Source organism: Macaca nemestrina, chromosome 15 (assembly GCF_043159975.1).
Source record: "Macaca nemestrina isolate mMacNem1 chromosome 15, mMacNem.hap1, whole genome shotgun sequence".
Lineage (NCBI taxonomy): Eukaryota > Metazoa > Chordata > Mammalia > Primates > Cercopithecidae > Macaca > Macaca nemestrina.
This window is the reverse complement of record NC_092139.1, coordinates 68,949,289-69,237,646: the sequence shown is the minus strand read 5'-3', so window position 1 is coordinate 69,237,646 and position 288,358 is coordinate 68,949,289. Positions and strand designations below refer to the sequence as shown.

Here is a 288,358-nt window from a genome sequence, read left to right as displayed (position 1 = left end):
TGAAAATAACACGGTCATTCCTTTTAGTATTTTTTAACTTCTGAGTTGAGTCGAATTATTTAAAAATAATAGGTATTAAACAAAAAATCTAAAAGTTCTAAAATCAAAACCCTTATGAATTTGAACATATTATTTGATTTATTTTATAGACCTCAATTTCTTTCACCTGTAAAAATGGAATAAAAGTACAATTCCTATTTCATTATTGTCATGCTCAAATCATAGCATTTATGTAAGTGCACAGTACTGTGTCTGGCAGAACAACAATGCTTAGACACTGAGTTCCCCACTTATTTTGTGACTATTGGTTTATAGATGGTTTTAAAGTTCCTAAGTGGAAGTTTGTTTAAAAAGAGGCAGTCAAAATAAATGGCAATGTCTCAGAGCATCATCTGAACAAGAAAGGAAGGTGTTATTAGCAATTTTTAAAAGTTGCTGTACAATTTGTCATATTTCATTGTGTTCCTTAATGACAAATATGTCCAAGATTATATTGGGAGATGCCATTTTCTGTACCTTATCCCCAGATTTCGGAATGATACTTATTACAGCTTTCTGCATTTCAACAAATAGTGGCACTACTTTTAACTAGACTGAAGTCTTTTGTTTTTCTTTTGTATCACTTCCTGGACATTTGTAAATTCACAGGATGTCTTCCTCAAATCACAAAATGCCTATCTTCTAATTCAGTTGGGAGGTCACACTGGACCCTCTTGTCAGATATTGCTTTAATTCTGGAGTCATATGGATAGTGCCTGAGTTAGTGGTATAGCTGAATATCATGCAAATGTGGAAGAAGTCTATTGAATCAATACCATTTTATACATGGAAATAAGCAAATAGTTGTAAATAATATGGAACAATAAAAATCTTTCTAGTAAACCAATGTTCATGCTTTTCAATTGTCTTGCTAAAAAAACATTGCTTCTTTAGCAAGATGTTATATACCATGATGGAAAATATTGTGTGCTGGAAATAAAGAAAATAACAAACTTTGGGTCTTGGCTTAGGTTATCAGTTACCCAGCCTTAAACAAAAGATATATCCCCAGTGAAATTTAGCTTTTAAAATCAGAAAAGAAAGAAAATAAGCCTTGTTAACCATGAAATATGATGCGAAAATTAGATAACATTTAACTGGACTTATAAAAGACTTTTTTCAAGAAACAATAAGAAAATGACCTGAAATAGTATGTGTTTATTCGTAAGTAAAATGATTGCTAATTCACTTTACAAGAGTCTACTTGTATTAATGGTTATCCTTGCATATTAAGTCTTACAATCCTATTAATAATTGCTCACCTACAAATGACATTTATCAAGGGATCAAAGTCTTCATGTACCACAGAAAATGCTTATTATAACAAAGTAAACCAGCTGTGTGTCTTTGATCACTGCATCAATAGCTCGCTATTTTACCTTCTGTTTCTGTTCCATTCTGCTAGTCAAGGGTTTTCATAAAAATACGAAGGAAAATGAACAGCTAGTAACACATTTGATGTGCCACCCTGATGAACTTCAGAATGCTTAATATCATCTTGTTTAATTTCATGTTTCAAAAAGCTTCTCAATTGCAGGATCAGTTACTTTCAATCTCCACATCAGTCAGTCCAGATGGTTCTCATGATTTGCTAAGGAGAGCTGCAAATTGAACTTTTTGAACCCATGATGCATATTGTGTTAATCCTTGATGTGGAAGGGTCCTTCTGCAGAATAAGTGGAACTGAAAAAGGTGTTTACATTCACAAACAGAATATTAGTTAAGGAATAAAAGGGAATCTTTAAAGTATTAAACCCAGATGAACACTGAAAAATACAGTCGTCAGAAAAATCAAGTCATTTCACTTCTGTATTCATTGCTGAAATAAGAACATCATTTCACTTCTAATTTGAATTTTAAGATTAAAAACACTTTAGAATTGTTTCGTATTGCAGAATAATCTGTAACTTGTTCTGTAAACACTTCATTGCTAGGCGAAAACTGTGAGCTATATTTGTTTGTGTATGATACCATTCCTTTATGGTCAATTTTTCCTGAACTCACAGGTAGAATATATGTTCTTTTTATTTTTATTTTTATTTTTTTTGAGACAAAGTCTGGCTCTGTCACCCAGGCTGGAGTGCAGTGGCACGATATCGGCTCACTGCAACCTCCACTTTCCCGGGTTCACACCATTCTCCTGCCTCAGCCTCCCGAGTAGCTGGGGCTACAGGCGCCGCCATCACCCCCGGCTAATTTTTTTGCAGTTTTAGTAGAGACGGGGTTTCACCGTGTTCGCCAGGATGTTCTCGATCTCCTGACCCTGTGATGCGCCCGCCTCGGCCTCCCAAAGTGCTGGGATTACAGGCGTGAGCCACCGCGCCCGGCGGTAGAATATATTTTCATTTGAATAATTTAAGAAGTAATGTCACCAATATGGATAGAACAGTAATTTCACTTTTGATACTAATTTAATTAAGAAGGTGATTTTTAGGCTGGGCGCGGTGGCTCACGCCTGTAATCCCAGCACTTGGGGAGGCCGAGACGGGCGGATCACAGGGTCAGGAGATCGAGAACATCCTGGCGAACACGGTGAAACCCCGTCTCTACTAAAAATACAAAAAACTAGCCGGGCGAGGTGGCGGGCGCCTGTGGTCCCAGCTACTCGGGAGGCTGAGGCAGGAGAATGTCGTGAACCCGGGAGGCGGAGCTTGCAGTGAGTGGAGATTGCGCCACTGCACTCCAGCCTGGGCCACAGAGCGAGACTCTGTCTCAAAAAAAAAAAAAAAAAAAAAAAGTGATTTTCAGCAATATCCATTTCTATTTGGTTGTGTTTTTATCTATTTCAATTATTTTCTATATTGGAAGTAATTACAAATTTTAATTTTTTTACAGCCCTCATATCTTTTACTTTAAAAAATTTAATGTTTAATGAATTTGGAGGGAGGGCCAACCTTCATTCTTACATTTATTTATACATTTAATGGGAAAGGAGTACTATTCTCCTGAATGTTCAAACAAGCAATGGAAATTCGCCAGAGAGAAATAATTTAAAATCTTCATCACATTGTATTGAAATTTCTTCGTTTCTTTTTTTCCACTAGATCTTACTGAAGATGCATTGCCCGTAGATGTTCTTCATTAATTTAAGCAATATTTTCAGGGAAGTTATTCTGGGAATATGCCTGTAGGACTGAACTGGTCTTTGAATTATGGATAATATTTGGAGAGCTGGAGAGGAGAGTGAAGGGCACTATACAGGTGGGCAAACATCTTGAAATTTTCAAACTCTGTGTAATTATTTTACATGTAACTACCTGGGCATGACCAACAGGTATAAGAATAGCATCTGTTGGTTGCTAAATTTTTAGGTAATGTCCAACAGGTACCAATAGATGCCACTGACGATCTTTTGTGAAGTTCCCCCTAAGAGTCATAACTGGTGAACATAGTTCATCCATGGGGAACACGGACTATAACTCACTGATGGATGTAGGAAGGAATGTACCTAGCATTTTTGGAAAAAAATGTGAATAAATCCACCTGATCAATGTGGTGGGTTCTTCTAGAAAATAGAAAAAAATGGGGTTAGGCTAAGTAATGTGGAGGTTTAAGAAGATAGATCTGGGGTGACAGAATATTAGATACAACAAAGGCAGTTCCTTCAACTTCAAGTTTTTCCTGTCAGTTGTGCTGGTGTCTATCAAATTGTATGTGACCGCTTACTTTCATTATGGCAAATGCATCTTCAGAAACATTATAACTAAGATAACTTTTCCAATAGAGTGCAAAATGTCCATCTCTAGAAAGGTTTACTCAGAGAACTCCAGCAATGCAATGCCACATACATGCAGCATTATGATCTTTAGTTTGATTTCTCCTTCCCTTAACCCTGATTAGGACTCTATAGTCAAGGAAGTTGAATGGAGAGGGAATTTGAAAACTCAGGCTGTGTTTGTTAAAAGGGTTTTATGATGTCTTCACTTTGAGTAAATATACAGGCTATTGTATCTTCCTCCCTCCCTCCCTCCCTCCCTCCCTCTCTTCCTTCTCTCCCTTCTTTCCTTCCGTCCGGAATTATTTTTGAGAAATGCTGTGATGTGTCGATTGGGAGCACATCCTCTGGAGCTGGTTATTGGATTAAAATCATAACCCTTCCTCCTATTAACTATGTGACCTTGAACAAGCTACTAGGCTGTAAATTAGGAATAATAATGGCATCAATATGATCCTGCTATAGATTGAATTGTATGAGTTAATGTATGTGAAGCATTTTTATACGGTAAGAATTGGATGAAAGGTAGTTACTATTTTATTTATCGAACATTTAGCATTTTTTAGCTTTTTATTTTGAAAAGATCACAGATCCATAGGAAGTTTCAAATACAAAGGTCTCATGTACCATTCTACACAGTTTCTTCCAAGAGTTACATCTTGTATAATGTAGTACAATATCAAGACCAGGCATTGACATTGGTACAATGTGAATACATAGGTCTATGTCAATTTTATCATGTGTTCATTAATGTGACCATTATTACAATTGAGTTACAGAACTCTTCCATCACTAAAAGTGTCTTCCTCACATTTTATAGTCATATTCATCTCACATTCCTCTACAATCACTAACCTCTGGAAATAACTAATCTGTTTTCTATATGTATATTTTATTAAAGTTATATACATGAAGTAATATACTATGTGTCCTTTTGATATTGGCTTTTTTCACTAAGCACAATGCCCTTCCGATCTATGCAAGTGATTGCATGTGTCAAAAGTATATTCTTTATTTCTGGGTAGTATTTCATCATATGGATATACCACAGTTTACTCAACCATTCACCTGTCCAACATTTTGAATGGCAAGAATATGGGAATAAAGTTAAACAGATATGACTTAAGTGTTATCCTGATCATTTCTGATTTTGCTTCTAATGTTGTTCTGACCCTGCTAAATCTCAGTACCATCTCATGTTCAATACTCAATTAGATGCTATACATTGATATATATATTTACATATGTGTATATGTGATGTATAATAAAATGTGGGAGGAAGGAAGACCTATGCTCTCAAGGAAAGAAAAACATAAATATTATTTTCCCACAGTTTTGTATATGTCATAGCCCCTAGGTAATTTGAATTTTTAAAATGTGTAATTAATTAAAAAATATCAAATATGTTAAACTAAATTAAAATACCACATAAAACAAGTTTCCTTTAAAACTTTGACTCTTTGCAGCTGGAGTGAAAAGCATTTGTGAGTCTCTGTGAAGATGTTCATATAATATTTTGGCCCTTCCTGAACGGATAAAATTAATAATAATGATACAATAATGTAATATCCATGTATATTTTTATTTTACAACAACTTTTTTTTCCACTTTTTAAATGCCTGCTGTGTATCAGGGGCTTGGGAAGGTGATGTATATGTATCCTATTTGATATATTTATTTTTAATTGATACTAAATTGATAAAAATAATTTTATCTTAAAACATTTTTCCTAATTCAAAGTAGAAAAATGCCTTTAAAAAGTGCTTATATTTTGAAAAGTGTATATAAAAATAATTCAGAAGTATAAAGCAAACAACTGTAAGTTTATTAATAACCTGCATTCTCATGAATATTCATTATGGGCTAAATATATCCCTTGTGTACATTATAGGACTTTCTTCAAAGATAAATAAAATGTATATTCATGGAAATAAAATCAATTTTGTTCCGGAGAGTGGTTCATATTCTCAGAGTAGCTATTTAGAAATGTCATACTATAGGCTGGGTGAAGTTGCTCATGCCTGTAATCCCAGCACTTTGGGAGGCCAAAGCTGGCAGATCACCTGAGGTCAGGAGATCAAGACCAGCCTGGCCAACATGATGAAACCCTGTCTCTACTGAAAATACAAAAATTAGCCAGGCATGGTAGTGTGCACCTGTAGTCCCAGCTATATAAATATGTATACTTACATTCTCAACAATCCACTGGGCATCGAGCTAGAGCTGTGTTTAATGCAAAATATGGCCATGTGAGAAATACGGGCACTGAAGTGGAAAATATTTTTGCATTCTTCTGTGCCAGCATTGCCCATTTCTGTCAAGTTGCACATGCATGTGTCCACAATGGGAGCAATATTTACAAGCTGCATTTTCAATAATTCCAGAGAATGACTATCTACTCTTCCACTGAAGAGAATTCCCCTTGGCACCCCTGCTTGTCATTCAGTCCTGCTGGTTCGTTGGTTCTATTGTGTATCCTGCAGAGTGATACTTTGCAGCATCTTTGCCTCTTGTAGCTGAAGTGGAGTCATCCATCATTGTGATCACAGGAACTGAGGCCCTTATGGACCTGGAGTAAATTATGAAGCTATGAGGAAAGTGATCATTTTTGCAGAAACAGCTATTTTATGTTCCTGTTTTCTATACTATCTTTTCTTTCTTGTCTGGGATAATGAAAGAGTAAAAGCCACAGGACCAGTTTTTGTCCTTTTGATTCATGCTGAAGGAAGAAAATACAATCAATAAAAATGTACTTAACAAGCCTAAGATTGACTGGTCTTTTTCTGTTTATTTTGAATTTCAGATGTACTTCTCTGTTGACCTGCTGTTAATGCTGTGTAGCTGTGGATTTCCCAGATTTAAGTGTGTTATAAATAGATAAACTTCACCACATGGGATGATTTACACTAACTGATTTGAGATCCAGGCTGGGCATGACAAAGGAGAAGTTGTCAATTACCTTTAGTGAATTTCAGTCATGTAGAACCAAACTAAATAACTCATTCTTTTCATACCCTTTCATCTCTCCCCTTCTCCTGCAGTGAAAGCATCAATTAATACCTGAAAATACAACCTAAATTCATAAGTTACTCCAAAATTTATATTTGCTGTATGTAATTTACATGTCTTTATTTTATCCTAGTGGATTTAGAATCAGTTTAACATTCATAATACGGTAAAATATGTTTAGGTAACTTATAGAAAAGTGACTTCCCTGATACAATTTTTAAAATTAAAATGAAGATTAAATAATACAATTTAAATAATGCTAATACATAACCAAGTGAACTGAATATTTTTTCTTCCGTCAGTTATTCTACAGTTACACAGTTTGATCTTGTAAAACCTGTCAGTACTGCTCTGCTTTGTCATTATTATACATTCATTGGCTACGTTCTAATAGATGAGTATTATACTATTATGAACACTTACTACTCCTTTCATACAATTTTTATATCTAAGAAGTGAATATTTGCTTTATTAGAGAAGGCTAAATAGCTTCACTTTAAAGACTGATTTTCTTTAACATAAATAATATGATGACTTTTCCATATGGTTACTTTGACATGGCTCTAATAGCAGAATTATGTCACATATAAATCAACAAACTAGATAATGGAATCTAAATATTTTAAAATTGGAAGGTACATTGCTTTTTACAGACAATAAGATTTAAGGCAACAGTCTAATTAAATTCTGCATACTGGAAAGAGACTAACCCTAGGTTACATCTGGTTGCTGTATATGAAAGACAAATATTTAATGAAAATGCAACTAGCATTATTGAAACAAATATTTACCTTTTATTTAGATTGACCACACACATACTTTTTTGTACCATAGCTAATGAATGTTTATACAAAGTGCCAACATACATAGTGGTAGTAAAGTATAATGAAAATAAATGTTGGAAAAGAAATTAAACTTTCTTTGTATGGGAACAGTGTTTTTTATATGAAGCATAGCAAAGCAAGATAATCCTACTATGTTTAAATGTGAATTTTATTGAGACGAATCAAAGGCAATGAAAGGCAGACATAGTAGTTTTATTCTATTTTAAACTACTTTATTGGCTACAGCTGCTGTTTTTGAATGAAGCCAGTCTCTTATACTTCATTGTCAGCAGCCTGTATCCAGTCAATCTTTCACTAAGAAACAGAAAGTTCACTACCCTGAGGAATCCTTCCATCACTTTGCTTTAACCACTTAGCAAAATAATGAAAGGGCCACTCTGTGTTAAGAAAAATTGCATTTGTATATTATTAGTTAAAAGTTTAAAATTGTGGTGCTTAGAAATGTAGGACCTACAGGAGCGCTAACTAAACAAAGATGGTTCTTGAAACACTCTTACATGTTGCATTTGTCATTTTCAGTTGTGCCAAGACTGTGCATCCAATGGTAGCCTAGATGGAATACTTCTAAAAATTTCTAGAATTAGCCTAATTCAGATGCTAGATAGACCAAGATTCTAGGATTTCACATGTCCTTGCAATGAAATATTGAGACTCCCATTTCAAAGATAGATTTATAGGTGTATATGTAACACAGGTTCCTCAAATTTCACAGGAATATCCAAAATAGATTAAATTCATATGGTTTTCTATATGAGACAGAAAACAGCATTGGATGTACTACCTTTGTGTGTCTGCTTTTACTAAAGGCTAAGTTGCATAATCCATAGTTTGTGGCCTCTGGTGCTTAGTAAGTGTTTTTACTGTTTTTTTGCAAGATAGTTTGCAGATCTACAGCATAATTTAAAAACAATTTATATAATTGACAGAGCAAGAGATTCACATGTCATATCTTAAACAGTCATCTGACTGACATGCACCCTAACATGACTAAACCTTTCCAGTAGTGCATTAATTTGCTGCATGAAGAAATAATAAAATTCATTGTTGAACTACTTGGAACTAGGGAGGAATGTTAGTCTAATTCTTGTTGTACATAAATTTCAAATGTGTGGATTGCAAAGTACTTCACCTTAATTAGATAATATAGTATAATTAAGTCACTGGTTTTGAGCCTTTTCATTCACTTGGAAAACAATTTCCACATATAAACTAACATAGCTAATCAAAAAGTTAAAGAAATTTAAGAGAAAATACACATAATGTCCACATCAGAAGCAACTAAAAAGTGCTCAACATTGTCTGACTCTACTATTTCCTGTTCAGAATTTGGAAGTTTCACTTGGTAGGTTTCTATGTTCAATATCTTTATATTGAAGCACAAATGTTCTGATACAAATGACAGGAGCATGCATTGCTGTTCTTCCATCAACTCACTTGAAGTTTTCTCACAAAATAGCCCTTAACTGCTACAAAACTTGATTTTCATATTCCAAAGAGGAACCCCGTTCTCTATTTGATGAACACTGGGATTACTGTTCCATAGGAAGGCAATCATTATGGTGCTTTTGGCACCAGCGACTGATTTTCCCCATTTACATGTTCCTACATATTGTTAATCCTTCCCTTGTGTACTGAAAAGGCATCTAGCATTAATCAGTAGCGAAGTGAATATCTTCTATTTGCTTCAAAGATATGTTTAAGGCCCCATTTCTCTGATGTAGAAAATGCATGATTATTCATTTCTAAAGCCAGTTGTGTAATTTACCTATGGTTGTTTTTCAAAATTGAAACATTGAAATACATAAAACCCAAGGTAGGAAAAGAAAATTAACTTTTAGATAGCTGTATAATAGCAAAGGATTTGCACTTTCTGCAAATTGAAGTGATGCTTAATAAAACATAATTTTTGCAAGAATTGGTGTATTTTATCAGACATATACTCTATCCAGCTTGTTCTTGTATTTTATATAATCACCAAAAATAAAATTACAAAACGCTTGTCAGAATGGGATTTTTACTGGGATCCTGGACAACAATGACATAAAAATACAATGTCAGAAGTGTAAGAATATCTCTAGGACATCTACAAATGATGCAGAAATTTCTAAATACCCTGTGACCAATGGCATGCCCAGAAAAGTTCTCCTTTTGATCTAAGTAAATCACAGCGTTTAGAATCCCAGGGTAAACTTCCCCCTGAATATTTCTTGGACTTTTCATGCAGTCTGCTACCTCTAGTACTTTTTATCTGCTTCAACCCTAGTGAAATATTGAATAAACATCTCTCAAGAATCAGAGAAATGGTCACCCAGCATTGCCCCAGTTTTAATTTCTGTGCACTGATGTTTGCAACCTATGGAATTGGAACCAATGGTAAGACTTGGTCAACTGTTGTCATTTATTTATACAAGACAGGACTAGAAGGCACAGTGAGAACAGCCAACTGATACATGGAATTTAAAATTTAGCTAAGAAAATCAGATCTGTAACCATGAAGAAATCAAGAGTCTTGTCATGATTCCAGATATGGATGGAGTGTCCACTAAAATTTAAGCTCTATGAGGGCAGTTCTATGCGTTCATAGAATTTAAGTTTTGTGAGAGGAGATATTTTTGTCTGCTTTATTCACTGCCATAACTAGAGTAGAACATAGTTGGCACCCCATAGACATTTGTTGAATAAATGGGTGAATCAATAATATATACAACATGAGAACAAAAAGCAGAACAGAGAGTAAAACAGAAGATGATGGCCAAGAAGAAAGATCAGGAACTAGAAGTCAAATCAGTTAGTAAAATATAAATCAAGCAAGCAGTCACACAGACAAGAATAAGAAAACTCCAAAATATGAGAGCAAGATAGTCAATGAAGTACTTGAGCATAATAAAGATGACCTTTTGGGAGTACTTGTAATGTGTAGTTATTGCTCTAAGTATTGTACATATGTTACTTCTTTTTGCCCCTCACATTATCCTACTATCATCATGTTACAGAAAGGAATGTAAGTCACAAGAAGACTCCATCCAGTTTAAGGTCTCTATTTCAGAAAGTGGTAAAAATTGCATTTGAATCAGAGCTTCTGCTCCTGAACACTTTGCTATATTGCCTCCATTTGGACTTCCTGAATTTAATAAATATTAAATGGAGCCTGGCATTAGCAGCAGAGAAATGGATGCACAACAGTAGGAAGAGAGCTTGATTTCCAGCCAAACATTGAGGCCAGCCAGGAAAATTAATAAATCGGATTACAGTTTGGGCAGACACCAAATCTAAGGCTTAGTTGACCCAGGAATTCATGATGGAACAAGACGTTAGAAGCACATGGTAAGATATGGACAGATTATGAGAGCAGGTTGTTTTTGTCTTTTATGTCACACTTCATCCACTTTAATTTTCTTAGTCCTGTAATTTCCATTTTTTTGAACATTAAACAATTTGTGGGAATCCTCCCTAACTCATTTTATGAGGCCAACATCATCCTGATACCAAAGCCTGGCAGAGACACAACAACAAAAGAGAATTTTAGACCAATATCCCTGATGAACATCGATGCAAAAATCCTCAATAAAATACTGGCAAACTGAATCCAGCAGCACATCAAAAAGCTTATCCACCATGATCAAGTGGGCTTCATCCCTGGGATGCAAGGCTGGTTCAACATAGGCAAATCAATAAATGTAATCCAGCATATAAACAGAACCAAAGACAAAAACCTCATGACTATCTCAATAGATGCAGAAAAGGCCATTGACAAAATTCAACAGCCCTTCATACTAAAACTCTCAATAAATTCGATATTGATGGAATGTAACTCAAAATAATAAGAGCTATTTATGACAAACCCACAGCCAATATCATACTGAATGAGCAAAAACTGGAAGCATTCCCTTTGAAAACTGGCACAAGACAGGGATGCCCTGTCTCACCACTCCTATTCAACATAGTGTTGGAAGTTCCGGCTAGGGCAATCAGGCAAGAGAAAGAAATCAAGGGTATTCAGTTAGGAAAAGAAGAAGTCAAATTGTCCCTCTTTGCAGATGACATGATTGTATATTTAGAAAACCCCATCATCTCAGTCCAAAATCTTTAAGCTGATAAGCAACTTCATCAAAGTCTCAGGATACAAAATCAATGTGCAAAAATCATAAGCATTCTTACACAACAGTAACAAACAAACAGAGAACCAAATCATGAATGAACTTCCATTCACAATTGCTTCAAAGAGAATAAAATACCTAGGAATGCAACTTACAAGGGAGGTAAAGGACCTCTTCAAGGAGAACTACAAAAACCACTGCTCAGTGAAATAAAAGAAGACACAAACAAATGGAAGAACATGCCATGCTCATGGATAGGAAGAATCAATATTGTGAAAATGGCCATACTGCCCAAGATAATCTATAGATTCAATGCCATTCCCATTAAGCTACCAATGACTTTCTTCACAGAATTGGAAAAAACTGCTTTAAAGTTCATCTGGAACCAAAAAAGACCTCGCATTGCCAAGACAATCCTAAGTCAAAAGAACAAAGCTGGAGGCATCACGCTACCTGACTTCAAACTGTACTACAAGGCTACAGTAACCAAAACAGCATGGTACTGGTACCAAAACAGAGATATAGACCAATGGAACACAACAGAGCCCTCAGAAATAATACCACACATCTACAGCCATCTGATCTTTGACAAACCTGACAAAAACAAGAAATGGGGAAAGGATTCCCTATTTAATATATGGTGCTGGGAAAATTGACTAGCCATAAGTAGAAAGCTGAAACTGGATCCTTTCCTTACTCCTTATATGAAAATTAATTCAAGATGGATTAGAGACTTAAATGTTAGACCTAAAACCACAAAAACCCCAGAAGAAAACCTAGGGAATACCATTCAGGACATAGACATGGGCAAGGACTTCATGTCTAAAACACCAAAAGCAACAGCAACAAAAGCCATAATTGACAAATGGGATCTAATTAAACTAAGGAGGTTCTGCACAGCAAAAGAAAGTACCATCAGACTGAACAGGCAACCTACAGAAACTTTTTGCAATCTACTCATCTGACAAAGGGCTAATATCCAGAACCTACAAAGAACTCAAACAAATTTACAAGAAAAAAACAAACAACCCCATCAAAAAGTGGGCAAAGGATATGAACAGACACTTCTCAAAAGAAGACATTCATACAGCCAACAGACACATGAAAAAATGCTCATCATCACTGGCCATCAGAGAAATGCAAATCAAAACCACAATGAGATACCATCTCACACCGGTTAGAATGGCAATCATTAAAAAGTCAGGAAACAACAGGTGCTGGAGAGAATGTGGAGAAATAGGAACACTTTTACACTGTTGGTGGGATTGTAAACTGGTTCAACCATTATGGAAAACAGTATGGTGATTCCTCAAGGATCTAGAACTAGAAATACCATATGACCCAGCCATCCCATTACTGGGTATATACCCAAAGGATTATAAATCATGCTGCTATAAAGACACATGCACATGTATGTTTATTGCGGCACTATTCACAATAGCAAAGACTTGGAATCAACCCAAATGTCCATCAGTGACAGACTGGATTAAGAAAATGTGGCACATATACACCATGGAATACTATGTAGCCATAAAAGGGATGAGATCATGTCCTTTGTAGGGACATGGACGCAGCTGGAAACCATCATTCTCAGCAAACTATCTCAAGAACAGAAAAGCAAACACTGCATGTTCTCACTCATAGGTGGGAATTGAACAATGAGATCACTTGGACTCTGGAAGGGGAACATCACACACCGGGGCCTATTATGGGGAGAGAGGAGGGGAGAGGGATGGCATTGGGAGTTATACCTGATGTAAATGACTAGTTGATGGGTGCAGCACACCAACATGGCACCAGTATACACATGTAACAAACCTGCACATTGTGCACATGTACCCTAGAACTTAAAGTATAATTTAAAAAATTAAAATGAATGTATGTAAAATTATAAAAAAAATTTGTGGATTATCAAATATTAGGATTTACATTTTAGTTCCTGATCTGTTGGTTGATTAAATATATATAACAAAACACTACTAAAATGAGAGTAATTATTTTTCTATGCACTTGTATTTTGTACTTTCTAGGAGCATGTGTGTAATTTTAAAAAGTAAAAAAAAAAAATTGAAGACATATTCTTTACTTAATTGGCATGCCATTGTGAATTTGGATTGTTGAACCATTGGATGCAATTAGACGGCCACAGAAATGTAATCTAAAGAGTTGACTTTAAGCTGCATTAGGGTAACTACCACTCATTAAGTTCTCATGTGTTATCTGCTTGTATATTAATTAGCGCAGGTTTTCTCACCCTTGGCACTGTTGATATTCTGGGTAAGATAATTCTTTGCTGTGGGGAAATGCATTTTAGGATGTTTAGCAGCATCCTGGTTTCTATCTACTAGATGCCAGGAGCAAGCCTTTATAAGAGTGAGGTGCTTAGGGCACAGAATTTAATGTGCTCTTGGATTGTACCTCACCTCACTGTGGTCCCATGTGACAGATAATGTCAAATGTTCCTTTAAGCGATAGAAAAATTCTACTCACTGAACCACTAAGTTAGAGGAATATGAATAGTTTTAGCAACTACATTACAAAATGTATAAATGAAGTCTATAATATAGAAGCTTATTTCTCATTCAAATAATAGTCCAAATATGTATCACTTGCCATGAGAGACTTTTTCCACGTGAACATTCAGAGATCCAGGTTATTTGTGCATTGTGTCTCCAACATATTCTGAGCCCCTTATTTTCTGCTGGTGGACAGAGAAAGAGACAAATGAAAGAGATGCTGTTCTGCTGGTCATTGGAAGGGCAAACACATGACTTGAAAGCTGTATCTCAGATGTATCAGACTTTGGCTCACCATTACCTCAGCTACAGCTCGGTCACATGACTATTCCAAGGAGATCTGCAAAATGTAGTCTAGCTGTGTGCCCAGTATAAAGAAGAAACACATATTTAATGAACAGTTTGTGCATACACCCTAGAGAACATAGAAGCAACGTTTGTGTGAAGAAAGAAAGAAAGAAGGGGACTGGGAAGAAATATGCCTCCTACAACTGGAAATGATTCAAAAGCATGTTGACAGAGAAATGAATAAATAAGTTGGAATGCATTCACACAGTTGAATATACGAAGCCATAAAAAAAAAATGGCCTGTATCTAACCATGACATCAGGGATGAACCTTTGGAAGCATCAAGACAAACTAGCAAGTCCTGGAAGATCACACTATTATATCTAACTATAAAATTTAAAAACAATCCCAAAATTATGCAGTATACTCCTTAGGCACATGATAAAACTAGAGCAAGAAGCTGGTAAACACAGAATGCAGAATTGTAGTTATCTTTTTAAAAAGACACAAGCGGGGTGGGACAAGAGAATGGCACAACGGTAGATGCAAGTTATTGGAAATGGTCTTGTTTGAAGGCTAAGTGATGGGCTTAATGTTATGCTTCATATTATATTCTTGGTAACTTAAGTATAATATTGTTTATGCATACATAATGCATTACAATAGAAAATATTAATACAAAAACATCAAAACAGAACAAACACATTAGTATTTAGTTAGTATGGAACATCATATATTGTCTGAGCATAAAAATAAAAAAATTAAAAAGACTATTCACTGAAGAGTTCATTCATGTTGGGATGAAAAATCAAGAAATAATCTTTTGGAGCACAAATATAGAGAAATAGCATCAATTTACCAAGATCAATGTTGTTTGTCTATGGGCCAAGTAGTTGACAGACCTTTATTATATTCAAATACCCTCAATTTAGTTACCAAATTAGAATGTGGGCTTGGATGCTGTCTGAGCTGAGGACTTTCTTTCACCTCTTCAGATCCCTGTTTGATGTATTTTTTCATTTTCAGTTTGTAATCTATTGTGGATCATAGGTACTGATCACATTCTGGGGCCTCGTGGACAGAAAAAATGGTGCAAGAAATTCACTTAATCTTTCTTTTTCCTTTTCTCTTCTAATATCATAGGCATGCTTCTAGGGTTTCATTTAAAGTACAGCATCATAGAAATAGCTCATAATTTAATTGGCAATGGATGAGTTATAAGACTGTGTTAATTACTTAATAGATGAGAGTATTTTAAAAGAGATTTCACATGAAGTCAAAAATACCCACTACATACCCATAAAAATGTAAAAAACCAGACCTTCTATTCCCTGTAACATTTAGTTATCATTTAGGTTTGAGTGTTCAAAGATATGCATATCGTTCAAGGATCCTTTTTTGGTAAAGGAACATATAAAATCTCAAGCAGATAAATTTGCATAGGGATGGTCATGACATTTTGACAAGTTTAGGGATGACACAGAAACTGTGATGCCTGACAGACGTTAGTGTCTGGTTCATTATTGTCATGGAAATTTTGTTTAAAAATATATTTGACAAGCTTTGTTATGTTTGATGCAATTGAAAAATATTGTTTGTGCAATTCCTTTGATGATTAACTGACTAGAGTTTTGATAATGCCATTGAAGAGAAAAACAAGGAAGCATCATTCCTAGAAACAGGTACCCAGCAGCACAGAAAATGATCCACATTTTTCAAATTTACCTTGAATACAGCTGTTGGATGAACATAAAATTTGAATAGTTGGAAGAAAAATGAGATATGGAGCCTAGCATTTATAATGAATTATCAAATGTGAGTAATTGCACTCAGTTGAACCAAAACACTTAGATTTTTGAAACTGACTCATCATTGTAATAACTTCCTTTTAAAAGCTGTTTTGTGCCTAATAAATTCATATATCATCAAAGTGCTTTGAAACATAATCTCTGCTATTCGTTTCATTAGATAAGGAAGAAGTGAACTTTAAAGTAAAATTTTCCCTGAAAAAAAAATCTATTTTTACATGATATAATGATTACCACACTACTTATTCTGACTGTCTGGATTCATGATCTGGCTCTACCTGGTAGCAGCTGTGTAATCACAAAGCAGTTTTTGGAGAAAAATTTGGTTCGCAGAAGGAAAATTTGCCAAAGAGAAAGAGCATGAGATTATATGCAGGATGGAGGTTAGACAGAAAAGGAAAAATCTTGATTTCACGCTTGCTGATATGTTAGTTGTTCAGGGCTATGACCCAGAACCCAGGACCTGTGAACTTAAACTCAATTGGCATAATTCTTCCTATTTGGGATAACCATGGTATCTGATTTTATCACATCTGCAGGGGAACAATATTACCAGTACATACTATTGCCTCTCTCAAAGAATAAATGGCATTCATAAAACTATTGCCTTTTCCTAGAGTTATAATAAGAAAGGGGAGTACAAGAAGGCACTGTTTGATGTGACTCTGTCTTTTGTTTTACGTCTTCTAAACTTCTTAATTTTGATTGATTTCCCCTTTATACCTAGTGTTTATTGGAACAACTACTTTCCATTAAGTAGGAAGAAAGACTTTTATATACTGGGATTTACAAACCCTTATTTTTTTTATTTTTTATTTTTTACCAGAAACACTAAGAGACAGGTAACAGCTGGCCATTAAAGAATAAAGTAATACATAAAAATTTCACCTGCATTGGTTGAATTTAAGACTTGGGCAATAGTAAACCAAGCTGTGAGGCATTTTGAATTTTCAGGGTCACATTATGCAGTTGTGTCAGGAGACTATTTACTGGTGAGCAGAGACCCCAAAAATGCAGGCCTTTTGAGCCTTCTAAAATTTGTGTTTATCATTCCATAGAATGTCAAAAGTTTCACTGCATGTGTTTCTATTTTGTTCAGTTTTGCATGTTTTTGAATGCATATAAATGAAATCATACCATAAATATTCTTTAAATATAGGCTCTTTAATTAATTATCTCTAAGATTTGACCATATTGTTCCATTTAGCCATTATTCACTGGTTCTCCTTCGACCTACTATTCAATTTTCTGGATATAATACAATTTATTTATCATTCTCCTGTTTATACATATTTAAATGTGTCCATTTTTTCTTAATGCAAACAGCGCTACTTAAACACTGTCATAGTTTTCTCCTGGTTACATACAGGTGGCTGTTTCTAGTTATATACAGGTGTTGTGGTCTGATATATGACCCCAACACAAAACAAGAAATTTGTTTTACTTGGCCATCAAGTAAACCAAAAGTTTCACAAACGTCAGAAGTAATCCTTATTCAATGCAGTCTCATATTTTTTTTTCTATTGTATTGTATTTATACTCTATACCATGTTATTTTAGGTTGTTAACCTTCTGGTTACCCTCCAGGGTCACAACCATAACGCTAAGAACATAAAAGTTGAAGTTTATTTAACTTGACGAATGAATTCAATTGAAGGCTGGTTCACTTTTACACCCATTTATTCGAGATTCCTCTTTTACTGAATGTTGGGCATTAGAAAATTTCCTGCCAGATGGGCACCTTATAAGTATGCTGTATATATACAAATGTATATATACATATATACATTTTTGCACATACACACACACAGGATTATTTGTCAATTTCAGCAGGAGTTTAGTATCTAATCTGCAGTGTGGCTAGAAATGGAAGTCCTCGCTTTTTGGAATCTTAGGAAGTGAGACACATATTAGAATTTGTATTTCCAGAAGTACTATATGACCTTGTTATGGAAAAATTTCCCATTAAAAACAAACAGATATTAGACAAAATATAAAAACACATAAAATTATAGCTATTGGTAGAGATTACAGATCTACCAAGGTGGCAAGAAATTAGAACACAATCCCACAGAGTAGCAAAGCCCAGGTTCTCAAGGAGAAGCTATCTGTGGACATTTGCTACTACTTCATCTGCCGCCAGTCATTTGCTCACTTAAAAGCAGCAGCTGAAAGGCTGAGAGCAATTCAAATGTAAACATATGGGTAAACAGAAATGGATATTGGCTATATAAGGCAATGATAAAAGAAGCATTTTGGCAATATATACATCACATGGCAATAATAGCACAAAAGGTGGGAGAAAAAATGGAATTAAAGTAATACAGTCCTTATGTTTTCTCAAAAGTGGTAATAGTATTAACATATATTAGATTTTAACAAGTCAGAAAACACATTGAAATCATGAGGACAACCCCAAACGGAGATTTAAAGAACATAGAGCTTACATGCTAAGTAGGGAAATGGAATTAAGCAATAAAGGGTAGCTACCAAAAACTACATCAATTGTTACAGTTATTGGGAAAATAATATTTTTTTCCCTGAGAGCTTGGAAATGAATGAGAATACCTTCTATTACCATTTCTTTTCAACATTATATTCAACATCATATTGCAGGTTCTAGCCAGTGCAATAAGGAAACAAAAGGTATAAAAATGAGAAGGAAGTAGAAACTCATTATTTGTAAGTGACACAACTGTGTATGTAAAATATGTAAATGAATCCACATATGAACTTAAAATTAGTAAGTACATTTAGCAAGGTCAGGGATCAATATTATACTTCTATATATGAGCAATAAAGAAGTAAAATTATATTTAAAATTCATACCACTTACAAAAGCATAAAAATTGTACATAATATAAACCACTTAATGAATATCTACCAAAATGACTAAAATTTAAAATACTGGCTAGGCATGGTGGCACACACCTGTAGTCCAAGCTACTTGGGAGCCTGAGGCAGGAATTATCACTTCAGCCTGGGAGGTCGAGGCTGCCAGGAACCATGATCTCACCACTGTATTCCAGCCTGGGTGACAGAGCAAGACATTGTCTCTAAAAAAAAAATAAACTAAAATAAAATAGGCTGGAAGGAGTGACTCATGCTTGTAATCCTAGCCCTTTGGGAGGCCAAGGCAGGCGGATCACCTGAGGTCAGGAGTTCGAGACCAGCCTGGCCAACCCATCTCTACTAAAAATACAAAAATTAGCTGGGCATGGTGGTGCATGCCTGTAATCCGAGCTACTCGGGAGGCTGAGGCAGGAGAATCGCTTGAACCTGGGAGGTGGAGATTGCAGTGAGCCAAGATCGCACCACTGCACTCCAGCCTGGGTGACAGAGTGAGACTCCGTCTAAAAGAAAAAAGAGTAATAAAAATAGAATGAAATAAACACTAACAATTGTAAGTGTTAAAGAGGATGTGGAGCAGTCAGAAGTCTTCTAGCCTGTGCAAACCCATTGTTAGTATGCAGGCAAAAGAGAAGCTTATAGGTGTTTGCCAAGTGTTTGCAGCAGCATTATTTATAATATCCCCAAACTGAAAATAGCCTAAATATCCATCAATAGTAGATGACTGACAATAAACAAATTGTGGCATATTCCTAAAATGTAACACTAAATCACAATGAAAATGAACTCACTATGGCTACCTATAACAATGGTCATGAATCTCACTAAATTTTATTAAAATGAAGAATCCCAACACAGGTAAGTACAGATTTTATGATTTCATTTTATAAAAGTTAGCAAAACTGATCTATGTAGCTAGGAGTCAAGATAATTGTTAATATGGAGGAGGAAGGTCAGAGATAATAACTGAGTAAGGACATCAGAGCGACTTCTAAGCTCCTAGTAATACTTTATTTCTTAATCTAGGTGGATATGGGAAAAGCTAGAAATGAATTTTTATTAATAATCTTTATTTTTCACTCCTCTCTCTGAGCTCTTTGTCATATGACTTTAGAGTTTCTCTGATAAAGGGAGAATATATCTCACTATATGACTTGCTTTAATTAATAGAATGAGGCAGAAATGAAGATATGTCTGTTCAAAGCCTAGGCTTCAAAGGCCTTCATACATTTTTGAAATATTTCATTTTAAATGTCTGTGGGTACATAACAGATGTTTAAATATCTCATGAGGTACATGAGCTATGTTGATAGAGGCAGGCAATGTATAATAATCACATCATGGGAAATGGGGTGTCCGTCTCCTTAAGCATTTATCCTTTGTGTTACAAAAATCTGCAATGCTTCATGCATCTGTGTGTCATCCTTGCGCAGATGCTATGCTAATCTCTGTAACATTTCAATTTTAGTGTATGTGCTGCTGAGGTAAGCACCTGCATGCATTTCTATTTGCTTTTTAGCATTTCTGCAATACTATGAGTAGAACATATCTGTGTTAAAATACAACAAAAGCAGGGTGGATGGGCTGTAGAGCAGAATATACCAGATGTCTTACTCTGGTTGTGTTGTTGTAACAAAATACTTTAGACTAGGTAATTTATAGAGCACAGAAATGTATTTTTCATGGAGGCTGGAACCCAAGATCAACGCACCAGCAGGTTCAGATCTAGTAAGGGCCTCATCTCTCTTTCCAAGTTGGTGCCTTGTTGCTACATCCTCTGAAGAAGAGGAATGCTGTGTCCTCACCAAGTAGAAAAGGTGGAAGGGTTGGAAGGACAAAAGAGAGAGAGGCAAACTCTCTCCATTATGTCCTTTCATACTGATATTAATCCACCCATGAGGGCAGAACCCTCATGACCTGAATACCTCCCCAAAACCCATCCTCCCAACACTTGCATTGGGGATTATGTTTCTACCAGATGAAGTGTGGGGATACATTCAGACCATAACATCAGGTAAGCTGCCCCCATCAAATGCAGCCTATAGCAAGCCCCGTTGGTATTTGCAAATGCACAAGTAAGCAGCTAAACTGCAAACATAGGAGTAATGCCTGACATGTGGGTTCTACTCTTGGTTGGATTTGGTAGGTTTTGTTTCGATGGGAAAGTTCTGTTTCATATGTTTTTCATTCTCTTCCACAGGCTAATAGGCTAGACCAGGTGTGTATTTCTCATGATGACGGCATCAGCTCATGTAGAACAGCGTTTTACACAAGGTCTCTTGGATTCTTGCCTTGGAACTAGCTCTCCATAAGATCTGCTTTATTCCATTGGTCAAAACAAGTTAGTTAGATGCCCAAACCCCAAATCAAGGGGCAGAGAAATGTCCTCTTTTGTGGAAGAAAATGCAAAATCTCAAGGCAATAGCTTTAATCAGAGGGATTGTGAAATATTTGAGCCATTAACACAATGTATGACGCCTAAAAGGATGTCACACAGTGAATAAGTAATTACAGCATAATTCATTATTTACAATTGTATTAAGTATTATGAAGAAAAAATACTGCATGGTAAGCTCTACATGGAAAACTATATAGGAAACAAATATATGATTAAGCATTTCTATTTCAAGATTACAATCCTGGATAATTATAATATTGACTATCACATTTCCATAGTAAGAGGTATTTAATAATGCACATGATGTCTAGTCTGTATTTTGTTAAATGCTTAAAATTGACATTAAGAAACAAAACTAATAATATCCTGGTTATGTAAAAATCTCTGATTACTTTTCTATTTAATTTTGAGAGCTAAGGAAGCCAGGGTTTTCCTTCTATCTCCAGTGATTTTGCACAAAACTTTTACACCGTTCATTACATACTGTGTGGTTTTACATCTTTAGGTTTGAGAAACACATATATTGCTTAGAGATTATGAGGGAGTGAGGTAGGGAATTGTTAGGGGAAAAAATGCGCCACCACCCCAGCTAGTTTTTGTATTTTTAGTAGAGATGGTTTCACCATGTTTGCCAAACTGCTCTTGAACTCCTGACCTCAAATGATCTGTCCCTCCCAGAGTGCTGGGATTACAGGCCTGAGTCACCACGCCCGGCCCAATGTTTATATATTTTTAAAACAGAGATGGGGTTTCACCACATTGACCAGGCTGGTCTTGAATTCCTAACCCCAAGTGATCGCCCACCTCAGCCTCCCAAAGTGCTGGGATTACAGGCCTGAGCCAATGCACCCAGCCCTGAATGATTGTTTTGTCTGTACATTTCTCATGTCTTATATGGCATTGTAAAGGCAATCAGATCTTTTCATTCATGTGGTTTTGGACCTTTTCAGTAATGGTATTATTCTTTGTACTTAGAAGCTTGGCAGGCACTAGAACCCATCTCTCAAACAAAACAGGCTGAAGACATTAAGAATATAGTAGCTGCAACTTGTGGGAGGTTGCATGAAATATTAATCCTGTTTCTCTCAGAACACAGTCCTGCAACGGAGCCAATGAAGCAATCACTAGCTCCACAAATAAGACACTGCAAAAATTAAAAAATACCTAAGATGCTTTTGTAGTCTGTGATAACAACTATGCATGGTAGAAAGGCTAGTGAAAAACAGATACATACACCAATGGAACAGAATAGAGAGCCCAGAAATTAACCCATCATATATGGTCAACTAAATTTCAATAAGGGTACCAAGAATACACAGTGGGAAAATGACCGTCTCTTCAATAAATGATGTTGGGAAAACTGGGTATCCACGCACAAAAGAATGAAATTGGACCCCTGCTGTACACCACACCCAAAAATCAACTCAAAATGGATTAAAAACTAAAATGTAAGACTTGACACCATAAAACTCTTAGAAGGGAACATAGGGGAAAAGATCCTGGATATTGGATACAATGCCAAGCAAAAATAAACAAGTGCAACTATATCAATCTAAAATGCCTCTGCACAGTAAACAATCAATAAAATGAAAAGATAGGCCGGGCGCGGTGGCTCAAGCCTGTAATCCCCGCACTTTGGGAGGCCAAGACGGGCGGATCACGAGGTCGGGAGATCGAGACCATCCTGGCTAACACAGTGAAACCCCGTCTCTACTAAAAAAATACAAAAAAAAATAGCCGGACGAGGTGGCGGGCGCCTGTAGTCCCAGCTACTCGGGAGGCTGAGGCAGGAGAATGGCGCAAACCCGGGAGGCGGAGCTTGCAGTGAGCTGAGATGGCGCCACTGCACTCCAGCCTGGGCAACAGCATGAGACTCCCTCTCAAAAAAAAAAAAAAAAAAAAGAAAAGATAACCTATAGAATGGGAGAAAACATTTGCAAACCATATTATCTGGTAAGAGTTTAATATCCTAAGAGACTCATACAACTGAATAGCAGAAAAATCCACAAATAACCTGATTGAAAAAATGGGCAAAGGACGTAAATAGACATTTCTCCAAAGGAGACATACAAATGACCGACAGATATAGGAAAACATGCTTACCATCACTGATCACCAGGAAAATGCAAATCAAATCCACAATGAAGATGGCTCCTGTTTTTTAAAAAAGATAACTGTTGGTGATGATGTGGAAAAAAGGAAAACCTTGTATATTACTGGTGGGAATATAAATTGTTACAGCCATTATAGAAAATAGTACTCAGGTTTCTCAAAAAATTAAACGTAAAACTGCCATGTGGTCCAGCACTCCCATATTGGGTATATATCCAAAGGAACTGAAATCAGTATGCTGAAGAGATATTTGTACTCTCATGTTTATGGCGGCATTCTCAACAGCCAACATATGGAAACAACCTACATGTTGATTGATGAATGAATGAATGAAGAAATTGTGGTGTATACACACAATGGAGTATTATTCGGCCCCCCCAAAATGGAAATCCTCTCATTTGTGACAACATGGATGAACCCAGAGGACATTATGTTAAGTGAAATAAGCCAGATACAGGTAGACACACACTGTATGATTTTACTTACATGTGAAATCTAAAATATGAAGCAGAGAGTAGCGTGGTGGTTGCCAGGTGCTGGGGGAAGCGGGAGATTGGGAAGTGATGGTTACAGGGTACAAAGTTTCATCATAGTGCCAATAGCTGACAATACTGTACTGTGTACCTAAAATTGCTAAGAGGGTAGATCTTCTGTTAAGTCCTCTTATCAAAACAACAACAATCATAATAAAGGGGGTGGCAGGAAACTTTGAGATGTGACAGGTTTGTTTATAACCTTGATGGTGGTGATGGTTTCAGGGATGTTTGTTTATCCCCAAACTGATGAAGATATATATGTTAAATATGTACCACTTTTTATATGTCAATCACACATCAATTAAGTGGTTTAAGAAAAACAATAACAATAACAAAGGTTTGTGGAATACACTAATCAGACAATATAAACATCATCAGGGAGTTGCAGAGGCAGCTTACCTGATTACTCGGCCTGATTTGGGGCCAGACATGGGGAAGCCAACTTTAGGAACAACCAAATGAGAATTCATTACAACTCACAGCACAAAGCTACCTCAAAGGAATCCAGTAGATATGCCGAAATTACACATTACATGAAAAAAAAAAAAAAAGAAAAAACTATTGCAATTCTGAAGAAAACTTCTGAAGTCAGATTGTGTGTATGTGCCCATTTGTGTGCATCTTTTATTTTTTCAGATATTTTCTTGCAAAATTAACAAATTTTTCCTTTCATATTTTCCCATCATTCCACAGTTCCATTTCTTTTACCAAGTCCTAAGTAGCCTTTTACTCCCCTGTCCACCAGTAAACATTGGTTTGGCAAAGCCAAGAGATTATCTAATTTTCATCCAAAAAGGATGGTGACCCTTTGCTGGTGATTTGCATTTCCTGCCTAGAAATCTAAACAATTTTTGTTTTCAAAGTTAAAAAATTTAACTAGAACATAGCTTACAGTTAATGTTTCTCTATGAATCTATCACTAATTATCTATAATGTTGTTATCTCATATCTTTTGGCTATTCTATCTTTAACAGGTTTTTTCATTGGTGGGTTCTCTACTTCAGGAACATCAATTGTCTTTACGTTGATCACTTTTTGACTGTCCTCCATTATTGATTATATTGTCTCTTATTGCTTTGTCTTTTATTCTCTGCACTCATCATGACTAAATGAAGCCTTTATATCAGAATTTTAGTTTAGCTAAGTATTTCAATCATTGCTATTTTAATTAGATTATCTGTCAGTTCCATGGTGGTGGTGTTTTAGCTCTCAGTTTCTTTCGCTTTGCAGTCTTTCTTCTCGTTTCATTGTTTAATAATCTTTGATTTCCTTTAAAAACATATATGTTATTTCATTCCTTAGCAACATGGTGCAGTTGCATAAAATTGTCTTCCTTTCCTTGCCTTCTGTTTTCTTAAGTTATGATTAAGTTCTTCACTTGTCATTTTTGTGTTCAGTTTTATTCATTCAATATTGATTTACTGAGTGCCTACTATGTGTCAGGCACTATTCTTAATACTAAGGAAAGGCCTGTTAGGGAAACCACATTCTTGCCCTCATGGATATTACATTTCAGATACAGAAGTCAGACAACAAATAATAGATCTATAATAAAACATCAAGATAGTCTATACTGGGGGATTGTGAGCTCCTGGCCTAACTCTCAATTCCTCCATTGCCACTATCATGAAAAAGCAGCCATAGACAATAGGTAAACTAATATGTGTTACTGTGTTCCCATAAAACTTTGCTGACACCTGCTTTCAGGCAGCTATTTGCATTTATCAATGTTATTCTCATCCTCTTTCTGGTATTGTTTTCTGAGGTCATTCCACTTACTGATATTATGACAATCAGGTATAAGGTTCTGGGTGGGCCAGTAGAGAAAAAAGAGGATGATGACCATCCCCAAGGACATGCGTTGAGCCCTTTCCTTCACTTACAATTACTTTAAGACAAAGGAGAAGGGGTCATTTTGTTCTCTTCTGGCCGCTACCCATTTCTGGTTGTCTGTATGAAAGAACGGAAAGGTTGGAATCTGATACTGGCTTCATCCTGCAACTATCCAGGCCTGCTACTGGGGTGACTACCAACTAATGGGGCACCCAGAGAATGAGAAAACATGGACATCCACCAATGAAGTTCCCTAAAGGAGTAAGAGGTCAAGTTGTAATGGCACCTGCTGCTTAGTATTTTCTTCTACTGCCTGATTTCTTTTATGCCCGTGGTAGACTTAAATATTTAAGTGTCAGCTTATTTTCCTAGGACACTAAAATACTTTAAAAACACATTTTAATTCTTATTACCAGCCTCAACATCATAGTGAGATCTTGTCTCTACTAAAAGTAAAAACAAACGAACAAATACAAGATAGCCAGGCATGGCGTTGCATGCCTGTAGTCCCAGCTACTTAAAGCAGAGGCGGGAGGCTCATTTGAGCCCAGGAGTTTAGTTTACAGTGAGCTATGATTGTGCCACTGCACTCCATGCTGGACAACAGAATGAGACTCTTTCTTTAAAAAAAAACCCTCTAATTTAAAACAAAACAAAACAAAACAGTTTTTATTCATTGCAGAAACAAATGCAAATAGGCAAAGAGCATAAATATGATCCTGAATCCCCTCTCCCAATATGACGAATGTTAACATTTCTAGACATATCTTCCAAATATAAACCTATATAAAACTAACATATGTGAACGCGTTATATACTAAAACATTAAACTCATATTGAATATGTAGCACTTTGCAGCCTTCCATAAGTAACACATGACAGCAATAACAAACTTAACAGAATATAAAATACTCTCAAATTGGCCTGATTTATAACCTGCTTTTTCATTTACTATCATGAAACCTTTTCTAAGTCTCTAAATTATTTTGGGTTTTTTTTGGCAATGGTTGTATAGTATTCCACTGCACAAATGTACCATAACTCATTTAAATAATCTCTCCTTGTTTGGGAATTTAATTTGCTTTGATTTTTTCAGTATTATGACCAACACTTAAATGAATATCCTTTTACCTAAATATAGGCATATATTCTTTTTTTCCCGTACTTGCTATTTTTGTTTTTGTTTTGAAGATGGTTTCTCTCTGCTGCTCAGGCTGGAGTGTACTGGTGTGATCAGCTCACTGTAACCTCAAACTCCTGTGCTCAAGGATCCTCCTGTCTCAGCCTCCCGAGGAGCTGAGACTACAGGCATGCACCACCACACCTGGCTATTTTTTTTTTTAATTTTTCATCTTGTAGAGATGGGGTCTCACTTTGTTGCCCAGGCTGCACTTTATAACCTGCACTTTGTAATAGAATTCTTATTTATAAATATACTTTACCTCCTCTGGGCACTGGTCTCATTTTTATGTTGAAAACTTGGTTGCAACACTTGAGAAATGCTGGTTCTCTTTGCTAGTTCTGGTGGGGCGGGAGGATAGGTAGACAACCGTGGGTTAGGGTTAGAATACTGATGCTCTGTGAGGCAGTACCCACGAGGTGATGAGGCCCATGGAACTCCTTGAAGAGGTTAAGGGATCCAGTAGAGGGTAACTGTGAGTCAGAAATCCCATTGTGACCACTACTACCTATACCAGGAAAGTGACATTCAACCATGAAACACTAAAGTGGGCATGAAAAAAATCCAAAGGGTATCACCAACTGACAAAGGGCAGAAAATGTATACTCTAGGTTGACATTTAGCCCTTAACACACCATGACAGCATGAGGCTCCATGGGTGTGTCAGCATGGGGGATCGGATGAAACCCTCCCCTCTCTTGCAGTCTGTGGCTCTGCCTCATGTAATATTATCACACAAACCTCTGCGTGAACACCATAAAATGCATACTTTTTGACATCTGAAGCCTCAGCTGGTCAAGTCCATCCGGGAAATATATCCTGAGATGGGTGGAACTTTCACATCTTTTTCATATTTATACTTTCTTCTTTTCTTTTCTTCTCTCTCTCTCTCTCTCCCCCTCCTTTCCCCCTCCCCTCCCCTCTCCTCACCTCCCTTCTCCTTTCCTTTCCTTTCCCCCTTGTTATCTGCCTGGGAGTCTAGGATACAGCAGGCTCTGGGTAAATGCGTATTGTAAAGGTGGCAGGTAGAAAGGGCTTGGCTGTTGTTTTTCAAACAGATTATGCATATGCTGACATTATTAAAAACACACGCACATGTACATCACCATTGCCCCAGAAACCTCTCCAGCTGACTAGTGTCAAGCTAGTGATTTATAAGATTGTCTGCACATATTATATTTTAAAACACATATTGTGTTTGTGAAATGTGTATTTATTACACATTTTGGAATTGATAATATTCGCCAAAAAGCAGCCTCTCCTTGCTGGATCTGAGACAGTCTGTCATGTAAACACATTTCTGGAAGAGACTTCATACAAATGCTTTAGATGGGGCCAACCAGCTTCCATGGTCTCTCCCTCTCTCTGTCTCTCTCACACACACACACACACGCCCCTTCTCCTCCCCCGACCATGTCACACCCATACAAATAAATAATAAAAACAGTAATGGAACAACAGCCCCAGAGGAAAGCTCTGTTAGGAATAAGTCTTATTTTCAAAGCTGCACAAAACCCATCCAGCGAAGTAACCTTGTGAAAAGCAACACTTTATAACTCTACAGATTGGGCTGCCCCAAATTAGCGAGATGGCTCTGTGAGCCCCACCAAGTGTGTTCTTCAAATACCCTGAGCTGTGACTCCAAGTGCGAGAGTTGACAGGAAATCCAATTTGCGGTCAGTCTATAGAAAGAGTGTTCCAGACTCTGATCACCTTGGTACGGCCATGTGGGTCAGTGTATGGCTGTGTGGGTGTGTGGGGCTGGGTAGGTATGTGGGTCTGTGTGCAGCTCTGTGGGTTAGTGTGTAGGTGTATGACTCTGTGGGTGTGTTGCTGCATGGCTGTGTGGGTCAGTGTGTGACTATGTGGGTGGGTTGGTGTGTGGACGTATGACTGTGTGGGTGTGTGGCTACACGGGTGTGTGGGTCAGTGTGTGGCTGTGTGGGTCGGTATGTTGCCGTGTGGGTCGGTGTGTGACTGTGTGGGTCGGTGTGTGGCCATGTGGGTTGGTGTGTTGCTGTGTGGGTCGGTGTGTAGCTCTGTGTGTTGGTGTGTGGGTGTATGACTGTGTGAGTGTGTGGCTGCACGGCTGTGTGGGTCAGTGTGTGACTGTGTGGGTCAGTGTGTGACTGTGTGGGTCGGTGTGTGGCTGTGTGGGTTGGTGTGTGGCTGTGTGGGTTGGTGTGTTGCTGTGTGGGTCGGTGTGTTGTGTGGGTTGGTGTGTTGCTGTGTGGGTCGGTGTGCTGCTGTGTGGGTTGGTGTGTGGCTGTGTGGGTGTGTGTGTGTAGTCACCCTGTGTAATGTGCATTCACACCCCACTCTGGCAGCTTAATCTTTTCCTCCCCAGCATCCACTGGCATAATCAACTGGGGGCCTGCGCAGAACCTGCCAAGCTTATATTAACGTTGGCTCAGGGAGAGATTTCTTCCTTCCTAGCACAGCACAGGCTGTACCTGGCTCAGCTACGACTCTCCCACCTTTACACCCCTCACTACACTACACATACACACAAACATGCACACACACACACAGGCGTGCGCACGTGCGCATGAACACACACACACACACGAGTGCCAGGTGGAACTAGTTCTGGTTAGTGTTTGGAAGGGGAACTTCCTTGGCCTCTGCCAAATATAGTCAATCACCCCGAGATTTTCAGAGCCTCTGCCTCATTGTTTGATCTGGAAACCCCTTTCCTACTCTACAGGGGCCACAAGCACATTATAAATGCAATCTCACTTGGAGGCTTAAGTGCCAACCTGGGCTCAAACAGCCGTGTCATCTGAATGAGTAATTTACTCATTCATAAAATGGGGATGATATTAGCAGGATGACATCGTGAGGTTCCTCATTAAGATATCATTTTAAAATGAACCCCAGTCCTTGTCCAGTGGGAGAGGCATCAGACAGAATGTCTACTCCCGCCTCAGTCCAGGATGGGATTAATCTCAGCCTGTTAGCCCTGCTAAGTCCAGTCACACAAACCCTGCAGGGAGAAAGAGGAGAGCATCTGCCATACAGTCAGGCTGCCACCCTGTTCACTTGCTTCTGTCCTTGCCCCTGTCCCTGAGCTCCAGACACACAGAACTCTTCATTGATCCCAGGACACACCCCCATTGCACATGCTGTGTCCTCTGCCTGGATTTCCCTTCCACCTATTCTCTGCCTAGAAAACTTATATTCATCCTTCAAAGCTGAGATCTAAAACCACCATTTATTGCAGCCTTCCATGCTCCCTCCTCTTCTCCCTCAGCCTCAAGCAGAGATAATTTCCTGGGTCATCATGGAATCTCATGGAAAGTTCTATTTGAACACTTCCCATACTTGCAACACCAGGACGTGATGTGGCTCTTCCACCAGATTGTGAACCCCTTGAAGAGAACAGTTATGTTTATCTTTGATTCCCTAATACTCAACCCGGTGTCAAGCACGTAGTAGTAAACTTAATCCATGTTTGAATGAATTATTCTTTGTGTCCTCAAAGTTTAACTCCACGACTGGGGCATACTAATTACCTAATGATTGTTTGTGGAAATTGTTATGAATCTATCTCTGCAGCCCCATAGCCTAATAGAGTTGTTTGAATGAGTGAGCTGTGCCTCATTCTGGCCACTCACTATGTTTCCTGGACTGTAGTAGGTGCCAAAAAAAAGTCTGCATGAATGTTCATTCCCCCAGCACCTGTTATAAAGTTTATCTAACTGTTGCAATTGACAACCCTCATGTTTCTCCTCAACTCAATCAGTGCAGGTTTTACTTACCTGACGATGCAATGCAGGTTCAGGGCACCAGAGGATGGGGGAGGGAAGGAGGGCTCTGCTCCACTGGTTCATTCAAGAACCCAGGCTCCTGATGGCTCTGCCAGTTTCAACAAGTGACCTTCCAGGGTCATCCTTGGAGTTGAAACCTAGCTGGAAGGTTGTGGAAAAAGCAGGAACATTTTATGGCCAGGTCAGGAACTACCCCACATCACTTCTGCTCACATTCCTTTAACTAGAATTCAGTCACTTTGGTCACACCTCACTGCAGGGAAGGCTTGAAAATGTAGTTTAAACTGTGTGCTCAAGTAAAAGTGGAAATGGGTTTGACGAGCAGTAGTAAGTCCAAAAAACTTATCAATCATCCACAAATATTTGATGAACAATATGAATAATGAGTTTTTCTATACCTGGAAGCTACGTATAGGTATGTTTGCACATAGCATATGCTCAATGAGTAGTTGAAATAATTCATCTCTGTATCGTCAAAAACCTTACATATTGTCTCATGTGGAGATGGTACTCAGTAAATAAATGGATGAAAAGGAGGGAGGGAGGGAGGGAAGGAGGAGGAAGGAAGGAAGGAAGGAAGGAAGGAAGGAAGGAAGGAAGGAAGGAAGGAAGGATGGATTTAATAACAAAGAGTAGATAATGTATAGATGAATGGACGGATGGATGCAAGAAATCAAGGATGGATGGGAGAAAAGAAGGAAGCAAAGATTTAGTAACAGATGAGTGAATGATGTATAGATGAATGGATGGGTGAAAGAAATCAAGGATGCATGGGAGGAAAGAAGGAAGGAAGGAATGAACAAATGAAAGAAGGAGAAAAGGAAGGAAAATAGTAAGAAAATATTTAATAATGGATGGATGATGGATAGATGAATGGATGAAAGGATGAGCGGGAGAAAAGGAGATGAGAGGGAGGAAGGTGTATATATATGTACATACACACACATACACACATATATACATATACATAGTCTTGTTAATATGTAACAAGAACTAGGAGGTATATATATATGCATACACACACACATACACATACACACACACATAAGTATATGCTTGGGAAATTAAGTACTTGGGAAATTGTTACCATCATAAACTAGGGCAATGGGTCACCCCTGAGGTGTTCCTGTTAGCCCCAACTGCTCAGTCCCTGCTTGGTCCTGATCCCTTGCCCCACACCTTATTACACCCTACACAGGGACTTGACCACCTTCTAGCCTCCAAGTAGGAGTGAGCTTACCTCCAGGTTTCCTGGGTGTGGTGGCTACAGCTTCAAGTGCGAGCCATGGAAAATGGGTGAGAAGACAGAGCAAGGTTTTAGATTCAAGGTCTATACTCTGCTTGAGTGATCAACATCATTTCCATACTATAATTACATTGCCCAATTCTCCCGATTGTACTGCTATCTTGTAGGCTGTCCTGGTTGGAAGTAATCTGAAACTATGAGACATTAGATTCTGTGAAACAATCACTTCCCAAAGAAATATGGTCCTAGACAGTAATTGATAAATCCCATTAAGCCTCTTATTTCCTATTTGGTCTCTTCTGAGATGACATTGTTGATTTGTGTAATGCAAACTGTGTCCCCCATATTGCCAAACGTGAAAGATTTGCCCAGCTTTGGAGGATAAGGGCTCAGGGAGTCTAAGCCAGGGAGCAGAAGGAAGACGCTGTTGAGTTATGATAGGTGGCTAGACCAGATATATCTTGACGGATTTTTCTCCATGGTCTGCATGATTATTCTGCTCCAGAGAACTCCTACAAGGACAGCTTACAACTACTGTGGTTTAAGTCAGAGGCCACAGGATCTGTTCTTGTGAAACTTGGTTAGCATAAAAGGAAAAGGGACGCATTTGGCTCAGAGCTCAGAGGTGCTCCACAAGGGATGCCCCAGAACACTGCAGATGGTCCAGGAGGAGCACACATCTTTGCAAAGCACCCCTGACTCTCCAGTCCTTATATCCTCAGTCCCTGGCTTCTGTACCCTAAATCCAGAACTTTGCTGAGTTAGAGTGTGTTAAAATAATTGTGTTTATCTCATGCTCTTGTAAAATTTAGGACTTGTTTGCTTAGACATCCCCCGACCCAGCCGATTTCTTCCTTGCCCTGCCTTTTCTGGGTCCAGGGATGAGAGACTAAAGACTTTTGTTAAAGAGGAAAGCAAGCTGAAGTGAAAAGGAAAGAGCACTAAACTAGGAGTCAGGCAATGAAATTACAATCCCTATCTTGTGGCAAAGTTGCTGAACTGCTTTGAGCAAGTCTCGTCCCCTTTCTGGCCTGGCCTGCAACTCCCCATCTTAAGATAAGGGATTAGTCTAGAACATTTTAAAATTAGCTGCCAATATTTAAAATCAAGAGATCCCACATAAAAGAGGTTTTTTTTTTTTTTTTTTAGCTCCTCCCATAAATTCTGATTGGAAACACCAGTCTCACACTCCCACTTGGCCTCAAACAGCTGAAACTGAGTGGTGGCTTCTTGCTTTAGGTGGGGTTTGCACCTTCAGGTTAACCACAATCCCCACTACTCTCTATTGCTTTAAACCTTGCTTCACTTGCTTATGTTATCAACTGGCTCTCATAAGCTTATGTTTGTAATTTCTAGATATCTATTCCCACTCCAGCTTCATTAATTCAAAATAAACTCACTCTCACACAGAAGCCAAGTGTAAGAACCATCACCTGGGACTGCTATTTGTCAACGCTAATTAGGCCTGCATGGCCCCAGTTCAGCACCCTGGACAAATTATTGAGCGCTATTAGAGGCAAGTGAGTCCTCCCATATCCCACCAAGTCCTGTCTAACGGGCAGCCACACCCTCGCCCAGACTGAGAATATGCTGATACCTGGTAGACTAAAACTTCATCTTGTTATTAGCACCAAAGCCTTGAATCCCTACTAAATCTGCCCTGCATTTGATTTCTTTGTAATTCTGCCATTCCTTGGGATCAGGATGGGGATGTGGGGGGATGAGGGTGAGATGGGTAATTCTTCTCTGTCAAGACATGTCTAAACTGCCTATCTTTTAGGTGCAACTGCTGCTTCCCAAAGGCCATCGTTCTTGTTGCTGTAAAGAATGATGGATGTGATACCATATATTACCACTGTGCACTTTCATTTTCAGTGTCTGATTTTCCTCCCCCAAATTGCCAAGTGATCGAGAGGCTAGGGTTGCTTTTATGAGATGTGTCATAAGGCCTTCTTTATGAACAACGTGGCCAGGCAACGTGGATCAGAGATAAGTAAAAACTTTCAGGTACCTCCGAGTTGTTTCTTGCTGGTATCTTTTCGCAGGTTCCCTCCAAGGCGTCTCTCCAGGAGTCCATGGCTGCCAGGAGGATATCAGGTGGTTAATCTGCTTTCAACTCCTTACAATTACTGAGCCCACCAGTCAAAACCCACCACAATCTGGAACCCACTGAGGGCCCACTCTGTGGCAGGCACTGTGCTGAGGTCTAAGAGGTGAGAGATAAAAAGTATATCTCTGCTCTTGTGAAGCTTCTATTCCAGTGAGCAAGAGACAATTAAAACAAAGCTATGGTGTGGTGCAGTGGGTCACACCTGTAATCCCAGCACTTTTGGAGGCTGAGGCAGGTGGACCACTTGAGGTCAGGAGCTCAAGACCAACCTGGCCAACATAGAGAAACCCCGCCTCTACTAAAAATACAAAAATTAGGCCGAATAGGAACAGCTCCAGTCTACAGCTCCCAACATGAGTGATGCAGAAGACAGGTGATTTCTGCGTTTCCAACTGAGGTACCGGGTTCATCTCACTGGGGCTGGTTGGACAGTGGATGCAGCCCATGGAGTGTGAGCCGAAGCAGGGCAGGGCATCACCTCACCCGGGAAGGGCAAGGGTTTGGGAAATTCCCTTTCCTAGCCAAGGGAAACCGTGACAGACAGTACCTGGAAAATCAGGACACTCCCACCCTAATACTGAGCTTTTCCAATGATCTTAGCAAATGGCACACCAGGAGATTATATCCCACACCTGGCTCTGAGGGCCCCATGCCCATGGAGCCTCACTCACTGCTAGCACAGCAGCTTGAGATTCAACTGCAAGGTGACAGCGAGGCTGGGGGAGGGGCGTCCACCATTGCTGAAGCTTGAGTAGGTAAACAACATGGCTGGAAAGCTCAAACATGGTAGAGCCCACTGCTGCTCAAGGAGGCCTGCCTGCCTCCGTAGACTCCACCTCTGGGGGCAGGGCATAGCTGAACAAAAGGCAGCAGAAACTTCTGCAGACTTAAACATCCCTGACAGCTTTGAAGAGAGTAGGGGTTCTCCCACATGGAGTTTGAGATCTGAGAATGGACAGACTGCCTCCTCAAGTAGGTTCCTGACTCCCGAGTAGCCTAACTGGGAGACGTCTCCCAGTAGGGGCCGACTGACACCTCGTACAGCCAGGTGCCCCTCAGAGACGAAGCTTCCAGATGAAGGATCAGGCAGCAACTTTAGTCATTCTGCCATATTTGCTGTTTTGCAGCCTCCACTGGTGAAACCCAGGCAAACAGGGTCTGGAGTAGACCTCCAGCAAACTCAAACAGACCTGCAGCCGAGGGTCCTGACTGTTAGAAGGAAAACTAACAAATAAAAAGGACATCCACACCAAAACTCCATCTGTACGTCACTATCATCAAAGACCAAGGGTAGATAAAACCACAAAGATGGGGAGAAACCAGAGCAGAAAAGCTGAAAATTCTAAAAATCAGAGCACCTCTTCTTCTCCAAAGGAATGCAGCTCCTCGCCAGTGATGGAACAAAGTTGGACAGAGAATGACTTTGACAAGTTCAAAGTTCCCTTTGAAAGGGAAGCTCATCAGACTAACAGCGAATCTCTCAGCAGAGACTCTACAAGCCAGAAGAGAGGGTGGCTCAATAGTCAACATTCTTAAGAAAAGAATTTTCAACCCAGAATTTCATATCCAGCCAAACTAAGCTTCATAAGTGAAGGAGAAATAAAATCCTTTACAGACAAGCAAATACTGAGAGATTTTGTCACCACCAGGGTTGCCTTACAAGAGCTCCTGAAGAAAGCACTAAACATGGAAAGGAACAACTGGTACCAGCCAGTGCAAAAACATGCCAAATTGTAAAGACCATTGATGCTAGGAAGAAACTGCATCAACTAACATGTAAAATAACCAGCTAACATCATAATTACAGGATCAAATTCACACATAAGAATATTAACCTTAAATGTTAATGGGCTAAATGCTCCAGTTAAAAGACACAGACTGGCAAATTGGATAACGAGTCAAGACCCATCAGTGTGCTGTGTTCAGGAGACCCATCTCACATGCAGAGACACACATAGGCTAAAAATAAAGGGATGGAGGAAGATACACCAAACAAAAGGAAGCAAAAAAAGAAAAAAACAAAACAAAACAGGGGTTGCAATGCTAGACTCTGATAAAACAGATTTTAAAGGAACAAAGATCAAAAGAGACAAAGAAGGCCATTACATAATGGCAAAGGGATCAATTCAACAAGAAGAGCTAACTGTCCTAAATACATACGCACCCCATACAGGAGCACCCAGATCCATAAAGGAAGTCCTTAGAGACCTACAAGGAGGCTTAAACTCCAACACAACAATAATGGGAGATTTTAACACCCCACTGTCAACATAAAACAGATCAACGAGACAGAAAGTTAACAAGGATATCCAGTACTTGAACTCAGTTCTGCACCAAGCAGACCTAATAGACATATACAGAACTCTCCACCCCAAATCAACAGAATATACATTCGTCTCAGCACCACATCGCACTTATTCCAAAATTGACCACATAGTTGGAAGTAAGCACTCCTCAGCAAATGCAAAATAACAGAAATTATAACAAACTGTCTCTTAGACCACAGTGCAATCAAATTAGAACTCAGGATTAAGAAACGCACTAAAAACTGTTCAGCTACATGGAAACTGAACAACCTGCTCCTGAAGTACATAACTGGGTACATAACGAAATGAAGGCAGAAATAAAGATGTTCTTTGGGGCAAAAACTGGAAAAATTCCCTTTGAAAACTGGCACAAGACAGGGATGCTCTCTCTCACTACTCCTATTCAACATAGTGTTGGAAGTTCTGGCTAGGGCAATCAGGCAAGAGAGAGAAATAAAGGGTATTCAGTTAGGAAAAGAAGAAGTCAAATTGTCCCTCTTTGCAGATGACATGATTGTATATTTAGAAAACCCCACTCTCTCAGCCCAAAACCTCCTTAAGCTGATAAGCAACTTCAGCAAAGTCTCAGGATACAAAATTAAATTGCAAAAATCACAAGCATTCTTATACACCGGTAACAAACAAACAGAGAGCCAAATCATGAATGAACTTCCATTCACAATTGCTTCAAAGAGAATAAAATACCTAGGAATCCAACTTACAAGGGATGTAAAGGACCTCTTCAAGGAGAACTACAAACCACAGCTCAGTGAAATAAAAGAAGACACAAACAAATGGAAGAACATGCCATGCTCATGGATAGGAAGAATCAATATCGTGAAAATGGTCATACTGCCCAAGGTTATTTATAGATTCAATGCCATCCCCATCAAGCTACCAATGACTTTCTTCACAGAATTGGAAAAAACTGCTTTAAAGTTCATATGGAACCAAAAAAGAGCCCGCATTGCAAAGACAATCCTAAGTTAAAAGAACAAAGCTGGAGGCATCACGCTACCTGACTTCAAACTATACTACAAGGCTACAGTAACCAAAAGAGCATGGTACTGGTACCAAAACAGAGATATAGACCAATGGAACAGAATACAATCCTCAGAAATGATACCACACATCTACAGCTATCTGATCTTTGACAAACCGGACAAAAACAAGAAATGGGGAAAGGATTCCCTATTTAATATATGGTGCTGGGAAAATTGGCTAGCCATAAGTAGAAAGCTGAAACTGGATCCTTTCCTTACTCCTTATATGAAAATTAATTCAAGATGGATTAGAGACTTAAATGTTAGACCTAATACCATAAAAACCCTAGAAGAAAACCTAGGTAGTACCATTCAGGACATAGGCATGGGCAAGGACTTTATGTCTAAAACACCAAAAGCAATGGCAGCAAAAGCCAAAATTGACAAATGGGATCTAATTAAACTAAAGAGCTTCTGCACAGCAAAAGAAGCTACCATAAGAGTGAACAGGCAACCTACAGAATGGGAGAAAATTTTTGCAATCTATTCATCTGACAAAAGGCTAATATCCAGAACCTACAAAGAACTCAAACAAATTTACAAGAAAAAAACAAACAGCCCCATCAAAAAGTGGGCAAAGGATATGAACAGACATTTCTCAAAAGAAGACATTCATACAGCCAACAGACACATGAAAAAATGCTCGTCATCACTGGCCACCAGAGAAATGCAAATCAAAACCACAATGAGATACCATCTCACACCAGTTAGAATGGCAATCATTAAAAAGTCAGGAAACAACAGGTGCTGGAGAGGATGTGGAGAAATAGGAACACTTTTACACTGTTGGTGGGATTGTAAAGTAGTTCAGCCATTATGGAAAACAGTATGGCGATTCCTCAAGGATCTAGAACTAGAAGTACCATATGACCCAGCCATCCCATTACTGGGTATATACCCAAAGGATTATAAATCATGCTGCTATAAAGACACATGCACATGTATGTTTATTGCGGCACTATTCACAATAGCAAAGACTTGGAATCAACCCAAATGTCCATCAGTGACAGACTGGATTAAGAAAATGTGGCACATATACACCACGGAATACTATGCAGCCATAAAAAAGGATGAGTTTGTGTCCTTTGTAGGGACATGGATGCAGCTGGAAACCATCATTCTTAGCAAACTATCACATGAACAGAAAACCAAACACTGCATGTTCTCACTCATAGGTGGGAACTGAACAATGAGATCACTTGGACTCTGGAAGGGGAACATCACACACCTGGGCCTATCATGGGGAGGGGGAGGGGGGAGGGATTGTATTGGGAGTTATACCTGATGTAAATGATGAGTTGATGGGTGCTGATGAGTTGATGGGTGATGAGTTGAAGGGTGCAGCACACCAACATGGCACAAGTATACATATGTAACAAACCTGCACGTTATGCACATGTACCCTAGAACTTAAAGTATAATAATAATAATTAATTAATTAATTAATTAATTTAAAAAAAAAAGATGTTCTTTGAAACCAATGAGAACAAAGACACAATATACCAGAATCTCCGGGACACGTTTAAAGCAGTGTGTAGAGGGAAATTTATAGCAATAAATGCCCACAAGAGAAAGCAGGAAAGATCTAAAATTGACACCCTAACATCACAATTAAAAGAACTAGAGAAGCAAGAGGAAACACATTCAAAAGCTAGCAGAACGCAAGAAATAACTAAGATCAGAGCAGAACTGAAGGAGATAGACACACAAAAACCCCTTCAAAAAAATCAATGGATCCAGTAGCTGTTTTTTTGAAAAGATCAACAAAATTGATAGACTGCTATCAAGACTAATAATGAAGAAAAGAGAGAAGAATCAAATAGATACAATAAAAAAAATGATAAAGGGGATATAACCACTGATCCCACAGAAATACAAGCTACCATCACAGAATACTATAAACACCTCTACACAAATAAACTAGAAAATCTAGAAGAAATGAATAAATTCCTGGTCACATACACCCTCCCAAGACTAAACTAGGAAGAAGCTGAATCCCTGAATAGACCAATAACAGGCTCTCAAATTTTGAGCCAATAATTAATAGCTTATCAACCAAATAAAGTCCGGGACCAGACAGATTCACAGCTGCATTCTACCAGAGGTACAAAGAGGAGCTGGTATCATTCCTTCAGAAACTATTTCAATCAATAGAAAAAGAGGGAATCCTCCCTAACTCGTTTGATGAGGCCAGCATCATCCTGATACCAAAGCCTGGTGGAGACACAACAAAAAAAGAGAATTTTAGGCCAATATCCTTGATGAATATTGATTCAAAAATCCTCAATAAAATTCTGGCAAACCAAATCCAGCTGCACATCAAAAAGCTTATCCATGACAACCAAGTGGGCTTCATCCCTGGGATGCAAGGCTGGTTCAATATATGCAAATCAATAAAGGTAATCCATCATAAACAGAACCAAAAACAAAAACCACATGATTATCTCAATAGATGCAGAAAAGGCCTTTGACAAAATTCAACAGCACTTCTTGCTAAAAACTCTCGATTAACTAGGTATTGATGGAATGCATCTCAAAACAATAAGAGCTACTTATGACAAACACACAGCCAATATCATACTGAATGGGCAAAAACTAGAAGCATTCCCTTTGAAAACTGGCACAAGACAGGGATGCCCTCTCTCACCACTCCTATTGCAACATAGTGTTCGAAGTTCTGGCCAGTGCAATCAGGCAAGAGAGAGAAATAAAGGGTATTCAATTAGGAAAAGAGGAAGTCAAATTGCCCCTGTTTGCAGATGACATGATTGTATATTTAGAAAACCCAACAGTCTCAAGCCAAAATCTCCTTAAGCTGATTAGCAACTTCAGCTAAGTCTCAGGATGCAAAATCAATGTGCAAAAATCACAAACATTCCTACACACCAATAACAAACAGAAAGCCAAATCATGAGTGAACTCCCATTCACAATTGCTTCAAAGAGAATAAAATATCTCGGAATACAACTTACAAGGGATATGAAGGACCTCTTCAAGGAGGAACTACAAACCACTGCTCAATGAAATAAGAGAGGACACAAACAAATGGAAAAACATTCTATGCGTATGGATAGGAAGAATCAATATCATGAAAATGGCCATATTGCCCAAGGTAATTTATAGATTCAATGCTATCCCCATCAAGCTACCAATGACTTTCTTCACAGAATCCAAAAAAAAAAACTATATTAAAGTTCACATGGAACCAAAAAAGAGCCACCATTGTAAAGACAATCCTAAACCAAAAGAACAAAGCTGGATGCATCACACTACCTGACTTCAAACTATACTACAAGGCTGCAGTAACCAAAACAGCATTGTACTGGTATCAAAACAGAGATATAGACCAATGGAACAGAACAGAGCCCTCAGAAATAATACCACACATCTACAACCATCTCATCTTTGACAAACCTGACAAAAACAAGGAATAGGGAAAGGATTCCCTATTTAATAAATGGTGCTGGGAAAACTGGCTAGCCATATGTAGAAAGCTGAAACTGGATCCCTTCCTTACATCTTATACAAAACTTAATCCAAAATGGATTAAAGACTTAAATGTTAGACTGAAAATCATGAAAACCCTAGAAGAAAACCTAGGAAATACCATTCAGGACACAGGCATGGGCAATGACTTCATGTCTAAAACACCAAAAGCAATGGCAACAAAAGCCAAAATATCAAATGGGATCATTAAACTAAAGAGCTTGTGCACAGCAAAAGAAACTAGCATCAGAGTGAACAGGCAACTTACAGAATGGGAGAAATTTTTTGCAATCTATCCATCCAACAAATGGCTAATATCCAGAATCTACAAAGAACTTAAACAAATTTACAAGAAAAAATCAAAACAACCCATCAAAAAGTGGGCAAAAGATATGAACAGACACTTCTCAAAAGAAGACATTTATGCAGCCAACAGACACATGAAAAAATGCTCATCATCATTGGCCATCAGAGAATTGCAAATCTAAACCACAGTGAGATACCACCTCACACCAGTCAGATGGTAAAATGTCAGGAAACAACAGTGCTGGAAAGGATGTGGAGAAATAGGAACACTTTTACACTGTTGGTGGGACTGTAAACTAGTTCAGCCATTATGGAAAACAGTATGGCGATTCCTCAAGGATCTAGAACTAGAAATACCATTTGACCCAGTCATCCCATTACCGGATATATACCCAAAGGATTATAAATCATGCTACTATAAAGACACATGCACACGTATGCTTATTGCGGGACTATTCACAATAGCAAAGACTTGGAACCAACCCAAATGCTCATCAATGACAGACTGGATTAAGAAAATGTGGCACATATACACCATGGAATACTATGCAGCCATAAAAAAGGATGAGTTCATGTCCTTTGTAGGGACATGGATGAAGCTGGAGACCATCATTCTGAGCAAACTATCACAAGGACAGAAAACAAAACACATGTTCTCACTCATAGGCGGGAACTGAACAATGAGAACACTTTGACACAGGGTGGGGAACATCACACACCAGGGTCTGTCGTTGGGTGGGGAGAGAGGGGAGGGATAGCATTAGGAGATATGTTAGGAGATATGTTACATTAGGAGATACCTAATGTAAATGACCAGTTAATGGGTGCAGCACAGCAACACGGCACATGTATACATATGTAACAAACCTGCACATTGTGCACATGTACCCTAGAACTTAAATTATAACAAAAAATAAATAAAAATAACAATACCAAAATTAGCTGGGCATGGTGGCACTCACCTATAACCCCAGCTACTCAGGAGGCTGAGGCAGGAGAATCACTTGAATCCGGGAGACAGAGGCTGCGGTGAGCCAAGAAAATGCCACTACACTCCAGCCTGGGTATAAATAAATAAAAAATAGATAAATAAATAAATAAAAGCTATCTACTAGCCAGCAGTGATAAGCACTGGGAAGAAAACTATCTGAGTGAAGACAGGATGATGGTGATGGATATTGTAGGTTCGAGCCACCAGGGGAGACCTCTCCCTGAGGTGGCTTCTATGCAGACCCCTAGATGAAGCGGATGCTCAGGCTGTGAGGAAGAGCTGTCTGGGTGATGGGAACAAGTGCCAAAGTCTGGCAACTACAACATGCTTGGAACATTTGAAGACCAGAAAGAGGGTCTTTGTAGCTACAGCAGAGTAAGAGAGAGAAATTAAAGAAGACACTAAGGTCAGAGAACTGGTCCTCATTGTCCATTGCTCCATTGACCTTGGCTTTAAGTATTCGCCTGCAGTCTCCAGAGAAACAGGAAGAACAGGATATGTAGACAGAGATATTAAACCACACTTAGAGATAGAGATGGAGACAGAGATAGAGATGATAGAGATGGTGATGAAGATGGAGGTAGAGGTAGAGGTAGAGAGAGACATAGAAATAGAGAGAGAAATTAAAAAACACTTACTTTAATGTATCTGCTCATGAAATTGTGGGGCTGGCCAATTCTGACATCTTCAGGGCGGGTCAGCAGGCTGCAAGTGCTCAGGCGGGAGCTGATGATGCTGCAGTCTTGGGGAAGAATTTCTTCTTCCTCAGAGAAACCTCAATTCCACTCTTTAGGCCTTTTAAGTGATCAAATGGGGCCTATTCAGTTTACTGAAGGTAATCTCCTTATCTTAAGTCAACTGATAGTAGATGTTAGCCCATCTACAAAATCCCTTGAGAGCAACACCTAGATGAGTGTTGGATTGAGTAACTGGGTGCTATAGCCTGGCCAGGTGGACACATACAACTCCCCACCACAGGCTCTTTGAGCTCCTGCCTTATTCTCCATCACATGCCTCTGCTTTTGGCATCCTCTCTGTGCACAGCTCCAAGTGCGTCTCCTACCATAATGACCAGTATGGGGTCTGGCCTAAGGATACAGTAGAGATGTTATTGCTATTATTTTGTTAGTCACCTTAAATATTTTTAGAAGAGTGATGATATTTTTCAAAATAAAACGTATGATTTCCATGTCCCTATCTGGGTTCTGAGATGTTTAGATTTCAGCGAGAGGAGTTTGGCAGACTTGCCCCATCTCCTCCAATGCTACCAGAGCACTGATGGATGAAGGATTGCCCTGTGAACCTCTGACTCATCTGCTTGTTCTCTGAGCTTTTCCATAGAGCAGAAAGACAGCTCTAGACTGAATCAGAGCCAGAGAGGGCTGTGGCATTATCCTTAAAGACACAGCATCCGTGAATGTGTCTCCACACCCCATCCCCAGCCTATATGCCTTTGGGGAGAAAGAGTGCTAAGCCCTCTCTATGAGGCTGCCCCAAGTCTTTCTAGGCAGGGCTCTCTCTGACTCCACTTCACCACATCAGGCATTTGCTGTTGAATTAATAATCCTAACCCCAGCTCTGGTCTTGACAGCCCTTGCTCAAAACTTCAGCTCTCTGTGGACTTCAGGAAGGAAGACCAACTCCACAGCATGGCTTTAGAAAGCCTCCATGATTGTCCCACCCAAAACTCCTGCAGCATCCCCCTGGCTCCAGATTCTTACACATCCCTGAGGGTCAGGTGACACCTGTGTCCTCCAAGCTCCTGACATTCCCACCTCCCTCCCTCTGCTAAAACCCCTTCATCCACTGGAAGATGCTGCTTTCTTCATTTAAATATCCTTAAGAAAATTATATTCTGTTGCAAGAAAAAAGAAATAAAATGTATAGTATTACAAATGAGAATATCTGTCCAACAAATATCACCATTAGGAGAATGAGAGAGCGACCTACAGAATGGAGAACATATTAGCAATAATATCTTCAACCAAGAACTAATATCCAGAATATATAAAGAACACTTACTAACCAATAAGAAAAAGGAGAGTACCCAATTGGGAAAAAAACAGGCAAAAGACCTGAACAGGTACTGTACCAAAAGAAAGAGCAGGAAGGCCAGGTCAGAAGGCCAGAATGTTAGGAGGCAAAAGGCCAGGCCAGAAGGCTGCCAAGAAGGCCAGAAGGCAGAAAGCCAGGAGGCCAGGCCAGAAGGAATAGGGCCAGAAAACAATAGGTCAGGCCAGAAGATCAGAATGCCTGAAGGCCAAACCAGAAGCCAGACGGCCAGAAGATCAGTAAGCAGAAGGCCAGATGGCCAGAAGGCAGAAGAGCAGGACAGAATGCCAGAAAGCAGAAGGCCAAGCCAGAAAGCAAGAGGGCAGAAGGCCAGGCCACATGACCAGAAGGCCAGAAGACAGTAGGCCAGAAGGCCAGAAAACAGAAGGCAAGGCAAGAAAGCATAAAGTCAGGCCAGAGGACAGAACACCGAACAAAAGAAGACCCGGAGTTCCAGAAAGTCAGGAGGCCAGAAGACAGAAGGCCAGAAGAAAGGACAGGCCAGAGAGCCAGAAAGCCAGAGCCAAGAAGACAGAAGGTCAGGAGGTCAAAGTCAGAAGGCCAGGCCAAATGGGCAGAAGGCCCGAATGCAGGAGGCCAGGTCAGAAAGCCAAAAGGTAAACAATAAGAAGGCACGGGACCAGGGAATAAGGCAGAAGGCCAGGACACAAGGCCAGAAGGCAGCAGGTCAGATGCCCAGAAAGCAGAAGGCCAGGCCAGATGGCAGAAGACCAGAAGAAAGAAGGCCAGGCCAGAGAGCCAGAAAGGCAAAGGCAAGAAGATAGAATTCCAGAAGACAAAAGTCAGAAGGCCAGAAGGCAGAAGGCCAGGCCAGAGAAACAGGCCAGAAGGCAGGAGGCCAGAAGACCAGCAAGCAGAGGCCAAGCAAGCAGAGGAAGGAAGGAAGAAAGTGAGAAGGCCAAAGGCCCGGCCAGACAGCCGGAAGGCAGATGGCAAGATGGCCAGAGGCAGAAGACCGGGGAGGAAGGCCAGAAGGTAAATAGGAAGCAGGTCACAAGGCCAGAAAACAGAAAGCCAGGCAAGAAGGGCGAAAGCCAGGCCAGAAAACAACACACTGAAAGGAAGAAGGCCAAGCTGCAGTGCCAGAAAGCCTGAAGGCCAGAAGAAGGACAGAGGAACGAAAGGTTGCAGGCCAGAAGGCCAGAAAACAGAGCACTGGGTCAGAAAACAGGAGGCCAGAAAACAGCATGCCAGATGACCAGAAAGCAAAAGGCAAGGCAAGAAGGCAGAACAGGAGGAGGAAGGCCAGGCGAGAGCACCATTAAGCCAAAGTCCAAAAGGAAGAAGGCAGGCGGCCAGGAGGCAGAAGGACAGGCCAGATGGCCAGAAAGCAGAAGAAGGCCAAAGCCAAAAGAAAGCCAAAGCCAGAAGGCCAGAAGGCAAAAGGCCAGGCCACATGAGCAGAACGACAGAAGCCAGAAGGCCAGAGGCCAGGCCAGAGAGAAGAGGGCCAGAAAACAAAAGACTAGGCAAGAAGGCAGGAATGCCAGAAGGCAGAGGGCTGGAAGGCCAACAAGCAGAAGGCCAGGCAAGAAGGCAAAAGCCGAGGCCGAGTGGCCAGAGGTCAGCAGGCTGAAAGCTAGGAGGCCAGAAAGGCGATAAGAAGGCGGCCAGTCCAGAAGACCAAAAGTCCGAGAGCCAGAAATCCAAAAGGGAGAAAGCCAGGAGAAAAAAAAAAAAAAAAGAAAGAAAACAAACAAAAAGGCTAAATAGGCAAAAGGCCAAAGGCCAGGAGACAGAAAGTCAGAAGGTAAGAAGGCAGAAGACCAAGCCAAAAGGCCAGAACCTATAAGGGGTAAGAAAGCGGAAGACCAGGAGAGAAGACAGAGGCCCCAATGGCAGATGGCAGAAAGCCATGCTAGAAGACAGAATGCCAGGCCAGACGGCCAGAAGACAGAAAGCCACAAGGCCAGGTCAGAGGGAAGAAAAGGAAAGGCCATGCCAGAAGGCCAGAAGGTAGAAAGCTAGAAGACCAGCAAGCAGAAGGGCAGAAAGGAAACAAGAAGGTGAGCGGGCTGGAGGCCTGGCCACATAGCCAGAAGGCAAAATATCAGGCCAGAAGGCCAGAAGGCAGAAGGTCAGGGAAGAATGTCAGAAGGTCAGTGGGCAGCAGGCCAGAAGGCCAGAAAACAGAACACCAGGAAAGAATGCAGAAGGCCAGGGAAGAAGTCCAGAAGAAAGTAGACAAGGGAAGAAAGCCAGAAAACAGAAAATGAGGCAAGAAGGCAGAAGGTCAGACCACAAGAGAGAACACCAACAGGAAGAAGGCCAAGCCAGAGTGCCAGAAAGCCAGAAGGCCAGAAGGTTAGAAGGAGGAAGACCAGAAGAAAGAAAAACAGAAGGCCGAAAGCCAAGCCAAATGAGCAGAAGGCCAGAGGCCAGGCCAGAGAGATGGAGGCCAGAAAACAAAAGACCAGGCCATAAGGCAAGAATGCCAAAAGTCAGAATGCCAAGCCAGAAGACAGAACACTGAAAGAAAGACAGATGGCCACGCCGGAGCACCAAGAAGCAAGAAGGCCAGAAGGCAGAAGGCCAGAAGACTAGCAAGCAGAAGGCCAGGAAGGAAGCAAGAAGGTGAGATGGCCAAAGGCCTGGTCAGACTTCCAGAGGGTAGAAGACCAAGACAGAACACAAGATGGCAAAAGGCCAGACCAGAAGGCCGGAGGGTAGAAGGCCAGGTCACGTGGCCAGAAGGCCAGCAGGCAGAAAGCCAGGGAAGAAGGCCAGAAGCAAAAAGACCAGGGAAGAAATCCAGAAGGCCAAGACAGAAGGTCAGAAGGTCAGAAGACAGCAGGTCAGAGGCCAGAAAACAAAAGACAAGTCAAGAAGGCAAAAGGCTAGGCCAGATGGGCAGAAGACCAGAAGGCAGAAGGCCAGAGGCCAGGCCAGAGAGAAGAGGGCCAGAAAAACATAAGGCCAGTCCAAAAGGCCAGAATTCCTGAAGGCAGAAGGCCAGAAGGCCAGCAAGCAAAGGCCAAGCAAGAAGGCAGAAGCCCAAGCCAGATGAACAGAGGTGAGCAGGCTGAAAGTCAGAAGGCTAGAAGGGCACAACACAGAAGGCCAAGCTAGAGAAAAAGAGAGCCAGGAAAGAAAAAGCCAGGCCAGAAAAGGCCAGAAGTCAGAAAGAAGGCAAGACCAGAAACACAGGCCAGAGGGCAGAAGGCCAGAAGAGCAGCCAGCAGAAGGCCAGGAAGAAAACAAGAAGGTGAGAAGGCCAAAGGCCCAGTCAGCTACCCAGAAGACAGAAGGCCAGATCTCAGAAGGCAAAGACCAGGACACAAGGCCAAAAAGCAGAAGGCCAGAGTGCAGAAGGCCAGGCCACAAGGTCAGAAGGCAGGAGGCCAAAAAGCCAGGGAAGAAGGCCAGAAGGTCAGTAGGCAGGAACAAAATACAGAAGGCCAGGCAAGAATACAGAAGATAAGCCAAGAAGCCAGAACAACAACAGAAAGATAGTAGATGGTCAGGCCGGAGCGCCAAAAAGCCAGAAGGCCAGGCCAGATGAGCAGAAGGCAGAAGGCCAGAAGGCAGAAGGCCAGGCCAGAAGGCAGAAGGCTACAAGGCACAAAAAAAAAAAAGACCAGAGGACAGAAGGCCATAAGCCAGAAGGCCAGGAGGCCAGAATGCAGAAGGCCAGGCCAGGTGCAGAAGGGCAAATGACAAGAAAGCAGAAGGCCAGAAGGACAAAAGCCAGAAGGCCAGAAGGCAGAGGGCCAGAAGGGAAAAGGACAGAAGGCAGAAGGACAGAAAACAGAAGGCCAGGCCAGAAAGCAGAAGACCAGAAGGAAGAAGGCCAGGCCAGAAGACCAGAGGGCAGAAGGCCAGGCCACGTGGCCAGGAGGCAGAAGACCAGGGACAAAGGCCAGAAGGTCAGTAGGTGAGAAAATAGAACTCCAGGCGAAAACGCAGAAGGCCAGGCCAGAGGGCAGAACACCAAAAGGAGAACACAGAAAGGAGGATGGCCAAGGAGGTTAGAAGGAAGGACAGGAGGACGGAAGGCCAAAGACCAGGCCAGATGGGCAGAAAGCCAGAAGGCAGAAAACCAGAGGCCAGGCCAGAGAGAAGACTGCCAGAAAACAAAAGGCCAGGCCAGAGAGCCAGAATGCGGGAAGGCACAAGTCCAGGCCAGAAGACAGAACACCAAAAGGAAGACATCATGCCAGAGCTCCAGAAAGCCAGAAGGCAAGAACGCAGAAGGCCAGGCCAGATGGCGGTAGGCCACATGGCTAGAAAGCAGAAGGCCAGAGGCCAGAGGCAGAAGGCCTGAATGACCGGAGGCCAGAATGCAGAAGGCCAGGCCAGAAGGCAGAAAGCCAGATCAGATCATCAGAAGGCAGAAGGCCAAGTCAGATGGTCAGAAGGCAGAAGTAAAGAAAGCCAGAGGGCCAAATGCAGAAGGTGTGGAGGCAAGAAGGCAAGGCCAGATGGCAGCAGCCAGAAAGGAACAAAGTAGAAGGTCAGAAGGCCAGAAAGGCTGGAAGGCAAAAGGCCGGAAGCCGAGAAAAGAGGAAGGCAGAGTCAGAAGACAAGAAGGCAGCACGTGAGGCGAGAAGGCAGAAAAATGAAGGCCAGGCCAGGCGGACAGAAGTTTGGGTTGTATGTGAAATCTTCCCCAGGCTCATTACATTAAAAAAGTTCCACTCTGGTAAGAAATCTCTGCTCTTGGCATGGAAGGAAGAGGCTGTGGGAGGCTTGCTCACATACATTCCTTCATTCATTCCTTTGCATGTTACTTCTGAGTTGGCCCTTCAGGGATCCTCTCCAGCTTAAGTCTCCCTGAGTCAGTTATCTTCAAATGGAGTGTTACTTTCTTACATTCGCATCCAGTTTCTAAACTTCAGCCCGTCACCTGCATTGCTTTCCGGTTAAGTTTTAGATCTTGTTTATGTTCCAAATGCTAGATATGTGAGGTATGATTAAGCAGTCTCCATTTCATAGAAACTCAGATTACAGTTTGACTTTAGGCCAATTTCATTCCAAAATTCAAATTATGCAACATTTGCTGCTGGGGCAGCGCCTACGTTCATCTCTATTTTCAGGCAGGTGGTTGCGCCGAGTTTCTAACTCATCCCAGTCCCAGGTCCCTTATGTGGACAGGCAGGGTCATTCCCTGAGACTTAAAACTGACGCATGGATGAATGGGAATTTCCTAAAGATATGCTGTGTGACTATCGTTTCATACCTTTCAAGTTCACTTTCCATACCTGAGAAGATGTGAAAAGATGTTTCTTTGAGAAAAGAAACAGCTATAGTGGCATTAGGGGAAGGAACATTTTACAAAAGCAAGCAAGTATGTTTCAAATATTGATCTTCAACAAAGAGTGAAGACACGAAATAAAGGAATATACCAGCGATCAGAAGAACATTATAGGACATCAACAATTAGAGAATATTGTTAAGACCAAAATGAGAGGGAAAATTAAAAGATGGATGTTGGGAGATTGAGATAGGGGAAATCAACAAGGGGAGGGCCAAAAACAAAGGGTACTGTATCAAGTTTAACTCCCGTCAAAGACGCATGGAAGGAAGATGCCTCCCTCTGAGGCCAAGGAACGTGCTGAAGGCTAGATGAAGACAGAGGGAAATGTCTGAAGAATTATGACACCACTGGACAGGCATTTTTACACTGACCTCAATACGACGTTGGAAAAGCCACTCCCTCAAGGACATCTGAGGTTGACATGGCCCCAGCCCTGTCCCTCCTGGGTGGCTCTTCACACCAGCTCACAGGACCTGGAGCTCACCTGCACTCAGGATTTGGGGCAACCTCCTCCCCTCCGCTTCTCCTCTCCTGGCTCTGAGCACTCACACCTGATTTGGAGACCTGATATCCTGTTTGCAGAAAACATGGGCTTGAACGTTTAGTTCTGTGCTGAGATCTGTGACTGATCATCAAGGGCGGGGAGGGGAGGAACACAGCACACATGAAATGGCAATGCCAGGAAGAGTGCCCTGAATACCAGAGACATGGGAGGCGCCGCCCAGAGCAGGAAGGGCACCTGGCCTGGAGCTCAGAGACTGGGGAGCTGTTTGCTGATGCTCGTGCCCAGGGCTAAAGATAGACTGCATGGCCAGGCATGGAGGCCTCTACCTGTAATTGCAGCACCTTGGGAGATTGTGACTTGAGGCTGGGAGTTCGAGGCCTGTCTGGGCAACACAGAGACCTTGTCTCTAAAAGAATAAAAACTCAGTTAGGTATCGTGGTGTATGTCTGCAGTCCCAGTTACTCAGGAAGCCGAGGCAGGAGGCTCACTTGAGCCCAGAAATTTGAGGCTGCAGTGAGCTGACTGTGCCACTGCCCTCCAGCTTGGGTGACAGAATGAGACACTGTCTCTGACAGGCTGCTATACCTTCTCTTTTTTACAACCAGGATGGTATTGTTTCCACAGTGGATTAGATCTTATTTTCAAAAGACGTCTAATAGGCATAAGCTCAATCAGAATGCTGAGAGGTCTATTTTAGAGGAATAGTCTCTGCCATGTTTACTACTGGGGTGTCAAACTCCACCATGGTTCACTGAGCAGAACTGTTGTTAGTAAATACTTAACACAGTTTTTCCTCCTTTTAACAAATATCCATTGAGCGTCCAGCATGGTTCTGGGTGTTAGATATGGAGTAGCAAAAAAACCTATAAATTCTTGGTCAGGAAGTGGGCATTCTCATGAGATGACAAACTACACATAAGTGAATAAATAAGCAAATTCTGTCCAGTTAGTTCTGAGTGCTATAGGGGTGCTAAGTAGTCCTCCCTCAGTTGAGGTTATGCTTTTGTGGCTTCAGTTACCTGCAGTCAACTGTGGTCTGAAAATTAAGTATCATGCGGTAAGATATTTTAAGAGACCACATTTACATAACTTTGATTGTAGTAGATATTTATATGATTTGATTGTATTATTAATTTTTACTGTTAATCTTTTGCGTGTGCCTAATTTAAACCTTATCATAGGTATGAATGTACAGGAATAAACAGCATAGAGATACTCTCTCATTTCAGGCATCCACTGAGGGTCTGGGAATGTATTTAAAGCAGATGAGGTGGGGACTACCACATAGGCACCAGGGCAGAGATGGAGTGGAATGTGGGGAAGCTATTCTGGGTAGTATTTGATGAAGTAAATGAATGTTGACAGATTCAGCCACAGATGCCACAGGATTCAAGATCTCCAGCATCATGTCTCTGTTCTTCCTCAGGGCTGTGTCCAGCAGGGCCCACTCCTCCCTGGTGATGTCCACAGCCAGATCCTTGAAGGACACCGACTTTTTGAAGGACACCATGATTCAGACTGTGCTACTCCCCATCAGCATCCACAGGCTGCAGTCAAGGATGACATCCCTGAGAATGTGTGTATGAAAAGCTCAAACTGACTGGGCGCAGTGGCTCATGCCTATAATCCTCAATCTTTTGGAGGCTAAGGACAGCAAATTGCTTGAGTTCAGAAGTTCAAATGTAGCCTGGGCAACATAGTGAAACTCTCATTTCTACCAAAAAAAAAAAAAAAGTAGCTTGGTGTGGTGGTGGGCATCTGTAGTCCCAGCTACTCAGGAGGTTGAGGTGGGAGGATGGCTTGAGCCTGGGAGGCAGAGGTTGCAGTGACCTGTGACTGCATCACTGCACTGCAGCCTAGGTGACAGAACCAGACTCGAGGGACAGAGACAAGGACAGGGAGAGGGAGACGGAGAGGAGGAAAAAAAAAAAAGGAAAGAGACAAGAGCAGATGAGATGAGAAAAGAAAATGTCAAACTCCGTCAGAGACCAGGCCATGGCTTGGCTCCTCTGGGCTGACTCAGCAGACGTCTTTTCGATACATCTACAGATACACTCTTATACATAATAACTTCATTATCAGGTCATGCAACAGGAGCTGCAGTGTGAAATAACCTGGCAACTCCACAATAAAGTGCCAATTCTACTTCAGAGTGATCATAAAATTTGTACCAGGAAATTTATGAATTCTACTCCCCTCCAATCTAAATGAAATCTACAGGCTAACCAAGAGAAGGAACACCAATGTTGTGCCACTTATCCACTGTGGTGTTGGGCAAATTATCCCGATATGAATCTCTCAATTCTCTCTCTTTTTTTTTTTTTTTTTGAGATGGAGTCTTGCTCAGTAGCCCAGGCTGGAGTGCAGTGGCCGGATCTCAGCTCACTGCAAGCTCCGCCTCCTGGGTTTACGCCATTCTCCTGCCTCAGCCTCCCAAGTAGCTGGGACTACAGGCGCCTGCCACCTCGCCCAGCTAGTTTTTTGTATTTTTTAGTAGAGACAGGGTTTCATCGTGTTAGCCAGGATGGTCTTGATCTCCCAACCTCGTGATCCGCCCGTCTCGGCCTCCCAAAGTGCTGGGATTACAGGCTTGAGCCACCACGCCTGGCCTGAATCTTTCAATTCTCATCAGTGAAATGGTTTAACAACTTGTATTAGTCTGTTCTCATGCTACGAATAAAGACATAATTGAGGCTGGGTAATTTATAAAGAAAAAGAGGTTTAACGGTCTCACAGTTTCACACGACTTGGAAGGCCTCACAATTATGGTGGAAGGTGAAAGGCACTTCTTACATGGCAGTAGGCAAGAGAGCATGGGAGTGAAGCAATAGGGGAAACAGCTTATAAAACCATCGGATCTCATGAGACTTATTCACTACCAGGAGAATAGTATGAGAAAAACCACCCCATGATTCAATTGTCTCCCACTGGGTCACTCCCACAACACATGGGAATTATGGAAGCTACAATTCAAGATGACATTTGGGTGGGGACACAGCCAAACCATGTCATTTCACCCCTGGCCTTTCCCAAATCTCATGTCCTCACATGTCAAAACTAATCATGCCTTCCCAACAGTCCCCCAAAGTCTTAACTCATTTTATCATTAACTCAAAAGTCCACAGTCCAAAGTCTTATCTGAGACAAGGCATATCCCTCCCACCTATGAGCCTGTAAAATCCAAAGCAAGTTAGTTACTTCCTAGATACAATGGGGGTATAGGCATTGGGAAATTATCCCCATTCCAAATGGGAAAAATTGATCAAAACAAGGGGCTACAGGCCCAATGCAAGTCCAAAATCCAGTGGGGCACTCAAATATTAAAGATTCAAAATAATACCCTTTGACTCCATGTCTCACATCCAGGTCACACTGATGCAAGAGTTGCCATGGTCTTGGGAAGCTCTGCCCCTGTGGCTTTGCAGGGTATAGCCTCCCTCCCAGCTGCTTTTATGGGTTGATGTTGAGTGTCTGAAGCTTTTCCAGGCACGCAGGGCATGCTGTTGGGAGATCTACTATTCTGGGCTCTGAAGGATGGTGGCCTTCTTCTCACAGCTCCACTAAGCAGTGCCCCAGTGGGGACTATCTGTGGGTGCCTCAGCCCCGTATGCCCCTTCCACATTGCCCTAGCAGAGGTTCTCAATGAGGGCCCTGCCCCAGCAGCAAACCTCTGCCTAGACAACCAGGCATTTGCATACGTCCTCCAAAACCTAGGGGGAGGTTACCAAACCTCAATTCTTGACTCCAGCCTGGGTGCCAAAGTGAGACCCTGTCTCAATAAAACCAAAAATGTTCAGTGAGTTGGAGGCCCCAGTGAAGAGACAGCAGTTAAGTGATTATACTCTAATGACATGAGGTAATGGTCAGAGAAGAGCATGTCTGAATCATTGATTTCGGAAGTGGGATAATTCTTGAGGAATGAAAGGGACTAGAATGTAGGTGATGAACTTTGGTGACAAAATGCAAACTATGCACATAACAAAGGGGAATAATGCTCCAAATATATGAGAAAAATTTCACAATAACTCAAATACAAGACTATGTTTTCGCTACAAGGAAATGCTGAGGTGAGAGATCTGCTAAATAGCTGATTTGACTATTGTGCAATGGCACACATGTAAAAAACATCACACATTGTATCCTATAAATATGCACAATTATTACATTTCAATTAAAAGAAAACTTAAAAATACAGAATACTTTTTTTTTTAACTTCAATTTCTGGGATACATGTGCAGAATATGCAGCTTTTTAACATAAGTACCCATGTGCCATGGTGATTTGCTGAACCTACCGATCTTTCATCTAGGTTTTAAGCCCCGCACACACTAGGTATTTGTCCTAATGCTCTCCCTCCCCTTGTCCCCCACCCACCACGGACAGGCCCCGATGTGTGATGATCCCCTCCCTCTGTCCATGTGTTCTCATTGTTCAACTCCCACTTACGAGTGGGGACGTGCAGTGTTTGGCTTTCTATTCCTGTGTTAGTTTCTCAAGGATGTGAATTCATTATTTTCTATGGCTACACAGTATTCCATGGTGTGTATATGCCATATGTTATTTATCCAGTCTATCATTGATGGACATTTGGTTGGTTCCAAGTCTTTGCTATTGTAAACAGTGCTGCAATAAACATATGTGTGTGTGTGTCTTTTTAGAAGAATGATTTATAATCCTTTGGGTACATACTCAGTAACGGGATTGCTGAGTCAAATGGTATTTGTGGTTCTAGATCCTTGAGGAATCGCCCCACTATCTTCCACAATGGTAGAACTAATTTACACTCACACCAACAGTGTAAAAGCATTTCTGTATCTCAGCAGCCTCATCAGCATCTGTTGTTTCCTGACTTTTTATTTTTTTTTTTATTTATTTTTTATTTATTTATTTATTTTTTTTGAGACGGAGTCTCGCTCTGTCGCCCAGCCCAGGCTGGAGTGCAGTGGCGCGATCTCGGCTCACTGCAAGCTCCGCCTCCCGGGTTCACGCCATTCTCCTGCCTCAGCCTCCCGAGTAGCTGGGACCACAGGCGCCCACAACCGCGCCCAGCTAATTTTTTGTATTTTTAGTAGAGACGGGGTTTCACCGTGGTCTCGATCTCCTGACCTTGTGATCCGCCTGCCTCGGCCTCCCAAAGTGCTGGGATTATGTTTCCTGACTTTTTAATCATCGCTATTCTAACTGGCATGAGATGGTATCTCATTGTGGTTTTGATTTGCATTTCTCTAATGACCAGTGATGATGAGCTCTTTTTCACGTTTGTTGACCACATAAATGTCTTCTTTTGAGAAGTGTCTGCTGATATCCTTCACTCACTTTTTGATGGGGCTTTAGATTTTTCTTGTAAATTTGTTTAAGTTCCTTGTAGATTCTGGATACTAGGGCTTTGTCAGATAGGGAAATTGCAAAGAATTTTCCTCCATTCTGTAGGCTGCCTGTTCACTCTGATAATAGTTTCTTTTGCTGTACAGAGGCTCATTAGTTTAATTAGATCCCACTTGCCAATTTTGGCTTTTGTTACAATTGCTTTTGGTGTTTTAGTCATGAAGTCTCTGCCCATGCCTATGCCCTGAATGGTATTGCCTAGGTTTTCCCCTAGGGTTTTTTTTTTTTTTTTTTTTTTTTCGTGGGGTCTTATATTTATAAGTCTTTAATCCATCTTGAGTTAATTTCTGTATACTGTGTAAGGAAGGGGTCCACTTTCTGTTTTCTGCATATGGCTAACCAGCTTTCCCATCACCATTTATTAAATAGGGAATTCTTTCCATATTGCTTGTTTTTGTCAAGTTTGTTGAAGATCAGATGGTTGTAGATGTGTGGTGTTATTTCTGAGTTTTCTGTTTTGCTCCATTGGTCTATGTATCTGTTTTGGCACCAGTACCATGCTGCTTTGGTTATTGTAGCCTTGTAGTATAGTTTGAAGTCAGGTAGTGCAATGCCTTCAGCTTTGTTCTTTTTGCTTAGGACTGTCTTGGCTATACAAGTTCTTTTTTGGTTCCATATGAAATTTAAAGTAGTTTTTTTCTAATTCTGTGAAGAAAGTCAATGGTAGCTTGATGGGAATAGCATTTAATTTATCAATTACTTTGGGCAGTATGGCCATTTTCATGACATTGATTCCTCCTATCCATGAGCATGGAAGGTTTTTCCATTTGTTTATATCCTCTTTTATTTACTTGAGCAGTTGTTTGTAGTTCTCCTTGAAGAGGTGCTTCACATCACTTTTCAATTTTATTCCTAGGTATTCTGTTCTCTTTGAACCAATTGTGAATGGGAGTTCACTCATAATTTGGCTCTCTGCTTGTCTATTATTGGGGCATAGGAATGCTTGTGATTTTTGCACATTGATTTTGTGAGACTTTGTTGAAGTTGCTTATCAGTTTAAGGAGTTTTTGGGCTGAGATGATGGGGTTTTCTAAATATATAATCATATCATCTGCAAAGAGAGACAATTTTACTTCCTCTCCTCCTATCTGAATACCCTTTATTTCTTTCTCTTGCCTGATTGCCCTGGCCAGAGCTTCCAATTCTATGGTGAATAGGGGTGATGAGAGAGGGCATCTTTGTCTTGTGCCAGTTTTCAAAGGGAATGCTTCCAGCATTTGCCCATTCTGTACGATACTGGCTATGGGCTTGTTTTAAATAGCTCTTATTTTGAGATATGTTTCATCAATACCTAGTTTACTGAGAGTTTTTAACATGAGGGAATGCTGAATTTTATCAAATGCTTTTTCTGCACCTATTGAGACAATCATGTGGTTTTTGTCATTGGTTATGTTTATGTGATGGATTATGTTTATTGATTTGCATATATTGAACCAGCCTTGCATCCCAGGTATGAAGCCAACTTCATCATGGTGGATACACTTTTTGATGTGCTGATTTGTTTTCCAGTATTTCATTGAGAATTTTTGCATCAGTGTTCATCAGGGATATCAGCCTGAGATTTTCTTTTTTATGTTGTGTCTTTGACAGGTTTTGGTATCAGGATGAGGCTGGCCTCATAAAATGAATTAGGGAGAAGCCCTTCTTTTTCTATTGTTTGGAATAGTTTCACGAGGAATGGTACCAGCTCCTCTTTGTACCTCTTGTAGAATCTGGCTGTAAATCTGACTGGTCCTGGGCTTCTTTTCATTTCTAGGTTATTAATTACAGCTTCAATTGCAGAATGTATTATTGGTCTATTCAGCGATTCGACTTCTACTTGGTTAAGTCTTCGGAGGGTGTATGTGTCCAGGAATTTATCCGTATCTTCTAGATTTTCTAGTTTATTTGCATAGAGGTGTTTATAAGTATTCTCTGACGGTAGTTTGCATTTCTATGGGATCAGTGGTGATATTCCCTTTATCATTTTTTCTCATGTTTATTTGATTCATCTCTCTTTTCTCATTAATCTAGCTAGCAGTCTGTCTATTTTGTTAATCTTTTCAACAAACTAGTTCCTGGATTCATAGATTTTTTTGAAGGGTTTTTCGGGTCTCTATCTCCTTCAGTTCTGCTCTGATATTAGTTATTTCTTGTCTTCTGCTAGCTTTGGAATTTGTTTGCTCTTGCTTCTCCAGTTCTTATAATTGTGATGTTAGGGTGTCGATATCAGATCTTTCCAGCTTTCTGATTTCCCTCTTAACACTGCTTTAGTTGTGTCCCAGAGATTCTGGTACATTTTTCTCACTGTTTTCAAAGAACTTCTTTATTTCTGTCTTAATTTCGTTATTTACCCAGTAGTCATTCAGGAACAGGCTGTGGTTTTGAGTGAGTTTCTTAACCCTGAGTTCTAATTTGATTGCCCTGTGGTCTGAGAGACTGTGTATGATTTCCGTTCATTTGCTGAAGAGTGTTTTACTTCCAATTATGTGGTAAATTTTAGAATAAGTCTATGTGGCACTGAGAAGAACGCGTTCTGTTGATTTGGGGTGGAGAGTTCTAGATGTCTATTAGGTCTGCTTGGTTAAGAGCTGAGTTCAAGTCCTGAATATCCTTGTTAATATTTTGTCTCCTTGATCTGCCTAATATTGACAGTGGGGTGTTAAAGCCTCACAGTATTATTGTGTAGGAGTCTAAGTCTCTTTGTAGGTCTCTAAGAACTTCTTTTATGAAGCGCAGTGCTCCCGTATTGGGTGGGTGCACATATATTTAGGATAGTTACCTCTTCTTGTTTCCTTCATCTCTTTATAATTATGTAATGATCCTCTTTGTCTTTTTGATCTTTGTTAGTTTAAAACCTGTTTTAGCAAAGACTAGGATTGCAACTCTGCTTTTTTTTTTTTCCCCGCTTTTCATTTGTGTGGCAGATATTCCCCAATCCCGTTCTTTTGAGCCTATGTGTGTCTTTGCATGTGAGATGTTCTCCTGAATGAATGCAACACACTGATGGGACTTGGTTCTTTACCCGATTTGCCAGTCTGTGTCTTTTAATTGGGGAATTTAACACATTTACATTTAAGGTTAACACTGTTATGTGTGAACCTGATCCTGTCATCACAATGCTAACTGGTTATTTTGAACATTAGTTGATGTAGTTTCTTCATAGTTTCCTTGGTCTTTATATTTTGGTGTGTTTTTGCAGTGGCTGGTACCAGTTTTTCCTTTCTATATTTAGTACTTCCTTCAGAAGTTCTTGTAAGGCAGGTCTGGTGGTGACAAAATTCCTCAGCATTTCCTTATTTAAAAAGGATTTTATTTCTCCTTTCCTTATGAAGCTTAGTTTGGCTGGATATGAAATTCTGGGATGAAAATTCTTTTCTTTAAGAATGTTGAACATTGGCCCCCACTCTCTTCTGGCTTGTAGGGCTTCTGCAGAGAGATCTGCTGTTAGTCTGACGAACTTCCCTTTGTAGGTAATCTGACCTTTCTCTCTGGCTGCCCTTAACATTTTTTCCTTCATTTCAACTTTGGAGAATCTGACAATTACATGACTTGGGGTTGCTCTTCTCAAGGATTATCTTAGTAGTGGTTCTATTTCCTGAATTTAAATGTTAGCCTGTCTGGCTAGGTTGGAGAAGTTCTCCAGTATAAAATCCTGAAGTGTGTTTTCCAACTTGGTTCCATTCTCCCCATCACTTTCAGGTACACCAATCAATCATAGGTTTGGCCTTTTCACATAGTCCCATATTTCTTGAAGGCTTTGTTCATTCCTTTTCATTCCTTTTTTCTCTAATCTTGTCTTCATGCCTTATTTCAGCAAAGTGATATTCAATCACTGATATCCTTTCTTCTGCTTGATCAATTCAGTTATTGGTACTTGTGCATGATTCACAAAGTTCCTGTGCTGGGTTTCTTCAGCCCCATCAGGTCATTTATGTTCCTCTATAAACTGATTCTTCTAGATTGCAGTTCCTGTAGCCTTTTATCAAGGTTCTAAGATTCCTTGCATTTGGTTAGTCTATGCTCCTTTAGCACAGAGGAGTTTGCTATTCCCACCTTCTGAAGCCTACTTCTATCAATTAGTCAGTCTCATTCTCTGTCCAGTTTTGTGCCTTTGCTGGATAGGAGTTGCTATCATTTGAGGAGAAGAGGAATTCTGGTTTTGGAATTTTCAGCATTTTTGCACTGTTTTATCCTCATCTTCGTGGATTTATCTACCTATGATCTTTGATGCTGATGGCCTTTGGAAGACGTTTCTGTGTGGGGTCTTTTTTGTTGATGTTGATAGTGTTGCTTTCTGTTTCTTAGCTTTTATGCTAACAGTCAGGCCCCTCCTGTTCTGCAGGTCTGCTGCAGTTTGCCGAAGGTCCACTCCAGACCCTGTCCACCTGGGTGTTAACACCGGAGGCTGCAGAATAGCTAACATTGCTGCCTCCTCCTTCCTCTGGATACTGCATCTCAGAGGGACACTAACCTGATGCCAGCCAGAGCTCTCCTGTATGAGGTGTCTCTCAACCCCTGTTGGGAGGTCTCTCCTGGTCAGGAGGCTCAGGGGTCAGCGACCCACTTGAGGCGGCAGTCTGTCCCACAGCAGAGCTGGTGCGCTGTGCTGGGAGAATCCCACTTGTCAGGATCAGCTGCTCTCTTCAGAGTCGGCAGGCAGGAAAGTTTAAATCCACTGAAGCTGCGCCCACAGCTGCTCCTTCCCCCAGGTGCTCTGTCCCAGGGAGATGAGAGTTTTTTTGTGTGTTTTTTTTTTTTTTTTTTTTTTTTTTTTTTTTTTGAGACGGAGTCTCGCTCTGTCGCCCAGGCTGGAGTGCAGTGGCGCGATCTCGGCTCACTGCAAGCTCCGCCTCCCGGGTTCACGCCATTCTCCTGCCTCAGCCTCCCGAGTAGCTGGGACTACAGGCGCCCACAACCGCGCCCGGCTAATTTTTTGTATTTTTAGTAGAGACGGGGTTTCACCGTGGTCTCGATCTCCTGACCTTGTGATCCGCCCGCCTCGGCCTCCCAAAGTGCTGGGATTACAGGCGTGAGCCACTGCGCCCGGCCGGAGATGAGAGTTTTATCTGTAAGCCCCTGACTGGGGCCTTTCCTTCAGAGATGCCCTGTCCAGTGAGGAGGAATCTAGAGAAGTAGTCTGGCCACAGCTGCTTTGCCATGCTGGGGTGAATTCCACCCAGTCCAGACCTCCCAGCCTCCTTAGAACTATGTTTATGGTTCCCATTAAGAGTAAGGCATAAAACCACAGGGGCACAAGGATCAAGAGGTTACTATGAAAAGTACAGTTGTGCTCTGAAGCACCCCCTGCAGGCAGGATCCTGTCCAGAGAGCCAGGAGGAGGGAGGCCACTGGTCAGCATTCTGGGCTATTTTTGGCTCCCTCCCACCTGCCCCTCCTTTCGGCCCAAGTTCTAGTCCCACTTGCTTTGTCACCCACTGCCTGTTTATGGCAGCTTCCTCTCTGGTCTTCAGTGTCCTCATTGATCTAATGAATACACATCGCTCCTCTAACCACAAATATTCATGCAGAAGTATAAATGATGTGAAAGTGCTTTGAAAATTGTAGTAAGTGAAAGGGCACTGACTTCTTCCCATTTTCCCAAGTCCTGCTTCAGAACCACTCTCCTAGGCCCCCAGTCCCTAGCTCCATCTTGGACCTTTGATCAAACTTTGCCTACTGAGGGGCATAACTACATGGTATCCCCAGAAAAGGGACTAATATTACAGCCCCCATTTCTTCTCTGCTATTTTCCATGATCGCTCTTACATCTAGAAACTGGGATCCGTTCTCTAGTTGGTGGGGCCCTCTCCCTAGACCAAAAGAGAGGGGCACACAGGCATCATAATGGGCATTCAGACATGGTATGATGCAAGGGGTGGGCATGTTATAAATGCTGGGGTAGGTCTGGGCACATCCCACGTACTCATTTGGACTCACTGGGAGAAGGGATTAACTAGAATTCTCATTGGAAGAATTGACAGGAAAGCTCCCTCCAATTTCTCAATTTCCACCCCGCCTGGTACCTGGTTTTATGATTCCACACCCTCCTGATCCATCCTGCCCTCCTAATACATCCCACTCTCTTAAGCCATCCTACTCTTGTGCTCACAAATCCCCCCCCCCCTTCTTCAATCTGCCAAGCCCCTTCCTCCTCTCCAGAAGCATGTGGATTTTTCAGTTTTCTGCCCTAACTGTTATCCCACTGTGGCTCATACCTGCCCTCCCCACTACCCTACCCTAATACTCTACCTGCCCTGCTCTTCTGCTATTCGTTACAAACCATCCATTTGTCATTGCTCTGGTCCCAGATATCTTTCTGGAAACTCCCGTATCCATCACCCTAGCCCTCCTCCTAGCCCTACTGGTCAACTTTGGGGTCCCAGAACTCTTCCTTGTGATTCCCCAATCTGTTCCCCTATTTCTCCTCCTAGCCCTCCTTGCCAACACTCTGGTCCCAGAACTCTTTTCTGTGACTCCCCTATCTGTCCCCCTACTCCACCTCCTAGCCCTGCTTGCAAACACTGTCGTCCCAGAGCTGTTTCCTGGGATGCCTCTACCTATGACTCTACTCCTCCTCCTTAGCCCTACTTCTTTCTAGTCCCCAGCCCCAGCCCCGCCATCTCCACCAGACCTGACAGTTCACAAATCTCATCTTGGAGATGGTTTCCCTGCTCCTGGGGCAGTTCTGGTACAGTTCAGGATGGCCAGGACTGTGGGTTCTCAGCAGCCTGGCCTGGTGGACAAAGGAAATGCAAGACGGTGGCAAACCAGCATTCAGCCTCAGTAAGTCACAAGAGCCCTTCTCCATGACCAGGTCATGGTCACCCTACTGTCATCTGTACTTTGCCTTTATTCCCATCCTGTTAATACTCTTCAGAGACCAGAGATACCTCTAACAATTTTCTGTCTCTAAACAGTCTGCTCCTTTCCTCCCCTGCCTGATCAGCCAGCCTGCATGAGCCTCTGTATTTGTTTCTGGCTTCTCCATGGAACTCAGCCTACAGCCACAAAGCAAACCACGGGGCCAGTGACAGAGAAGGCAGAGGGGAGTGAGGAGTGGGAAACACCTAACCTGTTCTCAAGGAAGGTAAGTCCTGCCCTGGGTTAAACTGAGTGCAATAACAGTGACCCCTGAGAGCTCACAGGGCACAAGGCTCCCACTATCAGTGGAAAATCAGTGTTGGTTTTGTTTATGTATTTGCTGCCTGGCTTATCCCAGAATTTATTTGTATTCACCCTAGGATTCTAGAACCATGGTAGAGATGTTCTGTCCTTGAGAAATGTCTCCTGCAGTAGGGGGTGGGGCCCTCCACTGTGCCCTTATCACAGCACAAAGGGCTGAGCCTCTTTCATCAGCTGCTTCTACCTCACAATGGGGAGGGGAGCAGAGTCTGCAAAGCAAGAGCCCGTCCAGATCCCACTCAGATGCCTGCAGGACATGCACTGATGATGCTTACAAAAGGCCTCTTTTCCACTGGTTATCTAGATTCTCCATCAGACAACATCAAGAATCTCAATCAAAATCCCACTATATTTTTGAGAACTTGACAATTGAAATTTATATGGAAATGCAGAAAGCCAAGGTTAGCCAACACTCTCATAAAAAGACATTTTCCCTACCAGATATCAGAACTTAGCAAGAAAATTATAGTAATTAAGATAGCATAGGAGTGGCGAAAGCATAGACAAGTAGACAAGTGGCACAGAATTGAGACCAGAATGACACTCACAGACATGTGGACACTTTCTTTAAGACTCCTGCAGCAGGCCAGGCGCGGTGGCTCACGCCTGTAATCCCAGCACTTTGGGAGGCCGAGGCGGGCAGATCACGAGGTCAGGAGATCGAAACCATCCTGGCTAACACGGTGAAACCCTGTCTCTACTAAAAATACAAAAAAAATTTTCAGCCAGGCGTGGTGGCAGGTGCCTGTAGTCCCAGCTACTCAGAAGGCTGAGGCAGGAGAATGGCGGGAACCCAGGAGGCGGAGCTTGCTGTGAGCCAAGATCTTGCCACTGCACTCCAGCCTGGGTGACAGAGCGAGGCTCTGTCTCAAAAAAATAAATAAATAAATAAAAATAAGACTCCTGCAGCAGACAGAACAGTGGGGACAGGATTGCCTTTTCAACTAAGTGGTGCTGGGTCAGTTGGTTACTCATTTGGAAAAAAAAAAAAAATCAAGCGAGATTCCCACTTCACACTACACTCAAAAATCAGTTAGGTAGAAGACAGGTCTAATGTGAAACAGTAAAAGCAATAAATATTCTACAACTGCTCTGCCCATGCATGGCTACTGAATACTTGAGATGTGCCAATAAGCGGAACACTTGCATTGGAATGTTAAACAGTAGGAAAAACCAATGTTAAATATCTCAATAATTTTTATATTGAAAGTTTGAAATTATAATAATTTGTATATACTGAGTTAAATAAAACACTATTAAACTTAGCTTTATTGGATTCCCTTTTCTCTCTCAATGTGGATACTAGATAATATTTAGTCTAGATAATATGTGTCTCACTTCACAATTTTTATTGGATGGCAGTGATCTAGAAGGTAACACAGAAATATATATATCTTCAGGACATCAAATCAAGAAAAGATGTCATGAATGGCATTTACGAAACAATAACCATAAAGTGAAAGACTAATACATTCGACCGCATTTAAATTTTTGGTCTCAAAAAAACAGCATTAAGAGACTAAAAAGGCAAGCCACAAAGAGAGAAAAGATATTTGTAGCACACATAATTCTCAAAATAATAAACTCCAAGAAACTAATAAATGGAAAACCAGTCAACAGTAAAACACATCGAACACTGTCTCCCAGACACCCAGCGCATCCTGAAGCACACTGTGTCCCGAATGAATGAAGGAACACATGGTAGGGAAGAGCACAGGCTTTAAAGTCAGTGTTTAGGCACTCGCTAAATCCAGGGGGTGGCTAATTTCTCAATGCTAGGCATACTTTGGTTCTTTTAAAGTAAATAGTATTACATTAAGCATCTAGAAGAGTCATTCATAGTAACAAAAGGTAAAATGGTGGCTGCCAGGGGCTGGAGGGACGGGAAATGGAGAGTTGTTTAATGTGTGTGAAAGAAAATGTTCTTAGCACTACTCACTTAAGAATGCCTAAGATGGTGAGTTTTATGTGTAGTTTATAACGAACATTTATAAAACTCTCAAGTCACCATGTTAATTAGAATGGAGAGCTACTCCGTCTGAGATACACACAGTTTGGATTCTGGACATCTGCTTTTAAGTAGGGAGAGGTTTCTGACCCCTTATGAAATCTCTTTCAGGGAATGACTGGCCAAGATGAAATTCAATCATATGTCCACTACCTCCTGGCCTGCCACCTGGCTGTGAGTCCTTTGTAGGCGGTGTCCAGAGGCGGTTCCAGTGACCAGGCAGGTGCTGAGAAGCACACCAGGTGAGTTGAGCGATGGAAGGAGGTGGGGTGTGAAATAAGATCCTGAGAGGTGGGAGGGGAGTGGGCAGGGTGGGTGGAGGCAGGGGAATGGGTGACAACACCGAGATCTACTCCCCCTCATGGGACACCTGCCAGGAGACAGCGTGTGATGCCACTGCCGAGAGTCGGCAGAAGACCCAGGAGCAGGCAGGCAGCACAAGGGCACCCAGAGTGCTCCTGATCAGACAGAGCAGCATGGAGGCTGCAGTGGGACACCCGAGGGAAAAGGTGACCCCAGATGAGGTTCAGCAGAACCAGATACTGTGGGAACTCCCTAACCAGACCAAGCAGCATGGAGGCCACGGTGAGACTCCTGAGGGAGAAGGCAAACCCAGATAAGGCTCATCAGGACCAGATCTTGTGGGAACTGGAGAGAACAATCCCAGATGACGTCCATTGGGACCAGATCTTGTGGGAAACACAGAGAACAATCCCAGATGACGTCCATCGGAACCAGATCTTGTGGGAACTGGAGAGAACAATTCCAGATGATGTCCATCAGGACCAGATCTTGTGGGAACCGCACTTCAAAGTGCTGCCAACCCACAAACACTGCATGCAGCATCACATGGATGCCCTCTGCAAGGGGGAGGGGATGCTTGCAGGATGGAGGAAATACCAGAGTGGCATGTGGGGCTCATTAAAGGAGAAGTTACCCTCTCACACCCTACCTCCTTCTATAGACTTTAGGAGCGATGTCTTTGGAAGGGGCTCGCCTACATCACATCAGATGTATTAAATATATTAAAACACATCCACGCCTCATGGAACATTTTCACTGTAGAAATGAGAGGTTGAATATCATTTTCTAATTTTGTTTTTGAAACATAACTGTATTTTGCAGGATTGCTATGTGTTGGTTTTGTTGCTATTTTGGTTTCTTTCTAACAAGCTAAAGGTTTCTACTCAGGCTTCTGACCTCATAGACCTTTCGAAAGCTCAGGGTTGTGGAAGCCTCTGGGCCCATGGTGTTCCCCTGATGAGGCAGCCCTGCCCTCCTTTCTCATCACTGTGCACGCTCCATGGGCAGTCACATCCGGGCCTGCCACATCAGCTCCCCCTAGGCTACTGGGCCTTAAATGAAGCTTCAGAACCACGTACAAAACCACCTCCCATCTCCCTTCCCTGGACAACCCACAGGCACCTCACACTCACTAGGTGGAAAACCAGGTTACCCTGTAACTTCTTCCAAAACCTCTGCTACTCTAGACAGTCTTGTGTCTCAGCACAAGGCAACACAGTCATCCTCTCTCCCACATTAGAAGCCCAGGAGTCACCCCCAGTCTCTCCCTCACTCCACACATGTAGGGAGGCACAAGTCCTGTTGATTCCTTCACATTTGTCTCACCTGTTCCTCCCTCAGTGTAAGACTCCACTATGCACGTGGAAGCATCTGCACCTCCACCCACATCATTTCACCCTCCAAGCAGCATCTAAACCTGCCTCTCACCGCCATCCTCACTCCCAAAGCCTCAGCAGGGCCCTGCTCTCTCTTCCCTGGATTAGTCTGATGGGCTTTTCAACTACTCTCTTTCCCTCCTGCCCATCCCCTCCACGGCCCTGCTAGTCAGGGCTATGCCAGTAGGTCAACTAGATCACATCAATCCCCATGTAAGGTCTCTCCATGGCCCTCACAGCTCCTGAGCTTAAATCAATCAGCACACATGGCACCTTTGGGTCTGGCTCTGGTTTCTGCCTGGATTCACCACATACTCCCCTCCACCTTTCCACCTGCAGCTCTATTTATTTATATAAATTATTTTTGAGATGAGGTGTCACTCTGTCACTCAGGCTGGATTGCAGTGGTGTGCAGCGCATTGCAGCCTTGAACTTCTGCCCACTTAAGCCTCTGAAGTAGCTGGCACTCTAGGCACACATCACCAAAACTGGCTATATTTTTCCCAACTCCATCCCCAACTCCTGGCCTCCAGCAATCCTTCCACCTCAACTTCAGCTTCCCAAAGTGGTGGGATTACAGGTGTGAGCCACTGAACCCAGCCAGATATGTGTGTATATATATATATATATTTTAATTATTTGCTTCTTGCTTTTGAGCTTTTGTTTCATTAGTGTATAAAGTCTAGACTGGGTATATAGTTCTGAATTTAAAGGCATGCTCTATGACACGGACTGTTCACTTTTTTTCTGAACTGCAGTTTTTCCATCCGAAAAATGGAAATAACAACCCACCACTCCACGAGTCTTTTCAGAATTGAAGATTTGCTTAAAGCATGTGGCTCAGAGGAGGTATACAATAAATAATGTCTATCATCACCCTGTTAGTCTTTACCCAATGATTATGAGTGTTCAATTGTTCTCCTCACCAGATAAGTTAGTTTCACCAATGTATTTCCTTACTGCCTAGTCCCCATGCCTCTGTTTATTGGTGTCATCTCATATCACACAGCAGCTCAGTGATGGTGCTGGCCAATCTTGGTGTGTATTCACATCTGTGTCCTTAGCACTCCATGGCACTAGCTCTACACCTATCTCTGCAGCCTACAACTAATCCAGAAAAAGACCAGTGGGACTACCTCTGGATCTACCAGATACACTCTGACATCTACCTGAATTCTCCCCTTTAGAATTTTTCACAGGATTCTTACCTAGTATATTCCAACAGGCATTTTCTGCAAATAGTCCTTTCTTCTTGCCTTTTAAAATCAGCTGGGTTAGAACAGACATCCATGCATTATCAGGCCCATGGGACCAAGGAGATGACTGACACAAAAACTGCTGAAGATGGAGCTGACTAGATAGGATGAGAAAACTTTGTCTAGCAGAAAGTGGCTATTGTTTTAGTAGTTTTAAAACTTGCCAAACTCACATGAACAGGATATGAGACTTAAATTGTTTGATCATGATACAATGTGTCATGTGTGTCAAAACATCAAACTGTACCCATCCAGTATACAGAATTATAATGTTTTAATTAAATAATTAAAAAGTTAGTATATTTCAATTACTTTGGAGAACTGAGTGACATTATAAAAAATTAAAAATTTGCAGGACACATTTTAACTTAACTGGCATATGGGATTTAAAACTGAGTACCATAACTTAGGAAGCATGAAAATAAATTCTTCCTGCATGTTAGTGTGAGGTTTTTTTTCCAGCCATTACGACCATTCAAGAGCAGTGAAACAAATTCATTTTAGAGCCACACACGCAAACTCTCATAATAATTATTCAACAAAGTTTTCAAACGTAATAAACCACACTTAAACACAGTTTTAATGAAAAAGTAAATCAGATACTTTCCTGATACAATATATTAAAAGGCAAATTCACTGACAGCAGGGGCTTTAAAAAGCGACAACATTCTGAGAGTGTCGGCACAGTGCTGTGTTTTGGACACAAAGTGGAATTCAATAAATGACGCCAACATGTTTAAAAGAACCTCTAGCGTAAACTTTTTTAAAATCTCAATTCTAGAAGGCCCTAACGTATGTGCATGTTTCTAAATACAAAGTAAGTTATCGCCAAGGAAATAATGACCAGGAAGCAATAATAAAGAAAAGGGATTTATTTATTTTCCTTTTAGAATTAGTTTAGGAATTTCTCTCTAGTTTAGCTAATTATCTTCAAATCCCAAATACTACATTCTCAAATACCACACTAACACCTACTAAATCACACGGCAAGTTTTTGGTATGCAATAAAATAAATCTTCACTAATCCAAAAGGAAGACAGCTGGGAACTGCATCCAGCAAACTTGCTCCCAATGTATTACTAAATAAGACGCTACAAAGATAAGGAAGCTCCGTAACTCCCTCACCATTTGCCCTGAGGTAATTTTCTTGTGGGCAAAGGATGAACAGAGCACAATGCCATCTCTCTGCTCACCTGACACAAACGCACATCTCATTGCTTCTTCTGCTGTATAGTTTCACTAAGCTAGACTAAGGCATAAGTGAAGATTCTTTTACCCTCCTCTCACATGTAAACTGTGTAATCAGAAAAAGGCTAATCAGAGACTCGAAAGAATGCAACCATTTGTCTTGTCTACTTATGACCCGGAAGCCTCCGCCCATGCTTCGAGTTGTTGTCCCACCTTTCTGGACAAAACCAATGTACATCTTACACATATTGATTGATGTCTCACAACTTCCAACAATGTATTAAAGCAAGCTGTACCCCAACCATCTTGGGCACATGTCCTCAGGACCTCCATAGGCTGTGTCACGTCCATAACCCTGGCAAACTAAACTTTCCAAATTCATTGAGACCTGTCTCCGATATTCTGTATTCACAATTGAAAAGCAACTTACAGTGAGAAGTCCTCGGCTTCCTGCTCTACACAGCTAACTTGAGTCTTCTTTGGTGACCCCCGGCGTTCTCATCAGACTTCCCTGGTGGAAGAGCATGTGGGATTATATCATTGTCATACACAAGTGTATGTGTTTGCTTTACAGCACAGCATTAAGAAGTCTAAATGAAAAAGGTTTTCTTGTCTTGACAATCTAAAACAAAGGGCCCGAGAATCCAGCAAGTAACTACTCACTAAATGTGTTAAATGCAAAGTGTAAGTAAAATGAGGAGGGTTTTTTTTATAGGTTACTGCTTAGAGTGGAAGTTAGGGGACCTCAGTTCTGGTGATAAAATCAATCCCTCCTTTGGAGGTTGATATTAGGGTGAATTCTGGCAATCATACTTTATTTGACCCTTAAAAATTAGCACTGAATGCATGATTACAGTGGCACAATACAGAACTCTAATATAGTGAATCTAATACAGGAAGAAATTTCTAAATGCCCCTAGAATATCTCAAAATTATTTGCTAAGAAATGCTAAGATCTCGGCAAAATGGCTTTCAAATAGCTAACTGTGATTGGGTTTTTGATATACTTTCCCTGATATATAATTTTTTTTGTCCTAGGAGTGGGGAGATTGGAGGTAAAGACTGCTTTGCCACACTAATGAATATGGTGTTAAAAGTACAGGTGCTAAAAAATATGTTCTCTAATTAATTATGCTCCTATGTAAGTGAAACAGACATTTGAAGATTTTACTGGACAACCGCTTCTGAAACTAGCTTTAAAGTTAGATTTCTTTATTTATTAGTGTCTCTTTGATACTCATTTCATGACCTTACAGTACACCTCCCCTCCCCCACCTACTCACGGTTCTATAGCTAGAGCAGCAGTACTAGAAAAAGTCTATTCTATCTTTAATTTAAAGAATCCTACTTCCAATTTTGTAGAAAATTAAATTAAAAACCAAAACTAATGTAAGCTATCCATTTGTATATCCTTACCTTGATCATACAATTTTGGTCTATATTCTTCACCAAAGCATTCGCACTCCGGAATCTCATTATTTAGGTCGAATTCTTCTGTCACTGTGTCATTTACTTTATACCACTTTCCTTTTCCACAACCCCTAGAACTCAGAGATCAGACAAACACATTAAGGTTAAAAACAAACACCCTCGTCCCCAGCATTTATCTCTATGCAATGTCTACAAATAAAGTAGGTAACCATGATCTTAAACATCTAAGAAAAATGTGGCAATAATTATTTCAATTTCTAAAATAACTTTTCAAATTGAAGGGATAAAGCCAGCTACATTAAGCTTTAAAAATTCAGAATGAAATGAGGTCAAAGAACAAAGTCAACGTGTCCTGTACCATGAAGGTGAGTGTGGATGATAAGGGAGGCAGAGAGAGCAGGGGAGAGGCTGGTGGCCAGTGAGCAAGCACCACCTGCAGAGACCCTCCCAACCTGTCCCTCATAAAAGAATAGCAGGGGCCTGTGTGTGCTGCCCATTGTATATGATGACATGAAGTGCACAGTCTTCTATGAAGGCACTTTTTTTTTTTTTTGTGGGGACCCTCCACCTTCCTGGATCTATACTTCACCCATCTTCACCAATTCCCAAAGAGATATTCTGCCAAACCATTCTAGAAACTGTAAGTCTCCATGTTCAGCATCCAGGGAAACTATGTTAAAGGAAAAAGACCATATTAACATGGATTAGTAACACAGCAGGACTCAATTAAGTTAGACAGAATTCAGAGGATGTGATTTCCTAGTTTAAGGACAGAGTATCTACCTCATCAATTTAATCACAAAATCTAAGAAACGGCAATTCTGGGAAAGCCTAAGTAGCCCCTGGTTTGAGCATTAGGCATTTTCCTTCACAGCAATGACAAGGCTGCACTCTAGAAATGAGTGCTCCTGTATAGAGATCTGCCTGTCCCATGAGCAGCAACTGCTTCGGACAAGGGGTTCCTCATACACTGGGGTCACAGCCTTTCACATGGTGAATGAAACATGAAAACCAAAAAAAAAAAAAAATGAGCGAGGAAATTGTTTTTAGAAATTTCAGGAGGAGAAAAGTTGCCTTTATTTGTTCATCATATTTAGCGGAGCAGCTAATCTCCCAGTCAAATCCAAATCTCATTAGGTCAATTACTCAGATACTGATACTAGGTCAAAACTTAATACAGTTCCTTTCCACTGAAACAGAATTCACAGACACAAGCAAATACAAAGAAAAGATAAATCTAACTAAGAATAAAATCCCACTTGCTACAAAGTAGTTATCCAATTTTTTTTCTGCTTTTTGCTTGTAATTTAAAATTGACCCATCTGACAGAAACTTGTGGCTAGTGACGGAATCTAGTGAATCAGCTGAGATAAGCAACAGTCAAGGTGTGGGAATGAATAGTTGGGAATCTGATCTCTAGTCCTGGCTCACCACTCATCACAGAGTTTCCCAAAAATAGAGTAAAATATTTAGGAATTAATTTGACCAAGAAGAATGGAAGACTTGTATAATGAACACTATAAAGAAGACATGAGTAAATGGAGACACAATCCACGTTCACAGTTTGGAAGACAATATTGTTAAGATGTCAATACTATCCAAAGCAATCTACAGATTTATGCAATTCCCATCAAAATCACAATGACTTTTTACAGAAATAGAAATATCTATTCTAAAATTCATAAGGGATTTCAAGGAACCCCAAATAACCAAAACAATCTTGCAAGAAAAAAAAAGCTGGAAGATTCACAATTCCTGTTTTCAAAACTTTCTACAGTCATAATAACCAAAACAGTGTGACATTGGCATAAAGACAGACATATAGGTGAATGAAATAGAACAGAAAGCCCAAAAATATATACTTACATATATGGTAAAATGATTTTCAACAAGAGTGTCAAGACCATATAATAGGGAAAATGTCATTTTTTAAACACATGGCATTGGGAAAACTAAATATCAACATGAAAAAGAAGAAAATTGGATCCTTACCTAATACCATATACAAAGTTAAAATGGATCAAAGACTTAAATGTAAAACCTAAAATTATGAAACTCTTAGAAGAAAAGATAAGATAAAAACTTCACAACACTGCATTTGGCAATGATTTCTTGAATATGACACCAAAAACACAGGCAACAAAATTTTAAAAATAGACAAACAAGACTTCATGAAAATTGCAAATTTTGTGCATCTAAATACATTATCAACAACGTAAAAGTGCAGCCCACAGAATGGGAGAAAATACTTGCAAATAAAGTGATTAATATCCAGAATATATAAAGAACTTCTAAAACTCAACAACAAACAACAATTTAATTCAAAAATAAGCAAAGGACTTAAAAGGAATATTTCTTCAAAGAAGATAGAAAATGGCCGATAAGTATGAGAAGATATTCATTATCACTAGTCATTAGGGAAATGTGAATCAAAACTGCAATGAGATACCACTCCATACCCATCAGTATGACATCTATAAAATAAAATAAAAATAGAAAATATCAAGTTTTGTCAAGGATGTGGAGAAATTGGAACGCTTTTGCATGGTTAGTGGGAATGTGAAGTGGTACAGCTATTGTAGAAAACCGTATGTTGTTTCCCGAATAAACTAAAAATAGAATTACCATGTGATCCAGCAATTGCACTTCTCAGTATATACTCAAAAGAACTGAAAACAGGGTCTTCAAGAGATTATTTGTACACCTGCATTGATAGCTGTATTACTCCCAATATCCAAAATATGGAAGCAATCCAAGTGTCCATTGACAAATGGATAAGCAAAACGTGGTTTTCACAGATGACGGATCGTCAGTCCTAAAAAGAAAGAAAATCCCGTCACATCTACAATATGGATGAAACTTGAAGACATTATGCGGAGTAAAATAAACCAATCACAAAAACAAATGTTTTATGATTCCATTTATATTAGATACTTAAAACATTAGTCAAAATCAGAGACAGAAAGTAGAATGGTGGTTACCAGGGGCTGGGGGAGAAGGGAATGGAAAGTTATTGTTTAACGGGTACAGAGTTTCAGTTTTAGAAAATGAAGAGAGATATGGAGATAGATGATGGTGATGGCTGTGCAACCTTATACATGTATTTATTACCACTGAATGGGAAACTTAAAATGGCTAAGATAATAAATTTTATGTTATATACAAAATTATATATATATTTTATATAATATATATATTATATATATTTTTATATATAATATATATTTTATATATAAATATATATAAAATATATAAAGTTATATATAAAATTTTATATATATATATATATAATTTTACCACAATTTTACCACAATAAAATTTTACCACAATTAAAAAATTGTAGGGGGGGAAAAATGTCCTGGGTACACAGTCTTCCCTCTTCTAACAGGAAAAACAAAAACAAAAAACTCGTGTTTGTTGAATATTTTTCTCCTCTGATTACATTTTTTAGCAGAAAATTGAAACATACACTTTTCAAAATAACTAACACCATGCCACTCATTTCCGTATGCCCCTTACAGTTTTTAACCAGAATACAATATCTTCACTCCACCTAAGATGCCAAGTTGCTCTGCTCTTTTATAATTTATCACTTAAAATTTACAGGAAATGCTTAAGCTTGCTTACTAAATCTGACAGCCAAGCTTCTATGCAATGTTTATATCTGGTACCTAATTCCACTTGCATTAGCAAGGAAGCTTTCGGTGATGACCTAGCAAGACTTGCTTTAAATGGTGCTTTTTTTTTTTTTGGACAAAGCCTTGAAGCAAGGATAAACAGTATATTCTCCACATCTAAGTTTAACACCAGAACAGACATAACCTCACACCTAACACTTGGCAGTAGTTGTGTTTAAATCTGAAAGTAGTCTGTTGCTAAAAGGGTAGTATTTCCCTCTTTAATGTGCTTTGATTTACTGTTGTACTGCATTTCAGACAAAACTCTTAGTACATGATGTTTATCAGGGAGAGGAAGATTAGTAGGGGTTTACCTTGCTTGATGTCTACTCTGTTAGGAATATCATTAGTTTCCATTAAGTTTGATTCTCTCAGCAACAGACTAGGACTGAATTGATCACTTTGGGAAATTAAATTTACTCTCACAAGCAAGTAAGGCACTATTTAGTGAATTAGTAATCCAAAGCAATAATGTTAGCCCATAATAGGTTTCAAAATTCATTAGAACAATGAAGTTCTACCCAAGTTGAAATCTGCACAGATACACCTCTCATTTTTCGCCACAGGTGTCTCCTTACTCCCATCCTCATCCGGCGATGGCTTGTATTCTAAACTAAGAGAGAAGCAACCTCAAAATCTAACATCTATTAAACTCTGAGCACTTAATCATAACCTGATACATAGAAAGCTCAGGAAACAAAATGTCAGGCCAGATGCAGTGGTTCATGCCTGTAATCCTAGCACTTTGGGAGGCCGAGGCAGGCAGATCACTAAGTTGGTAGACCAACCTTGCCAACATAGTGAAGCCTTGTCTCTACTAAAAATACAAAAAATTAGCCAGGCATGGTGACGTGCACCTGTAATCCCAGCTACTCAGGAGGCTGAAGCAGGAGAATCCCTTGAACCTAGGAGGTGGAGGCTGCAGTGAACTGAAATTATGCCACTGAACTCCAGCCTGGGCAACAGAGAAAGAAAAACAAAACAGAAGAGGAGGGGAGGAAAGGAGAGGGCAAGGAGGGGGAGGGAGAAGGGAAAGAGAGGAGAGGAGGGGAGGGGAGGGGAGCAAAGGAGAAGAGAAGACAGTGTCAAATGAATTAGTACAAGTTGCTGTCCCAGACACAGCAAAGGAGGAGGCTGGAGACAAAGGCAGGAATGTTGGAGACAAAATGCATTAAATTGGGTCTCTGCTCTCAAGGAGCTTGTAATCTGAGTCAGATAATGAATCACACATGTAAAAATTAATTTGTGTCATATTTTCTCTACAATCCTCCTTTAGTTCCAAAGAAGGAAAGAGCCTCACATATTTAGAAAACAGAAAGAAAACCACTGAGCCTGGCTACAACATAGCGTCGAAGCTGAGGGTAGGAGACAGGGAGCCAATGAAGGGCCACAGATGGTAAAGAGCCTATTCATTCTGAAGTCACAATCCCCCGATAGGGTTTAGGAGGAAATGAAAGCCTGAAAAGTCACTGTAGTTGCCAGTGGAAGAATGACACGAACGGGTGAAAGAGGAAGCAGAGAGACCCTTGAGGAAGCTACTGCCTTACACCAGATAAAAAAAGCAAAAGGCAATGTGGTCTACAAAAACAAAAACAGAGAAAGCCAATGCAAAGGTGATCTATGTTGGAGTTGAAGCTCTGACTGCATTTTCAGATAAATCGGATGGTCAAAGTCAGGAAAGTATATCAAGGGTGTTCTGTAAATGTTTAGATGGTAGCTTGTCACCTCTCTCCTTGAACCCCAAATGGCACTTCACAAAAATGGCACCCATGAACTTCATTTGGACAAATCAATTTTGAGATGTTTATTCACTCAAGTGGTGTTTTCAAGTAAGTGGCTGGACATATGAGTTAAAATTCAGTTTAGCGGTCAGGGCTGGAGTTACTAGCATCCAGGAGATTTTCACAGCAATGGAACCATTTAAAGAATAAATAAAGACAGAGATGAAGTAATATCTCAGGTCAAAGGGCTGGGACACCCCAACCTTTATGATGCAGGCAGTTTAGGAGGAGCCTACAAAGACGACTGAGGAGAAGAGGGCAGAGAAGCAGCGGGAAACCCGACTGGAAGCCAAGAATGAGAAGACTTTCAAGGAAGGAACTATGTCAGATGCTGCTAAGCTGCCACGGAAGAGGAAGAATAAAATGTCAGGTTTGGAAATATTGAGGATGTGGATAAATCTGACAAGACTGGTTTCTATGCAGTGACAGAAAGAGAAGCTACATGGCAATGTTTGTAATAAAATAGAAAAACACCAAACATCACCCATGTGGCTATGCCACAGATGAGAAAATTCTCAGGCCTTTTGCCTGAGCACAAATTTTGACTGGCTTTGACCATGAATACACAGCCTTTGGCACCTCTCCAGTATCAGTGGAATGTATGCTCAGAAAAGCCAAAAGCAGGGCATGAAACTGCATTATTCAACAAGCCTCTTAGGCATAGGTTGCCTACTAGTTCCTCCAATATGCATTATTCATGTTCGATGTTAGCAATTATTAGTCCGGAGACCATGAACTTAAGGGTTTATGAGGGACCATATGAAAAATTATGTGCAAATGCATTTTTCTACTGCAAGAGTCCAAAGCTTTTATCAAATTTTCAAGAGTTCCATGACTCTCTCTCAAAAAATAAAATATTAAGAACTTTGCCCAACACCAATGAATTTCTACAGCTCACCAAACTGAGACAGACTTTCCCTGAGATTAAGCTCCTATGAGACCATCATTTCTCATCATCCAGGGCACCACGTAACATTTGCTCCATAGTCAAGGAAACTCCAAATAGCCCAGAGGTCTAACAAATCACCCACCTATCTCATTGAGCACTCCACGAAGCTTTCAAAGGCTCTGAATCCAGAGAAATGTCACTTCTGGGCATGGAGCTTCAGAGGCTGATAAATGCTAAGTAATCCATTACCTTGTATGAAGACAGAGCAGGGACTGAGTGGGACGCCACAGTGTTTTGCCTAAAGAATTGTAGCTCAAGCACAGAGCACTATTTGACGAGGGTCCTCCTAATTCAATTTCTACAATCAGTTCCCATCAGGAACTCCTGCTCTGGGTAAGATATGATGGCTGTCTTATAAGCGGTACTTGGCATTCTGATTGGGTCAATACTAACTGAAGGGTTTCAATCCACTTTGAATACTTGGGCAAAGGCTGCTAGAAATGTTCAGCAATGATGGTGAATTTGCTTCTTCCAAGAATGTGAAGGGATTTTAGGACATTTGTGCTCTTTAAAGTGCCACAGGTAAAGCATAAATTGACTCTCTATCCATGCAGACCAACAGTGCACTCCTTGCAAGGCACTGTGAATGGATCTGTTGTGAAATTTCAACCTCACCTAAAATTCAGGTTTAACTCCTCAGCTGCTGCCACTGTATTTGGTCACTACAGAGTCAGAGCTCACATCCAATCACAAACATGACACTTAAATACTAGTGGAAACATAGCTGGCCATACTGTGAACTGTCCTTCCTTAGAAGTACTCTCAGTCTTCAATCAAAACACACAAACATACAGCCTCTGAAACTCCATGCCCAGAAGTGACATTTCCCTGAAAGTGGCCAAACTGCCCAGAGTAATTTATAGATTTAATGCTATTTCCATTAAACTGCTCTTCACAGAATTAGAAAAAAGGAAAAAAAACTCTAAAATTCCTATGGAACCAAAAAAGATCCCATATAGCCAAGACAATCCTAAGCAAAAAGAACAAAGTTGGAGGTATCATGTTATCCAACTTGAAACTATACTACAAGGCCACAGTAACCAAAACAGCATGGTACTGAAGGAAAAGAAACACGCTGTTAGAAACATTTTACTGCTTCACACAAACCTCGACAGATGTACATATGAGCATCTTGTGTACGCTGCTATTTTAGAATACTCCGTGTGTGTGAACATGGCTACAATTCTACAGATACTCAGCTTCAATACTGTCTTGCTTGTGTAACTACGAACAAATCATCTATTTAAAACTGATTATGAAAAACTGGCCTAGCAATACCAGGATCTCTACAACAAGTAAGTACAACATATTATACATGGAATACTCTCAAAATTACTGCCATATTATAAGCTACTATCACATTATTATGAAATTCTGAGATAGAACATACATATATTTTGGAGACAGGGTGTCGCTCTGTCACCCAAGCTGGAGTGCAGTGGCACAATCGCTACTCACTTCAGACCTGAACTCCTGGGCTCAAACAATCCTCCTGCCTCAGCCACCTGAGTAGCTTGGGCTACAGGTACCTGCAACTATGCCTGGCTAATTTTTAGATTTTGTGTAGAGATGAGGTCTCAGTGTGTTGTCCAGGCTGGAGCATATTTCTAAAATACCAAGTATGTTAGCAATTTTATGGAATGTAATTTGAGAATAACTTTGGAGTTCAATAATCACATTAGGTCAAGTCTATCTGTAATACAGGCAGTTTATTACAACAGAAGATTTATTAAAATGTGTGAGTATGAACAACACATCTATATAGATTTCAGAAGCTACTAAATTGCCTGTAGTTATGGCTAGTTTTAGCCAATTCTGAAAGCAATTAAAAAGCATAAAACAATTTTCAGGCAAGACATATATTATCTGTCATACCAAACAGGACAGATGAAGGAAATTCCTCCAGGGAGGCCAGGTTGCACAGGCAGCTGCTGGAAGACAGCATTCACATATGAAGTCACGCCAGCATCTCCAGCCCCTACACACTGAACTGAACATACTGTATCCACTGGTGGAAGGTACTGGGAAAGAGAGGAATAGAGGCCAGGCGCGGTGGCTCAAGCCTGTAATCCCAGCACCATGGGAGGCCAAGGCGGGCGGATCACGAGGTCAGGAGATTGAGATCATCCTGGCTAACATGGTGAAACCCCGTCTCTACTAAAAAAAGTACAAAAAATTAGCTGGGCCTGGTGGCGGGTGCCTGTAGTCCCAGCTACTTGGGAGGCTGAGGCAGGAGAATGGCGTGAACCCGGGAGGTGGAGCTTGCAGTGAGCAGAGACCGTGCGCCAATGCACTCCAGCCTGGGTGACTGAGCGAGACTCTGTCTCAAAAAAAAAAAAAAAAAAAAAAAAAAAAAAAAAAAAAAAAAAAAAAAAGAGAGGAATAGAAACAGTAGAAGAACAGAATTAAGATCTCCACTACAGGTGAAATAGGAAATTAAAGGAAATTAAAAAGTGTATAAATCATAAATTCAGCAGAAACTCAGTTACATGTTGAAACCAACCCCCTGAGAGAGACAGCTAAAGTCTTTCAAAAATTAACTGCCTGTTTTTCTGTAGTTACTGAACCTTATCTCTCCTCCCTTCCCAGGCATTCCATGAGGACCCTGTTTCCCTTGCTATACAGTTACAAGGTCACAAGACAGATAAGCCTCAGTCGCAAAACATGTTTTCCTTGGAAAAACAAGAAATGATGTAATGCATGCCTCAATTGATTAACTGCCTTTGTTTCTTGCTTCTTTAGCGCACTTCCCCCTGCATGTATCTCCCGCCACGAAACACTTAAAAGGGAGTGTGGCTCTTTGTTCGGGGCTCAGTCTTTTGGATGTTAATCCTACTGGGCTGGTGCACCTAAACAAATATCCTCCTGAACCCCATCAGTCTCTCTGATTCCTTAAAATTCCCACAACACAGGCATATTGTCACTGTAGTGCTATGGGATGTTTTTCTACAGAACTAAAAAACAAACCAACGGAAAAATCAAGTGGAAAGCATATCCACAGCAAATGAAAGTAGGTAGTTCTTGTCCTAACATTCAATATGAGACAATTAGTTTATGGGTAAATATCACTTTAAGTAAATTGTACACATGAAAATACACTTGGATTCCCAATGTTTTAGGAGTAGGATATTTATTTTTACCAAATCCATCATGATTTATTTTGGTAACAAGCTCTCCCAGTATATTAGTTTGATTATAGTAAACTGTAGTGTGAAATAGTTTTCTAGATAGAGAAACGGTGGCTCAGGACCATTTCTTGCTTGTCAGTATATGGAAAGGGTGACTGTCCCACGGTGCTACGCCACCCACTCCTGCTGGGTGCACCAGAATAAAGACATAAAATACAGCCTCTTGCATAGGGTTTTCAAGATCTGATGCCTACAGTGGGATCATCTGTAGTCCAACTGAGAGATGCTGAAGTTCTCTGGAAAAGGTCACATTTATTTGTTCCTCCAGAAACAACCGAAACAACAGGGTTTGCAGAGCTTCCGGGTTACTGAACACAAGGAGGTGCTAGGAGGGTGCTGTGCCCGACAGAGGGCATGGAAGCTCTGTGTCCCTCCCCACATACCTTGCCTTATGCATCTTTATTTTCTTTTTTATCAAGACAGGATCTGGCTCTGTTGTGCAGACTAGAGTGCAATGGCAAAATTTCAGCTCATGCAACCTAAGCCTCCCCAGCTCCAGGTATCCTCTCACCTCAGCCTCCCCAGTAGCTGGAACTACAGGTGCACACTACTGTGCCCAGTAATTAAAAAAAAAAAATTGTAAAGACAGGGTTTCACCATGTTGCCCAGGCCGGTCTCAAACTTCTGAGGTAAGGCCCACCTCAGACTCCCAAAGTGCTGGGATTACAGGCATGAGCAACTGCATCCAGCATGTACGTCTCTTTCATTGGCTGTTTCTGAGATGTATCCTTTATCATGAACCAGTAATAGGAAATTAACTGGCCAGATGCGGTAACTCACATCTGTAATCCCAGCACTTTGGGAGGCTGAGGTGGGAGGATCGCTTGAGGCCAGGAATCTAAGGCCAACTTGGGCAACACAACAAGACCCCATCTCTACAAAAAAATAAATTAGCCAGATGTGTTGGTGCAAGCATACAGTCTCAGCTACTAAGGAGGCTGAGGCAGGAGGACCACTTGAACCCAGGCAGTCAAGGCTGCAGTGAGCTATGATTGCCCCACTGCATACCAACCTGAGCAACAAAATGAGACTCTGTCCCTCAGAAAAAAGAAAATAAACTGTTTTATGAGTTCCGTAAGCTGTTATAGCAAATGATGAAACCCAAAAAGGGAGTCATGGGAACCCCTGATTTGTAACTGGTTGGTCAAAAGTACAGGTGACAACCCAGGACTTGCCATTAGCATCTGAAGTGAGGGTGGTCTCGTGGGACTGAGCCCCTGACCGGTGCGGTCTGCACTAACTCCAGGTAGCATCAGAAGAAAAATGGGAGATACCCAGTTAATATACAGAGCATTGGAGAATTTCGTGTAGAAACTCCACACTCACATTCAGTCAGAAGTGTGCGAGCAGACAGAAATACAGGCTTTTCTTTTACCTGTCTACGTGCTTAACTGCAAAGTAGAGACAACACATGGTGCTCATGAACAAAGCACGCGTTAAAGTCAGACCAGATCCAACATTTGACTCAGTCTTAGTATCCATGTGAGCTTGGGCAAATCACTCTTCACTCCCAAGTCTTCATCACTTCATTCATACAATGGGGCTAACTGTGATACCTACCTGTGTTTTTGAGGATTAGTGAAATATTACACTTGGTGTTATTGTGATTATCATAACTATTTCAAACTATTTAACAAGGACAGCGATGGATGATAACATCAAAAGATTAGAAACTGTAATGAGGTTTAGTGAGAAATTCCATACAAGTAAATTAATCTCTCTGCAAAGCATTCCTGCCACACTTAATTCACCATTCCCTGAACAAAATGTGCCACCTTGATTGTCCAGGTCTTTCTAGTGCTGGTTTCCTTGCCTGGGCAGCTCACTCCATCCCAATCCATTCCCCACCCTCTACCACCACTTTCTCTCCCCACTCTCACACAACTCTTCCTCATCTTTCAGGACTCAGCTTCAATGTCCCCTTATCTGGAAGCTTCTCTCACCCTCCAGAAGAGCTTCCCGTTGCATTTGATTCATGCACTATTATTTGACCATTTTTGAGTTGTTGTCCAAGTCTTTTAATACCTGAATAACATGCTGTCCAGTCAGTCTCTCTTCCTGGGCTCTGAAGTATTTCGTAGTTGATCCAGCTAGAGGGACAAAAACACATTCTTAAAAAAAAAAAAAAGGAATGACACAAACATCAGTACTTAAAAGCTTTTACTGGTATGTAAAAATGAAACAAAATTCAAAGGCTTCTGGGGAACACTTCAAAGGGAAAGAACTACTTAGAATGTCATAGAGGGTTAATTTTTATTTTATTTTAGTTTTTGAGACAGAGTCTCATTTTGTCACCTAGGCTGGAGTGCAATGGTGCAATCAGGGCTCACTGCAGCCTCGATCTTCTGGGCTCAAGTAATCTCATCTAATTTTTCTTTGGTTTAGGAAACTCAGCCTTGGTTGAGTGAGGTGGCTTATCCCTGTAATTTCAGCACTTTGGGAGGCTGAGAAGTGTTGTATTTCTCCTCACACAGGGCACCAGCTGAGGTAAGGCTCCTCATCAGAAGGTATTAGCTGTGGGGTTCTGCCCACAGACCCAGACCCAAACGACAGATGGATAAAACGTACACCAACACACAGATATTCTGTTGTGCCAGTCCAGCTGAGTGTCTGACCGCCTGTACACCAAGAGAGGTTTGTCACTGTGGCTGGCCTTGAGCAGCTCACACTCTAGACATTTTATTTAGTATACAATTAACAACAGAAGCTCTGAATCAACACACTTGTGGATAATTAACATGGTTAAGAGAGTAGTTCTATGAACGATTACAGCTCAGGTACAGTGGTTTAAAGTAAATACCATCGGGGGCAATCTCTGGGGTCGCCTTCCCCCTAAGAGGGCTATTTGGCTCAAAGGTTAGTTAATGGAGGTAGGGTAAACAGCCTTAACTGGGGAAGCCTCTACCATCCCTAGTATTTACTCTATGACCTAATGCTCTAAGGTAAGAACTGGCTGCCTTCGGCCTGTTCAATTATTACAAGCTAGGTAACCTTTCGGCCTTCCTAAAGGTTTGTGACTATTTCCTCTAACTTTCCCTAATATTCTCCTTTAATATTTCTGCCGCCATCCTGAGTGAATCCCAACAGAGAAAGGTGGATTGCTCGAAGCCAGCAACTTCAGATCAGCCTGGGCAACATATTAACACCGTCTCTACCCAAAAAACCAGAGTGAATTTGTGGAAGACAATTTTTCCACAGACTGGGGGTGGAGGGAATGGTTTCAGGATGATTCAAGTGCATTACCTATATCGTACACTTTATTTCTATTATTATTACATTGTAATATATAATGAAATAATTATAGATCTCATCATAATGTATCATCAGTGGGATCCCTGAGCTTGTTCTCCTGCAACTAGACTGTCCCATCTGGGGGGGTGATGGGAGACAGTGACAGATCATCAGGCATTAGATTCTCATAAACACTGTGCAACCTAGCTTCCTTGCATGCGCAGGGCACTATAGGCTCCGCACTCCTGTGAGAATCTAATGTCCCTGATGATCTGACAGGACATGGAGCTCAGGTGGTCATGTGAGTGATGGCGAGGGGCTGTAAATACAGATGAAGTTTCCCCTCACTCACCTGCTGCTCACCTCCAGCTCTGTGGCCCTGTGGTTGGAGACCCCTGCTCAAGTTCACTTGAAAGGATCCATCCCATGCCATTCTTCGGAGTCATCTTTACTGCTGCAGTGGTCAAGTGTAGCACCCTTTAGCTCCCAGGGAATGTGCCTCAGCTGGCATTTCATCACAATCAACACGTGGTAGCTTGAGTCACTGTGAGGTCACTTCCTGGAAATCACCAGCATTCCATATCCCGCTGGGAAGGAGCTGGGCACTGCTCCTTGGATAACCAAACCTAGGCCCAAATTCAATCAGGAGACATAAACCTCTGAAATGTTTATACTGCAATGGGTGCAGTGGCTCACACCTGAAATCCCAGCACTTTGGGAGGCCAAGGTGGGTGGATCACTTTGAGCTTAGGAGTCTGAGACTGGCCTGGAAAACACAGCAAATCACCCCCATCCCGTCTCTACAAAAAACACAAAAAGTAGCCGGGCATGGTGGGACATACCTGTAATCCCAGCTACCCAGGAGGCTGATGCAGGAGAATTGCTTGAGCCTGGGAAGTGGAGGTTGCAGTGAGCCGGGACTGTGCCACTGCACTCCAGCCTGGGTAATAGAGTGAGACCCGGTCTCAAAAATAATTAATTAAATAAATACATATATACATATATATATATATATGTAAAATTTAATATAAAGAAATGTTAATTGTAACAGGGGATCAGCATGATGAGGGACACCATAGCATAAATAAAGACAACTCTAGAGAATATACAACTAGCAGAGGCCAGGCACGGTGACTCAGGCCTATAATCCCAGCAATTTTGGAAGCCAAAGCAGGAGGATCAATTGGTACCAGGAGTTGGAGACCAGCTTGGGTAACATGGTGACACCCTGTGTCTACCAAAAAAAGAAAAAAATTTAGCCAGGAATGGTGGTGGTGCACAACTGTAGTACCAGCTACTTGGGAGTCTGGGTGGGAGGATGCCTTGAGCCTGGGAACTCTAGGCTGCAGTGAGCCAAGATCATGTCACTGCACTCCAGTGATGGTGACAGAGCGAGACCCTGTCTTAGAAAAAAAGAAAGTGTTAATCTCATCCCCCATGGGAATTCTCTTCTCCTGCCCTCTCTGGAACCTCACTTGTCAGTTCTTCCTCAAACTTCCCTGTATCTTTAACATGTCCCCCACCAATCACTTCGGTCACTGTGGTGGCCAAAGTAATGCCCCCTACCAATTGCTCAAGTCCTGTGTTACACAGCGCAGTTACAGAGGAAGGGGGATATTAAGAGTGCAGATGGAATTAGTGTTGCTAATCAGCTGTCCTTGAAACAAGATTATCCTGGAGTATCTGGGTGAGCCCATGTAATTACAAGGGTTCTTTAAATACGGAAGAGGGAGGCAGGAAGCTAAGAACCAGAGAGGGTGGGCACAACGGCTCATGTTTGTAATATCAATACTTTGGGAGCCCCAGGCAGGAAATCCCTTGAGTGCAGGAGTTCAAAGCAAGTCCTGGCAACACAGCCAGGCCCCATCTCTACCAAAAATTTCAAAATTCACTGAGTGTCATGGCGCTTACCTGTAGTCCCAGATACTCGAAAGGCGGAGGAAGGATTGCTAGCCTGGGGGTTTGAGGCTACAAAGAGCCGTGATTGCCCCACTGAACTCCATCCTGGGTGACAGAGCAAGATCCTGTTTCTGAATGTAAATGACAAGTCAATGGGTGCAGCACACCAACATGGCACCTGTATACATATGTAACAAACCTGCATGTTGTGCACATGTACCCTAGAACATAAAGTGTGTGTGTGTGTATGTATATTGTGTGTGTATATATATATATACACACACACACACATACATAAAGGACATTGGAATCAGGGCTTTCTCCATCCTAAGGTTCCCACACGGCATCTCTCTCTGCAAATGAGTAAACATACTCCAACTCTCTGCAGAGTGGAGCAGCAGGAAAACACACTCACCTCATTTCCGTGCTGCTTGAGAGGCCTGGACAGCCCAATAACCAACTCCTTCCTAATGAAGAAACCTGGAAATGGCTGGACTTGAGCTAAGGAGAATTTAGTTCCTTCTTCTGGTTCTCAATAGGCAGGGTGGGGGCCAGGCACGGTGGCTCATACTTGTAATCTTTGCACTTTGGGAGGCCTAGGGGAGAGGATCACATGAGGCCAAGTGTTCAAGACCAGCCTGGGCAACATAGCAAGAACCGGATGGCATGCACCTGTGGTCCGCAGTACTTGGTAGGATGAGGTGAGAGGACTGATCATTTGATCCCAGGAGTTTCAGGCTGCAGTGAACCATGATCGCACCATTGCACTCTGGCCTGTGTGACACAGCCAGATCATGTCTCAAAAAGTGAGAGAGAGACAGAGAGAGAGACAGAGAGAGAGAGAGAGAGAGAGAGAGAGAGAGAGAAACTATAGGCAGGCACTAGCACATTCAGCTAATTTTTAAATATTCTGTAGAGACAAGGTCTTGCTAGGTGGCCTATGCTGGTCTAAAACTCCTGGCATCAAGAGATCCCCCTGCCTCAGCCTCCCAATGCCCTGGGATTATATTTTTTGTTTACTATTATTGAAGACACTTGTTCTTATACTGCTTTAAGGTATAAAAGGAAAAGAAATACAGATAATAACAAATGTTAGTGAAGGCCAGGCACAGGGGCTCAGCTTGTAATTCCAGAACTTTGGGAGGCTAAGGTGACCAGACCATTGAGGCTAGGAGCATGAAACCAGCCCGGGCAACATGGTAAAACCCCATCACTACAAAAAATATATAAAAATTAGCCAGGCATGGTGCTGTGTATCTGTAATTCCCAGCTACTCAGGAGGCTGAGATGAGAGGATCACTTGTGCCTGGGAGGTCAAGGCTGCAGAGAACTGTAATGACATTACTGCACTCCAGCCTGAGACAGAGCAATCCTCTGTCTAGAAAAAACATAATGTCAGAGAAGATGCAGAGGAATTGGAGCCACATACATTACTGGTGGGAACATAAAATGGCATAACCACACTGGGAATTTCTTTTCTTGTTATTTTAATTTCATTTTTTTTTTTTAATCAAGACAGGGTCTCCCTATCTTGCCTAGGCTAGTCTTGAACTTGTGGGCTCAAGTCATCCTCCCAACTGAGCCTCCTAAGTAGCTGGGATTACAGGTGTGAGCCATCACACCTAACTGGTCTAACCACTTTAGAAAACATCTGGCAGTTTCTCAAAAGCCTAAATGTGCAGTCATCACATAATGCAACAATTTAACTCCTAGGCATGTATCTCAGAGGAAAAAAATATATATGTCCACACAAAATTCTGTATAGGAATCTTCATAGCAGCATTATTCATAATGGCCAATACACGAAAACAACCCAAATGTCCACCATTGATGAATGAATAAACAAAACGCAGTGTGTCTACCATGGAATTTATTCAGCTGTAGAATGAAGGAACTACTGATAAAAGCCACAACATGAAGGAACTTTGAAAACATTGAACTAAGAAGGAAAAAAAGCCAGCCACAAAAGATCACGTATTGTACAATTCTATTTGTCCAGATTAGGCAAATACACAGTGACAGAAAACCAATCAATGGTTGCCTAAGGCTGAGGGCAAAGGCAGGTGGTAGGGAGTAGGAATCAGTGGCTAAGGAGTGTAGATTTCTCTACAGGGTAATGAACGGTTCTAAAAGTGACTGTGGTGATCGGTGCACAGCTCTGTGAATACTCTTAAAACCCACTGAATTGCAGATTTCAGCAAATAAATTGCATGACACATGAGTTATATTTTTATAAAGCTGTTATTTAAAAAATAATAATAAGGGGCTGGGCACAGGTAGTCACACCCGCCTGTAATCCCTGCACGATGGGAGGGTAAGGCAGGAGGATCACTTGAGGTTGGGAGTTTGAGATCAGGTTGAGCAATCTAGCGAAATCCTGCCTCTACAATAAAAAATAAAAAAAAATGCAGCTGGTCATGGTGGCACACGTCTGTATTCCCAGCTACTTGGGAGACCGAGGTGGGAGGATTGCTGGAGCCCAGGAGTTTGAGGCTGCAATAAGTCATGATCATGTCACCATATTGCAGCCTGGGCGACAGAGCAAGACCCTGTCTGTACAAAGGAAAGAAACGTGCTGCGCATGGTGGCTCATGCCTGTAATCTCAGCACTTTGGGAAGCTGAGGCAGGTGAATCATCTGAGGTCAGGAGTTTGAGAACAGCCTGGCCAACATGGTGAAACCCTTTCTCTACTAAAAATTACAAAAATTACCCGGCTGTGGTGGTGGATTATTGTAATCCCAGCTACTCAGGAGGACTGAGGCAGGAGAATGGCTTGAACCCGGGAGGTGGAGGTTGCAGTGATTCCAGACCATGCTACTGCACTCCAGCCTGGGTAACAAGAGCAACACTTCATCTCAAAATAAATAAATAAATAAAAATAAAAAAGAAAAGAAATGCAAGTTCTTATCACTTTGTGAGCGTAGCCAAGTTTGAGAAGGAATAGACAAGAATAAAAGAACACTGAATAATGAGGGTGAGTGGCTGGTTAGTCTCAGTTGCTAGCCAAGAGGGTTCTGAAAAATTCATTAGTAAAGTTACAGCTCCGGGACAGTCATGCAGTCAAACAATGAATGCTAAATTCATTACAAATGGCCTTGGTCTTTCTTCACATGCCTTCTAGTGAAAAATTCCTATGTGCCAAAACAGCAAGTTTGCAATGATAGCAGCTGTTTATTATAAAGACTACAATAAAGAAATGGCATCTTCTTCAAGAACAACATAATGTCGCGAGATAAAGAAGCTCTAATTTTGCCTCTGTTCAAGCGTTGATCTGATTTAGCCAATATGACACCAATTTTGGATAAAGTGCAAACAACACAATTTCATTTTTCATTAATCAAAACTGATTAGGTAGTGTAATATCAACTCTGATTTTATAAAAAATTGTTAAGTGCCTGGCACAGTGGCTCACTCCTATAAAACTAGCACTTTGGGAGGCCAAAGTGGGTGGATCATTTGAGGTCAGGGATTCGAGACTAGCCTGGCCAATGTGGTAAAACCCCGTATCTACCAAAATACAAAGAAGTAGCCGGGAGTGGTGGCACGTGTTTGTAATCCCAGCTACTCAGGAGGCTGATGGAGGAGAATCGCATGAACCTGGGAGGTGGAGGTTGCAGTGAGACAAGATTGTACTCCAGCCTGGGTGACAAAGTGAGACTCTGTCTCAAAACAAACAAACAAACAAAATTGATCCGATAAAAAATATGAAATGATGGAACCAATTAGATGTTAAAACTTGTCCCAAAAAGAATTCCAAAACCCACATGTATCTGAGACCATCAAGACCATTACTACTATATTTAAAAATAAACTGATTATACAGTCAACAATAATTGGGCAGCAGTCTTCTCATCCACAGCCACACAAACCCAATCATGTGGCTATGCACTTGAAAGGCCTGCATAGCCTAGATGGAACTGGTCTGACTTGAGACTTCATTTTATTTGTATTTGTATTTTGAGACAGGGTTCTGCTCCATCACCCAGGCTGGAGTGTAATTATGGCTCACTACAGCCTTGACCAACTGACATCAAGAGATCCTTCTGCCTAAGCCTCCCTAATACCTGGGAATGCAGGCAGGTTCCACCATGCCAGGCTATTTTTTTTAAATTTTTGTAGAGAGAGAAGTCTTGCTATGTTGCCCAAGCTGGCCTCAAACTCCTAGCCTCAAAAGTTATCTGCCCACTTCAGCCTTCTGAGTAACTGAAACCACATGCATACACCACCATGCCTGGCTACATTTATTTTACTAAATTTCTTTCTTTTATTTTTGTAGAGAGGAGGTCTTGCTATGTTGCCAAGGCTGCTGACTCTTGGCCTTAAAAGCCACTCCCATCTCTGCCTCTCAAACTGTTGGAACTACAGGTGTGAGCCACTGCACTTGGACTGACTTGAGATTTCTTTCATCTAGCATCCTTTACTTGGTAGGACTGGGAAAGGCAGTAGTGTTTTTTTTTAATTACTTAATAATTCAATTTGAATCAAACTCAACCATGACCCCTGCCTTCTCTTACACCCCATGTCCAGTCTCTCAGGAAATCCTGTTGATAGTCTTCAACATGTATCCAGGTTCTGACCATCTCTCACCGCCACCAGGACCCTGGTCAGGACCACTATCATCTCCCACCTGGATGTTGTGACAGCTTGGCCTCCCTGCTTCTACCAAAACCTCCCTGTAGTCTTTCCCAAATCAGCAGCCAGGGGGTGCTTTTAAATAGAGAGACAGATCATGTCACCTCTCTGCTCAGAAACTTCCTGCAGTTCCCATCTCAGTCAGAGTAAAAGTCAATGCCCCAGCAATAACCTCCCAGGGCTCACACAATCTGTAGTGATCTCAGCCCAACACCTCCCTGGCCTCCTCCCCTGCTTCTCTTCCTCCCTCTCTCTGCTGCACTGGACTCCATCCTGAGCCTCAGACACACCAAGGAGTTCCCTCCTAACATCTTCATTCTGTTGCTTCTGCCTGCAATGCTCTTCCCTAAGCACCTTGGCCAGCTCCTTTCCCTCCTTCAAGCCTTTGTTCAGTTATCACTTATGAGGACAACCCTGAACACTCTATTTAATATTGCCGTCTGTCCCCATTCCCACCATGCTCACTCATTTCTTTTCTTTTCTCTCCTTTTTTTTTTTAAGACAAGAACCCCCTCTGTCAACCAGGTTAGAGTGAAGTGGTGCAATCACAGCTCACTGCAACTTTGAACTCACATGCTCAAGCAATCCTCCCGCCTCAGCCTCCTTAGTAGCTAAAACTACAGGTGTGTGCTACCATGACTTTTTTTATGTTTGTTTGTTTTTTTTGTTTTTAGACAGGGTCTCACCATGTTGTACAGACCGGTTTTGAACTCCTGGGCTCAACTGATCCTCCCACTTCAGCCTCCTAAAATGCTGGGATCGCAGGCATTAGCCACTGTGCCTGGCTTTGTGTTCATTTCTTCTTGCTTCTTTTACACACTACCCTACATTGAGTGGCTTGTAACATCACAAGTCCACTATCTGACGGTTCTGAAGCTCAGAAATCCAAAATAGGCATAACAAGGCTAAAGTCAAGGCGTCAGCAGGGCTGCATTCCTCCTGGAGGGCCTAGAGAGAACGTGTTCCCTTGCCTTTTCCAGCTTCACGAAGCCACCCACATTCCTTGGCTCATGGCTCCTAACTCTATCTTCAAAGCAAGAAGCGGAGCATCTCACCTCTGCTTCCATTATCACATCTCCTCCAATTCTGACTCTTCTACCTCCCTCTTGCTATCATAAAGACCCTTGTGATTTCTTGGCATGGTAGCTCACACCTGTAATCCCAACACTCTGGAACGCCAAGGTGGGAGGAACGCTAGAGGCCTGGAGTTCAAGACCAGCCTGGGCAACATAGTGAGACTCCACCTCTACAGAAATGGTAGTAATAATGACTTTAGCCAGTCATTGTGATGTGCACAGGCAGTCCCAGCTACATGAGAGGCTGAGATGAGAGAATTGCTTTAGCCCAGGAGTTTGAGATCAGTCTAGGCAACATAACAAGACTGCATCTTTATAAAAAATACAAACATGATCTGGGCGTAGGCGGCATGCACCTGTAGTCCTGGCTACTCAGGAAGCTAAGGTAGGAGGATTGCTTGAGCCCAGGAGTTTGAGGCTGCAGTGAGCTATGATCACATCACTGCACTCCAGCCTGGGTGATAGAGTGTTTCAAAAACAGAAAACAAATGAAGAGGAAGACACATTTGGTCTCTGCCCCTGGTCCTGGCACAGAGCTTCTAAAGCTCTTATGAAGTCCTCAATGATAGAAGTGATAGGAGCATCTTTTGTTTTCATATTTGGTCTTAGTCCTAGGTTTCTAGCACAAGATCTTCCTGTAGATCACCCTACCCCCTACTTCCTACCCCATCCTCCACAAAACAACCCAATTCTTCTCCATAATGGAGCTATATTACAAAAAGTTGTACTCATTTATATTTTTAATTTCATTCATTAAAATTTTGTGGAAATTTGTTTTATCTCGTTACACCTGCATGCTATTCTTGGTTTTGTCTCTTAGTCTTTGAAGCCTAAAATATTTAGCATCTGGCCCTTTAATGTGTTAACCCTTAGACTAAAGGAACTGGGAGCACTTTAGACTGGAAGAAAGAACACAATATGGCAACTGCCCTCAAATGTTTGCTGGATTCAACAGGGAGCTGGATCCATCCATCACCAGGTCATATTTACTACAGAACACTCCCCTACCTATGAAGAAAGAGGCAGTTCTGTCTCTACAAAAACAAACAAACAAAAGTAAGCCATGCAGGGTAGTGTGCGCCTATAGGTCCAGTGACTCCGGAGGCTGATATGGGAGGATTGTTTGAGCCCAGGAGCTTGAGATTACAGTAAGCTATGATTGTGTCACTGCACTCCAGCCTGAGCAACACAGCAAGACTCTGTCTCTAAAAAGAAAGAGAACAGACACTCTATGGAATGGGATACAATATTTAGAAATCATATAGCTAACCAGAGTTTATTATTTAAACTTTAAAACAGGCAAAATACTTGAATAGTAGGCCAAGCATGGTGGCTCACACCTGTAATTCCAGCACTTTGGGAGGCCGAGGCAGGTGGATCACGAGGTCAAGAGATCGAGGCTATTCCTGGCCAGCATAGTGAAACACTGTCTCTACTAAAAATACAAAAATTAGCTGGGCGTGGTGGTGCGTATTGGCAGTCCCAGCTCTCCTCGGGAGGCTGAGGCATGAGAATCACTTGAACCCAGGAGGTGGAGGCTGCAGTGAGCCGAGATCACGCAATTGCACTTCAGTCAGGTGACAGAGCAAAACTCCGTCTCAAAAAAAAAAAAAAAAAAAAAAGACTTAAATAGTAATTCCACCAAAGATATACAAATGGCCAATAAGCATATAAGAAAATGTTCAAAATCATTCATTATTAGGGGAAGAAAATCAATCCTAAAATGAGATATCACATCATACCTGCTAGGATGGCTATAATAATAATTAAAAGATAACAAGTGCTGGTTCGAAGAAGTGGAGAAATTAGAACGCTTGAATATTCTTGGTAGGAAAGTAAAACGGTACAGTCACTGTGAAAGTCTGGAAGTTTCTCAAAAAGTTAAACACAGAATTACCGTATGACTAAGCTATTCCACTCCCAGGTGTATACCCAAAAGAACTGCAAAAATGAACTCAGAAACATGCTGAGTGCTGACGTGCAACTGCTGATGCTGGCTGGAGACAAGAGAAGAAAGGGAAGCCTGAGGACAGTATTCACTTCAGCATTAATCACAATTACCAAAAGGTGGACACACCCCAGGTGTCCATCCATAGATGAAGGGATAAACAAAATGCGACATACACGTGCAATGGAATATTACTCAACCATGAAAAAGAATGAAGTTCTGATCAATGCTATCAGACATATTGTTACAACCTGGCTGAACCTCGAAAGTATTAGGCTAAGTGAAGTAAGCCACACGTAAAAGGGCAAGTATTGCATGATTCCTTTTATGTGAGGTACCCAAATAAGCAAATTTGCAGAAACGCAATTTAGATTAAGAAGTTACCAGGGTGTCAGGGAGGAAAGAATGGAAAGTTATTGCTTATTGGGTACAGAATTTCTGTTTGGGATGATGGAAAATTCTGGAAATACATAGTGATGATGCTTGTAAACCTTGTGAATGTAATTAAATGCCACTGAATTTTACACATTTTAAGTTAATCCTTTCTAAAAACCAAAGAGAAATGGAATGGCATTTATTACCTATCAGTTGTGCTAGATACATTATAGCCATTATCTCACTAAGCTCCATGAATGTCTGTGAGGTAGGAGCTCAGAACGGTCAAGTATCTTTCTCAAAGTCTCACAGCTAGGAACGCGCAGTACATGTTTTCACTAGACAATGGGTACTTTCCACATAAGGGTCAAGGATCATCTGCCAGGACTATTTAATACAAAGGAGATTTTCACATTACAAAGCAGATTCTTAATACAACCAACAATACTAGTAACATGCAGTTTGCATACATTATCTCCCGAATTCTCACAAATAGGAAAGAAAGAACTTAAGACATCAGAGAGCTACTTAGGATTCAGAATGCAAGCTGCCCCAATATGCATCCTCTGTCCTTAAAGACCTGAGCTGCAAACATGGAAAAGATTGAAAAACACTGCCTTCAGGTGTGAATAAAAATATATTACATCTTAGTAAGAATGCAGGGAAGCAGATGCTTATCTATTTTGTCTTATCTACTGATAACTAAATTCAGAAATTGTGATAAAAGTAATACAAATGTTATAAATATATTTCCTCTTATTTTTTGAAGAGCAATGATTACAGTCTGAAAAACTGTCATTAAGCGATTAGTATTCAAAGTGCCATACTGAGGCCAAATCTTTTTGGCTTTCAATATCTAGCTTTATTATGTCACAATGACATTCAGATTCTTTTCCACTTACATTGTAAAACTGCACATGAACTCAAAACTCTAGGTAAATCTATAAACATATACCTATGAATCAACCTTTAGTTCATTAAAAAATATACTTTCTCTACACACACTTTCTTTCCCTTTCTAATGTGCATTATCTTATATAATCCTCAAAGCAATCTCTTGAGCTGGATTTTTTTTTTTTAAAACGGATACATGTGCAGAACATGCAGGTTTACTACATAGGTATACACGTGCCATGGTGGTTTGCTGCACCCATCAACCTGTCACCTACATTAGGTATTTCTCTGAATGTTATCCCTCCCCTAGCCCCCCACCTCGCACAACCCCCGGTGTGTGATGTTTCCCTCCCTGTGTCCATGTGTTATCATTGTTCAACTCCCACCTATGTGTGAGAACATGCAGCATTTGGTTTTCTGTTTGTGTGTTAGTTTGCGGAGAATGATGGTTTCCAGCTTCATCCTGCAAAGGACATGAACTCATCCTTTTTACGGCTGCATAGTATTCTATGGTGTATATGCACCACATTTTCTGGGAGTGTAAATTAGTTATTCCTTTTTTTTAACCTTAAAATTTGAATTTATGGAGCATTAAGTTCTGGACTGTAAAATCAAAAAGAAAAAAGAGATGTGAGGTCAAAGGAAGGAGAGAGAGTGAAAAATGAGCCAGCAGTTGAAAAGTAAAATTTTTCAGTAAAGAGTAACAGTTAAGATGGTCGTTCATGTTGTTATCGAAACAAAAGAGGTTTGGTCTGGGTCCTGCTTCTCACCGCACAGAAACCCAGTGACAAGTATTGCTAAGAAAGAAGGCTGTAACCCGGGGGTGGTGCAGCCAAGGAGAGGGAAGCTCAGTCTTAAATCCATCTCCTTCACTGACTAAAACTGGAAGTCTATTTGGCAGGAAGAAATGTAACATTGTATAAGAAAACAGGAATTAGGGAAGAGCAAGGAAGCATCTGGCACTGTGATCTGGTGAGTTTCAGCTCTTTGATACTTCCTGAAGGTCTTTTTTTGAGGGAAGGCAGATAAATACAAGTTTCAAGCTTTAACAGCAGGGTTAAATTTCTGTTTATCCTATGGGACTACCGGGCTGGTTTCAAAGTAAGCAATGATTCCATAGGCCCTTTCTGTTCTTTTAAAATCTGAAATAAACAACTGAATATATGTTATACGCTGAACCTAATGAAAATCCATTTCATGTGCTAAAAACCAGAGCAGATCGAAGTAAAAGCTGTTACAAATAGCCTGTAAGTATCAAGTTTGGGAACACCAGGAAAAATTCCAAAAAAGGTAATCAATTCATGAAACTTACAGATGAACAAGTGAATATTTCAGAATTCTTCTCAATACTAAGTATCAACATGACCTTATCAATATTTGCATTACTAATCATACAATAAGAACCTGACTTCTGACTATTCTAAGGTATAAATGTGTACTTTACCTTAAATAGGAAAATGTGTCATGTATCCATTTTGAGATTCATTACAAGATTCACAGAAGAGAAAACTGATAGCCCTGTATCGATTAAAACATTTTTTTTTTTTTTTGAGATGGAGTTTTGCTCTTGTTGCCTGGGCTGGGGTGAAATGACAAGATCTTAGCTCACTGCAACCTCCACCTCCCAGGTTCAAGTGATTCTCCTGCCTCAGTTTCCTGAGTAGCTGGGATTACAGGTGTCTGCCACCATGCTGGGTTAATTTTTTTTTGTTGTTGTTATTGTATTTTTAGTAGAGATGGGGTTTCACCATGTTGGCCAGGCTGGTCTTGAACTCCTGACCTCAGATGATCCACCCACCTCAGCCTCCCAAGAGATGGAATCTCACTATGTTGCCCAGGTTGGCCTAGAGCTCCCAGGCTCAAGTGATTCTTCCACCTCAGGTTGGGGAGTGACAATAGGGTGCACATCCAGATGAGGGTAATTTTTGTAACAAAGGGAGTTAGGAAACTTACTATCAGAGAAACCTCAAGGCCCAGAAGGTTTCACTGGCATATTTTACCAACTTATTAAAAAAAGAACGTAATTAATTCCTAATGTCACAAGCAGTAAATTACTGAAAACTGCTAAAAACATGAAATTCACTTGGACATGGCTTAATATGTGTATACACATACTCACATAATTATGAGCCAGATTTACTCAAAACACTTTCAGTGTTCTCTAGACCTCATAAAGCTATCCTTTGAGAGAAAATAAACCTATTAGGCAATTGCAAATTAAAACCACAATGAGCAATCACTGCATATCAACTTAAGATGGTAAAAATAAGATTGACCATACAAGTATTCACAAGAATGTCAACCAAAACTCTCATACCGTGCTGATGGAAATGTAAAATAAACAGTTTGGCACTTCCTTCAAAAGTTATATACCTACCATAGATCCCAGCTGTTCCATTCCCAGATATCTACTCAAGAGAAATGAAGGCCTATGTCCACACAAAAACTTGTACACAAATGTTCATAGTAGCTCTATTTGCATTAGCCCCAAACTGGAAGAACCCAAATGGCAATCAACAGACAAATGGATGAACAAATTTTGACCCAGGTATACAACAGTGTATTAATCAATGACAAAATGGAATCTCCTATTGATACATGCAACACTGGATGAATTTCATAACAACTATGTGAAGTAAAAGAAGCCACAATAATCTCCACCCCATGAAAATAGTCCACATGTTATCATATCATATATCATATATATGACTTTCTAGAAAATGCAAACTAAGCTTAAATGGAAAATCAGCATGTTGCCTAAATACTGGGCAGGGTCATGAATTACAAGGTGACACGAGAAAACTTTTGGGGGTATGGATATTTCAGTATCTTGGTGGCAATGAAGATGGTTTATTAGGTATGTGCATCTCAAAACTAACTGGATTTTATACTTTAAATATTTAATTTACTATAATTAAGCATTGATAAAAAATTAAGCTGATTATATCGGCACTTGCCTAATAGGTTTATTTTGCAACACTAGAGACTGGGATTGAATTCTAAATTGTGCCACAACTTCTGTTTATACTTTTACAAACATGAATGACTATTTTACATATCCTCTGAATTGTGTGAGTTGACTTTATATCCACATTTAAAAAATATTTTATCCCAGTGACTGATTTACAAATACACATATCAATCAAGAACTAATCGATAAAATACTACTTTAGAAGTTAAAGCAACTGATAAACTTTAATTTTAACCACAAATATTTTTTATAAAAAAATTGCATTAACCCTTATTACCTTGAATGTGGTATAAATCATAATCGGGATCTTGATTCTTCCTTTCCTGTCACTGCTGCCACTTCCAGGGAAATGCCTATAAAAGCAAATGAAATTATATGATTGCGTGTCAGGGCTTTCAGCTAGATTGTGTAGGGAACTCCTCTCCATGCTCCCTATAAATACAGCAATCTATACCCATTTTAAATAAAGACTTTAAAAGTCTTAGAAAGGACACAAGTTTGCTAGGTAGCAGAGTGTAGGAACTGCCTATAGTCCCAACCAAGACAAAGTTTTAGCCACATATTAATATTCTGCAATTACTTGCTAATTTTTTTTCTCCAGCAAATTCTTATCTTTAGAATTAAAATTCAGTCACAATCCACGTTCACTGAATACTAAAAATACTATTATTAAAACCATTGAAAAACCCTTATATACATCAGTTTTAATAACTCAATATTTCAGCCAGGCGTGGTGGCTCACGCCTGTAATCCCAGCACTTTGGGAGGCTGAGGCGGGCAGATCATGAAGTCAGGAGATCAAGACCATCCTGGCTAACATGGTGAAACCCCATCTCTACTAAAAATACAAAAAATTAGCTGGGCGTGGTGGCAGGTGCCTGTCGTCCCTGCTACTAGGGAGGCTGGAGGCTGAGGCAGGAAAATGAATGGCATGAACCCGGGAAGCAGAGCTTGCAGTGAGAACACGCCAATGCACTCCAGCCTGGGCAACAGAGCGAGACTCCGTCTCAAAACAAAAAACAAAACAAAACAAAAAACTCAATATTCCAGAGTAGAGATGGTATAATTTTTGGCAATTTCAATGATGAGATACATTGCTTTTTTTTTCCTCCTCATAAATCTCTTTTATTAACAAGAGGACAAAGCATACCTTTCTGCATAAAGCTTTGCCCACAATTAGGATAGGTAATTTGAAGCGGACTTTTGTGGCCAGATACAAAAGAGTGCATACTGGGTAATGGTCTCTCATTTGAAGGTCAAAATAGGCAAACAAAATCCTTGTTATTGAATATCTAGGCTGGGAGTAGTGGCTCATGCCTGCAATTCTAGTACTTTGGGAGGCCGAGGCAAGCAAATCATCTGAGGTCAGGAGTTCAAGACCAGCATGGCCAACATGGTGAGACCACGTCTCTACTAAAAATACAAAAATGTAGCTGGGTATGGTGGCACATACCTGTAGTTCCAGCTACTTGGGAGGCTGAGGCAGGAGAATGGCATGAACCCCAGAGGCGGAGCTTGGAGTGAACAGAGATCGTGCCACTGCACTCCAGCCTGGGTGACAGAGCAAGACTGTCTCAAAAGAAAAAAAAAAAAAAGCCAAAAAGCCGGGCACGGTGGCTCATGCCTGTAATCCAGCACTTTGGGAGGCTGAGGTGGGTGGATTATGAGGTCAGGAGATCAAGACCATCCTCACTAACTTAGTGAAACTCTGTCTCTACTAAAAATACAAAAGATTAGCCAGGCATGGTGGCAGGCGCCTATAGTCCCAGCTACTTGGAAGGCTGAGGCAGGAAAATGGCGTGAACCCGGGAGGTGGAGCTTACAGTGAGCCAAGATTGCACCACTGCACTCCAGCCTGGGTGACAGAGCGAGACTCCATCTCAAAAAAAAAAAAAAAAAAAAAAACAAAAAAAAAAACAACTAAAAACGTTAATGTAAGGTGGTAAACTAAATAAGGAATAAATTTTTGTGACAATTGACAGCAGATTAGAATGACTATAGTTAACAGCAATGCATTGTACATTCCAAATTAGTTAGAAGACAGAACTTGAAATCATAAATAGTCAAGGTTATAGACACCCCAGCTACTCTGACTTGATCATACCACAGATGATACATACAACAAATATCACAGTTACCCTATAAATATGTACAAATGTATGAATTAAAAAGGTTAAATCCAAAAAAAGTCTTGGAAGTTGCAGAAACATAGGCTGTAGCAACTATACGTATTTTCTTCCTTTCCTGTTATGAATGTGTTTGTATGCAGATTATGTATTTGCATATATTAACTATTCCCTTCTTTTGTGCAATATTTTACAGAAGTTTTATTGGAGGTTTCTTTTCCATTTGTCCATTAGACTAGAGATTACTCAAATAGGCTAGGATTGAATTTGAAGAGTACGTGATACGCCTCATGACTAGTCAGTCTCCCAGAGACAGGTGTGGCTGTTGGAACACTACATCTCCTCATTTTGAGTAGATGGTAAAAAGTGATTTATCTGTAGGAAGTTGCACTTTGTTGGATGGAACAGTTGTGTTGTACAGAAAGTCACATGTGCAGGGAAGGGTGTGTATATTTCCTGAGTAGCCAAAGAGGGTAGCCGTGGCTAGCCATCAAAGCTGATGTCTCTCAGCTGCAAACCCATCCTCTGGGTTTGTGTTGAAGCTTGCGCTCTGCACAGCAACTGGCTTTGTGTGAGTCTCTGCCACAAGAACACACTATGTGGAGACAACAGGCCAGAGAAGGCAGAGGGATCTGTGCCTTCTTTTGGTCTCCTTGTCTGCACCCTAATCCCATCAAGGTCACTCCTTGGTACCCTCATTCTGCCTGGTGAAGGAAGGCCCTCCAATAACAAGATATGCGTCTGGTTGGCAATGCCTCTGACACTACCGACAGCTTCACTATGCCCCAAAGCTGCCAGTGCCAGCCACACAGTATCCCACCTCCAAAGTCAAAAGGAGAGTGGGCGCAGTGGCAGCCATGGCCTAGACTTGTTCCTTAGACACCTTAGTATTCTAGTTTTTTGGAAGAGGCCAGGGCAGGTGGATCATTTGAGGTCAGAAGTACGAGTCCAGCCTGGCCAACATGGTGAAACCCAGTCTCTACTAAAAATAAAAAACTTATCTGGGCCTGGTGGCACTCACCTGTAATCCCACCTACTCAGGAGGCTGAGGCAGGACAATCACTTGGACCTGGGAGACGAAGGTTGCCCTGAGCTGAGATTGCACCACTGCACTCTAGCCTGCGCAACAAAGTGAGAGTTTGTTTCAAAACAAAACAAAAAATAATAATACTTCTATGGTTTCTTGCAGCTCTCCCAAAATACTTACATACATAAAAGCTCATTCACATGCATGCACACACTCATGTTATCACAGTGCTTCCTCCCTCCCCAGCAATTCATTCCAGATGCCATTACATGGTGCTAAGTGTGGCAGGTGGTTGCCCTGGGAAGCATAGCAGGATAAGAAGGTTCAGGAGGAGCAGAAGTTGCCAAGGCCCTGGACAGACAGAGGCAGATGAGGGGCAGGCAAGGTGGTAACAGCCCACCAAGGAATGTCCCATGTGAGTAAAGGACACGGGTCAAGCAGCGGGAGGCTCAATGGTGGCACTAGTACACAAGACAAACACTGGGGAAATGATGGAATAAATCAACAGGCTGAGAATATCTGAGTGGTATGGTTCTATGAAATAAAGAATTATAAATAGGAAAAGAAACAAACAAACAAAAACAAGCCCTGGATGTTAAGAACAGAAGTGAAGATACAGGTATGAGCTTTTGGCCTTCAACCTGTGTAAGAACACAGATGAATACAGATGTAAACGTGCGCATGCACACGATGATTTTCCTTACTGTGCTGACTGTATTGTGGTTACACAGGCCAATGTCCTTGTTTATAAAAATTACACATGGAAGTAGCTGAGAGATAGGGCATTGTGCTGGCAACTTACTGTCAAATAGTACAGGAAAAAGTTTATTGCACCATGTACATGGATGCTTTCTGGCGGCTTTCTGTTAGCTTGAAATTGTTTCAAACTGTAACTGGTTTACAACAAAAATTTTAAAGAATTACAATATTATTTATCTCTTCTATATCAAGCTTTTCTCTTGTAGTCTATCTTACAGGTATTTCCATATGAATATAAACAGAGCCATCACTTTGTGTTTACTGGCAACATGAATGGAATTTCCAGAATGGAACTATAGGTTAATTATCTTTTTTATAAAGCAGCAATGGGTTAAAGAATACATGCATCTTGAAAATAACAGATATCATCAAAGTACCATCCACAAGATAGTTATAGTCTATATGCACATAAACAACGTCTTAACCTGACTTTTTTTCCAAACCCTTTGCTAAGACTGAGCATAAGCAAAATTTACCGTCTGCCAACCTGCTAGGTGTCAAACATTTTAATTCTTAGATTTTTAGCTCCACTTCTTTAACTAGATTGAGAATTTCTTGAGTCTCTTCTCATTTATTTTGTGGATTGCTTCTTTTAAAAATATATACAGATGGGTTCTTCCTTTGTTGCCCAGGCTGGGTTCAAACTCCTGAGGGCAAGCAATCCTCCCATCTTGGCCCCTCAATGCACTGGGATTACTGGTGTAAGCCACCGTGCCCAGCCTGGATTCGTTCTTTGTAAATCGAACCCTTTGTCATCTTCTTGCAAATAGCCTACTCTTTCTCTTACATGGCATTTGACACATTTTAGCAGGTTTTGCCATACAAAACATTTAGATTTTTGGTCAAATGTGTGCATAGAATACATTTAAAGAAACTGAAGTGTTTTTTTTTTTTCCCCATCTGCTTTTAATCTAAAGTCTTATTATATCTGAATTTTAACATTTCTTGAAGTAATGTTAGATTATAAATGTTTGGATTTTATTCATTTTCTAAATGATTCTGACTGGTTTTCTACATATATAATCATATAACCTGCAAAAGATGATGTGCCCTTTACTTTCTAATTATTTACAAGTAATCTGCACTGGTTTAAACATCTAGGAAACTGATGAGTACCTGGGGGGAATGTGTATCTTTTTCCTATGAACTGTGCTTTTAGTGGTTCACTATTAGACAATAATGGGTTGGCATTTGCAATAATATGATTGCAACCAATTATATTAAGGATTTCTGTTGCTTTTTCATGAGATACCCAGATGATACATTATTTCTAGTTAGTTCAATAATATGAGAAAATGAATTAAGATTTTTTATAAAATTATCCTGTTTCTGGATAAATCCTAAACCTGAAATTCACTGTAGAATATACATTTTTATTTTTTAAAGACAGAATCTTGCTCTTTTGCCCAGGCTGGAGTGCAATGGTGTAATCCTAGCTCACTTCAGCCTCTAATTCCTGAACCCAAGTGACCATCTTGCCTCAGCTTCCTGAGTAGCTGAGGTGACCGACATGCACCACCACACCTGTCTAATTTTTGTATTTTTTATAGAGGTGGAATATTGCTATGTTGCCCAGGCTGGTCTCTAACTCCTTGGCTCCAGCAATCCACATGCCACAGGCTGCCAAAGTGCTGAGACTACAGGCATAAGTCATCACACTGAGCCAGAAGATATTTTTTGAACTCATGTGAAAGCACAGTTAAAAGCCCCACGATGCCAGGATCTGCAACAGTGAAAATTCAGATAGAACACAACTGACAACTGGCTCTCATCCTCTGCAAGAGGTTAAGCCCAGAGACATCAACTATTTTTCAACAATGTAAAATTGTGTTTCATAGATTAAAATTTTTGGGCCCCACATATCACCTACAGACAGGTTAACGCCCTTAAAGGAACATATAAGCTACAAATCCCTTAATATACAAACTAGTGCCAGGCACGGTGCTGCATGCTTGTAATTCTAGCACTTTGGGAGGCCAAGTTGAGTGGATTACTTAAGCCCACGAGTTGATTTCTGAAAAAGGTTTTATGGTAAGTAAATGGAGAAGGAATGGTCTTTTCAATAGATGCTGCTGGTACATCACGTGCAAAATGATGACTTTAAACTGTTACCTCACAATATGTGCAAAAAATAACTCACAATGGATCTTACCCTAAACATAACAGATCAAACTATAAATTTCAGGAAGAAAATCTGAGTTTAAACATTTGTGACCTTAGGTTGGAAAAAGATTCTCTAGATACAACACCAAGAGCATAGTAATAAAAGGAAAACTTGAAAAACTGAATTTCACCAAAGCAAAAGCTTTTGAGCTATAAGGGATACCACCAAGAATATGAAACAACTAGCCAGACAGCACCAATATGTGCAGAATCTTATTTCTGATAAAAGACTTGCATCCAGAACATATCGAGGACTCCTATAACTTGTAAAAGAAGAAGAACACAGTTTTTAAATGGGCAGACACTTATATAGACCTGTCACACACAATGAAAGTAAAACAAAATAAAATCTTCATGCCTTTGGGTTAGGCAATGGTGTCTTAAATAGGAAGTCAAGGCTGGATGCGGTGGCTCACGCCTGTAATCCCAGCACTTTGGGAGGCCAAGGCAGGTGGATCACGATGTCAGGAGATCGAGACTATCCTGGCTAATACAGTGAAACCCCATCTCTACTAAAAATACAAAAATTTAGCTGGGCACGGTGGCACTTGCCGGTAGTCCCAGACACTCGGGAGGCTGAGGCAGGAGAATTGCTTGAACCCAGAAGGCGGAGGTTGCAGTGAGCCAAGATCACGCCACTGCACTCCAGCCTGGGCGACAGAGTGAAATCCGTCTCAAAAAAAAAAAAAAAAAAAAAAAAAAAGTGAAGTCAAAGGCACAAGTGCCAAGAGAATAATCTGGTTTCTCTCAAAATTAAAAACTTTTCTGCCTCAAAACGATACTACCAAGAAAGAGAGAAGACAAGTTATGTATTAAAAATAATGTAGAATTATTAGAATTGGAGAAAATATTCCCAAATCCTACACCACAGCTTGCATGAAAGAGTGACATCCTGTCTCACACACACATTTTTTTTTTAATCATCAATCAATTAGGGACTTATATCGAGACCATGTAAAACACTCTTCTGACTCAATAATAAAAAGATATACCCAATTTTAAAATGGGAAGAGGATTTAAATAGACATTACTCCAAAAAATATATGTAAATGACCAATAAGCACACTGAAAGATAACACAAACCTGTAAGCCAAGCACTTTGGGAAGCCTAGGCAGGTGGATTGCTTGAGCCCAGGAGTTTGACACCAGTCTGGGCAACGCTGAGGAAACCCCATCTCTCAAAAAAAAAAAAAATTCAAAAATTAGCCAGGTATGATGGTGCACACCTGTAGTCCCAGCTTCTCAAGACCTGAGGCAGGGGGATCACCTGAGCCAGGAAGGTTGAGGCTGCACTGAGCCCAGATCTTGCCACTGGACGCTAACCTGAGTGACAGAGTGAGACCCTGTTTAAAAAAGAAAAAGTGAAAGGTAACACAACATCAATAGTCACTGGAGAAATATAAAACAAAAGAAAAAAATACCAAAATGAGATACCACTTCAAACCTATTACAATGGCTAACATCAAGAAGACAGTAAGTTGGCAGCGATGTGGAGAATCTGAACGCTCATAATGTGCTGCTGGAATATAAAATGGTACAGCCACCTGGGAAAACAACTGGTCAGCTTCTTAAAAGTTCAGTGCAAATGTACCCTATTCCTGGAAATTATACTCCTAGGTATACATACAAGAGATATTCAGGTATATGTCCAGACAAAAACTTGCTCAAGTATGGTCACTGCAGCATTATTCATAACAGCAAAAAATGAAAACAACAGAATCATCAAGTGATGTTGAGATAAACAGGTGGTATGTACATAGAATACTTAATGCTCAGCAATAAAAAGGAGCTACTGATACATGCAACAAGCCCAATGAGCCTGAGGTGAATTATGCTCAGTGAAAAAAAAATTAATTTCAATAGAAACACACTATATATTCAATTTCTGTATCATAATTCAGAGACAGGGGTAATAAAAGCATCCTAAAATTAGATTGTGATGACGGTTGTAAAATCATTTTTAAAAAATTTTAAGACTGTAAATTTACTATCAGTGAATTAAATACTTCAGATGGGTGAATTTCATGGTACATCAACTATACCTCAATAAAGCTGCTAAAAATTAATCTTTTCACTACAATGAGAATAAAAGGTTAACAGAAAACAAAATGTGTGTGTTCATGTGCATGAACACCCAAACCTGTGCCCAAAAACACCATGCCTATTCAGTGACATGAGGTCAATTAATCCTACTCAGAATGCTTGGAAGTGGGGGCAGATCTACGATCTTACATAGAAAACAAGTAGCTGATCTGAAAACAAAAAACAAGTCTCTACTTTCTCAGCTCAATGAACTCTTCTTGGTTTATATAAATATCTAAGGATAATAAATGAAATCCCGACTGTGTTCTGCAAAATCCATTTCAGGGTTGCAAGATCACAATTCTCAGGGTGTTTAAAGGCAAAACCATCTGGAAGCCCTGTCCTATCAAAGCTGACTGGTCTTGTAGCATCTTCTCATACGGTACAGGCACCTCTGTGGGGTTTTGTAAAGCTTTCCCTGGGGCAGGTGAAAAGCAGATAAATGTCATTAAATTGTAAGATTAAAAAACAAAACCATCACTACCTTATTGTGGCTTAATAAAGACATACATGATCTTTTGTAATATGTGATTTTAAAATTACTTAATACTACAGCACCCTACTCACATGTAAGAAGTTCTAAACCTGACGCCGATCCAAAGGGCCAAAATGAAAAGTACACTAAATATATGACTTTTAAAACCACACAAAAGGAGAGAAATGTCTGATTTCTTGCATTATTGTCTTTAAGATGGTCCTACTGTGGCGTATTTCTTGGGTTCCTCCTAACTAGAAATGGAAAAAGTAAGGTTATTCCTCATCCATTCAGTTTGTGAAAATGTGTGTTATATGACTGTTAAGTCAATGGCATAACATTAGAAAACTCTATTATATCGTGTATCTTTTATAAAATTGCCTTTGAGATAGCAAAAGCAGAAATCGTCCTCAACTCTTTTTTCTGAGTGTTGCCATTTCTACAGCTTCTACACTCATCTGATTCTCCTGGGTTGTAGACTTCATTTTATGCATCTCTGCAACCTTTTCTTCTTCTTCAACACCTGTAAAAAATATTAAGGTGCATATCTATTCTCTTAGCATTTATTTGGCTTTTAATAAAAATAGTATTTCCTGTATTCCAATATTTGTGATCTGTTTTACAAACAAAACATAAGTAAAATGAGGTGGCCCACACTTATAATCCCACCACTTTGGGAGGCTGAAGTAGAATTGCTTGAGCCCAGGATTTTAAGACCAGCTTGAGCAACATAGAAACAACCTATCCCTACATAAAAAGATAAATAAAATCTGGTGTGGTGGTGCGTATCTGTAGTCCTTGCTACTCTGGAGGTTGAAACAAGAGGATTGCTTGAGTCCAGGAATTTAAGGTTACAATGAGCTATAATTATACCACTACACTCCAGCCTGGGTCACAGAAAGAGACCCTGTGTTTAAAAAAAAAAAAAAGCAGGGGGAAGATTTTAAAGGGAGCTTTAAAAATAAAAACCTAACATAAGAGTAATTTATTGGCTATAACCTTAAATATGGGAAGACTATCATCAAGAAAAAAATTCTAGGCTTACAAAGTCCAGCACAACAACCACTAGACACGCGTGACACTTGAAATGTGGCCAGTCCAAATTCAGATGTTCTGTAAGTGAACAACAGACACTGACTTTTGAAAACTCAGCACAAAAAGTATTCCAAATATCCCATCAATAATTTCTATATTGATTACACATTGAAATATTTTAAAGTATTGCCACTAAAATGATTTTCACTTGTTTCCCTGTATATTATAATATTATAACTAGAAAGCTGTAAATCATGTGAATGACTCACATTATATTTAGTTCTATTCAATAGCACTTCACTAAATCCCAGAGAAGGGCTCAGAATTCTCCTGAAGAATTTCCACAACTTCCTCATGAACCTATTGATCATGTTTCAGAAGAACACTATTGCAAACAAATAAAAGGTACTTGAGAATTAGGTACAAAAACCATTCTTCATGGTATCAAATTAGTAGCAATGTAAACAAATTACAAATACCAATAGACCGGGACTACAACTCACAACGAGAACAACTCCCCTAATGCTTAGTTCTAATCAATGGAGAACCATGTATAACCATGGAGCACAGGAAGGGGAGAGCAAGCACAGCTGCCCACGAGACTGTGGGATTTGTGGGTCAGAGGGCAGGTGATACACATACAATCAAAATAGCATTATTAGTATAAAGACACATACAGTCACGGACTTCACATTTCTCAAAATTATAATATTGGCAAAATTTAAAAAAATAGGTTACTACCATAAAGCTTGGAAAATTGTATCACAGGTGGTGAGGGGAGGGTTACAGTGGCAAGGATAGTTTTTTTAAGAAACTAAAAATGCTACACAGAATAGGAATTGGCAAAAAATGCTACACAGAATAGGAATTGGCAAATAGTGAATTGGCAAAATTTTTAATACACTAGTAATCTGCTCAATTTATCACAAATTGAATCTAATCTGACCACAGAAATTTAAGTTTAAACCTTAGTGGCATACAGACATCTGTGGGAGATACTGTAGGTTCATTCCAGACCAACACAATCAAGGAAGTATAAAGTGAAGTTACACAAATGTCTTCGTTTCCCAATGCATTTAAAAGTTATGTTGAATCTTTCTTTCACAAAAGATCTCTGGGAGGTATGATGCTATTGGATACCATTTTATACACAGTGGAACTTCTTTCCAAATCGGAGTCAATCCTACAAAAGCCTGCCTTTGCTTTATGAAGTAAATTTATGGAATATTCTAAATCTTTTGTCATTTCAACAATATTCACGACATTTTCACAAGAAGTAGATTTCATTTCAGAGACCCCTTTCTTTGCTCACTGTAAGAAGCAACTCCTTAGCTGTTCACATTTGATCATGAAACTGCAGCAGTTCAGACCCCTCTGCAGGCTCCACTCTTTTCTTTTGAGACAGAATTTCACTCTTGTTGCCCAGGTTGGAGTGCAATGATAGGATCTCGGCTCATTACAACCTCCACCCACTGGGTTCAAGTGATTCTCCTGCCCCAGCCTCAAAAGTAGCTGGATTACAGGTATGCACCACCATGCCTGGCTAATTTTGTATTTTTAGTAGAGACGGGCTTTCTCCATGTTGGTCAGGCTGGTCTCAAACTCCCAACCTCAGGTGATCCACCCACCTCGGCTTCCCAAACTGCTGGAATTATAAGCATGAGCCACTGTGTCCAGCCAGCAGGCTCCACTTCTAATTCTAGTTCACTTGCTATTTCCACCACATCTGCAGTTCTTTCCTCCACTAAAATCTTGAACCCCTTAAACTCACCAATGAAAGATGGAATCAACTTTTTCCAGTCCTGTTAATGATATTTTGTTCTCTTCCCATGAATCAAAAGTGTTCTTAATGACACCTAGAACAGTAAATCTTTCCCAGAAGGTTTCTGATTTACTTTGCCCAGATCCTTCAGAGGAATCACTATCTCGGGCAGCTATGGCCTTACAAAATGTATTTCTTTCTTTTTTTGAGACGGAGTCTTGCTCTGTTGCCAGGCTGGAGTGCAGTGGTGCGATCTCGGCTCTCTGGAACCTCCGCCTCCCTGGTTCAAGCGATTCTCCTGCCTCAGACACCCAAGTAACTGGGATAACAGGCGCACACCACCACACCCAGTTAATTTTTGTGTTTTTAGTAAAGATGGGGTTTCACCGTGTTGACCAGGCTGGTCTCGATCTCCTGACCTCGTGATCTGCCTGCCTTGGCCTCCCAAATTGCTGGGATTACAGGTATGAGACACTGCGCCTGGCCTACAAAATATGCTTCCTAAAGAATAAAACTTGTAGGCTGAGTGCAGTGGCTCACACCTGTAATCCCAAGCACCGAAGAAGGCCAAGGTGAGCCGACTGCTTGAGCCCAGAAGTTTGAAACCAGCCTAGGCAACATGAAAACAAAACATCTCTACAAAGAAACCCCACAAAAATTAGCCAGGCATGCTGGTGCACCACCTGTGGTCCCAGCTATTCAGCAGGCTGAAGTGGGAGGATCACCTGAGCCTGAGAAGATTGATGCTGCAGTGAACTGTGATTGTGCCACTACACTCAAGCCTGAGCAACAGTGAGATGACTTTCTCAAAATAGAAAAAAATAATAATCATAAGACTTGAAATTACTCCTAGATCCATGGGCTGCAGAATGGATGTTGCATTAGCAGGCATGAAAACGACATTCATGTCTTTGTACACCTCCTTCAGGGCTCTGAGGGACTGGGTGCAGTGTTAATGAGCAGTAATATTTTGAAAAGAACTTTTTTTTCTGGGCAGTCGGTCTCAAAAGTAGGCTTAAAATATTCAGTGAACAATGCTATAAAGAGATGTGCCGTCATCCAGGCTTTATTGTGCCACTGATAAGAGCACATGCAGAGCAGATTTAGCATAGCTAAGGGCACTAGAATTTTTGGAATAGTAAATGAGCAATGGCTTCAATTAAAGTCACCAGCTGCATTAGCCCCTAACAAGAGTCTCAGCCTGTCCTTTGAAGCCTTGAAGCCAGTAATAGAATTTTCTCTAGCTAGCAGTCCTAGATGGCATGTAAGGCTGTTTTGCCTACATTAAAAATCTGTTTTTTGAGTGTAGCCATCTTCATGAATTATCTTAGAGAGATCTTCTGAAGAACTCGCGGTTCTTACACCAGGCACTTGCTGCTTCACTTTGCACTTTTATATTACAGAGACTGTGTCTTTCTTTAAACCTCATATGCCAACCTCTGCTAGCTTTCAGCTTTTCTTTTGCAGCTTACTCACTTCCTCTCGGCCATCATTGAATTGAAGATTTAGGGCCTTGTTCTGGATTAAGCTTTGACTTACTGGAATGTTGTGGCTGGTTTGATCTTCTCTCCAGACCAAAGTTTCTCTATCAGCAATAAGGCTGTTTTGCTTTTTTATCATCTGTGGGTTCACTGGAGCAGCACTTCTCATTTCCTTTGATAACTTTTCCTGGGCATTCACCACCTGGCAAACTGGCCTAGCTTTCAGCTGCCAAAACGTCTTCCTCACTAAGCTTCATCATTTTTATCTTTTGATTTAAAGTGAGCAGACTGCAACTCTCTTTTACACGAACACTTAGAGGCCACTGGAGGGCTATTAACTGGCCTCATTTCAATATTGTGTCTCAGGGACTAGGGAGGCCTTAGGAGAGGAAGCGATGGGAAACCACCTGATTGGTGGAGCAATCAGAGCACACAACATTTGCCAATGAGGTTTGCCATCTTATATGGGTGCGTTCATGGAGTCCAAAACAAATTCAACAGTTACATCGAAGCTCACTGATCTCAGGTCACCTGAGGTCACATATAATAATCATGAAAAAGTCTGAAATATTCTAAGAGTAACCAAATGTGACACCAAGAACCAAAGTGAGCACGTGTTGTTGGAAAAATGGCACCACAGACTTGCTTGACACAAGATTGCCACCAATCTTCAATTTGTAAAAACTGCAGTATCTGCAGGGCTCAAAAACATGAGTTATGCCTGTATGTATTCTGTACCTATAGATGCCCTGCCTTTTTTTGTTCCCTTTCAGTGTTTTTAAGAAAATGCTGCATCACTCAGTTAACATGAAACCTACCAATAGTGTTAGGTTACATACAGATATGAAACCTGTCATACTGTGAAAGGCCATAAGTATTAACAGCCTATAGTAAATACTGTGTTCCAATGTCAAATAAGCTCACTGCTCTAAATGAGGATTACAAAACCCACTGAAGATTCAGATAAGGTGATTCCACTCAGTGAGTTCAGAACTGTTTAATTCTGTACCATGCTTAAACTCATTTGCACAATGAATTTCTTGTTTTCAGTTCACCATCTTTATCTAGAACTCCTTATCTGAGTAAGAACTTTTAATCTATTCACAATTTCCCGACCTTCATTACTTTCTCTCTAATGTGTCTCATCAATCCAGAGGGAAGCCAAGCAAGGAGCCCCGCAAAATAAACACCTGCCATTTTCCTCAATTCTTCAGTATCTACCCTGACATATTACCACCTCAGTGATTCCTTTTGAGCATTGTGAAATGTCTTCATAAACATTTCAGAAAATCATTCATAGTTTAGGCTGTGCACAGTGGTTCACACCTGTAATCCCAGCACTTTGAGAGGCCAAGGTGAGTGGATCATTTGAAGTCAGGAGTTCAATACCAGCTTGACCAACATGGTGAAACCCCATCTCTACTAAAAATACAAAGGAAAAACAAAATTAGCTGGGTGTGGTGCCATGTGCCTGTAATCCCAGCTACTCAGGAGGCTGAGGCAGGGGATTTGCTTGAACTCAGGAAACAGAGGTTGCAGTGAGCCGAGACCTCACCACTGCACTCCAGCCTAGACAACAGAATGAGACTCCATCTCAAAAAAAAAAAAAAAAAAAAAAAAAAAAAAAAAAAATATATATATATATATATATATGTACACACACATACACACACACAGTTTAAACTTCTTTCTGCTTTAGAAGAAAATATGACTAGTCTTATCTATAAAAATTTAGGTTTAAAATTAATGAAATAAAAATGATAAAAATACAATGCTTACAATATTTTACAAAGTCTATTTGAAAATACTTTCTGGTATTGAAAAAAATTGTGTCCTCTGTCCTTCAGTTCTTCTTTATAATCTGTGATGCAGGTCACTTTCACCTTAAACTTGGTCAGTTCTTTAAACTACAATAAGAACAGCAAACATTATATTAAAGGCAGACATTTAAAAGCACCATTTCTGCTAGATGAATTAAAAAATCTAACACAAGCCTCGGCAGAAAGCCTCATGCCGGAAGTCCCAGCACTTTGGGAGGCTGAGGCAGGTGGAGCACGAGGTCAGGAGATCGAGACCACGGTGAAACCTGTCTCTACTAAAAATACAAAAAATTAGCTGGGCGTGGTGGCGGGCACCTGTAGTCCCAGCTACTCGGAAGGCTGAGGCAGGAGAATGGTGTAAACCCAGGAGGCGGAGCCTGCAGTGAGCCGAGATCGTGCCACTGCACTCCAGCCTGGGCAACAGAGCGCGACTCCATCTCAAAAAAAAAAAAAAAAGCAAAATAATAATAATAAATAAATAAATAAATAAAGGCCATATGTGGTGACTCATGCCTGTAATCCCAGCTACTTGGGAGGCTGAGTCAGGAGAATTGCTTGAACCTGGGAGGCAGAGGTTGCAGTGAGTCGAGATCATGCCAATGCACTCTAGCCTGGGTGACAGTGCAAGATTCTGTCTCCAAAAAAAAAAAAAAAAAAATCTAATACCATTTTTTAAGTTATCACTCTTTCTAAATAGATTTCTGCCTGATTTTAAACAAAAGACAACACAAAATTTATAAGAAAAAAATGCAGAAATCCCTTGTAATCTATTATAGGTCAGATTCTCAAGCAGGCTTGCTAGAGACCACTGTCAATAACAGCACCCAGGAATGGGAGGCAGGCATGGATGAACAGGCAAAGTGCTGAACAGGATGCAGCTGCACCAAGGACCAATAGCAGGCTCTGAAATTGAGGCAATAATTAATAGCCTACCAACCAAAAAAAGTCCAGGACCAGATGGATTCACAGTCAAATTCTAACAGAGGTACGAGGAGTTGATACCATTCCTTCTGAAACTAATCCAATCAATAGAAAAAGAGGGTATCCTTCCTAACTCATTTTATGAGGCCAACATCATCCTGATACCAAAGCCTGACAGAGATAAAACCAAAAAAGAGAATTTTAGACCAATATCTCTGATGAACATCGATGTAAAAATCCTCAGTAAAATACTGGCAAACCGAATCCAGCAGCACATCAAAAAGCTTATCCACCATGATCAAGTGGGCTTCATCCCTGGGATGCAAGGCTGGTTCAACATACGCAAATCAATAAACATAATCCAACATATAAACAGAACCAAAGACAAAAACCACATGATTATCTCAATAGATGCAGAAAAGGCCTTTGACAAAATTCAACAGCCTTTCATGTTAAAAACTCTCAATAAATTCGGTATTGATGAAACGTATTTCAAAATAATAAGAGCTATTTGTGACAAACCCACAGCCTATATCATACTGAATAGGCAAAAACTGGAAGCATTCCCTTTGAAAACTGGCACAAGACAGGGATGCCCTCTCTCACCACTCCTATTCAACATAGTGTTGGAAGTTCTGGCTAGAGCAATCAGGCAAGAGAAAGAAATAAAGGGTATTCAGTTAGGAAAAGAAGAAGTCAAATTGCCCCTGTTTGCAGATGACATGATTGTATATTTAGAAAACCCCATTACAGCCCAAAACCTCATTAAGCTGATAAGCAACTTCAGCAAAGTCTCAGGACACAAAATCAATGTGTAAAAATCACAAGCATTCTTATACACCAGCAACAGACAAACAGAGAGCCAAATCATGAATGAACTCCCCATTCACAATAGCTTCAAAGAGAATAAAATACCTAGGAATCCAGCCTACAAGGATGTGAAGGACCTCTTCAAGGAGAACTACAAACCACTGCTCAGTGAAATAAAAGAGGACACAAACAAATGGAAGAACACACCATGTTCATGGATAGGAAGAATCAATATTGTGAAAATGGCCATACTGCCCAGGTAATTTATAGATTCAATGCCATTCCCATTAAGCTATCAATGACGTTCTTCACAGAATTGGAAAAAAAACTGCTTTAAAGTTCATATGGAACCAAAAAAGAGCCCGCATTTCCAAGGCAATCCTAAGCCCAAAGAACAAAGCTGGAGGCATCATGACTTCAAACTATACTACAAGACTACAGTAACCAAAACAGCATGGTACTGGTACCAAAACAGAGATATAGACCAATGGAACAGAACAGAGCCCTCAGAAATAATACCACACATCTACAGCCATATGATCTTTGACAAACCGGACAAAAACAAGAAATGGGGAAAGGATTCCCTATTTAATAAATGGTGCTGGGAAAATTGGCTAGCCATAAGTAGAAAGCTGAAACTGGATCCTTTCCTTACTCCTTATATGAAAATTAATTCAAGATGGATTAGAGACTTAAATGTGAGACTTAAAACCATAAAAACCCTAGAAGAAAACCTAGGTAATACCCTTCAGGACATAGGCATGGGCAAGGACTTTATGTCTAAAACACCAAAAGCAACAGCAGCAAAAGCCAAAATTGACAAATGGGATCTAATTAAACTAAAGAGCTTCTGCACAGCAAAAGAAACTACCATCAGAGTGAACAGGCAACCTACAGAATGGGAGAAAATTTTTGCAATCTACTCATTTGACAAAGGGCTAATATCCAGAACCTATAAAGAACTCAATCAAATTTACAAGAAAAAAACAAACAACCCCATCAAAAAGTGGGCAAAGGATATGAACAGACACTTCTCAAAAGAAGACATTTATGCAGTCAACAGACACATGAAAAAATGCTCATCGTCACTTGCCATTAGAGAAATGCAAATCAAAACCACAATGAGATACCATCTCACACCAGTAAGAATGGCAATCATTAAAAAATCAGGAAACAACAGGTGCTGGAGAGGATGTGGAGAAATAGGAACACTTTTACACTGTTGGTGGGACTGTAAACTAGTTCAACCATTGTGGAAACCAGTGTGGCGATTCCTCAAGGATCTAGAACTAGAAATACCATATGACCCAGCCATCCCATTACTGTGTATATACCCAAAGGATTATAAGTCATGCTGCTATAAAGACACATGCACATGTATGTTTATTGCAGCACTATTCACAATAGCAAAGACTTGGAATCAACCCAAATGTCCATCAGTGACAGACTGGATTAAGAAAATGTGGCACATATACACCATGGAATACTATGCAGCCATAATAAAGGATGAGTTTGTGTCCTTCGTAGGGACATGGATGCAGCTGGAAACCATAATTCTCAGCAAACTATTGGAAGAACAGAAAACCAAATACCGCATGTTCTCACTCACAGGTGGGAAATGAACAATGAGATCACTTGGACACAGGAAGGGGAGCATCTCACACCGGGTCCTATTGTGGCGAGGGGATGCGGGGAGGGATAGCTTTAGAAGATACACCTAATGTAAATGACGAGTTAATGGGTGCAGCACACCAACATGGCACATGTGTATATATGTATCAAACCTGCACGTTGTGCACATGTACCCTAGAACTTAGAGTATAATAATAAAATAAATAAGTACATAATTAGTTGTATAAATAAAAAATAAAAATAAGAAAACAACCATTGAGAGTCAATATTCCAAACACTCAAAATCCACTAAAATTTGCTTTCTAATAATGTTCGTAATATCCCAGCAAATGTTACCATGTGACTTTTCCAGAAATCTTGAAAAAGGGTATCTTAGTATAATAAACATACTCCACTGATTGGTGTTAAAATTAAAGAGCATCATAGCATAATTTTCTGCAAATTACCATATCCTTTGTCTATTTAAAAGTGTTAATGTATATCTGACTGACCCATAAATATGCATCACTTATTTTAGGCATAGAGAAGCCATTTATGGAATTAAATAATTACATAATAATTACATATATTTTGTTTTGGTTTTAAAATTTGTCTCAGTAAAACTATTTTTGCTCATCTAGAATTTAACTCATTACACAATGAAGACCGTTGAAGCTTGTTTTTACCAAAATTTTTACTTTTTACCAAATAGCCTATTTTCTCAGTATCACTTGTTGAAAACTATAAGCTTTCCACTATTTGTTTTTGATTTGTACAATAATTGCCCTCTAATTTTTTAAATGGAGATTATTTCTGCATAATATTGCTTTAAAATGTTATCTTCAGTAACTAATTTAGCAGTTAGTGAGGGGATCAGAAATCTTTTGAGCTATAATAAAGCCATGGTAGAGAACTTCTGACCTGCAGGTGGCCCGACAGTTGCCCCAGAGTGAAGAATGATGGGCCACAGTAATTTCCTTCCATTGCACTTACATGACATGTGCTGTGACTACTCTCCTGTAAGGAACTATTATTTACTTACCTTGCAGTAAATGAGGGTACATTCTTGCTTCACTATCCGCACTCTTAAAACGATCCTGTTAACAATGGCAATGTTTGTGAAAGAGTAAAGCAAGATTCATGTACTATCCACAGATTAGCTAAAGGAAGTCTACCAGCCAAGAAAGAGATAAAGTCAGCCTGGATCTGTTTAGCACTCAAGCCAGTGAAGCGCTCACTTCAAGCCAGTGAAGAGCTCAGCAGTTTCTACACCTTTACTTATAGTGTGTAATATACAAGTAGAAATAGGAGAAGAAATAGTCTTACTAATGCTGAGGAGGAAGAAATAAAGGCTGAGAATAGTGGAATGACTATGCCAAAGATGACGGAACTGTAAAGAAATTCTAAGGAAGTGACTGGGTCTTACGTGGCCCTATGGTACTCTTTGCAGAGATCAATATTTTAAAAAATGATTTTATTATCAACAGAACCGCATTTCATCTCCAAATTTTTATTTAACATTTACAGTCACAAAGTTTGGCTGATTTTATGATATCAAGGAAGAAACAAGTCATTCATAAAACAACAATAGATTAATAACAAACCATTCTGAAATTTCTTTAGGGAGATTATAAAGTTTTAAAAACTTTTTTTTAATGCCCTAATAAGAAAACAAAAAAGATGGTCAAGCACAGTTGCTCAAGCCTATAATCTGAGCACTTTGGGAGACTGAGGCAGGAAGCTCACTTGAACCCAAGAGGTCAAGGCTGCACTGAACTATGAGCATGCCACTGCCCTCCATTCGGAAAGAGTCAGATCCTGTCTCAAAAAAATGAAAGAAAAAAAAAAAAGCACCGACAAACTATGTCACACAGAGCTGTGAGTTTAAGCACCACCTAATACTTTTCAACCACTTAAGAGGAGGATAATGCATAGCTCCTCCTGCTTAAAATGTTTACATTTAATATGTCAGAAAATACCTAAGGCCGTGCATGGTGGCTCATACCTGTAATCTCAACACTTTGGGAAGCCAAGGTAGGACAACTGCTTGAGCCCAGGAGTTTAAGACAAACCTGGGCAACATAAAGAAACCCTGTTTCTATTAAAAAAGCTTAAAAATTAGCTAGGTCAGGATCAGTGGCTCGTACCTGTAATCCCAGGACTTTGAAAGGCAGAGGCGGAACTGACTGAGCTCAAGAGTTAGAGACCAGCCTGGGCAGTATATTAAGACCTCATCCCCATTAAAAAGCAAAACAAAGCAGCCAGATGTGATAGGACATGCCTACGGTCCCCGCTACTCCGAGGCAGAGGTGGGAAGACTTGAACCCAGGATGTCCAGGCTGCAGTGAGCCATGATAACACCACTGCATTTCAATCTGGACAATAGAATAAGACCCTTTCTCAAAAAAAAAAGTAAAAAAAAAAAAATAGAAAATACCTAAGCCTGATACTTTTTATAATAAATACTAGTTCCAGCCATATACCTATAAAAATATAAATTAATTGTATAACTGCCATGATAGTAATATAAAAATACAAAACTATATAATCAGTACTCAATACTTCACTGTAATTATGCAGATGATAGGCTTTTTTTTAAAGTAAAGAGGTGGCCAGGTGCAGTGGTTCTCACCTTCAATCCTAGCCATTTGGGAGACCAAGGCAGACAGATCACTTGAGCTCAGGAGTTCAAGACAAGCCTTGCCAACATTGTGAAACCCCATCTTTAGCAAAAATACAAAAATTAGCTGAGTACGGTGGTGCATGTCTGCAGTTCCAGCTACCAGAAGGCTGTCAGGAGAATCACTTGAGCCTGGGAGGTGGAGGTTGCAGTGAGCTAAGATCGCACCACTGCACTCCACCCTGGGTGACACAGTGAGACTCCATCTAAACACACACACACACACACACACACACACACACACACACACAAACAGCTAACACTAAACAATTTAGAAAGAGGTGGTTAACGCAATAGTGAATGTGTAAGCGGAAGAAATATAGATACACAATAGTAAAAATGCCATCATGACCCCCAATTCCGGAAATCTACATACAGATACAACAAAACTCCAGTACCATACTCTACTATACAAACTCATTCTGAGTAAACACAAATATTAGATATAATTTCAAAGTTAACACCTGCAAAACAAATGATTGCCTAAAATAATGGTAGAAAATTATTTGAGATTCAATGTAAAAATTAAACACTCTGAAGCATGGTAATAAAATGTGATTTGAAAGGCAAAACTACTATTCAAGAAAAGAAAAACTACTCCTTAAAAGTAAACAAAAAAACCCCATAAAATTATATCTTCTACAAAAACAAATCAACTTTATCTACAGCCTAGTTCTACCCAACTATGGAATGTCAGAAGAGAAGGTCTCACCATGGACTCAAGAGCTGACATGAGGAATGTCACCACCATCCTGCTGAGGACTCCTCATCTTCGACGGCCAGGGTGGACATTGTTACTTGGGCTATGATCTTTGTGCAAGACAAGTAATAAGAAAGTGAGTGGTAAAAATCTGGTGTTCCAATCCCACATTCAGAGTTCTGAGGATCTCCCACTGGCTGTCTAATTTACTGTGTGTTTTTTTTGTTTTTTTTTTTTTTTGCCTACGAGAAAAAACAAGACTCAAAAACTAAGTATGCGATTTGCCTAAAACTCTTATCACATAGAGAATCTATTCCATAACTTTGTATCTAGTGTTATTTCAATAAAATTGGGTTAATCTCAAACCCAAAATAAATGCAGATGGCACTCAGAATCAGTGAAATTTCTCCCAAGGAGGAGGAGGAGGAGAGATAGATGGACTATCACAGACCAACGTGGGACAGAGCTGCCAAGCTCCCTCTCTCCCTTGCATATCCTGACACAGCGAAGGGTGGGTGCAGTGGACTGAGGCTGGGGGGAGACACGCTTCCCTTCTTACTGAGAAAACAGATCACAGGCATCCAGAAACAAGTAAGATGATTTATATTACAGCACAAAACGTTTTGTAATATTTCGGTAACAACAAAGACCCTCAAATGAATTTCAAACACTATCAATATTCAACACATAAACAGAAAATATGAACTGTCAGCAAGGATATCAGAAAACTGGAACCTGTATGCACCGCTCTTCAGAACATAAACTGCTGCAGCCCCTGTGGAAAATGGTTTGGCAGCTCCTTAAAACATTAAGCACAGAATTACCACACAATCCAACAACTCCCTTTCAGGGTATATACCCAAAAGAACTGAGAGCAAAGACTCAAACAGGTATTTGTACATTCATGTTCATAGCAACATTATTCACAGTGGCCAAAAGGTACAACCAACCCTAAGGCCCATCAATAGGTAAATGGATAAGCAAAATGTGATACACACACATACATGGAATATTATTCAGCTGTATAAAATAAACAACGATTCTGGCCAGGTTCAGGGTCTTACTCCTGTAATCTCAGCACTTTGGGAGGCCGAGGCAGGCAGATCATCTGAGCCCAGGAGTTGCAGACCAGCCTGGGCAAAATAGCAAGACCTCATCTCTGTAAGTTTTTTTTTAAAGAGAATTCTGATAGCGCTATAGATGAACCTTGACAGCACCACGCAATCTATGCATGTAAAAAACTGCATTTATACTCCACAAATATGTAAAGTTGTTTTAAAATGAGGAATTCATCGAGGAAGAAACGTGACCCACAGAGAGCAGAGAGGAGTGAGACAGAAAAGCCACCCACCCAGAATCGGCGTGGAGCCCAGGGGTCTCCCCACGGCAGGGAAATGGTGAGTAAGCAAGGACCACTGCTGACTCACCTTCTGCCATCAACTTTTGAAATCCTGGGCACAGAAAATCCTCCGACACCCTCCCCACAGAGCTCCCCAACTGACACAGAGAGCTGCATGGAGTCTGGTAAGAGCCTCCAGTCAGGCCCACACGGAACCCTAAGGATGCTGGACCCCTGAGCACCACAGTGCCAGCTGCTATAGCTCTGCCACCAGAAGAGGCCAGACTCGCTCACATGCTCCCAGGACAGGGGCCATATCTACAGTGCTGAGGAGCAGACAGACTCACCTCCTGTCTCCACTCTACCTCCTGTAGAGGCCTCACCTCCACTACACCTCGCCTGGTAATGCCCACTGGCCTGGGCCTCAGTGCAGCTACTTACCCCCTGCCTGAGCACTCAGGCTAACTGCAACTCTGTAGACAGACCTCCCAGAGGTACCTGTCAGGTCTGCTGTTTCTGCAATTGCCATGGCCCCTGCACCTCTACCTTTCTGAGGCTAGGGAGGGACTGAAGAGCCCAAGAACTGTCATAGGCTTCTAGCACACCACAGCTGCCTTACAGAAAGTGCACAAACTGTTTCCACGTTGGTCCCCCTCTCTGCTATGCCTCACTGGGGAGGGTCTCCTGACCTGGGCCCCCAGCACAGCCATCCTGCACCCCCACCCTGACGAACTGCTTCAGTCAGTGGCATCTCTGCATCTCTCTGAGATGGAGCTTTCAGGGGTAACCCACAGGCTCTCTGTCATTGCCACTGTAGCAGTACCACCATTGCTGCCCTTGGTCTGGGCAAAAAATAAAGACCCTGATTGCTTTGCCAGCACCTCCAGCATGCCACAGCCACCAGAAGGAGAAAATTCCAGTTTCTCTTCTCTGTGAGCTTTCAGCTTCCTGCTCTTCACCAGAAGGAGCCCCAGGTTTAAGCCCACAGTTCGGCCACCTCACCCTTAGCAGAACATTCTCACTGGCAGTGGCTCTGTATCTCTCTGGGGTGGAGTTCCCGGAGGCAACTGACAACCCTTCTGCCATTATTGCTGCAGTGATGCTGCCCTTGCTGCCCTCAGGTTGGGGAAGAAACAAAGTGCCTCAGTGCTTTGCTCACACCTGCAGCAGGCCACAGCCACCATATGGAGGGAAGTCCAGTCTGTCTTCCCTGTTGGCCCCAAATCTCCTGCTCTTAACCAGACAAGGGTCCCAGCTTAGGCCCACAATGCAGCTGCTCCATTTCTCACTGATCATTCTGATTGGCAGCAGCTCTGCATGTCTCTGAGGTGGTAGCCCAAGAGACAAGTGAAAGGCTGTCTGCCATTGCCATTGCCGAGGTCCCCAACCCTGCTGCTCCCAAGCTGCGGAGAAAATGAAAAGCCTGAGTTCACCCCAGAGCTATGATGCACAGGGCTATGGGATGGAAGAGCCAACCCAAGACCTATGGCTAGTACTCAAGTGGGGGACCAGCATAAAACTGCTGAAACGACAGAGAATTCAGAGCCTGGATGCCAATGAAGATTGTCAAGATTCGGGAGAAAGTTGCAACTCATTTCAAGGAATCTAAAAAATTCAGTAAAACTATTCAAGAGGTGAGAGATGTAACAGCCTTCTTAAAAATGAACAAAATTGATCTGACAAAGCTGAAAAACTCATAAAAAGAATTTTGTAATACAATCAGAAATATTAACACCAGACGAGACCAAGCTGAGGGAAAAATCTCAGAGCTCAAAGACCAGTTCTTTGAATTAATTCAGTCAGACAAAACTAACTGAAAAATATTGTTTTTCATGAATAAAAACTTTAAGAAATATGGGATCATGTGAAGACTCCAAATATACAACTCATTGGCATCTCTAAAAGAAAGGAAGAGAGAAGAAATAACTTGGAAAACATTTTTTAGGATACTGTCCAAAATAATTCTCTTTACTTTCCTGGAGAGGTTGAAATTCAAATTCAGAAAATTCAGGGGACCCCTGGGAGATAGTACACAAGATAACCATTCATCCCCAAGACATATAATCATCAGATTCTCCAAGGTCAATGTGAAAGAAAAAATATTAAACACAGCTAGAGACAAGGGGCAGGTCACTTATAAAGGGAACTCCATTAGGCTATCCGCAGACCTTCCAGCAGAAGCCATACAAAGACAAAAGCAATTGGGGGGGCCTATGTTCAGCATTCTCAAAGAAAACAAACTCCGACCAAGAATCTAAGCACACCAAACTAAGCTTCATGAACAAAAGAGAGAAGATATCCTTTCAGACAAGCAAATGCTAAGGGAATTCATTACCCCTAAACTTGCCTTAAAAGTGATTCCTAAGGGTATGGTAAGCATGGAAAGGGAAGACTATTACTGGCCACCACAAAAAGCACACTGAAGTACATGGGCTATTTACACTATAATGTAAATACACAATCAAGTTTACATAACAAACAGCTAACAACACAATGTCAGGATCAAATCTGCACATGTCAATATTAACCTCGAAAAAGAATGTGCTAAATACCCCACTGAAAAGGCACAGAGTGACAAGTTAAATAAAGAAGGAAGACCCAACTGCATGCTGTCTTCAAGAGACCTATCTCACATGCAAGGACATCCACAGACTCAAAGAAAACAGATGGAGAAAGATCTACCAAGCAAATACGAAACATAAAAGAGCAGAAGTTGGTATTATTTTTTCAGACAAAACAGACTTTAAATTAACAATGATTGAAAAAGACAAGGGGATTTCAAAATAAGGGGTTCAATTCAGTAAGAAGACTTAACTATTCTAAATACTAATTATATGCACCCAATGCTGGAGCACCCAGATTCATAAATCAAGTTCCTAGAGACTTATGAAGAGACTTAGATAACCACACAATTACACTGTGAGACTTGAAAACCCCACTGAAAGTACTGGACAGATCACCAAGGCACAATACCTACAAAGATATTTAGGACCTAAATTTGACACTTAACCAAATGGACCTAATACTCATCTACAGAACACTCTAGCCAGCAAAACCAGAATATACATTCTTCTCACCTGCACGGGACACATACTCTACAATTGACCACCACGCACTTGGCCATAAGGCAACTCTCAATATATTCTAAAGAATCATACCAACCACACTATCTATCGGACCACGGTGCAATAAAAACAGATATCAATACCAAGAAGATCTCTCAAAGCCATACAATTTTGTAAAAAATTAAATAAGCAGCTGCTGGATGACTTTTGGGTAAAGAATAAAATTAAGGCTAGAATCAATAAATTATGTGAAACTAATAGAAACAAAGATAAAACGTACCTAAATCACTGAGAAACAGTTTAAAAAAAGTGTTGAAGGGAAAGTTGGTAGCACTAAACACCCACATTGAAAAGTTAGAAAGGTATCAAATTAAGAACCTAGTGTTGTATCTTTTTATTGTATTTATTTATTTTTGAGACAGGGTCTTGCCCTGTCGCACAGGCTGGAGTGCAGTGGAACAATCTCAGCTCACTGCAACCTCCATATCCCAGGTTCAAGCAACTCTCCTGTCTCAGCCTAGTTGAGACTACAGGTGTGTGCCACCATGCCCAACTAATTATTTTATTTTTAGTAGTGACAGGGTTTCACCATATTGGTCAGGCTGGTCTCGAACTCCTGACCTCAGGTGATCCACCCGCCTCGGCCTCTCAAAGTGCTGGGATTACAGGCGTGAGCCACTGTGCCAGGCAATATCTGGAGGAAACAGAAATGTAACAGCAAATCAACCCCAAAGCTAGAAGACAAGAAATATCAAAGCTGAACTGAATGAATGGAGATAAAAAAACACTGTAAAAAAACTTATTTCTGAAAGAATAAATAAGATTGATAGACAGCTAGTTAAAGAAAAAAAGATGATCTAACTAAACATGATAAAAAGTGACAAAGGAAATATTATCACTGATGCCACAGAAATACATGAAACCATTAGAGACTATTATGAATACCTTTATGCACACAAACTAGAAAACACAAAAGAAATGGATAAATACCTGGAAACATGTAAACTCCCAAGACTGAATCAGGAAGAAATTAAAACCCTGAATAGACCAATACTGACTTCTGAAACTGAATCAATAATAAAAACTTTACCAGAAAATGCTCTGGACCAGATAGATTCTCAGCCAAATTCTACATATAAAGAAGAGCTGGAAGTTCTACTGAAACTATTCCAAAAAAAGGAGGAGGAGAGACTTCTTCCTAACTCATTCTATGAGGCCAGCACCATTCTGACACCAAAACCTAGCAGATATGGGGGAAAAAAAAAAAAGGCAAATTGGTCTGGGCGTGATGCTTCATGCCTGTAATCCCAGCACATTGGGAGGCAGAGGTGGGCAGATCACCTGAGGTCACAAGTTCGAGACCAGTCTGGCTAACAAGGTGAAACTCCGTTTCTACTAAAAATACAAAAAATTAGCTGAGCATGGTGGCACAGGGCTATAGTCCCAGCTACTCGGGAGGCTGAGACAGGAGAATCCCTTGAACACAGGAGGCGGAGGTTACAGTGAGCTGAGATCACGCCATTGCACTCCAGCCTGGGCAACAAGAGTGAAGCTCCATCTCAAAAAAAAAAAAAAAAAAATATATATATATATATATATGTATATATATAAACACACACACAAATATATAAATACATATTTATATATTTATACATACATTTATATTTATTTATATATATTTATATTATTTATATTTATTATATGTTTGTATCAAACCGAACCCAGCAACACATCCAAAAAGCTAATCCCCATGATCAGGTAGGCTTTATTCCTGGGATGCATGGTTAAACACCCTAAAAAACTAGGCATCAAAGGTAGGTACCTCAAGATAAAAACAGCCATCTATAACAAACCCACAGTCAAGATCATACTGAAAGGGCAAAAGCTTGAAATATTCCTTTTGAGAATCAGAACAAAACAAGGATACCCTCTCTCACTATTCCTATTAAACAAAATACTGGAAGTCCCAGTCAAAGCAATCAACCAGGGGAAAGAAATAAAAGGCATCCAAATAAGAAGAGTGGAAGTCAAATGATTTCATTTCACAAATGATATAACTCTATACTTAGAAAAGCCCACAGTCTCTGCCCAAAGGCTCCTAGATCTGAAAAAGAACTTCAGTAAAATTTCAGCATACAAAATGAATGTATGAAAATTAGTAACATTTCTATACACCAATAGCATCCAATTGAAAATACAATTCTATTCACAATAGCCACCAAATGAATAAAATACCTGGAAACACAGCTAACCAGGGAGGCAAATGATCTCTACAATGACAATTACGAACCACTGTTAACAAAAAAATTAGAGATGACAAAAACAAATAGAAAAACATTCCATGCTCATGGATAGGAAGAATCAATACTGCTAAAATGGCCATACTACCAAAAGAAATTTACTTTTGAATTCAATGTTATTCCTATCAAACTACCAACAACATGTTTTACAGAACTTGAATACTCAAAGCTATTTTATGCAAAGGAACAAAGCTGGAGTCATCATACTACCCAACTTCAAACTATACTACAAGCCTACAATACCTAAAAGAGCATGGGTACTGGTACAAAAATAGATACATAGACCAAAGGAACAGGCTAGAGAACCCAAAATTAAAGCCACACATCTAAAACCATCAGATTTTTCACAAAGCCAACAATAATAAATAATAAGGAAAGGACTCTCTGCCAGGCACGATGGCTCATGCCTGTAACCCCAGCACTTTGGGAGGCCAAGGCGGGCAGATCACCTGAGGTCAGGAGTTTGAGACCAGCCTGGCCAATATGGTAAAACCTCATCTATACTAAAATTACAGAAATTAGCCGTGTGTGGTGGAGGGTGCAATCTCAGCTACTCTGGAGGCTGAGGCAGGAGAATCACTTGAACCTGGAAGGCGGATGTTGCAGTGAGCTGAGATGATACCATTGTACTCTAGCCTGGGCAATAAGAGTCAAACACCATCTTAAAAAAAAAAAGGGGGGGAATGAAGGAAAAGACTCTCTATTCAATAAATAGTGCTGGCATAACTGGCTAGTCATATGCAGAAGATTGAAGCTGAAACACTTCATTTATACCATATACAAAAATTAACTCAAGATGGATTAAAGATTTAAATATAAAACCTAAAAGTATAAAAACCTTAGAAGAAAATCTAGGAAATACCATGCCGTACATTGGCCCTGGCAAAGACTTCAAGACTCTAAAAGCAACTGAAACAACAACAAGAAGTTGACAAATGAGACCAGATTAAGCTAAAGAGCTTCAGCACAGCAAGAGAAACTACCAACAGAGTAAACACACAACCAACAGAATGAGAAAAACAAACAAACAAAAAAAAAACTTGCAAACTACGTTTTTCAGCAAAGGTTTAATATGTACAATCTATTAAAAGAAATTGTAATTCACCAAGCAAAAAAACAAACCTTATTAAAAATGAAAGAAGAACAAGAACATACATTTCTCAAAAGAAGATATACATGCATCCAACAAGCATATTAAAATGCTCAATATCACCAATCATTAGAAAAATGCAAATCGAAACTATGAGATACCATCTCACGCCAGTCACAGCAGCCACATTAAAAAGGCAAAGAATAATAGATGCTGGTGAGTAGTGAAGAGAAAGCTTATGCACTGCTAGAGGGAATGTAAATTTTTCTAGCCACTGTGGAAAGTACTCCGGAGATTTCTCAAAGAATTTAAAACCAAACTACCATTTGACCCAGCAATTCCATTATTGGTATATACCCCCAAAATAGAAATCATTCAACTGTAAAGACACATGCATGCTTATATTAATCACAGATCACAGTACTATTACAACACTATTTACAACAGTACAAGTACTATTCATAATAGCAAAGACATGGAATCATCTGATGTCCTTCAATAAATAAATGGATTTTACAAATGTGGTGTGTGTGTGTGTGTGTGTATGTATACATAATTTCATTGTATATATATACAGAATGTAATATAGATATGTTACACAATAATGTAAATACACAATCGTATTTCATTGTGTATATATACCATTACACACACACACACACACACACACAATGAAATAGTATTCGGCCATAAAAAGATAAAATTCTGTCCTTTGCAGCAACAGGGATGAACCTGGAGGACACTGTGTTAAGTAAAATAATCCAGGCATGAAAAAAATATACTGCACATTCTCACTAATATATAGAATCTAGAAAGTTGATCTCGTGGGAGTAGAGAGTAGAATGGTGGTTACTAGAAGCTAGCGTGTGTAAAAGAGCGCAAAATGAGGAGAAAATGGTCAATGGGCAGTAAGTTACAGTTAACAGGAGGAAAATATTATAGTGCACAGTCGGGTGACCATGGTGAACAGTTTTGTATTGAATATTTCAAATGGCTAGAAAAGAGAATTTTGAATGTTCTCACCACAAAGAAATAATAAATGAGATGTTGGATATGCTAAATCCCCTAATTTGATTATTACATATATAAACACATATCTAAAGCTCACATTGTGCCCCATCTACATATAAAAGTATTGTGTCAATTAAAAACAGAATTAAAGGCTGGGCGTGGTGGCTCATGCCTGTATAAATCCCAGCACTTTGGGAGGCTGAGGTGGGCTGATCACCTGAGGTCGGGAGTTCAAGAAAAGCCTTGCCAACATGGTGAAACCCCGTCTCTACTAAAAATACAAAAATTAGCTGAGCATGGTGGCAGGCGCCTGTAATCCCAGCTACCCAGGAGGCTGAGGCATGAGAATTGCTTGAACCCAGGAGGTGGAGGTTGCAGCGAGCCATGATCACACCAGCACACTCCAATCTGGGCAACAGAGTGAGACTCCGTCTCAAAAGAAAAGAATTTAAAAGGAAAAATGAGGTCATGAGCTAAACATCTGCCGCCCAAATTGTATGGAAAGGTATATGAATAAAGATAACCACGACTCACCAGAAGAGAAACCTGTAAGAAAAAACTTCAGTAGCAATTAGTACTGTGGTAGGAAACCTACACTGTAATGGAGGAATTGCTGAAGCCTGAGAGTGGACAAGTGTGAGAGTTAAAATCTCCAGGGAGGCCAGTCTTAGTTCCTCCTTCTCACTTTTGAGAGTTTTATCTTCAGAAGCCTTACCAGATTCTTATAGTAGAGAGAAAAATCTCTTGTTTCTGGCATAGGGAAAGAAAATGCACCCATTCTAAAAGCCACCTAGAACATTCTATTCTTACCAAGCTCTGTCATCAGAAAACTATTTTAGCAAAGCCTAACCTACTGGGGTTTTGTCAGAGTTTATATGACTCAGTTAAGGGAAACACCCATCACCAGACTGCTCTAGTCTTCAGTGGGGAAGAAGAGAAATATTCAACTTCAGACCACCTGAGCCCTTCATGTGAGAGAAGAAACATGTGCAACTCCCATCCTTCCAGCCTCCCTGTTAAATCTAAGGGGTGGGAAATGTGAAGCATTTTTTAAGATGACAAGACAGAGGCACAGACTCACTAAAAGACACAGAACTCAGTGGCTGGAATGGAGATGTCCTTCTGTTCTCAATAAATGCATCAGGACAAATTGATGGGAGCGGAAGTAATAAGCAACCTAGGTTTCCTCCCTGTATCTCATGTTCTGTATCATAGATGTGTCCTCTGGAGGATGGAGCACTTCTCTTATGTAGCTCTGAAAGAAGTAACACTTTTCTGACTTCCAAAATGCTTTTGATCTAGTTCAATTCAGAAAACAAAAATTCACTAAGGAACATATTTGAAAAACACTACAAATCACCTGTAGAGAATCCATAGAAACACATTAGGAAATGTGACATTGTGTTGTGCCCATTTTGAAGGCTGGATTATTTGGGAGGTACATTTTGTTGACAAGTTCTGAGAACATACAATCCATTAGGCAGAAGCTGCATAGAAAAATGAGCTTTCACATCAAAAAGTTTGGAACCCAGACAGTACAATAAAAGTTTAGAAATTGTACACTCTGTGGATGTGCTGATGTTTTATATTATTTGATGTGGAAATGAGTGAAGAGGCTAGATTATCCAGAATGTATATGAGATAATCAGAATTAACCAAGGAATAGGTAAAATTAAAATGATCATGGTAATTATTTGGAGCACTAAAGAACAAACATTGTTAATGCGAGATCTGTTGTTTTTTCCCAGATACATGAAATACATTTCTTGTTATTAAGATGAACATACTTTAAGCATAATGCTTCTGTTAAACTTAAAAACACCTTTCTTCAGTCAGGCACGGTGGCTTACGCCTGTAATCCCAGCACTTTGGAAGGCTGAGATCATGCCACTGCACTCCACCCTGGGCAACAGAGCAAGACTCCATCTCAAAAACAAAATACAAAAATCCTTTTTCCCCAACCTGTCTTTGGACTTTTAACCAACACCTCTTACCTTTTCTTCAACATCTTCACATTCCTTCATGATCAGAAATCGAAGCCCCATGACCTGGTCAGCGGTAACTCAGCCTTCATTCATGTAGTGATGTTCCTCACTGTGGTGGATGCTTGGCCTCCAGATACGCTTGAATCACTGCACTTAGGGAATGAGTTCAAATGTAAGTCCTTGTCTAAACAGAGTGAGGATGGGCCTGTGTGTCTGTTAACACCTGTCTCCTGAGTGTACACCAGGCCGGCACCATCAGCCCCAGCAACTGCTGTTTGGCAAGGCTTCAACACAAATTCACAGTAACATTAGCAGCATTAATTTTTTTTCTGGTCTGTCACTTTGTCTTTCATTTATAACATAATATTATTCGCTGTGGCTTCTGCTAATGTGACCCAGACCAACCTACTTAAGGTCAGCAAATACTGTTCACTTTCTCCCATGAAGTCCTTCAGGAGAAAAGTATTCTTTACTCTGACATTATCCAGGGATGTCTTCATTATAGGAATGACACTGCATTCAATTGCACACATGGTGATCCTTTTCTCCAGGCATCAGAGGCGATCTCCTCACCTTCACAGCATCAGCATCTCTCCACCACCCTTCCCAGAGAAAAGGACCACTCAGACCATCCCGCTGTTAGTGAGCTACTTTCTCGTCATAAGCTGGGTGGACCTCATCATCTCATCTTCTTCAACCCTGCTGTGGACGCGTAACCCAGTCATCCTGAGTGTGCAGAACCTTGTGGGCAATGTCTATGCCACCGTTGTTCCACCAGTACAAATCAGCTCTGATAAAAAGATAGATGACATTCTCCAAAATATGCGAAGTGCTATAAAGCTTTAACAAGTTGGTGACGGAAAACATTTCTAAAAAATAGTCTTCTCCTACAGTTAAATTGTTCAAGTAGCCCTGGAGTTCCTTTTATCTTATTTAATAAAATGCACGGAATCACACTTCTATTGTATTTATATGCTTTCAAAACTGATGCATCCAAGGACCATGTAATTTCTTTCATTCCAAAGTCTATCATGGGTTGACATTTCTGTATCAAGTTTCTTTCATTTTTATTTTCATTTTGATAGCAGAAAATGTTTCTCCTGAAGTATTCTTTTTTTTTTTTTTTTTTTTGAGACAGTGTTTCTGAGGCTGGAGGGCAGTGGTGCAATCTCAGCTCACTGCAACCTCCACCTCCTGGGTTCAAGCGATTCTCCTGCCTTAGCTTCCTGAGCAGCTGGGATTACAGGCACGCACCACAACGTCCAGCTAATTTTTGTATTTTTAGTAGAGATGGGATTTCACCATGTTGGTCAGGCTGGTCTCGAACTCCCGACCTCGTGATCCGCCCGCCTCAGCCTCCCAAAGTACTGGGATCACCATATTGGCCAGGCTGGTCTCGAACTTCTGACCTCCTGATCCACACACCTTGGCCTCCCAAAGAGCTGGGATTACAGGCGTAAGCCACTGCACCCGGCCCCTTACCTGTAGTTAATAATGCTTCAATAAACATAAGAGTGAAAATATCTCTTCTATCTCTTCAAGATAGTGATTTTATGTTCTTTGGATATTTACTTAGACGTGAGATTGCTGAATCACATGATAGTTTTATTTTTAATTATCTGGTGAACCTCCATGCCATTTTCCATAATGGCTTTACCAATTTACATTCCCAGTGACAATGTACAAGGGTCTCTTTTCTCTATATTCTTGATAACACTTGCTTTCTTTTGAATTTTTGATAAATATCACCTTAATATGTGTTTGAATGCTAACTCATTGTGGTTTTGATTTGCAGTTTTCTCAGAATTACTAATGGCTTCTTTAAAAAAAAAAAAACTAGCTTTCTGGCCACTTTTTAAAACAATGTGTTACTTTTCGTTGTTATTTTTATTTGGGGGGCTTAAGTTGTATGAGTTTCTTGCAGATTTTGAACACTAATACTTTATCTGATATTTGCCACACAGATATTTTTCTCCAGTTCTGTACATAGCCTTTTAATGTCACTGACAGTCTTTTGCTTTGCAGTAGAAACTTTTTAGTTTGATGTAGTCCCACTTTTTTTTCCTGTGCTTTTGGTATAAAATACAAAAAAAAGGAAAAAAAAAAAAAAAACTATTGCTAGGATCAATGCCAAAGAATTTTGCTTAGTGTTGTCTTCTGGAAGATTTATGGTTTTCAAGTCCAATGTTTAAGTCTTTAATATATTTTAAATTAATTTTATGTATGCTGTAAAGGTTGGGTGCAATCTGTTTTTGCATATGGATATCCCATTCTCCCATCACCATTTATTGAAGAGTTTATTCTTTCACCATTGTCTGTTTATATGCCTTTGTTGAAAATGTATTGACTGTATACAGACGGATATATTTTATATATATATATATCTGAGCTCTCTATTCTGTTCCATTGGCTTATGTTTTTGTGTTTATGCCAATATTTTGCAGTTTTGATGACTACAGCTTTGCTATATAGCTTGAAATTAGGTAGCATACTGCTTCTCGCTTTGTTCCTCTTGCTCAAAATTGCTTTATTTGAGGTCTTTTATAATTCCATACAAACTGTGGATTTTTAAAAAATTTTTGTTGAAAATGCTATATACACCAATTTCAGTAGTACGAATGTTTTTTTTTTTTTCCCTTGGTCTTGTTTTTTTGAGATGGAGTCTCACTCGGTCACCAGGCTGGAGTGCAGTGACGCAATCTCAGCTCACTGCAACCTCCGCCTCCTAGGCTCAAGCGATTCTCATGCTTCAGCCTCCTGAGTAGCTGGTAGTACAGGCATGTGCCACCACACTACCTAATTTTTGTATTTTTAGCAGAGACAGAGTTTCACCATTTTGGCCAGGATGGTCTCGATCTCCTGACCTCATGATCCACCCGCCTCAGTCTCCTAAAGTGCTGGCATTACAGGCGTGAGCCACTGTGCCTGACCAGTATGAATGTTTTAATACTAATTTTTCTAATCCATGACCACTAAGTATTTTTAAATTTGTCTTGTCTATAACTGTCTCCACTAATAGTTTACAGTTTTTGTTGTACAAATCTTTTACCTTCTTTATTTCTAAGTGTTAGGTTGGTGCGAATGTAATTGTGGTTTTTGCCATTAACAACCTAATACTTTATTATTTTAGACACTGTGGCAAATGTAACTGTCTTCTTGATTTTTCCCAGATACTTGTTGTTGGGGTATAAAAATGCAATTGATTTTTTGTGCATTGATAGAGTATCCTGCAAACCTACCAACTTCGTTTACTAGTTCCAAAATTTTTTCATGTAATGATGAGCACACTGGCCTGTATTTATACATTGATAGTTTTTATTAACATATCACAGTGCCTAAAAGTGTGTTCTGTTGTATTTTTGTTGTGACAAATTCTATGGCATCTTTTAGTCCTAATCTTTTTTTTAAATGCTTTTGTTTGGTATTTGATAATAATGTGTCTATGGTTACTTTTCAATTGTGCAACAATTTATCTCCATGCCAAGTCAAACTTTCTAATGAAGTTAATAGTTTTATGTACATTTAGTTATTGTAAATCAAAACAGTAAATTTTTATGACAGTTTTAAAGTTACTAAGATTGAGAATATGTCATTTTTTCACTGCCCATGAATCTGTGGGATCCTTATTTTAAACAATTATATATGAGGTATATATATATATATATATATACAGTCTTAGAATCTTGCCTAATATATTGCATGCACTAAGTAAGCACTAGTAAAATTATTCATCAAATTATCATCTTCATACCATTCTTCAAGTGGCATACTGTTTGTTCTAATTAAAAACTATGTTTCTGTCTTATGTAAGTATCAACAAAAATTAGAAGGTCTACTTGGTCTGCCCTCTTGAGAAAATCCAAAGTTAACTGGTAGTTTTACTAATTTCCTTTAGATTTAGTACCTTATTTCCTTATTTCCTCACATAATAAATGTAAACATTAAGGACAACATCATATTTAAATGATCCGTCCTACAACAGACAGACTTTGGGTCATTCATTGATTGGGCTGAAGCCTCACTCTATATTATTTCTGATTTTTTCATGTTAACAGCCTAGAAAATCTATTACACATGGAATGTTATAAATTAGAAATTAATATCTTGGATGTACAAATTATGAAAGTAAACAGAAAAGTATAATGTAAAATAAATATTTATATATTACGAATTGTTACCCAAGTAAAGCAAAAGCATTCATTTAAAATATTTTCACAAAGAAAAGTTCAGGGAAAAATAATCTATATAAAACGTTCTACCAATATTCAATAAATAATTAATACTAATTCTTCAGCAGAAAATACTTCCAAAAAATGAAAGAGAGGGAACATTTTCCAATTCATTCTAGAGGCCAGTATTACTGTAATACTAAGGCCAGACACAAGAATAAACAGAAGGTCTGTGGGCAAATGTGCTATATTCATGTAGACGCATACAGCCTCAGAAAACTTCAGCATGCTAAATCCACGCACATAAAATATGACTATACACCAAGAACAAATGTGATTGTTTCGTAAATGTAGTTGTGACTTAGTATTTGAAATTCAATCAAGATAAGAACAAAAAGTGATCCTTTAAATAGGTACAAAGTTACAAATATCTAGCATCCTTTCCTGACAAAACCCCAGAAAACCACTAATAGAAGATTCTGAGACCCACTAAGAGATATCTATAAAAAACCTACAGCTAACATCATACTTAACGGTGACAGACTTGTGCTTCTTTACCTGAAAGTTTGAGAAGTCAAGAGTTTCCACTTTAACCACTCTATTCAGCATTGCACTGGAGGTATTAGCTAGGGAAATTCTACAACAGAAAAAATTGTCCAGATTGTAAAATAAAAGTAGAACTGTCATTATAGCAAATGAAATAATTTTCTGATTAAAAAAAAATGATTCACTAAAATATCACTAGAATTAATACACAATTTTATCAGGGGTTTTAAAGAACTGTGCAGGGTGGGACTCTAGAGGCACAGGTTCAGTGCATAAACATACATCTTTAGGAGGCCGAGGCGAGTGGATTACCTAAGGTCAGGAGTTCAGCCTGGCTAACATGGTGAAACCTGGTTTCTACTAAAAAAAAATACAAAAAAAATATATATATATATATATATTAGCCGGGCGAGGTGGTATACACCTGTAATCCCAGCTACTTGGGAGACTGAGGAGGAGAATAGCTTGCACCTGGGAACTGGAGGTTGCAGTGAGCTGAGATGGTGCCCCTGCACCCAAGCCTGGGTGACAGAGTAAGACTCTGTCTTAAAACAACAACAACAACAACAACAACAAAAAAAAACAGATCTAAAAGCAACTAGGGGTCACCTGTTAAAGTTTGTGCTGGTTGGGGATCCTACCTCCTTCTGATATCTGGTCAGGGGTGGAGAAGCTCTGGCGCTGTTGGGCCATCTGGCTTCTTTATATAGCTGTGCCTACAAATAAAATAAAGAAACTAAAGAAACAAAGTAAGAAAAAGAACTTTTGCAGTTATTTCATCAGGGTGGCCCTGGTAACATTTTTATTAATTTTTCTTTTATTTACTTATGTAGGTATTTTTATGTATTTATTTACTTTTTGAACTGGTGTCTTGCTCTGCCACCCAGGCTGGAGTGCAGTGGCTCGATCTCAGCTCACTGCAACCTCCACCTCCCACCACATTCAGGGGATTCTCCTGCCTCAGCCTCACACCCGGCTAATTTTTTGTATTTTTAGTGGAGACAGGATTTTGCCACATTGGCCAGGCTGCTCTCGATCTACTGACCTCAAGTGATCCTCCTGTGCTGAGATTACAGTCATGAGCCACCATGCCCGACCTTATTTTTCTTACATTTATGTAGAGCTTGCATTTATTTCAGTGTTTAATATTGTAAGTGTTTTGGGCCCTTGTAACTTTGGTGATGTTTTTGTGATCAGAAATATGCCATAGAAAACGAACTATTTCTATCAATTAGGCTATGGTAGAATGGAAAAATGGTTTAATTACAGGTCACAGTTTTCAAGAATGTATTAAATCCTCACACTAAATAAGAACTTACTGTATTCAGCACACAATGGATAGTCAGAAAAGCTTAAGCAAAAATGTGTAATTCTTTTACCAGAACACAGTTGATAAAGACGTTATTTTATGAAGCATCAAGTTTATAACAAAGTTATTAAATTATGTAGATAGTATTAGGGCTGTGAAAATAAAGGCCACATAGGTCCATTTGTCTGCAAGTCAGCACATAAACATAAGATGATTAACAATATAAGCTGTAGCTTATGCTACATGTTGGCTGGAACAGACAATAAATTATGGAGAACTTCAGAGGTCACTAAGCTTGGATGGGATCTTGGAAGTTTTACAGGTTAATGTCACTCCATCTATTGGCTGATTTTCACTAGTTTAATAAATGGACAACGAAGATAACATATATCAGAAGTTAAAATCATTTCATTGAGTATCTGCCACGTCTGTGCCATTGGAGTGTACTAGGTGCCTTATAGCACTCATGAGTCCTCTACTTACAAAATGCTTTTCACAAAATATGAAACTCCAGGCAAAGGTTCAGACATATGAAGTTTGTTTTTGAAATCTTTATTTTAATTAATTAATTAATTAATTTTTGAGACGGAGTCTCGCTGTGTTGCCCAGGCTGGAGTGCAGTGGTGCGATCTCGGCTCACTGCAAGCTCAGGCTCTCAGGTTCAAGTGATTCTCCCGCCTCAGCCTCCTGAGTAGTTGGAACAAAACATGTGCGCCACCACACCCAGCTAATTTTTGTACTTTTAGTAGAGGCGAGGTTTCACCATGTTAGCCAGGATGAGTCTCGATCTCCTGACCTCGTGATCTGCCCACCTCGGCCTCCCAAGGTGTTGAAACTCCAGGTGTGAGCCACCGTGCCCGGACTGTTTTTAAAATCTTTATGCAGCCTGGTATCCTTTTTCCTTTCCTTCCTTTTACTCTTTTATGAGTTTTATCTTAGACTAACCTCTGTAATGTTGCTATATGCCAGTATTCAGTTGCTGTGTTTGATGAATCATAAAATGGTGTAAACTTCAATTAATGTTCTTTTTAAGTAAAAAATTTATGAATGCATCCAGCAAAATGCTTAAGATTTGGATATTCACAAAGTATTAGTTTTCTATGGATCTCTCTAACAATAATGTGAAAACCCAAAATGAATATAAAATATTAGCTAATATATATTTCAAAGTATTCTACAAGTATAAAAACTATGACATTATTACTTTCATATACATAAAACATTAATAAATTTTAGTCAACATAAACATGACCTTTACATCTAAACTTGTATTAATTCAATTAAGAGTTAATACAGTATCCTAAAGTCATCAAATACTCAAAAATAGAATGTATTCTGACTTGGAATGTGCATAAAATTAATTATTTTAAGCTGAGTGCAGTGGCCTATGCCTGTAATTCCAGCACTTTGGGAGGCCGAGGCAGGTGGATTGCTTGAGGTCAGGAGTTTGAGAACAGCCTGGCCAACAAGGTGAAACTCTGTCTCTAATAAAAATACAAAAGTTAGCCAGGCATGGTGGAGCATGCCTGTAATCCCAACTACTCTGGAGGCTGAGGCAGGAGAATCACTTGAACCTGAGAAGCGGAGGTTGCAGTGAGCCGAGATTGCACCACTGCACTCCAGTCTGGGTGACAGAGATTCCATATCAAAATAAAAATAATAATAACCATTTCCTGTGACTCCCAAGATAAAACAACATTATAGAATACTGAATAATCCTGAATTTGGTTTTCTTCATTTTATTTTGCTTTGTCATTATTTTTGTTCACCTTGACCAGTGGGCTGGTGGTTCTTAGGTGCACCTGAGTGTTCATTGTTACGTTCAAAATTTTAAAACTTTAATGTGGTAATTTCTCTAATTTTTTTTGACAGTTATTTCTCAGGTTGCAAGTTAAAATAAAATTTCCATTTTACTAAAGTCTTTGATTTATTAATGATTTCATAATGACTTAATATATTATTTAATGGGTAATGAGGGGTACTACAAAATTTCAGAAATCAAAACTAAAGAACTTATTCATGGAACCAAACACCAAATGTTTCCCAAACACCTATTATAATAAAAAATATAAAAACAATTTTTTTAATAAAAACTAAAAATGAAAATGAAAAAATATATACCCAGGTTAAAAAAGAACTATTTCAGTTAAACAACAAATACTTTTTTGGGGGACTTTACTACAAAATTGTCTGTTGTTATAATTAAGACAGAAAAAAAAATCTAAGTTTTTAAAAATAAAAAATAGTAAAAAAAAAAGATATAACAAATATTGGTATATTGGTGAAGACTGGGCTCAGTGGCTGTTTTCCAAAGTGGTTACACCAGTCAGGTGTGGTGGCACACACCTGTAATTCCAGCACTTCAGGAGGCGGAAGCAGGCAGATCACTTGAGCTCAGGAGTTTGACACAGACCTGGGCTACAAGTCAAAACCCAATCTCCACCAAAAAATGTAAAAATCAGCCACACATGATGGCATTCAGCTGTAAGTCCCAGCTACTTGGGAGGCTCAGGTGAGAGGATCACTTGTGCCTGGGAGACCACAGCTGCACTGACCATGTTCATACCACTGCACTCCAGCCTGCATGACAGAGCAAGGTTTTGTCTCCAGAAAAAAAAAAAAGTTGATGACAATGTGGAAGAATTGGAACCCACATACATTACTGGTGGGAACATAAAATGGTGTAATCAGTTTGAGTGTTTCTTTTCTCGTCATTTGATTTTTTAAAAAACCAAGATATTGTCTCCCTATGTTGCCCAGGCTGGTCCTGAACTCCTGGGCTAAAGCAATCCTCCAAACTCAGTCTCTCAAATACCTGAGATTAAAAGTGTGAGCCACTATGCCTGACTGGTATAACCACTTTGAAAAACAATGTGACCATCTCTCAAAGGTTGAATGTATAGTTATCACATAATGCAACAATTTCACTCCTGGGTGTAAATCCAAGAGAAATAAAAATATATATTCACAATAAAACTTGCATATGCTTGTTCATAGCAGCATTACTCATGATGGTCAATACACAGAAACAAGACAAATGTCCATCAACTGATGAATGGATAAACATAAGCTATTATTCAACTACAAAAGGAAAAAAAATACTGATACACACCAGAACATGAAAGAAATTTGAAAATATTGTGCTAAGGGGGAAAAAAAAGCAAACTACAAAAGCTCACATATTGTATAATTCTATTTCTATAAAAGATCCAGATTAGGCAAAACTACAATGACAGAAAATAAATCAGTGGTTGTCTATAAAGACACAGAAATGTGGAGGAAGTAGGAGGTAGTAGCTAGTAAGTGAGGGTTTCTCACTTATAAATGGGTAACTTGTAAGTGGGCAATCACTTCTAAAAGTGACTGTGGTAAGGAGTACACAGCTCTTTGAATATAAAAACCACTTAATTGCAAACTTTCTTTTTTTCTTCCTTCTGTCACCCACGCTGTAGTGCAGTGGCACCATCTGGTCTCACTGCAACCTATGCCTTCTGGGCTCAAGTGATCTTCCAGCCTCATGTCCCCGAGTAGTTGGGACAACAGGCATAAGTCAGCGCACCCAGCTAATTTTTGTATTTTTAATAGAGATGCTGTTTAGTCTTGTTGCCCAGGCTAGTCTCAAACTCCTGAACTCAAGTGATCCACCTCCCTCAGCCTCCCAAAGTCTTAGCATGATAGGAATTAGCCACTGCACCCAGCCTGAATTGCATACTTTCATAAATGATTTGTATGATATTAATCATATTTCAATGATATCATTATTTTAAAAAGGGACCATGTGCTGTGGCTCATGCCTGTAATTCCAGCAAATTGGGTGGCCGAGACGGATAGATCACTTAAGGTTAGGAGTTTGAGACCAGCCTGGCCTACACGGCAAAACCCTGTCTCCACTAAAATACAAAAAATTAGCCAGGCATGGTGGCATGTGCCTGTAATGCCAACTATTCATGAGGCTAAGGCAGGGGAATTGCTTGAACCAGGGAGTTGGAGGTTGCAGTGAGCTGAGATCATGCCACTGCACTCCAGCCTGGGCGACAGAGCAAGACTCTGTCTCCAAAAGAAAAAAAAAGAAAGAAAATAGGGGTTGAACACAGATGGCTCCCACCTGCGTATAATCCCAGCACTTTGGGAAGCTGAGGCAGAAAGATCACTTGAGGCCAGGAGTTTGACACCATCCTGGACAACATAGCAAGATCCCATCTGTACAATTAAAAAAAAGAAAGAAGTTAGCTGGGCATAGGGGCAAATGTCTGCAGTCCCAGCTATTTGGGAGGCTGAGGTGGGAGGACTGTTTGAGCCCAGGGGTTTCAGGCTGCAGTGAGCCATGATCGCACCACTGCACTGCAGCCTGGGTGACAGAGCAAGACCCTGTCTCTAGGAAGAAAAAAGAAAAAGAAATGCAAGTTTTTATCACTTTCTGAGAGTAATGGACTTTCAGGAAGAGTAGAGCAGAACAAAAGATCACTCAGTGGTTGAGGGTGGGTTGCTGGTTAGGTTCAGTTCTGAGTTGAGTAGTATCTGAAAAATTCATTAGTAAATTTATGGTTCTAGGGGTGAGTCCTGCAGTCAAATGATGAATGCTAAATCCATTACAAATGCCCATGGTCTTTCTTTACATGAATTCCAGTGAAAAATTCCTAAGTTCCTAAATAGCAAGTGAGTAACTAGAACTATAGGCACATGTTACTGTACCTGGCTAATTTTTAGAAAACTTTTTTGTAGAGATGGGTTTTCCCCCTGTTGCCCAGGCTGGTCTTAAACTCCTGAGCTTAAGCGATGCTCCTGCCTCAGTCTCCCAAAGTGCTGAGATTACAGGCATGAGCCACTGTGCCCAGCAAATACAAAAGAATGGACATCATGACAGTCTCTCAGACCACAGTGCAATCAAAATAAAACTCAAGATTAAGAAACTTACTCAAAATCACACAATTACATGGAAACTGAACAACCTGCTCCTGAATGACTACTGGGCAAATAACAAAAAGAAGGCAGAAGTAAAGCTGTCCTTTGAAACTAATGAGAACGAAGACACAACATACCAGAATCTCTGGGACACATTTAAAGCAGTGTGAAGAGGGAAATTTATAGCACTAAATGCCTACAAGAGAAAGTAGGAAAGACCTAAAATGGACACAGCCTAACATCAAAATTAAAAGAACTAGAGAAGCAACAGCAAATAAATTCAAAAGCAAGCAGAAGACAAGAAATAACTAAGATCAGAGCAGAATTGAAAGAGGTGAAGACACAAAAAACCCTTCAAAAAAATCAGAGAATCCAGGAGCTGGTTTTTTAAGAAGATCAACAAAATAGATAGACCGCTAGCCAGACTAAAGAAGAAAAGAGAGAAGAATCAAATGTATGCAATAAAAAAATGATACAAAGGATATCACCACTCATCCCACAGAAGTACAAACTACCATCACAGAATACTATAAACACCTCTCCACAAATAAACTAGAAAATCTAGAAGAAATGGATAAATTCCTAGACATATACACCCTCCTAAGACTAAACCAGAAAGAAGTAGAATCCCTGAATAGAACAACAACTAGTTTTGAAATTGAGGCAATAATTAATAGCCTACCACCCAAAAAAAGCCCAGGACCAGACGGATTCACAGCCAAATTCTACCAGAGTTACAAGGAGGAGGCAGCACCATTTCTTCTGAAACTATTCCAAACAACAGAAAAAGGGGGAATCCTCCCTAACTCATTTTATGAGGCCAGCATCATCCTGATACCAAACCTGGAAGAGACACAACACAAAAGGAAAATTTCAGGCCAATATCCCTGATGAACATCATTGTGAAAATCCTCAATAAAATACTGGCAAACCAAATCCAGCAGCACATCAAAAAGCTTACCCACAAGATCAACTTGGCTTCATACCTGGGATGCAAGGCTGGTTCAATATACACAAATCAATAAATGTAATCCATCACATAAACAGAACCAATGTCAAAAACCACATGATTATCTCTATGGATGCAGAAAAGGCCTTCAACAAAATTCAATAGCCCTTCATGCTAAAATCTCAATAAACTAGGTATTGATGAAGTGTATCTCAAAATAATAACAGCTATTTATGACAAACCCACAGCCAGTATCATACTGAATGGGCAAAAAATGGAAGTATGCCCTTCGAAAACTGGCAGAAGACAAGGATGCCTTCTCTCACTGCTCCTATTCAACACAGTGTGGGAAGTTCTAGTCAGGCTAGTCAGGCAAGCGAAAGAAATAAAGGGTATTCAAATAGGAAAAGAGGAAGTCAAATTGCTTCTGTTTGCAGATGACATGATATTATATTTAGAAAACCCCATCGTCTCAGCCCAAAATCTCCTTAAGCTGATAAGCAACTTCTGCAAAGTCTCAGGATACATCAATGTGAAAAAATCACCAGCATTCCTATACACCAATAACAGACAAGCAGAGAGCCAAAAATCATGAGTGAGCTTCCGTTCACAATTGCTACAAGGAGAATAAAATACCTAGCAATACAACTTACAAGGGATGTGAAAGACCTCTTCAAGGAGAACTGCAAACCACTGCTCAAGGAAATAAGAGAGCACACAAATAAATGGAAAAATATTCCATGCTCATGGATAGGAAGAATCAGTATTGTGGAAATACCCATACTGCCCAACATAATTTGTAGATTCAGCTGTCCCCATCAAGCTACTACTGACTTTCTTCACAGAATTGGAAAAAAACTATTTTAAACTTCATATGGAACCAAAAAAGAGCCCGCATAGCCAAGACAATCCTGAGCAAAAAGAACAAAGCTGGAGGCATCACACTACCTGACTTCAAACTATACTGCAATGCTACAGTAACCAAAACAGCATGGTACTGGTACCAAAACAGATATATAGACCAATGGAACAGAACAAAGCCCTCAGAAATAACACCAGGCATCTACAACCATCTGATCTTTGATGAACCTGACAAAAACAAGCAACGAGGAAAAGATTCCCTATTTAAAAGGTGTTGGGAAAACTGGCTAGTCATATGCAGAAAACTGAAACTGGACCCCTTCCTTACACCTTCGACAAAAATCATCTCAAGATGGATTAAATACTTAAATGTAAGACCTAAAAACCATAAAAATCCAAGAAGAAAACCTGGGCAATACCGTTTAGGACATAGGCATGGGCCAAAGACTATGTCTAAAACACCAAAAGCAATGGCAACAAAAACCAGAATTGACAAATGGGATCTAATTAAACTGCAGAGCTTCTGTGCAGCAAAAGAAACCATCATCAGAGTAAACAGGCAACACACAGAATGTGAGCAAATTTTTGCAATCTATCCATCTGACAAAGGGCTAATATCCAGAATTTATGAAGAACTTCTCAGCAAACTATCGCAAGAACAGAAAACCAAACACCACATGTTCTCACTCATTGGTGGGAATTGAACAATGAGATCACTTGGACTCTGGAAGGGGAACATCACACACTGGGGCCTATTATGGGGAGGGGGGAGGGGGGAGGGAAGGCATTGGGAGTTATACCTGATGTAAATGATGAGTTGATGGGTGCTGAAGAGTTGATGGGTGCAGCACACCAACATGGCACTAATATACATGTACCCTAGAACTTAAAGTATAATAATAAAAAAAAGAACTTAAACAAATTTACAAGAAAAAAAAACCATCCCATCAAAAAGTGGACAAGGATATGAACAGACACTTCTCAAAAGAAGGCATTTATGGAGCCAATAAACATATGAAAAAAAGCTCATGATCACTGGTCATTAGAGAAACGCAAATCAAAACCACAATCAGATACCATCTCACGCCAGTTAGAATTGCAATCATTAAAAAGTCAGGAAATAATGGATGCTGGAGAAGATGTGGAGAAATAGGAATGCTTTTACACTGCTGGTGGCAGTTGAAATTAGTTCAAACATTGTGGAAGACAGTTTGGTGATTCCTCAAGGATCTAGAACTAGAAACTCCATATGACCCAGCAATCCCATTATTGACTGTATACACAAAGATTGATAAATAATTCTACTATATAGACACATGTATACATATGTTTATTGAGGCACTATTCACAACAGCAAAGACTTGGACCCAACCGAAATATCCATCAATGACAGACTGGATAAAGAAAATGTGGCACATATACACCATGGCATACTCTGCAGCCGTAAAAAAAAAAAAAAAAAGTATGAGTTCGTATCATTTGCAGGGACACGGATGAAGCTGGAAAGCATCATTCTCAGCAAACTAACACAAGAAAAGAAAACTAAACACTGCATGTTCTCATAAGTGGGAGCTGAACAAGGAGAACCTGTGGGCACAGGGAGGGGAACATCACACACTGGGGCCTTTTGGGGGATTGGGGGCTAGGGGAGGGACAGCATTAGGAGAAATACCTAATTTAGGTGATGAGTTGACGGGTGCAGCAAACCACCATGGCACATGTATACCTATGTAACAGACCTGCACATTCTGCACATGTACCCCAGAACTTAAAGTGTGGACGGGAGTAGAGAGAGAGATTAGCATCTTCTATTTCCTGTCCCTTGGAAGACTTGCTTTTAGGATACTGCCACTATGCCATGGAGAACATAAGCTGTTCTGTAGAGACTCTCATTTGGAAAGGAAGTGAGGCTCCTGAATGACAGTTACAGCTGAGGTACCAACTGACAGCATCCATCACCCACATCTGTGAGCTGTCTTGAAAATTATACCTGTGGCCCCAGTGGAGTTTCCTCAGCTGACCTGATTGACACAGACAGAGATGAGACCTTCACACTAGGCCCTGCCCAAAGTTCAGTTTCAGGAACAAGATAAATTATTTTGTTTTAAGCCATGAACGTTTAACAGGGCAGTTTGTAATGAAGAAACAAATAATAACAAACGATCTATCAAGCTAGAGAAAGATCCCATGCTCATTTCATTTTGCCTTACTTCACTAGTATTGCAAAGGGAAAGTGAGAAAGAAAAAGAGAGAGGGAGAGAAAGAAAATTGAGAGAAAAAGAGAGACTCTAAACAAAATGATTATGTCGCAAAATAACATTTTTCATCTATTTGTCTAACATACACACACACACACACACGCACCCCTCTATTGCTTGGTATCCCACCCTATTTTGTATCCCTGAGGATTTGAGTCCTTGAGAAAGCCCCTTACAAACATTAGAGCTCCTCTTAGGGTTAGTGGGGAAGGGGTATAACTGAGCTTTCCCTATAGACTGGAGTAAATATGCTAAGCCAGAATGTCTTCTTCTTCCTCCTCCTCTTCCTCATCTTTCTCCTCTCCTCCTCCTCTTCTCAATTTAAATAGTCTATATATGATTTTTATTTCTTATGTAATTGAGTTCCTAAACATGTCCCAGACTTAGTTTCTCCACACTCTTAGAAACCTATGCTTTCAGAAATCCTTAGGTTCCGGAGTCCCCTAGTCTTGCTTGGTATCTTCTTGTGCTATTTGCTATTTTTATATTTGTCATTTACTAGCTGAATTAGTTCATTTCCTCACTGCTATGAAGAAAACCTGAAGACTGGTAATTCGTAAGGAAAATAGATGTAATTGACTCATAATTCCATCCGCTGTTAAGGAAGCATGATGCTGACTTCTGCTCAGCTTTTGGGGAGGCCTCAGGAAATTTACAATCATGGCAGAAGGCAAAGGGGGAACAGCCCTTCACATGGCTGCAGGAAGAGCAAGAGAGAGAGATGGGAAAGGTGCCACACACTTTTAAACAACCGCATGTCATGAAAACTCGATCACAGGACAGCACCAAGGGAAAGGTGCTATACCATTCATGAGAACTACACCTCCATAATTTAATCACCTCCCACCAGGCCCCATTTCCAGCACTGGGGATTACAATTCAACATGAGATTTGATGCCGTCAAAGATCCAAACCATATCATTAAATCTTTTCTATGAATCAGTTTTAAAAAAAAATCTGTTAATAATGGCACCTATAATTTGCTGTGAGGATTTGATAAATTAAACTTATTTGTCAATAACAAAAATGTTCATGAAAAAGTTGATTCAAAGTTAAATAAGAAAATCCTTCTATGCTTCCAGTAAGCATGAGTTAATAAATGGTAGTTTCTGTTTCTTATTAGTTTTGTTAAAAACAGTATCTTCTACATGTGAGTAATGGTGAAATGGGACAACAATGTGATTTGTTTCAAATAATTTATTTTTATGCTGGCATTTCCTACTTTAGAATAAATGAAAATATAAATTACTGAATCTGACAATAAATCATATTATTTATAAATAAAAGCAGAATGGAAGATTAATTTGGATTCAGATATTAAGAAGACTGAATAACTGATACTAAATATTCCTACACACTAGTTTTAAAATTATGTTCTACAAGGTAATTTTGAGGATTTTTTGAAATGACATGTTTATGGTAGACAAATGTATCGTACGCTCTTATGAATATTCAGTATGTCAGGAAAAGATCCAAATCTAAATTTTCATGTTAGAGTCAGCTTCCTGAGACCACTCTATGCATAACTGTGTTACACAGGTTTCCTGAAACAGACCTTGAAGTGGAGGATTGCTGGCAGAATCTTTGTTGTGGAGTGCTCTTGAGATACACACCTGCAAGGAAGGGAGAAATGCAAGGTTAGACAAGAGGGGGAAGCTGCCAAACAGTAAGGTGACAATCGAGGATTCTGCTGATTCTATAAACAGCTCTGGACTTAAAATGAGCCTTCAACACAGTTCCAAATAGAGTTATAAGAGTTCAACTTTGGTATCCCCACCATAGGACAACAATGGATCTCAGGATGCATTCACGCAATGGGCATACTCTTGACATATGCAGGTTCCTGTGGTTGAGGGCAATTCCTAATTGAGTGATGAAGCTGTAAATGGTCTTCCTCAGAAACTGGGAAATGAGTTTCTTGGAGGCCCCGAAGATAAAAACTGACAGAGTATCACAATAACAGCTACAATATCCTAGATCTAAAACAATTTTAAAATATTTATTAGGGTGATTCATTTTCTTTATTTCTTTCAAAACACGTTTACAAAAACATGTTTTGAAAACATTAAATATCTTTGATATAGTTTAGTAGGAAAATACTCAAAATCAAAATTGTAAAAAAATGTATTTCTTATACAATTAAACTACATTTCAAGTAGATGGCAATGTAATACAAATCTTGAAAAGGTTTTCTTTTCTAAAACAAGGGTCCCAATGATGTACTACACTGTAATTAACACTGAAATTCTGGGAACTACTTTATCATTTCCAGCCACTATAGTTGCAAAGCTGGGAAGTAAACACTGTACATAAGATGATTGATTTCCCATGGAATACAACAGGCTGAAGTTCCCTTCATTATACAAATTAATAAAATTCAAACTATATAAAATATGTATTAGTCATTGATGATTAATTCATCCATATCTGGGTACCAGAGGTCTGGGCTACTTAAACCATGTAGATTCAAAATTCTAGATTGGGAAAAATTGTACGGAAACGTGAAGCTTTCATATAGTGTGAAAATTATTCAACACATATGGGTAATTTTTGATGTTTGAAATAAGCAGAAAGATCTCTAATGGAGATGACTTTATGACATTGTTTAGGAACAGCATAAAAGAAACATTTTAAAGTGCTGTTATATAAAAACAAAAAAACAGTTATTTCTCTATGTTTTGAAAGCTACAACTAAATAAATGTGAGTAGGAGCAGAGGTGCTTTGTGACAAGTGCTTCTCAAGCACTTACAATTAATACCTTTAATGGCGGAGGGAAAAAAATCTGCTTCAACAATATAAAGAGAAAGCAGTTCAAAGTGGCAACCAAGCAAGATATTACTTTGGCATGCCCTGCTTTAACAGCATACCTGGGGGACTCTGCATTCTCCTCTAAACTGGGTTTAATGTGAAGCAAATCCCACCACAGCTGTCTTCAAGCTTGCCAGTAAAATGGCCCTCCGGAAAGATGATCTTTGGTGTTAACCCCTGTCAAAATGACAGCTCGCCAAATGGAGAAGTCAAATCCCAGAAGAAAACAATAGAAAGTTTCATAGAAGTTAGTGAAAAAAATAAAATTTTGAGTGCTAACTGATTCTCACATACTAAATACCACTTTACTTATTTTCTCTAACAAATCCATTCATCAGTATCATGATAATTTATGACCCTTAATGTAGTACAATGCTATCCTTTCATAAAGGTACTTCAATGAAGTAGGATTACTCCTGTATATTGCGACTATGGATACTACAGTCATCCTTTTTTTGTGCTCAAGTTGCCATGAGCTAAAGTCTCATTAAAAAAGGTAGATGTATTTCTAGATATATCTATTGCTATATTTTATCAAATATGTATGTATGTATGTAGGTAGGTATCACAATATCTAAATATTAACAAGCATATGAAACAGTGATATTGATAACAATAATTTCAGTGGAATTAAGATCTTCTTTGAGATCAGAAAATAAAGCTATGTTAGATTTAGCTTAGAATATGTATACCTAAAAAATTGCTTAAATTAGCTTATAAGTGAGAACTATGATAAGTATGTTAAGCAAACAACTTACTGGATGTGATTTCTTCCCCTCTGTATACTCTTAACTACCACATATCATAAAGTCCTAAGAATCTAGTTTAGGAAAGCATAATGGAAGACTGAAGCAATTATTTAGATCATTTAATCTAAAAAAAGTCCCATCATTGTGCCAATTCTTTGGTATTTCAAGGAAAATAAGATCAATGCTCTCCATGATTATTGTTAGTATTATTTTATCATTAATTTTCATTAATTTGTCATTTATTTCATACTTTCTTGAGAATATCGGTATATCTTAAAATCCTGCTAAATTTTACATGTGTAAATTCTGGATATTACTAAGCTGACCTAAACTACATATCTCCAAAAAGAAAAAACAAGGGGACAATACAGCTAAAACTAAATTTTAGTTTCAGATTCTGAGAAAATAATGTATAAATCTGAAAAATAGCTATGTTCTTATATAATTATAAAATAAAAATGTTATTTCTATCTAAATTAAACATGCAATGTATTAATCTAGATTAATGAACATGCTCTAAATACTCTGAACCAAATTACTGTGTTCCCATCTATTACAGCATATGATTTGTACTACTTTGTACATACATGTATTATTGAAATTTAACTATTATGTCTCCTTATATTTTAATTGTAACATTTAAAACATTCTCATTATTTAAAAAAAGTATATGCTAATACTTATGAAAAGGCTTTTTTTGTGCCTGAGATTTACATAACTGTGAAAAGCATAAGGGAGAATTTCCTTTCCAAAAACATAGACATTAATGAAGTTGATTTTTGTTTTCTTTCACAGATGGGGCCTGTTCTGCATAACGGTTTTCTAGGCGATGGACTATTTATCAACTTGCTCCATAATCCATTTAGAGTTAAAGAGGGCCACAGAAACTGCACATACAGGTGTCACAGGTTACAAAACTAATAATTAAAAAATTTTTAAAACTTATCTCAGATTCCCTCCTGGAGTCTACCGCCTTGTTTACACAGGTGGAGGACAAAGTCAGCCACTGCCTGAATTCATATTCTGCACTACGCGATTCAGGAAACAGTGAGTCCAAGCATTTCTTACTCTTAAAATTGTGTTCAATGTTTGCAGTCACTTTCCTATCCCTGGTAGTATCAGGAAAGGGACTGCAATTTTCTTTCTACTTCTCTGAGTCAGCTGCAAAGTCTCAGATGTTTTCACAGTTGAGACAAGAGAACAAGCAGCACCAATGAAAACCATGGGGTTCTATGGAGGCATCATGGTGTAGTAAGTAGAAGCATGCTGCTCTAGCTGTATCTCACTGGGTTCAAATCCTGACTATACGGCTTATGGTGCACTAAGGGCCAGGTGACCACAGGAATTTCCATGCTGGTAAAATAGGTTTATAATAATGCCAGTTAATCTAAAGACGATTTAAGTAAAGACTATCCAGTATTTTTCAAGGACTCAATAATCATTAGCTGTGATCATGATCTTCCCGTTACCTACTTTCAATAAGTAAATAATTTACATTTATTAAACAAAAGAAATTTGACCTTGCTTTTCTAAAACAACACAATTCTATTTCAATTTTCTTTACATAGAGAGAAGGAACATCTCACCACAAATAAAGGTGTATGTATATTTTTCTCCACTCAAAATTATGCTGATACTCAAAAACAGAAATATGTAGTATGATATCAATTCATGTATCAGTTATGTTTAGAAGGAATTGGGCTGAACATGCAGCATTCATTTAAAATGAAGGCCTCCCATCATACTTTGCTGATGGTACTTAAGTATTGAAAGCCAACTTCTTCTACCTGTTTACTATCATGTCATAGTAGCACGATTTCCCAGATGGCAGATACTTTGTCTTTTTGTACATAGCTAGGCATTTGATGCTTGTAACAGTGACTTTTCAATAATTATGCATTGCCAGGGAAGATAATTACTTTAAAAATTTATTTAGGAAATTATTTAGCAAATAGTAAATAAATAGTATTAGTTGGTTGCTATTATTTCTGAATATCTTCAGTTTCCCTCAATTTTCTCATCTGAAAATGGAGATATGTATCTCACAGCAGCATTGTGAGAGGTAACACAGTCAATATAGATAAAATTCTCCAAAGACCAAAACTTTATCTAGCTCATAATACGTTCTGCATAAGTATTCATTTTTTTAAATTACTGTATCTTTTTAACTCATTCTGACTAAAATTTAAAAATGTTTTCTCTTTCCAAGACCTTATGCTTCTCCTATGTTCCCAATATGCTGGACATCAGGTGTGGGTGATAATAGTACCATGATTTTCCTTTGGAGACTCCAAATCCTCAGTCCGAATGACTTTATTCCACCTATAACTCCACAGACGCCATGAAATCCAGAACTCAGTACAGAAAGTGACTTCCATGAACTCTGCTAAAAATGTTGGACAACCTTTACTCCCTTTCGATTCTAAATGGATACGGTAATGTTGTCTCAGTGCAGCACATTCACAGCCTACTGAAGCAGGAGCCGATGTTGAAGCAGAACTGAAAGATGTAGAGGCAGAGTCCGGATGACACTGTCTGAACACCTGAAAACACGTGAACACTGATGAACTTTACTGTTCTGTTTTAGTCCAAGGTCAGTAAGCATCTTCTGTAAAGGGCTAGATTGCAAATATTTTAGGTTTTTATGGAACATACAGTTTGGGTGCAACTATTAAGCTCCAATGATGGATATGGCTGTGTTGCAATTAAACTTCATTTACAAAAACAGGTGGCAAGATCAATTTGGCCGTGGACCACAGTATATTGACTCCTGCCTGTTCCTGACAAAGTAGAATTTCTTTATCTGGCAACCAAAGCAGTTAGTCTTAACTAATATCCCCTGTATCAGGAGCTGGATTAACAAATTTTTAAGCCAGAAATTTGAAAAATAATTATTTATTACTTTTCTCTGTTCCCTTGCAGCATAAATATAATATCAGAAAGTATGTTTCCCTCAAATGTTTCTTTGGTCTATTTACTCTTTCCATTCCCACCTATAACTTGTTATTTCAAATGACAATCATCTCCTGCTTAACACTCTACAAAAACTTTTTACATATTCGTTTGAGTCCAGGATTCCTTTCAATTCTTTTTCACACAGAAGGTCTTATATTTCCACAATACATATATTGGCATTACATGGCCATATCCAGGTGATCGTTTATGAAACTTTGACATGGATAATATCTCCTGTCATGAAGTACATATTATTTGACTTATTTATTAAACTGTATCTTTTGTTTCTAGAATATAAATTATGTGAGGATCAGAGCAATTTTTTTTTGTTTACGGCTTTCTTCAATTGTTTATACATGTGGTTGATATAATGTGAATAACCAATATACGTTTCTAAAAAGAAGGCCAAATGACTCATCAGGGAAAGTAAATATAAGAATAATGCATTTTTCTGAATAAATACAGACTTAAACCATATAATAAACTTCTGCATTTAGAAAACCATTAAGGTCTATAATACATATTTACTATTCTATGGTAATCTCTTAGATTTATCTTCCACCAACATACTAACATTTTATTGAAATAAAAACAGAAAAGAGGTTTTCAAAAAATATTATTTTCATATACCTAATTTTTCAATTGTCTTTCTATTCCCATTGGCTCTTAAAATTTACTTATTGTTCAATGTCCAGTCCAAGTACAGATTCTCATTGTCTTTCAAATTTACTTCATGTAGGGCTAGTTTGTTATTTTTGACACGTTTTCTGTATCACACATTTTTATAGTTCCTATTGTATGTAAATTAAATTGTTGCAGAGTCTTCCTATGTGCATGTCTTTGATGCACATGTACAATGAATGTTCCCAGAAAGTATTAATAAAGAATACATTTTAACTTCTTTTTAAATCACCAATTTCAGTATGAAGCAGTGTACACAGAATATATTCACTAAATTCTAAATGAGTGAATTTCAAAGGAAATTGGAAAATGGATGATCATAAAATTACATCTGGAAGGAAATCAGGCCCAGAAAATTTATCTGATGACTGCGCACACAATTTTTGCAAATACTGTGCTGAAGAAAACAAGTGTGTTACAATAACATGAAACATAGCCAATGGTTGGGTTACACTTCACATCATTCACTTGGTATTTTGGTGTGGAGAAATAATATTTGATCATAAGTTAATAGAATTTAAAATTGTCTTTGTTTTATCTTTATTCTAACTAGTGATATGAATCACACAAAAGGTGTTTAGGACCTTTTCTTCTATGGCATAAGAATATTTTTAAAAATATATTTAGCTATTCAAAAAGTACAATGATATAAACAGAATATGGAAAACTTAGCAGAAAAAGCAGGAATTATAATTAATGACATATTCAATATAAACTTATAAACCATAAAATGAAGTGCCAATCTCAAATCATTTTTAAAAATATGTGGTCTGAAATCATCAAAACTGACTTTAGAAGATATCAATACTAAAATATTTGTCATACAAATAATTAATGAGAAGATTATCAAAATTTCATCAAAGAACTCCTATAATAAAGTTCCTGGGCCAAGAATTCATAGTTCAGAAAGGAAAAGAAAGAATACATAATTTCCTTAATATATAAATGGATTCAAAATAAAAACATGAAAAACTAGAAGTTACTTTTATACAGCTAGCATAAACTCAAAACAAGTGTACCTGAGTATGCTTATGCACACAGATGATGGCATATGTGTACGTGTGTGTGTGCACACCTCATGTGTATGCACTACACACGCAAGATGAATTCTATTTAAAAACATATATGCAACAAATCTAGTAAGAGAAAATAGTAGAAATTAAATCAACAAGTAATTATCTCAGTGACGTCGGATTTTCACTATCATATACATGTCACAGATGGATGTGATCTGTGATCATTTGACTGAGGGCACAAAAACAAATGCTTAACTGTTTCAGCATAGTACAGCATTTACATCTGTGTGCTATAAACTATATTGAATAATATCATTGATTTGAAAGACCAAATTTAACAAAATCTTAACTATAATACATATATTTCGTCTTCCTCTTTCATTATTTAATTTTGCTATTCCATCATTATTATCTGGTTTGAAATAACATGGTTATCATATGTTTAGACAAACATCATATTTTTATAAGTATAGGAAGGGATCCTTAAAATTGGTAAAACATCTTACTCTTTTTTAATGTTTCTTTGTAATTCTCACTTCCACCCATCTAGTCTTCCACAGAAACTTTAGAAAGAAATTATTAGGTTTCAAAAAGTATCCAAACAGAACAGACTGATATGGCTGTGAATTAATAGTAAAGGCCGAGTATGGAGGCTCATGCCTGTAATCCCAGCAATTTGGGAGGTGGAGGCAGATGGAGCACTTGAGGTCAGAAGTTTGAAAAAATCCTGGCCAAATGGTGGGACCCCGTCTCTACTAAAAATACAAAAATTACTTGGATGTGGTGGTGTGTGCCTGTAGTCCCAGCTACTCAGGAGGATGAGGCAGGAGAATCGCTTCAACCCGGGAGGTAGAGGTTGCAGTGAGATCGCACCACTGTACTCCAGCCTGGAGATAAGAGCAAGACCCTGTCTCAAAAAAAAAAAAAAAAAAAAAAAAAAAAAAAAAAAAAAAAAAAAAAAAAAAAAGAGAGAGAGAGAGACAGAGAGAAACTGGAAATAATTGAGGTCTTTAAATATTGAGTTACACCATGCATTAAAAGCAATTCTCTTTTTTTTCTTTTACATAGCTAATTTTTTCTTTCACATAGTTAAGTAAATTTTAACACATTATATTCCAATGTATTTATTGTTAATTTATTCCTAGGTAATTTGTATGTAGACATAAATTTCCTATAGTAAAATGAATTTCTTATATAATTTTCATTTTTCTTTTGATAATGTATAAGAAATATGTTATTTGTTTTATGCTGACCTTATAATTAGCCCTGTTTTATACATTCTTATTAGTTCCTTTTATCTTAACCATATCATTATGACTTCTGCAATACAAAATAATCTAGATTCTTTCTGCTTGATATTCACTCTTTTATGTACTTCCTAGTTTTATTGCTATTTTATTGAAAATCATCTCAAATTTTCCATTTAAAATTAGTCATAACAGGCATCCTGGTTTCCAAAATAAAAGATATCTTTCTAATGTTTTGCTTTAAACATAATATGCAGTAAATATTTATTTTTAGTGTATTTTTCTGAAACTATGGAGGTAATCGTATAATCCTTCATCCTTAATCTTTTAATATGACATGCTTACATAAGTTTTTTAAAATTGTATTATCCTTGAGTTCCTGATGTAAGTGTTTTTGTAATAGAGTAAAAGGCTTAATTTATAAATTTCATTTTGGCATAATTCCAGACTTACAGAAAAGTTGACTTAAGAGTACCAATAATTACTACGTATCAAAAGTCCCCAACTATAACATTATACTATTAATTCCTCTATCATTGTCTTTTTCCTTAAATGATGCAGACATTGTGTTCCTTCAAGGCATTCTCTTAAAGTTGTACTTGAATCAAAGAAAAAATTCACAGAGAAGTTGGAAAACCTTTCGTACTGAAAAATAATACTACTATGTATCACAATTTGTACAAACACAGTAGTATTTAAAATATTTATAGTTCTGTGTATTGATCCTAAAAAAGATAATGCAAAATCAATTATCTAAACATCCACAATAAGCTACAAAAACAGATTACATTAAAACTAAAGGAAGAAGAAAATGGCAACAGCAAATATAAAAGTAGAAATTAAAGACACAGAAAAATACAAGGAAAACTTGGTTCTGTGAAAGATTAATATATTTGTTTGACATGTGGTAAGTCTAATAACACACACACACACACACACACACACACACCCCCAATATAAGGAATTTTTAAAACAACATTAGATACAGAATGTACAGAGGTGCATGATTTCTTTCCCAGATAGCTTGTGTTTTTCTAAGTATCTTATTTTTATTTATTTCTAACAATATGCTTATGATCAGAGAATGTACTTTATTGAGACGATGTATGACTCATCATATATTGTATCTTGTTAAATGTTTGGTAACATTTGCCAATTGAAAAATATATATATTTTGTTAATTGGTTATAAATGTCGAATATTTATTTGGTTTTTTTTAACTCTTCTATTTTCATACTGATATCTTATTCATTTGATGAAGTGGTGATGGAAAGGTGTTAAATTATCTTTAATAGTTTTTAGGGGAAGAGGTGGTTTTTGGTTATACGGTAAGTTATTTAGTAGTGGTTTCTCAGATTTTTATGCACCCATCACCCAAGCAGTGTACACTGTACACAATGTGTAGTCTCCTTCACTCTCTTACCTCCCTTCCCTTTGAGTCCCCGAAGTCCATTATATCATTCTTAGGCTTTTGTGTCCTCATAGCTTAGCCCCCACTTATAAGTGAGAACATGCAATGTTTGATTTTCCACTCCTGAGTTACTCCACTTAGAATAATAATCTCCAACTCCATTCAGGTTGCTGCAAATGCCATTATTTCATAATTTTTTCTTTTCATTTTTTGTTTTTGGAGACAAAGTTTCACTCTTGTTGTCCAAGCTGGAGCACAATGTCACGATCTCGGCTCACTGCAACCTCTGCCTCCCAGGTTCAAGTGATTCTCCTGCCTCAGCCTCCCGAGTAGCTGATCTTACATGTGCCTGCCACCATGCCCTGCTAAGTTTTGCATATTTAGTAGAGATGGAGTTTCACCATGTTGACAGGGCTGGTCTTGAACTCTTTTTTTTTTTTTTTTTTTTTTTTGAGACAGAGTCTTGCTCTGTCGCCCAGGCTGGGGTGCAGTGGCTGTATCTCAGCTCACTGCAAGCTCCACCTCCCAGGTTTAGACCATTCTCCTGCCTCAGCCTCCAGAGTAGCTGGGACTACAGGCGCCCGCCACCTCGCCCAGCTAGTTTTTTGTATTTTTTAGTAGAGACGGGGTTTCACCGTGTTAGCCAGGATGGTCTCGATCTCCTGACCTCGTGATCCGCCCGTCTCGGCCTCCCAAAGTGCTGGGATTACAGGCTTGAGCCACTGCGCCCGGCCACTGGTCTTGAACTCTTGACCTCAGATGACCCAACCGCTTTGGTCTCCCCAAGTGCTGGGATTACAGGCATAAGCCACCGGGCCTGGCCTATTATTTTATTTCTTTTTATGCCAGGATAGTATTCCATGCCACATTGTCTTTATTCATTGGTTGATGGACATTTAGATTGGTTCCATATTTTTACAATTGCAAACTGTGCTTCTGTAAACACACATGTGCATGTCTTCTTCATATAATGACATCTTTTCCTCTAGGTAGATACCCAGTAGTGGGATTGCTGGATCAAATGGAGGTACTACTTTTAGTTCTTTAAGGAATCTCCATACTGTTTTCCACAGTGGTTATACTAGTTTACATTCCCACCATTAATGCAAAAGTGTTCCCTTTTCACCACATCCATGTCAATATCTATTATATTTTGATTTTTAAAGTATGGCCATTCTTGCAAGAATAAGATGATATCTCATTGTGTTTTTAACTTGTATTTCCCTGATAATTACTGATGCAGAGCAGTTTTTCAAATATTTGTTGGCCATTTGTATGTCTTCTTCTAAGAATTTTCTATTCATGTCCTTAGCCCACTTTTTGATAGAATTTTTTTTTTGTCTTGCTGTTTTGTTTAAGTTCCTTGTGGATTCCAAATATGAGTTTTTGTCGGATGCATAGATTGCAATGATTTTCTCCTACTCTATGTGTTGTCTGTTTGCTGATTATTTCTTTTGCGTTGCAGAAGCTTTTTAGTCTAATTAAGTTCAATTTATTTATCTTTGTTTTTGTTGTGTTTGATTTTGGTTTCTTGGTCATGAAGAACCAAGACAATGTTTTGAATGTTTTTTCCAATGTTATCTTGTAGAATTTTTATGGTTTATGATCTTAGATTTAAGTCTTTGATCCACCTTGAGTTGATTTTTGCATAAGATGAGAGATGAGAATTCAGTCTCATTCTTCTTTATGTGGCTTTCCAAATATTCCATTACCGTTTGTTGAATAGGGTGTCTTTTCCAAACTTTACGATTTTATTTGCTTTGTCGAAGATCAGTTGGCTGCTAAGTGTTTGGTTTCATTTCTGGGTTCTCTATTCTGTTTCATTGGTCTATGTACCTATTTTTATACAAGTACCATGTTGTTTTGGTAAGGATAGCCTTCTAATATAGTTTGAAGTTGGGTAATGTGACACCTCCAGATTCATTATTTTTGTTTCATCTTGCTTTGGCTAGGCAGGATCTTTTTTGGTTCTATATGAATTTTAGGATTGTTTTTTCTAGTTTTGTGAAGAATGATGATGGTATTTTGATGAGAATTGCATTGAATCTGTATATTGCTTTGGACAGTATGGTCACTTTCACAATATTGATTCTACCCATCCATTAGCATGAGATGTGTTATCTATTTGTTTCTGTTGTCAATGATATTTTTCAGCTTTTTTTTGTAGTTTTCCTTGAAGAGTTCTTTCACCTCCTTGGCTTTGTATGTTCCTCAAATATACATATATATACACACACACACTTATATACGTGTATGTACACACATATATACGTGTATATGCATATATGTATATATATACACGCGTATATATGTGTGTGTATATATATATATGGCAATTGTTGGAAAAGGGATTAAGTTGTTGATTTGATTCTCAGCTTGGTTGTTGCTGGTATATAGCAGTGCTGATGATTTGTGTACACTGATTTTTGCATCCTGAAACTTAACTGAATTTATCACATCTAGGAGCTCTTTAGATAAGTCTTCAGAGTTATCTAGATATAATAATATCATTAGAAATCAGTGACAGTTTGACCTCCTCTTTACTGATTTGGATGCCCTTTCTTTCTTTCTTTTGTCTGATTGCTCTGGCTAGGACTTCCAGAACTATGATTAATAGATGTGGTGAGCAGGCATCATATTCTTAGGGGGAATGCTTTTAAACTTTTCCCTATTCAGTATGATGTTGATTGACTGTGGGTTTGTTATAAATGGCTTGTATCACCTTGAAGTATGCCCCTTCTATGCCAATTTTGCTGAGGATTTTAATCATAAAGGGATTCTGAATTTTGCCAAATGCTTTTTCTATGTCTATTGAGATGATCATGTAATTTTTGTTTTTAATTATGTTTATGTGATGTATCACATTTATGACTTGTATATGTTAAACCATCCCTGCATCCCTGGTATAAAACCCACTTGAAATCGTTAGATTATGAATTTGGCTGTTCTTTCTAGCTATATAAAAATTTAACTTTATATAATTTGAAGTTATGTTATTAAGAGCATATGCATTTCAAATTGTTTTGTCTTTTAAATGAATCAATTATTTTATCATTATAAAATGTTTCTCTTTCTCTTTTGTACTGATTTTCCTGTGAAGTCTACTTTGACTGGCATTCACATTAGAATTCATATGTTTTTATAACACTGGAACTTATTCCAGACACACAGCATAATAAGGACTAGGTTTGTATTCTTGCCTTAACTAAACTAAGAAATTTTTGATAAAATATACATACCAATAGTCTTCAGACAGCAAACATGAGATAGGATAGGACAGTGACCTCGAGACAGGGAAAACGAAGGTAGGAACTAAATCACCCATCCATCTTATTGCCTTTATTGAATACAGAATAATTTTTCTGAGATTGGATCTATAGAAGTATAATCACAAACACAAGCAAATGGATATAGCACATTGAAGAGGTATTAAATTTTTTATGCATAAGAAAGAGTATTGAAATGAGTTAAGTTTACATTTAAGTCTTTAATTCATCTTGAGTCAATTTTTTTGTATATGAGGTAAAGAAGGGGTCAGTTTCAATTTTCTATATGGCTAGCCTCTTATCCCAGCGTCAATTATTTAATAGGGAGTCCTTTCCCCATTGTTTGGTTTCGTCTGGTTTGTCAAAGATCAGATGTTTACAGATGTGTGGTCTGATTCCGAGTTCTCTATCCTGTTCCACTGGTTTATGTGTCTGTTCTTGTACATATACCATGCTGTTTGGATTACTGTAGGCCTGTAGTACAGTTTGAAGGCGGGTAGTGTGATGCCTCCAGCTTTGTAATTTTTGCTTAGGATTGCCTTGGCTATTTGGGATCTTTGATGGTTTCATATGAATTTTAAAATAGATGTTTCTAGTTCTGCAAAGAATGTCAGTAGTAGTATAATGGAATAGCATTGAGTCCATAAGTTGTTTTGGGCAGTATGGCCATTTTAACATTATTGATTCTTCTCATCATGTTTTTCATATTTGTGTCATCTCTGATTTCCTTGGGCAGTGGTTTGTGACCTGTAAAAGCTTTCAAAGACCACCTAGGCTATACCATTCAGAACATAGGCATGGGCAAAGATTTCATGATAAAGACACCAAAAGCAATTGTGACAAAAGCAAAAATTGACAAATCGGATTTAATTAAATTAAAGAGCTTCTGCACAGCAAAAAGGAAAAACAAACTATCATCAGAACAAACAGACACCTACAAAATGGGATAAAATTCTGGCAAAATATGCATCTGACAAAAGTCTAATATCCAGCATCTACAACGAACTTAACCAAATTTACAAAAAAAAACAAGGCCATTAAAAATCGGGCCAAGGACATGAACAGACACTTCTCAAAAGATGACATACATGTGGTCAACAAGCACATTTAAAAAGTTCAACATCGCTGATTAGAGAAATGCAAATCAAAACCACAATAAAATACCAACTCATGCCAGTAAGAATGGCTATTACTAAAAAGTTAAAAAGCAGATGCTGGTGAGATTGTGGGGAAAAGGGAACACTTTACACGGTTGGTGGGAGTGTAAATTAGTTCAACCATTGTGGAAGACAGTGTGGTAATTCCTCAAAAACCTAAAGACAGAATTACCATTTCACACAGCAATCCCATTAATGGGTATATGCCTAAAGGATAACAAATTGTTCTACTGCAAAGATACATGCATGCATATGTTCCTTGCAACACTATTCACAATAGCAAACACAAGGAATTAATCCAAATGCCCACCAATGATAGACTGGATAAAGAAAATGTGGTACATATACACCATGGAATACCATGCAGCCACAAAGAAAAAATGAGATAATGTCCTTTGCAAGGACATGGATGGAGTTGGAGGTCATTATTCCAAGCAAACTAAAGCAGGAACAGAAAACCAAATACTGCATGTTCTCACTTTTAAGTGGAAGCTAAATGATGAGAACACGGACACATAGAGAGGAACAACACAGACTGGGGCCTATCAGATGATGAAGGGTTGGGGGAGAGAGAGAAGCAGGAAATATAACTAACGGACACTAGGCTTAATACCTGGGAGATGAAATAATCTGTACAATCAACCCTCATAATGCACGTTTACTTATGTAACAAACCTGCATATCTTACACATGTACCCCAATCTAAAAATAGAAGTTTAAAAAAGAACAAAATGAGTTAAATTCTTGGAAAATTATTTCAAATCAAATTACATATAGGAACATGTTAAGAGCTACTCACTCTAAAGAACTCTTTTAATCATCTGACAAGCATTTAGTGTAAGTGTTCTATTTGCCAGGCAATAGGAACTAGAGGCTGGAAAAAGAATGCTGAAGAAAATGCCCATGCCATTAAGAAATTTGTACATATATGTGTATATATATATATAATATATATATGTATCATGTATTTATTAGAACAAATTAAGACATTATTGAACAATGGTGCAAATAGCAATTAACAATACCTAAAGGCTAAAATACAAAATTATTAAAATAATAAAAACCTAACAATTTTTAAATTGAGAGGCAATATAATAAGATACTGAAAAGATCCAAATGTCAAAATGTGTGTGTGTGTTGAGGGGGATAGAGTTACAAGGTAAATGTTTATATCTTTTCATTTCTCTCTTTTTTATTCTTTGCAATCAAAGTTAAGTTTTCTTCAGTTTAAAATTACTTGTTACAATGATATTCTTTAGCCTCATGGTAACCAGAAAACAAAATTCAGTAATAGACACTTTAAAAATAACAAGACACCTAAAAAGCAAGGAATTAAATCACGCTACCAGAGAAAATTACCTCACTATAAATACAGGCAGGAAGAAAAGGAAGGAGGGAGGAAAAGAAAGGAAGAAAGAAAGAAGGAGAGAGAGAAGAGAAAGAGGAAGAAATGAACAGAGAAATAACAAAAGACAAAAGAGAGTAGCAAAACGACCAGAAAATAAGTAAAACTGGCAGTAGTATATTTTTACCTGTTAGTAATTACCTTGAATATAAATTAATTAAATTCTCCAATTGAGACAGAGTGGCCGAATGGATTTAAAGACAAGATCTAACTATATACTGCCTACAAGAAACTCAGTTCACATATGAAGACATACATAGACTGAAAACGAAGGGATGATAAAAGATATCCCATACAAATGGAAACAAAAAAACAAGAGTAGCTATACATATATTGATAAAACCGAAAAATAATTGTACAATAAGGATATGAACAGATATTTCTCAAAAGAAGACATTCATACAGCCAACAGACACATGAAAAAATGCTCATCATCACTGGCCATCAGAGAAATGCAAATCAAAACAACAATGAGATACCATCTCACACCAGTTAGAATGGCAATCATTAAAAAGTCAGGAAACAACAGGTGCTGGAGAGGATGTGGAGAAATAGGAACACTTTTACACTGTTGGTGGGATTGTAAACTAGTTCAACCATTATGGAAAACAGTATGGCGATTTCTCAAGGATCTAGAACTAGAAGTACCATATGACCCAGCCATCCCATTACTGGGTATATACTCAAAGGATTATAAATCATGCTGCTATAAAGACACATGCACACGTATGTTTACTGCGGCACTATTCACAATAGCAAAGACTTGGAATCAACCCAAATGTCCATCAGTGACAGACTGGATAAAGAAAATGTGGCACATATACATCATGGAATACTATGCAGCCATAAAAAAGGATGAGTTTATGTCCTTTGTAGGGACATGGATGCAGCTAGAAACCATCATTCTCAGCAAACTATCGCAAGAACAGAAAACCAAACACCGCATGTTCTCACTCATAGGTGGGAACTGAACAATGAGATCACTTGGACTCGGGAAAGGGAACATCACACACCTGGGCCTATCATGGGGAGGGGGGAGGGGGAAAGGATTGCATTGGGAATTATACCTGATGTAAATGACGAGTTGATGTGTGCAGCACACCAACATGGCACAAGTATACATATGTAACAAACCTGCACGTTATACACATGTACCCTAGAACTTAAAGTATAATAATAAAAAAAAAATTGAAAAAAAAAGAAAGAAATCAACACAGCAGTATCACCAGTATAAGTGCAAATGCAACCAACACTCAAGCACCTAAACACAGAAGCAAATATTAACAGACCTTAAGGGACAGAGGGACTGTAATGCAATAATAGAGCACCTCAACACTCTACTATAATCAACACCCCACTATCATCAATGAACAGATCATCCAGACGACAAAAAAACAGTTAAACTGCAATCTCTACTGAATGGACCTAACATTTCACAGCTTTCCACTCTGCAAATGTGCAATGCACATTCTACTTAGCAGCACATGGATTATTCTCCAGGACAGACTATGTGTTAGGCCGAATAACAAGTCACAACACATTTTTAAAAACTGAATTCATATCAAGCATCTTCTCTGATCACAGTGGAATAGTATTAGAAATCAGTAACAGGAGGAACTTTAAAAGCTGTACAAACATATGGAAATCAAAATACACGTTCATGAATAATCAATAAAGAAATTAAAAAATTAAAAATTTATTGAAACAAATAAAAATACACAACATAACAAAACTTGTGGGATGCAGCAAAAACAGTTGTAATAGGAAAAGTGCATAGCTGTATATGCCTACATCAGAAAAGCAAAAAGATCTTACATAGCCAACCTGACAGTATACCTCAAGTAATGAGAAAAATTTTAAAAAATGTTAAAATTAGTAGAAAGGATATCATAAACATTACAGAAGAAATTTAAAAAACAGAAACAAAAAAATGCAAAATGCAAAACAATACAGTCAATGGAACAAACAGCTGGGGGGTTTTGAAAAAAATTCAAAATTGACAAGTTTTAACTAGACTAAAGAAAAGAGAAAGAAAGCTGAAATAAAATCATAGATGAGGCTAGGCACAGTGGCTCACACTGGGATCCTAGCACTTTGGGAGGCAAAGGCCGTTTGGATCACTTGAGGTCAAGAGTTCGAAACGAGCCTGGCCAACATGGTGAAACTCTCTCTACTAAAATTACAAAAAAATTACCTAGGCATGTTGGCGGTGCCTGTAATCCAGCTACTCAGGAGGCTGAGGGAGGAGAATGGTTTGAACCTGGGAGGTGGAGGTTGCAGCGAGTCAAGATCATGCCACTGCATTCCAGCCTGGATGACAGAGGGAGACTCTCCATGACATGCTTGAACTTTCTGACTAGTCCTATCTTTCCCTATTTCCTAAATAATTAGTCACTCTACTTTAGGATGACTAATTTACTCTAAGAATTTGCCATACAAGATCCTCTCTCATATAAAATTTCTTTTTTTCATAACATTTCTAACCATAAACACATCTTCATATCCACAATTTTCTTTGTATCACTCCTCCCTAGTAATTTCTTATGCCTACCCAAATCAAAAAAGATCAGGTAATGTAAGGTGAAACAGCAGAGCCTTAGATTTTGAGAGGAACCTGTCTGCTTACAGTTCTTGGGATTCCATGAGGAAAAGAGAAGTTTCTCCTAAAAGGGGGTCTATGGCACCTTCTGTTTTTCCCGTGGAGTCCCAGGCTGTCAGAAATTATCTCAGGTCCGCTCATGTGGGCACTGAGAGTGGCAACAAGACTAGGAAAATAATTCAGGCAACTAAGAAGTAAAAGAAAAACTTAGTACTATCTTCATTGTAAAGGCAGATAAACTGAGGCACCATGCAGTTTAAAATTTTATGTTCACATAGCATTAGACTCCACAGCTCTCTCTTTTAACCATCCTGTAATTCTGCTGACTCTATGCCCAGTCACTGATGCACTTGTATGGTAGCTTGTGGCCCCTTAGAGCTTGGAACCTGGGTTTCATTTCCTGCTCTACAGCTATATAATATAACAATTTTCCTCCGGATTTGTTGGATTCTAACTCTATATATCCGAAATTTTATTAATATTACTGCTGTTGCCCTCAATGCACCAGCCCACCCTACAAGCTTCCTACCACCTGGCCCCCGCTGACAATCTCCTACCATTCCAGTCGAGCTGCAGTTTCTGTCGCCGCCACCAATTGCAGCGAGGCGCGCCACAGAACCACACTATCTGCAGGCTCCTGCCTCCAGCATGCAACAGATGACTCCTCCATCTCCTGGCTCGAAGCATCTGGGTGGTCAAAGCCAGATATGCCTAGAAAAGGATGCAAGGAGTGATTGTGTTAGAGGCTCACCTTGTCATGCTGGCCACTGGGTGGCAGGGGCTGGTTTCAGCGAAGGCACAACTAGGGTGGGTGTTACTGCCTTTGCTGAAACCGGCCCCTGATTAGGTAGAGCTGGCCAGGAACTGCTGGTCCCACCCTGGCTGCACTCCTTGGTGAGCAGGAGAAGCAAAAACTCAGACCCAGCCAGCCCCCTCCAACCAAGTGCCAGTTCCTGTTTCTGATGCCTCCACCCACGGGGTCCTGTTCCCCCGTGGTTCCCGCTACTCCGTACCCAGGAGTCACAGGTTGTCTCTGCAACACAGTGAGAAGGTGCAGGCCCAGGAACCATGGCGGATGTGGGATCCTTACTGTGCTCAGGATTCCCAGGGAAACACTGCGTGCCTGCCACGCTCCAGTACCAGCAGAAGGAGGTTGCCCTCTAGAATCTAGAGTCTGGGAAGAGGAGAATGGCCCCTTCCTCGGAGGCCACAGCTATGGCTGCCACCTCTGTAGACTGCTGCTAGCAGCAGCAGTGCAGTGCAACCCCCAATAGCGCACCCCTGCCCCATGCCACAGGGCACGTAAACCTGATAGTGCCCCCAAACCGCCTCACTGCCCCCATCTGTGCAGCCAGGAATAATGTCCCTAACCATCCCTTGCTGGGGGTAGTGACAGCCCAGATAGCGCTCCCAACCTGCCCCCGTCATAACAGAATAGGAGCTGATAGCGCCCCTAACCCTCTTCCCAGCTAGTGGGGTGCAGCCCCCAGTACCACACACAACCACCCCCACCACCAGGCAGTGTAGCACCCGATAGCACAGCCAACACCACCATCCCACGTCCCCCACACCCCCACCTGCAACATGACCTTGATAGGCCCCTACCCAGGGTAGTGCCTCCCTGGAGAGCTCACCTACCCTGACACCTTTCTACCATGCTGGCCAAGCTGCAATCTCCATCACCTTCACCAACCGCAGTGAAGCGAGCCTAGGTGCCCCGCTCAAGCCTCCAGCTTTGGGTATGTGGATCCCACTTCTGGTTCTCTAAGCTGGGCTCCCAGCTTCAATTCTGATTGGATGAGAGCAAGTCTTAGGACAGCCAATCACAGCTTGAAAGTAAAGTCCAATCAGAATAGGCCCAGAGGTTTTCTCTCATCCAATCAGAACATGTAGTCCAGGAACCTCATTTGCATAACCTCAGTATATAAAGCATGCAGGGGGGGCATACCACCATTTCAGGCTCTTACATGGTTGCCTGACGTGCTGCTCCGCGCAAGGCTTAGAGGACCAGGAGGAGTCGTCGTCACTTGCCACGGCTGGAGGCTGGAGCTGTGGGAGCGGCACCACAGCTCGCCTCCCTGTGGTGGGTGCTGCTGACAGAGACGGAAGGTCGGCTGGAGCGGTAGGAGCCGATAAGTACTTTTGGGGTAGGTAGAGGACTAAAGAGAGTGGTTAGCGGCAAAGGGAAGAAGAGGATGGCGATGAGGAAAAGGCATTGCAAAAAGACGGTGGGGAAAAGATGGTTGGGAAAAAAAGTTTTTGGGTAGATATTGGGGGAAAAGAGGGTGGCAAGTGGGAGGAGGAAAGAGAGGGTTGGGGGGAAACTGGCAAGTAGGAAGGAAAGTTTGCAAAAAGATGGTGGGGAGAAGCACGGTGAGGAAAACAGACAGTGGGGAAAGTAAGGATGATGTGTAAAAAGATTTTGGGTAGACGGAGGGGGAAAAGAGGGTGGCATGTGGGAGGAGGAAGGAGAGGGTGCAGAGAGAGAAGGGGAAGGGACAGAAGCTGGTGAGCAGGAAACAGAAGATTCTGTGAAAAGGTGGTAGGGACCATTTTTTTTTTGATCGATGGAGGAAAAAGACGATGGTGATCAGGAGAAGAAAAAAGGGTGGCGAGTAGGAGGAAGAGAAAGTTTTGCAAAAAGACAATTGGGAGAAAAAACAGTGGGGGAGAAGTTTTTGGGTAGATGGAGGACAGAAAGAGGATGGCAAGCGGGAGGGTGGAAGGAGGGTTGGGAAAACGACGATGGAAAAATAGTTTTGGGGTAGATGGAGGGCTACGGGAAGGTGGCATGTAGGAGGAGGGGCAGAAGTGGGAAAAAGAGGGTGGTGAGCAGAAGAGATTGCAAAGAGATGGTGGGGGGAGGAAGACAGTGAGGAAGAAAGTTTTTGGTAGACGGAGTGGGAAAAGAGGGTGGTGAGCAGGAGGGGCAAAAGAGGATGGCAAGTCGGAGAGAGACAAGGTTTTGCCAAAAGACCATGAGGAAAAGGCAGTGGGCAGAGAAAAGTTTTTCGGTATATGGAGGGGGAAAAGAGGGTGGCAACTGGGAGGGAGGCAGGGTTTTGCCAAAAGACAGTGGGCAGAAAAGACAGATGGTGGGGAAAGAAAAGACAGAGACGGTGGGTAAAAAGCGGGTAGATGCAGTGGGAAAAGAGGGTGGCAAGTGGGAGGAGAAAAGAGGGTGGTGAAAGGGAGCGGGGAAAGAGGTTTGGGAAAAAGACGATGGGGAAAATAGTTTTGGGGTAGATGGAGGGCAAAAAGAGGATGGGTAAGGATTAAGGAAAGAAGAAGGCGAGTGGGAAGTGGGGGAAGGCTTTGTGAAATTTTGGGGGGTAGGTGGAGGAAGAAGGAGTGGCGAGCAGGAGTGGGGAGAAGGCTTTGAAAAGACAGTGGGGAGACGTTTTGCATAGATAGAGAATGGAAAGGGTGGCAAGAAGCGGGGGGGGAAAGACGATGGGGAAAACAGTTTTTGGGTAGATGGAGGTTGGAAAAGAGGGTGGTGAGCAGCAGGAGTGGGGAGAAGGCGTTGGGAAAAGACAAGGGGAAAGTTTTTGGATAAATGGAGGAACAAAAGAAGGGGATGGGAGCAGAAGGGAGAAAAAGAGGGTGTCCAGTGAGTGGGGGAAAACAGTGGGGAAATGTTTTGGGGTAGATGGATGATGAAGAGTGGTGAGCGGGAGAGTAGAGAAGGCTTTGCAAAATGACAGTGGGGAAAAATAATGGGAAAAAAGTTTTGGGGTAGATGGAGGAAGAAAAAGGGTGACGAGAGGGAGGGGGTCAAAGGTGGTTGGGAGAAGAAGGTGGAGGACAAAGTTTTTGGGTAGATCTTTTTTCTGACTTCTTAAATCAGGTTATTTGTATTTTTGCTTTGAGTAGTTTGAGTACTTTATATATTTTGTGTTGCATTAACCCCTTGCCTGATGCATAGTTTTGCAAATACTTTCTTCCATTCTGTGGATTGTTTCTTCATTCTACTGATTGCTTCCGCTACTTTACAGAAGCTTTTAAGTGTAATGCAATTGTATTTTGTCTATTTTTGCTTTTTGTTGCTTATGCTTTTGATGTACATATTTGGAAATCCCTTGCCCTAGCCAGTTTCACGAAGCATTTTCCTATGTTTTCTTCTCTAGTAGTTTCATCGTTTGAGATCCTACATTTAAATCTTTATTTTGAGTAAACTTTTGTGAATAAGATAACAGCCTAGATGGATTCTTGTACATGTGGCTTTTGGGTTTTCCTAGCACAGTTTATTGAAGAGATTGTCCTTCCCCAATGTGTGTTTTTGGTGCTTTTGTTAAGAGTTGACTGTGAAAGCTTGAATTTATTTCTGAGTTCTCTATTCTGCTTCATTTGTCTATGTCGGTCTGTCACTGTTCTCTCTGTCTCTCTTCTGTCTCTCCCCTAATTTTTTTTTTTTTTTTTTTTTTGCCACTACCATGCTGTTTTGGTTACTAGATTTATGGTATATTTTGAAATCAGGTAGTGTGATGCCTCCAGTTTTTTTCTTTGTATTCAAGATTCTTTTGTCTATCTGAGGTATTTTGCATTTCCATGTGAATTTTAGGAATTTTTTTTTTTTTTTTTTTTTTGAGACGGAGTCTTTTTCTGTCTCCGAGGCTGGAGTGCACTGGCATCATCTCGGCTCACTGAAAACTCTGCCTCCTGGGTTCAAGTGATTCTCCTGCTTCAGCCTCCTGAGTAGCTGGGATTACAGGCGTGTGCCACTATGCCCAGCTATTTTTTATATATATAGTAGAGAAAGGGTTGCACCATGTTGTTCAGGCTGGCCTCAAATTGCTGGCCTTGTGATCCATGTGCTTTAGCCTCCCAAAGTGCTGGGATTACAAACGTGAGCCACCGTGCCCGGCCGTTTTTTTTTTGTTGTTGTTGTTTTTCTTTCTTTTTTTCTTTTCTATTTCTATGAAGAATATCTTTCCTAATTTAACATGGATTCCATTGATTCTGTAGATCACATAGGGTGATAAAGATATTTTAACAATAATCTTCTAATGCTTGGACATGGGATATGTTTACATTTACTTGTGTCTGCTTTAATATGTTTCATATATGTTTTATAGTTTTAATTGTGAGATCTTTCACCTTTTTGGTTAAGTTTATCTCTAGGTATCTTTTTTGGGGGGCATTGGGTAACTACTGCAATGAAATCGCTTTCTTGTTTCCTTTCTTAAGTGTTTCACTATTGGTACGTGGGTGTGCTACTCATTTTTATATATTGATACTGTATCTTGCAACTTTGTGAAATGTTTATTATTTGTAGTAGGTTTTTTTGTGGAATCTTTAGGGTTCTCCATATATATATGACGTGTCACCTGCAAACAGTGACTATTTGACTTCCTTTTATTTCCAATTTGGAAGCCTTTTATTTCATTCTCCTAAGTCCTCTAGCTAGGACTTCAAGTACTGTGATGAATAAAAGTGGTAAAAGTAGCCACACTTGTTCCAGATCTTAGATGAGGAGCTTTGTCATATATGGATATCACTGTGCTGAGATTTCTACTGTTGAGACCCTCTCATGCATTTTTCAGTTCATCCATTGCATTTTTCAGCTTTGAGGTTTCTGTGGCCTTTTTAAATTATTTCTATCTCTTTGTGTCCAAAAAACCCTTTTTGATGTCTGACAACTCAATGGCCAAGTAAATATAAATATTTTTGTCTTGAATGCTTTCTTGAGAAATGTTTATTAGTTTGCGTATTGATGACGGTTAAGCTGTTGCATGTAAAGTATTTATTTTAAATCATAAACACTATTGCTATATTTACTTTTCACGTATTTAGAGGCAAACATATTATATTCCAGGATAATATGTTAACTTTGAACTATAAATCTGAAATTCGAAATATTGTCCACTAAGATTAACTTTTGTAAGTTTAATAGTATTGCCTTTTCTTCTGATAGAAAAATTGTAAGTGATAATCACCTAATTATCACTAAATAATTACAGAAAGGTTTATACATTTATAGTTTTAAGTAGGAAAGGAAGCAAACATAATTATTCAGAAACTACTTTCAAATAGTTTATAATTTATCATCCCTCTCTAGGTAATATTGCAGTTTATATTTACCAGCAAATAGTTATTTATTTAAGAATATGTAACAATATAAATTTAATTTATAAATGGTGAATACAAATTACTGCATATAAATTTTGGTGTCAGAGGGAAAATCAGATGTTAGTACACTATAGTAAGTAACTTTTAAAAAGCTGCTCTTTTTAGAAAAAATGAAAGTAGTCTCTTCAGTTAATCAAATAACTAGTACTAGATACAAGTACTGAACATTCAAAGAAACACAGGTGTTTCCACAAAATTTACAGAATAATTTTACTCCATTTCCCAACATGTATGCGTGTCAGTTTTATATCCAGAAGGAATAAGACCACATTTAAGAATTAATTCAAAGAATAATAAAATACAGTATCACAAATAAAACACATTATCAATAGGGAAAACAAAAGCCTTGATAAGACCATAAAACTAATAATCAATTATGGATTTGTGTAATTAATTTTAAAATATTAATAAAGGCAAAATAAGTGAATATGGATTTTTATGTGAAAAAGTGATTTCTTTTTCCAAAATCCTAGGTGATATAAAATAGAATGGAATATTTTGAGAATTTTGAGAATTGTTAATAATATCTTGAAACTAAGCATACTTTATGGAAGAAAGCAATGTGGTTTTTAAAATTTATCTTAAAGCAGCTTTAAAAATTGTTGTATTGGCCAGGCGTGGTGGCTTGTGCCTGTAATCCCAGCACTTCGGAAGGGCAAGGCAGGTGGATCTCCTGAGGTTGGGAGTTCGAGAACAGCCTGGCCAACATGGCGAAACCCCGTCTTTACTAAAAATACAAAAATTAGCCAGGCATGGTGGAAGGCACCTGTAATCCCCACTACTTGGGAAGCTGAGGCAGGAGAATCGCTTGAACCTGGGAAGTGGAGGTTGCAGTGAGCTGAGATGGTGCCTCTGCACTCCAGCCTGGGTGACAGAGCAAGAGTCTGTCTCAAAAATATATGTATATATTAAAATGTATATAGATCGGTGGTTCTTAAATGTGACCCTTGTTAGAAATGCATATTATCAAGTCCACAGCAAATCTATGAATCAAAATTCTTTGGTAGGGACTTGCAGCCTTGTCATCTGTCTTAGTAAAATACTGGTACATTTTAAAGAAATAAATGGACTAAGTTTGCAAAATGCCCAGCATGACATCTTGAATATATAAAAGCTCAAATGTATTGAAATTGCTTACAATTGCTATTCTTACAATTTCTTAGAATTGCTATATTAATATTTTATTAACTGCATTTAAAAATATTTTAAAACTTTTTGTTAAAGTCTTTTTTCTATTGATCAGCATTATTTGTCTAATATTTATGTAGTATTGGTCTATACCTTGAATTTCTACATGGAGGTATTGATTGGTCTATGCACATGCATCATAGTTAGACTTATTTTAATTTTAACCCTTTGTATTACATGGTATTACCTTAGTGAGGACATCTTCTTGTTATCTTTCGATACATTCTTATATCATTCATTTATGGTTTTGTGGGGTTTTTTGTTTCATTTTTAACTCTTGTAGATACATGACATGCTATTATATTATGAGGAAACAGCAGTAGATATATCGTACAGAGTCCCTGTCTTCACACCATGTAGTTTTCAGAGAGAGAGACAGATCATGTGTTTTCACAAACAAGACACCACTTTACTGATTATCTCTTAGGATGAATTATCTCTGTCCTCTTGACTTCTTAAGTAGCTTTCTAAGAATTTTTCAAATTTTACTACTTTAGATCATGAAATATCTTGCAGATAATTGGGTGAAAGAAAAGGTGTTATTCTTTCCAATCTTAAAAACATAATTTTAAAAAAGGTCTCTCAAGCCTTGTTTTCCTCTGTGTATTCTGGTATTCTGCCAGCTTACTCTGTGATTTTGTCATTGTGATTGTGATAGTTAATTTTATATGCCAACTTGGCTGGGCCAGTGTCTTACTCCATTTATGTTGCTATGAGAGAATTCCACAGACTGGGTAATTTTTAAATTTAAAAATTACTGGGTAATTTTTAAAGAAAATAAATGTATTTCTCGTAGTTTTGGAGTCTCTTATCAAGGTACCAGCATCTGGCAAGGGCCTTCTTTCTGCATCTTCCCACAGCAGTAAGCAGAATGGGAAGAGTGCATGAGAGAGGGAGTGGAAGAAGCCCAAATTTATTCTTTCATCGGGAACCAACTGTTGGAATAACTAACCCACTCCTAGGATACTGTCATCATTCTATTAATGACCTAATCATCCCTTAAACACCCCACTTCTCAACACTGTAAAATTGAAGATTTTCACTGCACTCCAGCCTGCGCAACATAGTGAGGACAATATAGTGTATACACACACACACACACACACACACACACACACACGCACACATGCAAACACAGTCTATTGTTGAATTGATCTGTAAGTTATCTTAATGAGAGCTTTTGGGGCTTTTTAAAACCATTATTTTCTCTCACTTACTTTGAAACCTTTATTTGTCAGCTTATTACTCACTACAGAAGGTTTCAGTTTCCACATTGTGGGGGGAAAGGCTGTTACTTTTTAAGATCTGTGTTCACTTCTTCCCAACCCATGAATTAATAGTTGCCTGTTCCCATCCCTGAGTCCTGCAACTTGGGGCTGTTGTTCAGCAGTAACTAGGGAGAGATCATGTCTCAAGTAGCCTAGCCCAAGACAAAGTTTAATGGTTGTCATTTTTTGTCTCGCTATCACAGGGGAGCAATATCTATAAAAGGCACAGCCACGGGGCTCCGTTTCTGATGTTTTTGTTCCTGGGTCTTTGTTCCTGGGTGCAAGAAAGGCCAATTCAGTGAGGAATTTAGAGTTGTGAGCCTGGTTTTGATTTTCTGCAGTGCATGGCCACTTACCCACCAGGAATAAAACTCAACACCTATTCCTCGAAGGAAAATTAAGCAGACTCATAGTTTTAGCTTTTGTTTCCTAACAATAACTTGAAATGTTTATCTGGTTTTTGAGTATGCCCATAGTCACAAATATAATGTAATATGAACTTAAATTGTTTTATGTCAGGGAGTACTTAATCCAAATTACATTTTTGAAAAGATCACTCCAGCAATCCAGAATGGATTGGTGGTGCTAAAAGTTAAAGCAATAATAGAAGTATGGGAAGAGAGAGGTAACCACAATGATGTGTTTGGACATAAAGAATTAAAATAATAATGTGAACCATGATGAGTGTAACTTACCTCACAGTTGAAAGTGACAGTACTTATTACAAGATTATTCATTATTAGTAGAAATAGCAGCTAACATAAGGGAGAATCCATACCGCTTAATTAATTCCTGTCATTTTTATTCATCTTTTTTAGGCCTCAGCATAAATCTTGGCTCTCTCCATGTATCACCCTCCATTTGTAGAATTTCATGTTTATGTTGCTTTATTTCATTTTTATGTTCTCTGACTTTATCTTTAGGTTAATAATTAACCATATTGTTGTGTCATAAGAATCTTTTCTTATTTTCTGAAAAGCAGAATAATGTCCAATTTTATTCCAGTAATAAAATTTCTGCCATTAAGTAGAATTTAAAATAAATAAGGTAAAATTTAAAATCTGTCTATAAACTGTAATATTGCTGAGTATAAAACAAAATTTAAAACAAAAGGGAAATGAAACTATAGCTGAGTCTAAAGCAACTCGATGGCCTCCTTGAATTTCCTTTTGGCTTTAAAGATGTAATATTCACATTAACCCTTTAGCTCTGATATTTTCCCTGCACATAGAAAAATAAGTCATCCTGGTTTTTAAAATTATGTTACCTTTAAACAACCCAAAAACGAAAGGTTAAAGAGCTGCACTGTGACATACATTTTCTATAGAAACAATAATTTTCTCAATTGATGTTAATACTCAGTCATTTAGACTTTTCAAAGCAATGAAGATATTGAAAATGTCCAAAATTAAAGAGAAATAAGAGGAAAAAACCGGCGTACATGCTTTTTAGGAAAACACCCTGCAAACGTGATCCAGATCTCACTGCCACAGTCATGGCTATTTAAGGAGTATCAGTACACATACCCTCAAAAAGCATTGGAATAGTACAGCTTAATAAACGTCTCACAGGTCACTGGAGTGACCTTAATCAATTTACCAAAGAAAGTAGCTTTTCAATGAAGAGTTTTAAGACACTTAAAAATTCTTGGCTGAAAAATCAATGCTACTTTTTATAATTACTTTGTTCTGTGAGGTGGTTGCAATTATAATTATTCTGGACATGCAATACTAACTACAAAATATCTAAATGCCATGACACATCTGTGAAAAAAAATTTTTGAATAATATTTCATTTAGAGATAAAAATATTTACTCAAATATTTTAAAGGCTACAGTTATCTCAAAATTTACATAATTGTAATTTAATTTGCAATTGAGTCTCCTACTGCTCCCCTCTCCATTTCACCTTGCATTTCTACATCTTTTTCTTTTCTTTTAAATTAAAAAATTTTTTTTTAAATTATACTTTTAGTTCTATGGTACATGTGCACAACGTGCAGGTTTGTTACATATGAATACATATTCCGTGTTGGTGTGCTGCACTCATTAACTCGTCATTTACATTAGGCATATCTCCTAATGCTATCCCTCCTCCCCACCTCCCCACAATAGGACCCGGTGTGTGATGATCCCCTTCCTGTGTCCAAGTGATCTCATTGTTCAGTTCCCACCTATGAATGAGAACATGCAGTATTTGGTTTTCTGTTCTTGCGATAGTTTGCATCTTTTTCAATATGGCCGTTTTCATTGGAACAAAGAGACATAAATTTATACTTTCTTTATAGTATCAACTTCGCTTGTTACTCAGCCCTCCTACCTTCTTGATGGCATTTGCCAAGACTTAGTACAGAGCTTTCCTATTTGTACATCTGCCTTTCACAGAACATAAACCATGTGTGGCAATCTCAGATCAAAAGCCTACTGTTGGTAGTGGAAAACTTTACAGATTGTAATTGGACTTGTTTCTTCCCTGGAACTGCACAACACCCTCCCTAAGCTCAGGAGGAACTTTGAACTTCAAAGTTAAGGTAGAAGTTTCTCTGTGTACATGGCTATGTTGAATATATCTGAAATTCTTGCTGTTTTGTCAAGTTACATTCACGTAGATCTTATTTTTTTTTTATTTGAATGATACTTTCTAATTTCTTTAATGGCATATAACTTACTCTTTTCTGACAAATGGGCTTTTTTCCTTAATAATTGTTGTACATTACGTAATTCTTTTATTTTTTTCTACTCATTTTCCCCTTTTAAAACTGCACTTAAATTTATAGATGTTATGCTTAAAAGAAAGATAAGTTATTCGTTTTCATTGAACTAGTTCTCTATAATAATTTCACTGCATTCATATTTATTTACATGTGATGTATTTTTATTTCCACTAGTTAAAATGCAGGAAATTACAAAGATTAATATCAAAACATGAATGCACCACTGAAATTGACCAATAATTTTGTGATGTTTATTCACAGCTATATTTTAAAAATAAACATAGGATTGCAGATACAGATGAAGTACTTTAAGGATATATCCAGAGAGAGACAATAAATATTACAATTTGTTTACATTAGGCAGTAATTTTCTACCTATTGTTATAAGTAGAATGTCCCCACCCAAAGATGCCAGACCCAAATCCCTACAATCTATGGATAGATCGTGTTATGTGGTAAAGCTGAATTACGGATGTAGATGGAAATAAGTTTGCAAATTAGATGATTAGCTTAAAATAGGAAGATTATCTTTGGGTTATCCTAGTGGGCCCACTGCAATCACATGTGTCCTTTAAAGAAAGAGTGAGGCAGAAGAGGAGTCAGATAGGTTTTTTTGAAGATGCTATGCTGTAGGCTTTAAAGATGGAGGGAAAGACTGTTAAGTCAAGAAAATAGGCAGCCTTTAGAAGCTTGAAAAGGCAGAGAACTGAATTTGTTCTTCCAGAAAGGAATGCAGCTTTGCCAACGCTGATTGAAGGACAATGAGATTTCTAACCTATAGAACTATTAGAGTATATTTGTGTTGTTTTAATCCACTAAGTTTGTGCTAATTTTTTATAGCAGCACTAGGAAACTAAAACAAATATACATCCACTATAAATGTATGTTTGCAAAAACCTTTAATTGTATTTTTATGTAATTAGATTTTACAGTTTATCTATTTCCTTTACCTACAAATCCTAGTGCCTGACTATATTCACAAGTCTTGTCTTTAGCTGCTTTCATGAGACTGAGTATGTCTGATATGACGTGAGCAAAAGCAACCTGCACCACCTAAGATGAAGCCTATTGAGAAGATCACAGAAAACCCTCCACACTCTCTATCCAACATTTACTGACTGAATACAGAGGAGTAGGAGACCGTAAAAGCTGCAGAACCCCATGATCGAAGGACTGAATGATGGTGTGGAACACGGCCTCTACTCCTTTCCTTACTGCTGACATGTAACAGTCAACTGTACCTTGACCAAAATTCTATGATAAGTTGCTGACATCTAGCATTGTTTAATCCTTGTTACTCTTTCTCCTGCCTTCTCAAAGGCAGATCCCTAGTCGGTATGACTTGAAAAGTACAACATCTAATTCTAACTAAATTGTTGAGATTTTCTTTCCATACAGCACTGTATTTCATACTTAATTGATGAGGTTATATAAAAATTTACTTATTTTAATTACTAGCAAGACATCATTGTAATAATAAACTGCGATGTAATATATTTATCCACTTGAGCAATAGTTTTGGGAAGATATACACACAAACATATATGTGATATATAGGGATATATAGTAACTGTACTTTGGAAATATATATACATGCACAAAAAGAGAGACATGTATGAAATAGTTTTGGAATATATATATGTAGAACAACTTTACAAAATTCCAAAATAACCACACTATAAACAACAATATATCCCAAAAGTAATAAAATGGATATATAATTTTTAAAAGTTGGTAATAATATGGCTTTTTGGATATTTTGTCAAGTTGCTCCCCAAATTATTCTTAAATACTATCAAAACTGAAATCACTGCCAACAACGTAAAGGGGCTCCAGTCATCCCTATCTTGTAATTATAGGGTATTGTCAGAACAATATATCAGGTTGTATGAATGTAAATACAACCTGATACAGAAACTGGAAATATAGCACTTATTTCTAATAAATGTGAAATCAAAGTGACTCTGTAACATAGAAAGAGAGTCAGTGACTTTGGCATTTCAGTATGCTCACTGATGTTTTAAAGAAGAACAACAATCACTATGTAAAAATTACTGAACCAGATCATGTCAAATTCTTTAAGGAACAGATGTGGAGTTTTTATGATTCACCCAACAGTAGCAAACACGTTATCGTTTCTAGAGTAAATACACTAAGACAATTCTAAAGATGTCAAAATTCTGTTTTATTGCCCATTTCTTTTTTTTTTCCTCCAAAAGGCATGGGAGAAATTTGTCACACCTTTAGTTACACAGCAAATTTTGAACACTTCCTATTTATGTTTGGAAAAATTCTCATGTCATAACATTTTTCACCAAAGCAAAAGTCAGAAATTTGCTTTTGTAGCCTCTTTTTTAATAGCTAAAATATTTTGCAGTAATGTTGTCTTTCAAATTGTAAATATGGGACTCTCATCCAGAAAAGAACAATATAGGAGGCAAATTCCATACATATCCATCTTGTCTGGTAAGAGTGATGGCAGAATGACCTGGACTTCAAGGCCAGACATGAAAAACGTTTTGACCTCCAGTGCCGGCATCATGAGGGTGAGCTGTGGTGACTCCAGTGTAATTGTTTTCTTGCCAGTTGTAGGATCCTCACTGGAACATTCCCATGTTGGGATCTGTGGCCATTTAGTAGTTTCTGTGACTGACTTCATGACCCACCCGAAGATCCAAATGTCTTTTAGTAGACTCCATTTTTACTTCAATTAGTTTCCTCTTTTTTCCATTATTTTTAAAATTTCATTAAATAAATTTTTTGGTAGACCAGGTGAAGTGGCTCATGCCTATAATCCTAGCACTTTCAGATGCCCAGGAGGGAGGATGACTTTGAGGTCAGTAGTTGGAGACCAGCCTGGGCAACATGGCATAATCCCATCTTTACGAAAATACAAAAATTAGCCAGGTGTGGTGGTGCACGCCTGTAATCCCAGCTATTCAGGAGGCCGAGGCAAGATAATCACTTGAACTGGGGAGGCAGAGGTTGTAGTGAGCCCAGATTGTGCCACTGCACTCCAGCCTGGGCAACAGAGTGAGACCCTGTTTTGTTTTGTTCTGTTTTTGTTTTTTCAAAAGAATCCTCATCGTGTAAAAATTGGTGCCAAACATAATTACAGGCAATGGAGCCTCAAGGAAATAAAAATCCAGGGCTAGTTATCTGGTCTGATTATATTGCCAGGGTAAAAGAATTCATCTTATATTGAAAAGATGTGATTCTTGCTGTCCCTGGCAGACAGTAATGAAAGGATTATTTAAATTTTCAACTATGATCACTGATGTAATACATCTATACTTAACAGTTTCTAGAGTTATGACATTGGCATAAGGAAAAGCTCTGTGGGATAAGCTGATTGCTTCTGATTGTACTCAGCCTTAGAGAAAGATAATGACTGCTTTCCCTAATTTCTTAACTCTTGGGATGATCGGATAAGTAGGAATTGTCCATAGCTGTGCCACAAGTAGCCCCAAATCAGGTCCAAAGGTGGCTGAATTATAATGCTATTTGAATTGTCAGCTTCACCAACCTTTTATTTGAAACTCAGGGAATTATTGTAAAAGTGTGTGACCTGGAGAATAGGAATGGAGTGATATAGGAGGTAGACCATTCAGAATAGAGCCCACCCCCAAACCTCACTGAATTTCTGTTGCCAGCAATAGTTATTCCTCTCCCACTCCCCATGTGTCTGCTTCTCTGTTGCTTAAATGCTCTACAATAACACACCTTGGGAAAGGACTTGCTGGGCATGTCCTTACTCTTCAGCCCTCACCATGGCCTCATTTCATGGTTCCTTTTAGACTCAAATTAGCTTCTGTTTGCTTGAGAGTAGTTGAAGTGGAGCAGACATGTGAATTATTATGTCTCATGGCAAAATAATTGGAAGATTTTGCTAGATGATATTACTAAAAATGTCAAGAATGTCTATGGGAAGAAATCCTGGGGGTTTTAGAGCCTTAAAGATAAAACATAGCATGAGAAGAGATATGCATATTACACTGGACATTCTGAATTCAATGCACTATTTAAGGGGTGGATAATTCTTCTCTGCCAAAGGCCACATAGTAAATATTTAAGCTTTAGACACCAAATGATTCCTGTCATAACTATTCAACCTTGCCATTGTAGTCAGAAAAGAGTTATAGATAATACATAAAGCTATCCGTAAGGTCCAATAAAACTTTATTTATAAAAACAGGGAGTGGGCTGAGTTTGACATTCAGGTTGTAGTTTGCTGACCCCTATGGTTGCTCATACGTTACTAGTAATTATATTTACTGTGTGGTTGATTGAAAGCCCTATCCCAGAGCAAACAAAAGCTAAATAAGTTTGAAATAACAAGTATTCCTTGAGAAGACATTCAAAAACTTTGGGAAGAATAGATGACAGATTTTCAAAAACTACCAGGCTAACTACAAAGACCCTACTATGTGTCAAAGGATAATTGAGGAAAGGGCTTTATATGCAGTTACATTGGGAAGATATTCCAGACTTGAACTATCACCATGGTGTCTCACCCAGTTCTTAGATTTCAACTATTATGTAGTCCTAAAGCTTCCTGAATGAAACTTAAGGATATTGTCATTAGGAAGAATCACGTGAGAACATGAGAGGTCTGCTGGAAATACTTCTTCTGGCCTTTAAAGATATCTAAGGTCAATTGTCATAGTAATTACACATGGGAGATTGGGAACTACTTAGAAAAATCAATTATTACTGGAAACTCTCCCTAGCTAACACAAATATGTGAGAAGCTGGTATATCACTGTCAATCAGCCCATAGAGATGTTTAACAGGGTTCTGGCAATTAATGTAACTTTCAAGTCCAGTTCAAGGTGCATCCGCTTGATTCTGAATGTTGTGCTTATGTACTCAGTTACTGAATGTAAAGCTAGAATTATTTTGCTTAGCAACTTACAGAATCTACACATTCCCTTTCTAATTCATGGTTAGAGAGAGTCAAGTAGAAGCCCTGGAATCTCTCTTTTTCTACCAAAATAGTAAATGAAAACTCCTCCTAAATGTCTAAGAAAACTTCAGCCAACAGTGCCACTATCAGGTATGTGCAAAGTGTGTATCATGTATTGTTATTTTTCTTTTGCCGTTGCAAAAGACAGAATTGAATAAGTTTATTGGATCTTCTTAAACATATTTAACTCCTTCTCCATATGTGTTTAGCTATGTTTCAGTGTGTTTGAGTAAATATATCTGGCACATAGTATACAGATACTTATCTAGGAATTTATTTTTCTACAGTCAAATAAAGTATTTTTGAAAGTTTTTATACGAGAAGACCTTGTTTTTTTGCCATATAATCACAGAAATATGTAAATTGTAAGATGTCAGTTTTGCCCATAAGGAGTTAAACATATATACATATAATTCTATGGAGTATCATGATCACCTATTACTGTGATTGTATCATGGTAATTATAAAATGAGGTTAACAAGTAGTGGGTGCCCTATATATTTTGGTAAAATCTACAGAAGACAGAGACTGACAGATATATTACACTTTTGCATTTCTGGGTGTTCAGCAGTTGGAATGTTTTAGGAATTCCACTCCAGATAAAAGATAATTTATTAGTTCTTACATCCTGTACCACTACTTTTTGAACAGTGGGGAGCAATGCTTGATGGACCTCTTTGACCTTTGGAAGCAATAAATATCACACTGGAATGTGCTGCTCAGATTCTTTTCCTTAGTGACCCTAGACTCTTTCACTTTTGAGTGAACTCCAAAGCAAAATAAGTCAGTCAAATTAAAATACATAACACAAATAGTTCTATGATCTTGCCCCAGTGACCCAATAGGTCCACGAAAACTTGAAGTATTTCTTATAAATTGCAATGCCAAATAGAAATTGCTTTCATTTCTAAGACATCATGAATTTTTAAATATTATTTTTGGTTCTTGTTTTCTCTCTAGAGATTAGAATATATTCTTTGTGAAGGTAAAGTTTGCATCTTTTTTCTTTTATTTTCATTTGTTCATTGCTATACCTCCACAGCCTAGTCCAATGTAGTAGCTCACAATGTAGTTATTCAAATAATAGTATTATAATACTATATAGGAAATTTAAAAGGGTCATGGATTAAGAGGAAAGGAAGGCCACATGGTCAGGTACAAGGACATCGTTTTTGTACTTGCTTAGGGAAGAATTCTGCCAGACATGAATCTTTAACAGATCCCTGGATAAAGTGTGAAAGAGAATCATGGAAAAGTTGGAAAGAAATTACTCCGGGCAGAACAATATGAGTTTGAAAGTTCCCGAGGTGTAAGGTGAGCTTTGTGTATTTGAGACAAAGTGGAAAAGACAAATTATTTGGTAAGGCAAAGGAAGGTGAGGATGGCCAGATATAATTTGGAAAAGTGGACAAAAGCTAGATCATATGGGGGTTTGTAGAGCATGGTGAGGAGTTTGAATTTATTGTTAAATAGTATAGGAAGTCACTAGATTGTTAAATGAGACACTTAGGTGATCAGTTTTACCTTTTAGAAGATTTCTTTGGTTTCTATGTACAAAATAATTTGAAAGAGTATTAATAGCAGGTGGAGGACCAATTAGGGCAAAGCTGTTGTACGCAAAGAAGAGTTGATGACGGCTTAATTCAGACTGGTGTTGGTGTTGGAGTGGGCTAGGGTGGAAGTGCTAGTCATCATGGCGGTAGTATTGAGCAGTGCAGTTGTGGATGTGGTCGTAGTAATGATAGTGAATGGGGTAGTCGGAGGCCAGGGTGATAGTGGTGGTAGTACTGGAGGTAATGTCATTGTGGAGGCAATAATAGCACTGGTGTTGGTTTTCTCTACTACCTCTTTTGTGAAATAGGGATAAGTGCCTGCTAGGATGCCTAGAAGAATTAAATTAGCTAAAACATTAAAAGAATTAGAAATGTGCCATAGCCAAGTGAGCACACAATAAATGATGACTGACCATAATATTTTGTCTTCAAAATGACCAACTTCGATTACTTGTCCCACATTTGAATTCTATGGAATATGCCCACTCACACCAACCAAAATTATTTTCTATGGTAACAATGAATCATACATCTTCTGTTGAATATGATTTATTCTTTTCTGAACAATGTACTTTAAATGAGTAATTCACCTTGCTGAGACATTCTAGTTCCACATTTTGAACTGATTAATGTATACCTTTCAAAGTGCATTTAATATTTCTTATGACATTTGAAGGTTATTCCATCTGTCAATAAAAAAGAGTATCTTCTTTTTAATAAACCCCTTCCCCATCAGTCTTCTTCAATCATATAGCATTTGATTATTCATTTACTTATGAGAATAAATTATTTTGAAAAATGCAGTAATAGATGTATGCCCAATATAATACAGGACACATGTCTGTATTCATGTGGGTCAATCTAATAATTTTGTGATCAGGAAAAGTATGTACAGTTGTATTATCTCAATTAGAACTGAAAAGAAGTCTAACAAGTGTTACCATACCATCTTCAACACTTCACTTACCATACTGTTTTCAAAAACAAACAAATAAAACAATATCTCAGGGGTACTTCAATTTTCCTCCTTAGGAATTTTCAAAACTCTTATATAACATTTAAGACACAATGGTGTTTCCTTCTTATAGTTTCTCTGTTTGGATCAAAACTATAAAAAGAAAAATAGAAAAAGGGTACACAACACTTGGTAAAATTGAAAGTATTTCCATTATTTTAGTCATGGGGAACTAATTACATGCATAATTGTTACATGTGTAATTTGTCTTTGTTAGTCTGAATAAGCCCATTGTGCATATGTGTTTGTTTTGTTTTGTTTTGTTTTGTTTTGTTTTTTATCAAGGGCAACTGTGCCAGTCAGTATACTTATTCTCTTTTTTGAAAGAAAATCATCAGATTCCTTCATTTTGACAGGTAGAACATTCTGGAATAAATAGACAAAGTAGAAAAAGTAGACATATAAGTCAGTTTCATCTCAAGTAAATTTAAAGTAGGAGCAATTAATCAATAATGAGGTAATGGAATTTTAGATGAGTTTCAGGGCTGATGTGGATTTTGTCATGTTAATGTCACCGTGTATAACTGGGAACATCTGCTGTCTGCCTTATTCTGTATGATAATATGGAACTTCATATATCTATATAATAACACACTAAGTCTTGTTACTTAGAATATCTTATCTACAGTCAAGTGAATGCTCTATGACAGTTAAAGATTGGTGAGCCTTAGTTAATCTCTGTATATTATTTACAGTCCTGTCTAGCATTGTTACACATAATATCCCTAGGAAGTAACATGGAAGGAATATACTAATATTTTATTTTCATTTTTTGGTACAGTTCCTGATTTAATGTAGAGATTTTTAAAATACCATTTTCCTATCTTAACATGTGCTTTCAAGTATATTGTAGCCCTCCAGTAATGGCACAGTTTCACATGGAAAATTCCATTATACATGTGAATGAATTATAGCATCATTTTAAGGACAAGATGTTGCAGTTATACAGACCTGAATTCAAACTCTGTTTCAGCAACCTATCATTTCTTGACCTTGGATAAATTATGTAATCTGAGACTCGGAGTCTTCAATCAAAAGAGGTGTGTTAAGGTTTATTGAGGAAACACACATAATGTGCTTAGTTTGGAAAACAACATGTAGTAAATAATGTAGTAATAATTCAATAAATTGTCACTATCATTATTTAAACATCACAAAATAAATGTTTACTTCATAACTGTATGAAATTATATTTAATTATAAAATAATATAAATATTCTTTAGGAAGGTCTGATCACTATTAATTTGTAGTGGAAATATGAAAGGGAGAGGGGTAAAACTATAACATTTATTTATACATATTGAGAAAACATTCATTGGTTATATCACTCTCTGGGAAAACTATATATATATTGTATTAAAATGTAGTTTTCAGTAAGCTTAATTCAATTACTCTCATCTCTTCAATACATAAACTTTATGCCATTTGTTGCTTATATAGTACATAGATAATTTTTATTTCTATGTGAGAAAATTCTCTTTTTAGGTCTCTTTCTTTAAAAATTGTAATGTACTTGCGGGCAAAAGCATACTTTATGCTTTGTCTCTCTTCAACACCTACTTAAAGCAGAGCTTGTGCTAACGGCCTGTGAAGAACACTAAAATATTTTATTCATATTATTTTATTGTAATGAAATGTCTCTTCAGAGGTTTTGAGAATGAAAAATCTCTAATTTGTTTTCTCAAACCGTTTTTAGATTCTTTTGTCTGATTCTGACCTGAAAATATCTGCACAAGTGTGGTGTTTGTTGTCGTTAGTGAAATAATTGGGAACAGGGTCAGATTATGAGTCCGTTTTTCAGTTGCACTGACAGTTTGACATGAAGAGTCCTGTACCAAGCCTGAGAACTCCAACTAGACGGCGCAGGCACAGGTCTGCCGTGTTTAGGAACTGAAAGAATAGGAACCTGCACTAGCGGGAAAGGAACCACCACAGTGCCATAAAATTCACTGACTCAACCAATTCAGAGGTTTAATCCAGAGCACAAGCAGGTTACACTAAAAAAATAACAGCTCTCTACCCCTGGACATGCCCTTTAGCAGAGTGAGCTTAGTAAAAAGGGTCAGAGACCCAGAATCCCCAGGTTAACTATGTTTTAGATTTGCTTGAACAAGTATCTTAACTAGAGTGCACTTTTCTTTTTCTATACATAAGACTGGAATTATGGGCTAGGAATTTCTTTTGTCAAATCCTATTCTCAAATTCAGAAAATAATCATATATATAATTTTATTTATATTTTAAATATAAAATATAATTTGGGGGTTATGATTTATTCATAAATGTATTCATAGGTAATAGAAATATTAACTATATCTTAATTCTAGTCACACTTCATTTAGAGAAATGAATATTTGAATATTATAGTTATTTCTAACAATTATGTATTATGCTTTATTGGAAGTTAAATAGCCAATAATAGCAAGAGCTTTATTTAAAGATGTTATGTATTGTTTCTCACTACATTATGAGATTATTCATTCACTCTTTGTTCTATATGGTGAAATATCAGGGGGACAGTTAAAACCCACACAAACACATGCAGGGAGGGAGAGAAAGAGAATGAGAAACAGAGAGAGAGAGAAAAGGAAAGGAGGAGAGAAAAACAGAGAGGGAGACAAGCTGGGTATGTCTGTCAATTTATCAATATATCAATGTATTTAGATAATGTTTTTACTCTGTATGCAACACTTTAACATGATTCCAAACACTTAATATTTTAAAAATCAAATTATTCATAATTTCAGCCACATTAATTTGAATTTAAATATGATTAATTTGGCTTCCTAGAGATATGTCAAAACAAAAGTTTCTGACTATTAATTTATCAGAATAGGGTTTAAGATGTAGGGGGCCAAGATGAATTGAACAAGACCAAACTGAATTAATTTTTGGCACTGTTTATTAAAGTTATGAGTAAAGACAGAAAAAGATGAAATACCTCAAACTGAAATCTATTAGTGGCGTAATTTAATTCTATGCAAAGCCCACAAAAGTTCCCCTGAATCAAAAGGATATTTAGTGATTAAATATGCTATAGAAGTCATAGAGTAAGATCATAGAAAACATATAATGTCTGAATGCCCGAATTAGTCATTGTATAACCCCATTATTGAATATAGTACAACCATTATGTAAAATTTTATATATAGCTTAATATATGAGAAAGCTTAATAATAGTTTCTGCATTATAAAGAAGATAAAAGCATGTTGACAATCTATACTATTCCAGTTTTGCTTAAAAATATGAGTATGTGCATATATATGTGAGTAAAGTGGATACATATATATACACACATACTTTAATTGATACGCATATATGCATACATATGCACACATATACCATGTATATATAATATGTATAATATACGCTCACTCTACATATACTCTACACAGATATATGAAAGAGAGGGAATATACACTGAATATTAAGTGTTATTAACTTTAACTTGTTAATCTGTAGGCAAATAATTTTATTTCATAGAATGTTATATTGTCAGTAAGGTCCAGAAAATATTCACTTTATTTTAAAGTAAAAATATATTTCCTGGCTAAAGAAATAAAAATTATTTAGAATATCAATTTCTATTGTAATATTTCATAATTTAGATACTTGGTCTACTTTTCATTTATTTACCCGTTTATTCATTAATTATGCACTCATTTATGTATTTATTCAGCACTAAAACTTAATTAGACTGTCATAGCCATGGTTTGAGAGTACACATGATTAATCAGAGGAGTATGTGTTAGAAACACAACAAAATTTATCAATTCTATGACTTAAAATATTAAAAAACAATGGTAAATATTTACACATTTTTTTTTTCTTGAAAACTAGTAGGCAAAAAGGATGCAGTGGACAGTTTCTTTTTTCTTTTTTTTCTCTGCAGACACAAACTGGGTGTCCTGTAATTTATTTATTTATTTTATTTTTGTTTTTTTTTATTATACTTTAAGTTCTAGGGTACATGTGCACAACCTGAAGGTTTGTTACATATGTATACATGTGCCATGTTGGTGTGCTGTACCCATTAACTCGTCATTTACATTAGGTATATCTCCTAATGCTAACCCTCCCCCCTCCCCACAATAGGACCCGGTGTGTGATGTTCCCCTTCCTGTGTCCAAGTGATCTCGTTGTTCAGTTCCCACCTATGAGTGATGTTCAATAAGTACTTCAAAGGAGGTGGTGGTGTAACGGGGATGGAATTTAATAAAATCATTCTGTTCAAAGCATAACATTACCTCAGAGCTTCCTTAATAATGTAATGCAGCCATAAATTTTAAAAAGACAAAATTTTTGAGGAAACAAAAAGACAAATTATTTGGTAAGGCAAAGGAAGGTGAGGATGGCCAGATATAATTTGGAAAAGTGGACAAAAGCTAGATCAGATGGGGGTTTGTAGAGCATGGTGAGGAGTTTGAATTTATTGTTAAATAGTATAGGAAGTCACTAGATTGTTAAATGAGACACTTAGGTGATCAGTTTTACCTTTTAGAAGATTTCTTTGGTTTCTATGTAGAAAACCAATTAAACAAGACATTCTTCATACCAGGAATCCTTAAGAATTTGCTTGCAGAAAGTATTTAAACCACACGAACAAAAGGATCTCAACTCTTGAGTAGGAATAATCTTAATAGTCACTGATTCTGTCTCAATCATATCTAAAGCACTGAACTTTATCAAATGACCACATCAGCCCATAGAGCCTGTATCATTATGTAATTGACCTCTGTCATCAAGAGAATATACTACAAAGCTGTGGCTCCTTCAGGGACCCTCCTTCATGACCATGGGCACCTTGCCTTGGCTTTCTTATGATTTCCAGCCACTGGAAGCACTCTGTCTACCCTGCGGAAAGATTGCCAAATTCATTTTCAGTGGTTTTATGCGGCTCTTGACAAAACCTGAGATTTTTGTGTTTTGTGCTTACTGTTTGCAACTCTTATGTGTTTATAACATTTTTTTCAAATGAAAATATAAAATATTTTATAAAATTCTGTCTATCAAGACTTAGGTCTGATATATAAACAATGTCAGAGAGTAACATTGTTTATATATTTTTTACATATATTGGGCTAATGAGTGAATGCATGAATTGTGTAAATGCATGTGAAAGCATGTCATCATTTTTTTAAATTTCACCTATTTATTTTTGACATTTTCATACTACTGTATAATATGTTGCACATAATTTGTTAATCTTGTCTGTTTTTTAAGTAAAAATTAAAACCTGTGCACTGAAGAATCCTATGTAAACACATGATTCTCATCTATTTCACTGAAAAAGATATGCCAAAATAATAAGAGTAATTATTTTTCCTATTATGCTTTTTATAAATAAAGCCTCCAAGGCTGCTTATAGATTCTCTTGTATTAACTACTCTAGGTTGAATTCATTTCTGGGATACAAAATTATGTGTTTGGTAAAGGCACCGCAGAAGTTTATTGAGAAACAAAAATGTTTCTTTAATATAAAAGCAGATTTTAAAATTACTAAAAAATCAACACAATTTAAGTTTGGGAATATAATGTTTTCTAAATAGAATAAACTATGAAATGTAACATTTTTGTAAATTTAAATATATAATAGTTTATAGAACCTCTTCAAAATATCTCTCCAATTTTTTTAATACCAAAAACCTACTTAATTATTTTGTAATACACTTGTAGTGTGTTGCTGAATCTTATATGTGCTTTGTGCTTAGGATTTCATACACTCAAAAATGAGGCTGACCAATTTGTGGGGATGTGGGTATTTGTTAATATTTTCTGACTTTCCTTTCAACATTCTAATCCCTCCCACTTCTCCCTGTCTCTCTCTCTTGTTGTTGCCTGATATTTTTATATGCCTTGCTACTTTACTTTTTACATTTGTTTTATTTTAGATATATCACTTTCAAACACCATATAGCCTGAATATTTTATTAATTTTAACAACCTGAGCCTCCCCCTCAACTTATTTTTAGAAAGCATTAAAAACTCACAAAAGTGTGATCACATATATTCATAAAATTCTTCATGTCACCTTATTTTATTTTTAATATTTAACTTTAAAAAAATAGTATTTAAGATACATGCAGAAAAGTTGACTTTTTGTGATCTGTTTTATAAATTTTAGTATGTTCTCCAACGCTATATGTTTTAATTTTCTGGAATGTCTTATAAATGAAATTATGCAGCATGTAGCCCATAAGATTGGCTACTTGCAGCATAATAATTTTGAGACTCATTCAAGGTGTTGTATGTAGCAATAATTCATTGCTTTTTCTTTGTTGAGTAGCATTCCACTGTGTGGCTATGCCACATTTTGTAAAATCAATTCATTTAAGGACAACAGATTCATTGAAGGATGTTAGGGTAGTTTTCACCCTTAGATAATTATAAATAGTAGTGGTCTCAACACTTACACACATTGTATAGTGAAAATAAATGTTTATCTTTGTAAAATCTAGAAATAGAGTGCTGGGTTACGTGGTAAGTGTATGCTGAAGTTTACAAGAACCTGTCCAACTGTTTTCCACAGTGGCTTTACCATACTGCATTCCCGTTGGTAATATACAAGAGCTCCAGTTACTCTACATCTTTGTGTAGTGATGTCTCCTTGTAGATTTAATTTGTATTTCTCTATGGTAATGATACTGAGCATTTATTCATGTTCTCGTTAGTTAGCTGTCTATCCTCCTTCATGAAGTGTATATGCAAGAGTTTTTCTCATTTTAAAAATTAGCTCTATGTTTACTTAGTTTGATTTTAGGAGAGTTTACACATATGGAAACACATCTTTTGTCATATATGCAATTTACTCTGAATATATAGCTTGTCCTTTCAGTCTCTCAGTCATGTCTTTCACAGAGCAAAAAATTTTAAATTTTGATTAAATCTAATTTGTTCTCTTTATCAGTATACTTTTAGAGTTATGTGTAAGAATTTGTTGCCTAACCCAAGGTATGAAGATCTTTTTTGTTTTCTTCTTAAAATATCATAATTTTATATTTTTATTGACATCTATATTTTACTTTCAGTTAATTTTTGTAAGGTGTGAAGTTTAGGTCAAGGTTATTTTATTGTATATTAATTTCCAGTTTCTCCAGCATCATTTATTGAAAAGATAATACTTTCTCCATTGAATATCTTTGTAAGTTTGTCAAAAAGAAGCTATAATTTTATAGGTTTATTTTTAGATCCCATTTCTGTTCCATTGAAGTGGTTTTTGATCTCTTGTCTATTTTTACAGCCATTCTGCTAGAGTTTTGATTAAAATGTTGTTGTCTATAGATCAATTTGGAAAGAATTGATATCTTAACAACATTGAGCTTTCCAATCTGTGTTCATATTACATCTCACCATTTATTTAGGATAATTTTTATCAGTGTTTTCATTTTTAATATACCTATCCTGTTTTATTTGATTTATACTTAAGAATTTCACTTGTTATACATATGCTTTCATTATATATGTTTATTTCACTTTCCAATTATTGATAGCTAACATATAGGCAATGCTGAATTTATTAATTTAGTTCTAGGAGTTTCTTTTGATAATTACATACAATTTTACAGGGATTTCAGGATATGTTACATTAAAGTGGTTTAAGATAGGGGTTTTGGAATGTTTATTAAAGTTGAAAATTTATTAACCTTGTACACAATAATTCAACTTATGGGTATATTCTAGAGAAAATTTTGTACAAATATCCTCAGAAAATACAAACTGGATTATTTTTCACAGTAATGTATATAATAACATGAGATTAGAAACAACCAAGATTTCAGAATCGCACTATATTTACACAACAAATTATTATACAAAATTGAACAGGAGCTATGCACAACAATATTAATAAAGTTCATAAACACATATTTGAGCGAATAAAGAATTATTAAAACATATTTGCATAAAGTAAAACTATGACACTTGGAAATAAACATTAAATTCCACATGATCAGTTACATATATTGGGAGATGGTGGAAGCAACCTGGAAGTATGATACAAAACAAACACTGGTTTACAGTTTAGATAACACATTTTTTTTTAGGCTATGTAGAAGGTAATAGTTGAACCTCATTTTATGTCTTGAATGTTAATGTTTTAAACAAAAGCCCTAAAAAGTAGCCTGTAATTCTGAATTCTATAAAGCATTTATTTGAACTAAGCTAAAGCTATTCAACTGCACAGATGTCAGACTTGACTTTTACCAGACATTTTCCATTTCTCCTTCAGTATTGTCATTGCTTCATCGGTGAGTAATAGGAAAGAATCCTCATCTATAAAGAAATACGGAGCATAGCCATTTCTCCAACACCGAAACCCCAAATGCCTCTGTTTAGTTTTTCCAGATTGGCCATATTTCAGGGCAGAAAGCAGCAGTACTAGACAAATGTGTCTAAAAGGTTGATTTAAGTTCTTCTGCACAGGACACAAGAAGAAAGGGTTTAAGAATTGATTGATGTAACAATAAAACCCCATCAGTGACAGACTGTATAACTGCCACTTGTCAGTGATTACCAAATTTATTGAGAAACGTCTCCCTAGATATAAGAGGATGAGGACAGGAAGACCTGAGCCCACCAACAAAAAGAAACACGGGCACTTATGAGGAAACAGAGATGTATCATTGATCTTTTAGAAGGACTTTGGACTATTGTAACTTCTTTTTAAGAAACAACACTATTTTCAATCAATCAGTGAACAAGTTACATATATCAATTTGAAATCTATTTTTATTACTAGGGCTGAGGAAATAGATGTTTTGTGTCATGTTATTCAGGGAATTTAGAAAACAGAATCTAGGTATTTGTAAAGATAGCAAAATGCTTATAAGCATAATTGCTAAAAATGTATATTCAATATGCTTTGGGAACTCAGATAATTTAGGGAGAATTTATAGCTTTGGTGATATTTAACTTTAACAATGGGTATGCATTTCCCAAGTGGTGAAAGAGGCAGGCAATGAATCCAATAGAAGACATGAGATGTGTGTGACAATGTGGGAAAAACTAAATGTAGAAACATTTATGTCAGTTGATGTGGCATTGAAGGCACCAAAATGGTAAGTGCTTCTTCTGAAAATGTGACTTTAGGTCTTGTCAGAGGGCCTTTGATGCAGTGTAAAGAAATTGCCTCTCCTGTAGACAAGAGGGATTAAAATGTATTAGCAATTGGAAGAAATGATTCAGTATGATTAAACATATACTTAAAGGCTAACCCTGTAAATCTTACATGTTCTCACAACAAAAGTTGATAAGTATATGAGATGATGGATATCATTTTTTCATTTGTTGGCTTAGTCATTTCACAATGTATACATATATCAGAAAACCACATTGGATGCTGTAAATACATATACTTTTCATTTTTCAATTGCAAACCTTAGTAGAGCTGGGGAAAATAGTCTTGTAGGTAAGAGTCAGAAGATTAGTCATTAGATAAAGAGATACAATAAGGAATCTGATAATATAGTTCAAATGAAAGGGCAAATTTTTATATTTATTTTTATAGCAATATAAAAAAACTGACGGTGGTCTAGGCAAAACAAAGAAAATCAGAATAGAAGCAAGAGTTATGGGCAGAAGAAAAAGGTGTAAACTTGGAATATACATCTATGATACAGCAGCTAATTATCTTGCTGATTTTTTTTTACTTAAGGATAAAACGTTAAATAAAGAAAGTAATCGTTCAGAAAATCCAAGCACACTGAAGAGCGGCAGGACTTATTGGCCACAAGGGATACCAACTCAGAGAATGCCCATACTAATTTATAGCAGTAAATCTGCATTTCTAAAATTTTGTCACAGAACAAATTAGTTCTAATCCATAAATTGTTTTAAGCTTATTTTACTTGACAAGGATTGCTTGATAGGGAGGTACCAGCAAGTTACCTATCTCCCCTCCTCTACAACAACTTCAACTCATCATGTTGTCTCAAATATCATCATTAGAGTAATGAAGTTCTAGCAATATTTTACAGTCATCTATCAAACTGTAAATATTCTATGAAAATGTAAATACTTCTATAGCTAATAAAAATCTAAGTTATATTTTATATTTGGCAGAAATTAGTTTACCATGCATTTTTGAATGATGATGTTGAAGTAAAGGAAACAGTTGGGGAATGCAGCACAAACTGATTAAGGATATTTGAGATACAGGGCCTATTTAAAATTTTACAAGATCTTAACCCTGATCCTTGTATCTGTTGTCAATACAGTCTATGTTTATATACATATTTGTTTGGTTTAATGATATTCTCCCTGCAGAAGACTGGAGAAAATTTATGCAATTTCCCGAATTGCCTGACTAAATAATCCCACTTGCATCCATTTAATGAACTAGCTAAGAAGTATCAGATCTGTGGCTATCTCTGAAGTTGTCCAGATGCTTCTGAATAAGTATGAATACCACATCTAACTTACAATAGCCATAAGCTCATCAATTTTTTAAAAAGACATTTAGATAGGTTATTGAAAACTATAATAGTAATAAAAATCAATGGATATAGATATGAAAGATGTATATGTGTATATACACATACACTATATGTACATGTGCAAATACATTCATGCATACCTATAGATAGGTATTTGATTGATAGATGGATGGATGGATAGATAGATAACAGATGGATGAATGGATAGATCTAGATAGCAGCACATATCACTATGTTTCAGATAAATAAGAAATACTCTTTTTTCTTACTATTTTTATCTGTTATTGCCTGTGCTTATTCCCATTTTTCAGACAAAGAAACTGTAGCATGGAGAGATTAAGCAAATTTCCCTGGATCACAAGACTCTAAAAAATGAGTACTAAATTGATTTATCTCTAGCAGCCTGATTGGAGAGGCTACGGCCCCAATAGCTGTAATATATACAGAGGAAACATTTCTTGGGAAGTAAAGTGATCTTCAGTTTATTGCAAGATTATTTTTAACGTCAGCTTGTGTAGTGAAAAGGATTCTTTCAACCTTTTATTGAACATTCATATTAAAAGAAAACAAATAGGTAAATAATAAGTCAATATAAAATTAGAATGAGATATTATGGAATGGTTATTCCCTGAGAGGACTCACACACACATAGTGACGTGTAAGGAAAAAGTAAAATCAATTCAAAGCTCTTCCTTCGTTTGTCTTTGTTTTTGTTTTGGTGAACTGTGACACTGAGATAAAGTAAGCAGCTGTGGGAAAGAATGCTGATAGGCCTTCCTCAGGCTCAGTGAGTACATTTTTGAATAGAAAACAAGTTTTAGTGAAACTGTAAATATGTGTATATTTTTACCCTTCTACTGCAACTCAGGCATTTTGACATTTTTGAAAAAGTGAGCTGCACATCACTTCTCCTGGTAGCGTTTACCCCAGGTATACCTCAGGCCACAATAGGTACTTCCTGGTTGTCTTAAAAATTATATGTTATGATAATCCTGTTTTGTCAACTCAGCATGTTTTTAAAAGGACCAATAAAGCTCTCTTAGGGCAAGAAATAAAAGTCATTATATTTCTCCTCAACATTCAGCATAGTTAAAGTGTATTGAAATTAAGTGAGTCAAATCTGGTATATTTTGGGATCATCTAGCTCACAAAATAAAGGTTTTACAGGATAAAATCAAAGCGAGCAACTAAGCAAAGTAAAATGCAGACAGTAGCATACTTACTCACTTTATTCATTAAAACCTTAAGATTTTATTTAAAAAATGATCTTATCATGGTTTGCATAATCATGATTTAAAAAGTATAAGGAAAGAGAAGATAAAGATAGAGATAAAAGAGAAAGAGAAACATGAAATGACTCTAATTGCTAATTATGAGATGTCATAATTGCTAATTATATACCAGAGATACCATCATTGAAATTCCTACATTTCGTTAGAATTAAACACAGAACCCCTGAATTTCCATACAACTTTACAATTCAGAGAAAATTCTACACTGAATTTAGCTGTCATTTATTGCTTTTGATTTCACCTTATTCTCATTAAGATTATATTCACTTATATTGTTATATTAAGTTATGCACTCTTTCCTACCTTCCAAATTTGTAAGCCTTCCAAGATAGGCTCTGTCGGACACCACGGGTTTATCCCTAATTAACTAAAATAAAAATCTGGGAGGGAGATGAAACAAGATGGCTGTCTAGAGCCCTCTGGCATTTATGCTTCATCCAGAAATTGAACAACTATATACATGAGACAACACCTACATAAGAACCAAAATTACATGAAAACTCACAGTACCTGCTTTTAACATCATATGAAGGAAAAAGGCACTGAAAGGGTAGCAGAGTCAGTCTTGAATTGCTGAGACACCTCTCTGCAATCCCTTTGCAGTGACCATGTGGCATGGAGAGAAAATCTGTGTCCTTGGGGGTGGGAGAGTACAGTCATTGTGGGTCTTTATATTGGAACCCAGCACTGCTAGTCACAGTAGAAAGCAACACAGAGGAGAATTTAACTGGTGCCCATGCAGGAGCGTTTAGACCAGCCCCAGCCAGAGGGGAATCTTTCAATCCAGTGGTGAGAACCTGAGTTCTGCTTAGACACACCACAGTGGGCTATGGAGATAATGGGGTTCTAAATAAACTTGAAAGGCAGTCTAGCCCAGAGAGATGGCAATTTCTGGGCAAATCCTTGTGCTGTGCTGGGCTCAGAGTCAGTGGGCTTGGGTTACACGCGACCTAGTGAGACACCAGCTTGGGCAGCCAAGGAAGTTCTTATGCAATCCCTCCTCCAACCCCAGGTAGTGCAGTTCACAGCTCTGGGGGAGATTATTTCCTTTTGCTTGAGGAGAAGAGAGGAAAGACTAAAAAAGGAATTTGTCTTGGAGCTTGGGTTTTAGCTCAGCCACAGTAGAATAGGTCACCAGGCAGAGTCATGAGGCCCTTATATCAGACCCTAGCTCCCAGATGATGTTCCTAAACACAACCTGGGTGAGAAGAGAACTTACCGTCTTGAAGGGAAGAACTCAGTTCTGGGAAGATTTACCAGCTGCTGACTGAAGTGCCCACTGGGCCTTGAATAAACACCAGCAGTAGCCAGGCAGGATTCAAGGTGGGCCTACAGTGAGATCCAGTGTCCTGCTGGCTTCAGATGTGAGTGAGCACATTCTGAGCTATGATGGCTTTAGAGAGAGATCTCTTCTGCTGGAGGAAAGGAGACAAAAGATTAAAGAGACTTCGTCTTGTAGCTTGGGTACCAACTTGACCACAGTGAGATAGAGCACCAAGCAGGCTTCTAGGGTTCCCAATTCCAAGGCTTGCCTCTTGGACAGCATTTCTGGACTTTCTCTGTGCCAGAGGGGCTCCCAGTTCTCTAGAGGGAAAGATCCAGGCCTGGAAACATTCACCACAAGCTGACTGAAGAACTGGGGGCCTCGAGTGAACATTGGCAGCAGTGAGCAGTAGTCACCATGGGTCTGACATGGTTGTCATCATGAGGAGAGACTTTTTGCTTGATAAAAGGGAGAGGAAATAGTCAGAAGGACTTTGTCTTGTGGCTTGGGTGTCATCTCAGCAGCAGTAGAATAGAGCACCAAGTAGATTCCTAAGCTTTCTAACTCTAGGCCCTGGCTCCTGGAAGGCATTTCTAGACCTGCCCAGGGCTGAGAGGAGCTCACTGCCCAAACAGAAAGACACAGTCCTGGCTGGATTCACCACCTATTAACTGAAGAACTCTAGAACCTTAAGTGAACATAGGTGGTGGTTAGGTGGTGGTCACTGCTGACCTTGAGTGAGACCCAGGGCTGTGCTGGCTTTGGGTCTGGCCCAACACAGTCCCAGTGGTGGTGGCCGCAGGGGTGCTTTATTCACCTTCCCCCCAGCTCTATGCAGTTCGGCATGGAGACGGAGACTTCCTTTGTTTGGGGGAAAGTAAGAGAAGAGAACAAAAGTCTCTGCCTGGTAGTCCAGAGACATCTCTTGGATCTTAGCGAGGACCAGACCATCAAGGCAGCTTCTCTATGAGTCTGCAAGAGCCACAGAATTACTGGGCTTGGAGTACCTCCTAATGCAGATATGGTTGTAGTTACCAAAGTCTTAGAGTACAACAGTCAGTTCTCTTTGAATACTTGGAAAACCTTCCCATGAAAGAGGATACACAGAAGCCCATACTGCAAAGGCTGCAATGAATACCTGACTTTTCAGCGACCAGACATTGACAAACATTCAAAAGCATCAAGACCAGTCAGGAAAACATAAATTCACCAGACAAACTAAATAAAGCACCAGTGATCAATCCCAGATTGACAAAGATATGTAATCTTTAAGACAGAGAATTAAAAATAACTATTTTGAAAAGAGTCAATAAAATAGAAGATACTTCAGAGAAGAAATTCAAAGTTCTATCAGATAAATTTAAAAAAGAAATTAAAATAATTTTTAAAAATCAAGCATAAATTCTGGGGCTTAAAAATTTAATTAACATGCCGAAGAATGCATCACAATCTCTTGGCAGCAGAATTCATCAAACAGAAAAAAGAATTGGTAAGCTTGAAAACAGGCTATGTGGAAATACACAGTCAGAGGAGACAAAATGGTAAGAAAGAATGAAGCACAACTTCAATATCTAGAAAAATGGCCTCAAAAAGACAAGAGAGAGAGATAAGGGTAGAAACTTTATTCAAAGGGATAATATCAGAGAACATTCCAAACCTAGAAAAAGATGCCAATATTCAAGTACTGTAAGGTGATGGAACAAACAGCAGATTTAACCCAAATAAGACGACCTTAAGACACTTAATAATCCAACTGCCAAACGTAAAGAATAACAAAATGATCCTAGCAGCAGCAAAAGAAAGAAACAAATAACATGCAAAGGAGCTCCAGTATTTCTGGCAGCAGACTTCTCAGTGGAAAACTTACAGGTCAGGAGAAAGTAGCATGACATATTTATACTTCCAAAGGAAAAATCTAGAATAGCATATCCAGTGAAAATATTCTTCAAACATGAAGGAGAAATAAAGAATTTGCCAAACAAACAAACAAACAAAAGCTGAGAGATTTCATCAATACCAGACCTGTCTTATAGGAAATGCTAAAAGGAGTTATTTAAATTGAAAGAAAAATGTTGATACTGAGAAAAAAAAATCATCTAAAAGTACAAAACTCACTGTTAAGTACACAGACAAACACAGATTATTGTAACACCCTAATTATGTCATGCTAACTACTCATATTTTGAGTAGAAAGATTGAAGATTAATTTATGTAAAATAGTAACTACAATAACTTTTGAAGACATAGACAATAAGATATAAATAGAAACAATAAAAACTTTAAAAGTGAGGAATGTTGATTTAAAATGTAGAAATTGTATAAGTTTTCTCTTTGCCTGTTTGTTAGTTTATTTGTGTTTTGCAATCAGTGTTTTCAATAGTTTAAAACAATGGGTTATAAGATGCTCTTTGTAAGCCTCATGACAACTTCAAATCAAAAAATAAAAAATAAAAAACAGGCAATAACAAATGTTGGTGAAGATGTGGAGGAAAGGAAACCCTCATACACTGTTGATGGGAATGAAAAATTGGTGCTGTCACTATGGAGAACAGTATGGAGATTCCTATGTAACTAAAAATAAAACTACTATATGTTCCAGCAATCCCACTGCTAGGTATACACCCCAAAATAAGGAAATCAGTATATCAAAGAGGTATCTGCACTCCCATGTTTATTGTAGCACCATTCACAATAGCCAACATTTGGAAGCAACCTGTTTCCATCAACAGAGGAATGGATAAAGAAAATGTGGTGTGTATATACAATGGGGTACTATTCAGCCATAAAAAGAATGAGATTCTCTCATTTGCAAAGACATGGATGAAACTGACGGTTATTATGTTAAATGAAACAAGCCAGGCACAGTAAAACAAACCATTGAATGTTCTTACTCATTTGTGGAAGATAAAAATTAAAACAATCGAACTCATAGAGATGGAGATTAGAAAAATGGTTACCAGATACTGTGGAGGATTGGGCGTGGGGAGGGATGGGTAATGGGTTCAAAAGTATAGTCAGATCAAATGAATAATGTATAATATTTGATAGGAAAATAAGGTTATAACAGTCAACAACAGTTTATTTTACATTTTAAAATAACAAAAAATTATGATTGGAATGTTTGTAACACAAAGAAATGATATAAATGCTTGAGGTGATGATGGATATCTCACTTACACTGATGGGATTATTACACATTGTATGCCTGAATCAAAATAGCTCAGGTACTCTACAAACATATATATCTACTATGTACTCATAAAAATTAAAAGTTAAAAAAAAGAAAAACAAAATAAATGTTGGAAAATGGTAATAATATGTGTTTAATTTTTCCTTTTATATTTCTACATGGGAAAAATTTGAAATTTTCTCATTAATACTAATCTGAAAAGACAACAATCTTTTTTTTCATAGCAACAATATGTGTCTTTGTTATGAGATGATTTCATCTGAAAAAAATTTTTTTCCTAATAAGACAAAAAAGAACAATAAATTACTTGTAGAGTTTTATTTTTTAAATTTCTCCAGAGACTTTAATAAATCATAGAAATTAAATATAAAAATATTTTATTAAAATAACTTTTATTATTGTTATTATACTTTAATTCCTGGGGTACATGTGCAGAATGTGCAGTTTTGTTACATGGGTATACACATGTCATGGTGGTTTGCTGCACCCATCAACCCATCACCTACATTAGGTATTCCTTCTAATGCTATCTCTACTCTAACCCCCACCCCTCGACAGGCCCCAGTGTGTGATGTTCCCCTCCCTGTGTCCATGTGTTCTCATTGTTCAACTCCCACTTACGAGTGAGAACATGCAGTGTTTGGTTTTCTGTTCTTGTTAGGGTTTGCTGAGAATGATGGTTTCCAGCTTCTTCCGTGTCCCTGCGAAGGACATGAACTCATCCTTTTTATGGCTGCATAGTATTCCATGGTGCATATATGGCACATTTTCTATATTCAGTCTAATATTGGTGGACATTTGGGTTGATTCCAAGTCTTTGCTATTGTGAATAGTGCCTCAATAAAAATACGTGTGCATGTGTCTTTATAGTAGAATGATATGTAGCCCTTTGTGTATATACCCAGTAATGGGATTGCTGGGTCAAATGGTATTTCTAGTTCGAGATCCTTGAGGAATTGCCACACTGTCTTCCACAATGGTTGAACAAATTTGCATTCCCACCAATAGTGTAAAAGCGTTCCTATTTATCCACATCCTCTCCAGTATCTGTTGTTTCCTGACTTTTTTAATGATCACCATTCTAACTAGAGTGAGATGGTATCTCATTGTGGTTTTGATTTGCCTTTCTCTAATGATCAATGACAGCATTTAAAAAAAATGTCCCTTTGCAGAATATGTTCTAGTAGTATAAAGTACCATTTATAAGCAAAAATGTTTTTAATCTCAAAAATTGCTAGGAATGTCTTTAATAAACTCATAAAAGCCTTTTAAAAAGATTATATTAAGCACATACAATAAATATTTAACAATCACTTGTTTTATAATGTTATTTTAAGGGTATAAATAGTATTTTGAGTTTATTAAACAATCTAAGAATTTAATCAATCTAAACTGTCACATGCATATTATCACTCACAAGAAATCTATGTTAATACACATTGTAGGTAAATTCTATGTAATTAATACATATGGTATTTTAAGCCAGAGTATATAAATATTTATCTTTAAATGTTAGTGTTATAAATAGACTTATTAATACAGTTTCTCAGTATAAGCATTTGCCTTCTGCAATGTTAAATATTTTAACAGTTTTTATTATTATGGGTTCTTCCAGAATTTTTTATAAGTATTTATATGTGTCTGCCTTATAAAGGTATCCTATTACTAAAATGGCCCTCAGAGATATCAGATTCTAATCCCTAGACCCTATAAAAATTACTTTCTTTGGAAAAAGTGTCTTTGCAGATGTGATTAAATGAAGAGTCTCGAGGTGCCATGATTCTACTGAATTATCCATCTGGGCATTAAATGCAATCACAGGTATCCTTATAAAATGGAGGCACAGATAAATTTGACACGCAGAGAGGAGAAGGCAATTGGAAGATGAGTAGACAGAGATTTGAAGATGCTGGCTTCAAGGTTGTGGTGCTGTAGCCACGAGCTTAGAAATGCTGAATGTTAGCCTTCTGGAAGCTTGGAGAACCAAGAAATTGATTCTCTCCTTAGAAGCTCTGCAGGGAGCATGTACCTACTGACATCTTGATTTTGACCTAGTAATACTTACTTTGGACTTGTGGCCTGTAGAAACTGTGAGAGAATAAATATCTGTTGTCTTAAGAAGGTAAGCTTGTGATCAGTTTTTAAAGCAGCCGCATGACACTACAACACATGATTGACAAAATCTACAATTGGTTTTACAGATGTATTACAGTAATTACATATTGTGGGCATATTTTATTTATGCTATAGAATTCTTATTGAGAACCATAAAAAATAAAAAGTGCTTTTATGATCACATTTCTAATTATTTTTATTAAAGATTTAATAATTTCATTAAAGCTTTAACACAAAATTTTTAAAAGTATGTGTTTGTAGTTTGACAGAAACTGTGCAATTTCTATGTAAAACTATGATATGAGTTTACATTTCCAACGTAACTATTTCTTCACATATGCAACAAAAATAAATATTATTGGTTTTAATAATTTTTATTAATCTACCTCAGTTTACTATAATATGCATTTTGAAATGAATATGAGCTTTATTATAATGTGTTTGTCAGAAATTTATGTAAATATTACCAAAATAAATATTATCAATGATAAGCAGAGATATTAGAACATTCATCTTGTTAGTGAAATTACTATTCTCAGTCATATTTATTGAAGTGTAATTTAAATACAAATATTTACAAATTTATTCTACAATTTCATGAGTGCTAACTAAAATATGCAGTTCTGTATGATCACGGTCACAATTACAATAGAGATTAATTCCATCACCTCCCAAAATTCTTTCTTGTCCTTTTCTAAAGAAAAACTTTCTGTTGCCCCAAATAAAAATTAACTTTTTTCTTAATTATTAAGATTTTAAAACCCAAGCTGACATATGTACATGTGTGTGTGAGTGTCTCTGTGTGTGTAGAATCAGATACTTAAAGTAAAAAAAATTAATATGTGTCAGTTGTACTTTAAGATAATTTAAGATAAAATGACATTATAAATTATCATGGTGCTTCTAAAGCAGCTCCTTGGGGAGTGCGGGGGAGAAAGAAAAAGGAAAACTTAGATTTTTGTCCTGTGGCTGGGAGCAAAAAAAAAAAAAAATGACAGGAAAGAGAATTTACCATTTTATGTTTTGTAATTCATGAATGTACATAGAGTATAATAAAAATTTTTGATCTAATATTTAAACTTCGTGTTTTACATCAGGATAGAGTGGTTTTCAAAGCTTTATCATATGATGTTGATGGCACATATGCAAGTATGATTATAAATAGGAACAAGCTTTTAGGACGTTTGCAATAAAATATTGATAGCAATAGAGAAAATTTTCAAGTAATGCCCAAAGCTAAACACTAATAGAATCAGTATGTAATTGACATAGTTTGCCCATCCCATAAGTCTTAATTTCCAACTCTTGCTTGAGGAAATTGTGTTTCCTTAATGATCCTTCTACTATTGTTGGAAAAAATGTTAACTTTCATCTTTATATATTCCCAAAATTAAGTAATTGAATTATTTCCCATTATACTTCTGCAAAGTGTATACTTTATTGAAGCTCTTGCCAAATTAAAACAAACATACTAAATGTTAACACGAAATATAGTGAAATAAATATATGGTCCACATACATTATGTAAATTTATTTGTATTGTGTGTACATACACACACACTACATACACATAAGAGAAACATACTATGTATTTGTATAAAATTGTGTAGGAGATATATATATTCCATAATTATATATAAGTGAATATAGAGTATATATTTACATAAATTAAATATGAGGATATATATTCCATAATTATATATAAGTAATTATAGTACATAGTATACAATTATGTAGGATATATATATATATAAAACCTATATATGAATTTCTGTTAAAGGAATATTAAATATTGGCCTGAATATCTAAATACATTTTAACCACAGATAAATTTTTAATTATGTATTATTGATTTTCATGTATTTTCCCATTAATCTTGTAAAATTTAATGATGAAATCCTTCAATCCATTACTAAAGTATCTAATCATATTTAAAACATTTTCTATGTGATTCTCAATAGATAAGGAATTTATGACTGTCTTCAGAATGGTTTGTGTTTTCCAACAATGGCCCTCCACTTTCTTTTTCTTTTCTTTTCTTTTCTTTTTTTTTTTTTTTTTTTGAGACGCAGTCTTACTGTGTGGCCCAGGCTGGAGTGCAGTGGCGAGAGCATGGCTCACTGCAAGCTCCGACTCCCGGGTTCACGCTATTTTTCTGCCTCAGCCTCCCAAGTAGATGGGCCTACAGGCGCCTGCCACCTCGCCCGGCTAATTTTTTGTATTTTTAGTGGAGACGGAGTTTCACCGTGTTAGCCAGGATGGTCTCGATCTCCTGACCTTGTGATCCTCCCGCTTCGGCCTCCCAAAGTGCTGGGATTACAGGCGTGAGCCACCCTGCCCAGCCCAATGTCCCCCTTTTTATACCACTCTACAAACACTTATTTTCCAGAGTATTAAATTAAGCATTAAATCTATACACAAATCAAATTTAGAAATCCATCATCATGGCCGGGCGCGGTGGCTCAAGCCTGTAATCCCAGCACTTTGGGAGGTCCAGACGGGCGGATCACAAGGTCAAGAGATCGAGACCATCCTGACTAACCCGGTGAAACCCTGTCTCTACTAAAAAAATACAAAAAAATTAGCCGGGCGAGGTGGCGGTGCCTGTAGTCCCAGCTACTTGGGAGGCTGAGGCCGGAGAATGGCGTGAACCTGGAAGGCGGAGCTTGCAGTGAGCTGAGATCCTGCCACTGCACTCCAGGCTGGGCGACAGAGCCAGACTCCATCTCAAAAAAAAAAAAAAAAAACAAAAACAAAAACAGAAATCCATCATCATTTAGTCATCTGAGGGAAGATGAGCTTTCTTCCTAATGAAGACTTCTAATTTTTATGTATTAGGAAACCTTTGCCTTTAAATCTGTATATTTTTACATAAGACCTTGATTTTAGAAAGCATATTTTAAGCATTGAATGGGTAATGTATTAACTCAGAAAAATCTGATAATCTCATTACAGTAATTAGTTTCAAGCAATATTCTATAACTCATTCTAAACAAATGAAATGGTTAACAAAATGAGATATGAGTAAGTAGAGAGCCTGAGGACTTCTCTGGGCATAGGTCTCAGTCAGACCCAGAAGGAAAAGCTCTGGCCAATTAGACATCACTGCTGGGGATAGGGAACAGTTCAGAAAGAAGAAACAAAAAAAATGAAATTAATTGAAAGCAATTTGCAACAGATTCAGTACTTATTACCTGAATGTGATGTGAAATCTGGATTGACTGTTTCCAATGTTTCTATTCAGACTATGATGTGAAATGGGTGTTATGAAACATCTAGTGAAAAAACTTTATATTCTATTCTGGTAACAGTGTGAAAGTATATTAGCAAATTCTTTCCATTGTGCCTGTACCTTTCTTTAATGATATTCCCTTACTTTCAAATTTCAGATCTTCTCACCTCTCATAGACTAATTTGTATTTTTTAAATCAATACTTTCTCTACAGCAGATAATTCCCCAGTACATGTTTTAGTATCTCTGGTTTCAGCACACACACTCAAATAGATGCAGAATTTTATTTTTTCCTTGACTTATGTCACTTGTAGTTTCTAAATTTTGGGGCATTCTGTACACACACTCATACAAAAATGTATATCCAAGAGTTTCCTACACCTGCTTTGTCTCTTGCCATATATTTTGTCACAGGTCAACCCACTGCAATCTGAATTTCATACTTTCCAGACCACTAACTCAAACAATCCTTACTGATGTCTCCAATGAGTACTTAAAATCAAATTATCAAATCATTCAAATTATCTTAACTTTTTCTAACTAGCCTACTTAGTCCTAGAATAAAATTAAAGCTCCTCATCAGAAGCCAAAAGGAGTTCAGCTTCTAGCTGTTTGTCATGTCATTTGATACCATTCCTCTCTTTGCTAACTTAGAGCCACTACACTGACATCCTCTGTTTGCCTCAAAATTCAAAAATCAGAAAGTTGAAAAATAATGTTCACATGATCACAAAGGATGGAATGACTTTAATTTCATTCTATGTTTCCATTCAATTTTCTAAGCTTAAAACATTTGGAGCAATTTTTGCCTTCCAATTCCTCATGTGAATTTGAAACCTTAGAGGGATGCCAATGGCATTTTATGGAAATTTGCTTCATACTTGTAAAAGAGAGAGGGCCATAGGGCCATGCTAACCCCATGAGAAATAATTGTGTCAGTGCGATTTTGACTAAAACTGAGCTACTTCAAAATTCAATGGTATATATGACTTTAAAGGAAGAAAATTAAGCAGTGTTTTTTCTGTAAATAATATTTAAAGACATAAAGCCTGATAATGCTGAAAATGATGATACTTATGTTCAGATTTTTAATCTTGAGTAACAATTTTTGAGTAATGAAATATATCCATAACCTGTGTTCAAGGTAGTGAAGTCCCTGACATTTTTTGAGTTCAAAGTTTTTATGAATGATTGGCTTGTGAGGTGAGCTGATGCAGCCTTTAGCAGCCTACAGTGAATGCAACCCCTGGATAAGAGTGTCTGTAAGACAGAGAGAGTTTCTTGTCCTAATGAGGTCAAGTTATGCAATCCTGCATAACTATTTTATTCTCCAAGGTAGGGGGTGATGTAGAGGAAAGTCTGATGATTGATGTACTTGAAATCTGAAAATATCTATTTGAGCCTGACTCCGCTAGTTTGCAGCTATGCTTTGTAACTTTGGGCATCACCTCTGAGCTTCAGATGCTTTATCTGAAAAACAGAAAATAGTACATTCCTTAAGTCTCTTCTTTGCTTAATAGGAAGATCCTACAAAGCATTGGCAAACTTGCCCAGCAGTAGAACATGATATATAAATAAGTTTTGTTTTGTTTTGTTTTGTTTTTTACTAATAATGTATTCATGGACACTGATCTTTGTTCTTGCAGTTTGAACACTTTGGGCTATATGGTAGGCACTATGTTTGGATCGTAGACATGATGAAAACATCAGATACATTCTGGATTTTTGGTGTGGGGGCTGCGGAGACTAAAGTGGGGACTAAGATATCTTCCTTTTGTTTTACTAACTAATCTAAGACAAGCGACGCAAAGATCCACCTGTGATGAAGAACTCACATGATTTGGATAGACATGGCTTTCAGTTATCTCTCTTGTTCCCCCAGTGCTACAACCAACATTTTAAATTTTCCCCAACGTACTCAGCAGAAAGTCCTGAATTCTCATTTTCAGCTGCTAGGAAGTTCTCTTATGCATTTGGATTTTACCTTGTAACTATGATTAAAATATTTTCTGTGTCATATATATACAACCAGCTTTCTTTCCATTTTAATTTTGATCAAGCCAGCCAAGACATGGTCTAATACTCAGTAGAGAAAACAGAAAAACACGTAACATAGACTCTTTGAATTTAAAATAATGAATGCTATGATGCTCCTTACTTTCCTTTCCCTGTTTGCCAATCGAGTAAAAAGCAAAGTAATGGAACTAATTCATCAAGTTAAAGACCTATCACATAATTATCTATTCATTTCATTGTTCTGTGCAATCCATTCTCAAGTGCAGTTGAATATATCACTATCATATGACATGATTTAGGTAATTTTCTCCATCTTAACTTCCATCGTTTTTGCTCAAAGCACCGTATCTCTTACTTAGTATCTCACTGTTATCCTAACCAGTCTATCTACAGGTTTTCTTGTCCCTGCACAATCTTTTATTCATGAAAAGCTGGTTTCATATTTTCAAATATAATCAGATCATATAACTTACTTGCTTAAAAAGAGCGAAACTCTGTCTCAAAAATAAAAGCCTCAACATTTCTCTATTAAATATAGGATCTATTTTTTTATTATTATTATATTTAAGTTCTAGGGTACATGTGCATAACGTGCAGGTTTGTTACATATATATACTTGTGCTATGTTGGTGTGCTGCATCCATCAACTCGTCAGCACCCATCAACTCGTCATTTACATCAGGTATAACTCCCAATGCAATCCCACCCCCCCTCCCCCCTCTCCGTGATAGGCCCCGGTGTGTGATGTTCCCCTTCCGGAGTCCAAGTGAACTCATTGTTCAGTTCCCACCTATGAGTGAGAACATGCGGTGTTTGGTTTTCTGTTCTGCAGCCAAATTGCCACTTGAATGTGGGAGACAAAATACTTACTTCTGAACTTTACTCTTATAGAAAGTCCAAACTCTAGCCTCAATTCCAAACAGTCTTTACCCCAGGTACACAAAAGTTTCAGTGTCCAAATGTAGTATGTCTTTTCAAACCTTTGCAATACTGCTTCCTTGGCTTAGAATACCCTTTCCAACATGGCAGGCTTCAACTCATTCTTCTAATTTCAGTTCAAGTACTCTCTCTTCTGAGAAACCGTTCATGACTCCTCTTGGAAAAATTATTAATTTCATTCTTGCATTCCTTCACATTCATTTCAATATATAATAAATGTTTTATGAAAGTAGGCATGCATGAATGAAAACACTACATTAAGTGGTCAAAAGAGAGTTTTGGAAGAGGTTAGCCTTAAGTTAGGATTTGCTTTAAGCCCAGCTAGATCTTCTTTAATGTCCAACTTAATGACAATAAGAGTAATTAACAATAAATCATAGGTCTATAATGACAATTATAGCATTCATCATGTAATAGTCTAAAATGACTATTACAGACCTATGAGAGGGGAAGTGTTCTTCATCAGCAGATAACACAGGCAGTGTACAACTGAGGTGGACCCTATGGGTTGACTAACCTACAAATTATGGTCAACTCTCTTCACCTTTACCTTCCTTTCACTCTACACCAGCAGTGGCCAATGAAACTATGATGTAAGTCATACATATAATTTTAGATTTTCTAGTAGTTTTTACTAAAAATTAATAGCTTTAGTTTTTATTTTTACATTAAAAATGTAAGAAAAGGTGAACTTAATTTTAATGTTTCATTAAACTCATCAAAAATATTACAATTTCAACATATAATCAATATTCATAAAATTATTGATATATTTTACATTTGTTATTATGCTAAATATCTGTACTTGTTTGCATATTTTATTCTTATGGCCCATCTTAATTCAGACACAGAATTTACAGTAGAAAAATTTGATCTACAGCTATGTTTTATAAATTTACAAGTGTAAAATATAGCCACACTGAATACTAAAAAATTAATATATATATATATATATATATATATATATAGGATCTAAAGTCAATCCTATGGAACAAATAATCTTGAAAGGTTTCCAGATGGTCTTTTTTTTTTTTTTTCCCCCGCTTCCGTATGGGTTTATTACCCCCAATCCAACCCCCAGCAAGTCCCTCCGCTCCAGCCTTCAGTCCCCCTGCTGCCCTGCCAGCAAGAGCGAGGGGCCCTTCTCGGTATCAGGATTTCTTAGTCCATGCCAGCGGCCCCTCTTGCGCAGCCAGGACAGCGTCCAGGTCCCGAGGTCCACAGCGGTCCCCGGGCTCCGGGAGCAATCCAGGCGGGCATCAGCGTGGAGGAGGCAGTTCCTTCAGTCATCGGGGGAACAGGTCGGGGCAACTGATCCGGACTGCCCACGCTGCCGGTGCTGGAGCTTCCATCGCCTAGGTCGCCGGGCCCACACGGGGGCAGGGCAAGCTCGGGTGCTGGCCCGGCGCCTGAGCCCCCCGCGCCGCCGGGGCCGACGCGGGGGCCCCATTCTTCGCCCAGCGCCAGGCAGAGCTCCTTAAGCGCCAGGTTCTCCCGCAGCAGCTCCTCTGGGCGGCCCTCCAGCTCGGCCAGCTTCTCCCAACAGCCGCCCAGGTCCTCGCGCACTGCCGGGAATGCTTGGGTCCCGAAGAGCTGCCACTGGCGCGCGGCGCTCCGCCCGCGCTGGCGCTCCGTGTCCAGGAAACAGCAGAGGTCGCGCAGGTCACGGTTTTCTGCCTGCAGACGCCGGCTGAGCTGCTTGAGTTCGCGGATCTCGCCCAGGTGGCCCTGCAGCTGCCGATTCACCTCCTGCATGAGGCGGCCACGCTGCACCAGTGCCGCCAGGCGCGCCGCCGCCTCCCTCCGCAGGCGCCGCACTAGCTCTTCCTTGCCCAGCGCCGCCATCTCCTTGTCCGTCAGCTCCTCCAGGCCGCCTGCCTCGGCCTCCATGGCTGGTCAGGCCGCTGGAGCATCGCCCGCCAGACGCCGCGACCCAGGAGCCCCACGTCGGGCCAGGAGCCACTCAGGGTCGGGCTCCGGCTCCGCGCGCGTCAGGCAGCGCTAGATGGTCTTTCTGACTTCACTTCGCTCTGTTTCAAAGAGGTTCACCAAGTCCCAAGAAAACAGAACAGCTTTCTGCTCATTGAACCCAGAGAGCCTAGTTCTACACTGAAGTTTTTATTTATTCTTCTCTCTGCCTGGAAGAAATCTACTTTCTTTCACTCTTCAAATAACAAGATATTTTTCATCCTTCACATTAGGGCTTCTTTAACCACCTCCAAATTTCTTTCTGTCTTTCAAATCTTACAGCTTTCATAACACTTGAAACCATTTTACCTAACCTGCTCTTTAAAATAGAGACAATCACTGTTTTCTTTATTTCTGGGTCTTTAATATCTAAAAGAGATGTAGTAGATATGATAATACGGTAGGGGACAATATGAATGTATTGAGTATGTGAGTGAAAGATGTTATGCTTTTTTATGACGTAAGGAATGGATAGATTTTGGTATATTTTTAAGCATAAAAATGGGTCAGATTTGGAATTTTATTCAACACTGAGGCAGCAATGTAGAAGATGGGTTTTTAATACCTAACATTCTGATTTCATTAATTGTCCAAATGAAAAACATCCTTGAGAAGAAGTTTCGACTAAATACATAATTTCTTGACTAAGTCTTGTCTTAGTCTTTCATATCCCAAAAAATATTTCGGGATGCCACACTAGTGCAAATACCCTAGTGGATGCAATTATATACAGAATAATATTTTGCATTTTATTGATAAAAATAATTACTTTTTAAAAACACTAACATTAATGTATTAATGAAAAGCACCTACATGTATTATAATTAGAAATGAGTAAAAATCAATATTCTATAGGAATATTCCTTGACTTTAAGAAACCTAATTCCTCTGTTTTTTACACAGTTGTCTTCGGGAAAATCACTTTGTTTAAATAAATAAAAGCATTTATTAGTGTTATAATGGGAAGTAGTAAATATTATAATATTATAGAAACTGAAAAAATTACATTGACGTTGTATGTGCAGGAGCAATACTGAACATATATGGACAGATATGAGTAATTTTAGAAGCAACCTGGATATTAAGTGAAAGAGATGTAATGATGTTTTTGGAATGATTAAAAGTAAAAGAAGAGGCCGGGCGCGGTGGCTCAAGCCTGTAATCCCAGCACTTTGGGAGGCCGAGACGGGCGGATCACGAGGTCAGGGGATGGAGACCATCCTGGCTAACACGGTGAAACCCCGTCTCTACTAAAAAATACAAAAAAAAAAAAAACTAGCCAGGCGAGGTGGCGGGCGCCTGTAGTCCCAAGTACTCGGGAGGCTGAGGCAGGAGAATGGCGTGAACCCGGGAGGCGGAGCTTGCAGTGAGCTGAGATCCAGCCACTGCACTCCAGCCTGAGCGGCAGAGCGAGACTCCGTCTCAAAAAAAAAAAAAGTAAAAGAAGAAAAAGTGTAGAGGGAGGTTTCAGGGTAGAATCCGACTTGATTGAGTGAAGAAATAATTTCATATGACTGAAATACCAAAAGTAATATCCTGATAAAGTATATTAAGGAAAATTAAGTAGAATTTTCAATAAAAATGAAGACACCATCTATAGAGATTATTTATTTATATTTTAAGTCTGCCTGCCTTTAAGATGGTTTGGATGTAACTCTATCCTAATGTGGGGTGTGCAGGAAATCACGTTTGATTCCTTTTAGCTTTTCTTGTGTGTAAAACTACATTTCCCTCTTCAGGCTATATAAACAATCATGCTTTGACTGTTCTTTATAATGATCAACTATTGGTTTCACATGCTTGTGCTGAAGTGGCAATGTCAGCATAAAAGAGATTTCAAGAAAAAACACATATGCAGATAAATCTGGTGAAAATTTCAACTATTTGATGGAAGCTGAAACTTTTCCCAGTTACCAAAAATGCGTCCCTTATTAATATAAACTGGTCACACCTATTAGATTTTTCTTCAATAAAATCACATATCTGATTTAATAGTTGAGTAGCTTTCGTGGAATAGCATGCTATTGTTTCAAAATGATAGAGATCGCTTTTACATCCCTTCTCAATTTATAATATTTGTTGAAATTTTCATATTTACCTTTACATAATAAGCATTTTATTTTTTGTTCAGTGAAATATAACTCTTCTCAGAAAATTTGTACATTGATACTTTCAAAGTATACTAACATTTATATTAATACCCTGACTTACTCTTAGATACTAAATTGTCTACTAAGTTGTCCTCTGAGTTACTAAACAATATATTTTTTTAATTTTACAAATGTAATTTTTAAAAGTCACGTGCACTTTATGTAAGAGTTTCTCAACAGCAGCATTATTGCTCTTTTAGGCTGGAGAACTATTTGCTACATGGGACCTGTTTTAGGAGTTTTAGGATGTCCAGCAGCATCCATGGATTTTACTCACAGAGCCATTATCACCTCCGCACTGGTGTTAAAAACAAGAATGATTTCACACCGTGCTAAATATTCCTTGAGACAAAATAACCTATGACTGAGAGCCCGTACATTAAATAAGCTAAAATACACAGATCTTAATTGCATTGTTTAGTTTTGATAAATTCATTTTCTCATGTATCCCATCTCCTATTAACACTAAGAACATTTGTTCACCATAACATATTCTATAGTGCTGCCTTATTCCATTTATAATGGAATAAAAAATAAAATCCTTCAAAACATAGCTAATGAAATTTTAAAAACCTGTATAAGGCAAGTTAAGAAACATTAAAAATCATCTAAATACTCAGGAAGGTATTTAATGCTCACGGATTCAAAGAGTTAATTTAGTTAGGCAGTCAATTCTTCCTAAGTTGACATAAAAGTTCTGTTTCAATTTTATCAAATTTAAATCAAATGAACACCTGAACAGAACAGAAGCACTTTAAGAATAACAATATGAGGACTCCTGTAGACTTTCTCCATAGAGAATCAAGTATAACTGGTTGAAATTTAAAAATAAATTAAACAAACAAAAAACATTTAAGAGTACTCACTATAAAAATTTTTAAAGAAAATATTACTGATATCCTAAGAGAAGGTAAAATGGTATCACATAAAGTACTCAATTCACACCACAGAAGGCAAGTAAAGAGAGGAAGATATGAAAAGAACCAAACAAGTCCCACTTTAGTAAGGAGTACAAATATGGTAGATATTAATCTAACTATTTCAACAATCACTTGAAATATGCACGGTCTAAATAAAACAAATTAAAAGCAGAGAAAGATAGATGTAAACATTGTCAAGTAATTATTACTACAGCAAATCTAAGAAGGTATATAAAGAACTATGTATAATGTATACCACAACTACATAAGATGTATTTCAACTTTTCAAAGCTGTGTCAATACTTGAAAATATTATAAAATAATGTAATTTACCACATCAACAGGCTAACAAAAAAAAATCATTGGATGATATCCATCTATGCAGAAAAGTTGTTTGACAAGATCCAACACATTTTTTCATGAAAAAAATTCATAGCATATTAGAAATAGTGGAAGATTTATTCAAATCAACAAGGAATATATTTTTAAAAAATGGAGTTAACATCATATCCAGTAGAGAGAAGCTACATTCTATCAGCCTATGACTGGAAACAAGGCTAGTATGTCACCTCTCATGTCTTCTATTCAACATTTTGCTAAAATCCTGACTAATGCAACAAGACAAAAAAGAAAATGAAAGTTATACAGTTTGAGATGGAAGAAATAAAACTATCTATGTTCATAGATAACATGATTGTCTATGTAAAAAAAATCCCCAACAATTGACCAAAAGAAAATTCAGACATGAATAAGCTGTTGCTGCAACATTGTAACATACCAGTTTAATGTACAAAACATTGTTGCTGTTCTATATACCTTTGATAGACAACTGGAATTTGAAACAAAAAATACAGTACCGTTTTTAACAGCACTAAACAACGTGAAGTACTTTGGTATAAATCTAACAAAATATGTATACCATCTATACACCCACTCTTTTTTGTCTAACTAAGAGAAAAATGATGACATAAAATTTCCCCTGGATCAGAGCATATATCGTATTTTTTGCGACATTACTGAAACTCAAGTTAACATTATAAAAGGTACGTTAATAGATGTCACAATGTTCTATAGGGACAACAACTTCTGAATTGTAGGGACATGGTGAGTTCAGTAAATCCCATGAACATCTGCCTTAACAATGGCGATAAATTATGTTCTATGTAACAGTACACACATTGGAGCATTATTAGATGGACAATGAGGTACAGAATAGCTCAAGAAACAATCATAAAGAAAGTGTAGGGGGAGGGAGAGAGAAAGGTAAAGCACATCTATATCCAGATTATGTGTCTATTCCAGGACAGATAACAACTTCATTTATTATCAGAAGGGTCCAGTTTTTTTCCCACCATTGATTGGCTGGTTACTGTCCTCAGGGAATTGTGATTTATCAGTAACATTTTTGGTATTTGTTCTTGAACAGTTGGACACTTATTCCACATAAAGCTTATTGAGAAATAAAACACATATAAAACCTTCATCTCACTACCGTATAAATGTGATTATTCATTAGTCCATTGAGCAAACTTTGAGGTGGTCACATAGGAAAATTGATAGGCATCTATCTTTTCCACTGAGTTACTCAGGGGCTCTTCTAGAGTGCATGTACTTTGGCGAGCATGGGACACAAACATGCTCACAGCCTGCGCATATTCTGTGAGGTACATTGAATATACTGCTTTCCCAGAATTACTTGCTACCCCTTCTCAGTGTTGTCTCTTCCAAGTACGCCGTCATCTAGCTAAACAATTAACAATTGCCCAATAATTAGTGTAAATTAATTGTTCTCAATGTGAGGGGGAACAATGATGGAAACTTTTTTGTTTGTTTGTTTTCACCATGCTACTGGCATTTTAGTGGGTAGAGGCAAAGGATACTATGAAGCATCCAGCAATGCACATGGACAGCACCCCATGACAAGGATTTTCTGGCACAAACGTTAAAAATGTTGACATTATGACACCCTTGTATAAATCTGTAACTCTGGACTCTCTTGTATTAGGGAAAAGTTGACAATCAAATGTACTGATGAAAGTTCTACCTCATGGAAATGTACGTTTCCCCTGTGTTTTATAGTTATACCTAAGAAATACTGTAATGCTACCTCAGTTTATTTTAGAAGGTCAGTTTAAGCAAAGATTATTTATATGTAAGTCAAGCCTACCTCTTTTCTTTTACTTTCAACTTTTTAATGAAAATCCACATAAGTTTATAGGAAGAGCTGAGAGAGGAAGCAATGCTGCTGTCATGGAGAAATAAGAAACTACCATGTGTAACCTACTTGGTCTTTTGGATTTGAATAGGTCCTACTGCATATTTGTCCCTTTCACTTCATTATAGAGTAGCTTTGTATACTGAGATTTAAGACTTGACGAATACCGTACTAACAGATCATGGAGAGTATTTAATGGTTCAAGATATTTTTACGTCCAATTTTAAGAATATTCAGTTTTCCAGAGTCCAGTTACAAGAACAAAAATATTTCTCAAAAGAGATATGGGTTGCTCCCAGAAAGGTTATTGCTTCACACTGAAACTCCAATAGACTAAACTTAGAGCTTTCTACTTGCCACAGAAACTAGGCAAAACATTGTGGGTATGGTGATCAGACCCGGGGAGATGAGCAGTGTGGACCTCAGCTTGAACAATTTCAAGAATCTTCTGAATTGGGTTGTACTATTCTAATTTTGTTAGCTCTAGTCATATGATTCAATAAATATCAATTTATTATTTAATTGGTATATTAGTATTATTTTAATTGTTCCACTGTTTATAACTTACACACACAGAAAGAGAGAAGCTTTTTTCAGTTGGGAAGACATTTTATACAATTTCTTTTGTATTTCTGGTTCTCTAACATGTTCTGTGCAGTCTTTGCTTTCCTGCTTGTCAGATGAAATGCCTAATTACACATATACTTCTACACTTGTGCACTGGTGAATTGTTTAGTGTGGAGAGTTAATTGTGAAGTTTGGAATTTTCCTTAATAATGTTCATGTATATTTATGAGAGTTAAACACTGCATGACTTTTTAAGACCTGAGAAGAGTAGTAATTTTAGAGATAAACATAAACTTTAAATTTGAGATCTATGTCTGAGAGCATTTTGCTTTAGTCACCTTTCTGATAGCTCCTCAAACTAAATCTGATAGTTATATGCAACATTAGGTATATAATTTATAGAATGGTGAGATTCTGTTTTTGAAATATTAACTAATTCTTCTTAACACTCGATTTTCTATTACTCTTGATTTTTCTCACTTTTCTACATTGGAACTTGCTTTATTAATTCCTCAGAAAAGGAGTGATTCAATTGATCATATAGAAAATGTAAACTTTTATAGTTGGAACTTAGAAAGTGTAAGCCCTGTGAAAAGGGAGTAAGTTCTGATGAAGGTATCAGAGCTAGAAGAAAACATGAAGAAAACATGATTTAACCTGAGGATCAAATCCTCAGGTTACCTGGTGGGCTTTTCTGTGTTGCAGATTAGTAACAAGTAGAATTAGGAGCCAGTAATACTGGTGAGTCCTTGAGAAAAGGCTCTACGGGACATGAATGGATAGACAGATAGACAGACAGATAGACAGATAGACAGACAGATAGATACATAGACAGATGTAGGAATTTTGAATATGAGGGAAATATTACTCCTAAATAGAATGTGAAGTGGCGGCAAAGCCCTAGAGTATAAAAGGCATATCATATCTCATATCAATGATGAAATCAGACTCGCCTGAGCATGACCTGGAGAATTAACATGTTGCCAGGACATTTAAATAGTAGGAAACAAATCCTAAAGTGTCCTAAACAATCCCACGGAATATGATGTGCTTTTTCAAAAATAGAAAGATAAAACTTGGGAACCACAGAGAACCCTGAAAGCGGTTAATTTTTAGCCAGATTAGAAAAAAGGTAAGAATGTGAGAAAATGCAATAGTGACTTGCATACAGCTAGGGTAAGATATTAGAACAACTCAAAATGTCTCCAGAGATGCTATCACAGGTTGGAAGAGACATCAAAGATCATACAACTAGTCCTTAAGTTCTTTACATTATGTATCCCCGAGAACTTAGACTCAACCCCAGCTATGTGATGGGGGAGATCCAAATGTATTAACAGTAACTTTTTACTACTCAGAAGAAGGGAGACATAGATAGATCTTGTTTTGCATAAAATATTATGTATTCAAACTTATTTCCCCCGTACATATTATCTGAGAAACAATAATGTAATAATGTTCACCTTTAATCCCAAGCAAATTATTAATGAGTCTTTTTTTTTTTAGATGGAGTCTCCCTCTGTTGCCCAGGCTGGTGTGAAGTGGCACAATCTTGGCTCACTGCAACCTCTGCCTCCCCTGGTTCAAGCGATTCTCCTGCCTCAGCCTCCAGAGTAGCTGGGATTACAGGTGGTCGCCACCACACCCAGCTAATTTTTGTATTTTTAGTAGAGACAGGATTTCACCATGTTGGCCAGGCTGGTCTCAAACTCCTGACCTCAGGTGATCCAGCCACCTTGACCTCCCAAAGTGCTAGGATTACAGGCATGAGACACCACACCCAACCATGAATCATCATTTATAAATGGCATGTATTGTGGGAGTTCTGAATGTTTTATAAGGAGTTCATATTCAGCATTGTTTAAAAATAGTAATAGTGCTACAATATTTTAAAATTCTGAATTGGGTATAAATGATATATCTATTTGTTGATAATTTGTGTATTGGAATAAACAAAAAGTTATTTAATTTAGGTAAACTAACAAAAGTAGTTATTTTTTACTGCATAATCTGGTATATTCCCTATAAAAGTAAACTAAGAAATGCTATCAGATATATATGTATATGTGTGTATATATGTACATATAAAATATACACATAGTTATATGTATATATACACACACATATGTATATAAAATACACACATATTTATATGTATATATATACACACATATATATCTGTTCTAATTCCTTGGATATAAATAGACTTCCAGTCTGTACTTACTAAGGAGAAGAAAATAGAAAAATGTGATTTGGATGAATGTCCCATATTTAATACTAAATGTGATAATCCTGGTACTAAAGAATGTACTTTTCTATTTGTTCTGTTGGTAATAATTTCTTTATATTAACTTATTTTGAATAAATGTAAAAGTAAAGAAAAGAAATAAGTTAAATTTAAATAGACATTTTTGTTTTTGCCCATAGTTTGAATGGTGAAGCTGTCTGAGTCCACACTAACAGAAAGGAACAGATTTCTGGAACCCGAAGAAACTGGCACACAATAGAATCAATAAGAGGTCATAAATGAAGGTCATATATGTCTGTGTGCATATATATATATACTCACAGACACACAGATATATACATATATACACACACTATATATATATGAAAAGCTGGTAGAATTTGGAAGTTATAGCTATTCAATAAATATTTATTTTTCTGGTTTTTTTTTTTTTTTTGAGACAGTTTTACTCACTCTGTCTCCCAGGCTGGAGTGCAGTGGTGCCATCCCAGCTAACTGCACCCTCTGCCTCCCAGGTTCAAGTGATCCTCCTGCCTCAACCTCCCAAGTATCTGGAAGTATAGGCATGCATCACTATGCCTGGAAAATTTTTGTGTATTTAGTAGAGACGGGGTTTCCCCATGTTGGTGAGGCTGGTCTCAGACTCCTGACCTCAAGTGATTCCGCCCACCTCAGCCTCCCAAAGTGCCGGGATTACAGGCATGAGCCACCGTGCATGGCCGTCAATAAATATTTCTTAAGCTTATTACTTAAGAAAACTTTGATAAATAAATTCAATTAGTTGTAGAGGCTTGTTTGCATATAATAATCTACACATGCCACATTTCCATTTGAGGTTTCATAATATTCAATTTATATACAATTTTTAAATCTGATAGCTTTTATAATCTCACCATCTTTTATTTAATTTGACTGCAATCTGTGGCTGATGTAGAATTCGATATTGTTTAGATGGGTAATTTACCTTACATAGCCAGATAAAAAAAATAATCAATTTGAGAGCAAAGTAGGAAAAGCCACATTCAGTTAACAAGTCCACAGTACTGGCTTGTTTCACAAGACACTATGCCAAGTCAGTAGCATCAAAAATCTAGATGCCTGAATAGCATGTAAGGATGGGGAAAAAGACATGATAAAAGTGGAAACTGCTGGTCTCAGTGGCTTGTGACCGTCACTCCAACTACTCAGGAAGTTGAGGCAGGAGGACTGCTTGAGCCCTAGAGTTAGAGGTCAACCTGGGCAACATAATGAGGCCCATCTCTAAGAAATTTTTAAAAAATAGCCAAGCAGGGTGGCAGGCACCTAAATTCTCAGCTACTCTGGAAGCGGAGACAGGAGGATTGCCTGAGACCGGGAGTTCAAGGCAGCAGTGAGTCATAATCATGACACTGCACTCCAGCTGGGACAACAGGTGAGGCACCATCTCAAAAAAGAAAAAAAAAAGTGGAACCAAAATGAGAATGTCCAAAGAATTGCCATAAACAAAACCGGGATGCACAAATATGATTTTAAGTTCATGTACCTAAAATTATGAGGATAATTATTATATATATATATATATATATATATATATAGAGAGAGAGAGAGAGAGAGAGAGAGAGAGAGACAGAGACAGAGAGAGACAGAGAGTCTATGCCTGTAGTAATATCGTAATGAACAATCTTCACTTAGAAAGCAGCTTTGGTACAGACCAATTGGCAATTGATTCGAATATTCCTACTGCAACAGAATGTGCTCTTTGTTTGAAGAGCCTCATTAAAACAAAGTCTCAGTGTTATAACATTACAGTGTAACTGTAATACTTAAGTTTTCTTACAATAATGGTATTTGAAGTCCACACTAGTAAGAATCAATCTTAATAAAGAGGTATCTAGACTATATTACATGTTATGTATATGTTTATACTCCACATATTTATACATAGTGTACAGATCTATACATTTTTATATATATCTCACACAAAAAATACATGTGTGTGTATGTATGTGTATGTATGTGTGTGTGTGTGTGTGTGTGTGTATATATATATATGTATATGAGAGAGGAGAGAGAGAGAGAAAAGGAAAGAAAGATTTTAAGGAACCCGGGACTCACATGTCTTAATTCCATAGGGAAGACCAGTGGACTAGAAATTCAGGTTGGAGTTGATATTGTAGTCTTGAGAGAAAAATTCACAAAGCAGACCAGGCAGACTAGAAACTCAGGCAGAGTTTGTATATTACAGACCTGCTTCAGGAAACTTCTGTCTCTGTTCTGAAAGTTTGCAAAAGATTGCATGAGACTTACCAAATCAACTGGATACCAAAGTTTGGCCAAGATAACACATAAAATTAGCCATCACAAAGACCAAATGAAGGTAAGAACAGTTATACTCAGCATGACCCCGAAAAATCCTCTTAAAAATAGAGTTCCAATCTTTTTTGCTGGATTGTCTTGGCTATTTAGGGGCTGGATTGTCCTGGGCTGATGGAAATATTGCTAATCAACTGAGAGTCTAGTGCAGATGAAATAGATAGTAATTTATCTTTGCCATACTACAATAGCATTTTGTGCTTCTTACACTGGATTTACATATCTCTTTATATGGAATTGTTCCAGTATATGTCGTGGTCCACTCATGACATGTCTGACCTTTGTAAAATCCCAGAATGCAGCCTATTGACCTAATGTTACAATGTGCCTAGACTTGATACATTTAGGTTATTCAATTTTTTCAACATATCAATTTTTTCCATTATTTATTTAATGATACAAATTATCTGCAATGTGTCAAGTGTCATGTTCCATGCTTCAGTATGCAAATGTAATAACGCAAAGTTGGTAGATGAACTACAGTACCAAATATCCATATTTTAAAACTGAGGGACTGTACTGAAAGCAATTATATAATATAAATCTAAAATTTAAAAATTGCACAAAAATTATAATTATCACAGTTCTATTCTTAAATATAAGAAAGGTGAGCTCTGTAAACTACTGTGATCTACAAAAAAACTCATAGATTGAGACATGATTAAAATTATATTAGCACATATTTCAGCCAAACAAAATTACATGAAACTTACGTCTGTAAACCTACTGATAGGTTGATCAATTATACTTCCTTAGGTTTATAATTTCACTTAAAATCCATCTAAAAAATCATATAAAACATTGACATGTGGATGCGCATTTTAAGGAAAAAAGTGATCATAATATATTTCTAATGCCTCTGAGGAAGGTATTGGCATTTAAAGTTGGTTTTAATTTTTTTTGTTATTTTTTTTTGTTGTTGTTGTTTTTGAGACGGAGTCTTGTTCTGTGGCCCAGGCTGGAGTGCAGTGGCCGGATCTCAGCTCACTGCAAGCTCCGCTTCCCGGGATTACACCATTCTCCTGCCTCAGCCTCCCGAGTGGCTGGGACTACAGGCACCCGCCACCTCGTCTGGCTAGTTTTTTGTATTTTTTTTAGTAGCGACGGGGTTTCACCGTGTTAGCCAGGATGGTCTCATCTCCTGACCTCGTGATCCGCCCGTCTTGGCCTCCCAAAGTGCTGGGATTACAGGCTTGAGCCACCGCGCCCGGCTGGTTTTAAATATTTTATAGTGAACCTCTAGAGCTATGGAATAATCTTTGTCAATCTAGATGTGATTGATTGAGGTGAGTTTGGAAAATTTCAGGTAGTTCATGGTACATGTATTTCAACACCGTTTTTCCAAGTCATTGGATACCTAGCTTCCATTTTCTGTATTTTCAGTGGTAATATTGGCTCAGCCTTGAGAGTTAATTTAAGTTGATATTATATAATAGAATAGCAATTTTAATTATTTAATACTTTTAAATACAACCCATATTACATTTATCCAAGCCAAATTTTTATAATTAAATATTTTTGAACATTTTGACTCTTAAAAAATATCTTTCAAGCGTTTATTTTTTAAAATTTTAAAGTATTTGTAACTTGTATTATACTTTTTAAAAATCTTTAAATTGTTTTTAGCATGAGGTATTACAGAGTCATTCACTCAGTTATTAGAATAAAGTTTTTATGTTATCAGTTAATATTTTAAAAACAAAAATAAAGAACAACTCATTGTGATGTTCCATTATGTGCTAATAGAATTATACACATCACAATAGTACCCCCACTTTTTTCCCTAAAAATATTTGCATTACTATGTGCAAATTTATGAAGACAACAATTCCCATTCACTTAAAATAACGGATGTTGAATTAAATCACAGAGGTAATGAGAAGAATGTGTTGCTGTCGCTCAAGTGAAATTCCCCATATGACACTCCCAGGTGGTATGGGCAAGTGGACCCTCTAACACCTGCCTGAAATATAAATAAAATATGTACACAATAATGTCCATGCTAAGCAGTGTAAATATCACTTCTAACTAATTCAGCTCCTCAAAATTAATGCCTTATAATTGACCTTTAAGTCCAGTGGTCCGATGGGAAGAAAATGCTAATTAATTATTTGATTCTTATATGAAGTGTTATAACACTGGCAACTATTCACTTATTTTGAATACCCAGCCTAGATTGAAATGGTAGTCTCTCTGGGTAAGGTAAAAATAAATACTAAAATTAATAAAACTACAGTAGAACCATGTGCAGTTTGGCATCCCGTAATAGAAGTGAATATCAATACAGTTGGGCAGTAGAATAATCTCTTAGTGTAAATGTGTTATACAACTGTGAAAAAGAATGCTTCCAATGTTCTGGACATTGCTAGGTAATTCTACTCACTCTGTCTTTTGATTCTTGTCACATATCTTTAAATCGCTTCCAATTTGGGTACAATTTTCCCAGAGATGAAGACTAAGATTCTTGTTCCTCGTATATTCTGAAACTCCATCTCAGATACTATGACTAGATTCAGGCAACGACTTATCTGCCTGAATAAGATGAAAGGGCTTTTCAAAATGCCTTCAACCAATTTTAACCACCACTGTAAACTTCTGCGTGATGGCCGGTATTCTGGAGTTGTTGCAAACTTACTCTGATCCAACTCCAACTATTAATTCTGATTTTTTAATGCCCTGTTTTTCCTTTTACCTGATCCCCTAAAACTACCTTATTTTCTGACCATTTCTGGGGCCTGTTGGCCTGCTTGTCTGGTTTCAATCTAATTTGTCAATCCCTAACATCATCAATTAAGTTATTCATTCACTCAACACATATTTCTTAAGGACCTACCATGTGGAAGTGTACCCGTAAATATCAATTCTTGTAATTATCTGTTATTCCATCTATCCTCCTTCTATGCATCATTTATCTGTCATCTGTCTATTGATCTACCTTTCTAAATACCTATCATCTTCTAATACTTTCAAGTTATGAAACATATAGTTCTTTTTCATTTTGTATTGAAAGATGGTATCTACTGGTGATATTTAAAATTACTACTGAAGTAAATGAAATTCAAAGAAGTTTCTATTTTATGACAACTGAAAGTAAGTGTGGAAACAAGAAATCCTGCAAAAAAATCAAGGATAATTATGACATAAGGAGAGTTTGGTCAGAAGGAAAGTAAGTGTCTTTTGTGCTTTACATTTAACTTACAAGTATACCCTCTTTGTTAATACAAGGTGTTACAACAATCATGATATCTTGCTCCCTAGAAACACTGACTTTTCTCTTCCCATAGTTCTCTGCATATCTTTGTCTTTTAAATAACTGATTATGTCTAGATAAGTCTTATAAAAATAATATGGAAAAACATATGGCAAAACATAGAATATTTTACCTACTTTTATATAGTGTCTGGCCTTTACTATCATTTGCTTCTTGAATAAAGTGGGTGATATTCATGCATGAAAACAAAAATAGGAATGACAAAAATTCCAACTCACAGGACTAAATGACACAATCACATAATTGGAAAATAAAAGTAAAATATAGTTTTTGAGAAATTTCAGGGAGAACTACAAGGAGAATTTTAAATTTATAAAAGGGGTTTAGCATGAATTAAACTATAATAAAAATTGGAGAGGCTGAATTATTAGAGGCCCACAAAACAAGAAGAGCAAAAGAATATATGAGAATATTTGGCAAGAGTACGTGAAGTTTGGTGTGGTTGGAAATATGTGTTGGTCAAGATTGAATGAGGGTTAAAGGTAAAGTGAGAGTCTTATTCAGTCAATGGAGAAAAACTTATAGTTAAAAAAATTCTGTTTGTACATAGGCCAATATAGCAAAAAGAGGTGGAAAATCAGCAGTACTTGGGATAATATATAAGTTATATTATTTGTTTCATTATTAACTGACTACTCACAGAGTGCCACCAGAAGATTTAAAAGTAAAGAATAGAGATGACAATTTAGAAATTTTCATAAAAATATAAGGTTAAATTCCGTACCAATCAACTGGAAACTTACATCTGGAATCTAGAAGAATGATCAAAGTTGGAAATAAATATTGGGGAGTTATTAGTATATACACAACAAATTATCTTTGATATTAAAAAGAAAAAAATAAGTAGTAGCTAGAAAAGTATAAGGACTCAATCTGGGGTCATGACTGTCATTATTTTTGCTTTGAAGGAAATTGGACAGTGAATAAAACTATGAAGTAAGGAAGCAGAAAAACTGAAAGAAAAGAGTGACAGAAATCAATGGAAAGTTTTTTCTACCTTTCTTCTTAATGTTAGTAATCATTAAATCAGTTATAAAAACAAGACATTTTCTTTTTTAAACTATATTTTTAGTGTGGTAAAATACATACAGTATAACATTTGTTATTTTAATATTTTTATATGTACAATTTACTGCCATGAATTTCATTCACAATGTTGTACAACCATCACCACTATCTAGTTCCAAAATCTGTTATCAACCCAAACAGAAATCCAATACTGTACTCATTAGGCAACAACTTCCCAATTCCCTTTAATCCCAGCCCTTGATAACTTCTAGTCTATATTATGTCTCTATGAATTTTCCTATTCTAGATATTTCACATATATGTTCATTCATCTAAAATGTATGCTTCTTTATGTCTGATTGATTTCACTTAGTATATTGTTTTCAAGGTTCAACCATGTTGTAGGATACATCAATACTTCATTCCTTCTGATGATTGAATAATATTCCATTGTAATATATACCCCATTTTATTTATTCATCTATTTATAGATACTTGTATTATTGCTATCTTTTAACTATTGTGAATAATACTGCTAAAATATTGGAATGCATATATTTGTTTGAGTCCCTAATTTTAATTCTTTCAGATATACACCTAGGAGGGAAATTGCCAGTCATATAGTAATCTTATGTCTGATTTTTAAAGAAACAACCAAACATTTCTGTAGCAGCCTCATCTTCCTGATTATAGCCATCACAGGATTTTTGAAGTGGTGTGATTTTGGTTTACATGTTTTCTATTTTCTATTTCTTGAGCATTCTTTTCATGTGCCCATTGACCATAAATCAATCTTTGTTTGTTTGTTTGTTTGTTTGTTTGTTTGTTTTTGAGATGGAGTCTCACTCTGTTGCTTGGGCTGGAGTGCTGTGGTGCCATCTCGGCTCACTGCAACTTCTGCCTCCCAGGTTCAAGTGATTCTCCTGTCTCAGACTCCTGAGTAGCTGGGATTACAGCACCTGCTACCATGCCTGGCTAATTTTTTGTATTTTTAGTAGAGATGAGATTTCAACATGTTGGCCAGGCTGGTCTCGAACTCCTGACCTCGTGATTTGTCCACCTCGGCCTTCCAAATCACAGGGATTACAGGCATGAGCCACCATGCCCGGCCCATTAATCAATCTCATATGGAGAAATGTCTGTAGAAGTCCTTTGTTTGTTTTGTTGATTAGGTTCTTTGTCTTGTTGAGTTGTAGAAATCCTTCACAAATTCTGGATATTAACTTCTTGTCATATATTTAGTTTACAAATATTCTTTCCCTTTCTGTGGGTTGTTTTTACTTTCTTTATAGTGTCTTTGATACACAAGGGTTTTTTTTAATCAAGTCCAATATGCCAATTTTATCTTTTGTTGCTTATATTTTTAGTATTATATTTTAAAACCATTGCCAAATCCACCGCCATGCAGATTTGCCCTCATTTTTTAAAGATGTTTGTAATATTGACACTTAAATTTAGCTGTTTTATCTGTTGTGACTTAACTTTTTTTATGTGGTATAAGGTAAGGGATTGACTTCAATAATTTACATGAAAATATCCCATTTTATTGGCACCATTTGTGAAAGAGACTGTACTTTCCGCATTGAATGGTAAAGTCATGTATTGAAGTCTCCAACTATTATTGTAGAATTATTTATTTTGCATTTTAATTCTTTCAATTTTTGCTTTATATATTTTGCCTCTATTGTTTGGCATGTATACATTTAAAATGATTTTATATTGAAACTTCCACCAATATATATTTTTTTCTTTTGGAAACATTTTATTGGAAATCTATTTTATCTGATATAAATATAGTCATTCCAAGTCTTTTGTGGTAACTCTTAATATAGACTGTATATTTTCATTATTTTACTTAAAACTTTGTTGTGTCTTTGCATCTAAAGTGATTCTTTCATACACAGCAGATAAATGAATAATGTTTTATTTTTCATACATTCTGCCACTCTCTTAACAATCTTATAAAAGTTACCTCTTTTTGAATTGTATGCCTATTATATATATTCTCAGTTATCATTTTATGCGTGTGTCTTTTAAATCACATAGGAAAACTATGAAGAGTTACAAACAAAAATACAACGAGGTTGGCTTTTTTACTTACCTGCATAGCTACCTACACCAGTGTTCTTAATTTCCTCATATCGCTTCAAACCACTGTCTGGGGTCCTTTTATTTCAACTAGATGAATTCCCTTTAGCATTTCTTGTAAGGTAAGTCTATTAGTAACAAGTTCCCTTAGCATTTTTTTTTAAAATACTTGAAGGATAATTTTGCTGTATGTAGAATTCTAGGTTCACAGTTTTGTTACCCCAAACCCCAGACTATTTACAGTATTTTATATCAACCCACTGCCTCTGTCCTCCATTGTTTCCAATAATAAATCTGCGGCTAATTATATCAAAAATATTTTGTGACTTACTTCTCTCATGTTGTTTTTAAGCTTTTTCTGTGTTTAGTTTTCAATGATTTGACTGTATTTTGCCTGAAATTTGCTGAACATTTTTAATGTGTAGTTTCATGTTCTTCATTAAATTTGGGAAATTGTCAGCCATTATTTCTTAAAATAGTCTTTCCACCTTATTTTCTCATAGTCTTCTTTCTGGGACTCCCATAATGAATACATTGGCCTTCTTTATAATGTTCCAAAGGTCTCTTATGATCAGTTCATTTTTTAAAAATCTTTTTTCTTTCTGTTTCTCACATTGCAAAAAATACTATTGTCTCTCTTTAAGTTCACTGATTATTTCTCCTGATTGCTCATTCTGCTGTTGAAACTCTCTTGCAAAGTTTGTGTTTCAGTTATTATACATCTCTAGAGAGAAGTATATTATGCTTTTCTTGTCTGCACCAGAAATTCTACTTGGATCCTTTATATAATTTATATCTTTATTTTAATATTGTTATCACATGTATTATTTTGCTGTTTTCCTTTTGTTCTTCTCTATGCTTTTCTTTAGCATTTTGAATGATTTTAAAACATTTGATTTAAAGTCTTGGTATAGAAAGTCCAATGTTTGTGCCTCTTCAGGGCCTACTTTTGTGAATTACTTTTTTCTTTGAATGTCCAGTACTTTCTGATTTCTTTGTATGGCTTTATTATTTTTCGGTTGAAAACTGGACATTTCTAAATTTTAATGGACTAACTCTGGTAATCAGATATTCCCTTTCCCCAGGATTTGCTATTTTGATTATTCTAGGTTTAGCTTGTTTTGGCTAAGATTTCCTTGCATTCCAGGGGAATTTTTACCTGACTTTTATTTACTCTGCATTCACTTACTGCTATAAGACTTTGACTGTTTTACAAACTTAAGACAGAGTTTTCAATGTTTCTGATTTTTTATTATGTTTCTGATGAAACACAGGAATTCAGAGCTTCCCACTCTACTATTTCCCTGTTGCCACTCCCCAAAGCAGGCATTTAAAAAATACTCAATCAATCCTTCTTCCTAGAAATGATGTATGGATCCTTATTTGCTCATATGATTATATTATTGCTAAAATATTTTAACATAACTTTAAAATTATAAAAGAGCTATGTTTATGTTCACTCTATAATTGCATTCTTAGCTAATGTTTATAATAAGAGATTAACAAATAGAGGTAAGGCCGGGCACGGTGGCTCAAGCCTGTAATCCCAGCACTTTGGGAGGCCGAGGCGGGTGGATCACGAGGTCAGGAGATCGAGACTATTCTGGCTAACATGGTGAAACCCCGTCTCTACTAAAAATACAAAAAACTAGCCGGGCGTGGTGGCGGGCGCCTGTAGTCTCAGCTACTTGGGAGGCTGAGGCGGGAGAATGGCGTGAACCCGGGAGGCGGAGCTTGCAGTGAGCCGAGATCACGCCACTGCACTCCAGCCTGGGAGACACAGCGAGACTCCGTCTCAAAAAAAAAAAAAAAAAAAAAAAAAAAAACAAATAGAGGTAAAATAAATGAGTAAATTTGTTTTTCTGCAACAATTACTTAAAGGCTAAACTTTTTGATCACAGTGAAATGTTGACTTACTTCAGATTTCTATATTTTAGATTATTGAGGTCATGATTTGAAGCCAAAATACATTTATTCCAATATAAAATAAGAAACAGTTGTTTTTATCTGTTGTGGCTTATTGAGGAAACAGTATGTCTTAGTGGTAAAAATGTGCATTTACATTTTTAAAGAAAATATAAAAACATACTTTAACCCCTGGCCGTGTGATATTAACTCTTATTTCCCAGTATACTTTTAATGTGATTTTTCCATCTAAAAATTATTTTGTATTTACTTTTATATTTAACTCCCAAATACTAATCAAAGAGCAACTGGGCCAACAACATTGTAACAAACACCATTATCAAGACAAAGGAATCTATATGATGATATTTTTAAAAATTCATCTCCAAAATAATTTGAAAATTTGAAAGATTTGTTTAAAGAGAGACAAGATAATAATATTTAAAAAGATTTACCAATGAACAAATCCAAATGGCCAAATTTTGGGCACTGAAATTCAACATACAACACCGGTTAAGATAGTATTGGCTTAGAAAAATACTTGTGTAAAAAAAAAAAAAATCAGAGTTTAGTTCTTTCACTAACATTTGTTACAGTTTGGGTTTTCAAGTTATTTCTGGGCTACACAGTTCTTTCCAGACTACCTGGTGCCAATTTGAGAGTCTAGTATCACCTTGTGTTGGAACCCAAAGATCCAGAAGAAGCATAGCGCTGTGACTGGACCACCTATGAAACCATCACAAAGCTTAACACACCCTTGATCCCAGAATCTTTACAAATGCTTACTAAAGAAAATTCTCATGATGATTCAGAGGACTCTCATAACTTCTGCTCCAACATGTCGATAAAGAACCGTAGTAACTTGACTGTTGATCCTGGTACCAAATTCCCAACTCATCTTCATCTGTCAGAAGGTTTACCTCAACAACAGGGTAGAAGAGAAATTATTTTCCAGGATATCAGAGATAGCTTGCCTTACAGGGGGAACGGAGTGAGAACACAGTTATCTGTGCAGAAAGAAAGGGTGGTAAAATTGATACCTGTTATTGCACAGATTTTCTCAGCTTCCAAGAGAACTAACAGACACTGGGCTTAGAGGAGTTCAGACTGAATTGAGAAGGAAACCATTCAGATGTGGCTGCACTTTCTGCATGCACTAGGTGGGATCCTTCTGAGAATGCTAGAATAGGGAATTTTGACACTGAGCAGATTCAGTCATCATTATTTTTTTATTGTACTTTTTACTCTTGCTGGTAATATTATTCAGCAGTTGAGAAAGCTACTCTATACTATTACAGACTATAACAATAATTTTGATAATGAGTTCTTTTATGTATTTTTCTTCATATATCTTTTCCTTTCTGCTGTGATACCAGTAATTCATAAGGGATCTGTATAGTTTGAATGTATTTGAATAACTTTGATATACTTTAGCTCCACTCTTTGATTTGACCCAAAGAAGCATCAATAGGTCCTAAGTGTTCCCATGTGTCTTAGAAGGCTGAAATCAGCGAAATGTAACCCAACATCAAGAATCTGTAACAAAGTAACTTGGGGAAAGAAAACATTGGGTAGTTTGCAAGAGCATAATAATTTGATTTTCTGACTTTCAAAAATTTGAATTGTATTAAAAGAAGTCTTCCGTGTGTTATTTTTTTTTCCATTTTCAGTAACAAGTAAATGTGTGCATAGAGAAACAATAAAATTGATATATTCAAGTATTTTTAAAAATCAAATGTAGAAAAATAAAGCCAACCTTTATACTTACTCTATATTTAAGAAAATATTTTGAAATGCCTAGAGAATATGTGTAAAATGTGAGATGAAGCTATTACACCACAAGATGGCAGATTCAGGCCACTAAACTGATATTTTTTGCAGTAGTAAGGTTCTATTTTCTCTTTCATATACCTGCCAACTTTTTATAGAACTTTTAATAAAAAGAATACAAAATATGCAAAATTTGGATGTAAACTGATGATTAGAACTCCAGTCTATGGCAATCATTATTTTTCAATTGAAAAATTTTGCTTAAGATGTAACAAGTATTTTGTTACTTAATCACAAAAATGTTTATGTAATTTAAATATCCCGGTAAGGATTTCTATGAAAACTTTAAATCATTATGTATTCAATAAATATCAAGGTATATAAAACAAACTTTGGCTTTATTTCTGGATAAAATTTATTTTTTGACTATCCTTACAAACCATGAGACATTCAGAGTTACTTAAAACAAATAAAAATAAAAACAAAAATTTTAAAAACATCATTAATTTGGTGTCAGCTTATTTGAAATCTATGTTGCCATTGTTTAAAGTTTCTGAATTTCTGCATTTATGATCCTTTCTAATCTTGAATACTGAGGCCCCTGTTATCCCCTTATGACCTCAAGTTTTGCTTAAATGTATGATACAACTGTACTCTTATATTAATATCTGCATTGTATTTGACTTACCATCATAGAATCAAGGACATTACATTATTGATATCAGAAAATCTGTAGTAAGAAGATAATGGTGCTTCCAGATACAAATAGCATCTGGTGGGAAAGTTCCTAAGCATAAATAAAACCGTACATTCAGGATAGCAAAATGTCTAATATGGCTATGTCATAGAATGTTCCTGTGATTATCATAGCTGGAGAATGAGGCTGGAAATATGTTTTGAAGAGCAATCTATTCCCCCCCAAAAAATACTTGAATGATCTCATGGATGTTAGAAAACTTTAACAAATGTTAAAATAGAAGATTATTATAATTTGATTTAACATTTATAAAAGTCAACTTCCCAGCCCTGTAGAAGATGATGTGGACTGCAAAAGTTGCATTAAGCAGTAGAATTTGGTTCATGGATATACAAATTAAGAGCCCTTTCTATTATTCCTCACAAAACATAAGGAAGAATTAAGAAGTGCCTGACATGCTGAAGTAATTGTATAGGTGGGAATGGGGAATTCTTAATTAATCAGCTAATTATTTAAAAGATCATTTATTCATTTAAGAAATAACTGAGCAGCTACATTATACCAGATGTATTTTATTTTATTTTAAAATTCTATTTATTTATTTGAGAGAGAGTCTTGTTTTGTCGCCTAGGCTTGAGTGCAGTGGCACGATCTCAGCTTACTGCAACCTCCGCCTCCTGAGTTCAAGTGCTTCTCCTGCCTCAGCCTCCGGAGCAGATGGGATTACAGGCCCCTGCCACCAGGCCTGGCTGATTTTTGTATTTTTAGTAGAGGCGGGGTTTTGCCATGTGCCAGGCTGGTCTGGAACTCCTGACCTCAGGTGATCTGCCTGCCTCGGCCTCCCAAAGTGCTGGGATTACAGGCGTGAGACCCTGCGCCCGGCTGCATTCTTAAAACTTGGAGCTACAGTGTTGAAAAATAAACCAAGTCCCAAGCATTACAGAGCTTACTTACTACCTGGAATATATCCACACCAGCACCTCACACCCCATTCTCATGAACATGTTTTAAAATGTCAGACTATGGAGGAAACAAGAATACGAAATAAGTGAGGGAGCTGTTTGAATATTTTTCCTGTGATGGAATGTTCTAGGGAGAGGGAACCGAGAATTGCAAAAGAACCAAAGCAGAAATAAAATTATGTGTTTTGGATACATTAGAGAGACCAAGTTAGTAGACAGAAATGAAAAAAAAAATAAGAGAACTTTTAAAATTAACTAATAATTTATGAGTCAGCATTGTGTTGCATTGGCTATATAGATATGAACAAACATAACCCTTTGTTTAGAGAGAATTTACAGTCTAGGGAGGAACTTGCTATGTTGGAAGAGAAGTATGAACTAATGTAGGTAAAGAGAAATGTCTAGGAATGTGAGGAAGAAGGAAGAGTCAAGAACCGTGTCTTCAGGGGTTTCTTGCTAGAGTGAGCTGTTTTGTAACAATCCCATTAACCTAAATAAACATGTCAGGAGAGAAATGCTTATTGATGAGGCATGGTGGAAGACTGGTAGTAATGACTGCTGCTTTTAAAACAGAAATTGCCAGCCAGGCGCAGTGGCTCACTCCTGTAATCCCAACTCTTTGGGAGGCTGAGGTGAGCGGATCACGAGGTCAAAGAGATGGAGACCATCCTGGCCAACATGGTGAAACCCCGTCTCTACTTAAAATGTAAAAATTATCTGGGCGTGGTGGCGTGTGCCTGTAGTCCCAGTTACTCGGGAGGCTGAGGCAGGAGAATGGCGTGAACCCAGGAGGTGGAGCTTGTAGTGAGCTGAGCTGGCGCCACTGCACTCCAGCCTGGACGACAGAGCGAGAATTCGTCTCAAAAAAAAAAACAAACAAACAAACAACAACAACAAAACACACACACACACACACACAGAAATTGCCAATACTATGGAACTAATTGAGAAAGATATTAGTGAAAAATTAACCTTAGAAGAAATAATACATATGAAATTTTTAAAATACAGCATATAAGTAGAATAAGGGAGCCACACTGTCCTATAATGTTAAAGGTTGAGATAAAAGAGAAAATTGCTTGGAGTATATGCTCACTGATACAGGACCTCAAGATGAGTAGGATTTTGGCAGAAATGAAGTATGCTCGGGAAAGAGATTTCCTAAAGCAGGAAGAACAGCATAGACAGGAATTTTTTCAAGTGCAGGAGACTGGCTGTTTTAATAACAAATGATTTGCTTTTGCCTGATCATAGGTTATAGATTAGATGAATATTTTATTACAAATTATTTACTTACCTAGGGCAGTCTCTCATTAATTCACTTAGCAATCTTACATTTTCATCAGGCCTGCCTGGTTTCAATATATTTTCAACTTAATTTTTAATTGAGGTGTAGCTACATACAGTAAAGTGTACAGATCTTAATTGTTCAATTTGATGAGTTTTGACAAATGTGCAGCCATTATACAAAATAGATACTGGAAATTTTCATCACCTCAGAAAAATCCCTTTTTCCCCTTTCCAATTAGTCATCCATCATGTCGCCCTGTTGTTCCACCCAAAGAACCAACAGTTTCTTCTTGCTGAATATCCAGTTTGTTAGTTCGTCCGTTGTAGAATATCATGTGAGTAGAATCATGGAGTGTTTATTATTGTGTTTGGCTTCTTTTGCTCAGGATGTCTTGACTTTCATCCACCTTATTGCATGAAGTTGAATTTTTCTGGGATTTTTTACAATTACATTTTAAAACATAGACGAGCTTTTTAATTTGTGACTTTGCATTGTGTTTTTAATAGTAGCTCTAGAATTATACATCCTTATATTTCCATAGTGTACATAGTGTACTTTGTTAACTTTGACTATTTCACATAAAATGTAAGATCACAGCACTTTGGGAGGCCGAAGTCGGTGGATCACGAGGTCAGGAGATCCAGACCATCCCGGCTAACAAGGTGAAACTTCGTCTCTACTAAAAATAATAATAATAATAATAATAATTAGCTGGACGTGGTGGTGGGTGCCTGTAGTCCCAGCCACTTGGGAGGCGGAGCTTTCAGTGAGCAGAGATCACGCCACTGGACTCCAGCCTGGGCGACAGAGTGAGACACCATCTCAAAGAAAAAGTAAGAATAAGTACATTACCTACCTCCTTCATCCTTTTGCTGTAGAAGCAAATGTATTATATCTGCATATACTATAAACCACACAATACAATGTAATGATTTTTGTTTTAATTAATTATATGCATTCTAAAGAAATTATTAGAAAAATCGTATTTTATGTTTATCCACATATGTATCATTTCAAGTGTTTTTTATTCTTTCCTGAAGATCTGTGTTTCCATTCTGAAGAACAACTTCCTTTAGCATTCTTTGTAACACAGATCTGCTGGCAGTGAATTCCCTTAGGTGTTTTTTGTTTTTGTTTTTTTTTAATCTAAAAATGCCTTTAGTTTGTCTTCATCATTGAAGGATATATTCACTGAACATAGCATTCTGGATTGACTGGCTTTTATCAAGCACTTTAAAGATGTTATTCCAGTGACTTCTGGCCTTTATAGTTTCTGATGAGAAGTCAGTGATGCTTCAAATCATTCTTCCCTTGCTTGTAACATGCAATTTTTCTCTGGCTGCTTTCCAGAGTTTTTCTTTATATTTGGTTTCTAATAGTTTAACTATGATGTGCCCTAGTACTATTTTCATTGTATTTTTCTCTGCTTGGTATTCACTGAACTTCTAAGATCTGGAAATTTATGTCTTTTACAAAAAATGGAAATGTTTTCAGTCATCATCATATTTTTTATGTCCCATTCTCTTTTTTTAAATATTTTTTTCAGTAGCTTTTGGTGTACAAGTGGTTTTTGGTTACATGAATGAATTATATAGTGGTGAAGTCTGAGATTTTAGAGCACCTGTCATCAAGTAGTGTAATTTTCACCCAATATATACTTTTTGTCCCTTTCTCTCCTTTCTACCCTTTCCTGTCCGTGTCTCCATAGTCCATTTTGCCTTTGTGTACACTTGGCTCCCATTTATGAGTGAGAACATACAGTATTTGATTTTCATTCCTGAGTTACGTTACTTAGAATAATGGCCTCCAGCTCCATCCAAATTGCTGAAAAAGACATAATTTCATTCTTTTTTTTATGGCTGAGCAGTATTCCATGGTGTATGTATACCACATTTTCTTTATTCATTGGTCGTTGGGCACTTAGATTGGTTCCATAGTTTTTGCAATTGTGAATTATGGGATTGCTGGATCAAATGGTAGACCAACCTTTAGTTCTTTAAGAAATTTCTATACTTTTTTTCCATACAGGTTGTACTAATTCTCATTCCAACCAACAGTATATAAGCATTTCTTTTTTACCATGTCCATGTTAACATTTACTGTTTTTTGACTTTTTAATAATGGCCATTCTTTCAGGATAAGGTAGATTGTGGTTTTAATTTGCAGTTCCTTGATGATTACTGTTAGGCATTTTTCCCATGTTTATTGGTCATTTGTCTATATTCTTTTGGGAAATGTCTACTCATGTCATTTTTTCACTTTTGATGGGATTTTTTTATTTTTTATTTTTTGTTTCTTGCTGATTTTAGTTCCTGGTAGATTCTCAATATTAGTCCTTTGTCACCTGCAGAGTCGGCAAATATTTTCTCCCATTCTGTGCATTGTCTGCTTACTCTGATGATTACTTCTTTTGCTGTACAGAAGAGCTTCAGTTTAATTAAGTCCCTTTTATTAATTTTTGTTTTTGTTGCATTTGCTTCTTGGGGGTGTAGTCATGAATTATTTGCCTAGACCGATATTCAGAAAAGTTTTTCCTAGGCTATCTTCTAGGGAGTTTATAGTTTCAGATCCTAGATTTAAGATTTTGATGCATCTTGAATTGATTTTTTTATAAGATGAGAGATAGAAATCCAGTTTTATTTTTCTACATGTGGCTAGACAGATTTCTAAGCACAATTTATTAAATAGGGTTTCTTTTCCCCAATTTATGTTTGTATATGATTTTTCAAAGATTAGTTGGTTGTAGGTATTTTGGTTGGTTTATAAGTACATTCTTAAGTGTTTTATTTATTTAATTGCTGCTATTGTAAAAGGAAAAGAGTTTTATTTCTTTTCTCAGCTGGGTTGTTATTAGTGTATAGCAGTGTTACTTATTTGTGTACATTGATTTTGTAACCTGAGGTGTTTTATATATATACACACACACACACACGTTACATATATAATATATACATATATACATTTATTTTACCTATGTATACATATACATGCATATATAGACTACTATATATATACACTCATATACATACAGTAAAGTGTACAGATCTTAAGTGTTCAGTTTGATGAGTTTTGACAAAGATATAGCCATTATACAAAATAGGTACTGGAAATTTTCATCATCTCTGAAAAAATCCTTTTCCCCTTTCCAATCAGTCATCCATCATATATAAACTCAAATATATCCACAATCTATAAACTCCTATATATATACACACACACACAAATATGTTTATATATCATATATAGTATATATAATCTATAAACTCATATATATATAGGAGTTCATTAAGGAGTATTGACTCACACAATCACATCATAAAGTCCCACAGTAGGCTGTTTGCAAGCTGAGGAGCAAGGAAGCTAGTCAGAGTTCCAAAATCTCAAAAGTAGGGAAGCCAACTGTGTGTGTGTGTGTGTGTGTGTGTGTGTGTGTGTGTGTGTATATATATATATATATATATATATATATATATATATATATATAGTTCTGTCCCTCTAGAGAACCCTGGCTAATACAGCAATTATATTACCAACGAAAAGCAATGGTTTACTTTTATTTTTTCTAATTTTATGCCCTTTATTTCTTTCTCTTGCCTGATTCCTCTGGCTAGGATTTCCAGTACTATGTTGAATATAAGTGGTCATCATTTCATTCTTGTCTTATTTCAATTCTCAGAAGGAATGCTTTCAACGTTTCTCCATTCAGTATGATGTTGGTTATTGGTTTGTCATACATAGCCTTTATTATTTTGAGGGAAGTCCCTTCTATGCCTAGTTTATTGAATTCTTATGATAAAGGGATGCTGCCTTTCTCAAATGCATGCTGTTTCTGTATCTATCAAAATAATCACATGATTATTGTTTTTAATTTTGTTTATGTGATGTATCACATATCTTGACTTGCATATATTAAACCAACTCTGCATTCCTAGGATGAAACCCAGTTGATCCTTGTGTATCGTTTTTTTTTTTTTTTTTTGATGTGCTGTTGGATTTGGTAAGCTAATATTTTGTTGAGAATTTTGCATTAACAGTCATCAGGTATATTGGTTTGTAGTTTCCCTTTATTGTTCTATGTTCTTTCCTGATTTAGGTATCAGGGTGACACTAGTTCATAAAATAACTTGGAGAGAATTCCCTCTCTTTTTAATTTTTGAAAATAGTTTCAATAGGTTCAGCACCAAATCTTCTTTGAATGTCTGGTAGAATTCAGCTGTGAATCCACCTGGCCCTTGCCTTTTTTGTTGTTGTTGTTGTTGGCAATTTCTAAATTACTGATTCAGTCTCACTCCTTGTAATTGGTCAGTTCATGGTTTCTGTTTCTTCCTGATTTAATCAAGGAAGGTTATGTGTTTCCAGGAATTTATTCATTTCCTCTAGATTTTCTACTTTATGTGCATAGAGGTGTTCATAGTAGTTTCAAATGATATTTTATCTTTCTGTGGTGTCAGTTGTGATGTCTCCAGTTTCATTTCTAATCGAATTTATTTGAATTGTGTCTCTTCTATTCTTGGCTAATCTAGCTAATGGTCTATCAATTTTGTTTCTTTTCAAAGAAGCCGTTTTTTTTGTTTCATTGTTTGTATTAGTCTGTTCTCACACTGCTATGAAAAAATACTTGAGACTGGGTAATTTATAAAGAAAAGAGGTTTAATTTACTCACAGTTCCACATGACTCGGGAGGCTTCAGGAAACTTACAATCATGACAGAAGGCATGTCTTCACAGGACAGCAGGAGAGAGAAGTGAGTGCAAGTAGGGAAAATGCTAGATGCTTATAAAATCACCAGAACTTGTGAGACTCACTCATTATCACAAGAACAGCATCAGTGAAACTACCCCCAGAATTCAATTATCTCCACCTCATCCTGCACTTGACACACTGGGGATTATTAAGATTCAAGATGGGATTTCAGTGGGAACACAAAGCCAAACCATATCAATTACTTTTTTTTTTTTTTTGGTGTTTTATTTTTTGATTTGTTTGTTTCAATTTCATTTTGCTGTGCTCTGATTTTTGCTATTTGTTTTCTGCTGCTAACTTTGGATTTAGTTTGTTTTTGTTTCTCTAGTTCCTTGAGATGTGACATTCAATTGTCAATTTGTTATTTTCCAGACTTTTTGAGGTTGGCATTTAGTGCTACAAACTTTTCTCTTCACACTGCTTTTGCTGTATCCCAGAGGTTTTGATTACTTCTGTCATTATTATCATTTATTTCAAATACTTTATTAAATGTTCATCTTGATTTCATAGTTAACACAAAAATTATTGAGGAGGATTGTTTACCTTACATTTATTTGTACAGTTTTGAGGGTTCCTTTTGTAGATGATTTCTAGTTTTATTCCACTGTGGTCTGCAAAGATACTTTATGTAATTTTGATATTTTTAATCTTATTGAGACTCTTGTTGTGACTGATCATATGGTCTGTCTTGGAGAAACTTTCATGAGTTGATGAGAAAAGTGTATATTCTGGAGTTTTGGGGTAGAATGTTCTGTAAATACATGTTTGGTTCATTTGTTACAGAGTGTAGTTCAAGTCCATTTTTTCTTTGTTGACTTTCTGTCTCGATGATCTGTTTAGTGCTGTCAGTAGAGTGGTGAAGTCCACCACTGTTATTGTGTTGCTGCCTGTCTCATTTCTTAGGTTTAGTAGTAAGTGTTTCATGAATCTGGGCACTCCTGTGTTAGGTGCACATAAATTTATGTTTCTAACATCTTCTTGTTTGATTGATCCTTTTATCAATCCTTTCATCCAGGCATCTCCATAGATCCTTTGAAATCAGGTGGAGGTTCCCAAACCTCAGCTCTTGCACTCTGTGCACTCATAGGCTCAACATTACATGGAAGCTGCCAAGGCTTAAAGCTTGCACCCTCTGAAGCCATGACCAGAGTTGTACCTTGGCCCCTTTTAGCCAGGACTACAGCTGAAGTGACTGGGATGCAGGGTTCCATGTCCTGAGGGTGTACAGAGCAGGAATGCCCTGGGCCTGGTCCACAAAACCGTTTTACCCTCCTCCCTCCTAAACCTCCAGACCTATGATGGGAGGGGCTTCTGTGAAGTTCTCTAAAATGCCCTGGAGACATTTTTCTTATTATCTTGGCTATTAACATTTGACTCCTCTTTACTTATGCAAATTTATGCAACAGACATAAATTTATTTCCAGAAATTTTTTTTTTGTTCTACCACGTGGCTGGGCTACAAATTTTCAAAACTTTTATTCTATTCTCTGCTCCCCTTTTAAATATAAGTTCCAATTTCAGAGCATCTCATTGTTCATACATATGACTGAATGCTTTCAGAAAAAGCCACATCAGCTCTTGAACTCTGCTGCTTAGAATATTTTTCTGCCAGATAATTTTTATTTTCTTTCTTATTCAAAGTTCCCCAGATCTCTAGCAGTGGGAAAAATGCCACCAGTCTCTTTGCTAAAGCAGAGGTCACTAACAAGTATGACCTTTACTCCAGGTCCCAATAAGTTCCTCATCTCCATCTGAGACCTCCTCAGCCTGGACATCACTGTCTATATCACTGGCAGCATTTTGATCATAATCATTTAACAAGTCCTAGAGAGTTCCAAGCTTTCCCTCACTATCTTCTTCTGAACCCTTCCAGCCTCTGCCCACTACCCAGTTCCAAATTCACTTTCATATTTTCAGATATCTTTATAGCAGTGCTGCACTCCCAGAATCAATTTTCTGTTTTAGTCCATTCTCACACTGCTATGAAGAATTATTTGATGATGGGCAATTTATGAAGAAAAAATCAACTCACAGTTCTGCAGGCTTCACAGGAAACATAACTGGGAGGCCTCGGGAACCTTACAATAATGTCAGAAGGCAAAGGGGGAGCAAGTGTGTCTTACCATGGAGGCAGGAGAGAGTGAGAGCCAGGTGGAAAGTTCTGCACACTTTTAAACCATGAGGTCTCATGAGAACTCACTCACTAGAAGAACGTCATGGGGAAAATCTGCCCCCATGATCCAATCACCTCCCACAAGTTCACTCCTCCAACATTAGGAATTACAATTTAACATGAGATTTGGGAGGAGACACACAGCCAAACCATTATCACTACTCCTGCTCAATTTTGGTTTCCATTTGCATGCAATATCTTTTTTCACTCTTTTAACTTGAGTTTATCAAATTCTCATGCTTAGGAGCAGAGACGTGGTTTGTGATTCTTTACTCATTCTGCCAATATGTATGTTTTAAGTGGGACGTTTAGGCCATTTACTTTCAAATTTAGTTTTGAGATATGAGGTTTAGTTACATTAATTGTTACTTAGACACTTTGTTTTCTACATTGTGTTATTGTTTTATGCTTTCAAGACATTCTATTCTGGTGCATATCAACCTTTTGTTTTAAGCTTTAGAATTTCTTTTAGCATTTCTTGTTGAGTTGGCCTGGTAGGAACGAATTCCCTCAGCATGTGTTTGTCTGAAAATGACTGTTTCTCCTTCATTTATAAAACTTACTTTTGCTGAATACAAAATTCTTGGTTGGCAGTTATCCTTTTTAAGGAAGCTGAAGACAGGACCCCAATCTTTTATAGTTGACAAGGTTACTAATAAGAAGTCTACTATTAGTCAGATAGGTTTTCCTATAAGATTGATACTTTTATCTCATTGATCTAAGAATTAATTCCTTAATATTCACTTTAGATAGCCTAATGGGTATATGCCTTGGTGGAGACTTTTTTGGTGTGTGTGATGAATTTACCAGGAGTTCTTTGGGTCTCTTGTATTTCAGTATCCAAATCTCTAGCAAGATCAAGGAAATTGTACTCAGTTATTCCCTCAAATAAGTTTTCTTTTTTTTTTTTTTTTTTTAACTTTTTTGCTTTCTCTTCTCCCTTGAGAAAACCAAATAGTCTTAGGTTTGGCTAACACGATCTCACATTGCTTAGAATCTTTATTAATTTCTTTTTGTTCTTTTTTCTTTATTTTTGTCTTATTGGGTTAATTTGAAAACTTTGTCTTTGAGCTTTGAAATTTTTTCTTCTACTTTTTCTAGCCTATTTTTGAATAATTCCACTGCATTTTGTAATTTTCTAAATGTGTCTTTTATTTTCAGAACTTCTGATTTTTTTAATCTGTCTTTTTAGAAAACTTATATTCATATCCTGAATTGTTTAATTAATTTATGCTGGTTTTCATCTTTCTCTGGTATCTCCTTGAGTAGCTTAATAACAAATCTTTTGAAATCTTCATGTGGTATTTCAAAGATTTCATTTTGGTTTGGATTTATTGCCGTAGAGCTAATGTGATCTTTTGGGGATGTGATCGAAGCCTATTTTGTTATATAACTAGAATTTTTTTCATCTCATTTGGGCAGGCTATTTCTTTTAATTATTAATAAATTTGGTTTTTGACTATGTTTTTAAAGTTTTTTTTCCTTTTAAGAATGTGACTTTAATGTTTATAGTTTATTGCAGCCTAATTCAGGTCTTGGTACTTTAGCGGTAAAGACTGTGTGAGTTCCTTGGTTATAGAGTTTCATTTTTGCTTTTGTTTTTTATAATGACTTTTCTTAGATAATGATTGTAGCAGCAATGTGTGTTGAGTGTGCCAGCAATTCCACTGTCTCCTATGGGTTGGAATGACAGAGGTCTCTTGAAGCTCACCTCACCCCACCATGGTATGCACTTTTTAATTTATTTTTCCCCAATATTTTATCCACTAGGTTAAATAGTTCAGGCTTCAGGCCAGTAGGAGAGGTGTCCCTGAGTGGAAACTGCTTGTGACTAAAGTAGGTGGGTGAATGCAATATGCAATGTGGGGCTAAAGTCCCAGCCTTGACAGAAGCAGTCAGGGAAGCTCTCAGTGAAATTCACTAAGGCCTTGTCAGAAGGAAGGGTAGGAGCTACCTTAGCTCCCCTGCCAGGCCAGTAGGAAAGCTATCCACTCCCCAGACATACTCTTGACCCATTGTTCTGGCTATTCAGACCAGGCAGACACCTTTTACATCTGCAGGAATGTTGATGCCCAAGTGGAGAGGAATCATGACTCTACCCCTCATGCAAGCCTGTATCTGGAGAGTGTTCCTCCTGTGGGGGTTCAATCATCCTGAAGTGTCTCAGAAACTCTGTCTATATTTGCACCCATGCTAGGCTCCCATGGGAGATGCCCCAGTTGTTTCTGCAGTGATGGACAAAAGGGAAAATAAGTCTTCTTGAAGAACTTTCATGAGCACCAGAGCTGCTTGTCTGTGGGTAGAGCTACACATTTTCTCTGCTAACTCAGCACTGAGGTTGTGCCTTGCTTAAAGAAACTTTCCACCAGAGGAAAAATCTGGGACTCAGGCCTGCAGTCCAGATTCTTTTTTCCCATGAGATGTTTCCGTGATGTGGTTTACTTGCCCTTCCCTTAGGAGTAGGAGTCCCTGTGAACCAAACAACTGCAAATGTTCCTGTTGCTCTGGGTTTAGCTGCCCATTGGGATCCAGTGATGTGATCTGTCCTCAAGCGTCCCAGTAGCAGGTACCAGCACATGCTCTGATAAATGTGGCAAGGGAGTGAAATAGGCTTTGTGAGATTTCTTGGTTTTAAATAGCCTTAGTGTGTTGGCTTTCTCAAATACCAGTTGTAGTAGTAGCGGACTGGTCATTTGCGCAGACGCAGAACCTCCTGGTTAGCCAGGGTGTTGCAGACAATGATGATGACTGAGCTCACACACACGTTTTCTACTTCATGGATACATTGTTATTCTACCTTGAGATGCTGTAATTGTCTGTCAGGTGACCTCCAGCCAGGAAGTGGCACTTACAAAAGAGCACCAGCTGAGGTAGAAGCAGGTGGATTTGTGCTTGCATTACATTACCCAGGGGAGGTATTCTGGTTTATTAGGTGATGAGCAGAGCCACAGGGTTTCCTACAGTTTCTTTCTTTTGTGTTAAGCTACCAGGACACGTGGAAGGGCAAAATCAGGGGGAGCTAAGTGAGACAGGATTATGTGCTGCCTCTTTATGTGCGGGGAAATCAGAGGGCTCTGGGGGCATTGGGAGGCAGTTCTCTGGCCACTGGGTAATGTTCCAAAAATAATCATAGCTGCCTCCTCTGCAATAGAGTTTTGCAGGGAGTGGTGAATAGAAGGTGAGGTAAGCTTCATCCAGCTCCCACACACTTGGCAAGGCATTTCTCTCACCCACAGTGTTTGCTAGCAGTAGCTAGTTAAATTGCGTGTCTGAGCATAGAAGTCAAAACTGCCCCAGATGTCTCATAAGCCTTCCCTTTGGAGACAAGAAGCACAGCTTTCAGGCCATGTGCCTCCCTGTCCACCCCCAAAGCCAGGGTGCCTGGCTCCTGTGCTCATGGTTGCAGCACACTTCCCACTTGCCTCCCTGTTCTGGCCAAAGGAGTTTGTCATCCCCCGAGGTTATATTGTGAATTTCAGTTGGGAGCATTTTCAACATGCAACTGCTGAGTTAACTGGCAGACTTCAGTGAGCTCCCCTGTGACAAAGAATCAGGAATGGCGTCCTCAGTCTGTGCTGGAGACTGGAAATGCATGCTGGGCTCTTCCCACTGCTGCTACTTTTATATTCCCCATTGTTCCGTCTTTCACTTTCAGTGCTGGGTAGGGTTCACGCCTTCGAAGCCTTGTGAGCTAAATTGCCAAGTTCTCCAGATGGGGTGTATCTTCTGGAGGTAGTCTCTCTCCCTCTGACATTCTGGGGACTTACAGGTTTTCACCAGGCTGTGATTTAGGCTGCTGGTTGCTGCTTCTTTCAAATGGTTTGTGGTTTCTTTCCTTTTTTGTGTTAATTTCCTACGGTGCTTCTTGGAAAAAAGTTTACAGTGTGAATCTCTATTTACTGTTTTGTTTTTCCAAGTGTCAGTGGCATGCTAATACTGCCTCCAATTCACCATCTTATATGACAGTCACTGGTATCAATATTAATGCAAAGGTAGATTGGTGCAGGAGAAAAGCAAATCAGAAACAAAAATCATAGAATTGAGAACTTAGAGATTATGTTCACGTGTAAGAAAAGGAAAAAATTCTGATTAAGACATCAAAATTTGGCCGGGTGTGGTGGCTCATGACTGTAATCCCAGCACTTTGGGAGGCCAAGGTGAATGGATCACCTGAGATCAGGAGTTCAAGTCCAGCCTGGCCAACATGGTGAAATCCTATCTCTGATAAATGTAGAAAAATTATCTGGGTGTGGTGTTGTGCCCCTATAGTCTCAGCTACTTGGGAGGCTGAGGCAGGAGAATCACTTAAACCTGGGAGGTGGAGGTTGCATTGAGTCAAAAGCACACCACTGCACTCCAGCATGGGTGATAGAATGAGACGCTGTCACACACAAAAAAATAATAAATAAAACAAATCAAAAGTCTGCCTGAGCAATTAAGTCAATGAAGTTTTAGTTTAAACAATTATCTAACACAATGTACCCTGTAATTCTGCAGGATGAATCTAGACCTAGCTGCTTTACAGTAGTTCAGAAAGACTAAGTATGCCAATAAAAGATGCATGTTGACCTAAGACGTGCAATGCTACACAAGGGTCAGGCTCAGGCTAGAATAGAGTCCTGCCATAAAAATAGTAATATAGAGACTTCATAAATTTCTAATATAATACAATTTGTTTGTGTGAGGTTTAAGGAGTGGACTTTTTGATTAAATGTGATTTACTCTAATAAATATAGTGAATGTCTTCTTATGCTAACAGACTGGGAGAAGAATATAGACCATCAGAGGAAAAAAAAAGAGTCCAATGAATATGCAGAGAACTAAGAGTCAAAAACTATATATATAGGAGATTCTTGTTGGTTCCAAGTATACAGTAATGCCATTAATCTAGATAAAGATCTTGGAATAAAGGTAATGATAATGCACGGTGAGGAAAATAGGGGACATTAAGTAATCATACACATATAGAATTTACCATATGTAGGAGAGTTTCAATGCAGTGTCTAAGTGACAACTTATGACTCAGAAAAATTATCATATGGTTAACATTGACACTGATGTATCTGGAAGACATTAATTTTATTTCTGCCTTCTGAGACAAAGGGCAGAAAATGCCCTCAAATTTGCATTTGCCTTTGGCTGAACATTGTATTGCAGTCAACATTTATACAGCTCTGTCCTCATTTCATTCTTATCTCTACTTATATCTAATTTTCACAAAGAAGTTTTCACTTTTAAACCTATCCAAAATAAGCACCAGTCACCATGACTCTTGTCCTGCCCTAGTTTTCTTCGTAATACATTTATCACTTCCTGGAATTATATTATGTATGCTATTTGCCTGAGGCTATTAATCTGAAATAATTTAATAATAATTTTGGAAGTACGGAAGATGGACTCGATAACAAATACAATCTCACTCTAGCCAATGCTACACTTGAAAAACTTAATTGCTCTTAATTTCACACAATAAAATTGTTAAGATCACAATATTTTTGCCTATTTCAATAATCAGAAAGACAGAAACTTCTTAGTTTTATACAAATAATAAAATCATAGTATAAAATTACACTCCTGTCTTTGTGCTTTCTCTATCTGTGACTTAAATTTATTTTGGTGACTCTCAACACAAAGGTGGAATTTATCTTTCCTTTTACATTTGGATGGCAAACAAGAAGAATTTACAAAATATCTGAAGACTGTAGCTTATGTAGGTGATGAGCAGAGGCACAGATATGTAGACCAAGTGACACACTGTGTGTTTCACTTCAGATTACACCTCTGGTTGGATAAATCCAACTCTTTTCCATTAGCCAAGACTGGAGGAAGGGAGATTACTTTTTAAAATTTGATCTTCTACTCATCAAAAAGAATGTTTCATGCCTGTATTTCCTCCATCATAATTATATTTGTTACATTCAGTACTTAGAGATGTTTATAAGAAAACATATTTTCTTTTTCAGCTTATTATTGCCTAACTCAGAGTTTTCAGTGAGGCTTGATATTGGGTTAACAAGCTTTTACAGTAGGAAACATTACAAGAGACATTTACCTAGTTTCTCAGATTTCCAGGGATAACTATACAGCAGCTGAACCATTAAGGTAATTACAGAGAAAGAAAAGTTAACCGAGATAGTTTGTCAGAGGAAGAAATCATAGATGTAATTTTAATTCTCTGCTCTGAATCATAATTACAAAATGCATCAGCTAAGACACAGAGAGGAATTTTAAGCAAAGTCAGGAGCCACTGATGAAATGTCATTAAAATAGAAGTAGAATAAATTAAAAGTGTTGTATTTACCATATTTGATAACATATATGAATGAGTTTTAAAATATCTTTATTATACTTGAGATATTTAAATGCAAATAGAAAGATTAGGTTTAACTTTATTTTTGCCAATTTTTAAAGCATAATTAGAGCAAATTTATTTTTCCACCAATAAATAAGGTGATGCTCAAGAAATATTTATTTGGTCCAAAGTATGTCAATTTTTCAGGAAAATGAGATGTAGTAATTTAAAGGGAACTTCAATATTTCACATATACTAGAGAGAACAGACAGTTCTCATGCTTATTTTATTTTATATTTGAGATTTATATTATCTAAATAATTGTTTAATACTCCATTTCTTGTACATCAAATGCAATTTAGTATATTATGCTGGCATTCAACATTAAATATTTTCTAAAATAAAATATATTTTAAGTATATAATGTTTAGACAAATTATTTACAAAATTGCCTGTCTCAACTTTCAAATGAGCTTGGATTTTTTTACCAGATTATGTAGAAACTTTACTATTTAGTCATGTGATTTCTTTAATAAGTAATTTCTCTCTGTCCCTAACAGAGAGGAAAATCAAAGGCAATTAAGGTTTTCCAAATATTTGAATCTTTTAGTTTTATGTAATTTTAGTAATTGGGGTAATGTGGAAATATAATTTAGTATTTGTGTAATGTGGGATATAGTGTAGGTTATTTCATCTTTACAGACAAGTAATCAAAGAAGGGCAACACGTAAGATTCCTATCATAACATTAATTCATTCCATTCGATGCACATCTAGTATCTTTGGCCTCCAAGGCATTGATTGTCACATTTATTGCAGTGTTCAAGAACCTGTCAGCCAAAGTAAGAGAATCTGATGGACTCCTAACTACAGAGAGAAATGATTACTGGAAATGCCATCTCTAATATTTCAAAGTGTATTGATTTGAATTTACTTTCAATAATTATTTTCCTCAAAAACTAAACACATGGATTTATTAACATCCTATATTTGGACTAGAACTTGAAGGCCTACTAGCAATTATGGGCAGTATGTTCAAGTAGGAGAAATGCCATTCATCCAATTACCACCTGGTAAAATCACCTAAGTCTGTACATCTCAGAACAGGAAAGCCCCAGAGAATGAATAATGATCACTCAGTATGTAGGAAGATCATACTTTATATTACTTTGCATGCAATGGATGATTGAAAATAACAAAATTATGTTTATGAAGCCCTAACATAAATAATTTGCTTTTTTCCCTTTACTTCCTCAATTCAGGATTGATTATAAATTCTGTAGGTACAACTGAACATGTACTCATTTTCTACCATATCATTTATAATAAAATTTGTAGGGCCACTATTTATGCACATAAATTGAGCGTGTTCTGTTATGCTATAAGTGGATTAGAATTTTAAGGGATTTTGGATGTCACCTTTTTGGGTTTATGCATGTGAAATCACTCTGGATGTATGTAGAGAGGTAAAACAAACAAACAAACAAAAAAATAGAAAAACTTAGGGTTTTATGGCAAGTGAAAGTTCCAGAGATCAGCTAAAACAAGCAAATTTTATCTATTTGTATTGCTAAATAGAAATAAAATGCTATTGAGCTATATAAGCTATATATGGAACTACAAATATAATATGACATATCATATTAATTTTTCTAATCCACTTATGGCATAACAGGACACAGTCAATTTTATGTGCTGTGAATAGTGGCCCTACAATTTTCATTATAAATGATATGGTAGAAAATGAGTACATTTACCTATGTTGGTTAATTGAAAGGTGCTATTCTTTTATTTTATTCCATTGGAATTGCCAGTAAAGAGTTGCAAGCCTTCTAGATTAAAATGTAAGACTGAGCATACCAGTGAGCCTGCTTTTATTTAAGCAGTGGCAAAGATCTTATTTAAATGACACTAAATACAACAAGGATTTACATCTATAACATGCTAGAGAGAAAAAAAAGAGGATACCAGTATATGACATGTAGAGAAGTTATAAAATAGATGGATAATTTTTTAAATGGAAGTAATGACAACAAGATTGAATGTACAATAAAAGAGCTGTTAAAAAGGTAGGAACTTATATGTCGGCACAATTATGTATAGACTGCAGACTTGCTTCACCAGGTAACTGGATTAAAACTGGATTAAAACTTGCTACAACAGGTAACTGGATTAAAAATTGGGCAAAAATCCAAGAATTAATTTAAGGTCTGTATAGGAAAATGTGTACACATTTACTTCCCTCCCTGTTCTCCAACAAACATAATGAGAAACAGAAAGAGATGTCCTAGGTTAAGAAAAAAATCAGTGGGACCTTTCCTTTATTATTTAAATGATTGTCTTGGAAGCAATACAGTATGTAATGTGGGCTTGAGTTACTCATGTATAATGACTAGTAATATGAGCTCTGCAAACATTGATCCACACAGGATTCATAGAGCACCTAGTCAGCTTTCATATCCTCATCTCTTTAAATCTTGAGAATAAGACCTTTAGGCAAAAAGCCAAAATAAACGAACAAACAATAAAACATGAATGGAAACACATAACGTAAAGAATAGATTGCAAAACTACAGAAATAATCATTCTATTTTTAAACAGAATATAGAATGTCCTGTTTCTCAAATTGAGGACATAATGCTAGGAAACTGACAAATAGTAAATTAAAAGAATGTATTTTTAGTAATAGGGCATTACTTAAAATAGAATGTTTCAAAGATAATGTAATGCAAAACAAGAGAGATCGACAATATGAGAGAAAAGATACATGAGCAAAGATTTAAAAAGTTGCCCCCAACTCAGTTAATACTAGCAGCAAATAAATTAATAGATAATTCAAATATTTAAATTACAATAAAACAATAAGGTAATATAGACATATCTCATTTTATTGCACTTTGTTTTGTACTTTGCAAATGGTGCATTTTTAAAATAAATTGAACCAGGGTTTATGGCAACCCTGTACCAGGCAAGTCTACTGGTACCATTTTTCTAAGAGCATATGCTCACATTGTGTCTCTCTGTCACATTTTGGTAATTCTCACAATATTTAAAACTTTTTCATTTTTAATATGTGATCTGTAATCAGTGATCCTTGATGTTGCTATCGAAATTATTTTTTGGCTCCACAACCCAGACCCATAAAAAGTTATGAGCTCAACAGATAGATGTTGTGTGTCGACTTATCCACTCTCTCCCTAGGGCTGCCTGTGACAAAGCTGTATAAGGAATGCTTGAATCTAGCAGAATCTGATTCATAAAGTTTAAGGAAAGACGCAATCTCCATAACGTAAAAATCCAAGATAAAGCAGCAAGTGCTAATGTAGAAGCTGCAGGAATTTATTCAGAACGTCTAGCTGAGATCATTGACAAAGGTGGCTACACCACACCACAGATTTTCAGTGTAGATCGAATAGCCTTCTATGAGAAGAAGATGCCATTTAGAAATTTCATAGCTAAAGAAGAGAAGTCAGTGTCTGGCTACAAAGCCTCAAAGGACAGGGTGGCTCTCTTGGTAGAGGCTAATATAGCTGGTGACTTTAAATTGAAGCCAATGCAAATTTATTTTGATGAAAAGTTTAGGGCCCTTAAGAGTTACGTTGGCTGGGGGTGGTGGCTGACGTCTGTAATCCCAGCACTTTGGGAGGCCGAGGAGAGCAGATTGCTTGAGCTCAGGAGTTTGAAACCACTGTGGGAAACATGGTGAAACTCCGTCTCCACTAAACTACAAATATATTAGCCAGGCATGGTGGCACGCACCTGTAATCCCACCTACTAGGGATGCTGAGGCGGAAGAATCACTTGAGCCCTGGAGGTGGAGGTTGCAGTGAGCCGGGATCGCGCTACTGCACTCCAGCTTGGGCAATAGAGTGAGACTCCATGTTAAAAAAAATAAAAGTTATATTAAATCTACTCAGCCTGTGCTCTAGAAAAGGAACAAAATTTGAGTGACAGCCTACTTGTTTACGGAATGGTTTACTGAACGTTTTAAGCCTACTGTTGAAACCCACTGTTCAGAAGAAAAGATTTATTTGAATATATTCCTGCTCATTGACAATACACCTGACACTCAAAAAGATTAATGTTGTTTTCATACCGCTAACGCAACATCCATGCTGCAGCCCATGGATCAATAAATAATTGCATCTTTCAATCTTATTATGTAAGAAATACACTTTTAAGGCTACAATGGCTATAGATTGTGATTCTTTTCATGGATATGGGCAAAGTAAATTGAAAACCTTCTGGAGAAAACTCATCATTCTAAATGGCATTAGGAACATTTGTGATTCGTGGAAGGAGATCAAAATGTCAACATTAATGGCAGCTTCAAAGAAGTTGACTCCAACCCTCATGGATTACTGTGAGGGCCTCAAGACTTCAGTGGAGGAAGTCACTGCAGATGTGGTAGAAATACCAAAAGAAATACAATTAGAAGTAGAACCTAAAGATGTGACTGAATTGCTGCAATTTCATGATAAAACATGAAAGAATGAGGAGTTGCTTCTCGTGGATGAACAAAGAAAGTGGCTGCTCAAAAAGAAGTCTCTTCCTGATGAAGCTGCCGTGAACATTGCTGAAATAACCTCATTTGAGGTCTCTTTATAATAAAACCCTCAACAAACTAGCCAATGAAGGAACATACGTCAAAATAATAAGAGCCATTATGACAGATCCACAGCCAACATTATACTGAATGGACAAAAGCTGGAAGTATTCCACTTGAGAACTAGAACAAGATAAAGATGCCCAATTCCACCACTCCTCCCATTCAACATGGGTACTGGAAGTCCTAGCAAAGAAATCAGGCAAGAGGAAAAAAAAAAAAGAAAAAGCATCTAAACATAAAATAAGTCAAACTATCTTTCTTTACTGATGGTACGTTTTCATACCTAGAAAATCCCAATGACTTTTCCAGAAAGCTCCTGGAACTGTTAAAAGGCCAGTAAAGTTTCAAGTTACAAAAGCAATCTACAAAATTCCGTAGCATTTCTCTATACCAGTCACATTCAAGTTGAGAGCAAAATGAGAAATGCAATTCCATTTACAATAATCACACACACACACATAAAATACCTAGGGATTCATCTAATCATGGAGGTGAAAGACCTCTACAAGAACTACAAAACACTGCTGACAGGAAATTTAATCTGCCCTGTCCATATTGAGAAAGTATAGATAAATATACAATATATGGTATAATTTACATTATATATGTTCTTAAAAACATCAGCTCTGAAGGACAATAATCATACTGGTATTTGGCATTAATGAGTAACAGAGGATAATAGAAATCAAGAGAGGGTATAATGTCTTTAAAGTTTTGATTAAAAAGTGATTTCTAACTCGACGAGTCTAGTATTCTATATGCCAAGTATATGAGGACAAAATGTAGTCAGTCATTTTTGTGCATGCATGAACTAATATTTTCCCCATTCAATCTTCCTGAGAAAGTTATTTAAAAATATATTCCAAGAACAAAAGGATAATAACAAAGAAACATTTATACAATTTAAGAAAACGTAAAATATGAAAGGGACATGTATCTTCTTAGAAAACAATATCAGTGGCCTCAATTGAGAATATCTATATAAAATCAGATGTAGACAATAGAAGGATTAATAAGAAGCTGACTGATATCAGTAACAATTTGGAGGACTGATAAGTTTGTTGACCCAAGTAGGAAATAAGAGAAATAGAAATGCTAAGAAACAAATCAAAACTACATTACAAAAATAGCACTTGCCAAACATAAAGCAAACTAAGGGCGGTATAGTTAGAGAAATCACTGTATGTACAAAAGCAGACTCAGTTTTACCTTAATTTAAGGAACATTATTTTATACATTTCAGTAGGTCTAGCATATTGAATAGAGAGGAATCTAATCGTAACAGACAATTAGCTCAATATTAAATTATATTTATATAGCTAAACAATGTAAACACTTTATCTGAATTCTAAACTAAAGTCAGCATATGAATAAAGAAAAGTTTAGTCATAAAGTAGAAGCATGGTTTTGTCAACATAGAATAAAGACAGAGGTGATCACAGTGGGAATCAGAATAAGAAATATGGACATAAGGTGAAGCTTTTTTGTTGATATAGAGTGCAAGTTTTTTTTTTAATCATAACAGTGGAAAATTAAGAGATGGTATCAAAAGTCACAGATTCCAGAAAGAATGTTATGTACATTTTTAAAACTACACAAAGATAACAAACAGCACTTAAAAACAACTGATTAAAAGGAAACAGGAAAAATATTTTCTGAAAATGTAATAATAACCCTCAAAGGTCCAAAAATATTTTTTTATATGATGAGAGTTAATGTGAGAAATGGTGTGTATGAGGGAAAAGGAGAAGTGGTAATGTTTGTTTTTTTCATCATAATCTCACTGTGCAGTTTCATTTTTTATGTAACTTTCACAAAATTAACAATAATACAAAACCTGCCCAAATTGCTGGTGACTTACATGAACTCAGTCACTACCAGAATAAATCTGATGAATCCTATGGGAAAAAATTATGAATGTTATTAATAAATTAATAAAAAAATTAAAGAAGCTATGCAGATGGAAACTAAGCATACGAAAAGATGCTCCATAGCATATGTTAGAAGAAAAAAATGCAAATTAATCCAGTCTGTCACTGATGGACATTTGGGTTGATTCCAAGTCTTTGCTATTGCTAATAGTGCCGCAATAAACATACGTGTGCATGTGTCTTTATAGCAGCATGATTTATAATCCTTTGGGTATATACCCAGTAATGGGATGACTGGGTCATATGGTACATCTAGTTCTAGATCCTTGAGGAATCGCCATACTGTTTTCCATAATGGTTGAACTAGTTTACAGTCCCACCAACAGTGTAAAAGTGTTCCTATTTCTCCACATCCTCTCCAGCACCTGTTGTTTCCTGACTTTTTAATGACTGCCATTCTAACTGGTGTGAGATGGTATCTCATTGTGGTTTTGATTTGCATTTCTCTGATGGCCAGTGATGATGAGCATTTTTTCATGTGTCTGTTGGCTATATGAATGTCTTCTTTTGAGAAATGTCTGTTCAGATCCTTTGCCCACTTTTGGGAAAATGTGGCACATATACACCATGGAATACTATGCAGCCATAAAAAAGGATGAGTTCATTTCCTTTGTAGGGACATGGATGCAGCTGGAAACCATCATTCTTAGCAAACTATCACAAGAACAGAAAACCAAACACCGCATGTTCTCACTCATAGGTGGGAACTGAACAATGAGATCACTTGGACTCGGGAAGGGGAACATCACACACCGGGGCCTATCATGGGGAGGGGGGAGGGGGGAGGGATTGCACTGGGAGTTATACCTGATGTAAATGACGAGTTGATGGGTGCAGCACAGCAACATGGCACAAGTATACATATGTAACAAACCTGCACGTTATGCACATGTACCCTAGAACTTAAAGTATAATAATAAAAAAAAATAATAATAAATAAAAATAAAAAAAGAAAAATGCAAATTAAAACAACAATGAGATAGGACTATACAACCATTAAAATGACCACAATCTGTAACACTGACAGCAACAAATGATGAAAAGAATACAAAATAACAGGGATTTTTATTGCTGGTAGAAATGTAAACTAGCACAGCCACATTGGAAGACAATTTGGGAGTTTCTTACAAAAGTAAACACATTCTTTTCATATGATGCAGCAATCATGGTTTTAACTTTTTACTCAAAATAATTTAAAATGTATGTTCACACAAAAACCAACATACAGATGTTTATAGTAGCTTTATTCATGATTGCCAAAATGTGGAAATGACCAATATGTCTTTCAAGAGGTGAATGGACAAACTGGGATATCTTGAGACAATAGAATATTATTTCCTCCCCAAAAGAAATGACTTATCAAGCAATGAAAACAAATGGAGAAACCTTAAATGATATTGCTAAGTGAAAGAAGCCAATCTGAAAAGGCTACATAATTTATGTTTCCAACTATCTAGCATTTTGAAATGGCAAAGCTATGGAGACAGTAAAAAGATTAGCGGTGTTCACTGGTTAGAGTGGAGGAAGGCATGAATAGGCAGAGCACAGAAGATTTTCAGGGCAGTAAAAATAGTCTGTTTGGTATATAATGTGGGATCATATCATTATACATTTGTCCAAACCTATAGAATGCACAACACCAAGAGTGAACCATAAACTATGACTATAGGTAATCAGGATGTGTCAATGTAAGCTTATTCATTGTAACAATTATAACACTTTAATGGGGTTTGCTGACAGTGGCGGAAGCTGTTTATGCATGGGAGCAGGAGGTATGTGAGCTAGAGGAAAGTATAGAGTTTTCTCTACACTTTCTTCCAAATTTTAGTGTGAACCTAAAATTTTTCTAAAGATAATCTTAACACTCTTTAAAATTAAAAATAGACATGTTAACAAAAAGTGAATTAAATTTGAAAGGGACACAAAATGTATTTACTTAAGGTGTTTTACTTAATAAGAAATATTTTTTCATGGCTCACTTTGGGAAATCATGATTGACCTGAAAGATAATTTTTCCATTCCAAATGAGAATCTTAAACTATTAGATAAAGTTGACCAGATAAAAAGCCAAAATGTTTTGAGAAATAAGTTTATTCTATGTAACTTGAAAACAAATTCTTAGCGAATGAACACTCTTTTGGTTTATGTATTTAAAAAATGTATTAGCATACTTATAGAATAATCACATTGTACATAGAGACAATTCAGTTAACAATTAAGGTTTCTGATTGATAATAAAGAAAAACAAATACAAAAATACTGCATAAAAATTTTATCAACAATAAATTCTGGATAATCATAGATCTGTGTTTTTTGTCAACCTGAAATAATTCAGTTCAAATCTTGTAAAAAACCAGAAAACAATTAATTATTGAAATAATCATTGCAGGAAAAAAAGCAAAGCATTGATTCCTTCATTCACATCATTTTGGAGTAAAACCCTCAAAGCTGTCATCTGTGAATATGAAAGACAATCATATTTTTGAATATGAAACAAAGATTAATATTACTCCTGATTGAAATGGCACACACAAATGTTTGCATTAGTAGGTGTAGGGCATAAGAACAGAAGGGGATGAGAGCATGCTCTGAGATAAAACAATAATATTTACTGCTCTAACAGTATGGATGATGTCTAACTAGCTCTGTTCTTTGCTGACAATATGCCATCAGCCATAGTTGTATGAATTATTGATGTCTGATCAGCACTTCTCTTGAGCATCAGTACAATCAATATATCTGATTCTAATTCCAGGAAATCATTGTTCTTGACGATTCTAAGAAACTATACCACATTTAGTATTATGTGTCAATCATATGCTTTAGACTCAATTAGGAAAAGTGGAAATTTAAATCTAATATGATTTATTTTTAGTTTACACAAAATAATTTTATAATAATCTTTCTCAAAAGCCTACAAATCGAAACATGATATAATCTAATTGGCCTGAAAAACAACTTCAGTTGGCATGCAATACCAAAAGTTATCATAAGGCAAAATAATGCAAAAATTAATCAAATGTCATATCATAATTTTGAACTTTTATTTTGTAGTTTGAAAAAGTCATGAAAAATTGCATGGCTTCTATATGTATTTGATGTTGGTTTTCCATTTAGATTAGAAAAAAGTAATCTGTTAAGTATTTATTTAACTAAAATTATACTACAACAAGTCTCTATTTAAGGTCTACTTAAATTTAAGAAGCATTTATTTACCACTTCCAGCTGCTTTGCTTCCTTAAACATCTGGAAAATGCAAATAGCTTAAAGGTACTGAAACCAAATTAAGGGAAAAAAAGAGTTGTAAATCATTATCAGATTTTTTTAAATATTCTGCCTAAATAGTAGCTAATTTGTCTAAAATTATCATCTGTTTTTATAAATAAAAAGATCCATGTCATAGTTTATTATAGATGTTGGATTATTGTGTTTGTTTTAGTCTCAAATATTTCAGGATTTGATTTATTTTACTCAGAAAAACAAGAATAAATGCTTAAGTTTATAAATTGCTTTCATTCAATTACCACTGCTTTGGTCAGGGAATTCGCTTATAACTGAAATGGTGCTCAAAATATCAATAATATGTATTATCTCATATTTTAGGAAAATGAGACCCAGACTAAACTCTCCTGTATATGGACAGCTACAATGGGAATTCAGTAACTTCTGTACACCATTTTCATATCTATTAATTTGTCCATATATTCCATATATGTATGTGTATATATATTCATTCATCTATTCCTTTATGCATTATTTATTTTAAAATAAAATTTACATTCCATTTTGCCAGTGAAGTATTGCTTTATAGCTAGACGTCTAGAGAGATGGTCTCTGGATCCTTCTGTTACACTGGTGCCTGTCCTCTCTGAGGACATGGTGGTTAGCTTTTTTTATTATTATTACTTGAATTAATTTTATATTTATAAATGTTTGTCATCATTTGCTTTGATAAAATAAAGTTACTCAAAATAGTTCTATATATCTGCCAGAGAAGACACTAGCAGGAAGTCAGATTCTTGATGCTGGGAGCTTAAATATGATTATAATAAGGGGAAAGTGAAAAAGTACAAAATAGGAGAGTCTATTTAAATACAAAGATGAGAGTATTGGCAGGATTGATGATTGATTTGATTTGATTTGAGTTGGGTGGAGACAGGGAGTCAAGAAAGTTTTCCATGCTTTTCCCTTCTGCCAGTTTACGCAGATACACATTATCCACTGAACAACTACCACCAAAAGGTGAAAAAAATCAGTATTTGTATATGTACAATCTACTTTCCTTTCTTTATTTTTTTTTTAGATAGGAAAACATTAAACCATAGAGATACTTTTTTTCCTCCACTCCTACCTTTATTTTTATTATTTCTCTAGATATGAAAGCATTGAACCATAGGGATTCGAATTATCCTCTACTTCTTGGTTTACCTGTGAACATTTCCTGAACCTGTCTCCATGCTTTTTTGGCCTTGGCTGTCTTTAATCTGTATCCATTCAATTGTAATAAACTGTAACCATGAGTAAACAGTTCCTCTAGGTTCTGACACACCTGAAGTGGCTTTAGGGACACCATTCAACGGCTCATAATATATAGGGCTGAGCCCCTGCAATGATCACTGCTTAGAATGTAGAATATGTTATGATACTCAGACTCATACCATGCGTATCATCTCACTTAAAATAATGCAAAAATCGGCTGGGCGCGGTGGCTCACGCCTGTAATCCCAGCATTTTGCGAGGCCGAGGCGGGCGGATCACGAGGTCAGGAGATTGAGACCTTCCTGGCTAACATGGTGAAACCCCGTGTCTACTAAAAACTACAAAAAATTAGCTGGTCATGGTGGCGGGTGCGTGTAGTCCCAACTGCTCCGGAGGCTGAGGCAGGAGAATGGGGTGAACCCGGGAGGCGGATCTTGCAGTGAGCGGAGTCTGCGCCGCTGCACTCCAGCCTGGGCGACAGAGCAAGACTCCATCTCAAAAATAAATAAATAAATAAATACATACATACATACATACATAATAATAATAGTAACGCAAAAATCATGAGAAAGATAAAATGAAGTGAAATATTGACATGATGACATTAAGTAAAATGAAAATTATGATAGCACATCATAGTGTAAGTAATGTACTTAGTATTATATAATAATGAGTACTATAATGTTTCATTGTTACCCTTAGAAGCTTGAAACTATGGTCCAGAAAACAGTTTTTGAGACAAAATAAAAAGTAGTTATGCATATAATGGTGATAAAATACATTATATTATAATCTGTTGTGTAATTACATTTCCAATTAGGTGTTTTATTTTTTACACAGCTTTTTTGAGATATAACTCACTTACTATGACAGTTACCCATTTAATGTGTGCAATTTAACATTTTTTAGTATGTTCAAAAAGTTATGGAGCCATTAATATCACTTTTAAAACATTCCCATTATAATGAAAAGGTTATGGATATTAATTGTTCCAATTTCCCTCAAACCCGCATATCCCTAGGCAACTACAAATTTATTATTATTTTTTCTCTATAGATGTTTCAATTATGGACATATAAATAGATAAGTATAATTTTTGGCCTTTGTGACTGGCTTCTTTCACATTTCTCTTGGTATTATGTTGTTAAGGGCCATCGTGTTTGGGCATGTGTTAGTACTTCACCTTTTATTTCTGATTATATTCCATTTTATGAATACACTGAATATTAATTATCCTGTTTTCAGATGATGGGCATTTGCACAGCTTCCATTTTTTATCATTACGAATAACGTGGCTATAAACTTCCATGTACACATTTTTATGTGTACATATATTTTCATTTCTCTTGATATGTAACTAGGTGTGGAACTTCTAGGTTATATAATAATTCCATGTTTAACTTTTATGTTTGTTTGCTTGGGAGACAAGGTCTGGCTCTATCACCCAGGCTGGAATGCAATGGTGTGATCTCAGCTCGTTGCAACCTCCACCTCCCTGAGTTCATGCCATCCTCCCACCTCAGCCTCCTGAGTAGTTGATACTACAGGCACACACCACCACACCCGGCTATTTTTTGTAGAGACAGGGTTTCACCATGTTGCAAAGGTTGGTCTTAAACTCCTGGACTCAAGCAATCCTCCCGCTTCCACTTTCCAAAGTGCTGGGATTATAGACATGAGCCCCTGCACCCAGTTTGTGTAACTTTTTTTAAGGACCTGCCAAGCGATTTTCAATAACAGCTATATCATTTGACATTTTCTACCAACAGCATAACAGGATTCTAATGTTTTACATCATTATCAATGTAATTATTATCTGTCTTTTTTATTACAGCCATCCCATTCACACTAGGTGTGAAATGCTATCTCATTGTGGTTTTGTTTTGCATTTTTTTAATGGTTAATGTTGTGTATTTTCTTAAGTGCTTTCTGCTCATTTTTATATTATTTTGGGAAAATATTCAAATTTTCTGCCCATTTTAAATGTGCCTGTTTACATATTTATTATTGAATTGTAAGTGTAGTTTACATATTCTAGACAAAAGTTCTTTATCAAATACATAATTTAAAAATATTTTCTCTCTTTTTTTGGTTGTCCTTTAATTTTCTTGATACTGGGCTTTGAAGTTCAAATATTTGTTTAACTTTAATGAAGTAGAATTAATTATTATTTGATCACTTTATAATTTTGGTGTCATATTCAAGAATAATTTTTCTAACCCAAGGCTACAAAGATTTAGTCACATTTTCTTCTAAGTTTCTAATAGTAGTTTTTCTTTCATTTAGATCTCTGAATCATATGAAGTGAATTTTGCATATTATTTTTGGCACAATTTTGTCTTTATTTTGCATATGGCTATCCGATAATCTCAGAAATATTTGTTATCAACTGATTTCCTAATTGAATTGAATTAACCCTTCTTTGAAAATCGATTGACCACACATTTAAGAGTTTATTTTTAGATTTTAAATTACATTTCATTGATATATTTGACTATCCTCAAGCCAGTACTATACTGTTTCAATTATTGTAGTTGTGTGAAAATTTTGAATTTGAGAAGGCCAAGTCACCCAAATTTATTCTTCTTTGTAAAAAGTGTCTTGACTATTCTTGATCCTTTCTATATTTATATAAATTTTGGGATCACTTTGCCATTTTCTTCAAGCAAGACACCTAGTAATTTGATGAGGATTGTATAAAATCTGTAGGTCAACTTGTGGAGTATTTGATGTGGATTTGTGTTGAAGGACACCTCGAAACTTCCAGTAAGTGTTAGCAATCATTCTTGGTAAGGAATAGAAACACTTTTGTAAATATTATGTGAATAAAATAAGCAATTAAATTAGCACTACAGGTGTAAAAGTATGACATAATATGAGTTCCCAAATAGCACATATATAGTGGGCATTTTTTAGTTCTTAAGCAGTAATTGTGTATAAGCAGGAGTTTTCTGCAGAATAAAGACTTTTTTTCACTTTAGGGAAGAATGTTTCCATTTACCTACTGCCATTTGGATGACAGTCAATTTTATATCTATAAATAAGAAAAGTCAGAAAATTCTGACTGCTTTCACTGTGATCTATATGTTACCAAGAAAAGTCTGGCCTCCTGGATGCTTTCTTGAGAAACACAAGTTTTCCAACAATATGTTTTCAAGCTCATTTTATGTATTTTATGGTATCACTCTAATGTGACCCTTGGAAATACTTCTGCAGTTTTACACATTACACAGCTACATAGTGTTTAGTGCTATCACACTCAGTATTTTTTTTTATTATATATTTTTCTTTCTGAAATACAGCCTTGGTTTTTGGACATTCTTTACTCTCCACCTTTGAAGGTGGGAAGGCTTTTAAGACTCATTGTTCAGCATTTCCTCCTCAAACATCAAATTGACAATGGTATCCTGCTGAGAAAATTTTTAGCATGGGATTGAAATCAATTTTTTTCACAACATATATTAAAGTTAACAAGTCATTATAGTTTTAAACATTATCTTTTTGATACCTATTATTGTGATTGTCATTCTGATAAGTATTGAGCCAGTCATAGTAAACTGAATTTCTCATATTACATAATAAACATATATTAAAAACAGTAATATCCTTCATTTTCTTGTTATTCTGTCAACCAATTATTATTCATATACATGAATACACACACAGTTTTCTTTCCAAAACTACTAACCAGAGTCCATGGTACAGGAGAATTAGACTTTTTTTTTTCCACAGAGAGATTTCTTATAAGAAAGCTATAATATGATAAACATTTTTTTTTTCTTGTTCTCGTCCTTGGAAAAATGAATGTCTTTATTCTACATAGGATGGTAATGATGTACTAAGTTAAAGGGTACTACTTGTGTGTTTTCTATTTAACAGAATGGCTAAAATAGATTCACTATGTCAATAGCCGCCCACGGAAAACCAGGAATGTATTGATTTCACCATTAAGGAGTCCACGACAGCAAGTGGAATCTTAACTTCATTAAGCTTAAGTAAGCACATTGCCATTACCTCAGACCCATCAGTCTTTTTTCCATTCGCTGACCGAGAATATCAAATGAGATGCAGTAGAAATCACTTTTAGTAGAGTATAAGAGAAAAGCTTTTGGAGTCTAAGTACTCAGGTAGAAATTTAGTTTCCTATAGATTAGCTTTGGAACTTAAGTATGTTATTTAATGTATCTGGGCTTTACCTTCCTCTTCTGTAAAATGATAATAATCATGTGTCTGCTTCCTATGGTTGTGGTTTAGAAGTAATGAGATACTACACGGAATATCATCTGGTATCAAACAAATAGTAATGCAAAAGTTACCATTATTCGTCTTATTATGTACAATGGCTTCTTATGTAAGTTTTGGATATGTTTGCAAGGAAAGTTTAGGCTGTTTAATTTAAAATATTATTGACAGTACTTCATTAAACTTCCAATAGAGGACGTGTATTGTAGGTAAGGATACAAGTACGGCCATTTTCATGAGAGGAGAGGTCTGTGAGTGTCATAGTGCCAGCATTTTATGGCAAAATACACAGATAGAGTAACAAATTAAAAGACAGCAAAGAAAAATAATAATTAATGTAAGGCGTGTTGAAGCTAAAATTTTGGCTGATAACAATTTTAGTCAATGTACCTTAATGAGCAGTTGGAAAAGGGTAAGAGTTACTTGAAAAGTAAATTAATTTTTAGATAGGCTACAGCTCATTGAGTTCATATTATTCAAAAAAAAAAAAAAACCTGTAAGAGATAACCTGGACGAAGGTTTTAGATAAACTATTCTTCTCTAAAATCGAAGGAAGATAGGAAGGGTTTGGATCTATCAGACAGTGAACAGAGAATAAAATATGCATCTAATTCATGACAAATGAATTATTATTAGACACTATACAGGCCTAATTGAAAGAAATGAAGAAACAACAAACAGAGAAAGTATGAGAGACTTATCGATAGCCCATAAATATACAGAATAAAGCAGAAATTAATATTTACACCACCTTTGAAATTGAATGAATTACTTGACACTGAAATAACACAAATTCAAAAATTAAGGAAATAATATTTTTCTGAAATTTAAATATCTCTACGTAGTTCTCTAAGGGTGCAGCTATGGAGCGGTAAATGGCAACTAAGTCCAAATATTTGCTGAGAGTGATTCCACAGTTGAGACGAATGTAGAAATAATGAAACAAACTCTTTGCAAAGGACGGGGAGAATTTGTTTTCTCAACGTCTCTCCAAACAAAGGGAAGAATTTGTTTTCTTAACCACCTCCCTCCGAGAATAAGAGATAGCAGAAATGACAAATATAAAGATTAGAGGGAGAAAAGAAAAGAGGAGGAGAACTCTTATCTTACCAGGTATAAAATAAATAGAAAGGAGAAAAAAAAAAAAGTCATCAGGACAACTGTGGAAAATCCCTGATAAAAACGGTCCTACTTGGCCCGGCGCAGTGGCTCACGCCTGTAATCCCAGCACTGAGGGAGGCCATCGCAGGCTGATTGTTTGAGGTCACGAGTCCAATACCTGCCTAGCCCATGGTGAAACCCCTTCTCTACTAAAAACACAAAAAATTAGCTGGGCGTGGTGGCGCACACCTGTAGTACTAGCTACTCAGGATGCTGAGGCAAGAGAATCGCTTGAACCCAGGAGGCGGAGGTTGCAGTCAGCCGAGATTGCACCACTGCCCACTGCACTCCAGCCTGGGCGGCACAGCGTCTCAAAAAAAAAAAAAAAAAAAAAAAAAAAAGTAAAAGGTCCTAAAGAGTTGCCTTGTATAGCGGATACCCTAATCCTGAGAAGTGGGAACTGTTTTACAGGGCAGTATCTACATTTATTCAGCACTGCAGTGAGAGCTACAATGTTTATAAAGCCCTCCATGAGCTTGACACAAAGCTGCTTACTAGATGAGGGTGTTTACATTTCAATTACATATTGACCCAAGTGATTTCACAGGGCACCAGTGTCTATGGTTCATTCTGAAAGCTGATGAAACTGATCTCTGAAATTTCAGAATAAGATCTTTACAGGGCTTTGTGGGATCTCAGCGCCTCAGTGGCAGTAAAGCCAATATTGTCATTAAACTTTGACTAGGAACAAACATTATTTTGCCCTGTTATCAAAACTTCGATTGGCCGGGCGCGGTGGCTCAAGCCTGTAATCCCAGCACTTTGGGAGGCCGAGACGGGTGGATCACAAGGTCAGGAGATCGAGACCATCCTGGCTAACACGGTGAAACCCCGTCTCTACCAAAAAATACAAAAAAACCTAGCTGGGCGAGGTGGCGGGCGTCTGTAGTCCCAGCTACTCGGGAGGCTGAGGCAGGAGAATGGCGTGAACCCGGGAGGCGGAGCTTGCAGTGAGCTGAGATCCGGCCACTGCACTCCAGTCTGGGCGACAAAGCGAGACTCTGTCTCAACAACAACAACAAAAAAAAAACAAAACTTCGATTAGTAATAATTATTTTCGGACTTAAAGAGAGGTTTACTTGGTTGTGGAATGTCATAAAAGTGAAATCTGTAGCAAGACACACCAGAAGAACTGAAGAAAATAGTAGGGACTGAGGACTTAAGCAGGAATTATAAACTGGGTGTTTTCAAACATACTTTTCAATTTCTCACTAGAATGTATGGGGATATAGGTTGCATCCACTAGACTATGGAAGGGCAATGCTGCCCTGCAATAGCTAGAACCAGTCAGTTAAATCGAAAAAAAAAAAAAAATTCTGAAGACAACAAAGAGGTGTGAAACAGCAAAAATGTGCTAAAATAAAATTGTACAGAGGGTATGTCTGCTCATGGTGAGTTGAGGGTTACTGGCTGCTTTGTTTGCAATGTGTAATTCCAGTTCTAAGGATCATGTTCAGATCAGGCTGTGGAACTCTGATGTGAAAAAGAGGAAAATGTGGACATTTTTAGAATATGAGATATTTGCTAAATACACTGGAGGTGCTGGGAACTATGACACAAGGTTTTAAATGGTGATATGAAAGCATCTGCAGCCTCAAAGTTAATGGTACATAAAGTCCTAGTGGAGAGAGTGAGTCTGCATTAAAGATGTGATAGTCTTCAAGAAATGTGCAATCTTTGAAGCTCTTTGGATTGAGAACCCTGTACATAAACCTCAAAATCTTTTCAATACAGAACTAATGCTCCCACAGTCTGTCCTGTGTGAAGAGTCATAGCTCTAGCAGGAGCTAGTCTGAAGTCTGGGGGTATTATCGCAGGGTAGACAAGATAGAATGAGTCATCATCTCTTGATAGACCAGGCTCATTTTTCCTTTTTAATAGAGTAAAACTGGAATTGTATCTTTTGGGAGTGTCATCTAGATCATCTGTTGTTCTATACAAAATTTCTAGCATACACTGTGTGCAAAGTGGTAGAAAAGTATGAATGGTAATGAAGAAAAATGCAAATATAGAATCAGATGTATAAATGATGATTCAGATATTGAAGTTTACGTAAAGTATCTCAAAGTAACCTTAAAAAATGAAGAAAAGTATAAATAACATGGAAAATTTCAATAGTTTTAACAGAGAGTTCTAATCTATTCAGTCTCATGATTATGTGATAACTGAATATAAACTATCTGGAGTTGTGTTTACAGTACACTGGACAAAAGAGAAAGAGAATTACTAAACTCAGTGACAGATCCATGGAACATATCTGAATTGAAACAAACAAAAAATAGAAAACAAAACCCACCAGATACATTTAAGGGCCATATCAATAGGACTAACAGGTATAATTAGGATCAGAGAGTAAGGAGGAAACCCTACAAAGTTGTAATAATGTAAAATATGTAAATGCTTCTCACAACAGGTAAGGAGAAATAAATAGTAGAAACAGAATTTAACAAAATGTTTATCAAAAATTTTCCTAGTAATGAAAGACATCAAATCACAGAATCAAGAGTCTCAGCTAACCCTACAAAGCAAACCAAACACATAATCAGGCACATATAAACATACTTCCCAAAGCACTTGTCAAACTATTTTAATTCCAAAGGCATAGAGAATATCTTTCAAAAGCTGTTAGGGGTGAACATTGAATGCAAAGGTGAATTAATAAGATAGCTGACTTTTCAACAGAAATCATAGAAGTAAAAGAGTAAACTTGTGAAAGAAAAAAAATATCTAACAGATTATTTAGATTTCTAGAGGTAGAATAAATAAGAGAATAAAGAAGGAACTTCAATAAAGAAAGACATTTTAAATGCATACAAACTAAGAAAATCATCAAAAGCCCCAAAAGAAGTGCTTCTTTCAGAAGTAAGGAAGTAAAAAGTTCTTTAGAATAAACAAAATTATTCAAGAGAGAAACAGAGAAACCTCCCATTCTCCATTAAACGGCAAGGGTTCTAAAATCTCTGAGGAAAGGAATATCATTTTACAAAGACAAAGGTGGAGTTTTTTTTTTTTTTAATTCCATTCAATGAAATTCACTTTACCTTTATAAAACACTTTTAAATATTTATCCCAATATGTCTGTTACACACACTGATACTCAGGTTCATGATGATAGCAAATTAGTGAGTTTACAGTATATACAACAGGCACATGCACACATATGATGTGCTGCACAATTGCATAGCATGTTACTGACTCCTTTCCACTTAAACCTGGGAGTAGAATTAGGAAGCTAGGTAATTTTCTTTATGCCTGTTTTCAATTTTTGAAAAGGAAATAAGAATGAATGTTTGATTTTATGTAAATTAGAATAATTAGAAAATAAAGTATTTGTGAAGATACAAACACAGATATGAAAAATATCATGAATTACAGAACCATTATTAGACAGTCAGATACATATATCTAATTTAAATCCAATTAATTAGGATTATGAGACACAATAGGAAGCCAACCTGTGCTACATCAATAGAAATAGAATGTTCAAAAACCTTAACCAAAAGTAAGCTGTGATGACCACAGGTTACTTTTGGTTAAGACATGAGATGGAGGGGAGTTCAAATTTAGGAGACTCTGATCTTATATGAAGCTACTGAAGATCAGTCTATCTTTCCCTATGGAGAGTGAGAGATAGATCTAACTTTATTTTCAAAAGGAAGCAAAAGTCCCACTGGGAAAAATGTGACTATTTCCATAAAAATTGAACTCTACTTTAGTATTATATTTAAGTATTTATATAATGCTCAGTTCAGTTTATATAATTACACACATATAAAATAAATTTCAGTTAAGAATATTAAACACAAGTGGAATAAACTTTTTTTTAGAAAAAAGCAAGTTAATCAGTAGAAATATAAAAACTAAAAAATTGTTCACTATTCTATGATTAGTTATTATACTTTCCCCAGTAACTGGGAAACCTCAGTCAATTGACTTATCTATTGATTGAACATAAGCAATAAAAATTTCTGCTGTATACATGCTTATAAACTTTGGATTTATTTTTCTGTGTGTGTGTGTTATGTCTATTTGTGGATATGTGAATAATGTATTATGTAAATATAACATAATTTTGTGATCAAAAATAAAATCAGCAATATTTAGTATTTCTTATTGATGAATTTTCAATTAGAAAATCAACAAAAATACTTGTGTCAAAGAAATATTTGTATACTGTTTTACACTTACTAGATTGGAGATATGAATTTTAACTAAAGTCTTAGAAAATTCCTTAACTCAATTTGCTATTTACTTATATTTTTAATAAACATTATTTTTTTCTAAAGTAGTCAAGTTGGTATTACCATTTTTACTTTTAAAGAACTAAGCTACCAGTTTTTACACAATAAGAAAATGAAAACATCATCAATTTCACCTAAGTTATCTGCCACAAAAGTTGCCAAACTCGTGGCTTAAACTCCTAACATATCACTCACTTTTATGTAAATGAGTTGCAGAGTAGTAGACTTTTCACATATCACATTTGCAAATATTTTCAGTACTAAAATTGTATCCTATCTTTATTAGTTGTTGAATTTAAATTGGGCTTCTATCAACTTATTTTTTATTCTCCACATTAGTGCAGCAGGATTCAGACAGCTTAATATATAATAGAATTAGTGAAGACCTGTGTAGCTCCATCATAACTGACTTCTGGGTGTCATAATGCAGCTCTGATTTTAACAGAACTCATACTAGAGTTCTATACTGCTGGACATATATCTGCAGTTATACCTTGCACATTATAGATCATTATTATATAACATTCTCCTTGAAATAAGTTTCAAATAAGAGCAGAATCATATTAAGTGTTCTGAAAATAGTCAATTTACATAAAAAAGCATTGTCATACCAATACAAAGAAGGAATGGTGTAAGAAAACTACTTTTATTAATAGAAAATTGAAAGAGAACATTTTACATGCAAGATTTGGAAAACATCCCAGAGTCAACTCATGTATAAAGAACACTGAACCATGTTAAAGCAGGAAGGTTTATTTTCTCGTAACCTTCAATAACTAAGGATTCTATTGCGAGTCCTTCTAATGACTCACTGAAAAAGGTTATAGAAGGTGAATGTAGAGGTTACATAAAGAAGTGTACTGATTCATCTATTTTAAACAGGAAGGAAAAAAAAAAAACAGAAAACAAGTTTATGCCATTAGTTAAAAGGCCCAACAGAAATAGATACTTTTCTAAAATCAAGTGTGCCCATATTTGTACTATAGTCATCTTTTGAATAACTTGGCTTTTTGCCCTTCCTCTGCTGGCATATTTGTGATAGGAATAGATGACAAGTCTCACCTTACTTTGAAAAAGTATGCTTTTCCCAAATTCCTTCATCAATCTTGTGTATATACATATGTGTGTGTTTATACAAATGTATGTATATCTATGCACAGATATATCCAGATATAGATATACACTTTTTCTATAAGAGGATAATTTAGTTTAAAATAAGAAAATGTCACTAATTTTCTTTTGGTCTAGAAGTTCTGTACAAATAAGTAATTAGCACGTGAATTCCTACTCTGTGGATTTCTTACTGTTCTTCCAAGTATTCAGGGAGTGTTTGTGCTCTATCAGGGGAAGTGTTGTATGTACTTTTCCCCTGGTTAAAAATGAAAATAAGTGACAGGTCCTGATGGGATCGGTTTCTTCCTATAGCAGGTGTGTGGTATGAAAGCAAGAGCCTGAAAACTCTCTCCTGAGTGTAGCGAGTTTTAAAAACACTACTGCTTGGTTCAGTAAAATGCCAAGGCCATGACAAATGGGCAAGATATCCATATTTGAATCTCTATTACTATCTGCTAATTACCTTATACTTCAAAAATATATATTTTTACAGAGACCGTAATAAGTGTGTTTAGTCATGCACATAGAAGTGAAATGAAGTGTTAGAAAATAAAAGGAAGAATAAAGTAGTTGGGCCATAAAAGGTGGGGAACAAATGCTAAGAAAAGAACAGTCTTGAGGAAGGTGTTTGAGTTACTATAATAATCACCACCAGTGGGTAGATGCCATTATTACTGGCCAGTATATATGATTTAAAATATTAAGAAAAATCAGACCCAACACTATGCAATAGAGAAATGAGAGAAACATTGATCTCATCTGCTGGGTCTTCACCTAAATTTTGCTTCTAAAATTTTTCTTCTCTCATCCGATAAAGCTTAATTGTAAAGGCATTTAATCCAGGCGAATTGCTGTAACTCTTTTGTAGGTAGACAGACAAATGTGAATTATAATATTCTTAAATACGTCTTATTTATTTTTTCTATTTCTTGTACTGGGGTGTGTATGTGTGTGAAAGAGAAAGATTGTTATGTCCTAGAAATAGTATTTTGTAAACATAATTTCATTTATTTTCACAGAATCTACATTTTCTAAGTTTCAGTTGAGAAAATGAGTTTCAAATGGGTTAAATAATTTCTTCAAAAATACTTTCCCTGTACTTGTTAAATAATTTCGAGTATCTTAGCCTTTCTGTCTTGTAAATTATACTTCACTAGAGCTGGGTGTGCTACAGTATTTAAGCCTGCAGTAAGTTCTTTGTGGAACACTGCACTCAAAATTAAAAGGGTTTAAACATAGACTTATTTCCATAAATATATGCTTTGTTTTGAAGTATAGCCATACAAAAATATCATCATGAGAGTTTTTTTTATTTAGATACAGGATTTTTAAAATGCCAAACTTACTGTTTACTAAGTTATTCTGATGTGGTTGTGAAAATCTTCTCATTATGAACTAGTGATTATGCTGTTACCATTACCAGGCTCATCACAAATCCATCAGTTTCTTGTTTACAAGTAATCCTCTCCCCATGATTATCAGACGTGGGACCTCAGATTTTTTTTTTTTGGTCTTCCCTTTCTCTAGATTTATGTCTAAGTAAAATTTTCCCAATTTCTTCAATAAGTTTTGGAAGCTAGGTTTCATTCTCATATGCAAAAAACTAAATCACAGTAATATGCTGCATGTCAGTTTCTTCAAATGGGTTGTAATGGGTTTCTGATGAAAGTTCATAAGAAAGTCTTTTGATATTACTCAGAAATTCATTTTATTATGAATTGTCACTAAATGATAAGATAATTCTTTGTCTCAACTAAAGACTTTTCATTAAAAAAAACTAATTTTCAATAAAAAATTAGATTATTAAGGCTAAGTTTAGAAATAAAGGACTGTATAAAGAAAGGAATCATAACTTTTGAATCCAGTTTGTAATTATTGCTATACTCAGAAATAAAGGACCATGAAGATAAAAATAAACTTTTGAATTGAAATTGTATTTATATCTATGTCCACCCAATATTATTATTTAAAATAATCTCCAAGTTAGCATAGCAGAGATGATTATTAAAATTTTACATACACTACAGTATAGCTAAATTAACATATAACTTCAAACCATACATAATTATACATAATTTTATTTGAATTGGAATGCATATTTAAGCAATCTAAAACATACACATTCAATTTAAAGTAATTATATTCCTTCCTATATATGTTATTTCAATGTTCTTATAATAAAGTATGTGTGTACACACCTATGTAAAATACATATAGATTTGACCCTTCACATCTGTGTGTTCTGTATTCATGGATTCAAATCAATGATGGATTAAAAAAAATACTTAGGAGAAAAAATTCCACAAAGATCCAAAAAGTAAAACTGGAATTATGTATTCATCTAGCATTATGTGGAATCAATGCAAATGAAGTAATGTATAGGCATTGTATTACATATCATAAATAATCTAGATATAACTTAGAATTATTATGTGCATAGAATGCGCATAGGTTACATACAAGTACTGAGTCATTTCATATAAGGGACTGGGGCATCTCAGGCTTTTGGTATCCACTGGGGAACCCAATACCCCATGCATACTGAGGAACGACTATATTTAGATACACATATATAAACTACATTCACCTAAAGATAATGTAATATAATTTTCATTGTTTTCTTCATTTATAAGGATATTACTTATTCTTTAAGTATACAACTTAAGAAGATATAAAAATAATACATGATTCAGAATTAATATATGTACATGGAAAATCACATGTGAGGTATTCAAAGCAGGGTGAATTTCCAAGAGTGTGTCTATTTTTTAAGTGCGGATATGGGTAACTTTTGGATGTATACTTTCTTCTGATTCTATAATCCCAACTCATTACCAGCAGATCCAGCTATTTTATAAATAGGGTCTAGGGTGGATTTCTAACAATGGCAGGATGTCCCCCAAGGGATTTCTGAGATCTCTGAGGCTTTCAGTTCTCGAGTTTAAGACACAGTGTTTAGGTGTCATTTTCTCGAGTTTTAGAATAGAGTCTAAGGAACAGAAGTCTGAAGTGGCTAAGTTCTATGGCAGATCAAAGGAAAACACATGAATCTGAGGCTGTTTGAAGTGGTCAGACTGGTCCTGCTGAATGGATACTACCAGGATCTAGAAAAGTCCTGACTTACTCACCTGCTTTGCACTGGCGTCCTGAAAGTCCGTGGTCTTATTTATACCAGTTTCATTATTGCTCTGAATATTCATCCTTGCAAGCTTTTAAAGCTGTCTGTATTCAAACAACATACAGTAGCCTCAGAAATAAGAGGCCCCTTACCATTCTCAATAGACAGGTCTATAACGGCCAGGTGCAATGATTTGAAGGCTATCTCCAAAACTTATGTTGAAATTTAATTTCCATCTTGCTGGTGTTAAGATGTAGGACTCTTAAGAGGTGATTAGGCCATGGGGGCTCCACCTTCATTAATGGATTAATATTGTTATTAATGGAGTGAATTCGTTGTCATGAGAATGGGTTAATGTAAAGGTGAGTTTGGCCCTCTCTCTGTTGCTTGCTCTTGTGTTTCCTTGTCCTGCCTTCTGCCATGGAGTGATGTGGCACTAAGGTCCTTATGAGATGTGAGTTCCACACTCTTAGACTTCCATGTCTCCAGAACCATAAAGTAAACAGGCTTATATTGTTAATAAATTACCCAATCTCATGTATTCTCTTATAGTAAAACATAATGAACTAAGACAAAAAACTGGTTCACAGAAGTGAGGCTGTTACTATAACAAATACTTGAAATGTGAAAGTAACTTTGGAACTAAGTCATCGTTAGAAGCTGGAAGACTTTGAAGGAGTATGCTAGAAAAAGTCCAGAGTGCCATGAATGGAGTGTCAAGGGTGATTCTGATGAGGGCTCAGAAGTAAATGGAAAAGGTAGAGAAAGTCTACAACTTCTTAGAGAAGAAGTTCTCTAACGTGATCACTTAAGTGGTCATGATCAGAATATTGGTGGAAGCATAGACAGTAAAGGCGATTCTGATAAGGTCTCAGATGCAAAAAGGGAATGTCTTATTGAAAAAGAGAGAAATGCCCATTCTTGTTATGAAGTATTAAAGAACTTTAATGAATTTTGCACATGCTGTACGGCTTTATGGAAAGTGAAATTTCAGAAAAATGAACGGGAATATCTAGTGAAATAAGTTTCTAAGTAAAATATTGTAGAAATTGTCTACATACCTTTAACCACATAAAATAAAAAGTGAGATAACATAAAAGACTTAAAGCTACAATTCATAATTAAGAAAGAAATGGCACGGAAAGATTTTGAATATTTTCAACCTGGTCTTGTAAAGAATGAAAGAGCATACTCAGGAGCACAAACCAAGGACGTGGCCAAGCAACTATCTGCTAAAAAGATTAGTACAGAAAGAAGGGATCATAAAAATAATGGCAGAATGTCCCTAAAGGGGTTTCTGAGATTTTTGAGGCTGCTTTTTTTATAATGGTTCCAGAACTGGAGGAAGGCAGAATAGTTTGCAGAGACAGGCCCAGGTCACCCTCTAGGACAAGCTGCCCATAATCACCCCATGTCAATGCTCCACAAATTTTAGCACAGCTCCTTGGTTGCTCCAATCACAGCTCAAGCGGGTCCAAGTGCAGCTCCATCCACCATTCTGGAAGGTTCAAGCTATAAGCCTTGGTAGAGTCCATGTGGTGCTAATTTTGTAGGTGTGCAGAATGCAGAGCCGTGGGGGCATGACTTCCTTCACCTTGATTTTCAGTGTTGTCACGAACAGCCTAGGGGCCCAGTCAGTGACTTGTTGCTCTCTCTCACAGAGAGCCCCCACTAGGGTGATGCCTAGCTTAGCTGTAGTAGTGAGGTCACTATCATGACCTCATAACTGTAGAGCTACCACATTGCAGCATCAGCCTGGGAGAGCTGCAGGCACAGGATACCAACAAATGAGAGCTGCTGGATGAATTAAACATAGCAAAGTTATAGGGGTGGGGCTGCCTAAGGTTTTAGGAGTCCAACTCCTGTTCCACTGTGCCCAGGATGTTAGACTTGGAGCCAGAGGAAATTATTCAGGATCTTTAAGACTTGAAGTTGTTTTCTTTGTTGAGTTTTGGACTTTTGGGGACCAGTTACTCCTTTCTTCTTGTTATTTCTCCCTTTTGGACTCGGGATGCATGCATGTTAATTTCACAAGCTCACAAATAAATAAAAGTTCCCTCAGGCAGAATTGTGCCTTGAATCACACCCGTATCTAATTCAGATGAGAGTCTGGACTTTGGACTTTTGAGTTGGTGCTGGAACAAGTTAAGGATTTGGGACTCTTGGGGTGTAATACATACATTTTGTTTGTGAGAAGGACATGAGTTTTGAAGGGTCAAGATTAAAATGCTGTGGTTTGACTGGCTCCTCCAAAAGTTATGTTGAAATTTAATCATCATGGTGACTGCATTAAGAATTCAGATTGTTAAGGGTGGTGAGTAGACAACAAGGGCTCCACCCTCATTAATGGATTAATGTCATTATTGTGAGTGTGGGTCGTTAAAAAAGTGAGTCTTACTCTCTTGCTTTAAAAAAGTGAGTCTTACTCTCTTGCTTTCACATTTTCTTCCTCTTCAGCCTCCTGCCATAGAATGATGCAGCATAAAGTCTTTCACAAAATGCATGCCCCATGCTCTTACAGATTTCATTCTCCAGAAACATGAGCTAAATAAACTTCTATTGATCATAAACTACTCAGTCTCAGTCATTCTGTAATCACAACACAAAGTAGACTAAGACATAGACTATAAATTTCACTGCACTCTTTTAAAAAGAATATCATGCTAAAGAGTCATAGTTTGCCAATTCTCTGAGATATGTATGAAAAACTCCAATAGTATGGCTGATGAAGTATCCTAAACTTTCTGATATAGGCAAGCCAAGAAAAATTATAACTACTAAAATAAAACTCTGCAGAAAAATCCAAGCAGTGAACTCCTTTTGAGGTCATTAAAAATCAAATAACAAGACTTCTTAGGTAGATATAAAGATACGATATACAGGTAGAACACATAAAAACAATAAGCAATTATGTAACTAATTTTCACCCTAAAAAATTCAAAGACAGAAAAAATCATGCTGCTATAAAGACACATGCACACGTATGTTTATTGTGACACTGTTCACAATAGCAAAGTCTTGGAATCAACCCAAATGTCCATCAGTGACAGACTGGATTAAGAAAATGTGGCACATATACACTATGGAATACTATGCAACCATAAAAAAGGATGAGTTCGTGTCCTTTTGTAGGGACATGGATGCAGCTGAAATCCATCATTCTCAGCAAACTATCACAAGAACAGAAAACCAAATACCACATGTTCTCACTCATAGATGGGAATTGAACAATGAGATCACTTGGACACAGGAAGAGGAGCATCACACACCGGGTCCTATTGTGGGGAGGGGGGAGGGATACCATTAGGAGATATACCTAATGTAAATGACGAGTTAATGGGTGCAGCACACCAACATGGCACATGTATACATATGTAACAAACCTGCATGTTGTGCACATGTACCCTAGAACTTAAAGTATAATAATAATAAAAAAAAATACTTTAAAATGTTAAAAAAAAAAAGAATGTTGAAATTTAGTTGTTGAAATTAAGTGATGACATACTACAATTTTTTAAAAAAATATATGATTGTAAGGAGACATAGGAAACAAATGCAGGATGCTAATATATTAAAAATGAGGCCGGGCGCGGTGGCTCATACCTGTAATCTCAGCACTTTGGGAGGTTGAGGCGGGCAGATCACGAGGTCAGGAGATTGAGACCATCCTGGCTAACATAGTGAAACCTTGTCTCTACTAAAAATACAAAAAATTATCCTGGTGTGGTGGCACGCTCTAGTAGTCTCAGCTACTCAGGAGGCTGAGGTAGGAGAATCACTTGAACCCAGGAGGCACAGGTTGCAGTGAGCCAAGACCACGTCACTGCACTCTAGCCTGGGTGACAGAGCGAGACTCCTTCTTAAAAAAAAAAAAAACTTCCAGGAGGAGAAAAGAATCAATTTAATGAGGAAAAAAAGTAAAGGAAAATAAACCTATAGTAAGAAATATGTGAATATTCATATTAAGGCTGAAAAAGTACCATATGAGATTAGTAAATATTTAAAACACATATATGTGAATATCCTAGGTATTTTTGCACTTGCAGTTCCACACTAAATTGTTATCTTAACCTTTGTTAAACAATGGGAAAGCACAAATTGCAAATTGGCATTATATCATAGTGATTTCATAACTATATCCTAGTGCTTAATTTCTTTATATTTAAATATAATTGTATTTTCCTGTATTAAACCTAAAGTCTGTGCTGTAGGATTTTAAATGTATAATATACAAGAAAAATAACTGAAATTACTTCATTTTAGTGTATCTGTCATTATTTGCTGTCCTACCCTCAAATATATTCACTAAAATATCATCACTTTTATAGAAAACATATATTTAAAATATAATTATTATTTTCTGAGAAGATGTTAATATTCATGAGCCAGATTTAATTGATTCCTTGGGGTTTGACAAAGAATAAATATTCCTTTTTATATTTCTAATATTTCCTCCTATATAATGATAAATATTTATACACAGGTTTTACATTAAATTTTTCATGTATGACGTCAATTTCTTTTACTAATGTTCAAAATTGGAATTGTATTATGTATGTATGTGTACATGAGTAACTTTCAAAAATCATGAGATTAAGATCTTTACTCAAGTTTATTTTAGCATCTACTTAATGTAAATGAACTATGGAAGATAATTTGTCATTCCTTATGTTATTGTTTAAACACAAGATTTTGAATTATAAAAATCTGAACTTTTCTGTGAGCCCTCAGTACTATTTTAAACATAGACAGAAAAATCATGTAAAATAAAGTGGGAAACTTTTAATACTGAAAGAGTATTCTTCCATTTATTAGAAGATCTAATGTGTTAGACTAATTTTTTTTTTCTTAAAGAGGATAATTTGACAGAATAATTTACAGAAACCCCAGTCTACTAAAATTAAAGAGAAGGAAAAAAATTAAAATTCCCAAACACATTTATAAAGATTGTCAGAGGCCTTTGTAAAAATATTTTAACCAAAGTGCTTTTGTCTCAGTTATGAGGTCTATTATTTTAATTAAATTTCTGCTTTTAGGTTTCCTATTTCCTTTCTTTTAAATTTATGTTTCTTCTTTTGTATTCCACTGTTAGAATTATTCTTGCTGTGTTTCTTTTTTTCTGATGACTTGAAATATATAAATATTGGTTTTATTCCATTGTTTTTATGTTTATTAAATAAATTTGTGATTATATACATGAAAAGGGACTAAGCTATTGCAGGGTGGTATTAACACAGTATATATACAGATATATACACATATCTATATGTTCATAGGAAGCATGCAGTTTATACCAACAATTTTGTTTTACATTTAAATTAAATGACATGAAAAGTTGTCTCGGTCTTTCTGTGGAGGAAAAAAATATATTTATGCTCCAGACACCCAACACTTACCTCGAATTGTAATAATCCCCAGATATCAAGGGTGGAATCAGGTGGAGATAATTGAATCACGGGAGCAGTTTCCCTTGTGGTGTTCTCATGATAGTGAGTTCTCCTGAGATCTGATGATTTTAAACGGGGCTTTTCCCCACTTTGCTCTGCACGTCTCTCTCCTGCTGCCCTGTGAAGAAGTACCTTCCTCCATATTGTAAGTTTCCTGAGGACTCCCCAGCCATGCAAACTGTGAGCAATTAAAACCCAGTCTTGGGTATTGCTTTATAGTAGCATGAGAATGACCTAATACAGTACATTGGTACTGGGAGTAGTGGGGTGCTGCTGTAAAGATATCCAAAAATGTGAAAGCGACTTTGGAACTGGGTAACAAGCAGCGATTGAAACAGTTTGGAGAGCTCAGAAGAAGACAGAAACATGTGGAAAGTTAATAATTTCCTAGAGACATGGAGGGCTCAAAAGACAGAAAGATGAGGGAAAGTTTGAAACTTTCTAGAGACTTGTTGAATGGCTTTGACCAAAATGCTGATAGTGATGTGGACAATGAAGTCCTGACTGAAGTGGTCCCAGATGGAAATGAGAAACTTGTTGGGAACTTGAATAAAGATGACTCTTGATATGCTCTAGCAAAAAGACTGGCAGCATTTTGCCACTGCCCTAGAGATCTGTGGAACTTTGAACTTGAGAGAGATGATTTATGATATCTGGTGGAAGAAATTTCTAAGTGGCAAAGCATTCAAGAGGAAGCAGAATATACAAGTTTGAAAAATGTACACCTTGATGATGCAATAGAAGAAAAACCATTTTCTCAGGAGAAATTCAAGCCCTTGCTAGAAATTTGCATAAGTAATGAGGAACCAAATGTTAATCACCAAGACAATGGAGAAAATGTCCTTGGGGCATGTCAGAGACCTTCATGGCAGGCCACCCATCATAGGTTTGGAGTCCTAGGAGGAAAACATGGTTTTGTGGGCCGGACCTAGGGCCCCCTTGCAGCCTTGGGACGTGGTGCCCTGTGTCCGAGCTGCTTCAGATGGAGCTCTGATTAAAAGGGGTCAAGGTACAGCTCAGGACATTGCTTCAGAGGGTGCAAGCCCTAAGCCTTGGCGGCTTCCATGTGGTGTTGGGCCTTCAGGTACACAGAAGTCAAGAATTGACGTTGGGGAACCTCTGCCTACATTTCAGAGGATGTTTGGAAACACCTGGATGTCCAGGCAAAAGTCTGCTGGAGGAGCAGAGACCTCATGGGACACTTCTTCTAGGGCAGTGCAGAAGGGAAATGTGCAGTTGACGCCCCCACACAGTGTCCCCACTGGGACACTGCCTAATGGAGCTGTGAGAAGAGGGCCACTGTCCTCCAGAACCCAGAATGGCAGATTCACTGACAGCTTGCACTGCACATGTGAAAAAGCTGCAGAGACTAGACACGCCATTGTATCTAGGAAGTAACGAACTTGCTTTTGATTTTACAGGCTTATAGGTGAAAGGGACTTGCCTGATCTCAGATGAGAGGTTGGACTCGGACTTTTTGGTTAATACTAGAATGAATTAAGATTTGGGGGACTGTTGTAAGGGCATGATTGTCTTTTGAAATGTGAGGACATGAGGTTTGGCAGAGGCCAGGTGCAGGATAATATGGTTTTGCTCTGTGTCCCCACCCAAATCTCACCTTGAATTGTAATAATCCTCACATGTCAAGGTCAGGACCAGGTGGAGATAATTGAATCATGAGAGTGATTTCCCCGATGTTGTTCTTGTGCTGAGTTCTCAGGAGATCTGATGGTTTTATAAGGTGCTTTCCCCTTTGCTCTGCACTCATTCTCTCTCCTGCCACCCTGTGAAGTGATGTCTTCTGCCATGATTGTTAAGTTTCCTGAGGCTTTCCCAGCTACGTGCCACTGTGAGTCAATTAAACACCTCTTTTTTATAAATTACCCTGTCTTGGGTATTTCTTCATAGCAGCATGAGAACGAAGTAATACACAAATGCACATCTTTTCAAAGGAAGAGAGAGAAGGAAAATAAAAGGATTGACAATTAACTATATATAAAGCAAATCATTAAGGAACCACATTTTCTCAGGATCTAACCCATTGGTCTGGTGTTTGGTCAGAAGACCAGCGACTTTCAGATTTCTATGTTGATTTAGAGGCTTTAGACCTGCTGAATTCAGATATATTTCCTAAATTCCACGCAATATACCTTCGATTTCATTGTGGTAGGAAATATATATAAATTTGTGTTGTATTTACAATGCTGAATTTTTTTTTATTCAAAATTAGAAACAGGTAGTGATGGTGAGGAAAATATATGATATATTCAAATGCTTTATAATAATATAAATTATTAAGAAAAAATATAATTCATGTAAATAAAACAGCTTAAGTTTCTGATTTAACTTAATATAATTTTCTCTTACTTGAACTTAAGCTGCATGAGTACAAAGACTTTTGAATATTATCCATAGCACATATAATGGAGAGAGGTACATATTAGGCCTGCGATGAAAATATGCAGGAAATGAATATGCAGAGAATGAATGAGAGAATCAAGTAGTTATGACTCAGTGAAATGACTGAATGCTATAGGAGAGAAGCCAGTTGGAGAGGGCAGGAGAAAAAGAAATAAAACAAAGGAAAGAGTATGATCATGGAAAGGAGGGAAGAAAAAAGAAAAAAAGGAGGGAAAAATAGTATTATGAATTTTTTTGTCTTCTTTAAAAAAGCTATTACATTGTATATAAAAATTCATAAGCACCAAGCTGAATTCCTTTTCCCAGTTGGAACAAAAAAGATTCTTATGTCAATTTCAAATTGAAAATCTCATTCAATTCTTCAAACAGTTGGTAACCTGAATGTTTAAAACTTGAATAAAAAGTAGGATGATTTTGAAGGAGGAATTCAGTTTTTAAAATTCAGGTCTCTCAAATGGGAATAGAAGAGCAGTTCTCTGTGCAATGCATTGCCTGCTGTTTTCATTAAACAGTAACTGTGCTTTCTTTGAACCTTTGCCTCGTAAAAATAGAAAAAAAAAATCAAGTGAATTCAAGTCAAACAGTTGTAGTTTTTGGTATAGCTGTTGTATTTCACCAAAATGTCAAGTACTTAAATACAGATGGTTTATGTGTTTCCTGCTATTTTCAGAATGACACTCCTTGGAATGAAGCTGGTATTGATGAAACTGATGCGCATTACCACCTCCTCAGGAACTGGAAGAACTCACCCATAGGAGAAGTATAAAAGCAATGAAAGCACCTGCTCTGAGCCAGAGAGGAAGCTGCCTGGAAATAGAAGCTCTGTTTGTTTCCTTATCTATGTCATCCTAACGACTTAATAAAAAGCTTCTAAGCAAATAAATCATGTTTGATCACAACTTACAACAAAAGCAGATAATTCAACAAGCACCCACATTTAAAACGTGCTTACTTATTAATTTATTTGCGGTGAAATTTGCAAAACTTCCTTATAATCACACACTTACTCTTTATTTTTCAACTAATTTAAATGTTTAATTTTTATAAATTGCTAAATAATAATATTGTTTAAAAGTTGATTACAAAATAGTAAGTTATGTTTTCATGTTTCACATTTTCAAACAAATGTTTTGTATTTAACCACAAATTATTAACAAGACCTAATCCTTGTATTTGTCTGCTATTTAAATTATGGTAACATGTTCTAATCTAGATATTTGGATAAAATATTTGGAATCAAATATTTTGGTAAAAGTAAAGAACTCATTTTCTAGTTGATCTTGAAAGGCGTAGAGATTGGAGAGACTTTGGAGCCCAAGTGTCCAGAGTCATTCCCTTCCTAGATCCCACACTGACTAGCTTTATTCCTCTAGATAATTTACTTAATCATCTCTGAGCAAAATCTTCCTGGTTTCCAAAACAGAGATAAAACATTAAGTAGATCCCAGGTTTATTGTAAGTTAAAGAAGATACATGCTTATAACAGTACCTATGAAATAGTAATATATACATTCGAGCCTCATTATTTGTGAATTCTGTATTTGAGAATGCACATGCTAGCTAAGATTTATTTGTAACATCAAAATCACCTCTCAAGACACTTTTGCAGTCATTTATGGACATGTACAGAGGTGAAAAACTTGGGTCACTTGAGTACACATTCCCAGATGAAGTTAAGGCAAAGCTCTGTTGTCTTATATTAACTGTAATTTTTTTTTAAAGTATCCTTTATGCAGTCTGTGTAGTATCACATTTTTTACATCTTTTACTTTCTGTTGGTGATTTTGCTGCTTAAATGACCTGAAATATAATGCTTAAGTGCTTTCTGGTGTTCCCAAGCACAAGACAGATATAATGTGAGTTATGCAGAACATACTGTACTTGTGTTAGATAAGCTTAAATGAAGCATGAGTTATAATGCTGTTGACCATGAGTTCAATGTTTATGAATCAACACTACATTGCATAAAATGGCTTTAAGGAAAAACACACATAAAGCAAAGTTATATATTGATATGTTGAATAAAATGTTCCGATTAGAAGTTCACAAAAATCTAAGCTTGTAGTTTCCCTAGAAGCAATGTTCTAGTATTCACTAATTCAGAGTTAGTAACTATGCTATAGAACATAACTGCTAAGAACAAGAATCAACTTCATAAATAATATGATATACATCATAAGAATAACAAACACATTATAAACGTGTGTTTGCTACCTATGATGGTTAATAGTTTGTGTCAGCTTGATTGGGCCATGCAGTACTTAAACACTTGACCTAACATTATTCTGGCTGTATCTTTGAGGATGTTTCTGGATGAGATTGCCATTTGAGTTGGTAGGTTTAGTTAAGGAGATTGCCTTTCCTAAAATGAGTTGGGCTCATCCAATCAGTTAAAGCTTTGAGTAGAACAAAAAGGCTGAAGTTTCTCGCTTAACTACTTTGATCTGAGACATTGGTCTTTTCTGGTTTTTGGACTTAAATGTCAACTCTTCTTGGGACTTGAGCCTACCAGCTTTTGGACTGGAGCTACACATTGGCTTTCCTGGGTCTCCAACTAGCACTGACTTCAAATCTTGGGACTTCTCATCTTCTATCATCATGAAAGCTAATTCCCATTAATAAATTTCAGGGCCCTTTACATCAGAGTACTGCAATGAATTTCTGTGGAAGGAGGAACATAAAGAAGAAGGTATTTACAAATAAATTAGATTCACATGGTTGCCACATTTTTTTTAATTGGCAACATTAGATGTTAATTGTAAATTCTAGTGGGGAAATAATTTAAGACTGGAATTCTGTATACAGGAAAAACAATTGTATAAGACTAAGTCAATCGTTTTGTAAAATGTATAATAGTAATAAAGAGTTAATTATGGTGCCTAACTTAAAAAACAATATGAAAACAAAGCAAGACTTCCAGGAAAGATAGAATTAATTTTTAAAAGGTAATTGAAAGAATGCTGAGTATTGTGATATATATTATCGGGAGAACCCACTCCTGATGTTTAAAGTGGGTTCTTTTCTATTTCCTGGGTGTCTTGGCTGGTTTGAGAAATAAAGGGAAAGAGCACAAGAGAGAGAAATTTAAAGCTGGGTGTCCGGGGCAGACATCACATGTCGGCAGGATCCATGATGTTCCCCAAGCCGTAAAACCAGCAAGTTTTTATTAGCGATTTTCAAAAGGGGAGGGAGTGCACGAACAGGGTGTGGGTCACAGAGATCACATACTTCACAAGGTAACAAAATATCACAAAGCAAATGGAGGCAGGGCGAGATCACAGGACCACCGGATGAGGTGAAATTAAAATTGATAATGAAGTTTTGGCACGCATTGTCATTGATAACACCTTATCAGGGAACAGGGTTTGACAGCAGGCAACCTGTATGACCAAAATTTATTAGGCAGGAATTTTCCACATCCTAATAAGCCTGGGAGCACTACAGGAGACCAGGGCTTATTTCATCCCTTCAGTTTCGACCATAAAAGATGGCACGCCTTGAGGGGGCCATTCATAGGCCTACCCTCAGGGCACATTCTCTTTCTCAGGGATATTCCTTGCTGAGAAAAAGAATTCAGCGATATTTCTCCTATTTGCTTTTGAAAGGGGAGAAATATAGCTCTGTTCTGTCCTGCTCACCGGCGGCCAGTTCAGTTACCTCCCTTGTTCCCTGAACATCGCTGTTATCCTGTTCTTTTTTTAAGATGCCTAGATTTCACATTGTTCAAACACACACGCTCTACAAAATCATCACAGGGTCCTGAGGCAACATTCATCCTCAGTTTACGAAGAAAATGACGGGATTAAGAGATTAAAGTAAAGACAGGCATAGGAAATCACAAGGGTATTGATTGGGAAAGTGATAAGTGTCCATAAAATCTTCACAATTTATGTTCAGAGATTGAAGTAAAGACAGGTGTAAGAAATTATAAAAGTATTAATTTGGGGAACTAATAAATGTCCATTAAATCTTCACAATTTATGTTTTTCTGCAGTGGCTTCAGCCAGTCCCTCCGTTTGGGGTCCCTGACTTCCCGCAACATATTAAGAAATAATTTTGTTCAAATTCTCACAGAAATTCAGACAATTCAGCCAACTCAGAGTACAATATCTTTAAGAAGAAACTGTATTTTTATCTTAATGGAAATAATAAAAAGGCATATACTTATTCTGTGAACAACCACTAATCAAAATGAAATTCAGAGGAAAACAAATCTGAGAAAAGGGCAAGAGATCAGGTGCAGTGCCTCATTCCTGTAATTCCAGCACTTTGGGAGGATGAGGAAGGAGGATTACGTGGGCCCATGAGTTCAAGACTAGTCTGGGCAACACCAGGAGACCTCATCTCTACAAAAAATTTAAAAAATCTAGTCAGAGGGGGTGTGGCTGTAGTCCAAGCTACTTGGGAAGCTTAGATAGGAGGATCACTTTAACCTGGGAGGTCAAGGCTGCAGTGAGCCATGATTGCACCACTGCACTCCAGCCTGGGTGTCCAAAAAGATTCTGTCTCTTCAAAATAAAGGGGACATGGGTGGCACAAGAAAGATATTATCCATATAGAACATAAAACCTTTGGTATAGAACTTTAATTATAGTATTAAATACATACAAAATATGAGACAAGATGAAGATTAGTATAAAAAGTTAAAATCTTTGTATTTCATAAGTATTTTTGTGGTTATTAAACACAAAATTCTATAATAACTTTATTAACTTTTGTATGAACAATGCTCACTATTAGGGGATTAATCAGTTAACGGCTGAATTGTGTCTCTGTAAAATTCATGTTGATATCTGAACCCAGATGACCTTAGAATGTGCCATATTTTTATACAGGGTCTTTGCAGAGGTAATTAATTAAATTGAGGTCATTACTGTAGGCTCTAATGCAGTAAGATTGTTATCCTTGTAAGAAGAGAAAATCTGGGCACAGGTACTGAGCGAAGACACAGGGAGAAGTTGGCCAGCTACAAGCCAAGGAGAGAGTCCTGGAACAGATCCTTCCATTAGCGCTTCAGAAGGAACCAACTCTGCTGACACCTTGATCTCTGACTTCTAGTCTTCCAAACTGAGAGACAATACATTCTGTTATTTAAGTCACCAAGAATCTAGTAGTTCGTTATGGTAGCCCTAGCAAACTAACACAGGAGGAAGAGCAGAATCGGATCAATACAATTACCTCTAAAGTTGGGCCTGAGAATAGGGCAGGAGAATTTATCTACGGTGTTAATATATTTTTTTTCTATCTCTCTATCTCTGCCTCTAGTTCTACCTCTATCTCATATAATTGGTAAAATTAGGAAGCCACAGTGATAGGAGAGAAGGTGCTAAGATGAAAGAATCATTTTCTTTCTCCCCATGGACTCTTTCAGTTTTACTTCAGAGCATATGACAGATAAATCTCAATAGCAATGAAAACTGTTTTTAGGTAAGTTTGTCTGATTCTATCCTGAAGATGTTTTCTATTTCGCCTTTTTTAGGTTCACTTTCCATAGTTTTTTTCATTTTGTTTGACAAAATACTATTTGAGATTAGTCTCAGAATTTGTCATCAGAAACATCCATTATAAATGGGACTTGAAAGATAGATTGAAATTGGATCTATACTCTATATAATAGGAAGTTAAGTTAATGTCTTTTAATTAGAAATATACTACCCTAAATGACTGATTATTTTCCAACTATAGAAATGTTCTTTTAGACATTGAAATGATAAAATTTTCATACATTTTACTAGCAAAGCAATCTAGTTATCTTAGTAAGTATAACTGACTTTTAACTTGTGATCTTTGCAACAAAATTGTCCTGACTCTATGATCATTTACAAATATCCATATAGAAAAAAAATAATCGTTTGTATTGATAAAAAATTTAAGTATCTCAGTGCATCTTTATTTTATTTTCACAATTAATATTCTTTAAAAATATAAATATTCTATATCACCTTTCTAAAATAAAAGATTCCAAAGGTACTAGAAGTATGACTTTGAAGGAAAAACTTATTGGCATTTACATTTTTGAAAAATATTACCAAATGACAGCTCACTTATTTACAGAATGCTAAGCTAAATGATTTTAACTGACAGAATAAATGGTAATAAGTGATGATTCTATCAGGAAAACACAATCTCAAATCTAAGAATGATTATGGTAACATAATACATTCTCTTTATAAAAAGGAAAAAAAATACACTGAATGTGCCAAAAGATGTTACTATGTTTTTCTTATTATATATTAACAGTTTAGTGAAATATATTTTCTTTTATCTTTTTAACCTATATGTATAATAATTAAAATCAAAATAAAAATTAGGTTTAGATTTAAATTTATGATTTTTACCCTTAAATAGGCTCTACTAATTATAATCTTACCAAACCCAGAGACTATTCCTACTAATAATAGTGCTATTTTCATTCATTCAGTGTCCATTGAAATGTTACCTGTTCATATAATTAATCCTGCTGATCTTCATAAATCTCTTTGTTACAGGTTAGGGATTATTTTTTCTTTTGGCTTTTCATGAGGAGGGATAGATCTGATTCCATAATTGCCATGTGTGGCAGAAGGAAAAAGAGTAGAGGATGCTGGGATGTGACAATGAGGATTGTTGCTATGTGGTACATGCAGAAAAGATGAGGCAAAGATTCTCACACACACACACACACACACACACACACACACACACACACACACCAGAGATTCAAACAGGATCACTTGAGAATTTTTTAAAAAATGAATCAAAGAGTAGATGAAAAGCAGGAGATATCAACTAAGAAGACATGGAAATTCAACTTAATCTTCTATAGCGCTTTGCAGTGTTTACATTTTTTATTTCTCTTTCCAAGCCACTGCTGTTGCCACAGTTTCTTTAACACAGGTACAAGAGTGGTTTTCATAGAAAAATACCATTTGTATAAATAAGCAGTTCTTCAATTAAAATAGCAATGTCAATCACTATGGGCTATATTTAGGTTACATAAATTTAATAAAATTTATGTAACAAAAAGATATTTTAAGTAATAGAGAATTATAGGTTAACTTTTACTACAAAAAGAAATTAAATATATGCTAATTTGGGTCCTATGTCAATACTGATATGCAATGATATACTATTCAATATTACAACCAATAATTATAGCATATAATGCTATAATTATACATATATACATACATGATAAATAATTTAAGTCTCAATATATCTTTGTTATATTTTCATACATACATATATACATATGCTATAATTAACTAGTTTGTTATATATATGTATATATACATATGCATGCTTAGATTACACTTGGATGTTTTTGTTTGTAACTTACATTTAAAATCTTCTGGGCCATTAATTGTACATGTTGTTTCTTTGCCTGTCAATAACTATTTAAAGACAAGATTAACTGTGATTGTCTGGAACCATCTATTCTCACCGTAATAACTAACATATGTGTATTTGTGTATTATATGCTTGATAGTATGTAATACAACACTGGCTGAGCACTTAAAATTTGCCAAACATTGAACCACATGTACTTTAACTCTCAAAACAGTCTTATATAAAATTATACTTATTGCCCCTCTGTAGATGAGGAAATGGAAAAGTAATACAAAGACAAATCTCTCTGATGACAAAGACCACTGATAATTACAATCCTCATCTATATATAAATATTTCAAAAAACAAAATTATTTTTAAAATACTGTATTTGTAATATTCTAAGAAAAGTGTAATGTCATATCTTTTTAGTACATAGACGTGTTTTATTAATTGACGACAAACTGAAACCACCTAAGTAATAAGTATAACTTATTACTTACCACCTTTGACCAAACTGTTATATGGTATTATCAAGACCCATAACTCATAGTATTGGGATTAACAAAACTAAATCTGTTAAATCTCCAAGACATACAATTGGAAATTATACAATTAAACTTAAATATATATATGTACTTCACTTTGGGAGGCTGAGGCAGGCAGATCATGAGGTCAGGAGATCGAGACAATCCTGGCCAACCTGATGAAACCCCATCTCTACTAAAAATACAAAAATTAGTTGGGTGTGGTGGCGTGCACCTGTAGTCCCAGCTACCAGGGAGGCTGAGGCAGGAGAATTGCTTGAACCCGGGAGGCGGAGGTTGCAGTGAGCCGAGATTGCGCCACTGCACTCCAGCTTGATGACAGAGAGAGACTCTGTTTCAAAACGAAAAAAGTATGTACTTAATGATCACTTAATACTTGTTAAAATTGTGGATCCCTTGGTTTCACTTCTAAGAATATTAATAAATTAGGTTTGACAGAACTTTCCCCAAATTTGCACTTTTATTTGGGAACCCATATAATGATTCATGTGATTCATGGATCACACTCTAATAAATAGTGTTATGAGTAAAATGACATCTTTTATCATCAACTTGGAAATAAGCTCTCGGTTCTTTTCAGTTTGCATTATCTTGAGCTACAGGACATGAGTGATTATCAATTGTCATAACTTTGTTGGGTCACAGGTTTAAGTTGCCTGTCTGGCCTAGATGCCCGTGGTCTACACCCTGGTTGACCCCTGTCTTTCAAGGAGGAGATAGAAGAAAGTGATTTTCCCCTTGTTTTATTGTTTAAGTATTGTTTGGGATCCAATTAAAATATATTATTTTCAAAAAAGTAAGAAAAGGATTGTGCAATATTTTTTACAATAATGATTCAACTGGCTTTTTACCATATTTTATTGGCTATATTTGAATGATTCCTGATTCCCAAATGAATTTTAGTATTATTTCAGCTAGATAATCCAAAATTCTATTAATAATTTTAAGCATACTAAATATTTAAATTAATTTATATTAATAGCTTTATAATTTTACCATAAAGATAAAAGATTTTCACATTTTTGTCTTTTATATCCCTTTGTAAGCTTTGAACACTCTTTTTATTTAAAGGTAGACATACATACAAAATTTGTTTATAGGTATTATATATCATGTTTTAATTGATACAATTTATCTAATTTTAACATTTCTGTGTTTGTTTTAATTGAACTTCAGGATTGGTAGAATAAAACAAATGTCTAGTGTTCTTTTAATATTTATTTATTTATTTATTTATTTATTTATTTATTTATTTATTTTGGGGCAGTGTCTCTCTCTGTCACCCAGGCTGGAGTACAGGTGTAATTATGGCTCACTATATCCTTAATCCCACAGGCGCACGTGATCCTCCCACCTCAGCCTCCTGAGTAGCTGGGACTACCGCCATGTGCCACGACACTTGGCTAATTTTTTTGTTTTTAATTTTTATGTTGTAGAGACAGAGTCCTACTATGTTGCTCAGGCTGGTCTTGAACTTCTGGGGTCAACTGATCCTCTCACCTCAGCCTTCCAAAGTGCTAGGAATATAGACATGAGCCATCGAACTTGGCCTCTTTTGAAATTTAGGTGTTTAATACTGAATGATCATATTTCACAATGCTTGAACACTTATATAAACTGTTACTTGTTGATAAGGCCAATGATCTTCTCTGAGAGACCTAAATTACATATGGAATGTTGTGCATTTTGGCCTATAACAATGACTTTCACATTTTTGTCATTGCACATACCTATCAGTACAAAGCAAATATTAATCATGCATCTGCAATATTAATATATTTACACATACATTTATTCTAATGCTAATCCATGCATTATATTGTCAAAATTTTTGTATTGCTTATTTCTAGATAGAAGGTAAACATAAAATTTAGTGTTGTCTTTCCATGCTTGTAGGTTGTCTCTTGGCTGGATAACATTACCTAAACAATCTCAAAGTAATTTTCTGAACATATTCGTTCATGTCATTCACTTTTCAACTGAAGAAAAGTGACCTTTCAAGTATTTACATCATGTCACAGTGAATTGATGTAGCTTACAATGTAGGTTTTGTTCTCTTAATTGTTTTCCTTTTCTCTTCATCTTTTATCACTTCCTAATATCTGACAGCTCTACTCCTATAATATAATTATATTGAACTAATTTAAGATCCTTTGGAAATTATATTCATTCACCTTCCAATACCTTATATTTCTTATACCTGATTCATTTTTGTGTGGAT

General features: G+C 37.6%; 2 long non-coding RNA genes, 1 other non-coding gene and 3 pseudogenes across 6 annotated transcripts; 3 read left to right on the top strand and 3 right to left on the bottom strand.

Moving 5' to 3' along the window:
- Positions 1-20,555: 20,555 nt before the first annotated feature.
- LOC139358988 (U6 spliceosomal RNA) lies at positions 20,556-20,659 on the bottom strand. The gene has a single exon (XR_011614488.1). It is a non-coding gene; the product is annotated as a U6 spliceosomal RNA (small nuclear RNA).
- A 40,550-nt stretch (positions 20,660-61,209) lies between these two features.
- Positions 61,210-65,114, top strand: LOC139358631 (uncharacterized; annotated as a pseudogene).
- Positions 65,115-65,195: 81 nt separating this feature from the next.
- On the top strand, positions 65,196-70,416 carry LOC139358638 (uncharacterized). Its single transcript, XR_011613821.1, has 3 exons — positions 65,196-67,404; positions 69,574-69,683; positions 70,038-70,416. It is a non-coding gene; the product is annotated as an uncharacterized lncRNA (long non-coding RNA).
- A 35,074-nt stretch (positions 70,417-105,490) lies between these two features.
- On the bottom strand, positions 105,491-119,085 carry LOC139358386 (general transcription factor II-I-like; annotated as a pseudogene).
- A 46,474-nt stretch (positions 119,086-165,559) lies between these two features.
- LOC105467943 (uncharacterized) lies at positions 165,560-279,187 on the top strand. 4 transcript variants are annotated; one of them, XR_011613818.1, is made up of 8 exons: positions 165,560-165,730; positions 219,193-219,324; positions 222,331-222,486; positions 223,500-223,601; positions 225,646-225,809; positions 232,551-232,646; positions 260,418-260,533; positions 278,952-279,187. It is a non-coding gene; the product is annotated as an uncharacterized lncRNA (long non-coding RNA). The 4 variants fall into 4 exon arrangements; XR_011613815.1 differs by lacking the exon at positions 260,418-260,533; XR_011613817.1 differs by lacking the exons at positions 222,331-222,486; positions 260,418-260,533.
- LOC139358928 (coiled-coil domain-containing protein 85B-like) lies at positions 207,621-208,893 on the bottom strand (annotated as a pseudogene).
- Positions 279,188-288,358: the final 9,171 nt, after the last annotated feature.